Here is a 288,358-nt window from a genome sequence, read left to right on the forward strand (position 1 = left end):
CATCTTTCCATATACATATCATATGCATGTGTGGCAGAATCAAATGATAGGTTTTAGAGTTGAATCATTTGATTATTTGAATAGGCAACAAAAGCCACAAATAAAATCCCTCTAATTGATTAGATAATGGCAAATGAAGAAGATGAGACAAAAAAACCCAATAAGGATTTTGATAGGTAAGAGGTAGGAGGGAGGGGAGTGGTGTTGTGTGCTATTAATAAGAAGAAAGAGGGATCAGGAATTGACTAAGGCATGAACCACTTTAGTGACAAGTTAACTTCAAATGAGGAACAATGTGCTCAAAGTCCTAAGAAAGCCATGATGGTTGGAAAAGATAAAAAAGAGGAAATTCATGGCACACTACTCGGCAGAATAAAGAAAAAAACTGTTATGTAATCTTGTATATATAAGAGATGTATAAAAGGGCAATTCATTAGATGTACAATGATTGAAACACCCTTGAACTAATAATATGTCAGAATGAAAGTCCCTACATGAAAGGTTACCAAAACAACCACCATATATAGCAGCTCAGTCCTCTAGTACAGATAAACATCAATAGATTACAATAAAGGACAACATAGATATAGTAGCTTTACCAAAAGTCAGTTGATGGATTTGGACCTTGCCACCCCATCTCTTTCCATTGCTCAGAGATCAAACCAGGCAGTGGGTTAAGGCATCTGATCATACCCAAACCCCTCAAGCCAAATCCAAGAAAATTATTCAGCACCATGAAAAGCATGAAAAGAAAATGATTCAACACCCCTCAAGCCAAATCAGTTGAGAATCTGTTGATGCTTTAAAAAAGCACATCCATTTCAAAGAATAAAAAAAAAAGTGAAAATATGAAAAGCATGGAGATACCCACAAGAAGTCCTAATTAGTTAAAGAGCACATTAACTAATTCTTATCAACCAAAGGGTTTTTAACTTTAGATCTCCATAAATAAATAGAGCATATGTACCAACCAAAGGTTTAGGGACAACCCATCATCAAAATTCTTATCAACCTCTAGCTCTATTAAATTAGTTAAAGAGCACAACCCATCCATCTAAGAGTTCCATTCACTTCAGTATTTATGATTATGGAGTTGGATTTGTCTGCTCACTTTTGTCTATTTACAGAAGCTCTAAAAAGACATGATTTTTATGCATCAAAAAGGATGAAAATATACTTCAAATGTAATTTTTAAAAATTCATACCACACTTTTAGGGACTCTAGCAGGTGGCAATGGAAGGTTTCTTGGAGGAGCAATATGATCATATGATCTTTTATCAAACCTCCACTCCCCAAATTTCCCAGGAGTCATCTTTTCCAGCCCCTCGTGATCGGACGGCAACCACGTCTTCCTCAACGACCTCCGCCTCCCGAACGACCCGAAACCCGTCTGGATGCCGACGAACCCCATCGCCTTCCACCGATTTGCTCGTCGGAACTCCGATCTTCCGTAACGTCGTCGATCCCAGAGGCAGCGAAGGAGACGGAGACTGTCCTGATCTCGAAATCCTTGCATCTGGGGCCCGAGGTGGGCCTGGACATGGCGATCAGGCCGAAGAGGACACCGGAGACGCCGAATGCGAGGCAGAGGAGAGAGACCGTCGGTCGCTGAAGGTGGGAGTGCTAGGATTGGAGGTGGTGGAAGACCCTCCGGTTCATGGCTGCGCTGCTGCGGATTGCAGCAGAAGAATGCTAGAGAAGAAGGGTTTTTGTGGGCATCTCCAGAGGGAGGGAAGGGAAGGGAAGGGAAGGGAAGGGAAGGGAAGGGTGGGGGGAGGTCGGACGGGATAGGGAAAGAGAGAGAGAGGAGGGCGGTGTAGCAAACCCGCGATATTAAGAAAATTTTTTCACTGGCGCAGTTGTACGCTACGCCAGTCGATAGATATTTTTATTGGCGGAGCCAGAAATTTTTTTCACTGGCGCATACTTCAGTAGCGCCAGTTAAACGGTCGTAAAACAAAATGAGTTTTACTGGCGCAGATGGGAAGTGCGCCCATAAAGCCCTGATTTCTTGTAGAGATTGAATTGCTTTTGTATATGGATGCCCCACTTGACATCCAGAGTTTCCTCCTTTTTAAAGGACATCAAGGTTGCCATGCACTTTTCTAATGTTAACAAACGCTTTCCCAAGAAAGTTGGGAAAATAAATGCAATATTGCACCACCAGAATCCCCCATACCCCCAAAACACTCCCATCCAAGAAAATAATTGGCAAGCGTGGTTGGATGGTGCAGAAAACATGGATTTTGTCGTCTTTTCGCAATATCCAAAGCAAAATTTGGCTTCCTGCATCGTTTGAACGATGAAAACTAGAAAGACACCCAAAGACATCTGTTTGTTGTTTTTCTTACTGTTATGCCGCAACTGTTTTCTGCAATATTACCAGTATCTATTTTTTAATAAATTTAAAAAATACCAAAAATAAATTTTTAATATTATTTTCAAATTATTTTAATGGTTTCAACACATGTCACGTTATGATTGACGCATAATATTTTTATTATTATTTTTTAATCCACGATAAGATGGCTATAGGTATGAAATTTGAAATGAACTTTTTAAAATCTTTCTTTTATGTGGGCTTTGTCATCCAAACGCCTGAATAATCCATGTTTTAATGAAAGGATAAATCCTATCATAGCCTAAACCATTCATTACACAAGTTACTGGCATGTGAAATCCACACACCTCCTATGCGATTTACACTGAAGTAGCAGGCTTTGTTCTGTGGTGGGTTAGCATAAGAGGCCCTATTCCCATAATTGTCAAAGACAAGAGAATCCATCGAGACTCTCCAAACAAACACTACCCTCCAAAAACCAGAAAATACTCGAATTTTGTTGGGGCTAAAGAACCACCTTGTTGCTGTAAATATTTGAAATTTGTTCAGCACACACACTGAGGAGAGGAACACGCACAACACAAACACCTAAGCACACAGTTTAATGTGACTTACATCCATGATCTTTCTCTCTCTATCTCACACGACAGAGAGTAAACAACGGAGAGGAATGGAGGGTCTCTCTTAATATTTATAACCATATACAATATATGTATGAGCCGAAAAGCGATCAACATTACTTAAAAGTGAAACTCAACAAAGCGTTGAGTCCCACAAGCACAAACACAACATCAAAACATGAAAACACCATTTACACAAAAACAAAAAAAAACCCGAATACAAAACGGAAAACTCATCAAGGACCACAAACATCTAAATGAGGATCGGTTGAAGGCAAAGGAAGGTCTTTGAGATATATGCGTAAAATAGCATACACATCAGTCAAGACCCTATGAGTCAAACAGTTAAGGTTGAACGGGACATCCCGAAAAGTAGCATCATTTCTGGCCATCCATATGAACCACCACACTGTAAATAACCAAACTCTCCAAATAGTCCTCCACTTTTTTTCGCGTCTAATTATAACAGGGCCGAGGATAAGATCTAACGCAAAGTAGCCCTCCCACACAACAACTGATGGAGCCTTCCAAGTTTTAAAAAACAGTTCTCGAAATACTTCACACGACCAAAAAAGATGTGTGGTTTCTTCAGCCTGTCGACAAAGCATACACAAACTGAGAAATTGAAACCCCATCCTCTTGATATTGTTATGAGTTTGTATCCGGTCATGAAGAATCAACCAAGCCAATACCTTGGTCCTCGAAGATGGTACCTTCGCCCATAAAACATTTTTGGGGATCTAGCCCGGACCTGGAGGTAAAAGAGAACGGTAGACCTTGTGGACTTGAAAAACTCTCGCATTTGAGACTGCCCATTGAAGCCAAGATTTGTCTACCCCCACGTACAAATCCCTGTCAAGAAACAAACGTAATGTCCTAAACCACATTTTCGTCAAATGCGATGTGTATGGTCCACGAGCCCCCCGACGAACAACAAGCGAATCGATTAGACCATATTTCAGCCAAAGAAAGTTTGCACATACATCCTATGAAGTATGAGTCAACCAACATTGTTTCACAGTCAATGCCACACTCCTTTTACGCAAAGCAAAAATTTCTAAGTCAGCCATAGTCCTTGGCATAACGATGGAGTCCCATCCCACCAAGTGCCTCTTATAAGGTTCATTTACACCACACCACAAAAAACTTAACAGGACGCACTTAAGTTGTTGCTCAACGTTGACTGGCATGACATAATCCGACATGAAGAATTCCGGAATCGCTGACAAAACATGCCTGATCAAAGTAATCATACTTGCAAGAGACAAATATTTGACACGCCAAGACTGGAGCTTAAGACACACCTTGTCAACAACCGGTGCCCATGATGTTTTAGAGGTTGGCTTGACTTGTAGGGAGAGCCCCAAGTACTTGATCGGCAACGACCTTAAAGGGCAGTTGAAAATTTTTTCTGCCGCATTTTGACTGGTCGGATCGTCATTCAGAAGCGTGATCAAACACTTATTTTTATTGAACCTCAGCCCAGACAAAGCTGCAAAAAATATGAGAATAAGCCTTACGCGAAGCATCTGCTGCAGTGAAGCTCTTCCAAAGACTAGCATATCGTCTGTATATTGTATAATATGCTCAGAAAAACCTTGGATATCCAACGACTGTATGAAGCCCCTTGTTTGCGCGCGTCTAAGAACCACCGCAAGTCCTTCTACCACTGTATTAAACAAAAGCGGAGATAACAAACATTCCTGTCGTAGGTCGTGTCACAATGAAAACTATTCACCCTTTACCCCGTTAATGGACACCATGGCTTGTGCATTGGTAAGGAGCTCTGACACCCATCTGGAAAAATGTCTGTTGAATCCCATGTGATTCACCACTTGCAAAAGAAAAGGCCAGTACACAAAATCATATGCTTTATTAGAATCAAGCTTCAATACGAAGTAAGGAATATGACCCGCGTGCATAGAATGAATGACCTCTAAAACTGAGATATATGCTTGTTGAACTCTCCTATTTGGAATAAAAGCAAACTGAAAATCAGAAAATAGATTAGATGCCACCAATTTTAGTCTTGATGCTAAGACCTTTGCGACTATACGATACAAGGCTCCCATTATGAAAATAGGACGAAAGTGCATAATATCTGTGGCGATGCTTTCTTTTGGAATAAGAAAGATTAATTCGACATGACACTGCCTAAGCAGTCTAGAGTTACGATGAAACTCATCAAACACTGTACACAAATCACTCTTCACTACTCTCCAAAAAACTTTAAAAAAATCTACAGGGAAACCATCTACTCCCGGTGCTTTCCAACCCGACAAATCTTTAATTGCATTCATGATTTCTGCTTTCGAAAACCTACGCTGCAAGGTTAAGACCTGATCCGGTTGAAGAGAATGAAATAACGCCTGCCCAATATTACCCCCCGTATTTGGCGGAATAGAATAAAGCTTCTCGAAATAGTTAGAGACCGCCGACACAAGATTCTGCCCTTTCCACAACACCCCGTCAATTGTGACGATTGAAGGATACTTCGTCTAAACCGATCAGAAGCAAATGAATGAAAAAAAAAACGAGTATTTTCATCCCCTGCCGCCAACCATTTCACCCGAGCATGCTGCTTCCATTTAAACTCCTCTTTTATCCTCCAATGTTTCAATAACGTCGTTCGATCAGCTAGTCTGCTTTGCAACACCTTTAACTGCGCGTCCGACAATCCTTCGGTGAAAGATAATAAGGTGAACAATGATGAGATCTCTGCCTCCCATTCAGTCATCTCATGAAATTTACTCACAGACCGCCTTTGCAACCAAAGTTTAATATCCTTAGCTAGGCGCATAAGCTTCTTTTGATATCAGATAACAACTCTGTCTTCATGAACCCTCAAAGTCCATGACTCCTCAACCACTGAATGAAACTCTGGTTCAGTTAACCACCATTGCTCGAAAGAAAATCGACAAACTGATCTAAAGCCTCCTCCCCATTGTACGATCACCTAGCCATGATCGGACACGATTGGGAAAATAATCCACCCCTTTATATCTGGGATGATTTCGAGGAATCCAGTTGAAATTAAGACTCTAACACCTTACAACATGATCGTGCCCGTCGATTAGACCAAGTAAACCTTTTTCCAGACAATGGCATGAGGTATAATTGATTAGCGGCAACGAAATCTTGGAATCCTCTGATCGACAAATTAGGCATCACTAAATTGTTTGAATCTTGAATGAACAATAAACAATTAAAATCTCCCAATAAAATATGGCAATCACCGGCCAGAATGAACACTCGATTTAGATCCTCCTATAACAATAATCTCCTAGAAGCACAATTTGGGCCATACACCAACATAATTAACAGTCGCTTTAAAACAGAAACTCGTACCCCTCCACAACTCTGAAATCGAAGCAATATAAACCTCTTGCATCTTTGTTTCACAAATAGCAATCACATCCAATTTTTTCTGTCTAATCCAATTAGACAAGAATAAGCATTTTGTCGGACAGTTTAGGCCTCAGATATTCCAGCAAGCCATCTTCATTGGACACAATATGAAAAATTCTGAGGTTTGCGTGTCTGGGGTGAACGACGTGGGGAGACATCTCTCCTTTGCACGTGAGATATAGTCATACTGACATCTCTTCTATTTCATATATACCCCAAACGAAAAGACGTTGAAGACACATCATCCGGAGAAGGCTGGTTAACTGATGAAACCACAATTGTAACACAAACCGTAAGATCCTTCTAGATTTCATGTAGTTGCAATTTAGATAACTTGATACCCAGTAGTTGTGTTGCCGCCATGACATCAAAGCCCATCATTTGAGAAAGCAATCAGTCAAAATGTCTATTTGCACCGCTTCAGGAACTTCGCAGAAGTCGTGATCCCGACCCACCCACCGATAACAAACTAAGGCGGGAGCCATATCCCTGATAAAGAAAAACTCTTGTTCCAAAACAAGAAGTGAGATAAAAGATAAGAGAGATCCCTAATGCCATTGGGACTCTCAAGAATGCAACCAATCTTATGAAGGACTCTACAATTTCTTCTTCTGAGTCCATATTATCAATGACGGTTCTTCATTGTGGGAGACATCTTCCCACTTGGTAACATTGGGAGTCTTCACACGTTATCTTAACAGTTGCCCCAAGATTTTGGCACTCCAAACCCTTGGAGATGTGCCAACTAAGATGAACAACATGACCATTAGGCAGAAGTCAAAACATCAAGCTGAAGGTACCAAGCTACGAACTCTACATACCCAAGGCAATGTCCACGATTAAGAAAAAAGGGGGACACCAACTTCGCAGATGGCAAGAAAGAGAGAACAAAGAGAATGGCTTCCCGCAAGGATTCCCCAGAAATCAACGCAAGAACGTGGAATCCTGAGCTTCTTGCGAAACAAGCGAAGTTGATGCCCCCCCAAAATTAAGAAATCAGCACGGAACAAACGTGAAAACACGGGATCGTGGGAAAGCAGGATTCGCAGAGAAAGACCCAAAAATTCGTCTTGATTACCCTTCGAGACAAAGAAAACCACCAACCGAATTGATTAAACAATCACCATCCTTGAATTTAGAAACAAGTAAAGTATTTAATCAAAGAATCCCCCCGCCCATAAACCACAAAGAAAACAGTGAAAAGAAAATCAGTGCGAAACTAGGGTTTCGAAGCAATGCAGTCCATCGAATTCCGGTGCGAATCTCGGCCGCGCCACCGCCATCCTCAGCGGTTTTGCTGCCTCTGGCTTGGGGTTCTCCACCACCTCGCCCTTCGGCCTCTCCATCAGATCGCCGCATCGACCCTGTAACCATTGAAGAAAAACAACGAAAATTCAGAGATAATTTAAGAGAAAAGAAAACACAAAACCTAGCAACCAGAAACACAAAACAAAAAGAGATGAAGATTCACCTCGTCTCTGGTGCGGTGGTCTCCAGCGAAGTACGAGCCGATCGCCGACGCGGCTTCGGAAAGGGAAGGCAAACGAGCTCCGAACGCCATCAAGAACAGAGAGAGAGAAACTTACAGAGAGCAAGAAAGACGCCTTTTAAAGAGAAGAGGATACGTGATGTTGATTGAAGACGGAAGCGAGGAGGAGAGGGAGTATTTATAGGCGGGGGAAGGAGGTTTCCTGAAGGGTGACGTGACCGATCCTTTCTTTATCCCGTTTTCAAATACTTTTCCAGTTTCCCTCCCTGTGGGTCTCCCTCTTAGGGGTGTAACTGGGTCTAGTATACTCGACCCGATTCAATATTTTGAAACGATATTGGTGGATCTGTGAGCTTGAATCATGTAAAAAATATAAACTCATTGTAAGAATGGGTTGGGCCTTGGATATTATAAATGAAGACTCAAACTCGAACAGACTCAACCCCATTATGTACCCAAAACCAAATGGTTCATCGGATTTTAAAATTGAACAGACCGGAACTGGACTCGGTTATGCACCAGAACTTATTATACACCCGAACCCATACCCGACCTGACTATATACCTGAACTGACCCGTACCTAAGGCTAAGGCTGGTTGAATTATCAGATTGTTTCTATCTTGATATCCTCAATGGAATTGATGGAGGATCCATTGTCCATGGTAAGGGAGCCAATTACATGATGTTTTTGTTGTAGAGAGAAAGGAAGTAATTTGTGTTATGGCCCCCTCGTTCAACCAACGACATATGGCTTTCTGTTTCCACTTTTCTTTCCAGTTGGAATTTTTTTTAATCCAGAGATCATTAACCAAACATTTATTTAAGCAGCCAACATGAAACCATCTACCAACTAAGAAGAAAATTGGAGATTCTAACTTTCTGTTAATCCCCACACCTTAATCATACCATTGAATTGCTAATTGTCCATATGTCCTTGCATAGATCTCATTTGTTCCTGCTGATGGCTTATCCAGGGTTGGACAAAATGAACAAAAAAAGCGAAACAGAACATTTGTTTTATTCGTTCCGTAACAATTGTTTCAAGTTTAACGTTTCTTTGCACCATACTCAGATGCTATGTTCCAAATGTCCGTTGTTTGATGACGATGTGCGGATAACTTGGATAGTCATGGATAATGGGTCAAATTATTTCATTTTGGATAGTATGACCCGATCCATCCATCATTTTACATGTTTTAAGAAGTTTATTATGGTTTTTTGCTTGGATATGGATCCAATTATGAAATTATATCTAAAATCATGAATTTTTGCCTTGAATATGGATTTGGAATTGAATTTTTGCCTAAAATATGGAGTTAGCATCAACATTTACTACCATCGGATAAATACCTACAATTGGCTTTCTTCTTTGCTCCCTTGCATGATACCCATCAGGTGACAAGTTGAAATAGTAACCTTCCAATCCTGTCACTTTTTCTCACAGCTAAAAGGAATTATCATCCAACCATGATTTTTTTTTGCCACAGCCAAAATGTATGATTATGCCGACATCTGCTGTATTTCTCAAAATGATGTTGAACCATTGAGCTATGGATATGTGTATTGTATGAAAATGATGTTGAACCACTGATGCCAAGTTCTAGATATGTATTTCTGAAAATGATTTTTGTATAATTATGCTAACACACAATTATTGATTTGGATTTGGATTTTATTTTAGGACATTGGAAGGATTTTATACATTGCACATTGCCGGCTTTTGCTTGTTGGAAGTGCAGATGTCTTCCCAGAAGGACTACTCTATAACAATTGCTGATGTTGATGCAGAGGTCAAGGGGCTGGTGGAGAAAGCATATGGAAGGGCAAGACATATCATCACCACCCATGTAGACATTATTCAAAAACTTGCACCACTTCTGATAGAAAAGGAGACGGTTGATAAGGAGGAATTCATGAGCCGCTTCATTGATGGCAAGCCTGAGTTATGTGTCACTTGATTTGATGTAGATTTTGCAACATGGTTGTATTATATGTTTACCTATATTGCACTATATAAATGAAAAATTCAATGCATTAAGGGAACAAACATCATCATCTATATATTCTTTCAAAAATTTAATTTCAAATGACAATATGGTGATTGTTTGATAATTGCAAATTCATGCAAGTTACAGTGGAGTGGAAAGAGCAAAACAATGGTTATTGCTGCTAGCTATGTGAAATTCTAACTCTCTATCTCTCTTCTAGGCCAACAACTTCATTGAGCATATCTGATGCATCCTTGTTCATGTCAAGCTTGGCAAGGGCAACTGCTTGCATGTAAAAAGCAGTGGGTCACTCTGGGTACACACATTATGCTTGCATTGCATCATGTAGAAAAGCATCAACGTTTTGCTTCCAAGCTCAATGTTTTGGCAATGTGTAATCTCACAAGTTGTTTGACAAGATCTAGTGAGTGGATGTCACTAGATGCTCGAAACACATCACTAAAGGCCATGTGTGTTCTACTGCATCATGTGCGGCAAGAAAGTGCCACGCCTGCTGCCAAATATTTGGCCACAATTGAGAATGTCCCTGCTATAATGACAGGAAGACTAAGGCAGGAAAACCAAAGCATGCTCAAAGTGCTTTGATTGCATCACCAATCATTCAAGTGGCATATTGTCCATTTTATCTGTAGCGGATTTGGATTTTTTCTTGGAATCAAAATTCAGATGTCCACAATAACAATAAATAGCACATGAACTAGATTATACTCTTCTCTTACTATAATTTTAAATAATAGAGCAATTACGCTTTCTTTTGAAAATGAATTTTACAATCTTACAGATAAAAAAAAATGCAGCTTTTAGGCTCCATTGAGACCCTCCTGTTGGGTAAGAAACTCTCCAAAGACCAGGTTTGCCAAAAAAGTTCCGCACAAAGCATCAACGCTCCAAAACAACCAATCAAAATTGGGCGTGTTCTTAGAAAATTTTAACTGCTAATAAAAAGTTTTGTTTGAACCATTCAAAAATGAAAAAAAAAATATTATTGATCACATAAACTGCCACCAACAAAACAAAAATGATTACAAGTGAAAAAAATCTCATTTAAAAAAATGTTGAAGCTCAGACTTTAATCGAAGATGTCCTTGGAGACCTTAATCAGGGGAAAACCCTCCTCGACGGAGAGCTTCTCCTCCAGCCAAACGTGGTCGATCATCTCATCGGGCCTCCACCACCGCCTCACGAACTCCTCCCTCTTGCTCCACAGCTGCACAGAGCTGACGATCTTGGACATGATGTGCCTCAAAGAGAGTTGCTCCTCCTCTGCCTCTGCCTCCTTGCCATCATCGCCGCTGCTGCCAACGCCACAAGGGGAGGTAGTCTGCCAGAACCCTCGTCGAGATGCCAGAGGAAGAAGCGAGGGCTGCCCTCCCATTGCTTTAGCTGGTGCCAACAACATCGCTGATTGCCGTTGTGGAAGAAGAGGAAGGAGAGCTAGGCACTAGTGGTGAGGACGACGAGGGAGACAAAGACGACAACAATTCGCTCATTATGGGGAAGGAGAGGGAGAGGGAGAGGGAGAGGGAGAGGGGGAAGGATTAAAAAATGAGGTCCTGACTGGGTACAAAAGAGAGCCTCACAGGGAGAGAGAGTGTCGGGCAAGAGAGGCACGCTCATCGAGGATACTTAGTTCTCTTGTCCCTGTTACTTTTGTAACAGGGGAGGGTGGAACAAAAATAACAAAGGTTGATGGACACGTGGAACATCGTCCACCGTGTTATATATTTTTTGTCCCGTGAAACACACAGAACGAGCTATCAAACATACCCTTAGAGAACAAGTGGTGTTCCGGTCACAAGAGACTAACCATTGAACTTCTTTAGGGTGGTGAATTAAATGCTGCCATAATAACTCTCCTTGCTTTGAGGCTTTGTTACGGGTAGATGCTGGTAGCCACAATCAAATAATCATTTTGCTCCACTATGACAAACAAAAACTAGCTGGTACAAAAAGAGAACTTCCATAGATACCATGTTTCAGTTTAAAAGACAAATAATCATATACTATTTTTGATTGCTTCAAAGTTTCCAAACATGCCAAACCCCAAAAAATCCTTCTCAATTTCAGATAGTCGATCTTCTGTGATCTTTGTCTCTAAGAGAAGCCTGAGCTTCTTCCTAACGAGGAGAGAGAGGCATGGGGGGCATTTTCTGGTTGAAGTTTTCCCATCTAGTAGCTGATCTAAATATGTGCTTCCCTTGTCCCTTTCGAAGAGTGATAGTTGTGGAGTCATGGACTCCTTATGTTTGGAGGGCCTCAAAATGATTACGAGGAGGAGGGAAGACAAATTCTGGTTTCAATTTTGATTCTAACGAGAAACCTTGATGAGTGTCCAACCTTGGTTCACATACTCTTCAGTCTTCATTGGGTTCCCCAGGCAAGCCCCACAATGATCAAAAGAGTGAGAGATGGAGCTGAAGAGAGCGCAATAGCGTATGCTATTCTCGTAAATGATTTCTTTTAGGTAGGTAAGGCATGATTCCACTTCCAGAGAGGAGACAATTTCAAGGGGAACCTTGATCTTCACGCGTGCAAGCTCTCTCTTTGGTTTTGGTATAAGCATCAACACCCACAAAATCGCCCCCAATGGAGTCTGCTATACCTATGAAAATACCCTTGAACTGTCAAGAAAACTTGCTATGATCATCCATCTCAAAGGTTCTAGAAGTTGTTTATATCTTCTCTCAGTATTTGGATCTTTGGCTTTCGGTTGTTAGCACTCACTTTGAAGGATTTCACAAGGTATAAAGCCACTTTCCTCCCCTCACCCACTGCTTGTGCCCATGAGACAAAGGTAGGTGGTGAAGGATGGTGAGCCAGCAAAGGGATTGTCATTGTTCCTTATAGAGGTAAAGGAATCCTGGTTATTCTTAGTGGATAGAGATCCAAGCTCATCTGAAGAGAAGAACAATCCGCTAAGGAAGGAGGTTACCTTAGAGAAAGTTTAAACTTTAACATACTAGCACCTCAGGCCCCAATGGATTCTCGGGTTTCTTTTTCCAAAAATTTTGGCATATCGTGTGAAGGGATCTCACAAAAGCAATCATGAATTTCTTTTAGACACGAAATCTATTGATAAGGGTGAATTGTACCAATGTACCGCTGACTCCTAAGGTTGGAGATGCAAACAAGCTCAATCAATTTTGGACAATCAGATTATGCAATTTCATCTATTGCCAAAATTATGGTGAACATAAAGAGGAGGATATTAGAACATATCATCAACCTCGACCAACCAACAAGCATTCTTACAAGGGAGAAGTATACAAGAAAGGTTCCTATTGGTGCATGAAATGGTGGACTTGATGATGGTGATTAATAAGAGGGGTGTTATTTTCAAAACAGATCTCGCTAAAGCCTATGACAAAATAAACTGAGATTACTTAGAAGACACTCTTCAATTTGTTAGCTTTGATAGTGGGTGGATTGAGAAAGTTATGAGATGTGTATGCACCCCTTCTTTTGGGGTTGTGATTAGCGGAGAGGCTAGCAAACAATTCTTGGGAGCCATGGAACCCGACAAGGTGACCCCATGTCACCTTATTCTTACTAGTCATGGAAAGGCGCATGTGACATCTTTATAAAGCAGTGCACAAGGGCCTCCTTCTCCCCCATTTCAATAAAATAATTTCATGGGAATCATTCATTTTTAAAAGAATATCCCTTAGAATAAGGAAGGACTTCATATGTTTATTACAACCTACCTTGTTCAACAATGAAAATATACTTGTTTGTGCCATTATAGCTGAAGATTTATTGGTATCAATTTAGAACTATATCAATACATTCTCACTAATTCTTTTTTTTTCATTGACGAATGCATATTTGTTCTAATTAGCTCCATTTGACCCAATCAATATGGTCAAGGAAACATGTTTGTTCACATTGGCTATAAACTTTGGTTGGCCATTTGTTCCATTCAAAATAACTAGAAATATGTTGGTGCTTTGCACAAATTCGCTCTTGAGAAGAGTGGCTACAATCTCCTGCAACCACCATCCTCTTCTTAAGGGCTGTTGATGTCAGTTTTGTGAAATCGATTTTAGAAATGATTTTTAAATGGAAATTCAATGTGAAAGCCAGACACCAAAAATAAAAACCGGTTTGCACGAGTGGTGGAGTCTGGGCCGATCTTAGGGAATGGGAGATACTTGTATTCAAACATGCAACTAAACTATGCTTTATTGTTAAAAATAAAAAAGTACGAGAAAATAAAGTTCTTAACTATTACATCAATATTACCCTACGCAGAGGGTTTAAACTGGTTTTATTACAAACCTAAGATTAAATAAAAATCAAATTCCTAATCTAAAAAGAAGAATTAAAAATGTCTTTTGTGCTCATGCCTCGTGTCGCATGTCGGATGCACGCCACCACGCGTCTCGCTCACTTGCCTTCACTCCGCACTATCCTGCAAAACACAAACACACAAGCAACAAAAGACGAACAACGAACACTATGCTAAAAAAATGTAAAATACACAAAAATATGCATGAATAAAAGAGATGCAAAATGTAAAAATCAGAAATACCTAAAATGCCTAAACTGCTTAAAATGAAAATACTTAAAATGCAATGTTGTGCAAATCTAAATGAATACTGCCGTGAATAGTAAAGTAAAGAAGTGAAGTGCCACAGTGAAGTGGTTGTCGTGAAGTGTAGATGGAGTGTTGTGAAGATGCTGTGAAGAGGTGAATTTAGGCATGAAAATCACAAACTGTCGTGAACAGTAGGTGTTGTGAAATAGATGCAGAGAAACAAGCTGTTGTGGACATTAGGTGTGCCATAAAATGGTAACTTCACAGCAAAAGGATTTCACGGCAAATAGATTTCACATCAAGAGGATTTCACAGCAAAAGGATTTCACGACAGAGGATGAGACACTCAACCTCATGGTGAACTGCCATGAAGTTCACAACCGGTGATGCTCAACAAGAAATGTAAAGAAATTCACAGGAACAAGGTTTAGTCAGAAATGTCGTCGATGATGTGCTGTGAAATGTAAAGAAATTCAGGGCAATGTGCTCAGGCATGAATTGCTCAGTCGATTTCACTGTGAAGACGAGGTATCCACGGCCAATTCAGAATAGGTTTCACGACAAATATGAGCAGAGCACTCAGCAAATGATTTCACCGTGAACTCATCGGATTTCATGGTGAATAGAAATGAATCCATAATGAACCAGATTATATTCTAGATTTCACAATCGATCGGATCTCTGATTGCTCGCAGATCAGATAATGAAGAAGATGCAATGTTGAAATGCTAATGCAGATGTTGTAGAATGAAAGAAATGCATGGAACGACTGCGATGAAGATGATGCAATGTTGAAAACAAAGAAACGAGTGTATAGGCAGGATGAATGCAATGAGTTATGCAATGCAAAGAATATCAAATGAAACAAAAAAATGATGAAATGAAGACATCAAGGTAAATATAGAACAAATGTAAAGATGAAATATCACGATTGATGCAAGAATATGCGTGAATTATAGCAAGATCAAAAGAAACAGATTTCAGAAAACAAGATTCGTGCAATGAAAGGGGAAGAGAAGAAGAGGGAGAAGAGAAAAGAAGTAAAGAAGAGGGAAAGAGAGAAGGTACTTACAAATTTGATTAGGGAAAGAAGGTGGCTGCTCCTTTGTCGTTGTGTCGCCCGTTGAGGAGAAATCCATCGGCGAGAGAAGGATTGAGAGAAGAGGAGGAAGAAAGAAGGGGGAAGAAGCAACCGGTGGAGAGGGGTTGAAAGAAGAGGGGCTAAGTTTGAGCAATGGAGGACAGCCCCCTCTTCCCAATTCGTGAGAATTTAAAGAAGGTTTTAGGTTGATTTTTGTTGTTTTAAAAAACACCTTCTTTAATTCTCATAAATTCCAAAAAGGGGCTTGCTAAAAAGAATGCTTTCTCTAAAGCTTTTTACTAAACTACTAAAAACTCTAAGAAATATGAATGTGATTATTTATTTTTTTTGAACCTAATCAACTTAAAAATCTAAACTACTAAAAGAAATACAAGTGACTAACTTCTAAAAAAACTAATTTGCAAAATAAAACTTATAATTCATGCTTTTTCCAATATTTATCTTTTTTGCATGATTTCTCGAAACTAACGATAAATGTGAGATTTTAATACGATTTCTTATTGGATCATACATGAATTAAATTATTTAAATTCTAAAATAAATGCATGATCAAATACCCCAATGCTTATCATTTTCTAATTCTCGAGCAAACTGAAGCAAAAATGCAAGAATCAACAACAACTCTAACTAACTTACTTTCGTAGGAATTACAGTTTCATTTAGCACATGCAACAAACCCTTTCAATCCCTGGGTTACCCCAGTGGGCGAGTAAAGTCTCGTGAGGGTTTGCAGTGATGCTACCCACAAACAGTTATGTCATGTATGTATAAAATACTCAACTTCATAAGTAGTAGGTAATTAAAGATTTTGTTTTCACAAATATTTTCTGTTATTACATAATTAAAACATAATTAGAGTCTTTTATATACCACCACAGAATAAAAAGATTTCTTTCACTTTTCTAAATATCATAATTATTTATGTTTTATTCTTGAAAAATCAAATAAATACATGTTATTATTTACTTATCTTCACTCACATATTTTTTGCAGAGGTTTTCTCAATCATACCTCTAAGCAGTGAACTTTTTTCTTTTTAAGCTCTTTTCTTTTTCTTGATTTTTAATTTTTGACACTTTTTGCACTCTTTTTTATTTTATGGCTTGCGTATGGTCTGCTTTTATGCCCTGTGCAATGCTAATATCTTTTATACTTATAAGATCAATATAGGCCAAAGATATTAACTAGGACACAAAAGTGACTCCCTTTGTTCACCTTTTCGACATGAGACTCAAACACTTCAACTTGTGTCTACTCCCAGCTACTAGGAATCACAAAGACTTCCACTCTCCTTTTCAGAATGAAACTCAAACGCTTCAACTTGCGTCTGAGCCCAACTACTACGGATTATGAAATATATCCAAACAACCTAACGCATGCTCTTTTACACTTTTGAGCTCATTTTTGCGCTTTTGTTCATTTGCTTAGTTTTTCAAAAATAACACTGTGCATAGTCATATTTGTGATTCAAAATAAACTCTAACATGTATCTATCATCATTTCTTTGAAATCCACATAAAACAACCATAATTTCTAGATTCATGTCAGAAAAAAAAAATCGTGGGGCTTAAAAAATCCTCTAAAAATATTAGATTTTGAATAACATTCATATAAGTTCAAACTCCTTCTTTAAATACCTACTTTTCATGAGAGATGTGTAAACATATGCAAGAACATAAACAAAAATATCAGGGTGTGCAACTACACCCTCTCCCGTACTTGAATGACACTGTCCTAGTGGCACTCCCCACACTTGTATGAAACTAAGTGAATGCACATGAGAAGCAAATAAATGAAAAAAAAGAGTAGAATCAACCTGATATGACATATGAATGCACATCCTATGACTACACACAGAATGTAATACGCACATGACATGGCATGTAACTCATGAATGAAAAGAAAAGAAAAGAAAAGAAAAGAAATACAACCTAAACAAATCTACAAATCCTAAAGGCAATCTAATAATATACAACATATGAACTGCCTCCCATAAAGTGCTAAGTTTTACATCTCCAACCAGACGGATCTCTGAAAAACCTTTCATCGTCCATGAGATTAATGGACATGAAGTCATGCTCAATCGGGTTCTCTGAGAAAAAGAGTGTCATCTGTGACACTGCGCACTGTGTTTTCACTCAGTCTACCCCTAAAAGTGATATCATGACTCTCAACACTGGATGACAGAAGGTTAGTCTCCTCTTGGAGACTACTTTCGAAAGAAGAGTCAAGGACCGATCGACTATCAATATATGCAACATCAAGCAAGGGATGAATATGATCCTACTTGACTAGGTCAAGCATCTTGTGAATGTACGCCTCTTGCTTGCTATAAGCAATCGGTTGCCCTAAGGCCTTGGGAACTGGGGCTCGAGAAATATATGATGAAATCTCAAGTTGTGGGTCCTGCCCCTTCTCCTGGGGCCTGGTGGAGGAGATCGACTGGTCAGTAGGTATGCCAATGGGCTCATTAGTCGATTCCTAAATGGGGTGACATGCCTTCTCACTCTGAAGAGATATAATATATTTGACTTGCTCATGGTGAGAAACCGAGGGATGCAAGCCAAATGATATGGGATCCTTTCCCTTTGGGTTGACAACAGTCGAACTAGGTAGGCTCCTCTCGTTGTGCCTGCTGAAGGCCTCAGCCAACTGTCCCATTTGAGTCTCTAGCTTGGCTATTGACTGTGTGTGGGAACAAAGAGTGACCTTAATATCAGAAAAGGCCTCTAACATCTTTTCTTGAAACGATGTGCTCGATGTGGGCTCCTAAAGAGAAGGCAAACTAAACTGGGGGTGGACCTGTGAAAATATGGGATACGAGTAACCTTGTGAAAAGTTACTTTGTCTATGATGTGTTTGGGAGGGCTGATGGGGTGGTTCAAAATTGGGGTGGTTTTGCCATCCCGGGTTATATGCGGGTGCAAATGGATCGTGCACGGGTCTAGTGAAACCTTGGGCAGCGTTCACCTGCTCCTTAACGAATTCATGATATAGTGAAGCTGCCGAACACTCAAAAACAAAGTGTGCAGGGTTAGCGCATAGCTCACACACTTTTTCCTACTAGACTTTTCAAAGAGAAATTGGCTAGGAATTAATCTAACTTTCTAGTCAACTGATCAACTTTGGTATGCAAATCACACTCAAACCCTACTTCGAAAATCCCAACTTTTCTAAGACCACTAGACACAGATGTGGTCCTATCGAGCCGTGAAGACAAGGCATGATGCATGACATTTTCACTCAAAGTTACAAATAAAGACCATGTCTCATCCTCACTCTTGAGCATTAATGTGCCCCCACACAAAGAATCAACCATTTGCCTATCCTTCTCGGTCAGACCATCATAAAAATATTGCACCAGTTGCCAACGGGGCACCTGGTGGTGGGGGCACTTGCGGAGAAGATCTTTCATCCTCTTCCAAGTCTCGTAAAATTATTCTCCCTCAATCTCAGAAAAACTAGTTATGACTTTACGAAATAGATTCATCTTACCTATTGGGAAGTAATTTTTGAGAAACTTGCGATGCATTCCTTCCCAAGTGGTAATCTGAATTATATCAAGGGCTTTTAGCCAGTGCTTGGCTTTGTCCTTGAGGAAGAACGAAAACAATGTTAACCTCAACGCGTCATCTATAAAGTTATTGATTCGCACTGTAGGGCAGATATCAATGAATCCGCCGAGATGACAGTATGAGTCTTCATTGCTAAGGCCATAAAACGATGAAAACATTTGAATGATGTTGGCCTTTATCTCAAACTGGTTCGCTCCTACATCAGGTCTCGTGATGCAGGAGGCGAGAGTGTATTGATTTGGCATGAAATACTCCCTAAGATGATGAATCAAAGGTTGGTCGTCGGCCATGGTGATGAGATGAGGGGCTCTCCTAACGAGAGACTCAGGGTCCTCAATAGTCTCAACAAGCTTGGGGATGAGCGATCGTGACCCTTGCATGCACCAACGGAGTAGACCAGTGTGGCAAATGTCCTAAATTTGGTTTTTCTACCTAACTAATGCACTAAATGACCAAACCGCGTAAACCACAAAGCGAGTAAAATAAAAAGCAATAATGAAAAGCTCAAAATAAATAAAACACCACACACTTGCACTCAATAGGGAATTTGCGAAAAACAAACTATGAGCATGGTACCAATCGTGCGTAGTCACCTTCAAGGGTATCCTAATAGGTGGGTTGTGCAGAAAAAGCAAATTGGTCTCTACATTGTGCAAACACGTAGTTCTAATCCTAAGTACGAAAAGTAAACTAAATAATCCTAATTAATAAACTGAAAGTAACTAACAACCTAAAATACGAGAGCAAATACAAGGCAATAAAGTGAATACTTGTATTTCGTCGTTTCCCCACAATGGTGCTAAAATTTGATGTCAACTTTGTGAAATCAATTTTAGAAATAATTTTTAAATAAAAAATCAATGTGAAAGTCAAACACCAAAAATAAAAACTGGCTCGTACAAGTGGTGGAGTCCGGGTCGATCTCAAGGAATGGGGGATACTTGTATTCAAACACGCAACTAAACTATGCTTTATTGCCAAAAATAGAAAAGTGTGAGAAAATAAACTTCTTAACTATTACATCAATATTACCCTACGCAGAGGGTTTAAATTGGTTTTATTACAAACCAAAGATTAAATGAAAATCAAATTCCTAATCTAAAAAGAAGAATTAAAAATGTCTTCTATGCTCATGCCTCGTGTCACGTGTCGAATGCATGCCACCACGTGTCTCGCTCGCTTGCCTTCACTCTGCACTATCTTGCAAAACACAAACACACAAGTAGCGAAAGACGAACAACGAACACTATGCTAAAAAAATGTAAAATACACAAAAATATGCATGAATAAAAGAGATGCAAAATGTAAAAATCAGAAATACCTAAAATGCCTAAACTGCTTAAAATGAAAATACTTGAAATGCAATGTTGTGAAAATCTAAATGAATACTGTCGTGAATAGTAAAGTAAAGAAGTGAAGTGCCACAATGAAGTGGTTGTCGTGAAGTGTAGATGGAGTGTTGTGAAGATGCTGTGAAGAGGTGAATTTAGGCATGAAAATCACAAACTGTCGTGAACAGTAGGTGTTGTGAAATAGATGTAGAGAAACAAGCTGTTGTGGACATTAGGTGTGCCATAAAATGGTAATTTCACAGCAAAAGGATTTCACGGCAAATAGATTTCACATCAAGAGGATTTCACAGCAAAAGGATTTCACGACAGAGGATGAGACACCCAACCTCATGGTGAACTGCCATGAAGTTCACAACCGGTGATGCTCAACAAGAAATGTAAAGAAATTCACAGGAACAAGGTTTAGTCGGAAATGTCATCGGTGATGTGCTGTGAAATGTAAAGAAATTCAAGGCAAATGCTCAGTCGTGAATTACTTAGTCGATTTCACTATGAAGAAGAGGTATCCACGGCCGATTTAGAATAGGTTTCACAACAAAGATGAGCAGAGCACTCAGCAGATGATTTCAGTGTGAACTCATCGAATTTCACGGTGAATAGAAATGAATCCACAATGAACCAAATTATATTCTAGATTTCACAGTCGATCGGATCTTTGATTGCTCACAGATCAAATAATGAAGAAGATGCAGTGTTGAAATGCTAATGCAGATGTTGTAGAATGAAAAAAAATGCATGGAACGACTGCGATGAAGTTGATGCAATGCTGAAAACAAAGAAACGAGTGTATAGGCTGGATGAATGCAACGAGTTATGCAATGCAAAGAATATCAAATGAAACAAAAAAAATGATAAAATGAAGACATCAGGGTAAATACAGAACAAATATAAAGATGAAATATCATGATTGATGCAAGAATATGCGTGAATTACAACAAGATCAAAAGAAACATATTTCAGAAAACAAGATTTGTGCAATGAAAGGAGAAGCGAAGAAGAGGGATAAGATAAAAGAAGTAGAGAAGAGGGAAAGAGAAAAGGTACTTACGGATTTGGTTGGGGAAAGAAGGTGGTCGCTCCTTTGCCGTTGCGTCGCCCGTTGAGGAGAAATCCATCGACGAGAGAAGGATTGAGAGAAGAGGAGGAAGAAATAAGGGGGAAGAAGCAACCGGTGGAGAGGGGCTGAGAGAAAAGGGGCTAAGTTTGAGCAATGGAGGACAGCCCCCTCTTCCCAATTCGTGAGAATTTAAAGAGGGTTTTAGGATAATTTTTGTTATTTTCAAAAACACCTTCTTTAAATCTCATAAATTCCAAAAAGGGGCTTGCTAAAAAGAATGCTCTAAAGCTCTTTACTAAACTACTAAAAACTCTAAGAAATATGAATGTGATTATTTGTTTTTTTTTAACCTAATTTACTTAAAAAACTAAACTACTAAAAGAAATACAAGTGACTAACTTCTAAAAAAACTAATTCGCAAAATAAAACTTATAATTCATGCTTTTTCCAATATTTATCTTTTTCACACGATTTCTTGAAACTAACAATAAACCTGAGATTTTAATGTGATTTCATATTGGATCATGCATGAATTAAATGATTTAAATGCTAAAATAAATGCATGATCAGTTGTGAGAGGCATGATGCCTCTCATAGAGAATTTTTAGATGTCCCAAACTGTAGAGGGCTACCTCTTATTTATAAAAATTTTGCATGGGATATGAATCTAAGGTTTTCTAACTTTTTAATCCAATCCAAATAGATATGTTCTTATCCTTATAGAGGATAAGACTCATCCAAGAAGAGTCACACACAAAATGCAGAGGAGGTTGAGTCCAACTAGTACAAACCTCTTCTAAGAGGTTTATCCATTTGGCTAAAGAGGGTTGTTGTATGGTAGTGGGACGACAAACTGGATTTTCATCCCATGGTGAGACAACAAACTGGGTTTGTTCCATATGAAATGGGGGCTTTTTGGTTCCTTTTTGAAAGGATTCTCTTTCCCAAGCAAGAGGGCTTGTTATTTCTTCAAAAATTTTGGGTGTCTACAACTTATCATGGCTCTTCATGATATATTTGAGCAGCGTAGTGCACATGTCTCATGTATTGTATGGCAGTCTATGGTAAATTATTGGTAAAACCTTGGTGGCACACCAATGGTTCCAAACATGGGGCTTAAGCTTCAAGCAACCAGTCGAATCGCCTTGTGGATCTGACTCTCAACCGAATGTTGGACAAGAGACTTGTTTGAAGGTATTGCATCCATCCTGTAGGGTCATCTTCTTGACATTGACGAGTATAACTAAGCTATGGATTGATACGCCTTCGTGAGAATCTATGTGGTTGTCTCACTGAATTTTGTGTCAAAGCCACAAATTGAAATCTCCATTCTAAATCAGAGAACCTTCATGCAAGAGATTATATACGAACAAAAGGTTTAAATATATTCTCATTGTGGGTCAACAAACCACTCTCTGGTAGCTTATCTTGTTCATAAGGTGACATCATCTAATTATCCTTCATCACCCCTCCAGATAGGCCTAATAAAGAGAATGATGGTCATTGCTCATCTAGTTCACTGACCTCATCTCGAAGGCTACATAGCCTTATTCATCATAAGAACTACGTTGCAGAAATTAAATTTTAATTTTTTTAATTTTTGAGGATATATAGCCTAGAAGAATTCATCAACTGGTTGAACCAAGTAAATGAGATCATAGACTTCAAGAAAGTCACAGACCATAAACAAGTTGGTCTAGTCGCCATTCACCTCAAGTGGGTGGCTAGGTGGCGCCAGATGAGGCAGAATCAAGGGAAGGCTTCTATCAAGCAGTGGCCACGTATGGAGTGTAAGCTTTGCATTCAGTTTCTTTCCCACAATTATCATTGTGAGTTGTACCAGAGATATAAAAATCTCAAGCAGGGTATGCGGAGTGTAGACCAATACACTAATAAGTTTTGTGAACTCGTAGCTTGCAACAACCTCATTGAAGATGAAGAATAGTTAGTTTCAAAATGCATTGGCGGTCTAAATTTTCACATCCAAGATATGTTAAACATTATTGATTGTCGGATCATCCCTGAGGCACTCCAATGTGCCAAGCATTAGGAAAAGTCCCTGTAGAGAAGGTCTGCCAGTAGAACAGTCCCGATGGCTAAGGTTTCTAGCAATGCACCTCTTACACAGTCTAGCAAATCCACCCATCCTAGCCAACCTACACAAGGTTGTAATGTCCCTCAAAAATCCAACTTTTTTAAAACTTTACCAAACCCCAAATTTTGAGAAAAATGTAAAACTTTTTATTTATATAAACAATTCACATGGTTCCCAAAAGTAATATACGAATAAGTTCATCTATGACCATTATCCAACCATTTCAAATACTACACGGCCCACCTGAGCGCAAATGTGAATGTATATTAGCCTCCCAGTATCAGATCTAGTATGAAATCATCTATAGACACAACTTGATTAAGACTATTATTCTAAGAGATTCTCACATGTGAAAAAAGAAAATGTGAAAGACAAAATGTATCAAGATTTAAAGTAATTGAAGAGTTACGTAAAAAAAAATTTAAGTTCTAAACCATATGCAAGAACATAATAGGATTGAAATGACAGAATTTAAAAATGTTCTCATTCCAAAATATTACACTTCTTTAAATGTAAGGATTCAGACAAAAAGTAAATTTTACACATTTTTAACCAACTCAAACTTTTGCATGATCCCTCCAGGAATCGTACCAAGTAAGAGTGGAGTCTTCAGTCACGTAGTAACTTGCTGCCCGTAGAAAACCAAAACTAAACTTGAAGAGTGCAATTCAAGTTGAAATGATGCAATCAACTGTAATTCTCATTATTTTAGAAATGAGAGTTAAGGGAATCCACATCATAATAAGAACATGATATTCAATCACATAAACCATCATTCATTTCATGACATTCATAATTGCATCCCTTGTATGCATGAGAACTCAAATCCATTCTTATTTTAATTCATGGCATTCAATTTCATATTCATTCATATACATGATAATCATTTGTATAAATGAATGAAACTAACAGTTTATAGCATACTCCAAAGTGAAGTAAAAGTATAATATATCATGTAATGCTATCATTCACTTTCTTTATGCTAAAAAGAACATGATCATGTCCAACTTATGACTAAGGCATGCATGATTTCAAATACATATTCACATGTCATTTATCAGAATATTTATGCACTTTGCAATTCATATATCATAATGAAACATGTCCTATCTTGACCCTTTTCGTGTAACTCACACACACAAGTACCTCACATGCATCAATCAAGCCTTTGACTTATAACAATAGGTCAAATCATATGATCAAGCATAAACATATCTTTTTCATTCACATGTAACAAAATTCATATGCAATAATCATGTAAACTTAAAAGTCTCTACATATTCACAATATATGATTATGCATATGGAAGCAGTTATCTTAAAAATCTAATTAATTGTTTCTCTTATTATTCAAACCCATTTGGTACAAAAGATGGTATAAATATCCAAAAACAACCATAGGAGTATTCATTATTCTATATATTTTTTATCACCCTCCTATGGCTTAACTGGTTATTTTCTGAGTGATTCAACCCTTCAGTGCAATAGTTGAGAGAACGAACTCATAGTCTCAGGTCTTGACGTACGTCAAACCAAAATCATCGATAAAAAATTAGGCATGCATCCCTAACTCTGCAGAGTTGTGGTACTACCACCTAAGACTAATTGGTAGACCCATCCCCTAACCTCCGTGGGACGGGGATAAGAAGCGCCTTACTTTTCTTCCCTCTCTCGGGAGGACATGAGATCAGAATGCCATCTCAGAGAGCCCAGTCTTACTAGCGCCTCAAATGGACCCATGGTCCAGAGTTATCTTTATTATTAAGTCATAGGTCAAAGTCAAACATTATATTCTCAAAAGATAACATTTTCATACCCTCATGCATGAATTCACAAGTCTATGCCACTTGCATAACTCAAATTTACATGCTCTCATGCATGATATAAAAATCTATGTCACTTGCATAATTCAAATTTATATGCTCTAATGTATGATATAAAAACCTACGCCACTTGCATAATTCAAATTTACATGCTCTCATGCATGATATAAAAATCTATGCTACTTGCATAATTCAAATTTGCATGCTCTCATGCATGTTCATAAAAATTTGTATTCACTTTCATGCATGACCCTATCATGGCATGATTCAACTCAAATGCATGATTCAATTCTAACATGATTTAATTCATGATTTAATCTTAACATGCTTAACATAAGATGTGTCCCACATGAGCTATTATGCATGCATAGATAATTTTATTTTTTTATGAGTAAAACACATTACATCATACTTGCATACATTAACAGGATATACAGAAAATGTAATCATCATTACAAGCATGATACATTCATTTTAGGCATGTCTTCATGATACAAATTTCACATGCATGGCAAGCTCATTAAAAATTAATGTCATGCAAGCATTTAATGCAGTCAATTCAAACAATGCAATATAGTCAATCATTCATTTTACAATAATATCAAGCATGTACCTTCAACAAACACACTCCAATATCCTGCTAACTACAACCATGTCCAGCATGGTCTCTGAACTATAATTGTCAACAATCCTAGATATCCACAATTAAGTGAGTGTGTGAGCAGGAGAGTTTTGCATTCAAGGAAGTAATTAACCTGTGGTGTGCTTGCACCACTTACTTACCACGGATAGTTACCCGATTTGCATGTTTTTGTATTTGTATTTTTTTTTATTTCTTTTTGCATGATATTTTTAGCCGCATGCGATACTTAGCACTAAGCATCACACAATTAGCTCAGCTACGCACCTGCAATGCACAACTATACAGACAATAAAATACATTTCTAATATTTGTTAGCAATGTGGCTATGCTACGAACTCGGTGTGCATATTAACTAACTTTTAGATTCTATCAAACAAAATGTATAACATTCTAAAATTTTAGTTTAGGAATACTACCTTTTTTATACGATGAAAAGTAAAATGAAACTCGAGATCCTGAAGGTCCAGTGCAATAACCACACAATGCAATCTACTCGTCCCTCTCGCAACAAGAGAGTGCTACAGTATTGCACAAACACCAATAACTTTTATCTAAATACTCTTTTGCGTACGAGCGATAAAAATCCACACGACATTCGGTAACCCGATTTGTGAAAAATTGAAAAGAAATAACTTGACAAGTCTAAATCAGATTGGACAGCCGTGTGGTGCAACTCTACGGGTTGCATGCTACCCCGATCATCACCCTAGTGATGACACAAACATCAATGTACTCTATGTCAAGGAAAAGATTTATATTTTCTTGCGAAACGAAACCAAAACATGGAATATACATGGAAAGAATACTAGCAAGTATAGGGGACACCTGCTGTCATGCAACAACAGCTTTGTGCGATTCCTAATGTTGGAAATCAGGCACATAAATCAAGATAACAATAAAACTAAATCCAGCTAGAAAAATACGTAAACAATGCACAATCCTTGGTTGAACTAAAAAAAAATACATGTGTATTCTTTTCAGTAAAACAATAAATCCCTAAACGATTTTAACTTGACACTCAATCTGGTTTATGTCCCAACCGAAATGCGAATCACCTCGATTGATAAATCATAGAAAAACCCAATTTCTGGAACATCAAGCAAAATTTTAAGACTAACTTACCATAAAATTCAAGACTGTGATTTCAGAAAAATAAAGAAAAATAAAAGAAGCAAGGTAGAAACAAAAAAAAAATGGTATACGATATTTCATTTTATGGGAGGTAAATGGGGTTTTACTGGATTTCTGGGAAACGGCTTTGGCTAGATGGAATCCGGTGGAACTTTGATGAAGAAAGGAGGAGAAGAATGGCGGGCGACGATCTTGTGGTTCCCGACGACGGTGGATTGCAACGGTAGCGCAGAAACTCCCAGACAGCGTCCAAACTAGGGGAAAAGAAAGAGGGGAAGAAGAAAAAAGGGAAAAAAGGAAGAGGAGGAGAAGGTTGTGACAGTGGTGCCACAGGGGAGCTGGAGAAAAGAGGGAAGAAGAGAGTCGATCGGCGGGGGTCAGCGAAGACGTAGCTCCGACCGGTGTTCGAAAGGGGAAGGAAGCAGGAGGAGGCGGAGGTCGGCGATGGTGGGGCTCCAGCAACCTGCGGATGGGGGAGGAAAAAGGAGAAGAAGAAGACTCGGGCAGCTGCGTGCGAGGGGAGGAAATGAAACAAGATGGGCATGGGGTTTTGCGTTAAGGTTTTATCAAGGGTCATCGGGTCCTGATCGGACCCGGTTCGGGCCCAACCCGATGAACTAAATATATATATATATATATATACATATATATACACACACACATATATATATATATATATATATATATATATATATATATATATATATATATATATATATATATATATATATATATATATATAAGAAGATGAAAAACTATTTGAAAAAATGAAACTAAAGAATTTCTATAATGAAATGGGAAAAGTAAATAAAATAACAGTAGAAATTAAACTATTTGGTTTTAAAGGTAATACTTCATTCAATTAAAATATTTTCCAAGATTAATCTTATGACTAAAATACCCTTTTTACAGAAATTATTTCAAGGATTATTTAAAATATGCCCCATTATATTTAAAACACCTAAAAAATGCGTAAATGAGTTTGTGATACATTAAAACAATTAAATCAAATATTTTAATACTATTTTATTTATAATGATTTTTGAAATACCCATTTTACCATTCCTTGTCAGGGAGGTCAAATTAAGCACACAAAACATACAAAATTGACAATAAAAAATAAAAACACATTTTTAACTTTAATTAAAGCAATTCCTTTATTTATTTTCTCTTAAAAATTTACAGGTTTTACAGGGTCCTACATTAGGTAAGCCCCCCAAATATATTTAACTATGCATGCACTATAAATGAAAAAGTTTGTAGGTTCGTTATAGATTCAAGGTGTTATGAGAATATTATTTCTAGGAAAGTTGTCACCAAGTTGAAATTAGAAATCCAAAAATATCAAATGTCATGGCTTAAAATGAGTGTAGAGGTCAAGGTCACAAGTCAATGTTTAGTAAATTTTTTTTGTAATGAATACATACCTCGGTCAAGTTTGGTGTGATCTTTTATTAATGGATATGAGTTATTTTTATTATAGGTAGGCCATGGTAGTTTTATAGATCTGTAATTCCAATGCCTACCCAATCAAGTATGAAGGTAGGAAAATCGTGTTAGGACTCTCTAGAACCCTATCCACTTCTAGTTAGGCAGGAAACTGAAGAACCCTTATGTGAAGTGTTTGCATATTACTTCTATTTAGTCTCTAATCAATGCAAGTTGAGTTTTTCATATCTGTTTGTAGTTTCTATGATTTAGTTTCTTTTAGTCGTTACTCTATTTCTTATTTCAGTAGCATAGCATCCTTTGCTAATTAGACTTTTCGGTTGATATAGTAAACATTAGCAAATCTTCTGAATTATTAACTTTTAGATTGTGTTTTACTTTTTTTCTAGAATTACCTGTTGATAATTCATATGTGTTTAAGGTTATGTTTGGTAAATTTGATAAGTATTCTCTTGTCAATGGAATTTTGTGTAAAGAAAATCTTTTGCATACTCTAGATTGTCCTTTGCATTCTAGTATTATTGCAGAAGTACACAATGAAGATCATGTCAACAGGTAAAAAATCTACCAATTTATTTTTTTTAATACTTTTGGTGGTTTTGTTTTCTTGACCAGATCTGAAATTGATTTGTGTTTGAATGTTTATTTAGATTTTGTTTAGGGCTGGTGAACGTTTTCTTCACAGATTTCGTATTACATTTGAAGTGACGTTAGACCTGTTTTTAAGTCAAATATGATTTTTGTTGAATTCTGTTATTGTATTCAATTTGATGATTGTGAATTTGACTTGTGAATAAAAATAAAATAGAGATTTGTGTTGGCCAGGGATCTGCGTTTTCACGAACTTTCTCGTGTTGGATTGAACAGCCAACACGTTATTTGTGGACTGTTTAGGGTCGCTCACCAACTGTTTGGTGAAATGTCTCAATGAACTAATTGATTCTGTCATGGCCATATTTGGGCAGTGTTCATTGTTATTCATTTTTTTTTTTACAAATCCACTATTGGATGCCAAAAATCTGCACGCTAGAACCGTCATTTGAACCATCATACCGCGTGTGGAGTAACAGCTTTTTTACGGATTGCTGTGAGAAAAAATATAATATGTTTAAAAATTTATAATTGGTTGCTTGAAAATAACATCTTTGTCCAAAGGGGTTACTATTGTGATATTTTATGAAAAAGAGATGGCACGATTCTCTGCTCATATGCTCCACGTTTGTGTGGAATTGATATCTACAAAAAGTAGTGGCCCTTACGATATGTTGGGTCACTATTTTGATAAGTCTCAACGTTTTGTGGATGAGGTTGAGGTAAGATTCCAATTATATTTGTATCTAGTGCCAGCAGCTTTTCTTAAAGCAGCAATGACTAGATTCTCTCGTGCACACATATATATATATATATAGGAAAACCCGAATCTTCGGATCGGTTTTTCTTCAAACTCGTTTGAACCCGCAGAAGAATGCTGCGTGTTCTTGAAAAAAAAACAAAATTAGTGGCCGTTTTTGAACTGCCGCTAAAAGTAATGAGCACGAAAAAAAGACAGCGGCATCGTTGTTTGATCACACGCAATCAACAGCGATGCGTCATCCAAACTATCTTCAAACACTTAAAGTGTTTGAAGAAGATGCATATTACTCCATATATATATATATATATATATATATATATATATATATATATATATATATATATATATATATATATATATATATATATATATATATATATATGGAGAGAGAGAGAGAGAGAGAGAAATGGGTAGGTGCAAAATTGAAACGTTCTAAATGGGTTTTTCTACCCTTCCGGTGTTCTTTTCACAGTTCTGACCCCATAAATGTGTTGGGCATGGTCAATTTATGAGGAATTCATACCTGGATCATGTGTTTTTTATGAAAAAATGATATTTTGAGCTTTAAAAAATTACAAAGAATTTGGACCGTCGATTTTTTGAACATTAAAAATCCACCCATTTGTTGATCCCTTCAAGAGTTGATCCCTATAAAATCAAGTACATAGATCACATTTGTACCATCCAAATTTAAAAATAAAATGAAAAAACCCTAAAAACTCATCCATGCCGGACCCATACCTGATGGACTTTTTTTTCAAAAATCTGAATTTATGGATGTGTTCTACATGCTTGTTTTTATAGGAATCGTCTCTTCGATCATGCATTTTTTATGAAAAAAAAGCTTTTGGAACCTCGAAAGTATTAAAAAGTTGTAGACCTTTGATTTTGTAACCTTATAAAAACCTATCCACGCATTGGAATCAAATGATCCAAGACTCAATTCCTATGAAAACAAGCATGTAGAACACATAAGTAAGGTTAAAATTTTGAAAAAATATCAATTAAAAAAAAAAAAACATCTCGTACAGGTCATGTATCTTCCCATTTTCCTATATATATATATATATATAGAGACTTGTGTGTTTAGGCAGCCTTATGTACTCTACCATTTTACAGCCAGTATTGAAAACGGGAGAAGTCCATGCCACCTCAAAGGGTGTGATGTCCTACACCTATATTCGATCTTATCACAACTCTTAATTGTCCATAAAATGTTTAGTCTCATAAATAAGGATGGCAGTGGACCAGGGCGTAGGCGGGGGACAAGGTCTCCACCCTTGCCCCATCTCAAAATTCTGCCCTCTATCCCCACCTTCATCCTTACACGGGTTTTGATTTTAACCTCCATCCCCGTTTCATGTCCTCCATCCCCAGTCCAAACGGAGCGGGTGGGGCCTCGTTTCTCCTCGGTCCACTGTCATCCCTAAATGAATTTTAGTTATTTTACTAATGGGGATCGAGGATCGGGTGGGGTGGGGCGAGTGAAAGCGTAAGTTCATCCCCACATGGGTTTTGATTTTAACCTTCATTCCTGCCCCCATCCGCATTTCATGTCCTCTATCCCTGGTCCAAATGGGGCGAGGTAGGGTAGGGCCCAATTTTCCCCTGGTCCACTATCATCCCTACTCATAAATGTCCTTCACTAAAAAAAAATTGTGATAACTATGGACCTAGTATAACATAAAATAATTGACGTGAACTATTCTAGCATTAGATTGGCCTGAAACCAACATGTAGCACCAGCAATGCTAGTTGGTGTGACCCTAATGGTTGCAGCCAATTTGATGGTGGAATGTGGCAAGAAATTGCTAGTGTAATAACATTTAGGTACACTTAAGCATATGAAACATTTATATATATACACACATTGAAGGGGCAATGTTGAACAAACCCTCGAACGTTCAGTGCATGTTCATCTGACAAAAAAACCATATTTAGTAACAGTTGAAGATTGGGGAGGAGGATGTGGCCAAGACAGTTTTTCGCTCAAAATATGGACATTATGAATTCTTGGTCATGCTCGTTGGTCTGACAAATGCCCCAACAACATTCATGAATTTAATGAATCAGGTGTTTAAACCTTATTTGGATAAGTTTGTAGTGGTATTTGTAGATAATATTCTCATATATTCAATAAATAAGGAACAACATGCAAAGCATTTGAAAATAGTATTGCAAATACTTAGAAAACATAAGTTATATGCTAAGTTCTCTAAATGTGCATTCTAGCTAGATAAAGTCTCATTTATAGGACATATCATCATTAAAAAATGAGTAATAGTGGACCCAGCTGAGATCGAAATAGTAATCAACTGGTCTAGACTCAAAAATGCCACTAAAGTATGAAGTTTCTTGGGTTTAGCAGGGTATTATAGGCAGTTTGTGGAAGGATTCTCAATATTGACAGCTCCAATGACTAAACTTACAAAGAAGGAAGTAAAGTTTGATTAGAATGAGAAGTGTGAACAAAGCTTCCAAGAAATCAAGACATGATTAACCATTACACCAGTGTTAGTTCTACCTTTAGGCACTAGCGAATTCTTTATCTATAGTGATGCATTGCACAAGGGATTGGTAAGCGTCTTAATGCAATATGAAAGAGTTATCGCACATGCATCTCGACAACTAAAGGTGCATGAGATGAATTACCTAACTTATGACCTGAAGTTGGCATCAATAGTATTCACACTCAAGATTTGGTGAAACTACTTGTATAGAGAACACTTTGAGATATTCACTGACTACCAGAGTTTGAAATATATGTTTTTCCAAAATAAGTTAAATATGAAGTAGAGGCTATGGCTTGAGTTACTGAAGGACTATGATATTAAATTGAAATATCATCAAGGAAAGGCTAATGTAGTAGCTGATGCCCTTAGTTGAAAGTCAGAAGTAATTATCAGACTATCTATATCAAACTTGTTTGTTAGCATCAAAGAACAAAAAGTAGAGGTCCAATGCCTACCAGGTCGATTGATTTTTGTAAAGATGATCTTAAGGTCAAAAATTTGGGACAAAATCGAGGAGAAGCAACCCTTAGATCTAGAATTAGAAGAGATCAAATTAGCAACATCTAAGGCTGAGGTTTCAGACTATAAGGTCGATGATCAAGGAATTTTAAAATTTTAAAATCAGTTATGCATTCCTAAGGACAAAAAACTTAGGAAACTACTACTGGATGAGGCATATTATTCCAGATACTCCGTTCACTCTGGCAGTACAAAGATGTATAGGGATTTGAGGAACAACTTTTGATGGAATGAAATGAATAAGGATGTTGAGTTTGTCAGCAGATGCCTCATGTGTCAATAAGTAAAGATCGAACATCAGAGACCAAGAGGACTATTGCAACCACTACCCACCCTAGTGTGGAAATAGGCAGACATATGTGATCTCAATGATCGTCGATAGGTTGACAAAATATGTACATTTTCTCGCATGTAAGACAACTTGTTCTTTTGAATAATTAGATCATATCTTTATTAGAGAGATAGTGAGATTGCACAAAGTGTCAGACTCTATTGTCTCTGATAGAGATTCCAAATTTACCTACAAGTTGTGGCAAAGCTTTTAAGAGACAATGAGGATATAGTTAAAAATAAGCGCAAGTTTTCATCCTCCGACAGATGGACAGTCAAAGAAGACCATCCAAATGTTAAAGGATATGTTGCGAGTTTGTGCATTAATTAGAGTATCACGATTCATGGCATGAGATTTTGGCATTTATGGAGTTCGCATACAACAACAATGTTCAAGCTAGTATTGGGACGACTCCCTATAAGGCTTTGTATAGAAAACATTGTAGGACACCTCTGTGTTGGGATCAGGTAGGCAAGAGGAAGTTGTTAGGACCAGAATTAGTATAACATATGGAAGAACAAGTCAAATTTATTCATAAAAAACTGCTAACGTTTTAGAGTCGTCAAAAAGTTATGCAGATCAGAGGCGACAAGAGTTGGAGTTTGGAGTTTGAGCAAGGTGATCATGTTTTCTTAAAAGTATCATCTTTCAAATAAGTAATAAGGTTTGAAAAGAGAGAAAGTATGAGTCCAAGGTATATTGGACCCTTTGAGATTTTAAAAATAGTAGGCTCTACTGCTTATAGACTGCCATTACCCTCATCGTTGTTTTGGATGCACAATGTGTTTCATGTATTCATGTTACGAAAATATGCATCAGATCCCTCACATATATTGAATACAGTGAAATCAGTATTGAACATTCAAGAAGACTTGAATATTCGTAAAGAGCCAATCGAGATTTTGGAGTTTAAGGAAAAAAGTCACCCCGATGATCCAGGTTAAATGGAAGCATCATAATAAGAATGAAGCTATCTGAGAGTGTGAGGCTAACATCCATGCATAGTTCTCACATATGTTTCCATGTAAGATTCGATAAAAATCTTCTTTTAAAAGCGGTAGAATTGTAAAATCCATACTTAGCCAAGTCAGGTGGACTCGAGCCACCCAACTCAACTAGATCACAGTAGAAGGGGAAAATATCTTCCTCTCCCCACTTTCCCCTTTATATGGAAAGTGGGAGAGAGGAAGAGACTCCATTAAGAGGGATCTTCTGCTTCCCACTTAATTACGAAGTGGTGGGGGAAGAAATAGAGCTCCCTTGTTAATGCATAGTTAATAGGGGGATGAAACCCTCATTTACATGAGTCTATAAAAGACTAGGGTCCTCTCTTTCATCCCCTCTGTTTTGGGTGAAAGAGAGGGAGGAAAAACAAGGAGGAAGAAGAAGAACTCGAGAGAGAGGTGTTGATCACCGTCGGACGACAGGTAAGCCCCTCTCCCATTTGTTTTTTTTATGTTTTGTAAAAAAAGAGAGGGTGCGAGGGTGACCCTGCCCCTACCACCACCATGGCAAAAAGTGAGGGAGCAAAGGGACAGAGGTTCGACTCTGTCTCTGTCGTCCCCTATGAGGCAAGGGGTGGGGTGGGCAGTTGCCCACCAGAAGTAAGAGAGGGAGAGACGGAAGACAGGAGGAGCCACCCCTGTCCTTGCCACTCTCCTAGAAGAGCAGTAGAGGGCGACGACTCCCTCTATCTCCATCGCTGGCAACTGTCATTGCCAGCAATGCCACCCTTATGAAAAGAGGAAGGCAGGGGGTTGCCCCTGTCTTAACCACCGACAACCACGACATTGTGGCTGAAAATTGTATCAAAGAAAGAGGGAGGGGCCACAGGCCCCTATCTTTGTTTACTTAAAAAAAATGACCCGGTATGGGCACGCCAAACTGAGTCGGGTCAGAAAGGAGGCAAGAAAACTCTCTGTCTTAGGTTGTTAACAGACTGACTCGCTACCGAGACCGAGTTGGGTCACTAGAGAGGGGACTGAGTTAAACTCCCTGTCTTCGTTTACAATAGAGACTGATGACCCAAACTGAGTCAAGTCAATAATGGTGTGTGAGACAAAGAACAATACTCTTTGTCCCGGGTTTTTAAAAAAAAAGGCCCTAGACTGACTCGGTCTGGGTTCTAACTTGACTGAGTCAACCAAAGACCCCTAGTCTGGGTGTGAATCAGATCGGGTGAGGTGGGCATGAACCCAGACTAGCTTGGTCTCGATGAGACTTGGACCAAGTATGAAAATAAAATTTTAATAATAAAATATATAACATATGTGTGTGCGTGTGTGTGTGTGTGTATGAAGAAAACCAAGATGGTGATTGTCTCGATTTTCCTATCATGAACTGGATCTGGTTTGATGGATTCAATTGGACCAAACCCAAAATCGAACAGATTGAGTTTGGATCCAATTAGACCCAAACCCAAATCAGATTAGGTTTTGATCCAGTAGGACCAAATCTGAATGTATCAAGTTTGGGTCTAGTTTGGTCCCAAACTCAAATTGGATTGAGTGTGGGTTTCACTTTGCACCAAACCTAGAATGAGCTGGGTTTGAATTTGTTGTACCGAATCTGGATCCACTATGGAAATCAAACTGGATGTATGTCCAATGACATATCCAAACTAGAAAAGATTTGGATCTGAATTCAGTATAAGAAATCAGATATTGAATCTCTATGTAGTTTGAAATCCATATTAGGTTGGATTTAGATATGGATTTGAAACTGAACCAAAAAGATTCAGTTTGGATTAAACCTTGAGTTTGGGTTAGGTTAATGTGAGGATCAAATTGAACTCAGACCAGGATGGGTCTAGGTTAAGTTCAATACTAGGTGGGTTCATTTTGGGATAGAGTCCAGATTATGTTGGGTCTGGGCTAGGTTCAATAAGTTCAAAATTTGTCAAAAAGTAGAGAAAGGGTATGCGAGGGTGGAGTTGGGGTTTGAACCTTTAACCTCTAATGAGGTTGGAAACATTCCTTACCAATAGGACAACTTAGTTTGATTGGTTAAGGAGAGCAAACAAATTGTATATATACTTGTTTAAGGTTGGATATTTAAGATTTAGACCAGAGTCAGATCTGATCTAGAATTTGAGAATCAGACTAGGAAGGTAGTCTTGACTTCTAGATCCCGAGTTGTTAAAAGGTGAAAAGATTGTTTTGCCCTTTTTATGCTCATTTAGTAAATTAGACATAACTTTTCACTCTAATATTGGATTCAGGTGATTTTTTGACCCATAAACTTCTCTTCTCAAGAAGGATCCATTAGCATAGAGGCAAGATGACAACCTCTGAGAATGTGATATCAGAGTTTGGCAAGGAGGCTTAGAGGTATTTTAATAAATTTACACAAGACGAAATGTTAATGGCATTTTAGTAATTATTGAGATTTTTGCTTATTTCATATTAGGATTTACATGAAGACTAAGATTGTCTCTTAGTTTGATGTTTGGGTGATCTGAGGTAAGTGGACATTTACAAATTACTCCTAGATAAATATGATACATGCTTGTTCATATATGCATTTTGTCATGTGATTTCAGGTGTTATAAGTATGCTAGTAAATTCATGTTTTGCATAGATCAACTAATGGCATGCTTAAGAATCTATATTTCTGATATTTTCAGTAAGATGCATATAGATTTGTGACACATATTATATGTTTATTTTCAAAAATAGATCGTATTATGTAAATTTCATAAGATGATGACTTGTATCTTGAATATGCCTTGTTGGGTAAATAAGAATGATGTTTTGACACATGTAATATGTTGTAAAAATGAATGCTCGACTTTGAAAATAGAAAGTAAAGTTTCAGGGTTCTCATAATATGATTTATTCTAAGGATGTCACACTTATACCTTCGAAGGGGTATTGTAAGTGTTGTAACATGATGAATTGATTATGTGCCCTTGTGATGAATAGTTATCCATAGAACTAAGGCATGTATTTGTGATTATATTTTGAACGTAGTTACTGAATTTACATTTGATGATGTAGAATTCACTAATGCTGAGAAATAAAAAAAATAATGCACCTGGGGTAATAACACAAAGAATGATAAAGAACTCTACTATAAAGGACATAGTCTAGGGCTTTGTTTGATGTGTGTATACCTTGTTTGTGCGCAGATTTGTTGAAGAATTTTTTAGTAACCCTTAGGGGTTACAAGCATTGCCTATTAGATACATGTAGGATATAGCATGAACCACAAATCTTTAGGACATGTATAGCCTCTTAGATACCTTTGGAGTAGGTATAGTCTCTCGGGCTCTTCAGCTAGCTACCAATGGTTTTTTTTTTTTTGCTCTCCGACTTGTAACCGGGAGCAAAGCTACAACGATTGTGAATGCATAGTTTGGACTGGTTTGAACTATGTTGTTGTGAGTGATTCATATGTCTAACGAATACTATAAACTCTGGAGTTGTCTGCATGGGTTGCTACGTCATAGGAGGCTATTTTCAAAATAATCGATTAAAGTAGAGTATGACATTGCGAATAAAGAAAAGAGAAATGGTAAAAAAAGATAAAAATATAAAAAATATATGTTTAGTTAGCGAAATAAACTAAGAATAGGACCTTAGAGATCACTATAGTTGTAACGGTCATGCCTTATTTGTAAATGAGAAGTTACTGAGTTGTAGACTCACCTTCGCTTGGTTACAACTGTAGGTTCAAGAGAAGTTGCAGACAGTAGGACTTGACTTATGGACTTGGCCTCAGCTACTGGTGGATCTAGAAGTACTTGGAGTACTTTGATTTATTTCTTTATTTTATTTGATGTTATGGACATGTGTTTTGACACTTGATCTTGGATGAGCACTGGTAATTATGTTGATGTTAAAATGAATGAATTTAATGTTTATGTAGGCCTTGTTATTTAAAAAAATTTATCTTTTTTTTTTGTTTTGATAATTTTTTTCTGAGAATTAATGTTCACAAACCCGAACTAGAGAGGCCTTAGTTTGGGTCGTTATAAACCCTTACTAGTTATACAACTATATCATTGGGTTTTGAACCTGCAACATTTCAATGTAAAGTGATGTGTATTAGTTGCTCCTACCAAACAAACAGAGCCCCCCCTCCCCTCTTCTTGGTATTTATGGATTTATATTTGATGAAAACAACTTGCATCAATAAGATCTCAAAAGGGCTAGCCAAAACTGATGATGTGAAGCGAAAAGAAATGAAGAAATACTCTCAAGCCATGTTTGTTTGTTGATAATGCATAATTTCTGAATTTTATATACATATTTCTATGCATGATCCATCAAAAAATTACATTAAAAACTCATTCTTATCTGTATTTTTGAGAAATTGCTTTGAAATTGAAAATATAGGGAAATCGCATATTTCAAACTCTTCTTTGTGTTTTTCAGTGTTTTACATAATTTAGAACTTTTTAATTTGTAGTTTAATTAGTTTAGGAGTTTTAATAATTATTTTATTTGGTTTAGAAGTGTCCTTTTTCTAAAACACATTTTTCTAGAAGTGCTTTTTTAAAATTTTTGAAAACTAATTGGAGTTTTCTGAAAAAAAAGTGTGACCTAATTGTTTTAGTATAAAAAGTATTTTTCCAGTCGTAGGGGGTGTCTTCTCCTTCAGAGAAAAACGTGTTCATCTTCTTCCTCTTCCTCTTTGTTCCCAACCGGTTCTCCCTTTTGCTCTTCCTCTTTCTCCCTCTTGTTTTTCTTGCTTCTAATCTCCTTTGGCGTTGGTTCTTCTTACCCCCATCAACGAAAGCACATGCAACTCAGAGGTAAGATTGTTCTTCCTCTCAACCCCTCCATCGAAAATGAATCATGAGATATGTTTCTTCTCCCTCGTTTCTTCCTAGTTTTTAGTTAGATTAGTGTTTCACTGCATAAAGCATAGCATATCTGTTGCATATTACTTACATTTAGTTAGTTGTAAAATATTTTCTTTTTATGATTTTTATGATTTTCAGATAGTTTAGATTCAGATTTAGGGTAAGATCTTTTTTATTAGGTATTTATTAGATTCGTTAATTGGTTCTCTTTTTAATTAAGCCGATTTAGGTTTTTGGTAGATTTTTTATTCTTTTTAATTTTCGGTAATTAGATATGAATTTTTCTTGCTCATTTTCATTAATAGATTAGTTCTTTATTGATTGAATTATATTCTTGTTATGTTCTTACACATTAATTAGTTTTATTGATGTTACTTATTTTCATTTAATTATTAGCTTAATTTAGAAATCAGTAGCATAATCTTTAGTCATTTTAATTCTTTTAATTCAGTTGAGTAGATTAGAGTTATTTATTATTCATATTACTTAGTTATAATTAATGTTTAATTTCAGAATTTTTTATTTTCAGCACTTAGATTAGAAATTAGGTGTTTAAATTATTAATTATCATTTTTAATTATTCAATTAGATTAAATTTAACTAAATTAGATAATATTGATTTTGATCGTTAATTAGTTATTTTAATTTCACGTTTCATTTTGGTTTCATGTTAATTACATCGGTATTGTGTTAGTAAATCTGTTAGATTAATTACAAATAGTTTAGCATAATTAGTTTATAATAAAATAGTTTAGTCGATCCATCCTTATTTTCAATTATCATTTTTTATCCTAGTTAATATTCATATTTTTTTCATCATGTGTTGTTGTAGCTTAATAATACTTTTGTTTGGTACACGTCAACAGTTAGTTTTAGTTTTAATGCGGCAAATAAGTTTAGTTAGTTGTTAAAAATCATAGTTGATTCTTACTTGTTATCTGTTTTAACAAATAGTTATTTAAATTAGATAGTATATATAGTTAGTTAGTTTTTATTGTTATTTCAGATTTTGTTATTAGTTTATTGGTTACTTACATACAACAAGTTTTAATTAGTTATATTAATAATTGAATAGTTAGATCTTTTATTAGTTAGATTTTTGTCATATGGTTAGTGCCTTTTTGTTTTGTTTGTTTTGTTTGTTTTCTTTATTTATTAGTTAGTTTGTTTATTATTTTGTCATGTAGTGATTTAGTTGTTACATGTTAGTTTCTTAGTTTGTTACGTTAATTGTTACAAGTTTGTTATAGTTTGTTAGATTAATTTTTTGCTTTTCTTGTTTGAAAGAGTAGATTTTGGCATAGTATAGTTTATTGGTTTTGTTCTACTTGTTTTGTGTTTTTTTTTTGTAGGGAAGTCGTTATACGTGCAGTAAGCCTTTAAAAGGTCCCTTCAAGCCCTCAGAGAGCCCAAAAAGGTTCTCTAAAAGCTCCTAAAAAGCCTCTAAAAAAATGTTTGATCAAATGAGTAAAGATTACATGATAGTACTATGAGGTTTAAAGGAAAGCATTGCATATAAAAGAACTACAAGCTCAAGCAACCGAAGACCTCTTTTTTCTTTCTTTTAGATTAGGTTTATTTATTTCATTAATTTGACTTTGTAAAAGACCTGTAACTATTTATTATTCTTGAAAGTCCTCTGTAGAGAGTTGCACCTTTATTTTAATTAATTAATTATTTTTATTTTATTAAGACAATAAAGTTTGTTTTTAGTAGAATACAAAGTTTTCTCGTTTCTTGAGTTTGACTTGGATTCACCATTAGTATGAGCCAATTATTATTATTTTGGTATTTGACTTTTATAAAACATTTTTATAAAAAATATATCTTTAAAATTTTATTTCATAAAACTTACACCATTTGTCAAAAAAAAAAGTGTTGAGGCAGCAGCAACACCTTGTTCTAAAGAATATGAATAGGTGAGTCTCTAGCAAGGGGCTTCACACAGTGTAAAATAAGCTTCCATGTTTGTGTTGCATTGCAGGGCTCACGAGAGCCAAAATTAGGGAGAGGGTGGTGTATGTTCTCCCCCGATGATTCACTGAATCCCACGTCTGTGTTTGAGGGTCCCAAAAAGCATCACGTATATAAGCATATGGGGCTCGTATTCCCGTGTATGTTGACATCACTCAGCATTGAAGTCTGGTTCGGTTGCAAAGACTTAAGTACCCTTTTTTGCTATTCTTGCCATAAAACGACGGTTTGAGAAAATAACAAAAATGTCCTCCATTCAAAAAAAGAAAACAAATGGTTCAAAAAAAGGATAAACATGTCCTTCATCCAGAAAGTCGAGGATGATGTTGACTTTTCAAAGTCTACACAGAAAAATGAACATTAGCCGACGATCTGATGGTGATTCGGCGAAACGATGGTGAGTCGGCGATCCGATGGTCATCCGGCGAAACGAACCTGAGCCATCAAAAATGTCTTTTGGACTTTTCATCGTCATCTTCTTCTTCTTCCTTCTCCGTAAAACACTGTAAAACCCCCCTCTCTCTCTCTCTCTCTCTCTCTCTAGAGAAGAAATCAAGGAAGGCAAAGAGTTTCCTCTGGAGAAGGCCATGAACATCAACCCTCTCACTCTCTCTCCCTTCTCTTTCTACTTCTGTGCACATCCAGCAGACGATCCTACATTGCTCCAGCAAAGAGCTTTTGCCCTTACAGAAGGGGGGTCTAAGGGCTCCTCCCAGCGTGGGTAGCATCGTTCAACTTGAAGAGTTGTGGAGCATGATTCTGAGTTTTTACCCTTACAGAAGGGGGGTCTGAGGGCTCCTCCCAGCGTGGATAGCATCGTTCAACTTGATTCGTTATGGAGCCTGATTCAGAGTTTTTGCCCTTACAGGATGGGGGTTTAGGGGCTCCTCCCAACGTGAGTAGCATCGTTCAACTTTGATGAGTTGTGGAGCTTGATTTAGAGTTTTTGCCCTTACAGAAGGGGGGTCCGGTGGCTCCCCCCCCCCTGGCGTGGGTTCCATTTTAGACCTCTATTATTCCATAATCTCCATTTTTTACTAGAAAACCTTTTCACACTGAAGCCAACTTTTAAAGCATAATTATTGTAAAATTTATATGCAGCTTCCTCATTATTAAACAACATTCCTTCTACCGGAACATAGTCAAGTGTACTTTCATGTACATTCCCAGTGCCTACACTTTTGTAGTGTTGTGCAACTCAAATAACATAGAATAATAGGGGTCTAGATTTTAATTAAAATGAGAAATGAAATGACAATAGAAATCATTGAAAATTTACAGGAATAAACTAAACTCAATAACAAAGACACCATTTTTTACGGATTTGGAATATGACCTTCGGTTAGGGAGATATGACCCTGACAAGTTGATCCTAATTCGGGTAGCGATTTACAGCAATTTGTTTACTGAATAACACTACAAATCGCTATAGTGATTTGCAGAAGGCACTACAAATCGTTGTAGTGAGATCCAACAACATCATAAATCATTGTCGGGCTTGTTGGAGACCCAAAACATTATAAATTGTTGTAGGAAGGCCCAACAATATTACAAATCGTTGTTGGAAGACCGAAGAACACTATAAATCGTTGTGGGGCTCGTTGGAGACCCGACAACACTAAAAATCATTGTAGGGGAGTTATTGAAATAATCGTGGGAAAGAAATAGAAAAAGAAAAATAGAAAAATCGTAGGAAGGGGTGTTACGAAACCTTGAGCAAGAAACAACCGAAGGAAACATGAGCCACACGATTAAAAAAAATGCTTTATTGCTCTTTTTCGATAGTTAAAATAGGGAAAGAAAATAAAAAAAATTATACAAGGCTCCAAAAAAATTGGTCCGCACCGGGGGGGGGAGCCGCCGGACCCCCTTCTTATAAGGGCAAAAACTCTAAATCAAGCTCCACAACTCATTAAAGTTGAACGATGGTACCCACGCTGGGAGGAGCCCCCTCCTATAAGGGCAAAAACTCTGAATCAGGCTCCACGATGAATCAAGTTGAACGATGCTATCCACGTCGGGAGGAGCCCTGAGACCCCCCTTTTGTAAGGGTAAAAACTATGAATCATGCTCCACAACTCTTCAAGTTGAACAATGCTACCCACATCGAGAGGAGCTCTCAGACCCCCCTTCTGTAAGGGTAAAAACTTTGAATCAGGCTCCACAACTCTTCAAGTTGAATGATGTTACCCACGTTGGGAGGAGCCCCCAGACCATTCTCTTGTAAGGATAAAAACTCTGAATCAGGATCCACAACTCATTTAGTTGAATGATGCTACCCACGTTGGGAGGAGCCCCCAAACCCTCCTCCTGTAAGGGTAAAAACTCTGAATCAGGCTCTACAACAGTCAATATGCAGGTCAGTCGGTGCTTAATGGAGCAATGTAGGATCTTCTGCTGGATGTGCACAGAAGCAGAAAGAGAAAAAAGAGAAAGAGTAAGAGGGTTGATGTTCATGGCCGCTTCCAGAAGAGATTTCTTTCTCGAATAATCGTGCAGTGCAGAGACTGAGTCTTAAATAATCATCTTTGAGGCACTTCAATCTTTACAATCACTCATTTTGTAGAATCGTCATTTTTTTTTGCACCAATGAAGAAGATGGTACTTAAGTCTTTGCAATCGCATCAAACTCCAATGCTAATTAATGCTGACAAACATAGTGATACTAGACGCACATGCTTAAATACCTTGTGCTTTTTGAGACTCCAAACATGAGATGCCCTATTTAGGAGAAGAACATATAACCTGCTTAGAGAATTAGGTGCCATCATCACATGGCATACTTTAGTGTACATATATGTGCACCCTTCATCTATTTTTTTAAGCCCACAACAGACAGACATTCCAAGATATTTTAAACCATTGTGGGGTCTTTTTCGTGCCATGAAACGGGGCTTCAGTCTCGACCACATGCTTAAAGTAGAATGATTAGAAAAAATGAATATAATAAAAAAAACATTCAGTAAAAAAAAAATGTAGGGCCACGCACCGACGTACGCTGGCTTCCACCACCACACCGTCGGTCCACGTTTCAAAATGACTTTATGAGAGCCCCCCACCCCCACAGCTGAAAGAGTTATGGGACCCACAACGACCGGGAACGCGTGACGCGGTGGTAGATCGGCCTACGTGGCAAGAAGAAAAAGTCCTTGGGCTTGGGAGGTGCGGAATCTAATAGGGGATTTAAATAGCGTTAATTGAAATCGTATAAAGGGGGGAGGGGGGAGACGAAAGGGGATGGAGAACGTGGAGAGGGGCAAAGGAGAGAAAACGTTCGGAGAGCGGTCAGCGGGCAGAGTCGTCGGAGTTCCGTCTCTTCTAGGTAGTATCTTCTCGTTTTCTTCCCCGTTCTCCGGTGAACCCCGTGCTGCGAGAGATGAAGAGGTCCGGCGTCTTCTTTGCCTCTGCTGTCGCTGCGTCTTCTCCGGCGTTCATGTCTTCGGATGACCGTCAGATTCGCGTTCTCAAGCCGTCGGATGAGGTATGATCCCGTCTTGTTCTTGGTTGACCGGAGAGAGGTCGGAGCTCCGGGCTTTCGTTGTGACCGATCGAGAAAGATTTTCCGTTTTCTTTTGTTGTCCCCTTTTTATTGACTTATTTCGTCCGATTTCCTATTATTTTTATTGCTTCTTTTTTGTTTGGTTCTTTTTTACCGGTTTGCCCTTTGATGATCTTTTTACTGCGATTTTTTTTCGGTCCTTTTCACCTATTTCGTCCGATTGGCTGTTATCAATAAGTTTCTTTTTTTCTGAAAATTTTGATCATTCTAAGTTTTTTTTCTGTCTCATAGCTTATTGACCTATTTCAGCCTGTTTTTGTTCAAAATTTCCAATCTTTGATTGCCAAAATTCTCTGGATTGAGCTGCTTTTTGGCCGCAAGATGTGGTTTTATCGTAGATCACCTTGCTCGCTGTTGACCGTTCCAGAGTGTTTCTGACATTTCCCCCCCGATTTCAGGCGAAAGCAACCGGAAACGACTCTCCGTCTGCCTCGAAGAGGAGTCTGGGCGCAGATAAGTTCGCTCCGAGGTTCGACGGCTTGCGGTTCATCGAGACCCTCATCACAGCTCACAGATGACTCTGAGTTTTCGCTCTCCTCTCCCCGTTTGGATTTTCCTTCTTTGGACCGCGTGGTTCTCTCACGCAGAAGGCGGTGAAAGGCTGCTGGTTCTTTCGTCTCATCGTTTGGGGTAACCAGTTTTGATAGGAGTGTCCGTGTCTCTAGGGTTTCGAATGTACGATTGCTTTCACTACGATCCATCTCGCTTGGATCGGTATGTTATTTCGAGAATTGCGTCGATCCTTTCTTTTGAAAGTGTTTTGATTCTTTGTCTATATCCGTTTAAACGGAAAAGGAGTCGTGTCGTGCGTGTCTGTGTGGTAAAGCCTGTTGAGAGTTTATTTGGTTCTTGTAGTTGATCAAAACTTTGTTTTTACTTGCGTCAGCGTCGCCCATGTGAAGATGAGGACGCCACTTCTCTTAACTAGCCAATGAGTCATGACTAACCGTGTTATCTTCCCATTTTCTTCGCAACTTGGATTCCGTAAGTTCTGTGCTTTTGTAAATCTAATTTTTTCCCTATTCCATGGTATGGAAATGATCCGCAAATCTTCGCTCTATATGACAAACTTTGAGATTGGGACATCGCAATTCGCAAGGCCGCTTGAGTACCTTCGCAGCGTTCACGCGAACGTGCAGTGGATCTCTGGATATATTGTCTGTATCGGCTAGAATCGACCTGTATCGGCCGGCAGAAAATCGGTACGATACTAACCTCCTGAATTGACTATATTTTAATAAATATAAAAAAATGCTTAAATTTAATTTTTTAATATTATTTTAATGGTGTTAACATGTTTCCCGTTTTGATTGTCATGAAATATTTTTTAACCGATTCAGAACTTTTAACTTGAGGATCTATATGGGCCGATTCACCTGAATCATTGGCCAAACGATTCAAGGCCCAATACCGATACTGACAACATTATGCAAGACAGCTGTATCACGTTTCAATTTTATCTCAAAGCATAGATCGTACCAATCTCAAAGCTTTGGCCCAGATTAAATGTGTGGCAAAGTTTTGACGTCATGGATGGTTAGACAGTAACCATCCTGTCTAGTATCTTTTTCCACCGACCCACAAGTTTTCTGCCAATCGCATTAATGTTTGTTGAGGGAGTCGTAAAAGTTTGGTCAGTGGATGCCTTATCTTACGCTCCTGGCCACACGTCTCGAACTTTCCTTGTCCTTCTTGTCGGTCTAAAACTTTTCATGCATAATGTGGTTTTCTGAGCAGTGCTTGATCAAAGCCCTGCAACTAACCTTCACTAATGCCAGCCAGGTTGGGATCCGCAAACCATTCATGGACCACAAATAGCACCCCGACTTTGCCGGGGGGACAGAGGAGTATGGCTGGTCGTTGTCCTTCTTTTTTTAGGCCCCATTGACACGATCAATAGCTTATCGATTGGCCCCCTCAAGTAATTGTATCATATGGGGGTAGTAGTTCTTCAAAAACTGGGGAAGCCCATTAAGTTAACTCGCTAACTCTAACTGTCCTCGAGGGGTAAAGGGAAATGTTTAAAAGACAGCCTTTGTTTTACTTGGTCGTTCCCCCAAGTTGCCAGGAAGCTTCCCAAGGTGAGCGGTAGGACGCTTCTGTTTATTGCACATGCATTGCATTGAATGTGCGTACGCAGATTGAGAATTGGTGCATGTTCCCACCCCCTCTTGAGAGAGAGAGAGAGAGAGATCAACATTAATACTCATGAAGATCAACAAAATGTTGAACCCATGAACCCAACAAAATAGAAAACAAAACTAAAATATAGAAAAAACAAAAAGCTAAAGAAAAAAAAAACTACAGACAGCTAGCAACAAACAACAAAGTCAGCTCAACGAGGATCCTTCTGGATTAGAAGAAACCACCATTGAGAGGAAAGGAGAGGTCTCTATGTAAAATCGCATATACGTTAACCAGGATTTTATTGACAAGATGATTAAGAATGATTGAAATTTGACGGAAAGTAGCATCATTGCGTGTCATCCAAACAAACCACAAGTAGTAAGCAACCATGTCTTTCAGATCAGTCTCCACCGCAATAATTTATCCAACTCTTGCAGTAAGTAGGGATGGCAGTGGACCGGGGGAAAACCCTCGCCACGTTTGGACCGGGGATGAAGAGCATGGGAATGGAGGCGGGGATGAAGGTTAAAATCTATCCCTGTGTGGGGATGGAGGTGGAGATGAACTTACGTTTTTTCCTCTCCCCACCCCATCCTGATCTCTTCCTTGCCCCGCCGTATCTCCAATCCTTCTAAGAGATGACAATAGACCGAGGGAAGACAGGGCTTCACCCTGCCTTGCTCCCATTTGGACCGGGGATGAAGGACTAAACAGGGATGGAGGAAGGGGTGGAGGCTAAAATTCATCGCTGAGATGGAGGTGGGGATGGAGGTTTGAATTTTGAGATGGGGGCAGGGGTGAAGACCTTGTCCTTGTCCCCCGTCCCCACCCCCTGGTCCATTGCCATCCCTAGCAATAATGTCAGTGGGTTGACAAAGAACATGCATCCACACTCACTATTAATTCAGCTTATATCCTTAGGTTGTCATCCATGCGATTGCCCCTTAAAAAAAAAAGGTAAAAAAATCATAAACTAAATTTTCTTCCCAAGTTGCAGTCGGGAGACATATCCAATGGAGCCCTCCTGCGCGTGCACACATTAGGGGTGTCAACGTCGGTTACAACACGATCTGGACTCACGCGCTGTCCGATAGGATACAAGTTTGGTTATGAACGAATGAGGTCTATTTAAGAAATAGGATAGAGCCTATAGGGTCCGATTAATGTACAGACCCGGGTACCGTTTCATAAAATTTCGTAAGACCCGGATGATCTTACCCGAGTTCTGATTAAGATAAGTAATTTTTTCAATGCAAAAAAGTATGAAAAATATTATTTTACTGGGTATGCAACTAGGGGTGGCAATCGGGTCGGGTTGGCGGGTCGGGTTGGCGTGTCAGCATACCTCAACCCAAACCGACCCGTTTATTAAACGGGTCGGCTGTGGCAAACACGAACCCGACCCGTTTAATAAACGGGTAACCTGACACGACCCGCCAACCCATTTAATAAATGGGTTGGGTCGGGTAAACGGGTTTTCAGGTTCGCGGGTCGGGTTGGTGGGTTGACGGATCGGGTTGGCGGGTCGGGTTGGCGTGTTGGCCGGTTGACCCACCGGCCTAACCCGTTTATTAAACGGGTCAGCCGGGTTGGCGGGTTGGCATACCCCCAACCCAAACCCGACCTGTTTAATAAACGGGTTACGCGGGTCGACCCGTTTATTAAACGGGTTGGCTTAAGCCCAACCCGAACCCGCCTAAGAGGCGGGTTGGCGGGTCGGGTTGGGGGGTCGTGTCAGAAATTGCCACCCCTATATGCAACTGGTCTAGTTTATCTAATCCTCATCGGACTTGGGTATGGTTTTACATATAGTAAGTCCTATCATGGGAAGGAACCTTGACCTGATCCATACTCCAATGTGGAAAGCCATTTGGGCGTGAAGGGTCTCTCTTCTTTTCAATCAATGTGAAAGGTCCGTCTTTTTCTATCACATTTTAATGCAATTGGAAAGCTCAAACTTTGGAACATGTAAACTTTAAATACATTTAATATTTAAATCCACGCCACTCTAAAGCACTCTCTTGGTGTGTGTGTATTTTGAAGCACGTGTATACGCCTGTCCGTGTGTGCCCGTGTGTGCATCCTGAGGAGGGAGGATCAGGTGTAATGTGATTGCACACTTGTAGTGTGCCGCTTCACCTGATCACCTGTCTCCAAGATGGAGTGCGATCAGGTGCAGCGGCACACTAAAAGTGTGCAATCGTTGCACCTGTTCTTTGTTCAGCATGTCACTGTCTGTAAAATCTACTTAATAGGTTGTTGGCAGGAGGATCATGTGGCTTAATATTTGATAAACTAGCTCGCTGTCAAATTAGTTAAAAGGGGTCGGGGTAGGCCTAGGAAGACATGGATGGAGGTGATAGGAAAGGATATGAATGCTTTGAACCTCACCGAGGACATGGCATTGGATAGAAATGAATGGAGGAGAAGGATTCATGTGGAAGACCCAGAATGATTTTCTTTGTTGGTTCATATCGCCGACCCCAATTGTTTTGAGATGAAGGCGTAGTTGTTGTTGTTTGTAGCTCGCTGTCAAATTGGTGAGGACTATAAGATGGTATGAAAAGGACCCCAGGCAAGTTAAAGTTCTAAAAGCATTTATTTAGAGTGGATCTGTTTAAAGTTTTACATGTATATAATTGACCAACCCAGGTTAGAACAGAAGCAGATCAGGTCATGCTGAACATGAGCTGCCAACATCGTGGCCGTCCGTTTTGTATTTTGAAAAGTTAAAAAGTTGATGGACCAGTTATATGCTACGTTGCATTAATCCAAAATTCGGACAGACGGCCACGATGTTGGCATGAGCAAAAAGCTCATGTTCAGCATGACCTGATCTGCTTCCGGTTGGAACAGCTCTAGCTTACTCGGAATATGGTCATGATCAGGTTGTTCCTTACTTGGACCAAGCCAGACGCATCATCCGTTCAGTCTGACATGTGAAAATTGAGATCAAAGCTCGACCAAATCTGCTTTGTTGACAGCTCTAATGTGATGCATTCTTGCCTATGTCAGCTGCAGGTGGGATTAGGTTAAGCTTGTGCAATTAGATCTGTCAACCATTTTGAGTTTTCTTTCTTTTTTTTTATGAACCTTTCGCCTGTTTGGAATCTAGGAACTGGGATAGGAGTTAATCCATTTGGCAAAAAGTTGGTCAAACTACCACCTGGTAGCTGAGATCATTTGGGATGGGAAGTGGCATTGTATTTACACTAAAGCATGGAATTGACAGTGTGGTAGCTGCCAAATCCAGGATTTGGCAGCTTCGGCCACTTACTGAAATGCCACTTCTCATCCCAGCTACTAGTTTCCAAACAGGGCCTTATAAACATCATATTCACTTTGATTTTGGACTTTTTCTTCAGGTACTAACATTAATTTTGTTACTTTGGAAAAAGAAAAGTTGAAGTGCATAATTTCGATTCTTTTTAGAAATTAGCAATGGTGGCCCGAATACGTATGGTTAGCTGGCGCTATTTATCTGATTCTTGTGTCATTGACTAGGCCTACAGCCAAAAGTATAGAGGGAGGATCAAGTGCACTGTGATTGCACACTTTTAGCTACTGCTGCACCTGATCTCCTACTATCTTTGGGATACAACCTTTCAGCTGTGGGGGCTCAACAGCAGATGGTGGGTGATCAGGTGCAGTATCTCATCTCCAGTGAACAGTCTTCCATGGCATTCCTTCACCACGAAAAAGAGAGTTTCTTTTTCAATGTATGTACCACTACACCTCTTTTCCTGATGCCGAATCTTATGTGGGCCTCTATGGATATGTGGCTGCTAGTTTGTCCCTGTGAATCTTGGTTGTTAAGGTTGCCAGATATTTCATTGCCCGAATAGCATTTGGAAAAACATGGATTTCTCATACTTATGGAAGGCACCTCCCTCAAGGGGAAGCGTGCTTCCCTAAGGACGCTTCTTTCAAAGGGGGAAGTGTGGGGCAAACTCGCTTCCCTTTCGCATTCTTTTTGTTTCTCACTCATTTCTCCTTGGCTTCTCTTTCTTTTCTCCTTCACTTCTTGTTTTTTGTGTTTCTTATGTTACTGTTTTTTTTTTTCATCTTTCTGGTTTTCTTTTTCACTCATCACACCCATCTACAATTGCTTCCAAAATGAAACTTACTTCACGCTTCATACTATTATCTAATACTCGCTTCCCCACTTCTACTACTACATTTCGTTTCCTGGTAACTATGCTTCAAAAACCAAACAGGAAAGAAGAATGCTTGTGATTGCCCAATCTATGTCTGATTCATTTTATAGGGCTCCTTTACCTATGGATGCAAAGAGATAAGGTTTGGTGAGGGCTCCAATCTGAATTCTGCACTTTATTTCTGGATATGGATAACTAAAGTAAGATCTGAACAGGTATTCCGATCAGATTCGCATTTACATATCTCAGCCATTTTTCAGATTCAGGCTGTATTTGGATCAATGTTTTATATCAGATTTACATTAGGATCTAATAAGTTCTGCGTGCATATTTTACATGTGAAAACCTTGATTTCAATCTTCCTTCATCAGGTCCTATATCATCATATATATTTCAGATATGGATTCAAATTTGCATCACCAGATCTTATTTGGATTTCGACTCTTTTGTTTGAGTTGACTGCACTGTATACCCCATGTGCCATCCCGCTTGGAAAATGCTTTGAATATCAACCTTTATCCACATGGGGGATCTCAGTATCCCAAGTGTCTCCATCTTTATCGCCACCGGGTGCTTCAACTTCTTAAGGATGCATATCACTTGTTCTCTCATCGCTTGCACTACCTTCTGTTTGCAAACGTGGTTCGGTCACTGACGACTTACATCCACGAGGAGAACAAGACTGGCTTTATTCAGTACTTTTGCTGTAGCCATTACAAGCTTATATAAGCTCCTCACACCATAAGGTGATAAGGGCAAAGATAACAGCCGTAACAACTTAACAAAAAAGATGGTCTCCAGAAGGAGAATACACAGCTGGGTAGGACGATAATGTTTATCTAGATGAGATAAACTTGCTATAGTTGGAATACCTATAGCACATCCGATAACACTCCCCCTCAAGTTGGTCTGCTAATATCTATGAGACCCAACTTGCACATATTCATTTGATGCTTTTCACGAGCCAATGCCTTGGTGAAAATATCAGCAGCTTGATCTTCACTGCTCACATGAGTAGTAACAATCTCCTTTTGTTGAACCTTTTCACGAACAAAATGACAATCGACTTCTATATGTTTCGTTCTTTCGTGAAACACAGGATTAGCACCAATATATATAGCGGCTTGGTTGTCGCACTGAAGTTCCATTGGATCATTACTTTCAATGCCAATGTCCTTAAGAAATTTTTTCATCCAAACCAACTCACATGTGCATAGAGCCATAGCTCTGTATTCAGCTTTTGCACTTGATCTTGCCACAACAGTTTGTTTTTTGCTTTTCTGAGTGACTAGATTTCCTCCAACAAACACACAATATCCTGATGTAGACTTCCTATCGTTTGGGTCTCCTGCCCAATCAGCATCTGCACATCCCAGAATTTTGGAGTGGTCATTTCTTGTCAACAAGATTCCCTTGCCAGGAGTACTCTTTATGTATTTCAGAATTCTATGGGCAGCATCAAGGTGAGTGGTGCTTGGGCAATGCATAAATTGACTAATGACATTAACAGCATAACAAATGTCTGGGTCAGTAACAGTAAGATAAATAAGTCTTCCAACTAGTCGTTGAAAGACTGAAATTTCATCCAGAGCTTCTCCTTCATCTGTGCGCAGCTTGTGACAGGGATCCATGGGAGTATCGGCTGGTTTGGATCCGAGAAATCCGGTTTCTTTTAGAAGATCCAAAGCATATTTTCTTTGACATAAGAAGATGCCTTCTTTGGAGTGGGCAACCTCTATTCCCAGAAAATATCGAAGTTTTCCAAGGTCTTTGATCTCAAACCTGCGATGGAGAAAGTTTTTAACCTCCTGCATAAAAGGAATATCGTCTCCTGTAAGAATAATGTCATCAACATACACTATCAGTATAGTTATACCAGACTTTCTTTTTGCAACAAACATCGAGTAGTCGGAAGTGCACTTTTTGAAATTCAGTTCCTGGAGAGCCTCGCTTAGTTTAGAAAACCATGCTCTTGGGGATTGTTTCAATCCATAAATGGCCTTTTTAAGTCTGCATGCCATTTCTTCCTTTTGCTCATATCCTGGAGGTAGTTTCATGTAAACGATTTCCTCCAAGTCTCCATGCAGAAAAGCATTTTTGACATCCAATTGGAATAGTTTCCAGTTTTTATTTGCTGCAACAGACAACAATGTTCTTATGGAGATCATTTTAGCAACTGGAGCAAAGGTTTCAGAATAGTTTATTCCTTCCACCTGAGTATACTCTTTGGCAACGAGCCAAGCTTTGAATCTCTCAATGGTTCCATCGTTGTGATATTTAATCTTGTAGACCCATTGACATCCTACTGCTTTCTCCCCCACTGGAAGCTTTGCGAGTTCCCATGTATTGTTTTTGGTTAGAGCCTCTAACTCTTCGTTCATAGCTTTTCTCCACCTTGGATCAAGTTGAGCCTCTTCATAGGTAGTTGGTTCATGATGTTGATAGGTTTTGGCCAAGAATGACAAGTAGGAGGGGTTTAGATGGTCGAGGTCAAAACAGGTTTCAATGGAATGGGCAGTGGTATTGGTAGCCAAGTAGGTATAGTAATCTTGAAGTCGGGGGGGGGGGAGTGATCCTCGCAGAATGCCTGGTATTCTGGTTGCTTCCTTCCAATATGGAAACTTCATTGATCTCAGTTTGATCTGAAGAGGTTCCAGGTTCAGATGAGTCACTTGAGTTTTGAGGTACAGGTTTTTGAGAAGAAGAGATGTCATCACACCATGATAGACAGGGAAGAGTGAGAGAATGATCAGTCTCCCCCTGGCTCATGTCCATGGAAGAACTAAAGAAAGGCTCAGTTTCAAAAAACTTCACATCTCGAGAGATAAACATGCTGTGATTCTCAGGATTAAAACACTTATAACCCTTCTTTATATTGGAGTATCCCAAAAAACACATTTGATGGCTCTCTTTTCAAATTTACTCCTATGTCGCTCTTGAACATGAACAAAAACCTTGCACCCAAAAACACGCATGTGGGACATAGAGATATCTTTGTTGAGAAGGGTCTTCAAGGAAATAGTATTTTGAAGAGTTCTACTAGGAAGTCTATTTATAATGTAACAAGCAACACTTATGGCTTCAACCCAAAAAATAGATGGAACGTGCATATGAAACATGAGAGCACGAGCCACATTAAGCATATGTCAGTTTTTTCGCTCAGCCACATCGTTCTGCTGAGGAGTGCCGGAACACGAGTTTTGGGGAACGATGCCTTGTTCATCCATGAAGGTTCTCATAGATTCATTCACATACTCTCCCCCATTGTCGGATCTAAGCACCTTGATTTTTCGCCCATATTGTCTGTAAACCATTTTATAAAAGACTTAAAAGATTTTTGAGACTTCATTTTTTGCTTCAAAAAATATATCCATGTGACTCTTGACTTATCATCTATGAATGTAACATAGTACTTGTATCCTTCATGGGACACGCTTGGTGCTGGCCCCCACACATCCGTGTGCACAAGATCAAACACATCATCACTTCTAGTGTTGGAAACTTTAAACGGAAGTTTAGATGATTTTGAAAATTCACAAGCATGAGAAAGAGGAAGTAAATCAGAAAATAATTTCATCAAAACTGGATTAGACGGGTGTCCTAAACGAGCATGCCATAACCTGCTGGCTTCTTCCTTGCTTTGTCGAGCTATTAATCCGTGCATAGCCGTGTCTAACACATAAAGACCATCCCGTTCAACCCCTTTACCAATCATCTTCTTCGTCTTCATGTCCTGAAAAACTACATCCTTAGGTGAAAAAATAGCAAGACACTGATAATCCTTTGTAATACGACTAACTGACATTAGGCTTGAGGGAAATTTTGGCACATACAGAGCAGTCAATTTACCATTTTGGAAAAAAGATGCAGTTCCCTCACCTTGGACAGGAATGGATGTCCCATCAGCTATAAGAACCGGTTTTTTTAAATCAAAATGTACGTTAGAGAGAAGTTGTAATTTTCCTGTCATATGATCCGTGGCCTCTGTATCGATGATCCAACTTTGATCACTTCTACTAGATAGTAAGGCAAGATGATACCTGTAGGAGTATCTCTGGTGGTGGATTTGCTGCTAGTAAGATGAGCTTTGCTGATCTGCTGGAAGAATTTGGCCAGATCATCCATGCTGACAACATTGGCAGCATCAGATTTTGTACCCTTGTCACGATTCGGTTTTCCGTAGAGATCCCAACATTTGTCTCGCACGTGTCCCAGTTTTTTGCAATAGGTACAACGGCTCTTCTGAAGAGTTCTATGCCAATCTTTGAAATGTTTTTTTTCGGTAATCATAGCTGAGTGATCAACGCCTTTATCTATTTCTTTGACTTCAGCAGAAAAAACGACATTCTCTTGATTATGATTGTCAAGTTTGGGTTCAGAACGCATAACTCGTCGTCTGCTTTCTTCCTTTTTGATAATAGAGCAAACCACATTAAAAGAGGGTAAAGGAACGGTAAGAAGCACCTGACTTCGGATGTTCTCATAGTCGTCTCCAAGACTAGCCAAAAGAGAAAAGACTTTGTCTTCTTCTAGCCTTTGTCTTATGATGTTAGCGTCAGCCGTAGGGGGACGATACATAGTGAGTTCATCCCAAAGACTCCTTAACGCATTGATATGCACATGTAATGGCTTCTCACCTCTTTTGGCATTGACGATTTCTTGTTGAATAAAAAAAATACGAGCTAGATTATTCTGTTCTCCATAAACTTCATGCAGCGAGTCCCATATCTCTTGAGCTGTATCAAGGAACATGTATTCTGCAATGGTTGGATCCATGAAATTCAACAACCAAGACATCACCAGATGGTTGGTAGATTCCCATTCATCGAATTTTGGATCAGTACTTTCTGGTTGTTTGATCTTCCCCGTGACATAACCCAGTTTAGATTTTCCGCTAAGGAAAAGGCTTGCAGACTTGGCCCAACTCAGATAGTTGGAGCCATTCAATGAAACTGTAGTGATCTTCAGCGTGGGGTTCTGTTCTTGAACAACCATCTTCACGCTTGATTCTGTCATGGTAGAATAGTCGATCTTGAGATTGCCAGGGCTCCCTCTTGTTGGTCTCGATCACCAATGAATGACCCACAGATCACCCGGATAGCAAGGGCTTTGCTACCATGTTTGCAAACAAGGAAGGCACAAAAGTTACGTGGTTCGGTCACTGACGACCTACATCCACGAGGAGAACAGGACTGGCTTTATTCAATACTTTTGCTGTAGCCATTACAAGCTTATATAAGCTCCTCACACCATAAGGTGATAAGGACAAAGATAACAGCCGTAACAACTTAACAAAACAGATAGTCTCCAGAAGGAGAATACACAGCTGGGTAGGACGATAATGTTTATCTTGAGGAGATAAACTTGCTATAGTTGGAATACCTATAGCACATCCGATAACACCTTCTTCCTTACCTGTTGGGATATGACTGCTGCTTCAAAAATTGTCTCATTCATTTTCCTCCATAACATCCACGCTACTACATGGAAAGCATTGTCTCAGCTTGATTTTTTTTTTTCTCCCTGTCTATCTGACCAAATCATCTTTTACATTTGACCCTAGCCTCCAGTGTCTTCTAAATAAATCTAAAATCAATTTCCATATGTGATTTACCCAAGGACACTAGAAATAAATGGCTATTAGTCTCCTCATCTTTTTTGAAAAATACACACCTACTAAGCATTTGAAATCCCAACTTTTGTACTCTCTTTGAGTGATCAGCTTACCTTCCATTGCATGCCTTAAGGTGATGGAGACTCTTGGAGGGGCCTTGTTATTCCATATCTTTTTAAAAACTTGATCTTGCTGCCCTTTCTCTCTTACTATCTCCCAGGCACTTTTCATCGAGTATTTTTTTTTGTCGGCCTCCATTGAATATTGTCTTCTTTCCCGGGTTGCCATACTTTTCTCTCAATCTCTCTCTTAAAATCTTGAGGGAGACATGCCCTTTCATCCATCAATTTAATGGTAGGGTGAGAGACTTTGTCTATGACATCCACAAGTCGAATGTTACCAAGGGTGGTGTACAGAACCTGCTGTGAATTGAAAAGCAACTGCTGAATGAGAGGGGCCCTTGGAATCCAAGGATCAAACCAGAATTCTGACTCTTCCTTCTCTAACCTCCTATCTAACACCATCTATTAAAGCCAAAGCACCAATTTGGCATCCCTTCCAACCATAGGACATACATTGGCTCTTCACATAGATTCTTTTTGCAAATATTTTTCTCTTACTAAGAGAACCCATGAAGTAGTTTGTTGTTGGCATATCATCCATGCCAATTTAGTGAGAGCAATGGTATTAACTTATGTCATGCTTTTGATATCTAGTCCCCTTTCTGATTTGGGTTTGCACGGTTCCAATTGATAAGGTGAGAGTGCTTGTGAGAGTCATCATCATGCCATAAAAACTTGCGAATAATTGACTCAATTTCAACAATGGTAGCCATGAGGAGTCGAAAGCAACTCATTCAATACAATAGAAATATGAGTAATACGGACCTAAAAGACAATTCTGACTGCTATAGACAAAAGCTTGTCATTCCACATCTCCAGCTTTGCCCAAAACTTTTCAACCAACTTCTCACACATCACCCTGAATACTTGATGTGCTTGCTTCGTTGCTTCTCTTTTTACTAAGGATTGTTTGGCTATACCTAGTATAAGTTTGTTAGCAATAAAGGAGTGGTGATGTCCCCTCCTCTATTGGATTAGGCGAAATATTTGTTTATCTCTCGCTTTGCTTGCTCGCTCAGTGCCTTTTCTTCTTTTTGGGTCAGGAAAATAATAAAAAGAGTTCATTGGTCGCTTTCGCTCCCTCTTTGTTTAGGACTTTAAACACCAATTCCCTCACTCGCTTTGCTCCCTCTGTTAGGCAAGAAAAGAATAAACTTAGATAATCACATAAACTTGTACTTGTTGAGTCTAACAGGAGCCAGGTTGACCTGCATATTTCTATCATGTGAAAAGGTTAAAGACAAGGTTTCTGCTCAGGAATAAGGCTCAACTTCAAGCCTAGATTTATAGTCAATGAAAAAACGACTTGATATGGATAACTGACCTAAGCTCAAATCCTCTTTCAAAGAGCTTTTCCCGAAAAAGCTGACAAAGCTTAAAATTGGCTTGGTGTAATAAACACCTTTGAAGAGAGGAAGACCCAAATATGTTACAGGTAAGGTTTTAACTTTCCATCTTAGGAAAGGAAGATTGAAAGGAATAAAAATAGTTTTTTTTACTGGAGTCCTGACACTCAAATTTTTCCATCACAGCAAAAAAAAAAATCCATATAGAGTTTCTAGGATCTTGAAGGAAGAAAAGAGTGTCATCGGTATAGAAGTGGTGGTGCCATTCAAATCCTCACTTTGACCGAGCTTATCCTTCCTTTTCTTTCCTGATGATCCATGCATCTTGATAGTCATTCCATTGCCATTAGAAAGAGGTAGGGTGACATTAGATCCCCTTGCCTTACGCCCCTGCTACTTGGAAGAGTGAGGTGGCCTCCCCATTAATTATAACTGCAAATTGTGGTGATCCAGCTTTCTGCAAAGCCAAAGAGTCTTAAGGTGTCTTCAAGAAAATTTCACAATACTCTAGTATGATGATATTGCTTAACTTGCCACCATGGGATCTAATGTTCTTTAAGAAAACTCACAAATAGATGACATCATGTCATCAAAAAACATGTCTAAGAAGATTTGCAATTGAATCCCCATGTCTAGAAAGACACCATTTTGTCACAATCAAGTTTATGTATGATCCATATTTGAGTACTGTCAACAAATAGATAAAGCTGAAAAGGTATTCAACCATCGCTGCAACTCTTTTATTTTTCGGAGTATATGTGCATGCCACCGAATACTCTAGAATTTTCTAGAGTTTTATTTTCCAGCTACTAGAAGGATTAACAGAAAGTCTGAAATTCTGAAATAGTGAGATAGAAGGTGCACCATTGGTTGCCAGCAAAGATCTGGTCTTCAAATTTGTGTTCTGGGTTTTCAGATTTCGTGAGGGATAATATGGATTTCCTGTTGAAGTACAAAGTAGAAGAGTTTATTTTTTCTCTATTTTTAGTGCACTAGTTGAGAGTAGTTGGTAGCTGTCTACCACTCTCTTCTAGCCTGCCACCAGCCTACCTATCTTTTGAAGGTTTTTTTTTTCATGTTTTTCTTAAATTTCACTGTACAGATGTGTTATACATTCTTGGTTTTATAATAATGAACTCTCGGATCATCCAATTTCGACAAGTTTTAAAAATTGATGATCTACTATTTTCATAAATATTCAAAGTTCAAAATAACATGTTTTTTATAAACAAAAAAAAAACACATGATCCAAGTATCGTTTCTTAGCAAATTGATCATGTTGAACACATCTCTAAGGTCAGATTGGCGAAAAATAATATAAAAACTTTAGTTCCCTTGTGATAGGCTGGTGGTAGGCAGCTATCACTTTTCATACTAATTGGAACATTTTGACAATTAGCCAAGTAGTAGTTCTCATAAGATTGAGCTAAATGATATATGACTACTAAAGCACCTTGTGTTGGATTTGACAGCATTGATCAAGGGACTGTGGGCTTGAAGAGCTGACCCAGTCCACATATGGACAAGGAATCCTAGGCACCATTCATCATCAAGAAGGGCGCTCAGAACTAAGGGTAGACATCGGTCTGGGTATAAGATGGGCCAGCCAGGGGCTTGACTGCAACAAACCCGACCCGATTAGCTAAACAAACCTAAAGGCACTGACCCAAGCCTGATTAATTATAATTATAATAAACCAGATCGGCCTCATTCCAATCTGGGGTTTGGATCAGGGCAGTCAGGTGACCCAAGCCTGATTAATTATAATTATAACCAGATCACTGCTTTTGTTTAAAATATTACCACCTTTTATGACCCAATAAAGTAATATCAGATCCAGTAATCTAGTCCGAGTATTGTAAAAAGTACTCTGTCACATTGTCTCATTGGGCTAATGGGTCAGGGTCATGGGCTGCTCTTCAAACCCGAGCCCGTTAAGAACCTGTCCAAACCTCGGGTGATTAGTAATGAGTCGGGCCAGACCGCACTTAAAGCCCGGTGGGCTCAGCTCTAAACGTGTCCAGGCCGGCCCGATGCCAACCCTAGTACTTGTGGATTAGAACATGGCAAAAACCACTCATCTCATCCATCTTTTAAGATGAAAGGCAAATATTGCATATCTTTGTTTGCTTTTCCAGGAAAAATTGGGATTTACCATAATAATCCTACCCTCCTAAATTCCCGAGTAGGCTATCAACAGGTCCTGTGTGGTATCAAGGGTTTATGTATCAGTCGAAGCTAAGCCTGGATCTAGACCCGATTTGAGAACATACAGTCCAATTGAATCCTTAATGGTATTGAGATCCATTCCTTTTGTTGAATTTATTCTAAAAAAAAAGATAGTTTATTTGAGTGAGCTGGGTACGGCCTTTTTCCCATCTGGACTTGAAAAGGAATCAACGCAATCCAACCCAGACCAACAAAGACTGCGACCTAGCTAGCTAGATCATGTACCCATCGATAGGGATGGCAGTGGACCGGGGGAAAGGGGGGGCCCGCCTCACCCCGTTTGGACCGGGGATGAAGGGTATGAAACGGGGATGGAGGCGGGGACGAAGGTTAAAATCCATCCCCGTCCGGGGGTGGAGGCGGGGATGGACTGGCACGTTCCCCCGCCCCGCCCCGCCCCGGCCCCGCCCCGGCCCATCCCCGCCCCGGCCCCAGCCCATCCCCGCCCCGGCCCGGCCCCGCCCCATCCCCCAACCCTTTATATTTTTACTGTTTACTAACCCTAACTCCCTTCCCTAATTTCCTAACCCTGGAGCCGCCGAGCCGGGCCGTCGCCTCTTCCGCTTCCCCATCCGCATTATCATTGTAGCCGGGCCGTCGCCGACCACCGTTGGCCGTCGCAGGGTCGTCGCCGATCTCCGACTCGTCATCGGCGACGCTTGGGTGCGAATGCACACCAAGAAGCTTCGGCAGTACGTCGCTAACTACGAGCGCATGGTGTGGAGCGAGGTCGTGGCGGCCATGGCGGAGATGCCGGTGGTGATCGATGCCGAAAGCGCGAGGCGAGCTTTCAAGCGGTTCAACTCCGCCTTCGAGGAGGCATACCGGGCGCAGACTGCGTCGATCGTGGTGGAGGACATGAAACGGGGATGAAGGCGGAAACGGGGACGGGGACGGGGACGGGGACGGGGCGGGGGTGGAGGACATGAAACGGGGATGAAGGCGGGGGTGGAGGATAAAATCCATCCCCGCCGCGGAGGCGGGGTGGGGCGGGGCGGGGGTGGAAACCTTGTCCCCCGCCCCACTGCCATCCCTACCCATCGACATCAGATCCGTTCGGCTAACTGTGGCTGTGACTCAAGTTTCAACCCTGATTTGCCAACCGTAATAATACAAATCGACTGCACACACACGCTACCTAACCTCCCAGTTTGATGGGTCTAGTGATGTTTGGCTTCTAATAATTGATTTAATAAACTATGTGTGTGTGGAGAGAGAAGTTATGTAACTGATCTTGCATGATTTATTTACACTGCTATCAAGTTCAATGAGAACCTGTATACAGGGAAACTGAAATATGTAAACCAGAAAAATATGTAAACTAGTATGAACCAGATTTTCATAAGATTTTTTTGCAAATCTAACCCTAGATATGCATTCTGCATGGTTCATTTGCTTGGAATCGACTATTGGATCATCATAATTGAATCAACAAAATGTGATTTTGTATGCTTGAATATTTATAAAAATTCTGAGCCATTGATTTTCAGGCCTTGAAAGATTCTTATTATGCTAACCGGATGATCAGAGAGTCTCCTTCTATAAAACCAAGCATCTAGATTGCATCTATACAATAGAATTTAAAAAAAAAAAAAAAGACCTATAAAAAACTCCATAGATACCATGCTTTCAAGTTTAATGGGGACCAAAAAATATAGAGGGAGAGAGCAGTGGTAATATACCCGACCCCATCCCTGCCGACCCATACCAGATGAGATTTTTTTTCAAAAATTTGACCTTACTGATGTGTTCTGCATGAACGATTCACTAGAAATTGACTCTTGGATCATGCATTATGGATGAAAAATTGGTTTTTTAAGCCTTGAAAGTTTTAAAAATTTGTAGACAATTTAATTTTGGAACCTTATAAAAACCTATCCAAGAATCGGAATCAAATGATTCAAAACCTGACTCTTATGAAAACAATGACTTAGAACACACCTGTAAGGTTAGAATTTCAAGAAAAAACTATCTGGTATGGGTCGGGCATGGATGGGGTCGGGTAGATTCTCGTGTGTATATATATATATATATATATATATATATATATATATATATATATATATATATAGAGAGAGAGAGAGAGAGAGAGAGAGAATATGCAACTAATTTAGCATGATCATGCTACCAAGTTTAATGGGGTCAAATATAAATAAATAAATAAATATATATATATATATATATATATATATATATATATATATATATATATATATATATATATATATCAGTTTCAAACTTTCAATTTCTAATACGATGAAAAATGTACGGCTCACAAAGATGGTCTAAAAATGATACAAAATTAAGTTGGGGTCATCTTTTAACATATGAAAATACTAAACAAAAACATGCTTAACATAATTGATAAGCTAGTTTTTGTCTCTAGTTTTTGCTTTTAAAGATCAAAAAGCTATGTAAATCAAAGTGTGTGAGACCCCAAGTTAGGTTGGTTTAATACCACAAAAATGAGGTACAAGCAGAGCAGGGAAAAAGGCTTTCACAGGCAACAGCACAGATTGCATCAGCCCTCACGAGTCCGGAAGCTCTGGAGTCTGGACCCTGTAGTGCTAGGGGCGTCCCGGGCCCCCACCATTGCGCATATTCCGTTGAAGCAGTCCTCGCCCCTACCCTCGCGATTCGGGCCCATGACGATCAAGGGCCGATCGATTGGTGTCCCTACAAGAGAGCCACCAACTGCCTGCCACGTGGACATCACCCCTTCGGAGAAGACGACACTGCCGAGATCGCTACAAATAGCTGAGGGTTGCCACATTCACAGTGACCACTGCTCCTCCACTAATTCACCACTCACCAAGAGTGCGAGACAGGGAGCGCTCCCCATCTTTGCTTCTGTCTGCACTGCTCCAGGAGAACGCGAGAAGTTGGGGGTCCGATTCTGATACTGTATGCTTGGTTTTCCATTTGGTGTGGTGTTTTTTATTATGTTTTGCTTTGGGATTTTATGTGATTTGGCGATGATGGTGTTGATCGTTTTTGGATTTTGAAGTTGATCTTGGTGGTTTTTCTGGGTTTGTTTAGTTTGCTTGCTTTGATGGGATAGAATGGTCGTGTTGTTTTCCTCTCTTTTTTCTTTTTCTTTTTCTTTTTTTTTTGTGTGTGTGTGTGGGGGGGGGGCGGAAGGGGAAGGGGATGAAAAGAGTTCTTTGGGCTTTTAGGTGGGCCTGATTCCTTTTTGGTTTTTGAGTTGCTAGGGTCAAAAGGTTTTTTATTCTTTGATCTCGCTAAGGCATGTATAAGGGGAAAAGGTGGCACAGGTTTTGGGATTTTTTTTTTTTTTTGCTTTTTGTGTTTGGCTGGATATCATTATTTTGAGGATGTTCAAGTGGCTGAAAAATGGCTTTTGCATGGTTTAGGTTGTTGTGTGCGCTTGAGGATGGGTAGATTTTGTCAGAATCTCTTTTCCATATATAGATTTGTTACCCAAAAGATATTTGAAAAATGCAGTATCAGCATTTAGATATTTGTAAAGCCGATACATCCGTGGTTATTATAACCTTGATTGTGCTTGGGGTGTTTTTATTTGATTCCGCACTGAAATGTACTTTTCTCCTGATTGGAGTTCAATTTATTGTCTTGCTCAACAATGATGATGTCTACGTTGATGCATATGGTTTAATACCATTGGGCACAAAAGGTATTGCCTGTTATTTGTTCTGTTCTGTTCTGTTCTCGTCATATAATAAAAAAGTATGATAGGAAGCGTTGAACATTAGGTTATAATAATTGAAATAAAAAGAAAGGAGACAGATCTTTCTTATTAGCTATAAATAATTTGTTTCTACTCAGTCTACTCTTGTGACTCGAGCGTGTATGATCCTCATCATTTAGTCAGATCTGAATTGATAGCACAAGGTAAACAATCATTGATGGAGCATGACTCGGCTTTTTTTTTCGTGAGGCAAGATAACTATTCTTGATTGATCGACTTGTGTCTAGCTGTGGGATTGTGTAATGTTTAGGATGTTATGATGACTAGCTGATTTGTGTAATTGAATTGTTTTTAACTCTTGGTTCATTCTAGTACAGGTTTTGCTAGAAAACTTTAATGTCCACACTGAATGCCTCAATCTTGGTATCGGGTCCATCCCACTTTAAATGCAGTGGGGCCTGTGACCCAGAGATGGTGCCATTTGCAAAAAATGCTGTTGCTCGCAAAAGGTTTCTTCTCAACAGGCACCAACTCAAGTCATACAATGGGTTAAGATCCTCAAATACAGTGGATTCACGGGCAAGTGCCAGAGCAATTTACAACCATGCTGCCAGAACAGGTTTTAAGCAAGAGGATAGAAGGCTAAGCAGTGTGATTGAGTGCAAGAAAGGAATGAACTTGGTGTTCGTGTCCGCAGAAGTGGCTCCATGGAGTAAGACTGGAGGACTTGGTGATGTTCTCGGGGGACTCCCTCCAGCAATGGCTGTAAGTCTGGAATTTGATTCAATCTATTTAATGCATACTAAGTTTCCCAATATATACTTAAAAGGTTTTGTTTTGTTTTGTTTTGTTTTGTTTTTGTTGCAAGCATATCAATTTGTCTTTTCAGTTGAAAGCATATTTATTCATTTAATTTTTTTCGATGGAATCTTGAAAAGTTTATAGAAATTTATGTTATTTGATTGTGCTTATTGAGACATCAACTCTTGGTTCTCTAGGCTAGAGGTCATCGTGTCATGACTGTATCTCCTCGCTATGACCAGTACAGAGATGGGTGGGATACTATTGTTTTGGTTGAGGTACTAACAGAATTCTTGAATTATTAATATATATCTCATCAGAAGTATTCTTTCCAATTCTCAATGTCTAATTATGACCTGGGATAAGCTCTTTGATAATCTCCAATGAGTTAACTTGCAGTTGAAGGTTGGAGACCGAATTGAAACTGTGCGCTTCTTCCATTGCTACAAGAGGGGGGTGGATCGTGTTTTTGTTGATCACCCAATGTTTCTTGAGAAGGTTAGTCAAATCTTTTTTGTGACCTTACTCAGAGCTCTATATTGTTGGTAAGCATGTATTTAAAGGGAAATGAAAGCTGAAACTTACTATTGAATGCTTTGTTTTTGGTTTCTAGGTATCGGGGAAAACTGGTGGCAAGATATATGGCCCCAAGGCTGGAGATGATTATCACGACAACCAGCTACGTTTTAGCTTGTTGTGCCAGGTAAGGAGGCCCTTATTCTAGCTTGTTCACAAAGAGTTTGCAAACTATTTTTATTTTTCTTTACAAACTAAATCACCTTCCTTCAATTTTGTTATAGTATCATTTTTTTTTTCTTCATATTCTTTCTTAAACTTTTATAGGGCATATTCCTCATTATCATGTTATCATACATTATTAATTAGCTTTTATAATATGTGTAGTTTGCAGCGTCTGCTCACAGTTGTAACTAGCCTGTGTTAGTTGCCCCAAAATAAAGTTTTCATCTGGTGTCTATGGTATGCAGGCAGCTCTTGAAGCCCCAAGAGTGCTCAATCTGAACAGCAACAAATATTTCTCTGGACCTTATGGTAAGTATTTCAGTTTAAGCACCAGGTTGTTTTCTCTATTCATGAAAAAGTGGTGCACCATGCCGTCATTAACCGTTCTTATATGCTGTAAGCAGGGGAAGATGTTGTCTTCATTGCCAATGACTGGCATACAGCTCTGCTTCCTTGCTACCTGAAAAGCATGTATAAATCAAAAGGATTGTACAAAAGTGCCAAGGTTGTAATCTTGTTGTCAATAGATTTAACTGACACCGAATACACCGAGTATTCTAATTCCCCTTGGTTCCAATTATTGTTGTAGGTTGTGTTTTGCATCCATAACATTGCCTACCAAGGTAGATTTGCTTTTGCCGACTTTGGACTTCTGAATCTGCCAGATCGGTTCAAGAGTTCCTTCGACTTTATTGATGGGTATGATTTTTTTAGCCTCTTCTTGAGCATCCAGCATATACTTTTGAAAAACAGCACCGAATTTCTAACATTCTTGTGTTTCCGTCACAGCTATAAAAAGCCTGTGGTAGGCAGGAAAATTAATTGGATGAAGGCTGGAATATTGGAATCAGACAGGGTTCTAACTGTGAGCCCATACTATGCACAAGAACTAGTATCTGGGGAAGCCAAGGGAGTGGAGTTGGATGCCATTATTAGCAAAACTGGGATAACTGGAATAGTGAATGGAATGGATGTAATAGAGTGGAATCCAAAAACAGACAAATATATTGATGTCAACTATGATGCCACAACTGTGAGTTTTTCTTCTGCAAGGCTGTTCACTCTTCAAATAGAATTAAAGAAGGTTGATACCCGGTGCTAATAACAACTCTGCAGGTCTTCAAGGCAAAGGCTACTCTGAAAGAAGCACTTCAAGCAGAGGTTGGACTGCCAGTGGACCGTAACATTCCATTATTTGCTTTCATTGGTAGGCTGGAAGAGCAGAAAGGTTCTGATATCCTGGCAGCTGCCGTACCTCAATTTATGGGGGAGAACCTTCAATTAGTTGCTCTTGTACGTAATGAGATTGAGTGTTTCCTCACCTTATCTTCATTTCACCTTTGTTGAAGTTATACAAAGGCCTTTTTCTTTAATATGATGTGAACCCAAAAGTTAGGTTCGTCATCAAACTTCATTATTAATTGCAAATGATATATTTTTAGCATGCTTATGTTCATCCATAATTCCTGTGTCTGCAGGGGACTGGGAAAAAACACTTGGAGAGACAGCTTGAACAGTTGGAAATTTTGTACCCAGATAAGGCTAGAGGCATTGCCAAATTTAATGTTCCTCTTGCCCATAAGATAATGGCAGGAGCCGACTTTCTTCTGATTCCTAGTAGATTTGAACCTTGTGGCCTTGTCCAGTTACAAGCAATGCAGTATGGAACGGTATGCATGCATCTGTTTTGCTAGATGTCATATTTCAGGGGGATCAATTGCTTAGACTTTTCTGCTTTCGTTTATACTCCTGGGCAAAAATTTTGCAGTGGACTCGAACTGAGTTGCTCAAGTCTATGACATAACTATGGATTTGTCTGTCTCATAATGGAGTTTTTTGTTTGCAACATGCACACATGAAAGGGCCATACCCAGTTCGATCCCCTACTCCATGTTGCTGGGAAGGGGCCTAGAGCTGATCTAACATTTTTCTTTTTGTGACAAGTGGCTGTCCCCAGATACACACGACAGCCTGAGCACTTCACTCTTACATCATGCATGCATACCAGAGAGAGAGAGAGAGAGAGAGAGAGAGAGAGAGAGAGAGAGAGAGAGAGAGAGAGAGAGAACAATGGTGCAAAAGAAACTGACTGTTCTCTATTAGTTTGTTTGGAAGCGCCGCATTTTCACAGTAATAGTCATCTTCATTTGGCATATATGCTTGTCTACTTATTCCAGGGTACTCTTGTGCTTACTGTGTCTGTGCATCCTGATGCTCATATAGAGGTCTCAATTGAGACCTGAATGTGATCATTGTCTGGGATTGGTGTATAGTTTATGGATGAATGTTCTTGTCCTGAGATGCTGATACTATTTTTCTGATCTACAGCCACCTAATGTTGTCACCACGGGTGGATTAGCTGACACTGTTAAGGACGGGTTCACAGGATTCCAAATGGGTCCCTTCAGTGTGGAGGTATGCATTGGCTTTGTTTTCCAAATCTTCTTGGTGCCTCTTTATCCTGGCATTGTGGAGTTGCAATCTTACTTTTTCTCCTTCCATTCTCAGTGTGATGCTGTCCATCCATCAGACGTCCAAGCGCTTGTAGCTACAGTGAAGAGGTCACTGGCTGTTTACGGGACACCTGCTTATGCAGAGATGGTCAGTAACTGCATGGAACAAGATCTTTCATGGAAGGGCCCTTCAAAGAAATGGGAAGAGGTGCTGCTGAGCCTTGAAGTTTCAGGTAGCCAACCTGGATTTGAAGGGGAGGAGATTGAACCTCGTGCTAAACATAATGTTCCCACTCCTTGAACAAGTGGTACTCTTTGCCTCTTTTCATTTCGCTACCTACTAACCGACAGCTGCTAACAGATACTCTTTCCTATCAAAGTAATTTCTTGCTCGTGGAGAATAAACCATGGGTGTGTAATCTTTATACATGTATATCTGGATCAATAAATGTACCTTGCCCTCCGCTTCTCATTGTTCTTCTGTGATATATGATTCTAATTAATGTAGTAGACCAAGTGGTTGACTTATTAGTGAGAACCGATTTAGACCCAGTTTGTGCATAGTTCATGTTTCTGATAAAGATAAATAATGTAGAGTTGGCACACAGACTGGGTCCAAATTACCACATGTAGTCGCTGAGCCAGGATCAGGTGCCATCACAAGTCACACTTTGAAGTGTGCCCCTGTACCTGATGTCCTCCATCTTTGGCTGACAGTCTGTCAGTTGTGGAGCCCAAAAGTAGATGGAGGGCTGCTAGGTGCAGAGGCACACTCAGTGTGCCATGTGATGGCACCTGATCCTGGCTCAGTAGTCGCTGGTTAGGTGTGCAGGCCCCATGTTCAAGCCTTGACTGCAAAGAGGATTTTTGTTGTTCCTGTTCTTGTTGTGTGTCTATGGTGTTGAGAAATTTGAAATCAATAGCATGGAAATGCAGGAGATAGTTCTTGAGCATGAGAAATTACTACTACTAGCATGGAAATGCAGACTGTTTTTTTTAGCTTGAGAAACTACTTTGCTGAGCGTGTGCAGTCTGCAGAACGGCCTGTTACATGCACCTGCAGGGCTGTGGATTGCCTCGCATGGATTGACAGAGGCCTTCATGTGGCTCTGATTAGGTTACCTTGTGATGCATGAAGAGCCTCTGACGACGATGCTTGGCCAGGAATGGACCTGTATATCGTTTGTGATAAGTGTACTCACCAAGTTGGTGATAAAGCCACAAGATGCATACACCATATTTGTCCAACAATAACTCAACCCTGTTCCACATATGCATGCCTTGACCATGTTAATGGCTGGCTGAACATCTGAATATTTATTAGTCTTGCTTAATAATTTGATGTAGCAATTCAGGAAGAGCGTGCCTGAAACCTACACCCAAACGCAGCTAGAAGCTAAATAATCCAAGAATATCTAAGAAAAACTAAAAATTGAAAGCAAAAGCAGAAAATAACTGAAAATAACAAGTTCAATAAAACTAGAAATATCTCATATTTCAACTCTGCCTAACTCTTCGGTCTTTCATCTTTTTTATAGATGAAACTACTAATTCTGATATATTACAACTTTTTAATTGGATAAGCACTGCTAATTCTGATACACATTTCAAAAACGTCTATCATATTATAGTATGGATTTAACTTGATGATCCAAACTTAAATTATAAATAAACCCAAATAAGAAAATTAGTAAATGGGACTCAATTAGGCTATGTGGGCCCTGGTCTCGCTCGGCTCCTGCATCATACTTGCAGCCATGCACGCTTTCAATCATTCCAAGCTTGCGTGACCTGTGTGCAATTTCATGGGAAGTCATTTTCGCTTCTTTAAGCCAAATTTATGGCAATAACATGACGCATGCAAACAAGGTGGGAGCTATGGAGCCTTCTGGTGGCAAATGTTCAAAGAATTTACACCCTCTAATGATGTTAATACTCTTTAGTAAATAATAAAAAACATTCTGAAAGTCCTATTTAAGTTTTTCACTTCTCAATGTATAACTCTTTTAACTTGGCCCAAGCAAACATGCCCCAAGGCAACCGCTATCAACTTGCATATTTAAAAAAACTACTTTTATCACTGCAAATAATTAACAAGCTTTCTTATTCCCCCTTTTCAGCTCATTCTCATTCCAGCTTCCTCTTCTAACCCAGTAAGACTGTCAGCACGTAGAAAACTTGACCTGCTATGGCAACCTCAAACTCAACAATGAAAATCTCTTCCTTGGGGATTAGTAATTTTAAGTATACAATTTGTCTTTTTTTATGATGAAGGGATTAGTAATTTTAAGCATACAATTTATATCTATTTTATGACGAAGAACCCGATGAGAAATGGGTTACTTAATGTGATGGTGTGATTGTTTTTAATCAAAGAATGACTAATAATATAAAGGTATATTGCCTACTGCTTAGACTTATGGATGCGAGTGAAATTGCTATATCCTCTATTGAAAGAGGAGGAGAAATGGGTCTAGATATAATACTGATTAGTAAGATCTGTCTCTTACAGAATTGATAAAAAGGAAAGTTTATTAGTGAACCAGTTCTTTTGTCTACCAAATGGGATGGAATTTGGATTATGTATCAAACCATATCTATTTCATTGACTCATAAGGTTCAACACCAAACTAATCGAAGGTACCAAGCAAAAAAAAACATATTGACGAGGGCCTACGCCCTTCAGAAAGGTTAACTCAGGTGGGCAATTGAGCATACAATCTATGTCAACTCAAAAGAGCTAACGTTGTTTGAGAATTTGAGGTAATTAATGATGACAGAAGTTTGAAAGCCATTTGAAAAATGGAACTCTATTGATTATGATTGGAGACTGCTGGGAAACTAAATTGCCGGGAAGAAGGAATAGATAAGTCCCTCAAAATGCAATAAACAAAGAAAAACGTCCAAGGATTTGAATTATGGATATGTTGGCTTTGATCACAGGTAGGGATGAATAATCACAAGTTCAATCTTGTGACCAATTTTCACAAGCTTCAAGGCGAGAACGATCACAAGTACTTTTCTTATCAGCTTGAAGTATATCAGCATCCCTTTTGAGAGATCGGAAATTTTCAAATACCTACCAAACCTTCGGTTTAATTCATATCCAGGCCAAACTTTTAGGTTTTTCAACTGCACACAAAGGTTAGTAATGTTAATCGAATGTAGACTGTTGTTAGATGTTAGTCTGCTCCATACCTACTGAAAGCACCTCTTTAAGGAAGGGGGTTGGAGGGTGCTTCCGAAGCGAGAAGCATGGGGAAAGTGTGCTTCCCACTCGCTTCCCCCTCACATCCTTTTTGTTTCTCACTTGTTTTTCTTTGGCTTTGCCTGTCGCTTTTCCCTCATTTTTCTCTCTTTCCTTGTTTTTTATATTTGTATGTTTTTATTTAATTTTTCGCTTCTCACTCTCTCCTCTTTCGCTTCCTACTCATTTTCCCATTGTTTCTCTTCATTTCTTTCATGTTTTCTTTTTCACTTCTCATATGCTTTTAGGATGACTTCTCAAAGGAACTCTGCTTAATGCTTCATACTACTTTGCTTTCTGGTAACTATGGTTTGTCCTTGAGTTAAGAAAATTTTTAAGAAAGAGGAGTTTCCTAATAATATTATAAAATTACTATTTTATCTGTTTAACCATTGAACTCGCACATAAACTTTTTCCATGATGGATTAAAATTACTGATATGCCCTCATTCTAGAAACCCATCTTTTACATAAATCAACATGGCTTGGTAAATCGACCAAAGAAAAGTATTTGGTTTTCAAAATTAGAACAAAGGAATTACTTAGGAAAGAGAAAAGGAAAAAGAAAGCTACTTGGGTCGATGGAATATACAGTTATCGACTTATCTCATGTAACGCTTTAAGTTAAAGAAACCATGGAACTCAAGGTGCTGTAGCAACAAACATGCAAGGGGAAAGCTAGTGATGCGGCAGCATCAACAAGAATTGAAGAACCAAACCAAAAACAAGGTTGATGCTGTGAATGAAGGGCAATAGATTGAAGAGGAGCAGCACCAATGGAGATGAAACGGCTGTTAAATACTTGATCCTTATCTTCTTAATTTTTCAATTTCACTCTTTTTTAGAGAATCTGACCATGCAAATGTGACTTACAAGGTCTGCTTAGTAAGAACAGGCTTTTGAATCATCTGATTATGACAAGTGAACTGCTTTTTATAAGGCTTCAAAAATCCATGAGTAAGAATTTTCATAAATTTAAGGACGCATAAAATCATATTTTTATATTAAAAAATACAATCTAACAGTCAATTCCACCCCCAAAGGGATTTGGCGTAGTGGGATGGGGCTTATGCAGCTAGGCAGGCGGTCATAAGGTTTTAACGCCTACATATTTTTCCCATGAACTAAAATTATGAAGGAGGTACCAATTAAGGGTGCAAATAGGCCAAATATAGAGGGATAGTGACTGATCTCAATTCTCAATTCAAATCTGATTTAGCATATCAAAATCCAGATCAAGATCCAATTTAGATTACACAAAGTTGAATCAAGATCTGGGTCTGGTATGGTTACACCAGATACACTAACAAAAGGATGAGAACAAGGCTTTTCATCCATCTGTGGATCGGATTCGATTCAGACCAAAGCCTTGAAGAAATATTCATTCAAACTCAACCGAACCGAAATCAGACTCGATATGCCAAACACTTATCTGGCCGTTCATTTGGATCTTACACTAGGATTGGCATCCTGTGAAAAATATTGAGGTTCAGATTACAGACCCAACTCAACCCCAACTCGTTGGAACCCCTGGAAACAATCAACCAAATAATCCACCTGTTAAAAATCGGGAGTTTTGATTAGGGACCTCACTGAACCACATATTTTCACTCCCCATAACCAATTAACCAAATCACAAACAAGACACAAAATAATATCCTGTAACACAAAAAATCCTAGAGTATCGAAGGAAAACCCAACACACCTAGAAAAATTGATATAATGAAAAGATAATTGACGAACTATCAAAATTTTGCAACAAAGGCAGTACCAATGAACTAGAATGGAACTATCTAAATTTTGCAACACAGAAGCTAATCAAACAAGCTGAATCCCATATCATCATCGCTCTCTTCCTTTGGTTCCTCCTAAAATAAAGTGATAAAAAAAAGGAAAAAACAGAAAGGAGCCAACAGTCAGAAATTAAGTAAGCCATAAAGGACAAACATGGAAAAAATATTAAAGTAATACCTTCTTTTCTTCAGCAGCAGGAGCAGCAGCAACCTGAGCTGCACCACCAGCAGCAGCAGGAGCAGATACTGCCACAGGTGCACCACCTCCTCCTGCGGACAATTTCTTACTTTTTCACAACAAAAATTTACATAAAAAAGGAAAATCCCAAAACCGGGTAAAGAGTAATAAAATGGTGCAAACCCGATCCAACGCTCAAGATAAGATCTTCAACGTTTCTCTTCTCTAACAATTTTGCAAACAAACTTGGCCAGTAAGATTCAACGGAAACATTAGCTGACTTGACCAATGTGGCAATCTTCTCAGCCTGTCAAGCAATTTGATGTATAGACTCATTAGAAAGAGCAGAACAAACCCAAAATAAGCGTAGCATACACAAAACGACAATAAGAGACATTTTTTGCTCAGCACAACCATAGATCACAACAATATGCTTGTCACCACACTCACAAGATGATGTGTAGTTAACTTATAACACAATATAACCAAAACAAACTGACAGCCAATGGTCTCAGGCTTGTGGATAGGAAGGTCGCCCGCTGCCCCGAGTTTGAGTCCCCATGTGAGGACACCCTTCCACAAGGCAAAGTAGGAGGCTGCTTGGGGGTCAATGGGGGAACGGAGTCAACGGACAGAGTTTGGTGCCACCAAGTACAGCAGGCTAAGACCAGCATGGCAGCCAGGTCTGTGATCCTGGGTGCAGCTTCTCCATGTAAAAAAACAAAAACACCTAACAGCCAAAGTGCAATACATCAATATAGGAACCATGGCCATAAGCATAAATAAATAATTTCAGTGTTGGATTCTGAATCAATTTCCATAAGCTTTTAATTTTCTCCAGGGGGAGTTTAACCACTACCTCATTATGAAGAACCTATGAAAAATTCCAAACTGTATGGGAGAATGAAAGTCAATTATGAGTAGTACGCTCAAATGCAAACAGAATATCATAAAATATGGCGATAGCAATGTTGTGAAAAGCGTTGAGCTATGTCACATGGGTGCGGGTGCGGGGGTGCGGCACTTTCAAAAACCTTGGGTGCGGGGTTGCGGCAGAATATATATATATATATATATATATATATATATATATATATATATAGAGAGAGAGAGAGAGAGAGAAGGGTGGGGGGCTCGGCCCCTCCATTGAAATCAGAGGGAGTAGGGAGGGGGGCTCAGCCCCTCCCCTGCCGAATACAGGGAGGGGCTCGGCCCCTCCCCTGAAATCAGAGGGAGTGGGGTGGGGGGCTCGACCCCTCTCCTGCCAAAAACAGGGAGGGGGGCTCGGCCCCTCCCCTGCCGACCCGACAAGAGAGCGAGAGAGAGTGAGAGGGTACCTGCGACGAGGGAGAGGAGGAGGTGGCGTCGGGCTCCCCTGTGAGACGTCGGGAGGAGAGGAGGCGAGCGAGAGAGCGGAGCTGCGCGGGAGAGGAGAGGATTAGGGCAAAAAAATTTTGCCCTAATCCTCTTTCACAGCCCCTTTTGATCGGGCAACAGAAAAAAAAATTATGTTAAAAAATTGGACGAAAACAACCCTGGGTGTGTTACCGCACTCAGGTTCATGTTGACCGCACCAGGTGCCACACCTGCATCGCGTCGACGCGGGTGCGGCACCTGCTTTGTCGAGTCCCTGTGACTTAGGCATTGAGCTGTAGCGAGGCATAAGACCTGCTCGTGAAGCAAAGCGTAAGCCTCAAAGTGTAAAGCGTAAGCTTCAAAAAAATATTAAAAAATTAACTAAATAAAAAAACAAAAATAAATATGCATATGCTATGTTCTTTTTCATAATATTTTAAATGCTACTCTTTCATAATCCATTTGACTAATAAAAAAATTTATTGATTTTTCAGGTTAGATTTTTACAATAAGTTTGTCCACTTGCCGAAGATCATGGCGTTTCACTCTGACTTAAAGACGTCGCAAAAGGATGTGTCATACAACCATTATTGTTCAAATTTAAAGAGACAATCAGGCCTCACATGCAACAATTAGCACTGATAAACATGCCCAACAAACCGATCAGTGCACATTCGAACTCCGGCTCGGCTCGTTTACCAGTAGACTGAGCTTGTGTCCCGACTCATGCTCATGCTTAACCAAGCCGAACTCAAGCCCGACTCATCCTTGAATGAGGCTCATCACTGAAAGAATAAGGAAAAAAAGAGAAAAAAAAAGAAATAGAGAAGAAAAGGAAGAAAAATTAATAATATAGAAAAAACATAGAAGAAGAATCAAAAAGAGGGTTAAGAAAAGAAGAAGAAAAACGAAAAAGAAAAAGAAAAAGAAAGAAAGAAGGAGATGGGAAGAAAGGGGGAAGTGAAAAAAAAAGAAAAGAAGAAATGGGAAAACAAAAAGAAGAAGAAAGAACAAAAGAAAGAGAAGGGAAGAAAGGGGAAAGGAAAAAAGAGGAAGAAAAAAAAAAAAGCAAATAGAGAGAGAGAGACAGAGAAACTTTTGTTGCTGGAAGCTTTCGTTGGAACAGTGGGTCAGTTGCCGAAGCAGTGAAAGGGAGGTGGAGGAGGAGAGAAGGGAAGACGACCTAAACTTTTTTTTAATAGCATTAAAGTGGGTCGGTCACCGGAGCACCGGGAAAACTTTCATTTTTTATAAACTTTTTTTTGTTTTTTAATAGCATTAAAGTGGTCAAATGGGGCCTTTGACCCCATTTGACCAGCTTATATAAGAGGCATGTGCCTCACGTGTGAGGTGCACCTCGAGGCGCAAAAGTGCGCCTCGAGGTGCATGAAGCGCACGCCTCGCACCCTAATGTGCTTTTTAGATGCGCACTGAGGCTTAGTAGGCTGCACCTCGCATCAAGGTGCGCTTTTTGCCCCTCGAAGCATGCTTTTAACAACACTGGGTGATAGTATATACCTCTATTTAAGAAAGAGATCACGATGAATTTGTCGAGCAGTGAGACTTTGCACAACAACAATTAAGGATTTCTTTCTTTTTCTTTATAGTATCAGTATAGGGCTATAAATTTGAAAATGAAAAGTGATATTGCCAACAAAACTTCAAGTGAAGCCTATACATATTCAAATTTGTAAAGTACACATTTTCACTCTATGGAAAATGCATTTGACTTTTGTTTTACCTCCAAAACAAGACACATTACACGAAAAAGTAACCGTGGTTTAAAAAGTGCCATTCTTTATAAGGATCTTTTGGTCATTTAAATCTATTAATACAACTAATTTAATATAACTAGTTTAATGTTAAATAAATAAATAAGATGTGTGTGTAACCATAAACATGCTATTGGATTTTCAATGCTTTTTCGAAATTCTAACCATACAGATGTGTTTTATATGCTTGTTTAGGAATCACTACTTGGAGCATTTGATCCTGATCCATGGATATGTTTTTATAAGGTTTCAAAAATTTACGGTCTACAATTTTTATAAACTTTTGAGGCTCCAAATACTATTTTTTCCCATCCATAATGCATGATTTAAGTGTTTCTAGTAAACCAATCAAGCTGAACACATCTATGGGAACAGAATTTCGAGAAAAAACATCGAAAATCCAATATCATGTTTCATTTATCACGGTGTCCATTTTGTAGGTTTTCATTTCCCTATATAATATATATATATATATATATAGAGAGAGAGAGAGAGAGAGAGTAGCCTATAGTGTTGCCATTAATCGCAGGCACTATTTTTTTTTGGGTTTGTGGACCCTTTAGTGGCGGTCACTGACGTCGGTTTTCCACCCAGAGAATTATCGGCAGCCAAGGACCACCTCTAATTCCTTTTTCTTTTAACATTTGGGCGAACGAACGTCATCCGACGCTCATTCGAGGAATGACCATTCAACCTTACAGGTTTTCCTATATATATCTGAGAGGGAGAGAGAGAACCGACTTGTTTACTTGATGCATAAAATTATTTGAAAGCATCTCCAACAATGTTTAATAGGAGGGTTTTTATTTCATCTGCATTAGCATTTTATGAACTTGTTACTTATACTGTTTTATCCATAGTCACCCGTATCATTAAAGGTAATTTCTCGGTGAGGGTATTTCTCGAAAAGACTTACCAAAGTTGATAAATCTCAGGAATATCTTGGGAAAATCTTGAGAGTTTAAAAAATTGAAAAAAAAATATAAATAACAACAAAAAAGCTAAGAAAATAATAAGTTTTGCATTACTTTTTCTTTCAAAATATAAAAAAACATGTTTTAAAGGTTTTAAAATATAAAAGAAACAAAAAAATAAGAAATGCAAACTTAAAATAAAAAAATAATAATTTTCTCAAAAAATATCATGATATTTTGAAAATATCATGATATATTCGATATTATCGGCTACCTTGAAATAGCCGCGATGATATTTTCAAAATATCGGCGATATCGGTGACAATGGTTTTATCTACTAGACAGGCATATGCACATATAGCTACCCAAAGCAGATAGTCTTCAACCATGTCAAGCATGCCCAACTTTCAGTGTAATTTTCCCTCTTTGTATATTTATACATACAATAAGTGCAATATTCATTTGGATATGAGAGCTCAAGGATACAAATTATGGAAGCACATTCCCATCACAATCGGAGTATATGATAACCACCCTAAAGAGGGAATAAAGCAGCTGCTAAGTGGAGATATAGACACACAAGGTGAAATCTGATCAAGACAGTATACATTTTATAAGAGAATAAGTGAAGTAAGTGCACCTGTAGTCAGAGATGAGTTCTCAACAGAAAGCAAGACAAAATAGCATCAATAGAAAGTAAGTGCAACTGTAGCCAGTTAGTTTTGTCATCATTGTCAGTTCATTTTTGTGTCTCCATATAACTGTGAGTTCATCTTTAAAATTTTACAAAACTTGTGGATGTAGAGGATATCTGCATTTTCACTCAACTGGCTGAGAATAGGTACTGTGCTCACACAAGTGATTAACATTTAATAATGCATGTGCTTCCTCTCAAAACGAGAGAGAGCAGCAAACGTTAACAATGATAAAGCATGAGATTTCTTTGAAAATGAGGTGGATGGTTTGGAAGGATCGATAAGTTTGCAACTAGCAGCTCCTGCTACATAACACAGCAACCTAGAGACAGCGAACATCACCCAAAATTATGGATCCAATCAGCTTAGTAAATTCCTTAAAAACCGAACAACCATGCTTCTACTAAAACTGAAACCCACTACAACCAAAGACCAAATCTCCAGAAACCACTTCAGCACAGCAATACACAAGCTTCACACATGATCTGTTTACTTTGACTATAAGCACAGGATTCAACCTCCCGCTTTACAAACTACCAAAACCGAAATGATCGGATATTCCGAAAGAACTATAAAAAAAACAATCCAATAAAAATAATGCAAAACATAGACGAAGCGCCCTAAGTTGTAGCACATCATAGCACCAAAGGAAAACTATCCCTTTTTGGGGCAAATAATAAGACACAAATCGATAGACTCCATGAAATCTTATTAAGATTATCAAAATATCCCCAAAATCCCAAAAGAAATACAGAAATCAATGAACAATAACAACGCAACAATATTCCTCGCAAATGATAGAAAAAACATGATATATAGAGAGAAAATAAACGAAGAAAACGACGGAAAATCGGGGGAAGGGGGACGAATGGTACCGTAATGGGAATGTGATCGTCATGGAGGATCAGAGAAGCATACGTGCAAGCCAGCTCTCCGGCAGCCATTGTGAATGAATTAGGGCTCTGCGTGAGCAATTCACGAGAAAATACAACCACAAATCAGGAACTTGCACATGCATATAACCACAAATCAGGAACTTGCACACGCATATAACAAACGCGATCTTGAAGAAACTAGGGTTTTAGGGAATACCTAGCGGATGCAGAGACGAAGAGAACAACACGGAAACACTGCTGCGAGAGAACTCGGCCAATAGGAATCTAGGGTTTTTATTCGGTTCGTTTTAAGTAAACGGGTCGGATCATGGTAGATTCGAACGGTATTTTAAGCAAAGGGTCGGAAACCGAGTCCAGATCGAAACTAAATCCAATGTAGTAGAGCTGTGTCAGGATCCAAATTTTATATGATAATTTGGATCTGGTGAAAAAAAAAAGCTAGTAAGCAGTAGTTTTACGTGTAAAAAGTGCAAATGGATTGAATTAAAATTAGATCCGAATACAGATCCAAGAGAATATTGTCCTGAATCCTAGTATACATCCAGGTCATGTAAGTCTGTATGGAACCCGAATACGCATTTAGTTCTTGTTTTCAAGGTCCATATAAGAAAAAAAAACAATAAATAGAATTTAGGATCGGCTTGGCTCAACTCTGATAGAGTTATTTTATGTCATATATTATAATGCAGGACAAATTATTTGAGTAGGGTGTCAACGGGTCCGGCTTGGTTCGGACCCAGGTAGAATCAGACCTGGCCCCGATTTTTGGGTATGATATCAGGTCCAGACCCAGATCTAATCAGACTCACCATAAGAGAAACATACCCGGACCTGATAAGAACTACATGAACCAGAACCTATAAGGTTTGGTATGGGTCGGTTTGGGTAGACCCGACCTGTTGACACCCCTAGATTTGAGGTATTTGGTTTGCAAGCAATAGGTTTAGGTTTAGAGATAAAATATGCTTGCTTTTAACTCTAAACCTGTTTATTTTTTTAATAATTTTATTACTTCCATCTCTCAAACAATGTTTTTTTTTTAGCAAACTAGTTCGAGCTCAGCTCATTTAGCTCGGAGCCATTATGAGCTCAAAGTCGGTCGCTTTGCCACAAAAATAAGTCAAGCTTCAACACTTCAAGCTCGGCTCATTCGGCTTGTTTGCGAGCCAACTTGCCTTTTGGTTTTGTTCCGGTCGTCATATCCCGAATCACCTATATATGCTATTTATACAATTTTAGGTCAGGATGTCCACCTGTTTAGGGATGCAAATCAATAGGAGATCCATCACAAGTCTGAACTAGATCCAACACGTGTAAACTCACCCATCTTTGCCCCTTTCTGCATAGCTCTTACCGGTTTTGAGCTGACCCATAAGTATAGAAACTCAAATCTTAACCAAATCCATCACCCCATCGTGAGATTTGAGTTGGATCCTAATCCTGTAAAATTAGGATCTAGTATCGGGTCAAAATGCCCCCTACCTAACTCCAACCTGTTTGCATCTCTACTTCTTTGGCAATGCTAAATACAAAGAGAGTAGCTAACCTTCCACCGTATCCATTGGTAGGGTAAGTCTCATTCTTAGGTTTGCAAGCCTTGTGAATTAGGTGGATTTTGATTCAATATCTTCCTCATTTTTACGGGTCTTAATCAAAACTCGGGTTGGGTCTGGGTCTGGCATAAAATTTCATAAACTATAACCGGATCCATGTATTAATCGGACCTTTGGGTCCGGAACCAGGTCTTAATCGGGTCTTCTTATTTATCACCATACCCAGACCCTATAAGGTTTGGTTCGGGTCAGGTCCGGGTAAACCAGGTCCGTTGACACCCCTACTCAAATCTCCAAAGAGGCCAGTCGGCCCTGTCCTGACAGCCTCTTGTTCTTTAGCTTATTGTTTATAACCAGTGAAAATAGCTTTCATTTTATTATGTATAAATGGCCAAGCATCTGTAAATTTAAGTCAAACACTGACAAGCTAATTAAATCACAACCAAAGTGTTCATGTACTTCTCATGAAGATGTCTACCTACCAAACCCAACCCACAACCCCCTCCCCACTCCTCCTCCTCCTACCCCAAAACAACCCTAAAAATAAAAAATAAAAATTTAGTTTTTTTTATGCATTTTTCTACTGTTTCTTACCTCTGAATCTGAACCATGGGCGCCCATTTGTAAAAAGATAATTGGGTTGTCTCACCTGTCCATCACGGGTGGAACAGTTTATTTAACGGCACTACTTTGACATGCCCTCTAAATAACTTCAAGCAATAAATCTTGTTCTGTTTCAGAGCAGTTGGAACATAGAGAAGCATTGAAGTGAATGCATTATAAAATGATACTTTCGTTTAGAAAACATATACAAAAAACTTGAAATATTCAAGCAACTTGGTCAATTAGAGGTGTAAATGGGTTGGGTTCAGCTCCATTTATGCAAACTGCTTAATTACATGGCCTATAGGAAGATCCCTAATGAACTAGATAAGATAACATGGATGAAACAGCTTTTAATCCTTCTCCTATGTGATTCTGCAAATCACATTTTCATATTCTAATTGAATTTGAATTTTATAGTAGTTAGAATGGTTTTAGAAACTGACCATTTAGCAGATTTGAAGGAGAAGGTATGCTAAAAGAGGAATGTCAATCAAGCCCCAGTCGCCCCGCTAGGTTCATCAAAATGGCCCATCCAAATCCAATCCAACATTGGCATGACAGAACCCAGGCTCGGCCGGAGCTCGACCAACTTCAGGTTGAGCTTTCAGCGGGTCAAGAATGTCGTTCCGGGCTGGCTTGAGGCCTAACAAATATCAGGCAAAGTGAAGGTGCACAAACATAGGTCCTCAGTTCAAACTCTCGAGCTAGTCAACTGTTGAAATAAACCAGAACAATAAGAAGAATATCAACCAAAGAAGAACACAAAATATACATGATTCGGTCTATGACCTACATCAACCGGCAAAGGAAAGCAAAGCTTTACTATGATGAATAAAGAGGAAATTCAAAGACATTGCATGTCTCTTAAAACTCTTGAGTATATGGTCTCGGGCTTAATAACCTGATCCCTCTGCTGTCACCACAAACCTCCAATTTTTTTCTCCCAATTATATGGAAACTGGTCATTGAGAGAAGCAGGTCCATCATTCAAGGCACATGTAAACGTCTCTAAATCATCTTACCCACAATTTTCCCAATCTGCGGAAGATTACTGACGCATATACAGGAAAAAAGGGTCTCTACTGATTCTAAAAAAGCCCTCATGTTTGCTTCATGTGGTAGGGCCACTGAAACGCGTCACATTTCATTGACTTTCATGAAAAATCTTTGGTTTTCACACCGCACAAATACATTTTAAATTAAATAAGAGGCATTTTAAAACCTTGGACAAGAAGCTGGCTTTGGATGCTTCTAAAACTTTATGAAAAACTTCCTACAAATTGAATGCTTAAAATAAACTTCCTACACAATCAGATTCGGTGGGATGTCGGATTACATTCAACCCATTGATATATATATATATATACATACATATAGAGAGAGAACAGTTTTATTTCTTAAACTGCCCTAAAAAGCTTCAAAGAACAAAAATTTTAGATATTTGTGTTATTTATAGCTTATTTGGTAAAAGAAGATGTAATTTGTTTTCATATTGTTCCTATATCTTTGTTTTTACTTGCAACCCCTTATGTTTATTAAATGTTTTATACTCATGCAGCCAAGCATTTCTCAAATGGAAAATGACCGTATTATATGGTAAATTTGATGCATTTTCCGAAATGCCCTACAAATTTTAAAATCTGCCAATGTCTAATTTCATAAGTTCCCTACCTTTTTAGGAACGTTTTACCCTTAGAACGTGCAAATCTCCTGAGTTTTGTGTGTTAACGCTCTCCTTATTCCGCTAAATATCACTAAAAAAGAATTTTGCATGATATTTATGCAAAATTTATGAATTTCTCGACATTCACTGCTCCTCACTTTCACAAAATCCCCACGATTTTTGCAACTATATTACGATAATCACTACAGCTCTTGCGAAAATCTCTTACTATAAAATTTGTCAAGATTTTCGCATGTGATAGTTGTGAAAATTAACTTTTCGATGTGAAATTCATGAAAAGTTGTAGAATTCATGGAATTTCGCACAATGTCAACTTTAAGAGATGCAAGATTTTGTTTTATCATGCAAATTTTGTTGTATATATAGGTGATTAGGGTGTGAATTTTGTCAAGAGTTTTGCGTTGGTAGTTGCAAAAGTTGACTTTCTATACGAAATTCACAAAAAGTTTGTAAAATTTAAGAAGTTTTGCATGATAGCTACTTTAAGAGATGTGAGAATCTGTTTTACCTTGCAAAATTTCTAAAAGGTTTGCAAAAATTCGCTAAATGTTTGCAAAAATAGCGAAGTTTCTCTTGAGTTGATGCTAAATTTCTTTTAATCATTAGAATTTTGTAAGCATTTAATGAAGTTGTTTTGTTTCTTAACCCTATTTTCATGCAAATCAGTGATCCTCAAACCTTAATTTTGCATAACCTAGGGTTTCCTATGGTCCCCAAAGCTCTTACGCTCCGGCCAAGTTTTTTGCAACTATTTTCGGTGACTCACACATCGACAACACTTCATCGACGACTGTTTCAGCAAATCATTCTAGTTTTTTCAATAAGGTTATTTTTTGGCAAATAATTTTTTTTAAACTAAGGAAAAAAAACAAAGAGATTTGTTCATGGTGTATATATTCTATATTTTCATCCACATAAGATTAGATATATGTTGTTTTTGTGTTGTTTTTTGTGTTGGTTTTTGTGTTTTATTACAACATGAGATTATGTTGTTTTTTATGCTCTATAAACAAAGAGATTATGTTGTTTTTGTGCTCTAATAAATAGAGAGATTATGCTATTTTTAGATATATTATGTTTTGTGTGGTTATATTGTTTTTTTTCTGCTTTTTGTGCTCTATTACCATTTGAGATTATTTTGTTTTTTCTGTTCTATAAAACAAATAGATTATGGTTGCTATTTTTAACATAATCCTTTGGAAATTTATGGTTTTGTGCTTTGCAAAGTAAACTAATTATATTGTTTACTATCTACCAGCTATTTTTACCATTATGCTTTCCAGATCTATGGTTGCTATTTTTACTTAATTCTTCTACAATAAGCTTGTTTTAACTTGTTATTTGAGTGAAGCTATTTTGAGTATTTGGCAATTGTTTGTGCTTGTCTTTGTTATTAGGTGCAATTATGAAATGCAAGCAATGGTTTGTGATGCATTTTAGCACGGTATTGTAGGAAGCCTTTTCAATTAGCTTTTCTAGTTTTGAAAACAAGTTATAAGGTTGTGACAATTTTGATAATGTGGATTGGTACAATAGTTTTGTGATGTCAAATTTCATACCTAGACATTTCAACATATTGTCAAATCCTTATTTCTATATTTTTGCTATGAGATATGTTATTGGTCTAGAGTGCATTCTTTTTTATTACTTAAGCTTGTTGTTTAGGCTTATAATTATTTGCCGTTTGATCTAATATGCATGGCTGCATGGTAATGGAAATGAATCACTAAAATAATCATATTACTGCCTGTGAATGCTTGTATACTGCCTATGCAAAGTATTCTAACTATTCTTTATTTATGTTATTATAAGAATTTATTCTTTTGAGTATTGCAATATGTCACCAAAGAAGAAAAAAAACACATCCTACAACAGACATCCCAAAAAAGAGAAAATATTTCAAACACACACGCTAAAGTACGTGATTATCCATTTGCAATAAGTCATAGTTTCTACTAAGAAACATATGATAGGTTTGTCGTCTGGGTAGAGAGGGAGCTTGCTTCGTGGCCTTATATTTGCATGCCAGATATAATCCATAAAAAAGATAGTCACACCAAGATGGAGCATAGAAATATTTGTGCAACCCAGCAGTTGCTAACACTTCGGAAAAAACAAGTAGTTGCTGCAAAAAGGCTGATGAGATTGCTTATAAAATATCCCTCATCCTAAAAGCATTAAAGGAAGGAGAGGAGGATCAATCAGTGAAAAAGTTTGAGTTATTGGCTCACCCTGAAATTATTTCTAACAACAATCTTTGCCTAGATCTGGAGATGCAGCCACCTGTAGTGGCAGAGGCTAGATGAAGGAGAATGATCAGCAAGGAGAGGATGCAATGGTGAGGAGGAGAGTAAAGATCCATAAGTGAAGGAGAGTGAGGGCTCGAAACTTGAGGCAGTTGTGGAGGGTCAGCAGAAAGTGGAAGAGATTGAGTGACCGAAACTTAAGTAGTGACCGGAACTTGAGGCAGTTGTGGAGAATCAACAGAAAGTGGAGGAGATTGAGTGACTGAAACTTGAGGCAGTTATGGATGGCCAACAAGAAGTGGAGGAGAGTGAGAGACTAAAACTTGAGGCAGTTGTGAAGGGTGGGGTTGAGTTGTACAATGCACAAGTGGTTCCTCCTCCCCAGGGATATAAAGTAATGCATTCTTCGAGGAGGAGGTCCTGGTGGAAAACAAGGTCCGGTGCTCATTCAGAGGTACTTTGCTCCATTGTGTATATGTATAAGCATGTGTTTAGGTTGCAAACAAGTAAATTGAATCTTTAAAATGTTATATTGGTTTTTACAAGCATAGATACTCAAACATAAAAATTAATTATGAATGCAAGATCTATATGGAGAAGATTTAGAGGGTCTGGATCATCATATGCACTAATTCTACTGACACCGAGCCCACATATGATTCTAAACATTGGCAAAAAATGTCAAGGATTGGTTAGATCAGATGCATTTTCATAAGTTCTTTTAAATCACACCATAGAACACTGGCCACAGTCTCCTAGAGTTTGTTGTCCAATTCTGGAATCTGTCAGCAAATGTATTCCAATTCGAAAGCATGGAGTTGATCATTACATTGGAGGATGTTGCACAAATCACGGAATTAAAGTGCAACGGGAAGCCAGTCACTAGACATCGGTGAAAAAATTTCAAGAAGATGGGTCAAGAGCTCCTCGATATGCAGGATGATGTGTTCGCATGTGACAAAATTAGGTTTGTATGGTTGAGAAAATAATTTGACCCTATCATTTCACAACCAAAAGGTGCAAACTGTCCTATTTTGGATGAAAGAGGTACAGTCTAGAGAGGGGGTGAAAACATTTTTGTTGTACTTTTCTTGAACTTGTTTATTCATCGATACTGGTAGAAAGACAATAAGTAGATTACACTTAGAATGCTTGCACGTTGATGAGTATGCATGGAGAGCTACCGCATTATTTATATGCAAGTTTGAATGAGTGCAGAAATGAAGAAAAAAACTCTCTAAAATATTGATATTGTTGGAGGTAATCATTCTTTTATTTTTTCTTAACTTCTGATTTATACTCAAATATTATCTAAAATTTTTTGATATACTATATTGTGTGTTAATGATGTTTTTATATTGATCCTTGTAAGTTTGGATATAGGAGCATATATCCATTAGAAAGGCCCTAACACGTGACAAGACACATAAATTTTCTTGTATTGCAATATGGAGACGGTTAAGCACCGACGATGATAGTAGTAAGCGAAGAAGGTTTGGTCCTCGCATCAGCAAGGAAGCTTGTATTACATAATTGCTCAAAATGACCATGTAAGTATTCCTGAAACAATTTCTTATGTTTTTTGCTATACTTGTATCAACAAGAAACACAGTCACCAACCATGAATGAAATGGTACCATGGGTAACGTGACGCCCCTATGTAGATGTCGTGGATGAAGATGAACAAGATGTGGTTGTGGCAGTGAAGGGCCTCGCGAGAAGAGATATTTGGTTGTACAATATGAATGAAGTTGAACTACAACTAGTCAGCTAAGTGGTCTGACAATTTGGTTTTGTTCAGCAACAACCACCCCATCCGACTGATGTAGTAAGCAAAATTGTCCAAGACACGTAACATGATCGGAACAAGAATTACCCAACGTTGTTTGAATTTAAACTTGAAGACTGGTATGATGGCAGGAAAAACATCAACACCTCATTCATGGTACCTGATGATGAGAAAGTTAAGGTCCACACTGAGGAGGAGAAAGAGGAAGTTCGGGCAAGAAGTCTGAAGCAAGCTACTAGATATGACATTTTAAGGAAAGAAAACCAAAGGCTAAGGGACTTGCTTAAAGGAAAAGACACAAAACTCCAGAACATGACTAGCCTTATCAATAACATGGAGAGGATCAATAAGGAGTTATTGTCGTGCCTTAAGCAATATGAGCAGTGACATCAAATTTTTGTAATTTAATTATACTTTGTTGGATTGTTTTGGACTGTTATGTATATTATTGTAAATAAAGGGTAATTTAATTAGTCTTTAACAATTATACTAGTTTGATTTGTATATAACAGGTGACTGGCTAAATGAAGATAGAATTGTGTAATAATTGTTGGACTATTTTGCATTGTTATTATTGTATATTAAGTTATATTTTAATAGGTGACTGTTTAATTAGTTTGAATTATATATAAGAGGTGATTGTGTTTAACTAGTTTTAATTGTATATGTAGGTGTGTTTGTTGTATGATCAGACTCTTTTGAAATGTGTTTGAAATGATGATTGATTTGTGATTTTATATATAACATGAGTGATCACACGTATACAAAACAGTTTGCAATCAAACATGCGAATTTTCTCATTACGTGCGAAATTTCATAAAAAGATGGAAAATTTGCACATATACAAAATAATTCACAAGTATACATGTGAATTTCATCATTGCGTACGAAATTTAGCAAAAGGATGGTAATGGAGGGAAAAAATTAATCGGGAAAGTTGAGAAAAGTCATATTAGAGCGAAAAAACTTTTGCAAGAATCACCGCAAAAGGAATTTCGCATCAACTCAAGTAGTGAAACTTTGCAATTTTTACAAACATTCAACAACTTTCAAAAACCTTTTAGGAATTTTGCAAGGTAAAATTGAATCTCGCATCTCTTAAAGTGGCTATCATGTGAAATTCCTTGAATTCCATCAACTTTTAATGAATTTTGCATAAAAAATCGACTTTTGCAACTACCAACGTGAAACTCTTGACAAAATTCTCACCTTAATTGCTTATATATAAAATTAAATTTGCACCGTAAAATGGAATCACGCATATCATAAAGTCGATATCATGTGAAATTCTATGAATTCCATAACATTAAAAAAAAATTCAAAAGTTGACTTTAGCAACTACCACATGCAAAAATCTTGACGAATTTTGCACGTAAGGGATTTTCACAAGAGCTGCAGCGATTATCATAACATAGCTGCAAAAATCGTAGAGATTTTGCAAAAGTGAGGAGGAGTGAATGTCGCAAGTGCAGTGTGCGAAATTCATGATTTTCGCATAAATATCATGCAAAATTCATTTTTAGTGATATTTAGCGAAATCAAAAGCGCATCGCGATGAACATACAAAACTCAAGAGATCTGCACTATCTAAGAGTTAAACAGTCCTAAAAAAAAGTAGAGAACCCTAGAAAATGAACATTTGGCAAATTTTAAAATTTGTAAGACATTTCGAGAAACACATCAAATTTATTATACAGTACGGTCAAACACTTGCTTCTTCTGGCTTCATGCATGATCTCCTTCTTATTGTGGTCACTGTGGTATGGAATTGGATTCGTATGGCAAAATGGTTCCTAGGACAATGGGAAACCGCAACTGTCAAGCATGTGCCCAGATGGATCTCACTTCCACACGTAAGAAAACGGAGGAAAATAAAATCCGTGTTCGGAACAAGGTGGGCGACCGATTCCCTCTTTCCAACCCTACAGCTTAGGGCAAAACGAGGAACTTCAAAAGTCTAGGGAATCGCGGACCGGTAGGGGGTTTTCCTGGACCCTGATTGGACCGCGTCAGGCATTAAAGTTCAGACTTCAGCAAACGACTTTCTTTTTCAAAGCATAAAAGCTTTGAGCAAAGACGAAAGTAGTGAGCTAAAGCAGATGTAGTAGACGACAAAGGATCATGTGCCAGCTGGTCTTTCCTACACTATTTGATGACGGCCGTCCATCGCCAAGATGTACGTACGATGGGCCTTGAATATTTGTGCCCGGCCTTGTTTCTAAGGATGGCAGTGGACCCGAGGAAAGCGGGGCCCCGCCCCGTTTGGACCGGGGATGAAGGGTATGAAACCGGGATGAAGGCGGGGACGAAGGTTAAAATCCATCCCCGTCCGGTGATGGAGGCGGGGATGGACGTGCACTTTTCCCCACCTCGCCCCATCCCCGCCACGATCTCCGCCTCATCCCCGCCCCGACCACTTTTCCCCGCAATATCCCCGCCCTGCCCCGCCTCATCCCTGTTTGAACCGGGGATGGAGGACATGAAACTGGGATGAAGGGGGGGATGGAGGATAAAATCCATTCCCCTTAGGGGATGGAGGCAGGGGTGGAGGATAAAATCTTGAGGCGGGGCGGGGGTGGAGACCTTGTCCCCCCGCCCCACTGCCATCCCTACTTGTTTGGCCCTGATTTTTCCAAGACCCCGTTCATGTCATTGTGGGTCCAAAGCCCACTGTCTGAAAACATTGGATCCAATAAGAGGTTCTCGAATCCAATTTCGGAAAAGACGGAAGACGTCTAATTTAACAAACATCCTATAGCTACGGTACCTTCGTTAGATTTTTATACGTGAAGTTCGGGTTGAATAGGGGTATGGAGCTAAACCAATTTCGGATCTGATAATGGTCTCCGAAGCCTCTGACGCTTTTTCTTTTCTTTTCTTTTCTTTTTCTTTTTCTTTTTTCTTTTATTTTCAGGAGAGAGCTCTTCTCTCACTCTCTTCCCCTCTGCTCTCCACACCACTCCCTTGCTGAGCAAACTCCACAAAAAGCGAAAAAAAAGGGGTAAATAAAAAAATGGCATTCGATTCCCATTGTTGGCCTCTCCTCGTCCTTCTTCTCCTCTCAGGTAAGCAAATCCCGATCGTTTCTTCATTTTTAAGGCGAAATTCCGGCACTTTCTGGATGGCGATGGAATTCCGATGGTTTACGCCGTTCCCTTTCGTCCTCTGGTTGCAGGTGTCGTTTTTCCGGCGAGAGCTTCGCCGGCCGTGGGCATCAACTACGGGAAGGTAGGGAACAACCTCCCGTCGCCGGACAGAGTGGTGGGGCTGCTCCAATCCATCAATGTTACCAAGGTGAAGCTCTACGACGCCGACCCGAAGGTCCTCCGCGCCTTCCGAAACACCAGCGTCGAGTTCGTCGTCGGAATACCGAACGGCTATGTCGTGAAGATGACGGATCCGACGAAAGCGCTCGCGTGGGTCAAGACCAACATCCAAGCTTACCTGCCGGAGACCCGGATCGGTTGCGTCACCGTTGGGAACGAGGTGCTGACGGGAAACGACTCATCGTTGATCGAGAGCCTCGTGCCGGCGATGCAGAACGTCTACGACGCTCTGAAAGCGCTAGGGTTGGGGGACAAGGTGGAGGTGAGCACGGCGCACTCGCTCGCGGTCCTGGAGTCGTCGTACCCGCCGTCGAGCGGTAGTTTCCGGGGAGATCTGGCCAGAACGGTCACGCCGCTGCTGCGATTCCACGCGCAGACGGGATCGCCCTTCCTGATCAACGCCTACCCGTTCTTCGCCTACATGGGAGATCCGAAGCAGATCCCCCTCGACTACGTCCTCTTCCGGCCGAACGCCGGGATGACGGACCCGAAGTCGGGGCTCCACTACGATAACATGATGTTCGCCCAGATCGACGCCGTCTACAACGCGCTCGAGGCGGAGGGCTACCGGAATCTGACGGTGAAGGTGTCGGAGACCGGGTGGCCGTCGAAGGGGGACTCGCAGGAGACCGGCGCGACGCCGGAGAACGCCCGGACGTACAACGGGAACCTGATGAAGATCGTGGCGCAGGGGAAGGGAACGCCGAGGAGACCGAGCTCGGCACTGGAGGTGTACGTTTTCGCCCTGTTCAACGAGAACCTGAAGCCCGGACCGACATCGGAGAGGAACTACGGGCTCTTCAAGCCCGACGGGACGCCGGCGTACGCCTCCGGTCTCGACTCCGCCAGGCTCGGGCCGCCGTCAGTATCATCTCCTCCTCCGGCGCCTCCGAGTCGGCCGGCGAACGTTACCAAAACTAACGACCCGTCGTCGACGTCGTCCTTCAGTTCGGTCTCCTCGGCGACGGTAACGATTCCCGTATTCCTTCTTCTTCTTCTTTCTACTCTGCGTTCCAAGATGTAAAGAGTCGGTACCAGCAATCGACCCGAACGATTCGTTATGAGTTGGCGAGTCGGCTCCAATGCGATAATCCCTCGAGCAACGCCGAGTCATTGTTCTGATAATTTTGTTTATTTGTTTTACATATATTTTGTAGGGCTGGCGATCGAGTTCGGTGGGGTATCTCTTTCTCATGCAAGCATTGGTTGGCTCCTTCCTCGTCGGCAATCGTTTTTGTTTCTTCCCCTGAACCAGAAACAGAAGCAGATCAGGACGATGAGACTGAGTTCTCCTTCCTTTTGCAGCTTTCCTGAGGAAAGTCCGTGTTACGAGTGTGACGCACAAATCGCTAGAGAAAAAGACGTCTACTTTTTCTTTTCTTTTTTTTGTCCCTTGTCTGACTTCGGGATGCCTTTCCTTCCAAATCAGGGTGGGGATGGGATTCTACTATCTCAGGGTTTGGAAAAAAAAATCTCTGAAAATTTACCATTGTTTCCCTCTCCCGTTGTATCTTTGCTGATTTAAAAGTAATTAACAGAGTTGATTATAAATTGCAGTTTGGTAAGGTGTCATTTTTTTTCTATATAACGAACCCCTGATTAGCAAACGATGGGATCCATAGTCCTAACGGGTAAGGATGGCAGTGGAGCGGGGACAATGAGGCCCCGCACCGCCCCGCCTCGCCCTGATTGGACTGTGGATGAAGGGCATGAAACGGGGATGGAGGCAGGGATGAAGGTTAAAATCTATCCGTGCTGGGATGGAGGCGGGGATGGACTTACACTTTTCCCTGCCCCTGCCCCGCCCCATCCTCAATCCTTTAAAGAATGACTATAAACCGAGGGAAAACAATGTCTCGCCCCTGTTTGCACCGAGGATGAAGGACATGAAACGGGGGTGGAGGTTAAAATTCATCCCCATGGATGAGGGTTCAAATTTTGAAACGGGGCGGGATGGAGACCTTGTCCCTCGCTCGGGTCCACTGCCATCCCTACTAACAGGATGTTCAAGGCAATGTTGTTAAATGCGATGAGGCGAAGCTAGGCGTTGAGCCTGTTATGAAACGAGGTCTAAGCCTCTGAGGTGTTGAAGCATAAGCTTCATGATCAAAATAATAAAATATATAATATTAATAAAATAATAATTTTTTTAAATAAGAACTACTATTAATCAAAATGAAATTTGGATCAGACCCGAGTATGTAATAATTAGAACCGGATTCAATTATAAACATAACATTTAGATCTATGTCAAAGTCACATGTCATTTAAGGGGCATGCATGCGGGTACATCGACACTTCTATAACATGTACAAACACTAATTTAATATTTTAGATATTGTTTTGTTACTCTTGATAATATTTTAATAAAAATATAGGTTTATACATTAAAGCATCAGCAAAAAAGTTTATTGATTAAAATATTAAAAAAATCCGTGTCACCCTATCTCATTTTTTGAAAAAGATTGTGAACATGGAATCATGTATCAGGTCGTACTCGTATCTTTGTGACATCGATCTAGATCCAAACCGAAATCCATCAATAAAAGATGTTTCGTCTTAGGTGCTGCTTAGATGATGCTTCGAAACTTGGTTCCCCTCTTGTCGACATCTCCTCTCTCTCTCGCCTCCTTCCCCAACCCTAGACGGGTGCCTCCACGGATTTCTCCGGCGACCTCTGAGAGCGGTGGCCAGATTCTGGCATCCTCATCCCCGGTTGCTCTCCGGCATATCATTGGCCGAGATTTTTAGGCGTTTTCTAGTGAAGTATGGTTTTCTTTCTTCTTCTTCCTCCTTTTCTTCTCTATCCCTCAAAAGGTAACATGATGCGTACGCCTCAAAAGTCAAGCGTGCCTCGATGCAAGGCATGCACTTCACCCATGTGAAGTTTGTGCTTCAAGACTCAAACGCCTCACTAGAACGCCTCAGGTGTAAGCTTCAGGTACCCAATCATTTCCAATGATCGTGTCCGTCTAAAAAATAACCGGCGGGCCATGTCGCTCACGTCCTGTGTCTACGAGACATGATTTGTTTTTAAGACCAATTGTTGGTCATCTGACCGCTTGCGATGGGGATGATTGACAAGTGAATGCTGCAGAATGTTATCAGTATCGGTACACATCGTATCGGCAGAATTTCTATAGGATACAGAGCCGATTCAGTTAATTTTTAATAAGTGTAGAAAATACCAAAAAATATTTTCTTATATTATTTTTAATTTATTTTAATGGTTTTAACATGTGTCACGATTGACACGTAATAGTTTTTTAGTATTTTTGAGCCGATACAGAACCATTCGGCTGAGTATCCGTATCGGGCTGAACTGGCAACCCAACGATTCAGGTCTTATACGATACTGACAGCATTGCTGCTGACAGAGTGAGAGTGTTGAATATTGAATGATGGGCTCGTGAAGCAGTACCACCTGCTCATCACTACATGGTTCAAGTGAAAGAATTGGAAAATGGCAAAGAAACAATTTAAATAACATAGATTGTCTCATGTAATACATGTATGAGAACTGAAAATATAACATATAAGAGCTAATGTGTGAACAGCAATTTTTGTTAAATTGAATCGATACAACTTGCACCTATGATTTCTACTTCATTAGATTTTTACCTTCATTAGTAGCAAATATTTTTCATATATATATATATAGAAGGTATGAAACTATTGATCATGGGACCAACCTTTTGCTTTTACTTTAAAAAATGGACCACATTTCTGAAATTTCAGATATGGCCTCTTTTTTTATGAAAACTGCCAAACAAGGACTTGCATTTATTATTATCCTTTAACTTGTGTTAAATCATAAGTCAAATTACAATAATAACCTTCAAACTGTTTACTTGTTTCTTTGAAGTTGAATGACTTTTTCAATTTTCAAAGGACAATACAGAAAACAAAAAAAATATCACATTTTTTCAAGATGAGAGATGTTGACCTGAGGCCCCTATTTGACTGTTTTCAAGAAAGTATGGTCCCACATCTGAAATTTCAGATGAGGCCCATTTTTGGAATTAGAGGCAAAAGATTGGTCGCTAAACAGAATTTCTGTAGATTGAACCTTATTGATGTCATCTGCAATGTTTATTTAGTGAAAATGGGTTTCAAAACTTTGAATCACGTGATTGTGACATGCAAGCATGTTTTTAAAAATCATTGGCCCGCAATGTACTGAAGTTCATAACTTAAAAAATTATACTTTTATATCCAAAAAGCACAACCCAAGACTTGGTCCTTAGCAAATAAACCATACTGAATGAGGCCCAAGTCTCTTTATGAGGCTCAAGCTTCTAAGAGAAGGCATGTGCAATGAATATGGTGTTTTAAGCATCATAAATTAAGAACAATCAGTGTTTACCTCAAAACACTATTAAGCCCCTAATTAGAAAATATCATTTATTTGTATTCTTAAATAAGTGAATGAAAAAATGTAAAAAGTGATACATTTTAGGCACCCTTGCAAAACAACATTACCTAAAAACCATTCAAACGTAGAAAAAGGATATAAAAGGACAAAACTGATATTTGATAGAAGGGAAGAAATAGATCTCATTAAAAATCAATTAGAAGTTAGAACTGATAAATGAATGTCATGTATAAATTTGTGAATACATTGATTATATTAATAAAACATAAAATATATGAATACATTGATTATAGTATTATACTAATAAAACATCAAATATATGAAAAAAAAGATTATATTAATAAAACAATCAAACAAGTTGCAAAACGAGCTACTTGTGTTCAAATAGTAAATATTATAAAAATATAGTGTTTAAATGCACAATAGGGGTTATAACGTCAAAATAGTTTGCTTGCAATACATTATGAAATTACCCTTTTCATCTAGCACATTACATTTTTTTTAACATTAAAAAATATAAAAATTAAGGTTTTTGCTAGAAACAAGTAACGAAAAATTAAAATAACAAACGACTCAACTTTTTTTTCTATAAAATGAAACATTTATCTAAGGAAAATGTATGGAAAACACGTTTTCAATGTGTGTCCCATGCATTTCCGAAACATTGAATTTCAAGTTTCCGAAACGGTTTTACAAGAGATGTATGTCCTACATGTAGATGGTGTTTTTGGTAATCTTGATTTCTCCTGAATATTTTAGATGTGGACTCAGGCCGGGCTGGCCCAGTTAGCTCATGAAGGGACCGCCTGGTTGAGCTGGTGTTAGGCCCAAGTTATGGAGTAGGTCACTCTGGTATTGGACCATGTCTGGGCATGACATTGAGATATATAGAGAGAGAGAGAGGTATCTTCCAAATAAGAAACACTACACAGATACATGTTAAGATTTGAGAACAGCTCCTTCTGTTATCTTCCAGACTCCCTTGGAATAAGTCATCTCATACCTGGTGGTGTAAGTGGCAATGCGGGAATCATTGTGCTCAGGATTGGCATTGTTAGTCAAGTGAGCCGCTTCCTCAAGTGTTGCTTCCACCATAGCTCTCCTGCCATCCATGGAGATGGTGACACTGTCGATTGTTAGACCCAGAAGGGTGTAGTCCCAGTACCAACCATGCTGGGCAATTTCTGCCGCTCGATCATTCCATATCTTGAGCATCTGGCCATCCAGAACCTGTACAATGGTTGAGCTGAAATAAGGTCTCTAGCAACACAAATAGGTAACTTGGATCAACATGAAAAAATTAGCAGCACTCTTAGAGCCATTCACAAGGAAAAACTGAAATTCAAGAAAAAAATTGGTAGTGTAGAAACATAAAGCATCATTAATATATGTAAATAGAACAACACTCTTCCACTTCTAAAACACTTCCACGTAAAGCATAGACGATAACTTCTTTGGTTTTGTCTTAGTACTCATGTCTTCATTGCACCTGGAGAGTATGGAGGTGAAGAATACAGAAAGATCCAAACTCACCTCAGGCAACCTAGAAAACGCATGCTCAAGTCCAAGAGCTTGTGATTTGATGCTCTGCCACTTCCGGACAAGGCTCTCAGCTAATCTTGCATCCATTCTAGGCGCTTCCATTTCTGGAGTATCATCTACAGAATATCCAAAAGCAAAGATGTCAATGTAAAGCAAGATAAAGCTAACACAGATTAGCTCCTATATCATGGACGCAGGCACAGCTGGTGGGTACAGCATGGCCCACCTCCGAAAGCTACGGACACACCTGTGCACCAGCAGGGTTTGATCTGGTGCCTTCATCTCAGTCCCCTCACAACCACCCTGCTCGCCACGCAGATGACCCCTGCGGTGGTTTATATATATATATATATATATATATATATATATATATATATATATATATATATATATATATATATATATATAGAGAGAGAGAGAGAGAGAGAGAGAGAGGGAATCATCATGGCCCCTTTTTAGTGAGATCACTGTTAGGACCCTCCAAAAATCATAGTTTTAGGTGTTTTATGGTCGATATGAACCATTACATGTGTTTATCATTGATTATTTCTTAAGAAACAAGCTTCATTTCAAATTGATTTGATGCAAAAATGTGAATATTTTTTCATCAGATTTTAGTACAATATCAACCGGTGATTGTTTTCTCTCTTTAAAATACATATCTAAGCATAAAGATGCCTAACCAAATACATATTCTCTACTAAGTAAACAATGATAAACACCTAATATGATTTTTGGAGGGTTCTACGTAAAGGGGGTAGGCTGATATATTAGGATTTTGAAAACCTCCCCAATGACAAACCTTCCCAAACCTACCAAATGGACATTTTATTGGATTTTTGGTGTTTTTTTCAAAATTCTGAACATACAATGATCTATATGCTTGTTTTTATAGGAATCAGTTCTTGGAGCATTTGATTCCGATGCATAGATAGGGTTTTATAAATTTCGAAAATCAATGGCGTACAATTTTCATAAATTTTCGAGGCTCTAAATACCATTTTTCTATCCAAAATTCATGATCCAAGTGTCGATTTATAGTAAATCAATCATGTTGAAGACATCTGTACGGTCAGAATTTTGAAAAAACACCAAAAAATTTACATTTGGTAGGTTTGGGACCGTTTTCATTGGGGAGGTTTTCATCCATGTTTGTGTGTGTGTGTTAATCTATCAAGGTTTAACATTAAATTGATTCAACCTTATGAAAATGACTACACACTTAAAAAAATGACATTTTTTAAAATGCAATGTAACTTTTTGAGGTAAAAAAATATAACTTTGATAGCTTCATAAAGTTACTTTTTTGGAAAAGGTGTTTGACTTTTAAATTCCCACCAAGTTTAAAAAGACCTATAATGGCCAAAAAAGTAACCTTTCATTTTAAAAAATGTCATTATTTTAAAGGTGTTTTAGTTATTTTTATAAGGTTGAATCCATCTAATGTTAAACCTTAACAGTAGATTAACCCATATATATATATATAAAGAGAGAGAGAGAGGTCACCGAGAATGAAGAAAATGTATAAAAATATATCACATACAAATTATTATATGCATAAGTATGTTGTACATGTATGTGTTTTTAGCACCTAACCAAAACCAACACCTTGAAGTACCAGCATCAATGTGCGTACATACACCAGGCATTTTAAAGTTGATGTTACATAATGGATTAGCTCTTGCACAAGACAACTGTTAAAATATAGTATGCGTATGGATCTGGATCCAAATCCATACGTATTTTAACACATGCTCAATGTCATTTCATTAATGGCATTCCTGTCATTTTTCTATTATCTCAGATATTGTATATTTGCCTATTTATAAAGCTTAGGGCTGGGAGGTTGGGTTAATGTGCGCCGCCCCCAGCCATTGTGCATCTCCCTCCTCTCTCTCTCTCTCTTTTCTTTATTTTCTGCAGAGAAGGCTGAACCCCACACGGAATCTTATATGGTATCAGAGCTCCAGGTTGCGGAACCCTACCAGACATGTGTTCGGCGAGATCTGAAGATCTCTGAAGGAAAAGTTTTTGATACATCTCTTCGTCCATTCTTCTTCCTTCCTGGTAACTTCTGCTACTCGTTCATTTTTCTGATTCTTGTTCATTCCACTTCTTCACAGTACTCATTATCATCACCATCTGTCTCTCTTCATCATTAACGTCTGCAGTTTTTTTTTTACGTCTGCAGTTTTCACCTTTAACGTCCCTCTTCGACATCAACGACTGCAGTTTTCTTCTCTTTGATTGCAATCCCTTTGATTCATGTTTTCCCTCTTTGATTGCAGTCTCCTCTTTGATTGCAAACAAATCTATTGCAGTTTTTTAGTATTTTTTGATTTATTTTCTCTTTGATTCCTCTTTGATTACAGAAGTTTCCTTTTCTATTACTGTTTAATGTTTTCTGTGTAACGCCTATAGGCAGGTTATAACAGTCTACAATCTCGATCCTAAAAAAAAAAGGCAAAACAGTTTACGTCTATTAGTAGCACAGGTCCATCCCTTATTGAAGTTCTATTGATTGATTAAGTGATCTTCAATTTTCTTTTTCTTTCTCTTCATTCGTCTTGTTCGTTTATTCGTTGTCCCATTGATATGGATTACTCTTCGTCATCTACCTTGTCCTCCGGTCCCTCTGCGAATTTCTTGAGTCATCTTGTTACAGAAAAACTTACTCACTCTAATTTTTTGACCTGGAAGAGACAAATACTTCCTTTTATACAGAGTCAGGATCTCGATGAACATCTGGATGGTTTGGTTCCTATACCACCACGGTTTATTTTGCAGGAAACCAACAATGAGAAGGGTGACACAATTACTATTTCCTTTAAGAATCTAGAGTATACAACCTGAAGGAAGCGAGATCAGTCTTTGGTTGCTTATATTACGTCAACACTATCTCAAGAAGTGTTGGTTACTCTTTCAGATGATTGTACTGCGGCGGATCTGTGGAGTAAGTTGTCTCAGACATACTTTCAGATATTAGAAGCTCGAGTTATGTACTTAAAAAATGAGTTTCAAAGTTTGAAGAAAGGCTCCATGTCAGTCATGGAATACATAGGCCGCTTGAAGAGTATTACTGACCAATTGGCGGTTATTGGAAGTGCTATTTCAGATAAAGATAAAGTTCAACAACTCCTCAATGGATTGGGCCCTGATTTTGACATGTTCACCACAGCTTTGTCATGCCTTACTCACTTGCATACTTTTGACGATCTTCAAGCGAAACTTCTCCAGCATGAGATGATTATGAAACAAAGAGCAGAAGGAAATGAATCAGTTCGTTCTCATTCAGTTTTGGCCATGGACACTTCTATCGGTTTTGGACGAGGAAATGGAGGGCATCAAGGAGACAGAGGCCGCGGACATTTTGAGCAGGGAGGTTGTGGTATCTTGCCTACACCTAATATTTCTAGTGTTTTTAATATAGGGAATCAGAGGAGAGTGCCCACGTGTTTCTTATGTAACAAAAGAGGACATGTGAAAGCTGATTGTTGGTTTAATCTATAAAATAGAGGAAAAATAAACAAAATTGAAAATAAGTCAACTGCTACTGTGGACACGAAAGTGTCATCTACAGATATGCAACAACTTTTGTTATCAGCATTGTCACAGATGACGATCAAGCAAAATGAACAAGGCGAGTGGTATGTTGATTCCGGTGTTGCCACTCATGTTACGGGTAATGCCGGTAAGTTATCTCACTTATTGCCTTATTCTGAAAAAGGCAGTATAGTTACGGGAGATGGAACTTATCACTCCATTAGTCATACTGGCAGTGCACATATCCCTATGTCAGAGTCCTCACTTCACTTGTCCATTGTTCTCCTTGCTCCTAATACTAAAAAGAACATTGTTTCTGTAGCTAAACTTTTTAAGATATGAATTCTTCCGTCGAATTTACTCTCTCTTCTGTTTATGTTAATGATCTACGAACGAAGGAGACGTTCGCTAAGGGAGAGCGACAAGGAAACATGTACGTCTTCATGGAGATTCCTTCAATGTCTTCACCTTCAGCCCCAATCCTCCAGTTGAAGTCGTCCAAGCATTCTTCAGTGTCTTCACCTTCAGAGTCTTTGTTTTTCCCTTCGTTGGAAGTTTTTAATTCATCTCATTGTAATAAGTTAGATATTTGGCACAGTCGTTTGGGCCATTGTAGTCGGGGCTTCGTTGAAAGTCTTGTATCTGATGGACTTCTTCCAGAGTCTAGTTTATGTTCCTTTTTAGATAATAATAAATGTTCCTCATGCGAACTCTGCAAAAGTCATGTTCTTCTGTTTCATATTATTAATAAAAGGGCTTCAAAGCCATTTGAGATTATTTGTTCCGATGTTTGGGGACCCACACCTATTCCTTCTCTTTCTGGTAGTCGTTACTATGTTATCTTTATTGATTCTTATTCCCGTTATACTTGGATATATTTCTTGAAACATAAGCATGAAGTTTTTCAACTATTTCGGGATTTCCATTCGATGGTCAAAACAAAGTTTTCCTGTGATATTGTGTATTTACAATGTGATGGTGGGGGAGAGTATTCATCAAACGAGTTTATTGCCTTTCTTCGGGATAAAGGAATAAGTCGACAGGTTTCTTGCCCTCATACCCCTTAACAAAATGGGGTTGCGGAAAGAAAACATAGGCATATTGTCGTGAGTGCGATTGTTAAAATGTAAACTGTAATGTATATATATATATATATATATATATATATTATTTAATATTATTATATTTTCTTTTATTATTTTATTTTTCTATTTTTCTTTATTTTCTTTTTTAGCATCTAGTTCAATAGAAACTAGATATTTGATCCAGTCAAGTTCCTGTTGGAACTTGACTGTGCAAATAGCTGTTGGACTGTAGTCCAACAGCTATAATAAATGTTGTTGGACTATAGTCCAACAGCTATAATAATAAATGATGTTGGACTGTAGTCCAACAGCTATATTAAGAGACGTTGGAATCCAACGTCTCTTTTGGAGAGCTCAAAATGAGCTCTCCTCTCTCTTCCACTTTTTTGTATATATAGGGGTGAACCCCTTCAATGTAAAGTACCATGCTTCTTAAGCATTTTGTTCATGAATAAAGTATTATTTATTTTTCAAGTGTTCTTCCTTTTATACCCTTTCAAGGGTCATGCTTGTAGTGTCTCCAATAGACACTTGTTTGTGAGTTATTTGTGCATTTGTTGAAGACCACCATTTCATTACATGGTATCAAAGCTACGAAATCCTTAGATCTTGAAGTGCTTCCGCCTCGATTTCCGTGCCACATTTACAAAAGGTGTTTCATCACCTTGTTCTTGGCTCAAGAAGATTTGTTTGAAGAAAGGCGAACTTGTGCTACTAAAAATTTTGGTTTTGTATCCTCTCTTATTCTTTTGTCTACTCTTTTTCTTTTCTTTTTATTTTTCTCTCTCTCTCCTCCTATTTATTCCTCTCTTACCCTTGTAAAAGATGGATGACAATGATAAGATCACCATCATTCCTATGAAGCTAAATGATACTAACTATGTAATGTGGGCTTCGATTATGAAGCACCACATTTGGGGGAAAGGTTTATGGGGTATAGTGGATGGTTCCGATTTGGAACCTAAACTATCTCTTACCAAGAAAGAGGGTGATAAAGAGGTTCCTCTAGCGGAAGAAGAGAAGAGTAAGGCGCTAGCCACTTATGAAAAGAAATGGAAAGAATGGAGGATAGGGCATGCAAAAATTATGTCATGGCTCATCAATAGCATAGACATTAAAAAATGCTCTAGTCTAGCTAAGTTTGAGCATGCCGATAAGGCTTGGGAATACCTCAAAAACATGTATTCCCTTAAAGATATTGCACATGTATGCAATTTACAAGATAAAGTTCGGACAATGACTCAAAAAGATAAAACTATTCGAGAATATTATAATGAGTTGTCCGAACTTTGGGAAGAGTTAGCTCTTCTTGAGCCCAAATGGCATTGTGCCGAAGACATCGAGCTTCGCCAAAAGCAACTCGATATGGAACATTTCTATCAATTTGTGAATGGTCTAAGGCCGGAGTTTGAATCCACCAAATCGGCCCTTTTACATCGTGGAAAATTCCTTCTATTGTTGATACTATAGAAGAGCTCACTATGGAGGAAAATAGACTTAGAAAAAGTACTCCAAAAGTTGATGATGACTCCGTTTTAGCTGTATCTAGACCGGGGAATCATACTCGTACTTACAAGCCGCCTCATTTTGGAAGGCAAAACGGCGACTTTGATAAAAGAAAAGTTATTTGTCATCATTATCGTGAACCGGGGCACTATAGGCCTCAATGTCCAAAGTTAAAAAGAAGAGAAGAAAAAAGAGTTGCATCTGTTGAATCTGAGCAAAAGATCAAGATGCACCTGTGTCTATGGCTCAACTGATGGAAATCCTTCAACCTCTTCTCAAAGGGGTATCCTCCTCAACCGAAGCCTCAACTGGAGCGGCAATTGCATCTTTCTCCGGTCCAGGTAACTTTCCTTGGCTTTTAGATTCTGGTGCTTCTTTTCATATGACCCCAAATGTTAATAGTCTATCCGAATGTCTTAAAAATAACTCAAGTGTGTCAAAGGTTTTTACAGCCGATGGCACATCTCTTGAAGTAAAAGGAATAGGATGTTTTGAAAATCTTCAAAAATCCAAAAGATTTTTTATCCCAGAAGTTAGATATATCCCTAAACTTAATTATGGATGTTACATGATAGCAATGTGCCCGTTAGTCTCAGGACAAAAGTTTTTCACACATCTGTTCATGTCATAAATCGTCTTCCTATGGCACTTCTGGATCAAAACTCTCCATATTATACTTTATTTGGGCAACATCCCTCTTATGATGATTTGCGTGTTTTTTGTTGTGTATGTTATGTACATATTGATTCATCTCTGCGAAATAAGTTTCAGGACAAGGTCGTTAAGTGCAGATTTGTTGGGTATGCAGATGAATACAAAGGCTATCGATGCTATGATCCTACTACAAAACGTATTAGGACCTCTAAGAATGTTGTTTTTGATGAACAAAATTTTCAGGTAAATGACTCTGAAACGTTGCCATCTCGAGAAGTAGAGGTATATGATCCATGGATGAGCGCAGATCTTTTTGCTAATACAGGAGAAACATGTCAGGCGAATTGTACTTCCTTTGGCTTGAGTAGGGGGTAGGATGACTCACAGATGCGTGTTGAACTATCTCCAGTAAAACCACCCCCAGTAGAATGCTTCTCTAGACAGATATACACTAGACGGGACAAAAATATAAAGTAGAGGAATGTGGAAAGCATCGCTAATGATCCGACTCAAAGGCTATCACGCATTAGGCATCCTATTCAACGATGGGTGAGTTATGAGACCTTTTCTCATGATTTCCAGTTGTTTATGTCTCAGCTCACAAAACAGGATGAACCCACTTGTTTTAATCAAGCTCTTCAATCTCGTCATTGGACTGAAGCTATGAATGAATAAATGGAAGCACTTCATGAGTGCCAGACTTGGAAAATAGTACATCGACCAGAAGGAAAGAATGTAGTTGGCTCAAAATGGGTTTATAAAACAAAGTATAAGCCTGAAGGAAGTATTGACAAATATAAAGCGCGACTTGTTGCTCGGGGATTCACACAACAATATGGTGAAGATTATGATGAAACTTTTAGTCCGGTAGTCAAAATGGGTACAATTCGTGTCATCATATCCCTAGTAGTCGACCGAGGATGGAGGCTTAGCCAGATGGATGTTAAAAATGCATTCTTGCATGGAACTTTAAAGGAAGAAGTGTATATGGAGCAACCTCCTGGTTATGCCGAAAAGGATCCTACTGCCTGGGTGTGCAAACTAAGAAAATCTTTGTATGGGTTGAAACAGGCGTCCCGTTCTTGGTTTGAAAGTTTCTCTATGCAAATTCAAAGCTATGGTTTTCGAAGATGCTCTCTGGACCACTCGCTCTTTATTTACCAAAAGATAGACATCATTATACTTCTTATATATGTTGATGACATTGTGATCACTGGGAGCTCAGATAATCATGTGCAAGACGTGAAGCGGTTTTTAATGAAAACTTTCAAGATGAAAGATTTAGGGGAGTTGAGGTACTTCCTTGGTGTGGAAGTTGACAGGCAACAAGACACATTGACACTCATGCAACAAAAATACACTCTTGATCTTCTTGAAAGAGCCGGGATGACGAATTGCAAATCAGTCATCACTCTGAGTGTATTACATAAAAGGCTGAGCTCTGAAGATGGCCATCTTTGTGTCAACCCAACAACGTATAGAAGCCTTGTGGGGATGCTGCAGTATTTGACCTTTACCAGACCTGATATAGTTTATGCTGTTAATCAGGTATCACAGTTTATGCATGCTCCAACGAAAGGTCATATGGAAGCTGTGAAGCGCATTCTACGATATTTAAAAGGAACTATAGGAGATGGACTTGTTTATCGCAAGAACGATAACCTACATAGAGGCATGAACTCATCACTTATACAAACGCAGATTGGGCAGGGGATCCAGATGAGAGACGATCTGTCTCTGGATATTGTGTATATATTGGACACAATTTAGTGTCCTGGAGCAACAGAAACAAAAGGCAGTGGCACAGTCGAGTACAGAGGCTGAATACAGGTCGATGGCTGCAGACACGGCAGAGGCTACATGGATTAGACACTTATTGTAACGACCCGATCCGGGGCCTCTCGAGCCCAGGTTCGTGGACGTTACAAGTGGTATCAGAGCCAGGTTTAAGCATTACACTTGAACTTTATAGATTCCTAAGCATGCAAAACAGTGTCTATTCTCAATAATAGAACTAGCATACTTGAAGCATTGGAATCACATTAAAGAATGCCTAAACTAGCTAGCATGTGTTTTAATTAACTAAGGAGGAATTTGCAAATGTTTACTTACCTGAAACGCTTAAATTTCCAATTGCAACCCTTGATCTGAAAACAACGAATACCTCGTATCATCAAAATCACCAAAACACCCTTAAACTTAATTGTCAAACTCCGACTCCATTTTGTTCATAAATCCCCTACTAATAGATTCTACCCAAGCAGTAGAATCCATGGATTCAAGAATCACATAGATCTGACTTCGGGCACTTAGCTATGCCTTGTATATTTTGTAAGCATATCAAGGGCAAAATGGTCTTTCTGCTCTTTCAATGACCTCTATGTCATCTTTACTTCATGTTACATCCACACTCATAATAACATTTGACCACTCAGGTCCTCAACTCAACTATGATTTGGATCATGGATTCGGTATTCTTGATCCAAACCTGCTTGAAAAGGGTTTGTCTGGATCTAAATCAGGTCGTCTAATCGCATCCCTTTGAGTTTTGGGTCCAAACTGAGATCCAAACCCGAATCCAATTTGTAATGGAAAAATCGAGTCTTCGCTACTTCGATTTTTCCATCACACTCGATAAATCAATCGCACACGCATCCGGTTTGTCTCGGTCTAGACTTAGTCGGTCTGACCCATATTGGGTCCACCTTCGGTCTAGGCCGAAACGGTCCACCATTACAAACCCGACTCGGTCTGCTCACTACTTCAGATCCGACTCGGTCCGTTATAGACTAATACGGTTTGTCACAACGCACATATCCACACATCATTTTTTTTCTGCAATAGTTCCGACAACATCATTGTTGTCGAACTGTTGCAACCTCTGTCGATGGTCGGTGTCTGTGATGATGAGGGCAGCGGCCAGACCTCCTGCCACCTTGCAGCAGGCGGTTCTCCCTTTCCCATTTTCATCATCGGTGGTGACAGCAGCAGAGGGAAAATCCCTCGATTATCTCCTTCTTCTATTGAAATGCAGGGACAGGGTTCTCCCTGTCCCTGTTTTGCTGCAACTCGCCGGCAACTGTGAGGTTGCCGGCGACTCCCGTGTTTAGACAACGAACGAGAGCAACAACATAGGGGAAACCCCTCTGTCGTTCTCTTCTATCGCAAGGCAGGGACAGGGTTCTCCCTGTCCCTATCTTGTTGCAACTCACTGGCAACTGTGAGGTTGCCGGTGACTTCCCCCCTGCATTCAGACAACTCACGAGAGAGAGACTTACCTGACGGCGACCGGCGATTGCTGCAACACTTCCTCCTGATTTCCCCCTACTCGCTCCCTCTCTGCTCCTCTGGTGATCGAATGAGGAAATGAGAGGAGGCCCCCCCATGGCTTTTATAGCCATGGGGGTTGCTCGGTTACCCCCTCCCACCTTCTGAATTAAATGGGGGCAGCCCGCTTCCTCTCCCACGATCAGATTCGTGGGAGAGGAAGGGGCATCGCCCCCTTCTCCTTCCGTAACCCCCCCACGATGGGGGGAGCGTTACACTTATTGAGTGATATTGGGGAGACAATTATTCGATCATTTCTTCCATGTGACAATCAAAGCGCAATAAAAATTACATGTAATCCTATTCAACATAGCAGAACGAAGCACATTGAGATTGATCAACATTTTATACGGCAGAAAGTCGAGATGAAGGAGATAGAACTACGTCATGTTCGAACAGAAGATCAAGTGGCAGACTTGTTTACCAAGGGGTTAACAGGACATCAATTTTGGCTATTGAAGAGCAAGTTGTACATGCTCCAAGACCATGTACAACTTGAGGGAGGGTGTTAAAATATAGTATGCGTATGGATCTGGATCCAGATCCATACGTATTTTAACACATGCTCAATGTCATTTCATTAATGGCATTCCTGTCATTTTTCCGTTATCTTAGCTATTGTATATTTGCCTATTTATAAAGCTTAGGGCTGGGAGGTTGGGTTAATGTGCGCCGCCCCCAGCCATTGTGCATCTCCCTCCTCTCTCTCTCTCTCTCTTTTCTTTATTTTCTACAGTGAAGGCTGAACCCCACACAGAATCTTATAACAACATGGAAAAATACATTTTGAAATGAAAAATCATTTTGGGATGGTTATTTATATCAATATTGTAAGTATCGTTATCATTACTATGGAAAAAAGTGATAAGATTGTTAAGATTAATTGACCGTTTGAGGTTTTAAGCTTAAGTTTTCTTAAAAGTAGGTTATTTGATATTTCGTATATAAGGAGGGACTTGTATGTAAATTTTAATTTTGGCTTCCCTCTATTTAACTTAGAGGAGATTAGCCCTAATGTTATATTAACGAGTTTTCTCCTCTCTCAGCCGACTTCTTTCTATATCTCTCTCTCTCCGCCTCGGTTCCTGTGCAACTCATTGAAGTTTCCACAAAGATATACACTCATATCGTGATACGAGTATGTATCATATGTATCATACGATATAGTCTTGTATCGTGTTGTATCGTACGATACATGGTGTATTATACAATACACCTTCAACGCTCTTTGAAAATGGTTGAAACTTGTTTCTTGTTTTTTGGGTTTTAAAGATACAACAGTCAACTTCTTCATTTGTGTAGAGGCCATTAGAAGGGTATTCACGCACCCCAGGAGTCAGGAGAGTGATTTGGAGGCCAATCCATGTGCAAAGGAGAGGGATTTTGAGTTTTGCTCAAAAATGCATTTCTACCATTTTTCCAAGAAAGTCGGTTAAGGTAAAAAATCTCTATTATGCATAAAATTACAAAACTACCTTTCAAAAATTCCCGCCTCAAGGGTGTGCCTCCGAACCCTCACGTTAAGAGCAAGGGGGTGTTGCCTGTAAGGAAATATGTGGAAGCATGAAAAACACAAACCACTCGAAGGCTTTACAATATTGCAAACATATAAGTGCACATGCACAAGTCCTCTATGGGACAATATAAAGATTAATAATAAATGAGAGACACTCAAGAAGTAAAAAATACACTCTTCTTAATGATAAAGAGCTTCCAAAAGAAGCTTAGAGTACAAGGGGGAACACCCAAGGAGTACTCTTTATGATCGTTGGGATCATATTTACAAAAAGGAAAAGGAAAAAATAAAGAAAAAGAAAAGAACAAAAATACCTGTTTTAATAAATAGTTTATTACATGAGTGAAATGACTAAAATGCCTTTGTGGGGCATTGTTAGAAAATGAGTTGGAATACATTGGGTTCAATAATGAACCCATACTTATGCACGTGAAGTGCAAATATACCCATTAAAGGGAAACAACACAAGCACATAATGTGTTAACCCATAAAACCCATAAAAAGGGAAAAATATGACATAAAGTCATAAGTTGCATATCATTGAAGAAATAATGGACAAGGGGTAAAAACCCCATTACAATGGAGCATAAGCTCCCTCAAGGATAAGAAAATACAAAGGGGGAGACCCCTATTTATAACACAAGAAAGGAGCCACTTAGGGGGCTCCCAAAGGAGTCGTTGGGAGCCCCCAACGGTCACATTTGTGACCGTTGGGGGCTCCCCAACGACTCTTTGGGGAGCCACCCTAGGTTGCGCAAACCACGAAAAAGGAAAAAAAATAAAATAAAAAATAAAATAAAAGATAAAATTACAAACATATTCCAAATGGAATATGCGTAAAACTGGAAATGTCTAAACTACCCCTATGCCTATAAATAGAGAAATATATATTTTATATATATAATTAGGATAATACATATGTATATATACCATATATGAATATGTATTATACTTTATATATATAAAATATATATAATATTACAAATGTTGAATGATACATTTTAACACCCCCCCTCAAGCTTTGTGTGGGGGAACGAAAAGGTTGAAGACGGCAAGAAGAAGAATCTCAAAGCTTCAAGAGCCTTCAGAACGAATGCCATTGTAAATATCTTCCTCCAATGTCTTTATCGATGAACACCTTCTATCCAAGGGACTTCCTTTTCTTTTATCTTCAAGATCCTGAGAAAAGAAACCAACAAAGAACAAGTAAAAAATATCTTTGCACTTTACTTAAAAAGGAACATTCCTAACAAGGTGCAAAATTTATGTATAATATGATAATTACTTTAGCATGAAACGAAAAATTTAGAAAACCAAAGTTTCTAAATCATACATTATGTTAAAACAAAAAAATGAGCGGAAGCACATTATGCAAAAATAAATTGCAAGAATGCATAATGCATTCATAAGGTCTAACATTGGACAAATATAACCCCATAATGAGGAATAACAAAAAGATCCACGAAGGGATACCACAAGAAGCCTACGAAGAGGCATAAAATACATATGCTTTATTGAATGAGGGCCCAAAAAGGCCATAAAGAGCATATACTTATCATGAAATGAATTAATACTCAAAGAACTCATTAATGAACATGCTTCAAATATGTAATGAAGTGACAAGCAAGAGAAACAAAGTCTCCAAGCATACTTTAGGCAAAATAAACCCAAGAGTTCACAAGGTTTTAAAATCATTTATGAAAGACATACTTAATACACATTTTGCATATAAGGGTGGAAAAAACCATAAGCACTTAATATATAGATTAAATGCTAAGAAACCAACATGACATGCATATCAAAAATATGATTTGCTTGAAAAACACAAGTCATGAATGAAATTTTGCAAATTTCAACAATAGTTTATCCATTACAAACATCTTCCTCATTAGTCCTCCAAAACCCATAAATCAAGTGTATAAGCTACTAGATCAAGAATATAAAGCCATTAAAGGCCAAAGACACACACAAAGGTGTGTAAAAGAACCTCTTGTCTACATATAATAATACTTGAAATAAGTGCATCTACGACAGGAACAAGAGAATACATGCCAACATGGACTAAAAAGTATCTCTTGTCTACGTAAAAAATACACTTAAAACCAAGTATGTTCAGCTACTAGAACAAGAGTAATAAGTCAACCATGGGCTTAACACATAATACATCTCTTGTCTACATATGATAGCACTTGAGATGAGTGAAATAAGCCAACTATGGGCATACATCTTAAGCGACTAGAACAAGGACACAAACGCCAACATAGGCTAAAAATCACACACCATGGTGTGAATCAACGTGCCTTGTCTACATATAAAAACACTCAAGACAAGTGTGTTCAGCTACTAGACCAAGAGAGCAAAAGCCAACAAAGGGCTAAAAACACACGAAGGTGTAATAAAATTCTTATCTACATATGATGACACTTAGATAATGAGCATAAAAGGAAAAGTCTTTTGAGGCAATAAACTTGTAATGAAAATAATACCTCGAATAAAACAATACTCCTTTTAAAATGAATTCTCATAACAATAACATGCATGTAAAAAATATCTTCAACAAGATACTATAATCGATAAAATAAAATTCTTGAGAACAAATGTGTGAACATACACACACCAAGAACACTTAGAATACTTGTGCAAAATCACAAGAACACATGTGCACAACGAGCACCACATACGGAATCACAAATGTGCAAATGCACTCATAAGATTCATAAACAAATAAAAGGTTGGGCTATAATCCCAAAACATCTTGATTTTAAAAGTACCTTAAAACATTTAAGGTTTCAAATACCATATGTCCATCACATTTACTTAGAAGCATCCATAATATCAATGGCACAAGAACAAACTAGTGACACACTCATATATCAAATCATTCTAGAGTCCCAAGGTGCCCATAACTCACCTCAACCACCATCTATAATATGGTAAGTGGACAATCTAAAAAGACATAACAACGAGTGTCACACTCATAATTAGAGATCATATATCAAATCATTTTAGAGTCCCAAGGTGCCCATAACTCACCTCAACCACCATCTATAATATGGCAATTTGGACAATCTAAAATGATATAACACGAGGTGCACATAACTCACCTCAACAAACATCTCTAATAAAACAATAATAAGGTCAAAACAATGATGCATTAAATAACATGTGATGGACAAACATAAATGCCACAAGAAGGGCAATAAACACATAAGGAATCATTTTCCAAATAAAAAAATTTTACAAAGAGGACCGATTAACAAATTGAATCAAAGGTCCAATATAATCCATCAAAACAATTTTGCATAACCACAAATTATGCTTAATCTTCAAAAGAAGTCTTGTACACCAAAAAGGCTTATTATGCAACAAACATAACATGAAATATTAAGCAACATCATGTGTACGAACCGATTTTGAACAAACAAGCCTTAACTATGAAAGATATAAGGTGCAATTAAGCGGTGAAGTTGGTGAAGTTCGAAAATAACAAACTTAGGCCAATATAGGCATTCATAAAGATGGTGAAGTTCAAAAAACTTATGAAATCTACTATTGCAACTTAAAAATGATACTCATAAACAATCATGAGATCTACATAAAAGAGTATATACTCACAAGAAGATTATAAGGACCGAAAGGCTCCTTAAGGAGAGCTTAAACACAAATAAAACTCCCAACGAAGGGGAAAACTCCATTAAAGTGGAAGAAATCCCAACAAAATAGATTCATTAACAAAACCTTATGATAAAATAAGATTGTACTATGGCATAAATAAAAATTAAACATTTATTGAGGGAAAAATTAAAAAACTCTTAGTTTTATCAAAAAACATGACTTAATAGATTCTTACCTACTCCTAATGAAATAAGTACGCAATAAACATTAGGGAAGACCATAACTTTTATAATGAAAATATGCCGAAAAGCAAGGAGTGCATTAAGCACTTACAACATTCACTAATGAACAAACAAAAGGGCAAACACCCAAACCCACAAGAGACAATACAACATAAAAATATAAATATCTCTAATTGAAAAGAGAGAGAGCTCTCTAAATGTTGAAAACATCCTTAAGAGTGTAAAGATGAAAAGAAAATCACCATATTCCATAAGACCATTTTAAAACTTAATTCAACCGGTATTATATATAAAAAAAAAACTTTCTTAATTAAATGTTGCTCATATAAAACGGACACATTGGGTAAGAGAACATAATATGGAATTTTTCATATATGACAAACAATTTTCAAAAAAGCTACATTTAACAAACATTTTAATCTTAACATACCTTTCTTTAAAGACTAAACATTCATATAAAGGTATTCTCATAAACAAGGTTAGGTTTAAAAAGTAGATTCAAAGTTCCAAAGGGCATAATTTTTTACCGACCGATTAAATCAAGTTTTGAGCAATCATATATCTAATTTTTCGCAAAACAAGTTATCATTTAAAAATTTTCAAAGAAAAACATACGAAAAAGATTCAATGGAGTAGCAAGTAACTCAAATTTTTATAAAAGGACTTAATGACAAAGAGCACACATAAAAAACAAAGAACATATTAAATTCTTCATACAATACATCAAAGAAATAGAATGCATACCGAATAACTATAAGAAAAACAATAGAGAGAAATGAATACTTCACCATTTTTCTTTAAAATTCTTGAACACCACGCTTCCCGATGCACCAAAGAGCAACTCGATCTCAACCGGGCTCTGATACCATGTTAGAAAATGAGTTGGAATACATTGGGTTCAATAATGAACCCATACTTATGCATGTGAAGTGCAAATATACCCATTAAAGGGAAACAACACAAGCACATAATGTGCTAACCCATAAAAAGGAAAAAATATGACATAAAGTCATAAGTTGCATATCATTGAAGAAATAATGGACAAGGGGTAAAAACCCCATTACAATGGAGCATAAGCTCCCTCAAGTAGTAAGAAATACAAAGGGGGAGACCCCTATTTATAACACAAGAAAGGAGCCACCTAGGGGGCTCCCAAAGGAGTCGTTGGGAGTCACCCAAGGTTGCGCAAACCACGAAAAAGGAAAAAATAAAAAATAAATTTAAAAGGAAAATTACAAACATATTCCCAATAGAATATGCGTAAAATAGTGAAATGTCTAAACTACCCCTATGCCTATAAATAGAAAAATATATATTTTATATATATAATTAGGATAATACATATGCATATATACCATATATGAATATGTATTATGCTTTATATATATAAAATATATATATATATATATATATTACAAATGTTGAATGATACATTTTAACAAAAAAGAATTAAGCAACTCAAGAATGCATTGATGATGATGGTGGCTGATCAAGATTGGGATTTTTATCGTACTGAAGATGATGTCAAGGCTCAAGCTATCAAAAAATGCATCTGTGATGATTTTTGGTGGGATAAAATTACATATTTTGTTGAATTTACAGAGCCTATTTGGGAAATGCTGAGAGAAGTTGACAGAGATGTACCCATGCTTCATAGAATTTATGAAATGTGGGACAATATGATTGAAAAAGTTCAAAGTATCATTTTTAAACATGAGAAGAAAGATATTGCACTTGATGATTCAGAATTTTACAATCATGTACATTCAGTTTTAGTGAGAAGATGGGATAAAAGCAATACACCCTTGTATTGCATGGCACACTCTCTCAATCCAAAATACTATGCAAAAAAATGGTTGACAACAGGTGTTGGTCGTGTTTCTCCAAATGAAGATCCTGAGATATCAAGAAATAGAATGATATATTTGGGAAGAGTTTTTAATGATCCTCACATGTTTAAGGTTGTAAATAGTGAGTTTGGCAAGTTTTCTACTGGAAGATTTGATTCTTTAGCAGCACTTGTGGCAAGGGACGAGGAAGATCCCCTTAATTGGTGGGCAACATATGGATCAGAGACACCAAATCTGCAACGTCTTGCAATGAAGTTGTTATCCCAACCTGCTACATCATCTTGTTGTGAAAGAAATTGGAGTACATATGCTCAAATTCACAACATTAAAAGAAACAAACTCACTAGTAAAAGAGCAGAGGATTTGGTATATGTTCACTCAAATCTACGATTAATTTCTCGCCGCACCAAAGAAGAGTATAGGTACTTTTTTTTCATTGTATTCAAAGTTTGTATTTAAATATTTCATATTTGTATTCAAAGTTTTAAGTTAGATACTAATATAGTGATTTTTTGATGTAGTTGTGGACCATCCAAGAATTGGGATGTAAATCCAGAAGATTTTGACTTGGAGGGAGAACATAATTTACATACTCTCAACATGGACTACCTCGATCCTGTTCTTCCTTCTAATTCAGACGATGAGGCAGATTTATGATAAGTTTTGTTGTTTATCACACTCACAAGCTTCTTTATGTGTTATATTTTGGTAAGTTTGTGTTGTTAAGAATTGCTTTTTTTTTGCTTTAAAATTTACAATCTTTATGTGTTAATTTATTGTTATATATAATTATAATATTTAAAATATATATATTTATAATATATATTTTTTAATATATATATATAGCCGAGTCCCCGTGTCCAAATTTTTTGGAATTGCGCCGCACCCGTGTCGCACCCGCACCCGCACCCATGTGACATAGCTTGTGTCTAATACCAACAACTATGGTAGATGAGGTGAATGGAGATGGTAGGGTGATTGGGTTGAGAAAGAAGGGAAACAATTGGAAGTGATGGGCTAGTCAGCTAGGGAGGAATAAGGGAATCAGCTAGGAGATGAAGGGTTTGGGGAGGAAGATGGTGGTTTTGGTGGTGGTTGAGCTGAGAGTTTGGTGGTTTGGGATGGTTATGAAATGGTTAGAAAGGAATCTCTAGAGTTAGGGGAGTTTTTGTAACTCTAGAGCCAATGAACTCCCTAATTCAAGGAAGGGAAGGCCTCCACAAGACAACTCAATAGAATTAACTTCAATTTTATTCACCAAAGAGTAGAATGAATAAAAATGGCTTGAGCTGGGCCTCATATAGACCATGGCCTCCTTATCTACACCTAATACATATGAATATTATATTCATGCAACTTGGTTCTCAGCTATACATTAAAGACCCAAGAAATACAAGATATTACAACATCCCATGCCGCCCATGTAGGAGCCTCTCTAGACTTGCCAGTTGGTGTGAAATTGCATGTAACATCAATATTTAATCTATAGAGATGGCTAAAAAAATGCTTGTAACAATCCCATCCCCTTGAAATTTTCCTTGTCCACAAGGTAAGCGCAGTCGTAGCCAATGCTCATGTTAAGATGGAAATGAACTTGGTGCTGGAGTCCTTTCGGGTCCCAAATATTGACTCTCTTCCAATGGTTCAACTTGAATGCACTGCTTCCATTGTTAGCTACTATTATGAACTCCAGATGTCCTAGCTTGGAATTAAGTTTCACCAAATCCATTGCACTCAAGTGTGCTCTGACCTGAATCTTATCAGTTTGGTCTTTGTTAACAGCTGATCTGTCTATAGAAATTGATTCAGCTTTGGAAATGATAGCAAGGTCTATCTTTGAGTCAAGTCGGAACTCACATTCTAAATGCCACCAGATTTCCCTAGGCATGGTCTTGTTCAATCTGACCATATATTGCTTGAACTCCTTGCCAATATTGTCATGTTGATGCATCCATCTCGACTTTTTTCAGTTGATGGATTTGCAAGGATATGTACTGTCTTTTGCAAGGCCAGATCCTTAGCTTCATCTTCTTTCATTTTGGAGGGTACTAATTACCCCCATTTGGTTGATTCTGGACATCTGAAGTTATTTCCTTCCCAGTGGCAGATTCTCGTCTAATTGTATGTGGCAGTCTTACAGCAGCAACCAAGGTGTTGAGCTTATTTGGTGCTTGCATGTTTTGTTGTGGTGAAGCAGCTTGTCTGTTGCGAGTTTTGGTAACTCATGGATATTTATGCGTGAGCCTGACTGTATCTGTAAATTAGCTTCAGCATCTATGGCATTAGATCTGTAGTTGTACTTGTGGCATGATCCTCTTAACAGGAGTGCAGCTGCTAATTTTTCTTCAGTTTTCCCTGAATGTAAGTATAGATTCAGTATAATGTTGCCCACTTTCAACGTCAAAGAGCTCAGAGGCAACCCGAACTGAATTATGTTATGCACTTTAACTAGCATTCGCTTCAATGCTGGTGTATTTTTTTCTGTTCTTTGAACTTTCTGTAAGTCAAGCAGCCTTCTAGTCCTACAGATGCACATCTCTTCGCATTCAATATGAGTCCTTTAATTTCCTGCATAATTTTTTTGTAAGTCAAGTGTTCTATCATATAAGTAAGCAGGATCAGACACTTCGATGTGTTAGCATCAGTTGGGCCAGTGTTTGCACTTGAGCCTAGATCTTTTGAAGTGTGTCTGGTCTGCTACTTGATTTCATCCCATGTAATCTCCTGCACCTGCTCGCTACAGTAGTAAACGGCATTGGCACAGTTGCTCCATCAGCGTTCCTTCTGTGCTTGTGAGACAAGAAGATCAGCCTCACACAGGTAATGAACTGCAGCATAAAATTTATTTGACCATGATTTAGTTCTGCATCCTTCCTCACACTGGCTTGGTTATACCTTGATGTGAAGGAGAACTTGGTAACAGCAACAGGGTAGCTGGAGCAACAATAGGCTTCAACACTGCCCATTGTACTTTGGTTCAGCTGCATGCAAAGTGTGGAATTCCTACAGTAATTCTGTTTCAAGTTTTAAAGAAATTTTTGCTCAGCATTTGTAGAGATGCAACGTGGTTTTAGCAGCAGGAGTAAGGCAACCTTAAAATAATGGTGGTAGCTTGTACTACCACTTGCAACCTTGGCAACATCAAGTTGCGACAATCTAACACACCTCGTTAATGGTCCTTAATTATTTGGGTGGCAAGGATGGGCTCAATCGATGGGACTTCTTGCTGCAATCTGGTGCTATTTCAGGAGTTCAATAGTCGATTGTGTCACAGTACACAAGAAGTGATCTGTAACCTTGAAGTGGTGTTTGCAATTGGGAAACTGTTGGTGTGGCTTCCACTGTGGTGTCCCTGTGTGACAACTTCAGGGCAGCTGTGACAGCCATCCAGCTTTAGCTGACCTCCCGAATCAAATATATTTGTTTGGTTCCCCTTTGCATAATGATTCAAATCTTAAAATTATTAGTTACCATTTCCATCCTTGTTACAACACAGTTTTTCATTTCTACTCTTAAGCTCATAACTTCCAACCAATCAGGAAATACCCGAGTTCAACACTGCTCCAGTTTACATATAGTGCAAATGCTCTGTTTCTGCCACTCAGTTCAACACCCTCTTCAACAGCAACAAATATAGATTGCATTCCTTGTGACCCGCCGATGCTGAACCTTGGTGCATCTTCTTCACACTGTTCCGCGATTTTTTATCTTGGCCATTCAATTTTGCCTCGTTCTGTGGAACAGGTTTCCTTCACCAAGTCATTCTCATATTCGGGCTAAGGCATCTTCTCGAACATCTGGCACCCGCACTTCAGATTTCCACCCGGATCAAATACTTGTTATTGTTCTGCATCATGCTTGCTAATTGTGTGGTTTGTACTATCTTGGCAGGGCATGTGTTCCAAGTTCTGAATTTCAATATGCTGACTTCCTAAAACACTACTTAAGCGGCAAGCTTGAGCTACACAATGTAGGACAAAACTTATGTTTTGTTGACAACCCAAGTCTGCTGAAATTCTATAGAATGCTCATCTGATTCTTTATTCCATGCTTCCTTCTTCTCATCTTTTGTGTTTGCATTCTTAAGAATGGCTTGGTCTGCACTTGTGCACAATATTTTATTCAAACTTTTCACTCCTTTTCATTTTCATCTTCCCTACTAGTTGCTTCTCCTTCATGTACTAAATTTTTGTCTTGTGGAGCTGTGAAAGGCTAATGTACAGGTTCATTAGCTGACGAGTAGTCTCTTGTATGACAGCTTCTTCTATGACCATTTACCAAACAACTCACATAATAATGCTCCAAGTCTTCTTTCAAACCAAGTTTGTCATCACAAAGCGGTGATATGAATTTTTCATATCCCAGGTCTAAAAGGCCATTTAGTGACCAGTGAAAATTCTCTAGTGTCTTCTTGAGCTTCCTGAGGCTGTCAATGATCGCAAGATCTATTTCCTTAGCTAACCGCTTCTTGATCTCAACATAAAGTACTTTAATCTTCTCTATAATTTTTCTTACCTCATCCGATGGAGAGTTTCTCTTACCACAATTAATCACAACCAGCATACAAAACAACTCAGTATCAATTGAGTTGAAGATCCTATTAAACTCATCACTCCATGGTTGCCATCTAACAGGAATTTCACTTCAATTCAGTCAAGCAATTTCTGCAGCTAGTTGTGCTTGAACTTGCAGAGGCCAATTGGGTTCTGTATAGGCTAGGTTTAGGCCAGGGCTTGTTTTGGTCTTCAAGTAGGGGAACTTGAGGGTTTACAGTCAAATTTTCAGATCAATTAATGAGGTTTCAGTTGGGCTAAAGGGTAGGTCAAACCAGGCTAGGTTCAGTTGGTGACAATTAGGTTCAAACATGTTTTAATGTATAATTTTATTTCTAAGCATGGGTCTCTAAATTTTTTGAAATTTGGTCAGGAAGTGGTTAATACATGGATGGAACTACAAAAAAAAAAATCAGGCTTAGATTCCAAGGAGTTTGGGAGTTATGATTTTCGAAACATGTGATCCAGTGTGTTTACAGTTCTTTCCGTATTTAAATGATATTGTTTTCGTGGAGTTGATGTTGTGAGATGTTCACTTCCATGTGTTTTTATTTGTTCTCTCTGAAAATAAATAAAAAGAACAGCAACTTATCTCTCCTTTAGGGATGGCATTGAACTAAGGAGAAACGGGCCCACCTTGCCCCCATTTGTTTTAAAATTTTAAAACATATAAAAAAATTATAATATATTAAACAATGATGAATTGCACACAATACAACCATAAAATTTTATGTCTCTACGAGCCACATAAAACATCATCAAATATAACTATCTCACAAGAGTAATGCAAAATATTAAATATCTTGTAATTAAAAATATGTCATAATACTCATTTTTTTATATTACATAAATAAATAATGATAACTTAAGTGTTAAATAACCATTTTTTTAATATAATATCAATTATCATCATCACCACCATTATCTTTTTCTCCTCTTTCTTCAATATCCATATTGTCTCCAATATACGTGGGGTTTTTCACTATTTACTTTTTGTATTTCTTTAACGGAGATTCATAGAATGTCTTATTCATTTAAAATTTCTGCTTTTTCTTTTACTCATGCATCAAATGCATTAAATTTTTTTAAATTGATAAGATTACATTTTTCTTTGTGCCTCCTTGATGATAACTTTTTTATTTGCCTACAAAAATGGTACGCAAAAATTAAAATGAATTAGGTTTTTGTATAATATAAAAAACTTTAAATAAACACATAAAAAACAAAAAAAAGACTACCTCAAACAAGAGTGAGAGGCGGCGGTGGCCACTATGGCTGCAGAAAATCTGACGACAAAAAAAGAGAGGATGACTCAGGTTGTGGGTTGCCCAAAAAGCAGCAACCTAAGGAGAAGAAGAGGAAGTGCAGGAGGTGGTGGTCGTAGCCTACCTCCTGACCTACTGAATTGGATAAGAAGAGGAAGGGGAGGCTAAGGCTGGAGGGGCATCGGCAGGGAGGTGGGTGACACCTGTGAGATCTTGCCTACCAAAGGGAGGGGACAGGGTGGTGGTGGCATTCAGCCACCTGAGTCAAAAGGAGGAAAACTGGCACCAGTGGTCGGGTAGTCCTTGCACCACCGAGAAAGAAGAGGGGGAAGGCACAGGTGGTCGTGCAGGTGCTCAGTGTTGGATTTAAAAATCCATCGAAACGAAAGCAGGATCGAATACATGTTATCGCTAAATCATTGAAATCAAAGCAGAAACTCAAATTCAATTTGGAAGCTTACCTGAATCCATTGGCGCTCTAGTAGATCGTTGATTGTATGATCTTCCATAACCTCTATATCTAGACATTTTCCTTTCTCTAGACCTAATGAGAGAGGGACTGAATACTCTTTCTGACTTATGGGGAATCTGAAGAGAGGGTAATTATATAAGGTTTGGGGACCATAACCTAATGTGTTTAGGAGTTTGTCTCCAATTCAGCCCATTACAAAATTGTAGACAGGGCAGGTCTCTCCACATAATATATCATACCATATGAGATATCACAGGGCCCATCCGGATTAGATCACATGAACTGAGCCTAAACCTAGGACAGTTTTAAAATGTGTGGTTCAACGTATGTAAGCCCACATGATTTTCTGACAATCTCCCACTTGGGCCACATACGTAACCTTATAATCAAACATTGTAACCTTATGAGCTCAAAATTATTGTCTTATCAATTGATATCTCAACATAGAACCAAGGCGGTCTTCATTACAAATAACGTAATTGGACTCATCAATGATTATGTATATCGACATAACCAAATGACATGGATCAAGTATGGATGTGAAGCATGGAAATTACATGCAATGTGATTAAACATGCCTATTTTCAACTGGTCCTTCCTGAAAACTTTAGTAAGATTACAACATAATGAGTACAGAATGAAATTGAAACTTTAACTTTATACCAAAGTGGTAAAAGAAACTTTATTATATCATAGAACGTTCAAATACGAACTCCCACTAAACTAGCATATCATAAAATGATAAAACACCCATGCGAGCAGTATGCTCGTAAAAGACCTTGGGTGGCAAACCTGTTTTAAGAAAAAGAAAAGAACAAAAATACCTGTTTTAATAAATAGTTTATTACATGAGTGAAATGACTAAAATGCCTTTGTGGGGCATTGTTAGAAAATGAGTTGGAATACATTGGGTTCAATAATGAACCCATACTTATGCACGTGAAGTGCAAATATACCCATTAAAGGGAAACAACACAAGCACATAATGTGCTAACCCATAAAACCCATAAAAAGGGAAAAATATGACATAAAGTCATAAGTTGCATATCATTGAAGAAATAATGGACAAGGGGTAAAAACCCCATTACAATGGAGCATAAGCTCCCTCAAGGATAAGAAAATACAAAGGGGGAGACCCCTATTTATAACACAAGAAAGGAGCCACTTAGGGGGCTCCCAAAGGAGTCGTTGGGAGCCCCCAACGGTCACATTTGTGACCGTTGGGGGCTCCCCAACGACTCTTTGGGGAGCCACCCTAGGTTGCGCAAACCACGAAAAAGGAAAAAATAAAAAATAAAATAAAAGATAAAATTACAAACATATTCCAAATGGAATATGCGTAAAACTGAAAATGTCTAAACTACCCCTATGCCTATAAATAGAGAAATATATATTTTATATATATAATTAGGATAATACATATGCATATATACCATATATGAATATGTATTATACTTTATATATATAAAATATATATAATATTACAAATGTTGAATGATACATTTTAACAGGCATATACCTATAAAACTGAAAATAAACATATATATATATATATAAATCTTAACACCCCTCCTCAAACTTAAGGTGTAAACACCGAAAGTTTGTTGAGAAGAAAAAGGAAATGTGGAGCAACAAGAGGCTTAGTGAAGAAGTCCGCAAGTTGAAATTCTTGTTAAAAGTTGTAATCTCATAAACAATCTCATATGTAATCTTTTAATTTAGTTATAATAGGACCATGAAAGAGTCGTTCGACACTCCAACGGCTCTATTAGAGCCGTTGGTGAGTCCAACAACTCTTTCTATAGATCCCTTCTTCAAACATTATAAATATGGGGTTTTGTCCCCTTGTAATATATACTTTTGAGTTGGGATTTCTCCCATTTTAATGAAGTTTATTTTTCTTCTTTGTCCATACCCTAGTGGTTCTTGTGCTTGAGTGAGCATTATTTGAGAGCTATTTTTGTTGTGGGATTCTCTTCCTTACATGGTATCAGAGTCATTGGTAGAAGCAATCAAAATGAAGTTTTTTTCGTGTATTGGGAAGCGTTTCACTCAAGTTTCTTTCAAAAAAAGTGGTCTCTTTGAAGGTGTAATCGTGTGAAGGTTTGAAAGCTTGGAGGATTACTTGTATTCACCGTTTTGTGGTAGAGTATCCTCTTCTCTAATCTCTCTTTTATATTTTATCATTCTCTTCTTCCTATCCTTTCCTTCCCAAATTGTAAAATGGATGACTGATAATGTCACTATTAAGTCCATAAAACTCAATGATTCTAATTATGTCACATGGACTTTAATCATAAAGCATCTCATTTGGAAAAAGGGATTATGGGGGTTAGTGGATGGAACCGATGTGGAACCTACACCAATCCTCACCAAAGAAGAAGAAGAGAAAGAAATACCTCTCTCGGAGGTAGAAAAGGTTAAAGTCATTTTCACTTTCGAAAAAAAGTGGAAAAAATGGAGAATGGGACATGCCAAAATCATGTCTTGGCACATATCAAGTGTTGACATAAAAAAGTGTTCAAGCCTTGCAAAGTTTAAACATGCCAATGATGCTTGGGATTATCTTAAGAGAATGTACTCTCTTAAGGATATTGCTCACATACGTAATCTTCAAGAAAATGTCTGCAATATGGTTTAAGGGGATAATAGTATTAGAGAATATTACAATAGCTTATCCAAGTTATGGGAAGAATTGGCCCTCCTTGAACCAAAATGGCATTGTCCACAAAACATAAAGCTTCGTCAAAATCAAGTGAATGAGAGCATTTTTTCCAATTCATTAATGGATTGAGATCCGAATTTGAATCAACCAAATCCACTCTTCTCCATCGAGGAAAAGTTCCTTCCATTGAAGACACAATAGAAGAATTGAGTATGGAAGAGAATAGACTCAAGAAAAGAATTTCCAAAAGTGATGATGATTCGGTTCTAGTCGTATCTAGACCGAGAAATCATGTTCGCTCATACAAACCTCCACACGTTTGGGAGAAGTAATGATGAAAAACAAAGAAGCGACTTTGAAAGAAGAAAAGTCATTTGTTATTATTGTTGTGAACCTGGACATGTCAAGACTTATTGTCCAAAATTAAAAAGGCCTTATGAAAAGAAAGTAGCTACAATTGAATCTCCGCAAAAATCAAGTGAGACATCTATTGGAAACATGTCTCTAACTCAATTTGTGGAGGCACTTCAACAACTTCTCAAAGGAGCTTCTTCGTCTGTCGGAGCCGTTGTCTCTTCCGTCGGCATTTCCGATCCCGGTAAATCTCTTTGGCTCCTTTACTCTGGTGCTTCCTTTCATATGACACCCAACATAAAATTGCTATCACAATGTCATAACTCAACTAGATCAAATGTTTTTACTGCAGATGGAACATCTCTTGAGATTAAAGGAATAGAAAGTTTTGAAAATATTTCACAAAACTCAAAAGGCTTTTGTATTCCAAAATTTAGATATATTCTTAAACTTAATCTAAATCTTTTATTTGTTTCTCAATTAACTGACTATGGGTGTAATGTTTCCTTCTCTTCTTGTGATTGTCAAGTACAGGATCACCAGTCAGTGAAGCTGATTGGGGAAAGTCATAGAGAAGGAGGCTTGTACTATATTATTTTTTTGGAAATACCCAAGAATACACTATGTTGTAATGTTCAAAAATTAGACTTGATCTTTGGCACAAAAGGTTTGGTCATCCTTGTATGTCCAAGATTCAATTTTTTTCAAACATGAAAAAAAAAATTATTTTTGAAGCTTTTACATGTGAAAAATGTATTCTTGGAAAAATGAAAAGACTACCTTTCAAAAAAGAACCTTTGTTACTACATGACCACTTGAGTTCATACATTTTGATGTTTGGGGTCCCGCATCGGTTATATCAAAAGGTAGTTTTATGTATTATGTGATTTTTGTAGATGACTTTACACGACACACTTGGATTTATTTTCTTAAACATAAATCCGAAGTGTTCTCGTATTTTTAAATATTTCACAATATGGTCAAAAACCAATTTAAGAATGATATTTCGATATTTCGCACCGATTCGGGGAGAGAATTCTTATTAAAAGAATTTAAAGATTATTTGAACTTATATGAGATTTCACATCAAAATCATGTCCCTACACCCCTCAACAAAATAGCTTAGCTGAAAGAAAGCATAAACATATTATAGAAACAGCAAGAACACTACTCATTACACATCAAGTACCAAAATGTTTTTGGGCCGAAGCAACTTTAACTGTTGTTTATCTTGTTAATAGGATGCCTTCTTCCTCGATAAACAATACTTCTCCCACTGAAAAACTTTATAAGCAAACTCCAGATTATTCTAGGTTGAGGGTATTTGGGTGCAAATGCTTTGTATTTACAGATAAGAATGATAAACTCTCTCCACGTGCTATTTTATGTGCCTTTTCAGGATATGCAAGTCATCAAAAAGGTTACAGGTATTTCGATTCTAAAAATAACAAACTATATGTTTCAAAAAATGTATCATTTTTAGAAAACGAAAGTCCTTTTGAAAATAAAAATTCTACGAAAATAGACGAGTATTCCTATTTATTGGACCTAGTTCCAAGGAGAAATGAAAGTGATATTGATCAAGATGATCAAAGCGATATGACTAACACAAAACAGTTAATAACAATCAAGAGTGTATTCAATATTCTAGACGAGGAAACTTAAAAAGACTATGTGCCTTTGAAAAATATACAAAAGAACAAGACCAAATATCAATTAGAAAGTCCAGTAGAATCTCAAAAACTCCTGCAAAATTTGTGTCATATGAGTCTTTTTCACCAAAGTATCAAGCCTACATTTCCTTAATACTCTCTTATGAAGAACCTTCTAGTTATGCCACAGCCAAAGATCACCCCAAGTGGGTTAAAGCTATGACAATAGAATTAGAAGCCTTAGAAAAGGCAAATACCTGGACCGTTCAAGACATTCCACCCAACAAAAAACCTATTGGTTGTCGATGAGTATACAAAGTTAAGACCAAAAGCGATGGCACTCTTGAGAGATTTAAAGCTCAGTTAGTTGCCAAAGGCTATTCTCAAGAATATAGAATAGACTATGAAGAAACTTTTGCCCCATTAGCTAGAATGACCACTGTTAGAATCTTGATAGCTATTGCTTATATAAAGAAATGGCATATTTTTCAAATGGATGTTAAGAATGCACTTCTAAATGAAAGTTTAGCTGAAGAAGTATACATGGATCCACCACCAGGAATTAATATCCCTGAAGGAAAAACTCTTCGCTTAAATAAGGCTTTGTATGGACTTAAACAAGCTCTGAAAGCTTAGTATGATAAGTTTAGTAAGGTTATGCTTGATTTTGATTTTCAATCCTGCCTTACTAACACAGCTTTTTTTGTTAAGAACTCTGATGCAGGTATTATTATCCTTCTCCTCTATATTGACGACATGATCATTACCGAAAGTGATAAACAGGGAGTTTACAATATTAAAAAGTTTCTTAAAACGCATTTTGAAATGAGTGATTTTGGATTTTTGAAATTCTTTCTTGATATAGAAGTTGCATACTCTTCTAGAAGATATTTACTAACTCAGTCTAAATTTGCTTTAGATATTATTGTCAGGTCAGGTATTTTAAATGAAAGACATGTAGACACTCGTGAAATCGTAAATAGCAAAATGAAAATAGATAATAGAGAACCACTTGAGAACCAACACCTTACAGACAGTTTGTTGGGGCATTGTCTTACATTTTCATCACTCGACCTGACATTGCACATGTTGTCCACACAGCAAGTCAATTTCAGCATGCACCCACTACTGTTCATATGGGAGCAGTATTGCGAATTATTAAATATCTTAAAACCTCTATTTGTAAAGGACTTTTTTATCTGCTTCTTCCTTATTAGAACTAATTGTTTATACTAATGTAGGTTGGAGAGATGATCCAAATGATCGACACTCAACTACTGTGCTTTGTGTGTTTTTAGGAGAATCATTGATCGCTTGGAGATATAAGAAGCAGCAGAAAGTCTTTCTTTCATCAACCGAAGCCGAGTATAGAGTTATGGCTACAACCACCACATAAGTAGTCTGGTTGAGGCGACTGTTGCAAGGTATGGGTGTTGAGAGCACAAAAGCATCACGGTTATGTTGTGACAATAAAAGTTCCATTTACATTGTCAGCATCAGACATTTCACGAACGGACCAAGCATATTGAAATGGACTGTCATTACGTGCGTGAGGAATTTCTACAAGGCACCATTGAGCTTCCATATGTCTCCTCAGAATATCAATTAGCAAACTTCTTTACCAAACCTCTTGTTGCTCTACGATTCCACTTTCTTTTGGACAAACTTTCGATTCTTCAACCGTAAGTTTGAGGGGGAGTGTTAAAAGTTGTAATCTCATAGACAATCTCATATGCAAATACCCCATCATATGTAATCTTTTAGTTTAGTTACAATAGGATAGTTAGTTAACTTTACTTTTTTGGTTTGGACCATAGTTAACTTTATTTTTTTGGTTTGAACCATTGTAAGCTTATGCTTTTTGACGAAGTCAAAAAGCATAAAGCAAAAACCTTTGGACACTTTCTTAGACCTAAGTCAAAAAGCAAAGTCCATGAAAGAGTCATTAGACACTCCAACAGTTCTATTAGAGCTGTTGGAGAGTCCAACAACTCTTTCTATGGCTCCCTTCTTCAAACATTATAAATATGGGGTTTTGTCCCCTTGTAATATATACTTTTGAGTTGGGATTTCTCCCATTTTAATGAAGTTTATTTTTCTTCTTTGTGCATACCCTTTTTCGGGTATTTTGTATGAACCCTAGTGGTTCTTGTGTTTGAGTGAGCTATTTTTATTGTGGGCTTCTCTTCCTTACAATTCTGAAGTGACAAAGGGCAACTGAATAGTTCTTCTCAGGAATTCATCACGAACAAAATGGCAGTCCATTTCGATGTACTTGGTGTGCTCAAGGAAGGTGTGGTTGCTGGCAATGTAAATTGCGCATTTATTATCGCAACACATCTTTAAAGGGTTGGAGATGTCAACACTCATATCCTTGAGAAGATTTCGTAACCAAACAAGTTTCATAGTCGTAGTTATCATAGCTCTGTATTCGGCTTCAGTAAAAGATAACGAGACCTTCTAATGCTTCTTGCATCTCCAGGCAATCAGAGAATCTCTTAGAAATACACATAAACCAGTAGTTGAGATTTTATTATTAGGATTTTATCCCCAATCGGCATCAATATAAACAAGTAAATTTAATGATGAGAATGAGGATATAAATAACCATTTAGTCATGGTGTTCTTGATATATCTGATGTCTACAGTTGTAGGAGCTGACTAGCAAAGTGAACGGCATGAGCCATATCTAATCCAGTAATTGACAGATAAGTGAGAGACCCAATAAGCTATTTATAAGGTGTGGGATGAAGAATCTCATCTTCAAGTCTTAATTTAGCATTCCCCACTTCAGGAGTTTCTATCTTCTTATCATTTGAAATATCAGATTTAGCACATATATCTGCAGCAAGTTTCATTTAAGACAATATGTACCTTCTAAGAGAGTATGCAACTTCAATTCATAAAAAATATCTTAAGAATCCTAAGTCAAACATATCAAAATTATCTTTTAACATGTTTTTAACATCACTAACTCCATTTTTATCAGTCTCTGTTATAATCATATTATCTACGTAAAGTAGAAGAATAACAATGCTAGTACCTGTATTTTTTACAAATAGAGCAGTGTCAGTATAGCATGAATGAAAACTCAAATTAGTCATGATATTACTGAACCTATCATACCAAGCCTCGAGAGCCTGGTTAAGACCATACAATGCTTTTAAAAGTTTAAGAGATTTTCTGTTTTCAATGTCAAATCCCGACGGAGGATCCATATATACTTCTTCATTTAGTTTTTCATTAAAAAATACATTTTTAATATCTAATTGATATATAGGCCATTTTTTAGTTGACACAATAGTTATTAGGGTCCTAACACTAATCATTCTAGCTACGGATTCAAAGGTCTCCTCATAATCAATACCATATTTTTGTAAGTATCCTTTAGCTACTAATCTTGCTTTATACATTTCTAAAGTTTCATCACTCTTGGTTTTAACTTTGAAAACTCATCGATATCCAATAGGTTTCTTATTGGGAGGTAGCTTAACCACTTCCCAAGTTTTTGCTTTCCTAAGAGCATCTAGTTCTATGTTCATGACTTTAATCTAATGAAGAATATTTTTAGTTTCATTATAGTATGAAGGCTCATGGTGTGAATGTAAAGTTAAGCAAGTCATATAATTAGGCGATAATGTTTCATAAGACACAAATCTATTTGACAAAATAGATTCGCTATTAAATCTTCTAAGAGAAGTTTCTTCTAAAGATTCATTGTTTTGAGAGAATTTTTTGAAGACACTAATAGGATTATTTTTCTCACGCCGAGTATAAACTTGAATGTTTTTAAAATTATCAATAACGTCATCACTACTTGGTGATGTTCTAATATTAGAGTTTTCATGATATATATCATTTATTACTTCATAATGATTCAATGAATTACCATTAGGATGAATATCTTCCAATGGGGAGAGATCTTACAAAAACATATAGTCAATTTTCTCTTTCTTATCAAAATTTTCAAAACCATTTTCATCTTCTAAGAATGCCACATCTTTGAAAACATAAAGTTTTTTATTCTTAAAATCAAAACATCTATATCATTTTTTATTTTCACCGTATCGAATGAAAACACACTCAATCGCTTTTGGAGACAACTTATCTCTTTTGTGTAAAAGCACAAAACATTTACAACCAAAAATTTGTAAGCAATTGAAGTCGGGTGTTATGTTGAGAAGTTTTTCATAAGGAGAGACATTTTTCAAGGTGGATGATGGTATTCAATTTATTAAATAAGTAGAGGTTAAAACGGCTTCGACCCAAAAAAAATTGGAAATATTTTTAGAAATAAGTAATGTTCTAGTGGTTTCTACAATATGTCTATGTTTCCTTTCCGCTAGACCATTTTGTTGAAGTGTCCTAGAGCAAGATCTTTGATGACAAATTTCATTTAGCTTTAAATAATTTTGAAAATCATTAGATAAATATTCTCCACCCGAATCCGATCTAAGAATAGATATATTGCTTTGAAATTGATTTTTAACTTTCATGCAAAATTTTTTAAAGAAAGAGAAAACTTCTGATTTAAGATTAAGAAAGTAGATCCATACATACCTAGTAAAATCATCAATAAAGGTTACATAATATGAGTAACCACCCTTAGACATAACTGGAGATGGACATCATATATCCAAGTGCAACAATTCAAAAGGTCTTGTTGAAACAAAGGTTCTATTTGGAAATGGAATAGATTTTATTTTTTCAAGAATAGAATATTTGCAAGTCATATCTTTTTCATTGCAAAATTTGTTTCCAAGAAGAAAAAGATACATTTTAGAGTAGCTTGGATGTCCAAGTCTTTTAGGCCAAGTTTTAATACTTTTATCTTGGACACAAGTACAAAAAGAGTTTAAAGGAAGAGTTAAATAATCCATAAAGTAAAGATCCCCCTTCGTATGGTGTGGCCCAATCCACTTTCTGAAACGGAAATCCTGCACAAAGCAATCATTTGATAAGAAAGATATTTCGCATCCATGGTCGGTAATTTGAGAAACGAAAAAAATATTTAAATTTAGTTTGGGAACGTCTCTAACTTTTGGGACAAAAAATTTTTGAGAATTTTTGGAATCTAGTGTTAATTATACTCTTAATTTTTAAAAAAGTTTCATCGACTGGAGAAACACAAGATGCTTTTGAATTGGTGCATACATCGGTTAAGGCATTTTCATGGATAGTCATATGAAAAGATGTTCTCGAATCTAGAATCCAAGAATACGTACCGGGTGAGGATGTAGAGGCAATGGCGGCACCCAATGTAGAGGAAGTTGCCTGTAGAATTTGTTGAAGTGCCATGAAAATTTGTCCAAGTGTATCTTTAAGATCTTCACTCTTGCTTTCTTCTTCTTTCTTGGTGATTGATTCTTCAAAGGAAGCAACCTTATGCTTGAAAGTTTCATTTAACTTTGGGCAAGCGGGTTTAATGTGACTCGGCTCATTACAATGATGACAAATAATCATTTTTCTTCCTCCACTATAGTTATTATTATTACTATAGTTACTTTGCCTCCCAAAGTGTAGAGGCTTATATGTTTTGACATGGTTGTTGGGTTTAGATACGGCCAAGACTTCATCAAAACTCTTATGCCATGACGAGTTTTCTCTTGGATAATTTCGGCAATAGCATTTTCCAAAGGAAGAGTAGATCTATGTAGAAGAGAAGACCTAACTTGATCAAATTCGGGACATAGCCCAAAAAAAATTAGAAAAATATTTCTTGTTTCATTTGTTTTTGCCTAAGTTCCACGTCTTCAATGACAACTCATTTAGGCTCTAAGAGTGCTAATTCGTCCCATAAGGGATTTAAAGACCTATAGTAATCTTGGATACTCATATCACCTTGTTTGGTAGTTCTCACCTTTTCTTGCAAGAAATATGCTTTTGCAAGATCTTTTTTTATATACATACTATTCATAAATACCAAAGCCTCATTGGCTTTGCAAAATTTTGCAATGTTAGCACATACCTTGAGTTCTATATTGTTCATGAACCATGCAAGAATTTTTGCATGATTACTCTCTTAATCTTCAACTTATATTTTATGATGTTCGATGGCCTTGATGCAAGCATCTCCTTCTAGGGCTTCTTATTGACCTCCTTCTATCTTTGTGAGCTTGAATTGGGGTTCGAGAATAGTACCCATCACACAACCCCAAAGTTTTGTCTCTTTGAGATTATTCTCTATTGTGAATGACTACATTATATAATTCTTACCATGGCACTTGAAGGTGTAAAAGTATCTTCAACAAGATACTATGATCAAGACCTTAATATTCTTGATGATAAACACGTGCACACATGCATAATAAGAACTCTTAGAACACTTGTGCACAAAAGCACAACCCACTAAATCTCACAAATGCACAAAGGCATAAAAAGAATAAAAAACACTTTATTAATCACTTGGGCTTTGACCCAAAGCATAAAATCATTACAAGGGAAGGACCCCCATTTATATAGAGGTAGAGACCTTGGAGGGGCTCCACTTCTAGTCGTTGGAGCCCCTCCAACGACCACAAATGTAACCGTTGGAGGGGCCCAACGACTAGATGATGGCCCCTCCAAGGTACACACTAACCTAGAGGAAAAAGAAAGGAATAGAAGAAAAAAATAAAGAGAAAATTACAACATATCCAAAAATGGATATGCGCAAAAAGACTAAACTACCCCTCCGACTATTACGAGAAATAAATATATATATTTTATATATATATATATAGATAGATATATGCACATATATATGAAATATATATATATATATGTGCATGTATCTTCCTATATATATATATACAATTACATTGAATTGGTATTACAATTTAACACCCCCCATCAAACTTAGCGCATGATGACCGAAAGTTTGCCAAGAAGGAAGTTGAACCGCGGAAAACACAGTGCTTTAGTGAAGAAATTTGTCAACTGATACTCTGAAGTTACATATGGAAGATCTATGACTCCTTTCAGATAGGCTTCTCGAACATAGTGACAGTCCATCTCAATGTGTTTAGTCTGCTCATGAAACATATGATTTTTAGCAATATAGATTACACTCTTGTTATCACAGCATAGCTTGGTGGGCCCTTCTACATTAATCTCCATGTCTTCTAATAGTTGATGAATCCATACAATCTCCATGGTAGTAGTGGTCATGGCTCGATATTCATCTTCAGTTGAAGAAAGAGACATTTTTTGTTGCTTCTTACATCTCCATGAAATTAGCGAGTCTCTTAAAAATACACAAAAACAAGTAGTGGAGTGACGGTTATTTGGGTCACCTCTGTTAAATTTTGTAACTAATCATATAATGTAATATAAATATTATATACATATATTAATATATATATATATATGTATATGTATCTACTTATTATATATATATATATAATATATATTTCTATTTGTTTAGTCGTAGGGGTAGTTTAGTCTTTTCCTCTGTTTTACGCACATTCACTTTATGAATGTGATTGTAAATTTATTTTATTTTTCTTTCTTTTTCATTTTTTATTTCTTTTATTTAAAGTACCAAAAGGTACCTTGGGGGGCCACTCAAATAGACATTGGGCCCCTCCAACGGTCACATTTGTGACCATTGGAGGGGCTCCAACGTCTATGAGTGGAGCCCCTCCAAGGCCCCCTTTGTGTTGTTATAAATAGGGGCTCTCCCCTTTGTATTTTCTCATGGCTTTGAGTCAAAGCCCAAGTGCTCAATAAATTGATTCTATTATTTTTATGCCTTTGTGCATTTGTGAGTTTTTGTGAGTTGTGCTTTTGTGCACAAGTGTTCTAAAGTGTTCTTATTGTGCTTTTGTGTCGGGTTTATTATCAAGAATATTAAGGTCTTGATCTTAGTATCTTGTTGGAGATACTTTTACATGGTATCAGAGCCTCGTTGAAGAAGGAGGATTGTTCATCTCTTCACTTGTGAAGTGCCTCGAAAAACGTGCCCTCAAATTAGTGAAGTTTTGAAGTAAACCATCTCCTTCAGGCAATATTTTAGAAGCAACTTTTGTCAAGAAAGGGTTGAAAATCCTTTAAGGTACGCCTTATTTTCTATCTTCTTTCCTCTCTAATGGGTGAAAAAGACTCTCATTTCTCCCTTGGTTTTAAACTTAGTGGTTCGAACTACCATGTTTGGGCCGGCAATATGGAAGCCCATATCAAAGCGAAAGGCCTTTGGGGTTACGTTCAAGGTTTCATATCGGAACCCGAACCCAAACTTATTATCATAGAGAAAGGGGATATTAAGATTCTTGAAGGTGAAGATAGACAAAAGGCCCTAGAAGAATATTCCAAAAGGCATGATGAGTGGGAGATGAAGAACTTCAAAATCTTGTCTTGGATTTTTTCATCCGTTGAAACCAAAATCAATGTCAACATCATTAAGTTTAAAAGGGCCTCTGAAGTTTGGTTGTACCTTGAGAAAATGTATACTTCAAGGGACCTATCTCACAAATATTATCTCCAAAAGAAAGCTTTGACCCTTCAACAAAACGATTTGTCTATTCGGGAATATTTTGCTGAACTTTCATCTATTTGAGACGAGCTTGCTATGCTCGAACCAAAGTGGAGCGGAGAAGCTATTGAATTAAGACACAAACAACTAGAGGAAGATCGATTCTTCAACTTTCTAAATGGTCTTAGACCCGAATTTGAGCAAATTCGGTCCTCTCTTCTATCCGCCTTCACATCTCCCTCTATTGAAGATGTTATCACCAAGCTAAGTGGTGAGGAAACCCGTATGGCGATTAGTAAAAATAATCCTAGCATCCTTGCTACACCTTCTCAAAATGATTATGAGCGGTTAATGTTGTGTCAAGACTAGGAAATAATTTGAAGACCTACAAACTGCCCCACTTCAAAAATCAAAGACAAGGAGGAAATGATCGATATGGCAAAAGAGACTATAGCAAATTAACTTGCCATTTTTGTAAAGAACCGGGGCATATCAAACCCATTTGTCCCAAATGGAAGAAATTTCTTGCCGCGGCTTTAGCATCCCAATCAGAGGAACGACCTTCTTCATCAAATGAGTCTCTTTCGCTTCAACAAATTATGGATGCTTTTTAACCTCTTCTCAAAGGAGGCATTTCTGGAGCCGCTATGTCATCCTCCTCCTCTCTCGGTAAGACATCTTGGCTTCTAGATTCCGATGCTTCATTTCATATGACTCCAAGTCCTTGTTTTCTTTCTGATTATTCTAAAAATTTTCTTCCATCTTTTGTCTCAACGGCGGATGGAACACCTCTTGAAATTAAAGGAATGGGCAATTTTGAAAAACAAAACTTCTTTATTCCAAAAAATCGTCTTATACCAAAACTAAACTTAAATTTACTTTCCGTTTCTCAACTCTCGAACTATGGTTGCGATATAAAATTCTCTTCTAATAAATGTTGAATAACAGGATCGTCAGTCCGGGAAGTTGATTGAGGAAGGCTCTAGGAGAGGAGACCTCTACTATGTTGATTTTCTCAAAATTCCCAAGAATCACTTTTGTAATGTTGCTCAAAACAAAGATATTGTAACGCCCCAAAAATCCAAGACTTGTAACTTTTAGAATAGTTTTGAAATTATACAACAATCAGAGTTTAAATAGTACTTCAGCGGAAAATGATATTTTTAAAACCACAAGTCAAGGGACCTTGAGCGCATTACAGCGTAAACTTTCCTTGTCGAATTCCGCACAACTATTTAAATCAAATGGTTTCGAAATGCGTTTCAGTAATTGAGAATTTGTTCATGGATTTTACAACTCATTATATTTGTTGAAACCAAAAAGAAGTTTACTAAAACAGTTTTAGTAACTCAAGGTTTAATAAAAAGAGAAATTTTGAAATACACTTTATACCAAATTTACCAACATGTCCTCAAGAGCGAAACGTCAGGGAAAGAGCTCTATCTTGATCTCATTGCGCCATCGTGTCATCGCAGAGTGTATCACCTATACATCACCTGCCCATAAAATTGGTCAGTTTCACTAAAAACTGGTAGGTGCACATACAGGACGATATAGAACATAGTTAAGCAAAATAATTTAATGTGTCAAGTAGACAGACAATTATATAGCAATTTAATTTCAACAAATTCATGGAGTAACTATCATGAGCAAAATGCTAAAACTATTACAAGCAATTTCACTGGCACAAGTAGGCTAATTATTATAAGCAAAGCACTGCATAAGCAAGCAAAATACGATGCTACATCAATCACACACACAATTCCATAAGTATTGAAACCCGTTGCATGCTATAGCTTTCATACGTGCATAACTCAACAAATTGTGTGATCGAATTTAAATTATGTTTTGATATTAACTGGCCAAGTGGGTACGCACAAGGCACGACTCTAGAAACATCCTAGACTGATCCGGGGGTTTATTATGCTATGTATTTTAAGATAACCCGAATAGCTGATTGAGTCCGCACCTAAAGGGACGGTCAATGACCAAGAAAGAAATCCCCAAAGCAGCATAAACAATGGATGCATCCCGAACATGGAGAGCTACCACCTAGGATAATTATGGTAGTCCATTTCCCCTAACTCCGCTGACTGGGGAAGCTGAGTCTTTTGCTCGTAACGACCATTAATGGCATGTCCATTGAAGTTTTTGTACATTCTCGTCCTCTCTCCTGAGAGGAGTCAGCGGTTCGAATGAGTACATCAGGGGTAGTTAACTGAAGACCCATTCTACATACTCTGGTCTTTCGACCCAACTCGAGTATCTTGCCGGTGAAGGCGGAAATCATCACTTATTTAGGTGGTCTCAGCATTTTGTTATTTGCACTCATCAAGGTTGTCACAACCTACTCATCCAATCATCGCAACGTAAGAAGACATACTTGTCAAAAAGTACGAACGTACTTGTCAAATGTACGACTACGATGAAAGGGATATGATTTCACCAAAGAAACCCCAACAGATATTATCTATAAAAGAAGTAACACAACACAATTTGGCAAGATAAGTCTTGAATTCATTTCAACAATATTTTGCATATTTCATGATACAAGGTCGTCTCGGATCTCTCGTCTGATCAACAAAGTACTTAACACGTCGTGCATGACTAAAAGTACGCTACGCCAAAAAGGGGGGGTGCGTAGGCTTCTCAAAAGGAACACCCAACACACAACTTCATAACGATCCAAAGAATACAGAGATGCTCATTTGGCAAGATTCATCCTTAAAAGCCACAATTCACACAAAGCACATCACTATCAATCTTGCATCCAAAATTTATATTAATATCGACATGATTCGCACGACACGCGACACTAAGTTTAATAAATGAAGAATGGGTCCTTCAACAAAACCTCACTCGACCACAGGCTCTTGCCCCCAATCGGGGTTATTTAAATTGAGCCGCAACTTGAATCAAGGTCATAAAACATTTCTCCCAAGTGTGTGGACTTGGGAGGGCCCAAATGTGACTTCGCAATCCTGCGAGACTTAAAACTTAACTTTGCAAAAGTCGTGCAATTTGAAGAGCACTGGGTTGGTAGAAGGAAACTCGCTTTTAAAGAACTGCAATGCACAAGCACAACTTCTAGTGTTTTGAAAACAAGTGAAATCAGGATAGGCACAAAACTACATTTATTTCAAATTTATCCTTTAAAATTGATTTTATGCTTTTAACCCCTTTAGTATCACTTTCGGTTATTAGCATATCATCTACATACAAAAGCAGAATGACAATCTCTGCATTAGTTTTTCTAACGAACAAAGCAATGTCAATGAAACACGATGAAAACCCATTTTCTAACATTACAGAGTTAAACCTATCATACCAGGCATTTGGGTTTGTTTTAAACCATAAAGGGTTTTTCGAAGGTGAAGCATTTTTCCTTTAAGAGTCTTCATTCTTGGTGGAGCATCCATATATACCTCTTCATTTAAATCACCATTTAGGAAGGCATTTTTAACATCCATTTGATAGATGTTTCATTTGTTAATTGAGGCAACGATGATGAGGCATCGGACAGTGATCATTTGGGCCACAGGGGCAAACGTTTCTTCATGTCAATCTCGTATTCTTGACTATAACTCTTTGCAACTAACCGAGCTTTATATCTCTGAAGAGGCCCATCGCTTTTAGTCTTTACCTTAAATACTCATCTGCACTCTATTGCTTTCTTACCCTTAGGAAGAACTTGAAATTCCCAAGTTTTTGCCCTGTTGAGAGCTGAAAGCTCACATTCCATTGCTTTCAGTCACTCATCGTTCTTTTTTGGCTTCTTCGAAGTTCTTGGGTTCTGCATAGGAATGAATGGCGCTAAGATAGGCTATATGTTTAGGAGTAAAGGAATCATATGAGATGAACCTAGAAGGCATCTTTCTATTTCTCTCAGTTCTGTTAAAATGTAACATATACATAATATAATAATAATAATAATATATTATTATTATATTGTATATATATATATATTTCTATTTTTATTTTTATTTCTTTTTATTTTTTATGTTATTTACATTATCTAGTTCACTTAGAACTAGATAATGGGCTTTGGTCAAGTTTCAATTAGAACTTGACCAAGCAATCTAGTCGTTGGACTAGTCCAACGGCTAGCTCTCCCATTGCTCTTGTATAAAATAGGGGTTCAGCCCCCTCTTATAATACTACTTCTTGTAATGCTTTTTAAGCATTTTCTTACATAAATAAAAGTGTGTTATTTATGTGTGTGTTTTCATTTTTACCCTTTTGTGGGCTTTGCTTAAAGTGTCTTTTAGACACTTCCTTTTGAGTGATCTAAGTGCATTCGTGGAAGATCACCATTTCATTACATGGTATGAGAGCCGCAGGATTATTAGATCTTGGAGAAAGGCTACCTCGGTTTTCGTGCCCCTTGTGCAAAAGGTGTGTTATCACCTTATTCTTGCAAAGTGTTTCGTCACTTGGAGAGAAGTGTTTTATCACTTCATTATTGGCTGCAAAACGCATCATTTGAAGGGCTTCAACATCTTTTGTATTGTATCTCTTTCCCTTCTCACATTTTTTCATTTCTTTTCTTCTATCTTTTTCTTTTCTCTTCTTGTAAACGATGGATGACAATGATAAAGTCACCATCATCCCTATGAAATTAAACGACACAAATTATGTAACATGGGCTCCAATCATGAAGCACCATATATGGGGTAAAGGCTTATGGGGGATTGTGGATGGTTCTGATTCGGAACCTAAACTATCCCTTATTAAGAAAGAGGGAGATAAAGAGATCCCATTATTAGAAGAGGAGAAAATCAAGGCTCTAGCCTCCTGTGAAAAAAAGTGAAAAGAGTGGAGAATGGGACATGCGAAAATAATGTCATGGCTTATCAATAGCGTTGACATTAAAAAATGTTCTAGTCTTGCCAAGTTTGAACATGCCGATAAGGCATGGGAATATTTGAAAAATATGTATTCCCTTAAAGATATTGCACATGTGTGCAATCTTCAAGAGAAGGTTCGATTGAAGACCCAAGGAGATAAATCAATTCGCGAATATTACAATGGGTTGTCCGAACTCTGGGAAGAACTATCTCTTTTTGAACTAAAATGGCACTGTGCCGAAGACATCGAGCTTTGCCAAAAGCAACTCGATGCTGAACATTTTTACCAGTTTATAATTGGGTTAAGGCCGAAATTTCTCTTCTGATGGTTGTTGGATATAGGATCGTCAGTCAGGGAAGCTTATTGGGAAAGGCCATAGAGAGGGCTATATTACATGGACTTTTTAGAACTACCAAAGAATGTTTTTTGTTTAAATGTTCAGAAATTAGAAACAGACTTATGGCACAAAAGACTTTGCCATCCTCATATATGTCTAAAATCCAATTCTTTCCAAGTTTGGGAAAATTTTGTAAATTTGAAAATTTTGCTTGTAAAGACTGCATTCTTGATAAAATGAAAAGATTACCGTTTTCTAGTAGAACATTTGTCGCTACAAAACCCCTTAAGTTAATACATTCGGATGTTTGGGGACCCGCACCAGTTATTTCTAAAGGCGGTTTTGTGTATTATGTCATCTTTGTTGATTTTTCTAGACATACTTTGATTTATTTTCTTAAACATGAATCTGAAGTTTTTTCCCACTTTCAAATATTTCATAAAATGGTCACAAACAAATGTGACCGTTGGGGACCCCATCGACTCCATGGTGGGGCCCCTTTTAGGTGGGCAAAAAACTAAAAAATAAAAAGTAAAAAAATAAAAAGGAATTTACAAAAAAGAAAGAAAAGAAACAAGTACCCTATCGGGTACTTGTGAAATGACTAAAATACCCCTATCGGGTATTTTAGATAATACAAATATATATGTATATAAATATATACATATATATGAATTACATATATTTTAACACCCTCCCTCAAGCTTTACGGGGATATAACCGAAAGCTTGTTAAGGAGAAACAAAAAACGAGGAGCAGCAAGGGCCTTAGTGAAGAAGTCCGCCAACTGGTACTCAGATGTGACATAAGGTAGTGCTATGGTTCCTCTCAGGTATTCATCACGGACGTAATGGCAGTCCATCTCAATATGCTTAGTACGCTCATGAAAGGTGTGATTGCTTGCAATATAAATTGCACTTTTGTTGTCACAACACATCTTCGAAGGAGTAGAGATGACAATGCCCATATCACTGAGGAGACTTCTTAGCCATACAAGTTCTATGGTTGTAGTGGCCATAGCACGATATTCCGCTTCTGTTGAGGACAAGGATACTTTGTGTTGCTTCTTGCACCTCCAAGAAATCATAGAGTCACCTAAGAAAACACAGAAGCCTGTAGTTGAGACTCGGTCATTGGGATTTTCTCCAAAATCCACATCAGTATAAGCAATTAAATCAAGTGATGAGGAAGAGGAAAGAAAAACTCCCTTAGTTATGGTGTTTTTGATATATGTGACGATCCTTAAGACTGCACTCATGTGCACGGTTGTAGGTGCATGTTGAAACTGACTGACAGAGTGGACAGCATGAGCTATGTCTGGCCGAGTAATGGATAAGTAGGTTAGAGACCCAACAAGTTGCCGATAGGGAGTAGGATCCTCGAGAGGTGTTCCATCTTCCAACATTAACTTTGCATTGATGACTTCAGGGGTTTATGTCTTCTTATCATCAGAGATACCAGATTTAGAACAAATGTCAGCAGTCAGTTTCATCTGAGAGAGAATGTACCCTCGAGGAGAGTACGTCACTTCAATCCCTAAAAAGTATCTTAAGAAGCCAAGATCAGACATGTCAAAATGTTCTTTTAAAACTTTCTTAATATCATAAATTCCTTGCTCATCACTTCCAGTGATGATCATATCATCAACATAAATTAGTAAAATAACTACTGAAGACCCTGCACTTTTTACAAACAAAGCAGTGTCAGTATATCATGAACGAAAATTCAAACTTGTCATTACATTACTAAATCTATCATGCCAAGCCTTTAGGGCCTGTTTTAAACCATATAATGTCTTTTTAAGTTTGAGAATTTTATTTTTACCAATACATACTTCTGGTGGGGGGATCCATGTAAACTTCTTCATTTAATTCGCCATTTAAAAATGCATTCTTATCATCTAGTTGATAGATAGGTCATTTTTTCACTGATGCAATGGCAATAAGAGTCCTAACACTAGTCATTCTAGCAACAGGTGCGAAGGTTTCTTCATAATCTATACCATACTCTTGAGCATATCCTTTAGCTACTAACCGTGCTTTATAACGTTACCATCACTCTTAGTTTTAATTTTGAAGACCCATCTACATCCAATTGATTTCTTTCCAGTGGGTAACGAAGTTATTTCCCAAGTTTTTGCCTTTTCAAGGGCACTAAGTTCTAAGTTCATGGCTTCAACCCATTGGGGAATATTTTTTGCCTCATTATAGTGTGAAGGTTCATGAAATGAATGCAACGCAATTAGACACGCTCTATATCTTGGAGTTAGGGACTCATAGGAAACAAACCTATAAGGAGGATTGGAGATCCGACCGGATCTCCTTAAAGAGGTTTCTTCTATGTTGGATCCTTGAGAGTATTTTTCTAAGGCGCTCATCTGAGTTTGTTGACCATGCCTAACATAGGTTTGGATTGGTCTATCACTTTCATCTATAACATTATCAAGAGGAATATCCTCTAAGTCATTCAAAGACTCATTAGAGATTTCCTCTTCTTGAGGAGTCGCATCTTCTTGAGATAGAAGATCAAATAAAAAAGCATATTCACTTTCGGCAATATCTTTAGTTTTCACAAAACCATTTTCATTTTCCAAAAATGTTACATCTTTGGATACATAGAGTTTGTTATTTTTCAAGTCAAAACATCTAAAACCCTTTTGATTTTCTCCATATCCCAAGAAAACACAATCAATAGCTTTAGGAGATAATTTGTCCCGTTTATGTGTAAGGACAAAACATTTACATCCAAAAATTCTTAATCTATTGAAATCGGGTGTTCTTTCAAATAGTTTTTCATATGGAGATGTATTTTGTAAGGATGAAGATATCATTCTATTTATTAAATAAGTTGAGGTTAAGGCCGCTTCGGCCCAAAAACTCTTTGGAATTTCTTTGGAAATAAGGAGTGTCCTAGTGGTTTCCATGATGTGTTTATGCTTTCTTTCGGCCAAGCCGTTTTGTTGGGGAGTCCTAGGACACGATCTTTGATGACAAATTCTATTTACTTCTAAATAGTTTTGAAATTCATTTGATAAATATTCTCCACCCGAATCGGATCTAAGAGTAGAGATATTATTTGAAAATTGATTTTTAACTATCATATGAAACTTTTTGAAGAAGTCAAAGACTTCGGATTTTAAATTGAGAAAGTAGATCCATACATACCTAGTGTAGTCATCGATGAAAGTAACGTAATAGGAGTACCCTCTTTTAGACATGACCGGGGAAGGACCCCAAACGTCCGAATGGACTAACTCAAAAGGTCTTTTGGACACAAAAGTTCGATTTGGAAAAGGAGTAGATTTCATTTTGCCAAAAATACAATTCTTGCAAACAAAATGTTTCTCATTACAAAATTTCTTTCCAAATGGAAAGGAGTACATTTTTGAGAAACTTGGATGTCCAAGTCTTTGATGCCAAATATCAATATTTTTATCTTGGACATGGTTACAAAAAGAGTTAGTGGGGAGTTTCAAGTTGCTCATATAATAGAGATCTCCCCTCCTATGGCCTTGCCCAATCTGCTTCCCGAACCGGAGATCCTGTATAGAGCAATCCTTAGTTGAGAAGGAGATTTCACATCCATGATCACATATTTGAGCAACAGAGAGAAGATTTAAATTAAGTTGAGGTACAACTCTCACGTTTGGCACAAAGAAATCTTTTGAAAAGTTTAAAGTTCTAAAACTTTTTACTTGTAAAGATGTACCATCGGCAGTTGAAACATATGAGTTTTTATAATTATTACATAAATCGGAAAGCTCATTCAAGTGGGGTCATATGAAAGGAAGCTCCAGAGTCAAGGATCCAAGACGACATACCTGGAGGAGAGGAAGAAGCTATGGCGGCACCCGAGGTTGATGGTATCTTGAGTAGAGTTTGTAGTGCTTCCGATAGTTGAGCAAGAGAAAAAGATTCCTTTCCTTTGATGGCTTCATCTTTCTTTTGAGTAGCTTCTTCAACGGAAGCAACCTTATTTTTAGGTGCTTCATTCAACTTAGGGCAATTAGGTCTTATATGACCCGGCTCTTGACAATGATGGCAAATGGTTTTTCTATAGTTGCCATTATAATTATTTTGCCTTCCAAAATGTGGAGGTTTGTAAGCTTTCATATGGTTGCCGGGTTTTGATACGGCCAAGACATCATCTCCTCCTTTAATCATGCCAAGAGGAGTTTCTTCTTGGCATATTTCGGCTATGGCATCTTCCAAGGGAAGAGGCTTAGATCTATGTAGGAGGGAAGATCTAACTTGTTCATATTCGGGCCTAAGCCCATGTAAAAATTGAAAAAAATGTTCTTTTTCCATTTGTTCTCTCCTTAATTCCACATCCACACTAGAAACCCATTTTGGTTCTAATAAAGATAGTTCATCCCATAGAGGACCAAGAGTGCTAAAGTAATCCCTTACACCCATTTCTCCTTGCTTGATAGTCCGGATTTTTTCTTGAAGAAAGAATTGACGAGCAAGGTCTTTTTGAGTAAACATACCTTTCATGAAGAACCATGCTTCATTCGCCATCCGAAACTTGGCAATGTTGGCGCAAATCTTGAGCTCCACATTGTTCATGAACCAAGCAAGAATCTTGGCATGCTTATTTTCCCAATCTTCTACTTTAGATTGGTGATCTTCAATGGCCTTCATGCGGGCATTTCCTTCAAGAGCTTTTTCTTGATCACCATCCATCTTAGTTAGTTGGAGTTGTGGTTTCGGAATGGTGCCCATAACGTATCCCCAAAGTTTTTTACCTTTGAGGTTGTTCTCCATGGCGGCGGCCCACATCATGTAGTTGGAGCCATTGAGCTTGAAGGAGAGATCAATCTTTTGTTCTCCTTCCATGTTAATCACTCATAAGAGGATAAATGAAGAGAGATACAACAAGAAAAAAAAATATAGTTACACAACTAGCTATATTAAGAAGAAGAGCATACACAAGGCTCTGATACCATGTAATGAAATATGCGAAAAAACAAAGAGTGCATTAAGCACTTACAACATCCACTAATGAACAAACAAAAAGGGCTAACACCCAAAACCACAAGAGACAACACAACATAAAAATATAAATGTCTCTTATTGAAGAGAGAGAGCTCTCAAGAGTGAAGAATACAAGAGGGGTTCACCCCTATTTATACACAAAAGAAGGAGAGGAGGAGTGGCCTTATGGCCTTAAAAGAAGAGCCACCTAGGGGCTCCCATGGAGTCGTTGGGAGCCCCCAACGGTCACAAATGTGACCGTTGGGGGCTCCATCGACTCCATGGTGGGGCCCCTTTTAGGTGGGCAAAAAACCAAAAAAAAAGTAAAAAAATAAAAAGGAATTTACAAAAAAGAAAGAAAAGAAACAAGTACCCCTATCGGGTACTTGTGAAATGACTAAAATACCCCTATCGGGTATTTTAGATAATACAAATATATATGTATATAAATATATACATATATATGAATTACATATATTTTAACACTTCTTACGTATCTCCTCGTTCTAAATCTTATCTTTTATTGTATTTCCACACATCCGTCTCAGCATACGCATCTCAGCTACACTCATTTTTTGAATATGATGTCTCTTGGCAGCCCAACATTCCGTACCATGTAGTAAAGCGAGCCTAATAGTCGTCCTATAAAACTTTCCCTTCAACCGCAATGGCATTCCACGATCGCACAACACTCCAGTTACACTCTTCCATTTCATCCACCCAACCTTTATCCTATGATTTACATCTCCATCAATTTCTCCATACTTTTGAATGATAAATCCCAAATATTTGAAAGAATCATTCACCGGTATTTCTTGCTCACCAAGCTTCACTACACTCCCATCACTACTTCGTTGCTTACTAAATCGACATTTCATGTATTCTGTCTTACTCTTACTCAACTTAAAACCTCTTGCTTCCAATGTCTGTCTCCATAATTCTAACTTAGCATTAACGTCAGCTCTAGACTCATCAATCAAAACAATATCATCAGCAAACAACATACACCACGACACATTTTCTTGAATTGATCTCGTAAGCTCATCCATCACTATAGCAAATAGGAAAGGGCTTAAAACAGATCTTTGATGTAACCCAACCGTTATAGGAAAATTGGTTGTCATCCCTCCACAAGTGCGGACATTGATTACTACTCCTTCATACATATCTTTAATTATACTAATGTACTTGAGAGAAACACCTTTCTTCATCATTGTCCACCAGAGAACGTCCCTAGGTACTCTATCGTAAGCCTTCTCTAAATCAATAAAAACCATATGCAAATCTTTGTTCCTCTCTCTATTTCTCTCAATAAATTGTCTAAGAAGATGTATAGCTTCCGTAGTTGATCTTTCAGGCATAAAACCAAATTGATTCTCCGATATCATGACAACCTTCCTCAACCTAGACTCAATCACCCTCTCCCAAAGTTTCATAGTATGACTCATGAGTTTTATACCACAATAGTTTGTGCAATCTTGTATATCACCATTATTCTTGTATAGAGGCACCAAAGCACTCTTCCTCCACTCCTTAGGCATCTATATATATATATATATATATATATATATATATATATATATATATATATATATATATATATATATATATATATTACATTTTTGCCCCTACTGCACCCCCACATCCGGGTTTTTTGGAAGTGCCGAATCCCCGCACCCGCACCCATGTGACATAGTATATGAAGGATTGTGATAATTCACATACTTATCTGCGCATTCATCGATTACCCATCACATATAATAGTAATTTATGTTTTTCAAAATTGTCTTCAATTATGTGAGATTTATGATTTTTTACATAATTGTTTCATGATTGACCTATAAGTTAACTTCTAAAATTATATATGTTTTCTTGCTAAATTAATGATCTTTGCTTAAAAGGCTCTTGACTCTCATATGAAGCCTAATTTGTTTTGAGGTCCTTTCTTGTTTATGGATTTTAGTGCATTTTTTGTGAAAATTTGATATAATTCTTGTATGAGAATTTCTCACATCTAAATCTTTGTTGTTCACTTTTTTATAAATCCTAAGTAGTTCTTGTTAATGATAACTATTTGTGAGAAGTCCTAAAGGTCTTTCAATGTTTTTGGTTTATTTAAAGAATTTTGAAAACTTTTTGTGTTAAATATGTTGTATGAACCATTGTGCTCATTAAGAAAGATCTTTTAAAAGAACTTCCCATACTATATAGAATCTTAATATGCAGTGTGTCTATTGCATCTTTTGGTATAAAAGATTTCATTAGTTTTGATTTTCTTCTAATGATGCAACTTTATAATCTTGTTTATATTTTTCACATAAGATTTCAAAACCTCTTGATTGTATCTCTTCTTTTAAAGGGTGCCTACGTTGGTCGTAATATGGTCTCATTTGTCTTAAATTGCATTTGTTAAGCATATAATTGCATAATTAAAGCTTGAGAGTCTCAAGCATTGTTTTTTATGAAGTGCATGCCTTAAGTGTGTAATGAAAATGGGGGCTGCAGAAGCACCAATAAAGCAAATCACTCTTTAAGAGTGATTCCAAGAACCAAGAACACAAACACTAAAAGTGTATACAAAAACCCACTAAAGGGAAAAATGACCAAAAGTCATAAGTTGGATATTATTGAAGAAAGAAAGAAGAGGGTGAACAACCCTTACAATACAAGAGGAAGCCTCCTCTATTTATAGAGGAGGAAGCCATGAAGAAGGGACCACAAGGGGCTCCCATGTAGTCGTTGGGAGCCCCAACGGTCATAAATATGACCGTTGGAGCCCCAACGACTACATGAGTGGGGCCCTTGTGGTCTTACAAAAAGGTAAAAAGAAAAAGAAAAAAGAAAAAGGAAAAAAGGAAAAAGAGAAGAAAAGAAAAATAAAAAAGGAAAAAGGGTTTACATGGGGATTTACTAAAATACCCCTATCGGGTATTTTGAGAATAAAAGAAAAAACTATATGTATAGATATATATATATATACATATATGTATATATATAGGTATATATATATAAGTATATATATATATATACTTATATATATATATATACGTATGTATGTATATAAGTATATGTATATATATACATAATTTAACACGCCCCCTCAAACTTTACGGGGAGAAGACCGAAAGTTTGCTAAGAAGAAACATAAATCGTGGAGTGGGGAGCGCTTTGGTGAAGAAGTCAGCCAGTTGATATTCTGAAGTGACATATGGAATGTGATAGTTCCTCTGAGGTATTCATCTCGAACGTAGTGGCAATCCATCTCGATATGCTTGGTCTGTTCGTGAAACGTATGATTGCTTGCAATGTAGATCGCACTTTTGTTATCACAGCAGAGCTTGGTGGGAGAGGAAATGAGGACACTCATGTCACCAAGGAGTCCTCTGAGCCACACGATTTCCATTGTTGTCATTGTCATAGCCCGATATTCAGCTTCAGTATATGATAGTGAGACATTTTGTTGCTTCTTGCATCTCCACGAGATGAGAGATTCACCTAAAAAAATGCAAAGACCAGTAGTTGAGATACGATCATTGAGATTTCCTCCCTAGTCAGCATCAGTAAAAGTAGTTAATTCAAGAGATGAGGAAGAGGATAAGAAGAGTCCCTTGGAGATGGTATTTTTTATGTATCGCACAATTCTCATCACAACCGCCATATGAACTGTAGTGGGTGCATGTTGAAACTGACTTGCAGCATGAACTGCATGAGATATATCTAGACGGGTGATGGATAAATAGGTGAGAGATCCAATTAATTGACGATAGGGGGTTGGATCCTCAAGAAGGACACCATCTTCAAGTCTCAGTTTTGCGTTAATAACTTCGGGAGTCTCAACTTTCTTTTCATCAGATATTCCTGATTTGGTACAAATGTCAGCTGCCAATTTCATTTGTGATAAAATGTATCCTCGTGGGGAGTAAGTCACTTCAATTCCTAAAAAATATCTCAAGAATCCAAGGTCAGACATATTAAAAGTTTCTTTTAACATAGACTTCACATCATTTACCCCCTTTTTGTCATTCCCGGTGATGATCATATCATCAACATATAACAGAAGAATAACAATGAAATTATCTGTTTTCTTAACAAAAAGAGCAGTGTCAGTATAGCAAGAAGTAAATCCTAAATTGATTAATACATTACTAAACTTATCATACCAAGCTTTAGGAGCTTGCTTAAGTCCATATAAGGTCTTTTTTAATTTCAAAATTTTACCATTTAAATTCATACCCGGTGGTGGTTCCATGTAGACTTCTTCATTTAAATTTTCATTTAAAAAGGCATTTTTGACATCTAGTTGAAAAATTGGCCATTTTTTAGCAGAGGCTATTGCAATAAGAGCTCGAACACTAGTCATTCGAGCAACAGAGGCAAAGGTTTCATCATAATCTACCCCATACTCTTGGGCATATCCCTTGGCCACTAACCTGGCCTTATATTTTTCTAAAGATCCATCGCTCCTAGTTTTTACTTTAAAAACCCATCGACATCCAATGGGTTTCTTGTCATTGGGTGGATCAACGATTTCCCAAGTTTGAGCATTTTTAAGTGCATTAAGTTTCAGTTCCATTGCTTCATTCCAATGAGCATATTGTCTAGCATCATTATAATGAGTTGATTCATGAATTGAGTGAAGAGCAAGCAGACATGCCCGAAAATTTGGAGAAAAAGAATCATAAGATACAAATCTATTTGGTATTTTTGAAATACGGTTTGATCTTCTATGGGAGGATTCTTCAGTTGACTCATTTTGAGAGAATTTTTCAAGGGCACAAGGAGGATTACTTTCATTTCTTCTAAAGTAGACTTGTATTTGCCTTTGTACATTTTCTTCTAAATTTTGGTCATCATTTAGAGATTCACCAAAATCGTCTATGACTTATGAGTGATTCGCTATTATCATCGATGACCTTTTCGTGAGGTAACAAGTCAAATAAAAAGGAATAATCAATATCTTCATTTGGTTTATGCGAAAAACCATTTTCTTCTTCTAAGAATGTGCCATCTTTTGAGATATAAAGTTTATTATTGAATATGTCAAAGCATCGATAACCTTTTTCTTTTTCATCATACCCTAAGAAAATGCATTCAATAGCTCTAAAAGAAAGTTTATCATTTTTGTGAGTTAAAACAAAGCATTTACATCTGAAAATTCTTAATCTATTATAATCGGGAGACATATTGTAAAGTTTCTCAAATGGAGAAAGATTTTTTAAAGAAGATGAAGGAGTTCTATTGATAAGATATGTTGAGGTTAGAACCGCTTCGGCCTAAAAGGATTTTGGAATATTTTTTGAGATTAACAAGGTTCTTGTGGTTTCTATTATGTGCCTATGCTTTCTTTCCGCAAGACCATTTTGTTGCGGAGTGTTTGGACAAGAACGTTAATGGCAAATTCCGTTTTCTTTTAAATAGTTTTGAAATTCATTTGACATGCATTCACCTCCCGAGTCAGACCTAAGAATTGATAGATTTCCCAACAATTGATTTTTAACCATCGCATGGAATTCTTTAAAGAAGGAAAAAACTTCGGATTTGCGACTTAAGAAGTAAATTCATGTAAATCGAGTGAAGTCATCAATAAAAACCACATAGTATGAAAAAACTCCTTTGGACAAAATAGAGGAAGGTCCCCATACATCGGAATGAACAAGTTCAAAAGGCCGAGTGGTGAAGTAATTTCTTTGAGGAAATGGAGTAGCTTTAGATTTCCCAAAAATGCAATCTTTACAAGTCATGTGATTGTCTTTACAAGTATTGTTCAAAAAAGGAAAAAGAGACATTTTTACAAAATTTGGATGACCAAGTCTCTCATGCCAAATACCAATACTTTTGTCCTTTACAAGATTGCAAGATGACTTAGATGAAAGAGTCAAAAAATCCATAAAATAGAGATCACCCCTTCTATGGCCTTGCCCAATCAGCTTCCCTGACTGGAGATCCTGCACGGTGCAATCTTTAGGTGAGAAAGAGACTTGGCATCCATGATCGGTGATTTGGGAAACGGAAAAAAGATTTAGATTAATTTTTGGAACGACTCTTACTTTAGGAACAAAGAAGGTTTGAGAAGTTTTAAAATCAAGTGTTCCAATACTCTCAATTTTTAAAGATGTCCCATTGGTTGTTGAAACATAAGAAGATATGGGTTCGGAAAGCATATTAGAAAGCGAGCTTTTATGTGATGTCATGTGAAAAGAAGCACCAGAGTCCAGTATCCACATAACTGGAGGTGATGAATAGTAGGCGATGGCGGCTCCGGATGTTGAAGATGAAGAAGTCTTGAGAAGATGTTGGAGAACTTCGGAGATATGATTAAGAGTTTCTTTGATATCTCCCTCTTTGACACTTCTTCCTTCTTTGGGGAATTTTCTCGAACCGCGGCTACTTTTTCTTTAAGCTTTGGGCAAACCGGTTTAATGTGACCCGGTTCATTACAATAGTGACAAATCACTCCCTTTCTATATCCATTATTTTTGTTGAAGTGGGGAGGTCTATATGCTTTTACATTTGATCTGGGCCTAGTAACGGCCAAAACTTCATCACTCTTGATACTTAGGCCAAGTCGAGTTTCTTCTTGGCATACTTCGGCAAGGGTGTCTTCAATGGGTAAGGCTTTACTTCTATGGAGAATGGATGCCCTAACTTGTTCATATTCCGGTCGTAGACCATGAAGAAATTGGAAAAAGTGCTCCTTTTCAATTTGTTCTCTTCTTAGCTCAATATCTTCCAGAGCCACCCATTTAGGCTCAAGAAGAGCGAGCGCATCCCAAAGAGGGGTTAAAGAGCTAAAGTAATCACGGACACTCATATCCGCTTGTCTAGTGGAACGAATTTTCTCTTGACAAAAAAATTGTCTAGCAAGATCCTTTTGGGTATACATACCCTTAAGAAAGAACCACGCCTCATTGGCTCTTCTAAATTTTGCAATATTTGCACAATTTTTTAGGCTCACATTGTTCATAAACCATGCCAAAATTTTGGCATGATTACTTTCCCAATCCTTAATTTTGGATTGATGGTCATTGATAGCTTTGATGTGTTCATCTCCATCCAAAGCTTTTACAACCTCATTTTCAATTTTAGTGAGAACAAGAGAGGGTTCGGGAGTGGTTCCCATAACAAAACCCCAAAGTTTCTTACCTCTTAGATGATTTTCCATGGCGGAGGCCCACATAAGATAATTGGATTCATTGAGCTTGAAAGAAAGCTCAACTTTAGAATCACGTTCCATAGGAGCCGAATGGTCTTCTTTCTTTCTTCAAAAGCTTGAGAGGCACGCGTCCCAAGACAACAAAGAAAAAGGTAGAAGCTCGATCACCAACCTTGCTTTGATACCATGTAATGAAAAGAGGGGTTGCGGAAGCACCAATAAAGCAAATCACTCTTTAAGAGTGATTCCAAGAACCAAGAACACAAACACTAAAAGTGTATACAAAAACCCACTAAAGGGAAAAATGACCAAAAGTCATAAGTTGGATATTATTGAAGAAAGAAAGAAGAAGGTGAACAACCCTTACAATACAAGAGGAAGCCTCCTCTATTTATAGAGGAGGAAGCCATGAAGAAGGGACCACAAGGGGCTCCCATGTAGTCGTTGGGAGCCCCAACGGTCATAAATATGACCGTTGGGAGCCCCAACGGTCATAAATATGACCGTTGGGGCCCCAACGACTACATGAGTGGGGCCCTTGTGGTCTTACAAAAAGGTAAAAAGAAAAAGGAAAAAGAGAAGAAAAGAAAAATAAAAAAGGAAAAAGGGTTTACATGGGGATTTACTAAAATACCCCTATCGGGTATTTTGAGAATAAAAGGAAAAATTGTATATATATACATATATGTATATATATATACTTATATATATATACGTATGTATATATATATATACATAATTTAACAAAGTGCATGCTTGCTCACGTTTGTGTATTTTACATATTTTGTGCACATTTGTTTCTCAAGTATTTGTGCTTGTATGCATTCCTTCTTTTCTATGAAATACATGCCTTAGTGCATGTTTGTTATGTTTACGCTTTTGTGCGTATTTGTTCAAGTGTCGTGTGAGTGCCTTCGTGCACATCTTTTGTAAAGCTTTTTGTGCTTGTATGTGTATTGTCTCTTCGTAGACATTTTTATATTGTGAAGTTTTTGTGTACATTTCTTTTTGTGAAACTGTAATGGACTTGGATATTGACTCTTTTGTTTAATCATTATAAGACATTGTAAGTGCTTATAGCACTTTATATGTTTCCGCATATCTCATCACAAACAAAGAATATTAAAACTTGTATGGAATTTAATCCTAATTTTATAAATTTTCAAGTATTTTTAAATATTCTTTCTTTGGGTATTGTGTTAAAGTTCTCTTTGTGAACCGTTATGGTTCTTGTGATTTCTTTGTTAAAAGCTTGGTTTTCTTCTCTTGATTATCCCAAGAATTTCTTTATATGTCATTATGTTTTTGAAAGAGTATTTTTGCCTTTTATAGCACTTATTTTGTCCATCACAAGTTGTTATATGATGCATCAATCCTTTTTGGCCTTGTTATTATTATATTAGAGATGTTTATCGAGGTGAGTTATGGGCACCTCGTGTTATGTTATTTTAGATTGTCAACTTGTAGTTTGACTCTAAAATGACTTGTTTTGAGATCTTTAATTATGAGTGTGTCACTCACTTGTTTTTTGGCCGTTGTTTTTATGGATGCTTTTAATTATGTATATTTGTGATGGATGTCTAAAGTTTGAAACCTTAATGTTTCAAGGTATATTGAGAAATTGATGTTCTTTAATTGTACTTTCATTACAAGCTTTGTGGTTACAAGTGTCTTCTCCTTTTATGCTCTTTATCTAAGTGTCATCATATGTAGACAAGACATATTCTTCACACCTTTGTGTGTGTTTTTAGTCTTTGTTGGTTTTGTTCTTTTGGTCTAGTAGCTGAACACACTTGTCTTGAGTGTCATTATACGTAGACAAGGCACGGTGACTCACACCATTGAGTGTGATTTTAGTCCATGTTGGCATTTGTGTCCTTGTTCTAGTCGCTAAGATGTGTGTCCATGGTTGGCTTCTTTCACTCATTTCAAGTGTCATTTTATGTAGACGAGATTTATTGTCACACCTTTGTGTGTGTTTTAGCTCTTGGTTGGCTTGGTAGACTTGTTCAAATAGCTAAACATGCTTGTTTTTCAGTGTTATTTTATGTAGACAATAGATGTTTTTAGTCCATGTTGGCATTTATTCTCTTGTTCTAGTCGTTGATTCACTCATTTCAAGTATTATTACATGTAGACAAGAGGTGTTTTGTACACACCTTTGTGTGTGTCTTTGACCTTTAATAGCATTATGATTATGTTCTTGTTCCAGTAGCTTATATACATAATTTATGGGGTTTGGATAACTAATAAGGTGGTTGCTTGTAGTGGATAAGTTATTGTTGAGATTTACAAAATTTCATATTTATGGAATTTGAAATTTGGTTTTGATATGAGTTTTTCTAACTCATTCTTTTTATAGCACAATTGCTATGTGCACATGTTGTTCAAATCAAAGAATATATTTTGATTGTTTTGTCTCATAAGTAGATTTAAAACTTTTAAACTCTTGTGTTTTATACACTCTCTTTTATCACATGCTCTTGAGCATTTCCTTTGTGAAATCGCCTTCAAGAAAATTGTTCAAATCAATAACACTTGTTTTCCTATCTTGTAAGCTCAAGTAATATTACTTGATTAAAGTATGATTGGAGCATGTTCATTAATGACTCTTTTAAGTGTTGATTCAATATGCATATGCTCATAATGTCTTTTTAAGCTCTCACTTGATTAAGATTCATATATTTTCTTATGAGTTGGCTCTTTGAAGGCTCTTTATGTTGTCCCTTCATGAACTATTTCAATATTCTTCATTGTGGCTTCTTGGTTGTTCGTCATTGAATCGTATGAATGCACTAAACATTCTTATTATACATTTTCGCGCACACTTTAAAATTTTCTCATTACTTTTAAGTATATGATTTTGAAAGTTGGTCTTCTAAAATCATGTTGCATGCATAAGTAATTATCTTGTCATGATGAATCATGTGTTTTAAATAAAATAGTTATACTTTCATTATGCATAGAATATCTTTTTGCACCATTGTTTCTTGGATGATTCATCTTTTTTGGAATATTCCACTTGATTAAAGTGCAAAGATATCTTTTACTTGGACCTTTTCTTGGTTTGTTCCACAGAATTGTGAAGATGAGATGAAAATAAGTACCTTGGATAGATAATGAAAGGTGTTCACCATTAAAGGCAATCGGAGGAAGACATTTGCAAATTTCAATGGCATCCTTACTGAAGACTCTTGGAGCATTGAGTTTCTTCCTCTTATATTCTTCAATCTTTTTGTTCCCCCACGCAAAGTTTGAGGGGGGGTGTTAAAATGTATTTTTCAATCATTGTAATTATATATATATATATATATATATATATATATTATATATAAAGGACGATACATATACATATATGGTATATATATATTCCTAATTATATATATAAAATATATGTTTCTCTATTATTAGTCGTAGAGGTAGTTTAGTCATTTCACTTATTTTTACGCATATTCTATTTGGAATATGATTATTTTTTATTTTTTATTTTTTATTTTTTATTTTTTATTTTTTATTTTTTATTTTTTTTTATTTTTTAGTTTTTAGTTTTTAGTTTTTATTTTTTATTTTTTATTTTTTATTTTTTATTTTTCCTTTTTTATTTTTTGTGGTTTGCGCCACCTAGGGAGGCTCCCAACGACTCCTTTGGGAGCCCCTATGTGGCTCCTCTCTTGTATTATAAATAGGGGTCTCTCCCTTGTAATTCGATATTCTTGAGGGAGCTTTAGCTCCATTGTAAAAGGGTTTTTACCCTAATTTTCATAATAAAGAGATATTCTTTTAGCCTTTTGGCTTAACCCCTTTGTGGGTTTATGGGTTTAGCACTTTATGTGCTTTTGGTTGCCCCTTAGTAGGTTTATGTATTTGCACCTTTAGTGTGCATTTAAGGGTTCATTATCGAACCTGTTGTTTTCTAACATATATTCTTTTATATATATAAAATATATATAAAAAATACATTGTCTTATGAATTACAATTTAACAGATATATATACATATATACCATATATGTATATGTATCATCCTTTATATATATAAAATATATATATAATTATAATTATTAAAGAATACATTTTAAGACCCTCCCTCAAACTTTGCGTGGGAGAACGAAAAGATTGAAGAATACAAGAGGAAGAATCTCAAGGCTTCAAGAGTCTTCAGTAAGGATGCTATTGAAATTTGCAAATGTCTTCCTCCAATTGTCTTTAATGGCGAGCACCTTTCATAATCTATCCAAGGTACTTCTTTTCATTTCATCTTCAAGATCCTGTGGAACAAACCAAGAAAATGTCCAAGTAAAAGATATTTTTGCACTATAATTAAGTGAAATATTCCAAACAAGATGAATCAATCAAAACCATATCATATGATTCATCCAAAAAACAATGATTCATCCAAAAAACAATGGTGCAAAAAGATGTTCTATGCATAATAAAAGCATAATTATTTTATTTAAAGCACAAGATTCGTCAGGACAAGATAATTACTTATGCATGAAAAATGTTACTAAAAGACCAACTTTAAAATCATATCCTCGAAAATAAGTAAAAGTGAGAAAATTTTAAAGTACATGCGGAAATGTATAATAAGGATGCTTAATGCATTTGCATGGTCCAATAACGAACAAACAAGAAACCACAATGGGGATAAAAAAATAGTCTATGAAAGAATAACACAAGAAGCCTTCAAAGAGACAACACATAAGAAAATATATGAATCTTAATTGAGTGAGGGATTAAAAAGCCATTGTGAGTATATGCATACGATACCATGTAATGAAATGAATCAACACTAAAAAGTTTATTTAATGAACCATGTGAGAATATCTCAAAAGAGATAATGTGCAAAATAAGCACCACCTCCACAAAGGGATATGTGCACAAAGGCACTAGAACACTTAGAACAAAATGTACATAAGGTACAAATGGAGAACACAAATTCCAAAATATAAAGAATTTTATTAAACAATTGGAGAACAATGCTCCAAGCATTCTTTAATCAAGTACATTACTTGAGCTTACAAGACGAAAAAGACAAGTGTTATTGGATTGAGCAATTCTCTTAAATGAGATTTCACAAAGGAAATGCTCAAGAGCATATAATAAAAGAGAGTGTATAAAACACAAGAGTTCAAAAGTTTCACTTAAGAGACAAAACAACCAAAATATATTCTTTGATTAAAAGAAAACATGTGCACATAGCAATTGTGCTATAAAATGAACATGAATTAGAAAATCTTATTTTAGGCCCGACCGATACATGTAACGATACGATACTTACAACCATGATTTATATAACTGAATCCACATTTTAAGTCAGTAGAATAATGTTGTTGCATTTGCTAATGAAAATCACCTAAATTTTACATTTGCAGTAGATATTCATGGATTATTTTGGAACGCAATTCTCAAGCTGACATAAAAACGTGAGGAAAACTAATAAACCTTTATCCCCATCATCACCAATAAAGGATTAGTAGGGCATATTCTTCACTAGGGCTACTTGAAAGTCATTGGTTGACATTTGAGAAACCCACATTTCCATTCCTAGTGACACATCTATTACACCAAAGGGAAATATGCCATCGCTGCTCTTCCATTTTCAAGAAACAATTACTAGTACTTAAACACCCATTATGTCCACAAAAAATCAAAATAAACTTTTGTATGAATAAATACCAAATGGGACAATAAGATTAAGATCTTACCACACAGACCAGTGACATCTGGAGCTAATGTCGAACCTGCATCTTTCCTGGCAAGATGCAACATAGATCTAACAGCCACCAATTTGAATCCTGCCACTGCTATTAACCCAACCAACACACCAGCACATATGATCTTCACACTAGCATCTTTGAAATCATCTGTAATTGATGCCTTCATCTCATTGTACTCGTCAGGCTTTGGATCAGCAATTTCAGGTGAATGGTCAGAAATAGCTCCATCATGCTCCTCAATGGCCTCATCCTCCATGACAGAAGCATTAGGACCATTCTTTGTTCTCACCCTCTCTTTTCTATTTCCTAGTGGAAACACTTTATTCAGTGCTTGTATAGCACTTGTCTTCACATTATCAAGTGCTGCGGAAGCCTCAGCTCCAATTCTCACAATGGCAGCAGCAGCAGCCAATGGTGAACCTCCTTCCCTTTCAAGTCTCTCCAAATACCTTAAAACTGTAGGATTGTCATAGTAGTCACCAAGCTTGAAATGTACATCTTCGGTATCTCTAAATCTTGGAAACACAATCTCCATCAACCAGATTTCCAATAATTTGCATAGCCCAGGAAGGATGTCATCATCCCCACTATTCTGTGAATTCGCCGTGACAAATTCCACAATGGAAGGGTCTCTGTATGGTGAAGCATCATTATCTAGGCCCAACCATGAACGGCAGTCATCTATCTCCCCCATGAGTAGTGAACAGAGCCCACGCTCAAGGGAAAAGTCAATCTCGCTATCTGTGACAACGTTAGGCTCAGTGGCAGTTCCCAGGGTGGACACCTTGGTCTGTTGCAGTTGCTGAAACAACTGATCAGCCTGTTGGATCAGGTGAGGTTTCTTGCCAAAAAAGGCTTGGGCTACAAGAGCAAGTGCAACACCATAAACTTCAAAACTCTCTGCAGGTATATTGCTAGGAGTTGCCACAAATAAATTCACCTTTAAGAGCAAAAAGAGAACAAGATCAAAAATTTCAGAGAATCAAAGATAAGCCAAGAAACTTATGCAACTATGAAAATTATACGAGTGAGTGAGGGCCACATGAAAAACAGGCTTCCTAAAGAGAATTTGATGATTAATCTACTGAGACAACATCTCCCTTTGTACAGCCTGACTTCAGCAAATCATACGCTTAACTAAAAGGATTCTTAGCCAATTGCAGACCTGCTCATCTGATGACATAAGCGAGAAGGCTTGGTTCATAAAGTCTTCTCTGGTGAATCCTCCAGCAATTGCCACTGCACCTCCACCTCCAACTGTCCACAAAATATTGCGCCCACCATTAAGTCCCTCTTCCCTTTTGGCCCGATGCTTTTCATCAAGAGGTAAAGCCAGAAGCTCCAAGACAAAGCGTGGAGTTATCTCCTCTAGAGTCTCGTCAATCTGAGCTCGTAAGTCAGGTGCAAGACTGCTAGCTCCTTCCTCCTGCAACAACACATTTTATATTTGTGCTATTGCAGTTAATCGTCTACCAAGAAGGAACCTGGTCGACATATAGAGGACCTACATATGAAGACTGAATAACAGATAAAATATTTGGAATCACCAACAAACTTGTTCAAGCTTTTCAATAATTGATATTGAAATCCAGACATGTTGCACATATTTCAAGAAATCAACATCAACCACATTCGCAATAGTGCATCAGTTCTACTCAATCAAAGTATACAAGCATTAAACTGTATTTAAATGTCCTCTCTGTTCATGTGATTATTAGAATAAAAAGTAACTGCAGCACCATATTTTAATGATTGAATCAGGTTTTTTAACATTTTCCTTCTTTTGCCATCCTTAAGGATCATGGGGTAATATAGGCATGTTCCAAGCATCGCTCTCAAATTGTAACCTTCAGTACAAATGTATAATCCAGGTGGAATAATATGCAAATAAGGATAATACGGGTAAAAAATCCTTATAAAAAGAACTCAGAATTTAGGAGGAAAAAGGAGAAAACTCTGAATATGAGAAACAGCATGTAGGAAAATGTGCACTCCATATAACACAGACTCATCCTGTAAACCCTGAGGGTCTGTCTTGTCTTCTCGGCATTCCAAGGTCAGTAAAAATAACATGGAAACTCCACAAGCTCAATTAGAATTAACACATTACAAAAGCTGGTAGCTGTTTAGGCATGGAAACCATGGATGATAAGGGCACCAAAAGATCAAACTAACGCAACCATGGATGCTAAGGACACCAAAAGATCAAACTAAGTACCAGTAGAAGTTTTAAAGCTCTTTCCAGAAGCTCGCAGCCTTTAATGAAATCAGGGGGAGCCAATGCCATTGCATCTCTTGACAAATCCACATACGCCAGTGCCATTGCCAGCACAACGTCTTGTTTAAAAGGCTTCGGCAGCCTTTCCATTAACAGGTTCTGCCCAGCCTGTATGACCACTTCATTCTCCCCAACTTCCTGTAGGAGGCATAGAGCTCCGGGAATCTATTGAAAACAGTCATTTATCTAGCTCCTTAGAGTGGAATTAAAACCCAAAGGAGAGAAAAGTTAAAAGAGAAAGATTAAAACCTGCTTGTATACCTTGTCCAATGGCAGTTCCACTGCCAATGTACTGTTTTCATCTTCCACAAGACCTTGATTATACTCTTCCCTCGACCGAGGATTCGCCAGCGTTTCACAAGCAGCCTGCAGAATCTTCCCCCTCCCCACCAAGGCCTCCTGGCTGAACCCATCTTGGGGCGGCCTGGAGACCTTAGCATCATAAGATCTCCTGATTCCATCTGCCAAAGAATTAGTCTCTGCTCCCAAAACCTGCAAGGAAACACTAAATTTACTCCACGGCTTCACAATTCACTAATTACCTCAAAACCCATTGTCAGATAGAGCCAAAGTGTCAACTTCCATCAACCAAATCACTCGATTACAATGAATGATAAGGAGAGAAAAGCACCAACTCAAGGCTATGTAATTATTCTACGCAGAACAACACTTGTGGGTTTTTAACACACATTTTATTTTGAAAATAGAAAATAAGTGCGAAAAGGAGTTTTAAGCCCAAAATAAAAACCACCCAATTTACAAGAGACACTGAAATTTAGTTAACAAACAATGTTGTTTGCCCAAGCGCCACGAAATACGAAGGCTACCTTTAAAAGCCAAAAAGAGAGGGACAGGACAGGAGTAGAAGAAGATGAAGAAGAAGCATGAATTTTGTGGACACCCTTCACCAAATACCACTGAAAACCCATAAACGCACACGACAAATCGCTAGGCAAACAAGAAAATAGCAAAGCCAGCAGAGCAAAAATAACAAAGAGAACATGATAGAAGAAAAAAAGATGGGTTGCTACAACTCGCCTGGTAGAAGTCAATGGGAAGGACGACCGCCTTCTCAGGAGCCAACGGAGGGAGAAGCGAACCGAAGGAGACGTTGGAAAGAGTGGTGCTATCAGGTGCCTCTGTGGGCACGAACTGAAAATCACCAAGGAGCCGCTCTGCCCATTTGCTGGAGAAGCAAGTTTTGACGTCTCGAGGGAATTGGAATCCCACCAATGTTGGCTCTGTGATGTTTCTGTGTCTGTTCCGGCTCCTTGGCCGAAAGGGACGAGGGCAACAGCAATGGCCTCCATTTACCAAAGTCTCCATTTGAGGACGACTGAGTGTGAGAACCAAGTTGTCAGCCACAAAGGGACATTGATACTTACTTTAGCAAAGACAGCCTTTTGCTTGACACGCTTTTTAGTAGTAGAGGAATCTGATATCTTAATTAGATGTTTGTTTTTTAGTTGGTATTTTTATCTGTTAAACACTGCCACCCGCACGGCTAACAAATGAGAGTTTTCGGCAGATCTCATTAGTGGTACTATTGAAACTGCTTCGTAGTTGCAAGTTGCATCTCTGTCGTCAGCAGAAGGCACAAGGAACACTGGGAAATCTCAATTCCGTAGGAATGAATCGGATGTCCACAAGTCTATCATTTACTACTTACGGGGTATTTCCCTACCAGATGTGATTAGAGTCGTTAGACAATTGGTTGGATCTGCTAAGGGGGTTTTCAAATCCAAGTAGCTCCAAAACTGAAAAAAAAAAAATCCAATCTCATGAATTTAGTTGAAGACTTGGAAGTACCAACATGGAATGGATTTAATGAAGGCACTGTAGGAATGCATTTAGACGATTTAAGGAAAGGGAGCTAACAAAATAAAGACTTTTCACAACCTGAAGATGGGGCCTCTTATACCCACAGCATTACTCATATTTAACACCGAACAAAAAAAAAGGATAAAGATTCCTTCTCTAATAACGTGAGGAAGTGGACTGTGGGTTCCAATCACAGGATTCACAGCCAGTTTACAGGAACTCCAAATGTTGGCACCTTCTGGAATTCTGTCCGTGGCACCCTCCATGAGAAGAGGGGTTGAAGTTGTGCCTAATCGATTGGATAGCCAGATCCGGCTCGGATTTGTAAGACACCAGATAGCGGAAGTGGACACAACGATGTACACTATCACCACAACTAATTCAAGGGTAATTCCTCAAGGAGCAATGGACAAGTATCGAAGACCAAAAATCTTTGATTTCTTTCTTGAAGCATATGCATGATACACTGACGTGATTAGGATTTACCACACAGGCTATTCATCCATCTTGATTTAACAATAAGTTCCCTCTGACCTAAAAAATTAACCGATCTGTAATAAAATGACAAACCCAATGCCTATCTAATTCTCACACCGTTTACAATAAAATGCAACACCCACACCTAACCACCCAAAAGAAAAAGGAAAAAAGAAGAGGGAAAACTACAAAAAAATAGTACTGCTGGTCCAGCAGCAAGATTTAAAACCCTCATCTTCAAACTTCGGAATATAACCAGGCCCAACCTCTACCCCATCATCTATCCACATTCTGGTCCTTCCTTCCCTAAGATTGATCAGCCAGATGGGTTGGTTCGGCTATCAGCCATCTGCACGAGTCACCTTCTTCTAAGCTCCACTGGACGACACATCACTCTTGTTCAAATATAGGCCATCTTGCACCGACCAAGCTACAGCAGCTGCAGATCTCCGAAATCAGCAAAAGAAAACTGACACCTGTCATTTCAATCGAAAGGCCAACATCCACGCTCAACAAAAAGGATTCAACAACTTAGGCCGTTCGAGTGAGATTGTTCTCGACTCTCTCCCGTAACCGGTTCCGCTTTAACCCGTCGATAGAACAGCACGTAAGCAGCAGAAGTCCTAATCTCATCCTTGCTAACTGGAGAAACATGGTTGTCATCAAAGCTGTACCATCTGTTCTCTTCAATGAGCTGCACAGAGATTATAAGATTCAAATTGTAATCACTGATGCACCAAATCCAAGATTACAAAATGAAAACAACAGATAAAATACAAGGTAACAGTAAGATATTTCTAATCTCAGGAAAAAAGTAAAAGGGAAAAATAATTGCAATTCACCTTCACACATGCAGTATAATGACCACCACCCATGCCACCATAATGGTTACTAATAGCATAAAGCTCGTATACGTAAGTCTCAGGCATCCCCTTTTGTTTCACATACTTTGTTAAATCCAGATTGCAAACCGGAAAGTTGACAAGGGTATCCAGTTTGTTCTTGAAATACCGACTGTAAGAGAACCGTTTCAAGTGAACAACTAAAATCTCCGGCAATCTCCACAAATCCAGTTTCTTTGTCGCTTGCCTGTGCTCCTTACAGCTAGGGCAGTACCTGCAAACAACATATACTAATGAAGCTAGTGATAAGAAACATGCACTGCTAGTCCTAAACATCATAAAATTTACTAACCACATGTCATCAGGACCAAGAGGTTCCTCTTTCAGAAATGCATCCAAGCACGAAAACAGCGTGACAGCCTCCTGCCGTATCTTTTTCATAACAAACCCTGATTTGAAGACCTCAGGCAGATTCTCAAGGAAACTGGTGTTATATAAGTCCTGATCCTGATCTGACCAACACATTGCAACTTGAACCCTGGTGGATGTGTTCAAGAAAACAAAAGAATCATTGTCCAGAGGTTTGGTCAAACCCTTATTATCACTAAGCAACAGCTGAAATGACTGTCCATTAGATATGTATTTTGATCCAATATCAGTTGCAGACTGGTTCTCAAGTCCTGTATGAGGATCACAATTCTCCATTAATGTGTCATCCGCCCCATCAATTAAATCATCATCTTTCTGGGTTTTCATTCCATTTGAATAACTGAAGGGTTTCTTTCTAAAGAATGGAGCAAGCATAGTTCTGACTGCATCTTGAATGTCAGCAACACTTCGAGCACCCTCGGGCAAGCAAGTGATAAGTGGTGTGCCAAATGGTTTCCAGTGGCCATTTTTGTGAAAATCAAAATACCTGAAAAAGCAAACATACTTCATGATGTGCATAAAGACTATGGAACAAATTTAACATCACCTTTTTCCTGAAAATCCATCACAATTTTTTCAAAAGAAAAAGGACCACAAAAAATCTTGCAGTTTGAATAACTTCTCTAAGAGAGGGAAAAACCAGTGTTGTGAGAGAAGTACGCCTCAGTACCTGAAGCGTACGCCTCAGAGGCGAGGCGCACGCTCAAGGTACTGAGGCATTGCTGTGATGCGCCCTCATCAACCTCCGACCAGTTGTGACCACCGGCCACCGGAGTTGCTGTGCTGCAGCTGCTGCTCAGTCTTCTCCGACCACCGGACGACCGGCATATCCCTCGCTTCCGTACTAGCTGGGCGCGTGGTCCTTCTCTTACTGCCTCTCCTCCCACCGCTTCACTTCCATACCAGTTGTGAGAGGTGTACGCCTCAGTACCTGAGGTGTACGCCTCAGAGGCGAAGCGCAGGCTCAACGCCTCGCTTCGCCTCATCGCATTTAACAACCTTGGGAAAAACAAAGGGCGTTGTATAAGGATGACTGGCTATGCTCCTAGGTAAGTTGCTACAGAAAAGACTTGGCCCAGCTTCTTCACAAAAGTTCATGATGAGAGCCCCAATCACATAGGTTTCCTGATTCCCTCTAGAATGTGATTTCCAAGGGTCACCACTCACCAGGTGCATAAAATAGTAAAACAGCAAGATTTAACATGAATCCTGAGGCAGGACTAAATTTTCAGGGGGGAGAGGGAGGGGCACAAGTTTGTGCATGCATATAGATGGAGGATGATTAAGTAGAATCACAGACAAGTGTAGGGTCAAAATATCCCATATGAAATTTACTTTCATTTGCCTCTAATCAAACTTTTGAGAATATCCGAGAGAAGAAGGTGCCTCATAACATTCTGCACACAAAATTATATCCCAAACCCAACCTGCATGTTACTCACGTCATGTTCGAGCCAATCCAGATGATTAGGGATGGCAGTGGACCGGGGGAAAGCGGGGCCCCGCCTCGCCCCGTTTGGACCTGGGATGAAGGGTATGAAACAGGGATGGAGGCGGGGACGAAGGTTAAAATCCATCCCCGTTCGGGGATGGAGGCGGGGATGGACTTACACTTTTCCCCGCCACGATCCCCGCCACGATCCCCGCCTAGCCCCGCCCCATCCCCAGTCCTTCTAAAGGATGGCAATAGACTACGGGGAAATGGGGCCCCGCCCCGCCTCATCCCCGTTTGAACCGGGGATGGAGGACATGAAACGGGGATTAAGGCGGGGGTGGAGGTTAAAATCCATCCCCATGTGGGGATGGAGGTTCTAATCTTGAGACGGGGCGGGGGTGGAGACCCTGTCCCCCGCCCCGGTCCATTGCCATCCCTACAGATGATGCCTGGGTCAGAATTTTTGAAGCCCTACCCTGGTGTTCAGGTTCCAGCAAATTGAAGGCTCTCTTGTGACAAGGGCTTAAAAACAGTATGTTGTTTTAACTTTCAAAATCAAATGCCAAGGCAAAGCAGCGTTCCCTGCCTCATGGTCTCTGTGAAGTCCTCCGGAAATGTCAAGATTCTTTGTGTTTCTAAACACTTCAACTCCGACCCTTTGAGGTTTATCTTTTGCATACTCTGGCCACCAGGTGTCGCTGGATAAAAGTAAACCAATATTTGGTATTGAAGATGTTGATGGATCCTTGATCCTGATGAATTGAACAACTAAATGGAACCAAGTATCACTGGATCATGGAAAAGATGGAGCGCATTTCCATTTCCTGAGCATAAATCTGATCTATTTGATCCATGTCAAACCTATAGAGAAATTTGTGCAACATAAAAGAAACCTTTCCTTTCTCATTTAACAGCCAAGCTGAGTGATACCCTGGGTTTTGTAGTCAAAAAACATGAATCAAAAATATAAAGGACAAGCAGCCACCCCAACTTGTATTTCTGAGAAAACAAACAGCAATGCCCGTCCACCCACAGGATATAACATGGCATGTGGAGAGGGAAACAAACACCCTAGCTCTTAACATTTTGGATTCAACCCAAGGAAAGATAATCAACACGAGATCTAAAAGATAGTAAAAGCTTACACTTCATTCCTCTGATGAAGTAACACCAGCTTCAACAGTTTCTCATGATTCAAAGGAAGTCTGTAGGCTACAATGAGATCATCATCTTTGATAGTTGATAATTGTTCATATGGATTGTCCAGGTATCTAAAAATTCGATGGTTATAAACCTGGAAATTAAAAAAAAAACTTCTAATTTAGTGCTCATCTAGATAATAAGAATCAAAAGCAACAAGTAACGTATTACAAAGGTGCGGCTTCATGTAAAATTTACCTCCACAAGCAATAGACTCTCATCAGCATTTAAACAGCATGCAACACTCAATTCCTGAGTGAGATCCTTACAATGACCCTGTTTTTGCACATTTATAATGAAAGGCATGGGAAGTTTGCTTCCATCCCCGTAGAATAATGTAATTGTCATAGAACGAGTAGCTGTTGAAGGCAATGGCAGTGACAAGTACATAAAGGGATCAAAAGTGACGGAAACCTTGCTGCAAACTGGACAAACCAATGTTGACTTATATTGACCCTGAAAAAGGTAATGCCAGCTACAGTAAGAGATGAAGTTTTCATCAAAAAATAATGAAATGCCAATATTAATACACACATATAAACATACATGGCTATCTGTTGCACATTACCACAAGTTTATACCCACAACATGCAGTGATTCATTTCACTACTAGTCACTGACCATTGCCATTTTATAATTTTGCAAATGAAACACATTGCAAATTCTCAAACTACAGATATAAATGTTTCATTTATACCTTATAAGATAACAAAATTGATCATGGTGGTGACAAATGCATGAAGCTATCAAATCACCTTTTAATTTGTTGAGGTTATAAATATATGCTGAACTTGTTAACATCCATTGGAGTGCCTTGACAAACCAAATAAGAAATGTTAACAAAGACTCAGAAAGAAACCAATATGAACATAAGCTGATAGTTTCCTGTTCTTTGACCAAAACTACCCCTGAATGACAGGATTTAAATGGCAGATGGAAACTAAGAGGAAGAACAATACAATACCGAACTACAAAATAAAAAACTCTAGGACATCAACAGCCCCTTGCCCTCCTATGAAACAAGAAAGAGAAAGAACTGAAAAGAAAAGGAAATCTATGGAGATTAAAATATACCTGGCAAACATCTACAATAACAGAATCATTTCGAGCCTTGTGGTTTTCCCAGTATTCATCGGCAACTTCCTCATCAGGTCGTTCATTTGGTTCCTTTGTTTCAATATAAGGCTTTTGCTTCACACGATTAAGATCTTCATGCAGTCCATCCAAAAGAAAAGCCAGAAGTTCCTACATGGGAAATTAATCAGAGCATGCCAGAATTGGCAAAAGAAACCATTGTACTGCACAAGGAAACAGCACGCCTATATATGCATAACAGCACATTGGGACAAAAGAATGAATAGTTCCTTGAAAGTTATATCGGCTAAATGCCAACAAAATGGTTTCAACAGATAAAGTTTTGTGATATCATTTCAAGTATGAGAATGACGATATTCACATTATAGTAAAATGAATTATTCAGAACTTTAATAAGCAAAGCCAATATTGTAACATACAGAGTTCATCCTCAGATAATTAGCAACAAACTCCATGCTACAATGGCAAGAAAAGAACTTGTCCCTAGATGGCCAGATGAGACAGCAAGGGCCGAAACTGAAGCACGTTCCTAGCTTAAGTTAGGACTTCACCTTTCTCATCTCAATTCTTTTGCTAATTGTTGGCCCAGCTATTGCTTCTTATACACCTTAGTGATGTGAAAATATGCTCACCACATTTACTCTCTCATCAGCAAACTATGCTATATCTTTTCATCTTATGAAGATGGAGGTTCCATTTTGGCAATTGTCCTCCTCACCTCATTATACTCCTAGAAGCCATGTCATATAGACCCTTTATCAAATCCTTACAACATTGCCCAGCCACATCCCAATCCGCTCCAGTTTCCACATGCATCTATGTGATATGGGCACCATAAAGAACCAAGTCCTGGTAATATAGCCACCATATGAGGTGAGAGTGACTTTTTGATATTCTCAGTTATAAATCTCAAAATTGGAAAGCATCGTTGATATATCACAATAATTTTCATAAAATAAAATTAATAGTAGTCTAAGGCAATTTTTTTAATACTACTAGTTTTAACTTAATTGCTAAGTTATAAGAAAAATCTCAGTTCACATTAATTTATTTAAGCAAATTTTTTGCTTTTCTAACTAATTTATACTTGCTGTTTTCTATGTAATTAGACTTTTTCATTTTCTTTTCCAAATAATAAATAACTTTCTAACATTTTTCCAAGAAACATAATTTCCTTATTCTGCAAACAGAATGTGTTGCTGAGAAATTAGTTATTTCATATGCATGGGGCTGGAAACAAGTAGCATATGGGTCAGGTACCCATCTACCATGATAAAAGGAAAATATTTACAATATCATGCCAGCATAACGTGGATGTGGATCAACCCGAATGTGACCTCAAACTTGACCCCAGTTTCAATATCAAATATAGCCCACGGAGGCTCTTCCTTATGTTGGCTACAGTTTGACTTGGGTTGATCGTCTTTAGCCCTTATAACCTACTCGTGTTTCTTGGAATAGTAAAAAGAAATACATTAGAATTATGCTAAAGATACATATATGTTTTATTTCCATTTAAGTAAACTATGGTTTTCAAAAGTTCAGCTCAACCACGAGGCCTGCTATATGTATTTGAGTGAGGGTTCTGAACTGCAGGTGGTTTAGAAATCTAAAAATTGCATAATTATTTTTGAAGTATGCCTTGAAATTCTATAGATATTGATTTAAATAGTTCAGTTTACACTGCTAATCATAAAAGTATTTCCTTCTGTGCTGTTTATGGATTCAAACATAGTAAGAGTATAATGAGATGTATTTATATCTTGAAAATTTTGATATTTTCTTAAAAGTTAAAAGCACCAACACATCTGCAATATTTATAGTTTAGATGAAAATATCATGATTTTGTGACAAGTCTTCATAGCCAAAATCTTTCAAAATTTGTTTATTTTATTTTTAAATTTTTTGCTTGCTTTCAGAACAGTTAACCCATATGGGTCCTCAATTTTAGCCATACCCAAACCCAAAACCCGTACCCAACTCAAATTGGCTTGGGTTTGAGTGTAATTTTTAGACCCGATTCAAAAACAGGGCTAACAAGAACTGAACCGAACCCGACCAATTACACCCCTAAGGTCAATTTGACTAGGCTATGGCACACAGACAAGCTGGCTCGATCCTGTCAAAAATGGGGCCCCATAATTTTTTGTGTATTTAATTGTTTAAATTATATAAATAGATTACCCATCTGCATTCCAAATGTATAATAATAAGTTACAAGGCTCAAGATCATGAAGAAATAAAAAACTGTCACATTAATCACACGCTATAAAAAGAAAAGTTATAAGCAATGCCAAAATAGATGCTTAAAATAGAAAACAGATAAAAGGCCCAGAAGTGGTGTTAATTATGCTTGAAGGAGGGCTGATTGCATCAATGAAGTGTCATGGCATTTCTGGTTACTGTGTCAATCTCACATTGTTTCAGAGGACATGCAGACCAAGTGAAGTGTCCACAGATGTAGCTTGTTATCTAGAAATAAGGGCTCAGACATACAATACTAGCACTAACAAAAGCTAAAAAAGAAAATAATAATCACTTTTCACAGTAAACCCAAATTACAACATTGGTGCTTTCAAAAATAATAACCACAACTAATAAAAGTAGAGACTAAGTCAGCTGTAAAAATTACTAACTTGAGAATCATGCTGGTTGTATCCACTGAACTGAGGAGCAAAGCGAGCAAGCTTTGCTTTGAATGCACGTGGAGCAATTGGAGTCCGACCAGGTGCCCATAGTTTCCTCAATAGTTCACCAAATGCAAATGCCAGCTCACCCTGCACAACTACAACAAATTAGTGCAATGAAGTATAGAGAAGAATAAATACAAAGTGCACAAGACCTATTACAAGTTCAATAACGACAATACACAAGCACAAATTGCATATACACTACTCAAAAGAGTCAAAAAGAACACAAGAATGTAAAAAAATATACTTTATTGAACACAAATGATTAAGAGAAGCATTGAAATACAATAGAGGGGATCGGCCGTATTTATACACTTTGGAGAGCATTGGGCTCTATTGGGGAGCACCCAACGATCATAAATATGATTGTTGGGCAGATCCCAATGACTCTATGGTCTTTTGACCATAGAGCCCATGCTCTATTACAATAAAGAAAAAAATAGAAATAAAAAAACAGAAAACTGCTCCTAGTGAACAATGACTATTACATGTAACAAAAAAACCAAAATGCCCCTGAAGAGCAGTACAAATTACAGGACACTATAAGTTTGAGGGAGATGTTAAAATAAGTTATATATATAACCTATTTTAACATCTCCCTCAAACTTAGTGTTATCACCGAAAGTTTGTTGAAAAGAAACAAGAAACTAAGGGCAACAAGAGCTTTGGTAAAAAATCTGCAAGTGAATATTTTGATGTGACATAGGGGAACTTAATAGTTTCTCTCAAGAGTTAATTACGAACATAGTGACAATCCATCTCAATGTATTTAGTGCTCTCATGGAATATGTGGTTGCTGACAATGTAAATTGTACTTTTATTATCGCAAAACATCTTCGAAGGTTTGTATATGACGACCCTCGTATCTCTAAGAAGATTTTGTAACCATACAAGCTTTATGGTTGTCATAGTCATAGCTCTATATTTAGCTTCAGTTAATGATAGTGATACCTTCTGTTGCTTTTTATATCTCCAAGTAATCAACAAATCTCCTAAAAAAACACAAAAATCAGTAGTTGAGATCATATTATTGGGATTCCCTACCCAATCTGCATCAATATAGGCAAATAAATCTAAAGATGAAGATGAGGATAAGAAAAGCCCTTTAGTTATGGTGTTATTTATATATTTAACAATTCTTAATAGAGCACTGATATGAACGGTGGTTGGAACATGCTGAAAAAATGGTATGAGTTATGTCTGGTCTAGTGATAGATAAGTGAGCGACCCAATTAGTTGTCTATAAGGTGTGGGTTTTTCGAGAAGAGTCCCATTTTCAAGTTTGAGCTTAGCTTTGACTATGTCAAGTCGCTACTTTCTTATTATCTAAAATTTAAAGTTTAGCACAAATATCGATAGCCGACTTCATTTGGGAAAGGATATACCCTCTTAGAGAGTAAGCAACTTCAATGCCTAAAAAATATCTTAAGAAACTCAAATCAAGCATATCGAAATTTTCTTTTAAAACATTTTTAACATCATTAACTCCTTATTTGTCATTCCTAGTTATTATCACATCATCTACATATAGTAGAAGAATAACAATATCAATACATGTACTTTTGACAAAAAAGCATTGTCAGTATAATAAAAATGAAATCTCAAATTTGACATAACATTACTAAATCTGTCATACTATGCTTTTAGAACATGTTTAAGCCCATACAAGGGCTTTCTAAGCCTAAAAGTCTTTCCCTTTTCGATATTAAATCCTAGTAGAGAATCCATATAAACCTCTTTATTTAATTCTCCATTGAGAAATGCATTTTTGACATCTAGTTGATATAGTCATTTTTTAATAGATGTCACTGTTATGAGGGTCCTAACGCTAATCATCCTAGCTACGGGTGCAAAGGTTTTTTTATAATTAATTTTGTATTCTTGAGAGAAATCTTCAGCTGCAAACCCAGTTTTATATCTTTCTAAGGTGTCATCACTTTTTGTTTTAACCATGGTTGTCCGTTGAGGAAGCAGGAACGGGAAGCGAAAGCGGAAAGCGAGGCAATTTCAAAATTTTAGGAAGCGGGAAGCGTGGGATGACTTAGGAGCGAATCAGGAATCGTCTTGGAAGCGAACCGAAAGCGAAAAAAGAGAAAAAATATATAAAAAAAATACAAAAAAATTTGAAAAAAATGGAGGAAGCACGAGGGGAAGTTGTTAGAAAGTGACTTTGAATACTTTAGATTCAATAATGAACCCATACACATGCATATGAAGTGCGAATATACGCACTCAAGGGAACAACACAAGCACATCATGTGCCAATACATAAACCCATAAAAGGGGTAAATATAACTTAAAGTCATAAGTTGAATATTATTGAAGAAAAAGGAAGAAGAGGGTAAAAACCCTATACAATGGAGCATAAGCTCCTCCAAGAAGTGAAGAATACAAAGAGGCAAGCCCCTATTTATAAGCACAAAAGGGACCACCTTGGGGGCTCCCAAATGAGACGTTGGAGAGCCCCCAACGGTCACATTTGTGACCGTTGGGGGCTCCCAACGTCTCTACTGGGAGGCCCCCAATATTGTACGAATACGAAAATTAAAAAATAAAAAACAAAAAATTAAAGAAAATATTACAATGCATATTCCAATTAGAATATGCGTAAAATGACAAATTACAAGAATACCCTTGAGGGTATTTTAGGAAGATAAAATATATATTTATATATATATATATAAATAGAGATACGTATACATATATATATATGTATACGTATCTTTATATATATATATGTACATTTAAGGATTATATTTCAACATATATGTGTATGAGTACACATATTTTAACACCCCCCCTCAATCTTTGCGGGGGAACGAAAAGATTGAAAAAAAAGGAGAAGACTCCAAGAGGCTTCGGCAAGGATGCAATTGAAACTTGAAAATGCCTTCCTCCAATTGTCTTCTAATGGTGAACACATTTCCCGAACCATCCAGGGTACTTCTCTTTGTCCTATCTCCAAGATCCTGTGGAATAACAACAAAGAACAAGTAAAAAATATCTTTGCATTTTACTCAAATGGAACATTCCTAACAAAGGTGCAAAATTTATGCATAATAGGATAATTACTTTAGTATGAAAAGAAAATTTAGAAAACCAAAGATTCAAAAAACAAATATCATGTCAAAGAGTGAGCGGAAACGAATTGCAAGAATGCATAATGCATTCATAAGGTCCAACATTGGAAAACACAACCCCATAATGGAGAATAACAAAATGGTCTACTAAGGGACACCACAATAAGCCTACGAAGAGGCATAAGCTACATATGCTTTATTGAATGAGAGCCTAAAAGGCCATAATGAGCATATGCATTTACTATCATAAAATGAATTAGCATTTAAAGAAATCATTAATGAACATGCTCCAAACATACTTTAGTCAAAATGAACACAAGAGTTCAAAAAGTTTTTAAAAGAACACGGATAGAAATGTCCAAAGGCATGACGAATATGATCTTCAATAAGAGGGGCTTTATAAAGGTGTATTTAACACGCATAATAGAGTTTTTCACATCTTTAGGGAGAAGATCTATTTCAAACAAATGTCATAAATAAGAAGCATGTTTTGACTAAGAATATTAAAACATTCACCCTAGATTCAAAAATGAATATAATTTGAGACAAAAGACTCATTTTGCATATCAAAAAGTCGCCGAAAAATTGTAAGTACTTAATATATAGATTAAATGCTACAATATCAATTTGATTTAAAAACATATCATGGATATGATTTACTTAAAAACACAAGTTATGAATGAAATTTTTGCAATTTTCAATAGTAGTTCATCCACTATAAGCAACTACCTCATTAGTCCTCCAAAACTCATAAATCAAGTGTATAAGCTACTAGATCAAGAATATAAATATAATGTCATTAAAGGCCAAATAACACACACAAAGGTGTGCAAAAGAACCTCTTGTCTACATGTAATAATACTTGAAATGAGTGTATCAACGATAAGAACAAGAGAATACACGCCAACATGGACCAAAAGCATCTCTTGTCTATGTAAAAATACACTCAAGACTAAGTATGTTCAGCTACTAGAACAAGAGTATCAAGCCAACCATGGGTTAAAAACACAATACATCTCTTGTCTACATAAAATGACACTTGAATTGAGTGAAAGAAGCCAACCATGGGCATACATCTCAGCGACTAGAACAAGGACACAAATGTCAACATAGACTAAAGATCACACACCATGGTGTGAATCAACGTGCTTTGTCTACATATGATAACACTCAAGACAAGTGTGTTTAGCTACTAGACCAAGAGAAACAAAGTCAACAAAGGGCTACCAACACACAAAGGTGTAATAAAATTCTTGTCTATATATGATAACACTTAGATAAGAGTTATAAAAGGAGAAGACTTTTGAGGCAATAAAACTTGTAATGACAAACATATAAATAAAACCTTGAATCAATAGAACAATATTCTTCAAAAAGAATACCCATAATAACAATATTTTGGAATAAATGTGTGAATATACACACACCAAGAATACTTGTGCACAAAAGCACAAAACACAAATGTGCAAATGCACTCATAAGATTCATAAACAATAAAAGGTTGGGTAATAATCCCAAAAACCTTGATTTTAATATACCTTAAAACATTTAAGGTTTCAAACATCATATATCCATCACATTTATATATAAATAAGAGCATCCATAAAATCAATGGCCAAAAACAAACGAGTGACACACTCATAATTAGAGATCATATACCAAATCATTCTAGAGTCTCAAGGTGCCCATAACTCACCTCAATCACCATCTATAATATGGCAAGTGGACAATCTAAATTGACATAACACAAGGTGCCCATAACTCACCTCAACAACCATCTGTAATATAATAATAAGGCCATAAAAAAGGATTGATGCATCATATAACATGTGATGGATAGAAGATAAAATGCCATAAAAGGCAATGAACTCTTAGGGAAAACATTTTCCAAATATGTGATTTTACAAAGAGGGGTGATTCAAAGGTCCAACATAATTAATCACAACAATATGTCATATAACAATAATGTTGCATATATACGAAATTATGTTCAATCATGATCATTATATAAAAAAAGACTTTAATAAACACAACATGAAATATTTAAGCTATGTCATGTGTGAGAAAGAAATAATCCAAGAAACAAATCAAGCCTTTATAATTTGCAATTATACGTATACCAAGATGTAAAATGGCAATAATCTTAAATGTGCAAATTTAGGACAACATGTACCAAGATATTGCGGAATGATAAAAGAAACAATCTTACAAGTCCATTAAAAAAACAAACACAAGCCCTAAAGAAATAAAAACATCTCTTTATTGAAAAGATAGTACCATGTGAAAATGTTTATGAATAGACAATACGCATACAAGCATAAATACTTTATAAAAGAAGTGCACGAAAGCACTCTCACAACACTTGAACAAAATACGTAAAAAGCGTATCAATAATAAACATGCAATAATGTATGTATTTCATAAAATGGAAGCAAATGCTTGAGACTCTCAAGCTTTAATTATGCAATTATATGCTTGATAAATGCAATTTAAGACAAAGAGTACCATATTATGGCCAATGTAGGCATCCTTAGAGATACAATCAAGAGGTTTTGAAACCTTATGTGAAAAATACAAACAAATGTGTTTATAAAGTTACATCATTAGAAGAAAAATAAAAAATAAATGAAATCTTTTATACCAAAGGATGCAATAGATACACTATGCATTCTATATAGTGTGGGAAATTCTTTTAAAAGATCTTTTACAATGGTTCGAACAACCTATTTATCACAAACAATTTTTCAAAAATCCTTTAAATAAACCAAAAACATTGAAACATCTTTAGGAGTTCTCATAAATAGTTATCATTAACAAGAACTACTTAGGATTCATAACAAAGATTTAGATGTGAGGGATTCTTATACAAGAATTATATCAAGATTTTAAAAAAGAATGCACTAAAATCCATAAACAAGAGAGAAACTCAAAACAAATTAGACTTTATATGAGAGAAAAGAGTTTTTAAACAAAAATCATTAATCAAGAAATCATATATAATTTTTAAAAGTTAATTTATAGGTCAATCATGAAATACTTAAGTAAACATCATAAATCCCACATAATTGAAGACAATTTTAAAAAACATAAATTACTATTTATATGTGATGAGTAATCGATAAACATCTAAACAAGGATTATATATTTAAATAGCAAACAAGTTTACTAAATTTAAAAGGAGATATTTTAAAAAATTTGAACATGCGAAATGTGAAAAGAAGTGATTCAACTATTATAAACACTACATATGCAAAAAATAGTTTCATAATGCATAATATGTTAAGAAAAGAGATACATACCGAAAGCTTCTAAAAAAAGAGAGGAACAATGAATACTTCACCATTTCTTGAGCACCACGCTTTTCGTTGCACCAAGAGACAATCCCATCGTGACCTTGCTCTGATACCACGTTAGAAAGTGACTTTGAATATTTTAGGTTCAATAATAAACCCATACACATGCATATGAAGTGCGAATATACGCACTCAAGGGAACAACACAAGCACATCATGTGCCAATACATAAACCCATTAAAGGGGTAAATATGACTTAAAGTCATAAGTTGAATATTATTGAAGAAAAAGGAAGAAGAGGGTAAAAACCCTATACAATGGAGCATAAGCTCATCCAAGGAGTGAAGAATACAAAGAGGCAAGCCCCTATTTATAAGCACAAAAGGGACCACCTTGGGGGCTCCCAAATGAGACGTTGGAGAGCCCCCAACGGTCACATTTGTGACCGTTGGGGGCTCCCAACGTCTCTATTGGGAGGCCCCCAATATTGTACGAATACGAAAATTAAAAAATAAAAAACAGAAAATTAAAGGAAATATTACAATGCATATTCCAATTGGAATATGCATAAAATGACAAATTACAAGAATACCCTTGAGAGTATTTTAAGAAGATAAAATATATATATTTATATATATATATATATATAAATAGAGATACGTATACATATATATATATATGTATACGTATCTCTATTTATATATATATATATATATAAATATATATATGTACATTTAAGGATTATATTTCAACATATATGTGTATGAGTACACATATTTTAACAGAAGTGCGCTTCCCATAAAAGGGAAGTGTGCTTCCCATTAAAACATTATGCTTCCCTGCATATTTTGGAAGTGCAACGATTTGCGCTTCCGAAGCACGCTTCCCCACTTACCTAGGCACTTCCGGTAACTCTGGTTTTAACTTTAAATATTCATCTGCATCCAATGGTTTTCTTTCCTAATGGCAATGTAATTATTTCCCATGTAATAATTTCCCAAGTCTTGGCCCTTTTAAGGGCATCTAATTCTACATTCATTGCTTCAATCCAATATGGAAAAAAAAATGTTTATTGTAATGTGATGGTTCATGATAGGAGTGTAGTGATATCAAGTAAGCTCTATAGTTTGGTGACAAGGATTCATAGGACACAAACCTATTAGGTGGAATAGAGGTACGACTAGATCTTTTAAAAGAGGATTCTTATATAGAGTAATTATGATCAATCTCTTGATCACTAACTAAGGGTTCATCTATTAGTGAAGACTGAGGAGTATTTGTCTAATGCATTTTGAGGATTTCTTAGTTCACGCCGGGTATAAACACGAATATCTTGAGTAGGCCTTTCATCTAATTTATCATTATCTTTAGTAGAATCATCACTAGGTTGTACACTTTCATCATTAGGATGTTCATTACTAATAACATCATCATTCAAGGATTTATCACAACTAGAATCATCATTTCAAGGATAGACAACAACAACTATGCCTTCATCCCAAAACAATTGGGGTCGGCGATATGAACCAACAAAGGAAATCATTCTGGGTCTTCCACATGAATCCTTCTCCTCCAATCATTTTTATCCAATGCCATGTCCTCGGTGAGATTCAGAGCATTCATAGCCTATCCTATCATCTCCATCCAAGTCTTCCTAGGCCTACCCCGACCACTTTTAACTAATATATTTTCCCATTTTTCCATCCTTCTAACTTGAGCATCATTAGGCCTTCTTCGAATATGTCCAAAACACCGTAAACGATTCTCTCTCATCTTATTTTCAATGGGTGCAACGCCTACCTTCTTATGTATCTCCTCATTCTGAATCTTATCTTTTATTGTATTTCCACACATCCATCTAAGCATACGCATCTCAGCTACACTCATTTTTTGAATATGATGTCTCTTGGCAGCCCAAGATTCCGTACCATATAGTAAAGCGGGCCTAATAGTCGTCCTATAAAACTTTCCCTTCAACCGCAATGGCATTCTACGATCGCACAACACTCCAGTTGCACTTTTCCATTTCATCCACCCAACCTTTATCCTATGATTTACATCTCCATCAATTTCTCCATACTTTTGAATGATAGATCCCAAATATTTGAAACAATCATCCACCGGTATTTCTTGCTCACCAAGCTTCATTACACTCTCATCACTACTTCTTTGCTTACTAAACCGACATTCCATATATTTTGTCTTACTCTCACTCAACTTAAAACCTCTTGCTTCCAATGTCTGTCTCCATAATTCTAACTTAGCATTAACCCCAGCTCTAGACTCATCAATCAAAATAATATCATCAGCAAACAACATACACCACGGCACATTTTCTTGAATTGATCTCGTAAGCTCATCCATCACTATCGCAAATAGGAAAGGGCTTAAAGCAGATCCTTGATGTAACCCAACCGTTATAGGAAAATTGGTTGTCACCCCTCCACAAGTGCAGACATTGGTTACTACTCCTTCATACATATCTTTAATTATACTAATGTACTTGAGAGAAACACCTCTTTTCCATTATCTTTATAAAGACCATTTTCTTTTTCTAAGGTCAAACATAAAGTTTATTATTTTTAAAATCAAAACATCTATAGTCTTTTTGGTTTTCTCCATAACCAATGAAAACACACTCAATGGTTTTTGGAGACAACTTATTTCCTTTGTGTAAAAGCACAAAACATTTATAACCAAAAACTCGAAAACACTAAAAATCAGGTGTCCTTTCAAATAATTTTTCATAGGCAAAAATATTTTGCAAAGATGACAAGAAAATTTTATTTATCAAATAGTTTGATGTTAGAACAGCCTCGGCACAAAAACTCTTTGTAATATCTTTAGAAATGAGTAGGGTCCTAGCGGTTTCGATAACATGCCTATGTTTTCTTTCGACCAGCTCATTTTGTTGACCCGAGTCGGTTTTAAGTATGAAAATATTTCTTTGAAATTGTTTTTTGATAATCATATGAAATTCTTTAAAAAAGTAAAAGCATCGGACTTGAAGTTGAGGAATTAGACTCACACGTATATAGTAAAATCATCAATAAATATAACATAATATGAGTGGGCCCCCTTTGGATATAACCGGAGAAGGCCCCCTTACATCCGCATGCACTAACTCAAAAGATTTTTTAGAAACAAAAGTTTTATTAAGAAATGGAATGGATTTAATCTTTCTAAGAACACAATCTTTACAAATAAAATCCTTTTCATTATAAAATTTTTTCCCAAAAAGGAAAAGATATATCTTTAAATAGCTTGGATGTCCAAGTCTGTTACGGCAAGTTTCAATATCTTTATCTTGGATATAATTACAAAAAGATTTTGAAAGAAAATTCAAAAAGTCCATGAAGTAGAGATCTTCCCTCCTATGGCCTTGCCCAATCTCCTTTTCGGATCGGAGATCCTGCACAGAGCAACCCTTAGATGAGAAGAAAATTTTACATCCATTGTCGAAAATTTGAGAAACCGATAAAAGGTTTAAGTTCAATTTTGGAATCGCCCTAATTTTTGAAACATAGTTTGGGAATTTTTAGAATCTAAGGTTTTAATGCTTTTAATTTGCAAAGATGTCCTATTAACAGTAGAAACATTAGATAATTTTGAATTAGTGCATATATCGGATAGACCATTATCATGTCATATGAAAGGAAGCCCCCGAATCAAGAATCCAAGAGCGCATACCTGGAGGAGAGGATAAAGTTATGGCAACACCCAAAGTTGATGGGGATTTAAGTAATTGTTGAAGTGTCTCCGAAAGTTGATAGAGAAAAAGTATCTTTAGTATCTCCTCCTCTTTTTCTTGACCCTTCCTTTTTTAGTGTGGATTCTTCAACGAAAGCCACCTTATTCTTAAGCTTAGGACAAATGGGTTTGATGTGACTCATCTCGTTACAATAGTGGCAAATAACTCTTTTGCCACCTCCATAGCTGGTATTTTCACTATAGTTACTACGACTATTATAGTTATTATGACCGCTATACTTATTTTGCTTTCCAAAGTGTGGAGGCTTGGAGTTATTCACATTGTTGCCTGGTCTAGATACTGCAACACTTCATCTCTTCTTTCTTTGGTCATACCAAGTGGGGTCTCCTCTTAACAAACTTCGTCAAGAGCATCTTCAAGAGGCAGGGAGAAGATCTATAGAGAAGGAAAGACTGTACTTGTTCAGATTCGAGTCGTAGTCCATAGAGAAATTGAAAGAAATGTTTTTTTTTTCATTTGCTCCGGTCTTAGTTCAACATCTTCAATGGCGAACCATTTAGGTTCAAGAAGTGTCAATTCATCCCATAAGAGGGATAGGTCACTAAAGTAATCTTGGACACTCATGTCCCTTTGCTTAGTAGTTCGTATTTTCTCTTGCAAGAATTATTGTCTTACAAGATCCTTTTGCGTATACAAGTCTTTCATTAATGACCAAGCTTCATTGGCCTTCATAAATTTTACAATGTTGGCACATATTTTGATGTCAATATTGCTCGTAAACCATGCAAGAATTTTTGCATGATTACTCTCCCAATCTTCTATTTTTTATTGATAAACACATAGGGCTTTGGCACGATCATCTTCATCAAGAGTTTTAACTTCATTTCCTTCCTTCTTAGTGAGCACAAGTTGAGGCTCAAGAATAGTGTTCATCACGTATCCCCAAAACTTTTTTCCTTTGATGTTGTTCTGCATAGCGAAAGCCCACATCATGTAGCTTGTTCCATTGAGTTTGAAGAATAGGCCAATCTTGTAGTCATGCTCCATGTTGAAAAAGAAAATTTTGGAGAGCACATCACGAACACAGGAACACTTATGGTCACCTCTACAAGTCCAAGAGCACTAAGGCTCTAATACCATGCAATGAAAAATGCGAAAGAATAAATACAAAGTGTGCAAGCACTATTAGAAGTCAAATAATGACAATACATAAGCACTAAGGCACTACACAAGCACAAAGTGCACATACACTACTCGAAAGAGTCAAAAAGAACACAAGAATGTAAAAAATATAGACTTTATTGAACACAAATGCTTAAGAGAAGCATTGAAATACAAGAGATGGGATCAGCCCCTATTTATACACTTTGGAGAGCATTGGGCTCTATTGGGGAACTCCCAATAGAGTCGTTGGGAGCTCCCAATGGTCATAAATATGACCATTAGATAGCTCTCAATGACTATTACATGCAGCAAAAGGGCCAAAGTGCCCCTGAGGGGCAGTATAAATTACAGGACCCAAAATGTACATATATATACATGTATGTAACCTATTTTAACAATTAGATCATTCCAACCAGCCTTAAAATTAAGGTAGAAAATCAACAACCATTGTTAGAAATACAAAACATGCGAAGCTAGAGCAAACAGGGTAAGAAAATGCATAAGAAAAGAACTTAAACATACATCCATCCCCAAAGGATTCTGTCTGTTGATCTCTTTGCTGTAATCCCCCAAAAAAAACTCTATAAGTGGAGGTGTATGCACTAAACATTGAAGGGCACTATTCATAAAGCATGTGTTTCCAAGGTTCTGCAATCCTGTCAACCCAGAATAACACCCATTTCCATTCGTGCTTGGACGATCACATCCATCCTCATAATATCTTCCCATTAAATTCAAACTACTACTGCTCAAGGAATCTGAAGCAAACTCGGTGGAATAGCCATTGCATTGAGTAGGTCCTCCTGCAATTGAGAAAGATGACCTTGAAGGCTCTATTGGTACCAGAGCTAGTTCATTATTTGATGAAACCATTTCATAACCAGATTTAAGACTGCCACTCGGCCAAGCCCCATTAGTCTGAACCTCAACAAGAATCTGCACAAGCAAATTATCCAAATGATCAAACGGTTTAGACACAAATATTTGCAAATACAAAATAACAAAAACAGTAGGAACTATATGCTTTTAGCTCAAAAACATAGAATGCATACTGAAGTAGGTGTATTAGCTCAGAAAGTAGACAGTGATAGATGAAAAATAAATTCGGCTACAGTTTCACAGCTAAACTGAAAGGTTATCCCCGCAGGTCAATTACAATGAACTACAATGTTTTTCTCACTGGGCGAAAATCAATTTTCATCAACCAATCAGAACAAAATAATGACCATTCCTTTGTACACAATGCTCGGAGCACTGGATTCAAACAAGGTCATGTATGATGGAAGCAAGATAACATCATCATTTTCCATAAATTAGATGTAAAGAAACAATTATGCATAAAAAGAAGGCACAGATGTCATTGATGACCAACTTAATTTACCAAAGAAGAGACCGAAAGGTTGTGCCAGGAGACAAGCATGCGCACATGGGTCTGACACGTGCAAAAGATTAAATGGAAAAAGACAATAATACTCATAAACAACAGGAAGACTTACAAAGACACATATACAAACAACCAAAATAAGGAGGACAAAAGTGATTGTATTCTCTATCAACCAGGATACAGTTATTGGACATGGGTCCAGCTGAAGTTGAAGCTTACTATTACAAATGGCATATGGGGTCCTGGGTATAGTAAGATAATGGATTATAATGGTGAAACAGCTAACAAGCACTCAAAAAGGAAAAACATGTACAAGTCATGAGCAAGGAAAGACTAACAAATGCAAAGAAATTTATATATATACATAAGAAGGCAAGCATAAATAAACCTATAGGGAAATAACACAATAGCGCATGCAGAGAAGTGACAAATTTCTCAAGCTATCTAATCTTTTTCAACTTTGAATAGTAGCAGATATCCCCTCACTTTAACAACGAACAGACACCGCTATAATGAAAGAACAATGCAAAATGCAATCATAATATAAAGAGAAAACTCACATCTTGATCCATCTGCAACTGGGATTCCTCAAGAGTTTGATCTGGTTCTGTCAACAGTGCATTTTTCCTCTTATTGAAGTAGTCCCAAATGCGTATCTGCACAAAAATTTCTAAAGTTAATTTTCACAACTTCCTACTTGGGAAAAAGGAAAAAAAAAACACTTGCCTTCTCAGCTTCCAACTTGAGAACCTGAGAAACCTGATTATGAAGCTCTCTCACAGTACCCTGAACACGACATGTAACTATGTAAGTCATTAAAAATGACAGAGTGGAACTGGGATCAGGATTCTTCTAGTTAACCTTTGGAAAACCAGTTATCGTCTTTTGTAGGCATGCATGATTCATATGAAAAACAGTAACCGATGGTTGAAAGGAAGGATGCAAGAAATAATCATGGTGGGCTCCAGTACTACTGGACCAGTAGTAAGAATCCAAATTGAGGTTTTGGATTGTAATATAAGATCACAGCCACAAATCTTGTTATCAGGATTTTCTCAGGAAAAGGAAAATCCAACATTAAAAAAAATTGTTTTTCTTGGGGAAATCTCAGGAAAATATTGGTATATTTAAGTTTAAAAATATACCAGAAACTATAAAAACATTAAAAATATAAAAAGTACACGAATATCACGTTAGTAACATGATAATACCGTGATAAAAACACTATTTCCAAAATATTGATATTTTGAAAATATCATATTTTCTGGGATTATATCAGTTTTTTCAGAATCTTGCAATAAAACCAGGAGATTTTCAGAAAACAGCCTGTATTTGTGACTATGTATACGATACCCAACAAATTGGGCATGCCACCTAAGAGGAAAAGGTTAATTAGCGATTATGTTAAATGGTAAATTCATAAGGATGTTAAGAAAACACTTTTAAAAATTAAAAAAACAGACAACATTTCAAATTTTAGGAAATGCTTGGAAAAATCTAAACCGTCATCAATGAAATAATACTCTAAAATATAGTATTCTTTGAAAATTACCAAGTTCGCAATATATTCTTAAATATAGTATTCCACTTCATCTGTTGCTTCTTTAATAACATTTTACAGCAAGTATATATCAGCAAAAGAACAAATCAAATGTTAACTAATAATAAGCAATTTTATCACTCATTTCAAGCAAAAGTTAACTTCCAATACTCATCGAAGATTAGAATAATAATGTCAAGCATGATCTAAAATAATATGATAATAACCTGGCTAAAATCCTGGATTTGTCTCACAACACTCTTAAAACAATTTAGCTCTTTCAATTTGATCTTTAAAGTATAAACTACGACACTAGGAATGAACATTTAAATTAAAGATCAGGCCCTCGAACATGACATGATGAAAGCACGGATAGTGATATAACAGAACACCATGTATCATGACAAGAGGAAAGCCTAATGAAAAAGTTAATGTAGTTAAATCATATTCAAAATTAGTAATTCCCATGATTCAGTAATAGAAGAAAATAGTAATAAGGACCTTTCTACTTATCCGAAGAGTTGATCTATCATCTGTATGAGCAACAACTAATTGAAGACGCAATGAATAAACCTCTACAATAAAATCCTTTCCAGAACAGCCAGAAGAAATGAGCATTCGAGGTAAATCTGGACCTCCTCCATACCTGCAGATAATTCGGGACATTAAATTATTTCTATGAGCAAACAAAGGCATGAAATGAAACTGGGCATGCACATCGTTGCCTTCAAGTAATGCACCAATGATCTACTATAACATGTGATAAGCAAACTCCAATATGCGATTGTACATCACATATTGGAGGCACATATCAATAAGGGCTGTTATCTGATAGGGATGTCAATTTTACTCAGTACTCAATAGTCCATACCCCTCAACAATAGATCAGAAGATTCAGAACATATGCTACCTATAGCACAAGTTTATGATATTAAGCTTCATTAGATTACTTTACACTATTGAGCTGCATTTGGTTACCAAAACCTGGAACCGCAATTTAAGGTGCAAAAATTCAATGCCTTGAAATTCAAAACTTTGTCACAAATATGTTAAAAGAAGACAATAGAAAAATAGAAAATAAAAAAAACATAAAAGTATGTGGAACAGCATGAAGTGAGGGAGAATAGGAAAAATCAAAATATACATAAAAAAATGGTAATAATGGGTCTTCACTGTCATTAATATGTTTCGAGGGGAGGGCATGCTAAAATGGCTATTTTTTAAATTCCCACAGCGACAAGAAATTAACTTTGGACCACTCATTTTCATTATGTTAATAATACAATGAAGAAGAATCAATACAATTACTGAATTACATAATAGTATGTTGACCTCTAAACTTATACAGCAAGGTCATTAACTTGATATAAACATGTGAAAATGAAAATTTCCAATTTATGCCATTTCCAGTCATCTGTAACAATGACAAAGAAATAACAAAGTCAAAGTCACTAATTCTTTTAAAAAAAATTGAACTCTAAGATCATCATAAAGTAGCTAATCCAGGAAGAAATTAAAGCAGGCAACAGAACCAATAAAACAATGTCTTCTAGATGGATTATTAGCGCCATTGAACTAGAAAAATAACACTGTGCAAGAATTACAAATAGATGTTCGTAGCCAGATGGTTTATTCAATGCCAGTTATGTCACCGAATTTTTAACAAAAAAAAGAAGAATTGTTCCTGCAACTTCTAGTCACTTTTCCTCTGAAATTAACTTAAAAATAGATGTCTCCAGAAAAGGAAGGTGCAAATAAAAAACAGAAAAGCTAAGAGACTAACCATTCTAGTAGTTGTTTCCATGCTCCTTCAGGAACCAATTCATAATCATGGCCTTCCTGTAAGCCGCTACGAAGGTCCAACTCAACACTTGCATCAGTTCCATCCAACACCAGGTCAGTATTATCAATCGTCCCAGGCCTGCACCCTTTCTTTGGAATGGCTTCCTTATTGAAGTGCATGATAGTAGAATTATTATCAACAGGAGTACTGCTTTCCTCTGGTTCTACATATCCTTTCCAAGACCTCCACCATCTGCAAACAATGCAAATATGTAAGCTATTTCAATGCAATGTAGAATGAACCAACAAGCACATAGTATGATCTAGGATAAGGATTCGCCACAGTCTTAGATTACATAACAAAACAATTCTACTTATATCCGAGGTGCAGCTAGTAGAGTGCACTCGGGTACGACCAGTATCCAGTATAAAAGAACTCATCACTCTGTAGCGACACAAAAAGAAAGTAATGGATATGCTAGAATTATGAAGAACCCAATTTTGTGGCTGAAACTACTAGAACACAAATGACAGATTACCCTGTCAGATATCGGGAAAATGTATCCCTTATGTTCAGTGTAACAATCAAAATTGTTCAACAAAGTACAAGGCATAATCCGCAAAATTAACATTTAAAAAAGAAAAAAAAATCGGAAGCAACGACCATAAAATTTATCCTACGTTATTCAAAACGCTAACATGTTCAATTGACAAAAGCGTGTAACCGGTAACATAGAACCATGAACCTTACAATCATCAGAGCATAAAACTCGTTAGCAACACAACCAGGCACATCGAAACTCACAAAACAAGAAACCAAGCCAAATCACCAGCGAAGATCCAGGGAGAAGCATCAAACCTGCTCGAAACGACGTAAAAAAAATCCCCCGCCTTGGAACTCGACTCAGCCGCGTCCCACAGCCCCCGAATTATTCTCCTCTCGTCCTCCGCCGAACAAGGCACCGCGTCAATTCCATCTCCCATCAAGCAATCCGAATCTGAAACCGTCATGTCGATCGCGAAAACTCTCCTCCTTTTCTTCCCCGCCAGGAAGCACACCCAAATCGCGACCCCAAAGAGAAAAAAAGCAAAACAACACCAAAGATAAAGAGTCGGCAGAGGACGATCGCACCCGGAAGTATGAATGCACCGTCCACGAGCAAGATCTAAGATCCCTCACTAGCAGAAAAGAATTTCCCGGACGCGAATGAACGAGATCGCGACGACGTCCAAACGAGATTTCAAAATTTTTGACTCCGATCGGCCGGAGAATTCGGATAGGACGCTGAGGAATCGGAAGATGGACGATCGGAGAGAGCGGGAGAAACCCTAGATTGCAGGAAGAAGGGAGGGAACGAGGTGATCGAAGGAGAGAAGGAGAAGAAGGTGAAGTGTCGGAGAGGAGAAGGGATTTCTTATATATATGGAGCCGAGATGGTTGAGGCAAAGAGGGACTCGATTTCTTCCTATTTTCTTCGCGCGCCGGGCAGGACCGGACAATCCGATCCAACGGCTGGCGTTGCTCGCTTCTGGTGGCTTCAAGAAGACCCTAGACGGGGGTCAGGTCAGAGCGTGTCCGTCAGAGCACATCTGGATACCGTTGATCTTAAAATGAACGGCATCCAGAACATGTACGAATGAGATTGCTCATCACTTGTTCCGATGGTCGGCATCGGAACGGTTTAAAATGAATGACATCCACACTTTCAGACATGCCTCTGACGTGATCCTTCCTCTCAAGAGACCCCCGTACCAGTGGGATGCGCCATCAAACACGTCCTTATGGTACCTCACCACTTAAACGTAGAGTTGGACACGGACAGCAGAACGGTTGTCAAGGTGTAGACCCTGGATTGTGTTCGTAGCTTTCAGAGGTAGGCCACGTGAGGCACGGTGGTCGTAAATTGGGTTCCCGGTCATCAAAAACAACATTTAATGGTACACTTTGAGTGTGCCTCTGCACTTGGCTGCCCTCCATCTGCTTTTGGGCCCCACAACTGACAGACTTTCGGCCAAAGATTGACGGCATCAAGTGTAGCGGCACACTTCAATGTGATGGCACCTGATCCTGGCACCTACCAATTATACAATTATACTTTTGGGTTTTGAACCTGCAACGCCCCCCAACACAAGGTGACCTGCACTAGCTGCTCCTACCAGACATAATTACAATGTTACAAACATTAATATCTTCATTTTTTTGTGTAAAAATCTGTTGTCATGATTTTGGGAAGCGTTAAGAAAATATCAAAAAATGAATTTTTTTTCTAAAACTAAGAATATATAAACATTTATAAAATAATAAAACATAATGGTTTTATGGGGTAAATATCAAGTTAATATTATTATATTTTCAACAAATGCTGTCCCTCGTTTCACGAGTAGGCTGCCAGAGAATATTCCGGATGTTTCATGATCGGTTTCCCATGTCCAACTTGGTTGTCGTGAGGGTAACATGGTCATTTGAGCTTAGCTAAAGTGGGGCCACATTTCTTTGTTTTCCACTCGGCACATTGCCAATTAAGGCAACAGGCCAGCCAACCGTCCATCTCTAGATGGGTGGATATGGTAGCTCAATCGGTGTTGCTTGGCATCCTATCTGGTCCGGATCATGGACCGATGGTAATCAAGGTTCGAATATCAACAACATATCCTCTACTGCATCTGCATCTTATTCAGATTAAAAAATGTGAGGTTGATTTTGGGCCCAAGTTTTCACGTAGATGTCCAAACAAATTATCAGACCCAGATTGGGAGTCCAACTGAACCCAAACCATTTGCACAATAGCTCTTGTCGTTCATTGTCTTTTAGGGCATGTTTGTTTTGATCCTGTAAAAGTTTTGTTCATGTGAAATTGATGTGATTTGCATTCTCAAGCATACTTTCCCATGTTTGCTTTTAGGTTGTGAATTTTATTACGTGAAAATCTACCATATAAGAATGTGTCATGTCATGTCGTTGGTTTAACGCATTCATAGCTATGATGAATTGATGATTATGAGAGTTTTATACACTATAGTACTTGTGTAAAACTTTCACAAGTTTTGAGGCTTTAACATTCACATATGGGAATCACATTCACGGATTGCATTTTTGCATGTTTGCAATTCTCCTGTGAAAGTTTTAATATGTGATTCAAAATCACAATAAACTTGTCAAAGTTACAAAATCACAAGTGTTGCAAGCATATCCTTGATGTGGATTGTTTGTCTTGGTAAAGAAGATAACAGAGAGGTGATAGATTGAAGCGGAAAAAGTGAGTGGAAAACAGAAGTAGTCTATGGGGTTACTAAAAATTCTCAAGGCTAATTCCAAAAGTGGTTTAATGTGACTTTATACATTATATTAAAAAAAAATTTAAGTTAGTCACCAACATTGGATTTTCATTTTGGAGGTGGTTTCCTAAATGGGAAATTTTCATAGACCATGTTATCTTCTACATAAAATCCAAATTGGACACTCTCCCTTTCTCTCAAAAATCTTAAACAATGGCTTTTCTTTATGTAATCTAGCATAAAACAACTCATGCAACTTGGCTTGAGTTGAATATTGTCAAATGATCTAACATATTTGCTATAAAACTTAAGGCTAGTTTTGTTACATTAAAGCTATATCAAAAATACATGTTGACACGATGATGTGTGATGCGGATTCGACTCGAAAGTTGAAAAAAATTATAGGAAAGAGGACACGTATTTTTTTGAATTTTATAATCAATAAAAAGCATTTTTTGATATTTTAATGTTAAAATGCATTTTTTATTAAAATATAACTTTAAAACATTAAAAATAATAAATCATTATTAAAATATCAACTGTACGAGAGACACTCCACCAAAATGGTGTGTCCCTATGACATAGCTTTAAAGTGTTTAACTCAAGGTTAAGTCCAACCAGATACATTTGTAGCCATGGATCCATTTTTGATAGCTTATGTAAAAAGCCGACTTTCTTAAGATTTTGAGGAAAATGTATTGGGTTTTAATTTTCAGCAAAAAGTATTGGCTATCCTTGATTGTATCATCATAGTGTAAATTTTCAATAATAAGAAAATCATGTAAATATTTGCATTGAAACTAAATCAAAAGTGCATCGCCTACTAAAAACCATGTTAAATGCATATGTAAGGTCAAACTTATAAAATAAAATGCACCTATCAGTTTTATTTAGAGAGTATGACATTCTAGGGTGTAGCAAAAAAATTCTTCCACTTTCAAGCAAAATCTTTGTTTTACTTATAACAATGTGAACATTATTTTGTCTTAATGTTTGGGTAATCCCCAAATCAACTGTATACACCAAATTTGGAAATAAAATATAAGCACCTTCCATCTTGCTCAATGTGGCTCATGCAATTAAATCAACGGCATAGATTAAGAGCAAACATGTCAATCAATTGGCCAACAACTTAATATTTGATATTTTCAAAACTTGTTAAAGAAAATCAAAATGCCAATTTTGCACATAAAATAAAAAATATATATAAATGTTCATAGAAATGTATAAATTTAAACCAACAACACATGATGAACATGTCATTAAAAGTATATATACAAATAAGCAACCTTTTGGTTCTATTACCCCTTTTATACTTTTATAAGATTTAATATTAGAATCATGTATGCTCTTCTCATTCTTAATACATCTCAAATACATGCCTAAAGTATAAAATCACATTTTTATCCCTTTTTATCTTTAAATAACTCATTTACTGTATTTGAGTTGAATAAATTAACATAAGTAGTATTTTACAACAGATTAACAACATTATGGGATCAACATTGATGAGCAAACAATTGTCTCACAGAATAATGTACAAGGAAATAAAAAATCAACTCATTAGTTCTAGAAGATTTTTATTACATAAGAAATGAACCTATCCATAAAACAATAAACACAAAATATATATATTATTACAAAAATGATTATTACATAAGCATACCCCACTTTTTCTTATAATTCAAATACACACTCAAAAAAGATTAATGTTTCAATTACATACTTTGTTTGTTTTGTGGTTAACCAAGAGTTGCTACATGTGCATTTGAAAGAGTTGACCAAGAGTTGTGCGGCTTCCTTCTTTGTTTTTTTGGACTTACTTTATTTTCGGATTTGTCTGGTTCGAGGTTAAGCTAATGTGGTTGCAGTTTTTTAAAGACTTAGATGAAGTCGATAACTATGCATGGGGTGTTGTTATGCTCGTGCACTTATATAGTCAACTTTATTGTGCGAGTAAAGGTACAAAAATTGTCGGAGGGTTTTGGTCATTTGTCCAGGTAATTATTTATTACATATTTACTAGTTATAGACTAAGATCGTTGAAGGTTATAGTCTTACTAATATATTGTTTTTGTAGGCCTGGACGTGAGAGCATATTGTCATTGTGCGTCTATAGTGTAGCCCTATGATTTGTGATTTTTTCAAGATTGGCGGGTGGGATACAATAAATGTCAAAGAGGATAATGCTAAGTTCATTTTAGATGGTCGGCAATTAAATTAGGCAAATGGTTTAAAATCGCTTACAATCATTTTAACATTTATCATTCATTAGTATAAATCATTGAAATGTTTAACATTCTTAAGTAATCATCGTTGTAGGATTTTGTCTCCGTTAATATAAATCGTTATCGCATTAGTATGTAGCATTCATTGGTATAAATCGTTCTAATGTTTAACATTCTTAAGTAATGATTGTTGTAGCATTTTGTATTCTTTATTACAAATCGTGCTCCCTTTAGCATTTAACTTTTATTAGTATAAATTGTTGTAATATTTAGCACTCTTAATTAATCATGACTACAAAATTTTGTCTTCGTTAGTACAAATTGTTATCGCATTAATACAACAACAACAACAACAACTACGCCTTCATCCCAAAACAATTGGGGTCAGCGATATGAACCAAAAAAGAAATTCATTTTGGGTCTTCCACATGAATCCTTTTCCTCCAATCATTTCTATCCAACGCCATGTCCTCGGTGAGGTTCAAAGCATTCATATCCTTTCCTATCATCTCCATCCAAGTCTTCCTAGGCCTACCCCGACCTCTTTTAACTAATATATTTTCCCATTTCTCCAACCTTCTAACTGAAGCATCATTAGGCCTTCGCCGAATATGTCCAAACCACCGTAAACGATTCTCTCGCATCTTATTTTCAATGGGTACAACACCTACCTTCTTACGTATCTCTTCGTTCCGAATCTTATCTTTTATTGTATTTCCACACATCCATCTAAGCATCCGCATCTCAGCTACACTCATTTTTTGAATATGATGTCTCTTGGCAGCCCAACATTCTGTACCATATAGTAAAGCGGGTCTAATAGTCGTCCTATAAAACTTTCCCTTCAACCGCAATGGCATTCTACGATCGCACAGCACTCCAGTAGCACTTTTCCATTTCATCCACCCAACCTTTATCCTATGATTTACATCTCCATCAATTTCTCCATACTTTTGAATAATGGATCCCAAATATTTGAAATAATCATTCACCGGTATATCTTGCTCACCAAGCTTCACTACACTCTCATCACTACTTCGTTGCTTACTAAACCGACATTCCATATATTCAGTCTTACTCTTACTCAACTTAAAACCTCTAGCTTCCAATGTCTGTCTCCATAATTCTAACTTAGCATTAACCCCAGCTCTAGACTCATCAATCAAAACAATATCATCAGCAAACAACATACACCACGGTACATTTTCTTGAATTGATCTTGTAAGCTCATCCATCACTATCGCAAATAGGAAAGGGCTTAAAGCAGATCCTTGATGTAACCCAACCGTTATCGGAAAATCGGTTGTCACCCCTCTACAAGTGCGGACATTGGTTACTACTCCTTCATACATATCTTTAATTATACTAATGTATTTGAGAGAAACACCTTTCTTCATCATTGTCCACCAGAGAACGTCCCTAGGTACTCTATCGTATGCCTTCTCTAAATCAATAAAAACCATATGCAAATCTTTGTTCCTCTCTCTATATCTTTCACTAAGTTGTCTAAGAAGATGTATAGCTTCCATAGTTGATCTTCCAGGCATAAAACCAAATTGATTCTCTGATATCATGACAACCTTCCTCAACCTAGACTCAATCACCCTCTCCCAAAGTTTCATAGTATGACTCATGAGTTTTATACCACGATAGTTTGTGCAATCTTGTATATCACCCTTATTCTTATATAAAGGCACCAAAGTACTCTTCCTCCACTCATTAGGCATCTTATTTGTTCGCCAAATCAAGTTAAAAAGATTTGTCAACCATTCTAAACCTTTCTCTCCCAAGCATTTTCAAGCCTCGATAGGTATACCATCTGGGCCAACTGCCCTTCTTGATTTCATTTTCTTCAAAGCCTCTGCAATTTCTTTCTTTTGAATCTTGCGCATGAAGTCACGATTTATCTCATGAAAAGGAATGGAGAAGTCTCCAAGATCTTGAGCATGACTATCATTAAATAGCTTATCAAAATAATCTTTTCATCTCTCCTTAATCTCCTCATCTTTGACTAAAACCCTTTGCGTTTCATCTTTGATACATCTAACCATAACCAAATCCTTCGATTTCCTATCTCTCATCTTTGCAAGCCTATAAATATCCTTCTCGCCTTCTTTGGTATCCAACTTGTCATAAACCTCCTTATATACCTTAGCCCTCGCGTTTCGAACAACTTTTTTAGCTTCCTTCTTTGCTATCATATACTTCTCCAAATTCTCATTATCACGACTCTTACTTAGATTTCTATAACACTCTCTTTTAACCTTAATAGCTAATTTGACATCCTCGTTCCACCATGATGTATCCTTACCTAGTGGTGCACCGCCTTTAGACTCACCCAATACCTCCTTAGCTACTTTTCTCATACCACCCGCTATCTTATTCCACATTGATTCTGAATCCTCCTCGAGACACCAATCAACTTCCTTAACTACCTGCTCTACAAACATTCCTTGTTTAGCTCCTTTCAGTGCCCACCACTTAATTCTAGAATCTATCCTATGTCTATCCCTTTTGCGGCATTGTCTAATTCTAAGATCTAAAATTAAGACTCTATGTTGTGTAGCTACACTTTCTCCTGGTATAACCTTACAATCGATGCAACAACCCCTATCTCTCTTTCTAAGTAGGAAAAAATCTATCTGACTCGTATTAACCCCACTTTTAAATGTTACTAGGTGAGACTCCCTCTTCCTAAACCAAGTGTTTGCTAAGATCATATCATAGGACAAACAAAAATCTAAAATCCTTTCTCCACTTTCATTTCTTTCTCCTATACCATAGCCTCCATGGATATTCTCCAATCCATCCCTACTAATGCCTACATGTCCATTAAGGTCACCGCCGATGAAAAGCTTTTCTCCATAAGATGTCTCTTGTACTACTCCATCTAAATCTTCCCAAAATTGATGCTTAATGGAATCATCTAAACCTACTTGAGGTGCATAAACACTAATAATATTAATAATATTCGTACCTAATACTAATTTAATAAGTAAAATTCTATCACCCTTCCTACGGACCTCAACTACATTATCTATAAACTGACGACTCATAGCAATCCCTACTCCATTCCTATTCCTATTTATTCCTGTATACCAAATCTTATATCCCCAAGGTTCTATCACTTTAGCTTTCTCACCTACCCATTTGGTCTCTTGAAGACATAAAATATCAATCTTTCTCCTACACATAACATCCCCAAGGTTATCGCATTAATATTTAGCATTTATTAGTATAAATCATTGTATTGTTTAGCATTCTTAAGTAATGATCATTGCAGGATTTAGTCTTTATTAGTACAAAGCGTTATCGCTTTAGCATTTAGCATTCATTATTGTAAATCATTATAATATTTAGCATTCATTAGTATAAATCATTTTAATACAAAGTACTCATTAGTAACAATCTTTATAATATATTTAACACTCGTTATTGTAAATTATTTTAATAGTTAGCATTCATTAGCATAAATAATTATGTATATACCTAAACCACAATCTTCAATATACTGGTTGTGTGGAGTTTGTATGGAGATGGGGAGGACGAGGATCAAAAGGTTGTTGCTAAGGTTGTGAGACTGTGTGGATGTGATATTTGGTTGTTTAGCAAATCTGAAGCTCAGTTGCAGCCTTGAGACAGTCGATCTTAAAGCAGCATATGGTCGTGACAAAGAAGATGAATATTGGTGAGGCCAGAAACGTTAATTGGCACGAACGCTCTAGGAAACAATTGGATAGCTGGAACAAATGAGGTGTTTGTGCCATAGCATATGATTATAAAGAACGACAATATGACCCCAACTATTTCAAAAAATATTGAAAACCCATGCGTCGAAATTTGGATATTGAGAATAAGTAAGGTCTCTTTAGTCCCCCAGTATGTCGTCTCCCAACATGGAAATAAAGTTCATCGTGTCCCTCCAGCTACAACTATGATTTCCTCAGTTGCAGTATATGAAAAGGACCCAACACAACTCACAAAGAAGAAGGTAGTCTCTGCCACAAGATTAGAGATGTTGGAGGGAAAGAATAAGGAGTTACGAAAGCAATTGCAAATTTTAGGGAGACAAATATGGTCACAATATGGTACACTAGTAGAGATGATTAGCAGTGGTTTTAATAAGATCGAGGGAACCAAGAGGCCATCGAAGAAAGAGAGTCCACCAAGAAAAAGAAAGAGACAATTTGTATATCATAGTCCCTCTGAGACGTCAAGTGTCACTGAATAAATATTATGTGATTTTTGTATATCGTTAATTATTTGTTGTAATTCTATAATTCTTTGTTGTAATTCTATAATTCTTTTTTATAATGTGACAATGTATAATTTTATAGATTTTTTATAATAAGTATAACACACAAGTGCCATTGAACAAATCGTTGTAATGTTTAGCCTTCATAAATAAAAATCAAATAAGCATTTGGCATTGTGTATTGTGGAAATTATGATTTGCTTTTATGAGCAGTCTTCCTATCACGATTTACACAATGATTGATAAAATGCAGAAATGATTTGTACGTATAAAGGCTACGTGCTATCATGATTTGCTTGATACTGATTGGCTTACAACCTGCTATAATTCTTTATTGTAACATAATATTCTATAATTATATAATTCTTTTTATAAGAGATTGTGTTTTATTTTTTATAGAGGAAGTGTTCTATCATGATCTGTATAACCATGGACATAAAGTGGAAACAATTTATCCTATCACAATTTGCATTTACGAGCTTTGTCTATGTGAGCGATATGTCCTATCGTGATTTACACAATCACTCATTCATAAAAGGCAGAAAAGAAAACAATAAACAAATTGACACAATGTTTATACCTACACAATGATTGATTATTCTTCTTCTTCTTATGTAAATTTTTTTATTCATCTTTTTCTTTTTTCTTCTTCTTTATTCTTCTTTGTTCCGTCTACCTGTGCATGATAGACAGGGGGTGATGCTGATAATCGAAAATAGATTTGTTCTATCTACTTCGATATGCTTCATGACAAATACGCCATGATGTTTATTGATAAAGTACAAATCAAGGTAACTTGATAAATACAAATCGACTTACAACTATATCGATTTAAGTTTCATATTATAATAATATTTTAGTAACAAAGATAAATTATTGTGGCAGACATAGACGTCATTGCATAAATCATGATATTTGTTGCAACATCTATATCTCATAACTAGCTTGCACTATAAAAAACCTATGGATTAGCGACGACCTAAATCCGTCTCTAATCCGACGCTAATCTATCGCTAAACAGTTTAGCGACGGATAGATTTCATCACAGAATTTTCGACGCTAAGTAGCGACAAAACTTATTCGTCGCTAATTTGTGATGGATTAGCGACAGACATGATCTGTCGCAAGTCCTTCGCTATTTTAAATTAGCGATGGATACTGTCCATCGCTAAATTTAAAAAAAAAAAAAATTACTCCCTCTTGGTGCGTTCTTCGACAGGGAGCTTTTTTTTCTGCACAGCACTGTCGACCCACCACCTCCCTCTCTTTTGACGGTCGCGCCCTCCTCTCCATCCTCCCAACGGACCAGCTCTTTGACCCCATCCTCACCTCCTGGAACCCTTCCCAGCCAACCCCTTGCTGCTGGCAGAGCGTCACCTGCTCCCCCGATGGCCCCGGCACCTCCCTCAGCATCCTTTCCACCTTCCTCAATTCCACCCTCCCCCCACTGTTCTCCTCCCTCACCTCCCTCCAGCTCCTCAACCTCTCTGCCACCAACCTCTCTAGCACCATCGATCCCCTCCCTCCGCCTCCTCGACTTTAGCTTCAACGCCCTCCACGGCCCCATCCCTTCTCAACTTGGCTGCTTGGCCTCCCTTCAGATCCTCCTCCTCAACTCCAACCGCCTCTCCAGTCCCATTCCCACCCAGTTAGGTGACCTCTCCCACCTCTGCATCCTCTGCGACGCCCGCAATGCTTGTCCGTCGACCTGAAACCATAACCCCCACGAAATCGTTAGGCCGAAAATGGAAAACCATGCTCGAAAAAAAAAACACTTACCGGACCTCAGGTGGGACAGTTTAAATCTCAGTCGGTTTAAATTTCGAAAGGGGGGGAGGGGAGGGAAAATTCTGCGCCCTAGGTGGGACAGTTTAAATAAAAAATTAGCGAAGGAATTTTTCTGTCGCTAATTAGCGACGGAAAAATTCTCTCGATATTCCCTCGCTAATTAGCGACGGAAAAATTCTCTCGCTAATGTCGTCGTTAACATTTTTTTACAGTGTTTTGGCAATGGAAAAATGTTCTCGCTAATCCATCGCTACTTAGCGACGGATTTAGCAAGGGAGATATTTTTGTCGCTAATTTTGAAAATATTTCAAATGTTAGCGACATATAGTTTTCTCTCACTAATCCGTCACAAATTTACGACGGAAAAAATCTGTCGCAAATTTTCGTCGCTAATTAACATTTTTTGTAGTGTTGGATCAAAACAAGTTACCAGGATCTGAAAGCACAAGTTGGCATGTTACTTGATAACTTTAAAGTACAAGTCAAAAATGATTTATAGTATCATGATTTGCTTGATATTGATTAGTTTGCAACTAGTTATAATTTTTTGATGTAACGTAACATTCTATAAATATATAATTCTTTTTATAACAGATCGTGATTTGTTTTTTTTATAGAGAAAGTGTTCTATCACGATTTGTTCAGCCGTAGACATAAACCAGAAATGATTTGTCCTAGTGTGATTTGCTTTTATGAGCTTTATTTATGTGAATGATATGTCCTATCATGATTTACACAATGACTGATTCATAAAAGATGGAAAACAAACAAACAAACAAATCAACATGATGTTTAAACTTAGTAAAGTACGTAAACAATACAAATTTGCATATTTAGATATTTGAAAAGAAGTTCGCATAAGAGAGAAAATTTATATAAAGTCCATAAATGTTTTAAAATTTTAAAATGAATTAAAAAGAAGTTTTTTTGAATTATTATAATTAATTCATTAAAAGCTCTTTTTCTAAAAACTTATCGGTTGACTAAATAACAAATTCATTATCGCTAATATTTCAATATTTATTCAAGTTATTTAATGTTTAATTGAATAAATTATGAGATATTGCAAAGTATTTGGGTCAACCCAAATGGATATGGAAAGAGTTTAGACTCATATCATGGTTTGGACCAGATCTATAAGAGATTTTGATCTATTTGAGAGCCAAATAGATCTCTTATAATGTAAAAAATATTTTAAATTCATTTAGAGACCAAATTGGATCCTACTAAGAAAATAAGATATTGAATATACTTGAAGACTCAATTAGATCCTATTATGTAAATTAACATTTGGACCTATTTGAAGATTCAATTGGATTTCAATAAGTAAATAAGGCTTTTGGATCTATATGAGACCTAAATTGATCTCATGAAGGTAAAATGAATTTGTTTGGATTTGAATTCAATTCGAGACCCGAATAGATCCTACTTAAGAAAACAAGATTTGGATTCACTTATGATCTAAATGAATATTTTTAGTGTACTATGAATTTCACTAGAATATAATAAGTTTTGAATCAATCTAAATTCTAAATGGATCATACTTAAATAAATAGATTTTGGGTTCATTTGATACCCAAATAAATTTAATTAAAATATATATATATATATATATATGTGTGTGTGTGTGTGTGTGTGTGTGTGTGTGTGTGTAAATGTGTATCTCTCTCTATATATAATAGTTTAGATTGGACTTAGATTTGATGAGAGCTAAATGGGTCTCACAACCAAACCAAACCAATCCAATCCCCCCCCCCCCGCACACACACACACCTAAACTCATCATCTCAATCGAATACATCTCATCCCACCAAATCCGTTTTACCTATCACGGTAGTACAGTCACAAACATAAAGCGAAAACTATTTGTCCTATCATGATTTGCCTTTGTGAGCTTTGTCTATGTGAATGATATGTCCTATCACGATTTACATCATGACTCATTCATAAAAGGCAAAAATAATAATAATAAACAAATTGATATGATATTTAGACTTAGTAAAGTATAAATCGAAGTAACTTCATAAATATAAATCGATTTACAACTTGATATTGATTTAAGTTTTATATTAAAACAACATTTTAGTAACAATTGTAAATCAATATGAGTAAATCGTGATATTACATATCGATATCGTTCACAAAGACATATCGTTGTCGTGGTAACTTTATAAATACAAATCAACGTAATTTACAACCACATTCATTTATAAACAATATGAGTATTTAGTTACAATACATCATGACCAATGATTTGGCCATGAAACAATTTGTATTATGAAGATTTTATCTCAATATTCTATTTTTTATAGCGATTTGCAAATGAAATGACATTTTTTAATTTATGCGCAATATAATTTATTTATTTATAATATACTTTGCGCATGATTTTTTAAAATGAGCGGGATATGAAATGATGTTTCCTTTATAAACGAGTGACACATTGCACAAGTTTCGGAGAGTGTTGCTTCGCTTTGCTTCATGAGTAAAGAACATACGAACCGATGTTTCCTTTATAAATGACGTGTTTGGGGGCCAAACATATAACCTGCTTCGTCATAAATGGGGTATCGATGGCGAGGAAGGAGACGACGATAGCTAAATGGCCAGCGACAACGAATCAAGCATATATTTTATAAACGTGATAGATCATATATTCGATTTGTCTCTTTTCTATAGTATATTCGATTTGTTTTATGTACTAGAGAAAGGAATTACAATATAATGTGACGAATCATTTATTGAATATTGTGCTAATGTCAGTGGAACATCCAAAAGAAAAGTACCAAAAAATTAAGCAAAGAGCTTCAAGAGAACATCAACCGGCTCCGAAATGAATTTACATAAGGAAACACTATCAATATTTTTATATGTATGAAACCACTATCAGTTATACATTTATGTATGCCATGGGTATGTATATTAACATGTGCATATTTGTTACAAACAGACTATGTACAATTTCGCCATGTATACTCAAAGCAATGCAACAACCAATATTAGACGCATCGTGAGTCCGTATTTTATGGTATATCAGTCTTCTTATATGTTTATTTTCTTTTTTGATTTACTATTGTTGCTTCGTGTTTTAACCATACTATTATCATTGTTTCGTTCAACAGAGTTTCGTCTGTCGACTGCCATACGCTACTAAATTTCAAGATGAACTACAATGTTGAGGTATCTATAAGTGTATTGTATCTTGTACGGTGACCTGAAATTTACTTGCTTCTACATTAGCCACAGGTAAGATTCTCAAAGACATTTTGAGTGTCGACATTGGAGAGTGAAGGTTTCACTGCGCACTCGATGCTCCCTTACAAAATAATGGTATTGATTATGCCGTATTTGTAATGAAGTATATTGAAGCAATATACAATGGACAAGAACTTGATTTCGACGTTGTATGTTCTAAACTTAAACATGATTTATTATCCTATATTATTGGGGACTCAATTTCTATTTATACAGAACTATGCAAAAAATTGATGAAGTTTCTAATTGCAAAACAGAAAAAAACTCAGATGACAAGAATACCTAGAAGGCAACGAACAATGAGAGCCTTCGAGAGTAGTAATATGATATACAAAGACTTATAATAGATTTTGTAGACTGTGTATACAAATTTTGTAAGACTATATACAGATTTTGTAAGACTGTGTATACAAATTATGTAAATCTCTTTAGGTTAAAAAAAAAATCAACAATTACCTCGATTTCAAGTAGAATGCTGATAAATACTCATAAATGTTGATATCAAGAAGAATGCTGATATATACTTCCAGAATAAAAAAGATATGTGTTTTTCATCCTTTAATATAGGACACTATGTATATTAATGTCGTTGTAAATCGCGTTGATGGGCTAAATGATAAATCACTTTTACTAAACACCTCAATAAGTTAGACTATTATTTGTAGCAAAGACAAATCGTTATCTTTGACATAGACATCATTGTGTAAATCACTATAAGACACTATATGGTATTATGATTCAAATACAATATATGTATAATGATTTATATATATGAAGGCTAGATGAGGCAACAATTTTTTTTTTAATATAGTTTATTCATAGAACAACTTTTTGCGTAACGATTTAACTATAATATATATATAACAATTTGTATATGTGAAGGCTAGATGAGACAATGGTTTTTACTTTTAATATAGTTTATTTACAGAATAACTTTTTTTGTAAATATTCAAATACAGTATATGTACAGCGATTTGTATATATGAAGGTTAGATGCGACAATGACTTTTACTTTTAATAAAATTTATTCGCAGAATAACTTTTTGAGCAATAATTCAACTATAGTATATGTATAAAGATTTGTATATGTGAAAGCTAGATGAGACCAATTTTTACTTTTATTACAGTTTATTCACATAACAACTTTTTGCACAATGATTCAACTATAGTATATGTATAACGATTTATATATGTGAAGGCTAGATGAGACAGTAATTTTTACTTTTAATACAGTTTATTCACAGAACAACTTTTTGCATAAGGATTCAACTATAATATATGTATAACGATTTGTATATGTGAAGGCTAGATGAGACAATGATTTTTACTTTTAATATAGTTTATTCACAGAACAACTTTTTGCATGTGAAGAATACATGATACAATGATTTTTACTAATGGTATAAGCACTGATAAATGACGATTTACCTATGGTATTTACTAATGGTATCAAAACTGTAACTATGTAGGCTAGATGAGACAATTATTTATACATGTGAAGGATACATATTACAATGATTGATCATGTTAATACAATCAAATACAATTATGTAGTTGAAGAATTCACACATGATTCCTATGTTCCATTGCTCACTTTTGAATTAAACTGAGTCTATCATGAAACAGAACAATATAAGACACAATATTAAGTTTAACAAGAAATGCAAACATCCTCCCAACATTGATTATATACCAGCAGTTCAATCTTTGCTTGTCTCATCCATCTTCGCATTAAACATGACTCAAGTATTTCTTGTATCTTCTCTTAATTAAATCCTTTTAATGTATGATGACATAAAATACCTTTGAATTCATATATTTTGCACATACATTCAACTGTTTCATTGTCAACATCTTTCTAGTGTATTAGTTTTAGGAGCGTAAGTGGCCTACGGCTAGTCAGGTTTTGTTCAAGTTTCATGGGACTTGATCTTGCATTAGGTCTAGACAGTGGATGCAAACCTAAAATTGTTTGGATTGAGCTGATCCAATTTTGGTCTAAGATTTATATTAGACCAGTATAGGCTTTTTGTATGTGATTCATTCTTTGTTCAGGTCTATGTATATAGTATTTTAGGTGACAGACAGGATGGTCAACAATGATTCTGATCCCAGTTGGGTTGGGTCATGGGAGGCCTTATTACTTGATAATAACTTTATTTTTAAAAAATACAATAGTTATGCATGAAAACAATAATGGTGTATATGGCTATAATATAAGTTCATGTAGTTTTTTTAACAATAATATCATACAGTTAGGTTGGGTGAAATTTCAATCAAATGAAACTAGTTAACATATGAATCAGGTACACATTGTATATAAATATTGTTCAAGTTTGAGTTTGCTAATTGGGTTCATGCCAGTCAGGTGTAGTCATTGAGGTCCAAACTGGGCATTATTATAAATTAAAACTTGGTGCAATCAACATCGATGTTAATAAAACCTCGATGACTACACCTGACTGGCATGAACCCAATTAGCAAACCCAAACTTGGACATTATATATACATAATGTGTACCTAATTCATATGTTTACTAGTTTCCTCTGATTAAAATTTTACCCAGCCTAACTGTATGAACTTATATTATAATTATATACACCATTAGTGTCTTCATGCATAACTATTGTACTTTTAAAAAATGAAGTTATTATAAAGTAATAAGTCCTCCCATGACCCAACCCAACTCAGATCAGAATCATTGTTGACCATCCTGCTTGTCACTTGAAATGTTATATACATGGACCTGAACAAAAAATGAATCGCATACAAAAAGCCTAAGTTGGTCTAATATAATTTTGGACCAGAATTGGATCGGCTCAATCCAAATCGGTTTAGGTTTGCATCCACTGTCTAGACCTCATGCAAGATCAGATCTCATGAAACTTGAACAAAACCTGACCAGCTTTAGGCCACTTACACTCCTAAAACTAATACATCGGAAAGGATAAGCAAACAACCACATCTTGAATATGACTTGCTCCTTGTTGGATTTCTACTTAACTTCTTCCAACCTTTCTTAGAATAAACAAGTCTTTCTCACAATGACACTCTGTGCATTTTGACCAAGAATACCTTCTAACAGTGAAACCAAGTTTTAAGGCTTAATCATTGTAAAATTTGTATGCAAGTTCTTCATTATTAAACTGCATTCTTTCTACGGGAACATAGTCAAGTATACTATCATGTACATTCTTAGTATCTGCACCTTTATCAAGTGTACTATCATGATCATCTACCACATTAACGAATTGCATTTTTTGTATTGAAATATTCAAGTCAAGAGTGAATCCAATGCCTGCACCCTTCTTATCATGTGCATCATTAGTGCACATGTTCACTTCTTCAGGTGCATCATTAGTATAAATGTTCACTTCTCCATAACTTTCTAATGATTGAGATACATCATCTTCACTGCAACTAGATGATAAGCTCATCACTGTCATAAGCAAGATATCAATTTGTGTTAGCCAATGCATACATTTACTATGATTTATTCAAGATGCATATAACAACAAATACCAATTAGTTAAGCAAGTCAAAGAAATTATTGAATAAATCACAGTATAAAAGCAACAATGATTTGTTATTTGCTTATACTATGCATTGAGTTGTTATTTACCATGAGAAGAAAAGAAATAATTTATCGTAGATGTGTGTTGACGATAGCGATTCATGTGACAACGATTTAATTATATCTATGACATTGTAAAGTGATTTCAATAGAAATCGCTAAATGAGCAGCGATTTGAATACGCAAACCGCTACTGCAAGCGCACAATAATATAAATTTTGCACACACATGTTTTAAAATCATACTACAAATATATTATAAACCAACACTACAAAACACATAATAGCTTACAAATTGATATACATATCACATAATATGTTATAAATTGATACGGAAATTCAATGTAATAACTTATAAATTGATATTAACAAACAAAACAATATCTCACAAATCAGTAGTATGTTCACTACAAGAAAATACGTTGTTAGCGACGGACTTTAGCGACAGAATATGTCTGTCGCTAATTAGCAACACGACATAACGAGGGAAAAACATCTGTCGCTATAATGAACGAAGCTTGCGGAAATAGCGACAGACTATAGTCTGTCTCCTAGTTCGTCGCTACTTAGCGATGGCTTTTGCGACATATTGTTTTGTCGTTACGGCCGCACCATTTGGCGGTGACCTTTGCTACAAAAGTTGTTTCGTCGCTAAGTAGCGACGGACTTGGCGACGGAATATAGTCTGTCGCTCGTTTCATAAATTTGATTTACGTTGACTTAGCGACGGAATTAATCTGTCGCTAAGACGTCGCTAATTTTCGAATAACCCTAATCTCAGACAACTTTTCATTTTTTTCTTTCGCTGCTCCCGCCGTTCGTCGCTCCCACCGGTCGTCGTTCGCCGCTCCCGCCATTCGCCGGTCCCACCATCCGTCGCTCCCACCGTCTGCAGGCCCCGCCGCCTAGAGACAGGTAAATGACGGTTTTGCCGGCAGGGGGTCGACCCCCTGCTGTTCCGGCCGGGGGTCGACCCCGGCAGAGATTCGACCCTCTGCCTTTCCGACAGGGGTTTAACCCCCTGTCGGAACAGGTAGGGGGTCGACCCTATGCCTGCTCAGGCAGGGGGGCGACCCCCTGCTATTCCGGCAGGGGGTCGACTCACTGGCGGAAAGGCTGGTGGTCGACCCTCTGCCCGAATAGGGGGTCAGTTAACCTCCTATGTTCCGTAAGGGGGTTAACCCCCTATGTTCCGTAAGGGGGTCGACCCCCTGTCAGAACAGCAGGGGAGTCGACCCCTTGCCGGAACAACCTTTTTTTTTGTGACTTCATTTTAAAACAATGTTTTTTGTGAAGATTTTTCAACGGAACTAACTCGTGCTCAGCCACCTGTGGTAAGTAAGTGACAAAAATAATGTAAATCGGGTAAATACCCGTGGTGAGTAAGTGATGCAAGCGTATCACATGTTATTTAATTTATTAGATGTAACACTTTATTGTTCACACACTCATTTAGTTGTTGATATTTACGGTTGATTTATTGGAGTTCGGAGATCATGCTGAGCATGATTTTAATGTATGAATATGGAAGTGTTCTTATTTTTTGAGTATAGAGTCCATGCTAGGCATGGTAGTAGTTAGTGAAATATTGAAGTGTGTTTGTTGCAGGTACATGTTTGCCATTTGTTTGACATGAATGATTACGATGTATTACAATGTTTGATGTAATTGAATTCATGCTTGCATGTAGTTACTTTCAATTTGATTATGACTTCCATGCGAAATTGTATAATGAAAGCATGCTTCAAATGATTGTATCGTGTCATTAATAGTTTGCAAATGAAAATATTAAGTTATCAATGCATGCATCAAAATTCTTGTTATTGTATGACATCATATATTGCATGATAAATTTGATATTTTCTTCATCGTAGCATTTTGATTGTTCTCTTTTAATTCGTTAGGCTATTATTCGTAACATCATAAGAAAATGACTGCAAACCGTAAATGGATGTATCGTAGGATAGTGGACAATGAGTTATCGCATGAATATATGGATGGTGTTGACAGTTTTATTGAATTTGCAACTGCAAGTGTCAGTATAGTCGACCCCACAGGTCAGATTAGGTGTCCCTGCAAGATTTGTAAGAATAATCGATTTGTAGAACCTCATAGCGTTAGACATCACCTATACAGAAAGGGTTTTGTGAGTGATTATCAGAATTTGACGTTTCATATAGAAGAATTTAGAAACGATTTTGATGCGCGGGTGAATGTGGTGCACGATAATCTATATACGGATTTGATATTTGATGCCGCAGAAACAAAACTGGGTCCCGCTATGAGTTCTAGTGATGTAAGAACTGCCATAGATGAAGAATCACCAAACAATGCAGCTAGTAGATTTTATGATTTACTTAGAGATGCTGATAAGCCACTTTGGAACGATTGCGAGAGTCACACTATCTTGTTTGCAGTTCTTCAACTAATGAATTTGAAGTCCGAGTATAATTTGAGTCAATCATGTTTTGACTGTTTGTGCATGATTGTGAAGAGTATGTTGCTTAAAGATGAGAAATTGCCACAAAATTTCTATCGTACGAAAGTTATGGTCAACGCTTTAAGTATGGGTTACAAAAAGATTAATGCTTGTCCAAATCACTACATGTTGTATTTCAAGGAGCAAGAAAATAATATATCATGCCCATCATGTGGTCATCCTCGGTTCAAGCCAAAGACAAGAGGCAATGGTAGCACGAGATCAAAGAAAGTTTCATACAAGTCGCTTCGCTACTTTCCTATCACTCCTAGATTGCAGTGATTGTATATGTCTTCAAAGACAGCTAAACACATGAGATGACATGCAAATAAAGTTCGACACGATGAAAACATGATCACGCATTCTGTTGACGCTGAAGCTTGGAAGTACTTTGATCGTATTCATCAGAACTTCGCAATGGAAGTGCGAAATGTTAGACTTAGTCTATGTACAAATGGATTTAATTCATTTGGGGGTAGATCAACTCCATACTCATGCTGGCCAGTATTTGTAACTCCATACAACCTTTCACCAAGCTTGTGTATGAAACATCCAAATATTTTCTTGTCTCTGTTGATCCCTGGTCCAACCTCACCTGGCCAAAATCTTGATGTATATTTAAGGCCATTGATTGATGAACTAAAAATACTCTGAGATGACGGTGTTACCATGTATGATACCCACAAAAACCAAAATTTCAACATGAAGGCCACTGTTCTATGGATAATCAGTGACTTCCCTGCATATGGTATGCTATCTGGTTGGAGCACACATGGGAGGTTGGCATGTCCGTACTGCATGGAGGATTCAAAAGCTTTAAGATTGGGGCATGGAAGGAAGCCTTGCTGGTTTGAGTGCCATCGTCGATTTCTACCCAACGAACATCTGTTCCGATGACAAAAGAATGTGTTTAGAGCATGCACAACTGAAACAGAAGGTTCATCCTCAAGATTGTCTGGCATAGAGATTCTAAGAAGATTGTGATACTTTCCAGATGTATTAACAGATGCCCGCAGTCCTACACCCTTCCCTGGATTTGGGAAGGATCGCAATTGGATAAAGAAATATATTTTTTAGGAACTACTGTATTGGCCGACCCTATTGATACGACATAATTTGGATGTGATGCATGTGGAAAAAAATCTGTTTGATAATGTGTTCAATATAGTAATGAATGTTAAAGGAAAAACGAAGAATAATCTGAAGGCCCGTATGAATTTAAAATTAATATGTAAAATACCAGAATTGGAACTCAAAGAGTATAATGGCAAAGTACTGAAACCAAAGGCAAAGTATGTGCTCGGATCTGATCAGATAAAACATGTATGTCAATGGTTGAGACAATTGAGATTTCCAAGTGAATATGTCTCTAACATTGCTCGGGCTGTGAAGATTGACGATGAAAAGTTATATGAGTTGAAGAGCCATGATTGTCTTATCTTTATGCAACGATTGATACCCCTAGCATTCCATGATATGTTAGACAAATCTATATGGGGGGTATTGTCTGAGTTGAGTAGACTTTTCAGAACATTGTGCGCATCGAAGGTCGTAGTATCAGATGTAAAGAATCTCGAGGACTCTGTCATCACCACTGTTTGTCTGCTAGAAAAGATATTTCCGCCAGCATTTTTCGATGTTATGGAACATTTGATCATACATTTGTCATATGAACTAAGGGTTGGTGGCCCCGTGCAATATTGATGGATGTACCCATTTGAAAGGTATATGTTTTTTTATATTTGGCTCTTTAATGACGGATATTTAAAATTTGAAATGTATATTTTTGCCAGATGCATGTTCGACCTAAAAAAAACGTTCATAATAAAGCAAGAGTAGAAGGCTTTATTTGTAAAGCGTACACTTTAGAAGAGATTTCAAATTTCTCATCTCTGTACTTTGAACCTCATATTCTAACACGTTACACATGCCTGCCCCGTAACGATGATGGAGAACAAGTAACTGTAGCTGACAAGCTGTCGATATTTCAACCACTTGGGCATGCATTTGGTAGTTGTTGATCAAGGCTCTTGACAGATCGAGAGCAAAACGCAACACACATCTATATTTTTTTTAATTGCTTAGTGATCGACCCATACATCGAGTAAGTATATATAGACGCAACACAATTATAAATCCTTTTATGTTCTATATGTGGATACATGGCTCGGTAATATAAGTATTTGTGGTTTGCAGACGATTTGATCTGGAGTTGCAAAGAGAAGTTTCACATCTCACTGATGCAGAAGTACAAAAAGAATGTGAAACTAAGTTTGTGGAGTGGTTGAAACAGTTGGTAAAAAAACTAACATAAATTTTGTACTTATAAACAACACTAAGTTACTTAATTGATCGTGATCACAATCATTGTTTATGTTTGTGCGTAGGTTCGCCATGGTGATGTTAAAGATCAAAGAATATGTGATTTTGAAAATGGTTCGACCAAAGTTGTGCAATGCTACAACGAGTACATCGTAAATGGTTATAGATTTCATAAAAAAGATTACGGTATAAACAAATCAACGATGAATAGTGGCGTGTGTGTCAAGGGTAGCAGCTACAGTGAAAATGAACATGATTACTACGATGTTATAGACGAAATAATGGAGTTGACATACTTAGGCATAAATAACAGGGTAACTTTATTCAAGTGCCATTGGTTTGATCCAACTGCAACAAGACTCGACAAAGCTTCAGGCATTGTGGAGGTGAATCATAAATCCAGGTTTGGAATATATGAGCCATTCATATTAGCCTCACAAGCTCAACAAGTTTACTATACTTCATATCCGAGTATAAAAAAGTCAGATAGAAATGAATGGTGGGCAGTTTACAAGGTGAAGTCCAAACTATACCCTGAGTATGATCAGTTACAGGAAGATGAGTTAGCTGAAGATAGCGATTACTATCAATCAGATAATGTCTATGACTTCGCTTATGGTCACGATGTTGTGCATGATATGCATATCATATCTCCATTAGCCGATGAAACATTCATAGAGGAATGTGATCTAAATGATGTACCAAGTGGATGGGTAAACAATGAAAAAGAATAAGAATAAGAAAAAGAATAAGAAGAAGAAGAAAGTCAAACAAGTGATGAGAAAGAATTCTCAAGCTAGTGAGCAAAATCTTGTAATACAAACCTCTATTTAAATGCATTGCAATACTTGATGTGAATGATTTGAATTATTTGAATGTATTGTAATACTTGATGCGAATGAATGAGTTGTATTGCAATACTTGATGTGAATGATTAAAAATTTTATTTGAATGTATTGTAATACTTGATACAAATTATTCAAATGCATTATAATACTTGATGTAAATGATTTAAATTATTTCAATGTATTGTAATACTTGATGCGAATGAATGAGTTGTATTGCATTACTTGATGTAAACTTGATGTAAATGATTTAAATTATTTGAATGTATTGTAATACTTGATACGAATGATTTGAATGCATTGCAATGCTTGATGTGAATGATTTGAATTATTTGAATGTATTGTAATACTTGATGCGAATGATTCAGTTGTATTGCAATACTTGATGTGAATGATTAAAATTTTTATTTGAATGTAATGTAATACTTGATACGAATTATTTCAATGCATTGTAATACTTGATGTGAATGATTTGAATTATTTGAATATATTGTAATACTTGATACGAATGATTCGAATGCATTGCAATACTTGATGTGAATGATTTGAATTATTTGAATATATTGTAATTTATGCAACGAATGATTTGAATTACTGCAATACTTGATGTGAATGATTTGAATTATTTGAATGCATTGTAATACTTGATGCGAATGATTTGAATGCATTGTAATGCTTGATGTGAATGACTTGAATGCATTGCAGTACCTGATATGAATGATTTGAATGCATTGTAATACTTGTGAATCATTTAAATGTATTATAATATTTGATGTGAATGATTTGAATTATTGTAATACTTGATGCGAATGACTTGAATGTATTGTAATACTTGATGTGAATTATTTGAATGTATTGTATGACATATGTTATTTGTTAGAATATGGTTCATGGAGGTTACAGTGGTCGCTCATCCAGTAGTAGTCAGGCACAACCTTCATCTTCACGGGCTCCTGTGATAGGTATATCATATAACTAAATGGATGCTTGATTAGTTTAAATGCGCATTCTGAAAATTTCTAACGTATTTTTTTATAGATGATGTTTCGCCTGTACATGACCCACCTACACCAGTTGATCACACAAGTCATGAGCCAACACAGGAAGCAGAGTCTTCTCATTCTGGCACAAGAAGACTCATTCGAATAGTGTATATCGATAATCAACCGTAAGTATTTCATTTTCAATTATTGCATATCTTATAAATATTTTATATTGATATTTACTGTGTACCAATTCATGTGAAACATGAGGTTTGAGCCACAAGAAGTAGTACGGGAGATTAGGAATTCACTTATTCAACATCTACCAGAACCGGTTGCTCAATGGAAAAAGTACCCAAAGGAGGTGTTAGACAGATTGTGGTCCTCATCACGATTTACAGTTGTTCATCATAGTTAATGTGTTTAATATTTAATTTTTTTAAGTAATGTCTACTAACTTTCTGAAAATATTTATAAGCTTCGAATCGCTTCGCAACTACGGTGGAAGAAAATGATGCAATGAAGGTATGACAGAAGGTGGTTGTCAATCGATTTGCAGAGATGCTGCACAATATGAAGACTGCAGTAAAAAAAAAATCTGACGTAATAGATGATCCACTACAGTGGAAGGGCCATGGCCCTATTACTATCAGGAGAGATTATTGGGATGAAATGTGTGATAAGTGGGCAGGAGATGCATTTTGAAATTGCTCTGCAAAGGCTGCACAAAATCGAGCGAAACTGCTCGAAGCCCATCTACACACTGGTGGATCTAAGACATTTGGGAGCCACCTGAAGAAAATGATAACTCATCAATATATAATATTAATTTTAGAAGTATTGTTGCAAACTTGTGAACTAAATTTTTTTCCCTTTAACTTCGCAGGAAGCAGAAAAATGATGCATTGTACCATATAAGGATGTGTTTGTTGAAACACATAAACGGAAAACCACGACAGTCTTCGTATCAGAGAAGGCGAGAACGACAACGATATGTATTTATTTTATTAATAATCATTGCAATATGCAAGTTATCATAATGTTATCATTAATTATTAATGCATACTTTAAACATTATTTTGTAGGAGGCATATGAGCAACAGATGGTAGAGCGATATGGCGATGACGCTACTCAACATCCATCATTTGATCCTGAAGCATGAATGACTGCAGCAGGTGAACCCAAAAAAGGTCGTGTGTTCGGGTTTGGGAGTAATCTGAACACTTCACCAGTTATTGTTTCTTCCAGTTACAACTCACAGACTTCTTTCGTCGACATAAGCTCCAAGCAGCAGCCTATTCATCCGGTGATGATGTACGCCAGATCATTAAGGACACAATGAATGACTACTTTCATGACACTGTCGCCCCCTTTTTTCGAGATGAGATCAACAATCTTGTGTTGATCTTCGATTGCAGGTCCTTCTCAGGTATAATCACATATTCAGTTTTTTGTCTGCCTTAGAACACATATGAGCATAATCGGATCACATATATAACTTTTTGCCTGCCTTAGAGCACATATGAGTATGATAGAATCACATATAGAGCTTTTTGCCTGTCTTAGAGCACATATGAGCATGCTATAATCACATATAAAGTTTTTTGCCTACCTTAGAGCACATATGAGCATGATAGAATCACATATAAAGTTTTTTTGACTGTCTAAAAACACATATGAGCATGCTATAATCACATATTCAGTTTTTTGACTGCCTGAGAACACATATGAGCATGTTATAATCACACATTCAGTTTTTTGACTACCTTAAAACACATATGAGCATGCCAAAATCACATATAGAGTTTTTTTACTGCCTTAGAACATATATCATTCAAGATAGAATCACATATAGAGTTTTTTGCCTGCCTTAGAGCACATATGAGCATGATAGAATCACATCTAAAGTTTTTTGCTTTGCCTGCCTTAGAGCATATATGAGCATGATAAAATCACATATAGAGTTTTTCTGTTTGCCTTAGAATACATATGAGCATGCTATAATCACATATTCAATTTTTTGTCTGCCTTAGCACACATACGAGCATGATCGAATCACATATATAGCTTTTTGTCTGCCTTAAAGCACATATGAGCATGGTAGAATCACATATAGAGTTTTTCTAGCTGCTTTAGAACTCATATGAGCATGATATAATCACATATAAAAAAAATTAATGCCTTAAAACACATATAATTCATTATAGAATCACATATAAAGTTTTTTTCTTACCTTAGAGCACATATGAGCATGCTATAATCACATATAGTGTTTTTTGCCTGCCTTAGAGCACATATGAGCATGCTATAATCACATATAAAGTTTTTTGCCTACCTTAGAGCACATATGAGCATGACAGAATCACATATAAAGTTTTTTTGACTATCTAAGAACACATATGAGCATGCTATAATCACATATTCAGTTTTTTTACTACTTGAGAACACATATGAGCATGTTATAATCACATATTCAGTTTTTTGACTCTCTTATAATCATATATTCAATTTTTATACTCTCTTAAAACACATATGAGCATGCCAAATTCACATATAGAGTTTTTTTACTGCCTTAGAAGATATATCATTCATGATAGAATCACATATAGAGTTTTTTGCATGCCTTACAACACATATGAGCATGATAGAATCACATATAAAGTTTTTTGTTTTGCCTGCCTTAGAGCACATATGAGCATGATAGAATCACATATAGAGTTTTTCTGTCTGCCTTAGAATACATATGAGCATGCTATAATCACATATTCAATTTTTTGACTACTTTAACTCACATACGAGCATGATCGAATCACATATATAGCTTTTTGTCTACCTTAAAGCACATATGAGCATGATAGAATCACATATAGAGTTTTTCTAGTTGCCTTAGAACTCATCTGAGCATGATATAATCGCATATAAAATTTTATTAATGCCTTAAAACACATATAATTCATGATAGAATCACATATAGAGTTTTTTGTCTGCCTTAGAGCATATATGAGCATGATAGAATCACATATAAAGTTTTTTTATTGCCTTAGAACACATATGAGCATATGATAGAATTACATATAGTGTGTAATTTATTTCATTATATTTTGTTTATCAATACTGACTCTTCTTTTCTTGTGTAGGCTGCTAGCGATAATCAGCGTAGCGGAGCTGAATGGACAGATATAGGCAATAAACAAGAAGATGCACAAAATCTTGGCGATGATTAGAGAATTGTGTTGAAGAAGTTCTATTTTTTTTTTTGTTTCCTAATCCGTCGCTAAGCCCGTTAGCGACGAAATAGTGACAGAATATGGTCGTCGCTAATTCACTACTTTGTTGTGGTGGTTACTACAACTGCGATTTATGTTACATTGCATATACTAAGTGAATGAACGATACTGGATGGGGTAGAGGCCCTTCCTCACATCTGTAACCAAGCATTCTTGTCAACATGCCCCAACGTCTTACAAATATTTTCAACCGTGAAAAAGCCAACATCGATCTGCAATAACAAAACAATACCTTAATGACATACATTCTTCAATAATAGCATGATGACATGGAAAGGTACTCGTGACACCTTAATGGCACTTGTTGGAATGTTTGTGTGTCATTGCTTTTTTCATACTACCTAACGAAAACGAAGAAGAAGAGAAGACTGTAAAAAGAGATGGCTGACAAATTCCCCTATGACGCCCACCAATGGTCGAACAAGTCGATCGATTTATAGTTATCTCCATGAGGTAGGAACAAACCCGAGAATATTTTGTAACACAAGACAGGAATGAGAAGGCGACAATGTATTATAACACAAGCTAAAAACCAAGGCGGAAACCTAGACTCGCGGGAATGTGCAAAGCTATTTATGGGGGGGCATTTTCGTTAGATGCATATCTATCTTATGGGAGGACATTTTTGTCAAACGCATATTTATCTTTTTTATATGTTATTTTATTATAAAATCATCATGGGTAATATTGGCATATGAATTATCATGGGCCCCAAGATATTTCTCCGTACACACACGAACACATGAATTTGTCTTTAAGGAGAACGCACAACCCCTCTCAAACGAGAGAGATGGTAGACAACCTCGAGCCCTGCCCCACCCCCATCCTGAGCTCCCCGCCATTGTGGGAGAGATGTGAGAGTAGAGAGGGGGATGAGAACCGAGGATGGGATGGGGCTTGAGGTAGGACAGGGCTTGAGTCATATTTAATATATATTTTATATGGTGAGCAGAGTCTTAGAGAGCCTACCGAGCCTTATCGATCTCGGTAGGCCGATCAAGCTCGACGCATTTGCTCCATCGAGCCTTAAAGCTTAGTTCAAGCTCGACTCATTTATAGGATGAGCCAAGCTCGTGCTAGCTCGGCTAGTTATGCATCCCTACATAGATCTATAGCTCTACAACTCAATAAAGGGTTTACAAGTTTGTACCATAAAACTAGTGCTAACAACGTGTAGGGTCAGGACCAGATTAGGGTTGACTCGGACCCATATAACTAACAATCGGGTTCGGGTATTGTCAAGTTACCAAAATAGATTCTCAAACCTAGACCGGTTATTTTTTGAAATATATACTTTTTAAATATATATATAAAATACTCTGGTCGATTACCTAGCAAAAAAGTTGAGTCAGGTTAAGTACCTTGCAAGAATCATGACCCAAACCCAGCCTGCATCGAGTTCAGGGCGATTTAAATATCATTTGGGTCAGCATTTTTCATGCCCACATTGAAAATTCAGGTTTGGGTCAGGTCTGGTACCCGATACAATCTCGACTTGTTGACAACCTTAAGGATCTGTTTGGAAACCCATAGATGGTGGTGTTGGAGTTGCCATCACCATCTGCTGTTTGGGTGCACTTGTATTTGCCATATCCAGGAGATGGGATGGGAGTTGCTCCTCCCATCTCCTCAATCCAGCTACATCTTGGCGAATCTGGAGGCTCAACCATTTAAATATTCTCAAAAGATGATTTTCCCAACATCTAAGTTCCTCTTAGCATTAAATATTTGCTTATTCCTTTTTGGGTGCTCTTAAGCGGCAGTTTGACATCTGCACATTGGAAGAATATGTTCAATTCAGTTAAAATCCTAAAAAAGGGCTTCCAAACAGACGAAGGATTTGAGAAATCCTGTAGCATCCATATCATGGAATTGAAAAATCCAGGATCTGGCATCTGATCAACATGAAATACAGGTTCCAAAAACCGAGACTAAAACGAGTTGGTGAATGACACAATGATACTTCAACCTTCAACTTACCCTTGTGTCATGTCTCGTTTGATACTATTTTTGATGGAAATTTCAACAGGAATGACATGTCTCATATCCGTTGTGTTGTGTGTGTATTGTTTACACACATATGGTTAGTTAGTTGGTTTAACTTTAAATCCTTTTTACAGTAATTTTAGTAATAAATAACCAAAACATTCTTAAAAGTGCTCACTTTTATGAATATTTTTTATTGAATTATACTCTTTTTGGATGAATATAAATTTAAGACTTTTTGGGTGCAAGCTCTCCAAGGTTTGAAACAAGCTATTAAAAAAATATTGGTACTAGTTTTTAATAAGCATTGGTAGGAGGTTATGGTATATGATTTTCTTTAACTTAGGAATGAATTTTGAATGAAATTGATATGAGTTTCTAGAAATTAGACCTCATCATTTACCTTGTAAGAATAATAACATCCTATATTATGAGATAAAAGAAAAGCTAATAATAAGAGCAAAAGAACTCGCAAGAATCTCCACTATATACTTGGAGTCTCGGATATCCAAAATATAATCTAAATGACAGCTTTTAAAAGTATAAAATTGGCATAAATTTTCATTTGTTTTATCTTATCATACACACCAATAATTTGCTCAACTTTGAAAAATAATTAAAACCTTTTTTATTAATCTCACAAGTTTGCCATCGTGGGGAGAGAGATTTCGTGATCAATTTGGCAGCAAACTTGATTTATTTTCTTTGCCTTGAAAAAGTTACTATTACAGTGGACGATGCTAATCTTTCATATACCAAGACATATACAAATTGAACCTCACACATTTTGAATCGTTTCTTTTTTAATAAAATATAATTTTTTGAATATTCAGAATATAAGAGATTATGGGTCATTGGTTTTTTAAGGTCTTCTAATCAAATTGATTATCCAAAAGCTATTTTTTACTAAATCACCTGCAAACATCCTATGCTCACTGTTTTGTGCAATGAGAATCATCAAAATCACTTGAAAATTAGAGGTTAAACCTGAAAGAGGAAAACTCTTCGTTTTGAGGAGAAGGGAACAACGAGAAAGGGGTGAGAGACCCTTTTGTCAATGGATTTTTTGGGTTATCAAAGCACAGAGGATCTGCGACGATAGCAGATGGAAAACCTGGCTTAATCATCAGATTTCATTCTTCTCTTTGAAAAAAAAACTAAATGAGTTGTGAAGGTGGAACTGGCTCAATCAACACCCACAAAGGAGTCAGTTGACACCTATAGTGGTCGGACTCCATCATCAACCGATTGGAACAATCCCACCAACGTTTCATCACAAAAAATCATAGCAACAACAATGGTTTTCTGAGGAGGGGGCTAAGGTTTCTAAACCCCTTCGATTTTCAGAGAGAGGAAGGTCGAGATAGCCGTTTTAGTTGAATTTTATATTATTATAATAATTTACTTATTAGGTCCACTGCTAATGATATATTTTACTTAGAGTACTTTGTAAATTTATAAGTGAGCGTTCTGATTCTGAAAAAAATCCAAAATAAGGGTTTTGCAGACTGAAATTTTGCAAGAACAAAGTCATTGTTCACTGAATTCTAGTGTAAAGGTGTTTTCTATTTTCCCTGATATTCACATAAAGAGGTTTTTGTTTTATTTTTCTGTACAAAGGGGCTTCTGTTTTCTGATATTACAGAAAAAGGCTTGAGTTTTCTGTTTAACTCATAAAATAACACATTAGTCACTAAAGATTCTGTTTGTTAAATATTATTGACCTGGATTTTCTGATTTTTCAGAAAAATGGTTTTGGTTTGCAGAAAACCTCTTAAGTGTGTTATTTGCTTATGTTAGCTAAAATTTAATTTTCTAAGCATATTTTTGCACGGGTTATGATTTTGTTGCATGAACTCAAGTAGAGACACAAAAGGTTTAAATTTATTTTATGGAATAAATTATTATAAATTGTTAGTTGATAAATACTTAATCACTAGTATTTCTCTGTTTTAGGCAAAATGGCAACATAATTATTATAACTGAGTTATCCAAAATCAAGAAAAACTAAATGGCATGAGATTTGGTACGTGGGGCAAAAAAATTGAATATTTGTTAAGCCACAACAAAGCCTTGCATGTCTTTAATAATATCAAACCTTCAGTAACCGATACATCTACTCAAGAATATATATATATATATACAATAAGTTCTTAGAGGATGACCAATTCACTCGTACAACTCTCATCACATCCATGCAAGATTATCTCATTTGGGTTTTCGGAGATTATGACTCGAACAAGAGGATGATAGAGGTGATTAAAGAAAATTATGATATGACTTTAGAAACTCATATCCAACTTCTCATTGAGCAATACAACTCATGCAGGATTAAGGAGTACAACAATATAGTCAACCATGCCAATCATATGCTAGTAATGGCTTATGATTTGACCATAGTTGGGAATAAGATCCTAGAGAGGATGCAAATTTATAATATCCTAAGTAGCCTCCCTCTATAATGAAAAATGTTGCAATTGTCATGAGGTTGAACAAGAAAAATCTCCATCTTAACTAAGAACTCCTTGCAATTAGCTCTCATGTAAGAGCACATGAATAAGGATAAATGGTAAGAAGTTATGAACATACAAGTCATATTTCTTGAATTTTCATGAGGATTCAAACTTAGTACTAAGGACCCATTTTTCAAGAAATACAAGAACTTCAAGGGGTGTTATGTGCACAATAAGAACCCCTGTGCAACAACGAAGGTTTCATGCTTTTCCTATGGGAAACCACGTCATTTCAATAAGGATTGCTCAAACAAATCAAGGAAAGAAAAATCCAAAAAAATATAAAGTTGTCTACAATATTTGAGTCTTAATCACATAATGACCTCCCATAATAGTGGATATACTCAAGAGTGGCGTGACATATCTCAAAGACAAAAAAAAAGACTTGTACAATTGAATGAGCTGAAGCCTAGCGATCACATGGTATACATGGGAAACAATGCATACAATGATGATCACATGGTATACAAGAAAAACAACGCATACAATGATGTGGCCGAAATATGAACTTATAGGCATCAATTAGGAGAGACTAGATTGCCATTAACAAATGTATTTCATATACCTTTCATGAGAAAAAAATCTTTTATCAGTAATAGACTTTGTCAAGAAGTATTTCGAAGTTCATTTTTGTGACAATATGGTAACAATTGAGAAACATGAGAAAGTAAAGTTTAGGGATCACTATGATGTAGACTATGGCCTCTTTTTCATGATGTAACTCCTTTAATGATTAATGCAATGAGTATTTTTAGTTATATTGATTGTGCAATGATTGTTCATAAATATTTATGGCATTTAAGGTTGATAAAATAAAAATAATAGTTAACACGAGGTTAGTACCTTCACTGAAAATTGTAGGTTTTAAAAAATATGAAAAATATATATTCAAAAAAATACATAGAAAACCTTTTTCCAAGAGCAACATCATATCTAAACTGCTTGTTATGATACATGCTAATATATGTGCCTTTAATAGTATAAACACATAACATTTTTTATATTTTATCATATTTATATATGACTATTATAAGTATGATTATATCTACCTAGTTTCTTGAAAATTTTAAGCTATAGAAAGGTTTAAGGCATATAAACATAAAATTAAAAGTTTATTTGGAAGAAAATCAAATTATTATATTATGATAGAGGTGGTGAATATAACTCTAATGAGTTTAAATCCTACTCATATGGTAATAATGTAATCCCTCATACAATTATGCCTTATACACTGCAAACAAATTGTATAGCAGAGCGAAGGAATAAAATCCTGAATATGACAATATCCATGTTGGAACATGCAAACCTTATTAAGAAATCTTAGGAAGAAGCTATAAGTACTACCATGTACATCCTCAATAGAATTCCTTTGAAGGATATAAAGCTTATACCTTATGAATTGTGGAATGGCAGGAAGCCAAGCTTAAGTCATCTGCAAAACTGGGGGTCATTTGTGGATGTAATGATTCCTAATCAGATAACGCACAAGTTGGATAGAAAGACTACTAGGTGCATCGCTATGGGGTACCCAAAATGATCAAAGAGTTGTAGATTATATAACCTTAAAAGAATATTAATAAAAAATAAGAAAGTAGAATTTTTAAAAACTAAATAACATGACTTTAAACTTGAGGATGATAGTGTCCCTCTTGATATCATAAATGATTGAGAAGTACCTAATTAAGAGTTTGAACATATTAACCCAATTGTAAATGACCAATAGTCTTCACAACTTGTAATTGGGCATGAAAAGGTCAAGAAATACTTCATCTCATTTAAGTGAATTTTCTTGAGCAAAGAGTTATTCTATTCTATGAATTTTGAAGAAACTCTTGATAACCTAAGTTTCAATGATGCAATTGATTCTAATCAATTTAAATATTGAATAAAAACAATGAAAACAATAAAAGATGAATTGGATTACATCTATTTTGCGTGAGAGTTGAAATGCAATTGATAGTGAGCCAGTTCTAAAAAAACTCAAGACTAATGAAACTATTGATAAGTTCAAGGCAAAATTATTTGCCAAAAACTACATAATATAAGGGTATAGACTACGAAAAAAACTATTCTTTTAGGATAATATTGGCTTTTATTTGCACAATTGTGTCTTATTTTGATCTTAATTAACTTATATCAAATAGATATGAAAACAACTTTCATAAATAGTGAATTAAAACAAACCATATCTATGCAATAACCAAATGCTTTAAAATTGAATGTCAATATGATAAAATATATAAGTGGAATAAATCTTTATACGAGCTTAAGCAAACACCAAGACAATGATACTTGCCATTTCTTAAGGTTAGGCAAATAATTTAAAATATTATATACATGCCAATAAAAGTAAGTTTGTTATTTGTCTCTCTATGTTGATGACATACTAATTGTAGGAAATGACTTAAATAATAAATGAAACTAAGTCTTGATTAAGTTCTTGATTTGATATGAAGGATATGGGTAAAACCTCGTATATCATTAAAATTAAAATTCATAGATACATGAAATCAATGATATTATGCCCAAGTGAAAAGGAGTATATTGACCAAATTTTTAAGAGATTTAGAATAAGAAGTGCCAAGAAAAATTTTATTCTTATAGTTAAAGGCCTAAAACTAAATAAGAATGATTATCCAAATGATGAACAATAAAAGTTGAATATTTCATATGCTCAAGCAATTGAAAATTTTTGTATGCTATGCTTTGTACTAAACCTGATCTAAGTTTTGTTGTTAATTAAGTAGATACAAAAGTAATCATGGGTTCTCGTATTGAAAAACACTGAAAATAATATTTCGGTATTTAAAGGAAACTAAGAAACTCAAGCTATGCTATTAATCAGATATGCTAAAGCTTGTGAGTTATTCAAATGAAGATTTTGCTAGTGATAAAGATAAAACAAAATCCACTTCTAGTTATGTTTTATATTATGAGGTACGACAATTAGACAGTCATATAAGAAGTGAGGGTGTATTGCACAACATACCCATGAGTCTTAATATATGACATGTAACATGACAATTACTTTTGGTGTTTGAATAATTAGTTTCTTAAATGATTCAAAATTCAATATTTCAATAGATCAAATTCAAATTTATTGTGACAACAAAGCTGCTATACATTTGATTCATACACGAGTAAATAACTTTAAGAGAACATTTTATGGTTAAATATCAATATGTTCATGATATGCTTATAAAAAATAAAATAGCAATTGATTATGTCATTTCAGATGACATGATAATAGATCCATTAACCAAGGCAATAACTGAGTTTTTAATAAACATGTGAGTCAAATGAACAAATAACTTTAATTGTAAATATTTTATGGTTAAATATCAATATATTCTTGATATGCTTATTAAGAATAAAATAACAGTTGATTGTGTTCTTTCAGGTGACATGACAATAGATCTATTAACCCGGGCAATCACTAAGGTTTTAGTAAACATGTGAGTCAAATGAGACTCATGTATGTCTAGGTGATAGTGCATATATTCATATTGACTGTGTGAATAGAATATTACTCAAGACTAGGGGTGGCAATCGGGTCGGGTTGGCGGGTTGGCGTGTCAGCATACCTCAACCCGAACCCGACCCGTTTATTAAACGGGTCGGCTGTGTCAAACACGAACCCGACCCGTTTAATAAACGGGTAACCCGACGCGACCCGACAACCCATTTAATAAATGGGTTGGGTCGGGTAAACAGGTTTTCAAGTTGGCGGGTCGGGTTGATGGATCAGGTTGGCAGGTAGGCAGGTTGGCGGGTTGACGGGTCGGGTTGGCGGTTGACAGGTCGGGCAGACGGATTGGCGGGTCGGGTTGGCGGGTTGACCCACCCGCCTAACCCTTTTATTGAATGGGTTAGCCGGGTTGGCATACCCCCAACCCGAACCCGACCTGTTTAATAAACGGGTTATGCGGGTCGACCCGTTTATTAAACGGGTTGGCTTAAGCCCAACCCGAACCCGCCTAAGAGGCGGGTTGGCGGGTCGGGTTGGCGGGTCGTGTCAGAAATTGCCACCCCTACTCAAGACGTACCAATGCATAGTGTTTATCAAGAATATGCATGATAACACAAAATATCCTTTATGGCCAAGTGAGAGTTGCAAGGATGTGGACATAAATGATTGAGAGGTTATAATATCGTGTATTTTTATACTATGTTAAATTTAGAGATTTCAAAAAAATTGGCTAAGTATTGCAGTAAAATCGATAAATCCTCGATTTTAGGTGTCGTCAATTGAGTTTGTGTATAGCCCGTGTCTCATTAACAAGACTTAAATGAGCAAATTAAGATATGGTGAACCTTTTCATTTCTGACATTTAAAATCGATAAATCCTTTCAGGCAATATATCATTAGATGCGTCTTAAAATTCTAAAAGCATTGATATTTTGTTTTTTTGAATTCAGGCTCTGATTGACCTAAATATCATATTTCTTTGAAAAAGGCCTACTTCAATGTGACCAATTATGGATTGGATCGGATAAGATCTGTTTGACCCACGTTAATATAGATCTGGACTCAGTGCAAGACCCATATTAATTAGGATCTAGTCCAGACTGAGATCTATATGGGTATTGGATATAAATTTAGAACTTGGATTCAGATATAGATCCAAAATATAATTTCAATAAATTTAAAGTTTTAAATTCAATATAAAGGGTTAGTTGAGTGAATTTTCAAGTTAAAAAGACTCCCAAAGGGATGAGATACCCTCTGAAACTTTCTAAAGATTTATTATTTAATAGATATTAATTAATTAATTAATTAATTAAATAAATATTAAAAATTAATTTGTTCTAAAAAATATTTTGGATAGAGCAGCTACCTCTTATGTGGGGACTCTAGAAGAGCCCAAACGAGGTTAAAATAAAATAGTAAAACAAAATAAAATACCAAATAGATAAAAAGAAGTTAAAAATGAAAGAAAAGTCCAAGCCAAATGGGTGAGAAACTCGAGAAGAACATCACCCTCTCTCTAGAAGACAAAAAAACAATTAAAAGGGTCTAACTCGCTCTTCTATCGAGATTTCGTTATCTATAGAGAGAGAGAGGGAAAGAGAGAAAGAAAAAGAAAGAAAAGACAGAAAGAGAAAAGAGAGAGAGAGAGAGAGAGAGAAAAGGAAAAGAGGATGGAAAGAAGGAAGAAGAAGAAAGCTTCCTTCTGATCATTCAACATTATTTTTTGTTTTGTTTTTTTCATTTTTTTATCGAAGGTACAGGTTCCTCTCTTTATTTGAATGTGAAAAAAAAATCTAAATTAGGCTTATGTAATAATTTTTATGAAAAAAAGTCTAAAAGAGTAATAAAAAGGGGGAAATCTGGTTTTTATTTGAATATATATATATATATATATACATATTTCTTGAAATACATGATTTCGAGTATATATGTATATACATACAAATTTTTCATTTTCCTAAAGTGCAATTCTCATTATGTATGTTGTTTATGTTTATCATATATTGTTTCTAATTAAAAATGCATATTCATATTTGACACATATGCAAATTCAGTTTATCATATATCGATTTTAATTAAGGATGCATAATCAAATTTAATACATATGCAGTTTCTATTTATCATGTATCAATTTTAGTTAAGGATGCATATTCAAATCTCATTTTCATGCTCATATATCTATTTTTTTCCATAGCTTTAGCTTGCTCAATATACACACATGCTAATATATATGTGTGTGTGTGTGTGGGGGGGGGGGGGGGAACTAACTGCACACTTGGCTGACCCATCAAGGTCTAGTTTTGGACAAGATCTGATCCAAAACCCGACCTATTCCTAAGCATTGCATGCCATTTTTTTTATATAGTTGCTGGTATACGTATGCATGCAAAATATGATTTATTTTACATTTGTAATAACGCTGAAAATCAATTGATTACACCACAAAGTGATGCTGGTTTTTTGTCGTAGTGGACAGTAGTATAAAGCTATTTTTCAACATTGTTTATGTCTATAAACTGTCATGAAATAACATTTATTTATGTGCATAAATATTGTTGTTTATGTTTTGTAAAGTGTCTTTAAAAGTCTTTATCTCTGTGTATATATGTGCAAAAATCTATGACTGCACTCAAAATCATTTATGAAACTAACCACGTTGCAAACTGTCATTAAAAGTTTATATATATGTGCATAAATTTCTTAAACTAACTATGTTGCAAACTATCATTAAAAGTTTATATATGTGCAAAAATTAATTGATTGTTATTAATATCTTTTTAAGCCACCGACTTCAAATAATTGGTTGTTATTAGTCTCTTTATAAGCTCAACAAACTATAAATAGTTGGGATACACTATCGTTGTTATGTACTTTGATAGTTTGACTTGTTGTTTTATTTACAAAACAAATATGCCTTAATGCTATACAGACTAAAACCAGGTGTTAATATGCATGCCAAAGATTAGTTGTTATGCTATTTTGAAATTGTCGACAACTCTTTATAACACAACTTGTCTTTTGTTGCATACTTAACATTTACAATGGCTACTTTGAGGCTGTCATAGTTGCTTTTATGTCATAACTTTATTTGATGTTGTTAGTTTGGTTAAAAATGTTTTTAAGATTGTTTATGACCTGCTGTTGATTACTAAGCTCATAACCGACCCCTGTATCGATTTTGCCTATGATATGACTGCCATGAAGTTGTTTGATGCTGTCATATGGGTTGGCATGGAAATAACCTTGAAATTTTAATTTTTATCTATGTTGACATTATGTCAAAAAAAATTTGTATGTTGTCGTGATTAGGTTGAATATTTATTTTTTCGCATGGTTGTTATTTTACCTGTTATAATGCTGCTAAATGTGGCATGTCTATAAGTTTTGTGGGTTGTTGTGAGATAGACCAGTGTTGCATGTTTTTTTGCAGCATTGTCTGTTGTTCAACACTATTTGCTTGCATGCTTATAAATGAGAAACATGCTGCCAATAGTATGCTAATGTTGTCTTGTGTATGGGGGCAACTTAACTATGACTCAATAATTATATTCTGTAACATGAGCATTCTTAAATTGGTAAAGATGTTTATTGGTAATATATGCTCATGAAATTAAATATAATTTTGGCATAGATGTGCATAGTATGAACACATGAATTTTTTAGTTAGTTTAATATTGCATCAACATGATTTTGTGCCTGTTTGGATGATATGTATGAGGTGAATCATGAAAGCAAAATGCATGTTGCAAGCATGTGTTTATATGCATATGTAAATAATTTTATATGTACATTCTTGTTGTGTATGAATGAATGTACATTGTGAACATGTTTAAATAATTGTGTGGTTACATGTTCAGTGAAGATTTTTGCATAAGATGCATCGATGATCAGATGTGCACCACTGTAGGCCATGTGAGCCACGAGCATGTGTTGCCATAAGATTTGTGTGTATGCATTGCAAAATTCAATTTTAAAATTATTAACCTTTTGAATTAATTGTATTGTTAAATATTGTAATGGACCAAGGTCACATATAGTATTTTGCATATTAATTTGCAACAAGATTCTTTTGTAAAGAATTTGACTTTTGATAAAAAAAAAAAGTGAAACTAAACTTATGTACATTTAATAGGGACATCCATGCAAAAGATAACTCTGATAATAACTTAATAATTTTTTCGTGAATGCGCATTGGAATCATGCATATTTACTGTTTTGCATTAGTTCATTTATTCTTACTTATTCTGTATCATGTGTGATATTATTATTGCATGATAATTGCTTTTAAATACTTGAATGATAATTGAAGTATATGATTGTTGTAGTTATATTTTATTTGAAAACTTGCATGAATTTAATTTATGCTTGTTCTTACTTATTTTGATTTTTAGAAAAATTCGTACAAGGATCTTTGATTCTTACCCCATACTACCTTTATTTTTCACATGATATAAAGCTCAGTGATGAGGACAACTATCACAAGAAGCTTGCGAGACCGTGTGACTTATGTTATTTTTGGATAGTGTGACTCTACGATTTTAGATATTAATTTAATTCAATTATTAAACATTGATTATTGATTAATAAAGTTAGTTAGTGGATTGTTGGTTCAATGTATGATCACTTGTTGTTGAGAATGTGTTAAGTCCGTGAAGCCCCAAATCCTTGGGTTTTGTAAGTGTTCATTTTTTTCCCACTTTTTAATAGGGATGAGTTGGGGTTATTACAGAGGGCCGCTCCAACGGTTGCTCTCTCTATTTATATGTCTTTCTCCTAAGGTAGCGACCTTATCAATTAAGACTTGTAACAAAAAAAACAATTAAGCTGACTTAAATATAAATAATTAGCAAACATATAAAACACAATTAAAATGTCTAATCCAAGAGTTGCCACTCTTGGGTTGAATCTTAGATGAAAGAGGAAACAAATTTATTTTTAGTATATTATTATAACACTACAATGATTGCCAGCGCCATACAAGAAATTGCATAAGAAATTTCTTTCTCCTACATGAGAAACTCATTTCCTATACAATTAGAGACCATTTTCTTTTCTTATAGAAAAGAAACCAGTATCATATATTTATGGGGCAGAAATTTATGGTTTATGAAACTGGGCCTAGGGGCGTTCCATTGCAACTACAATCTAAACAAATCGAGTACAAATGAGCTTAGGACGCGCCTAGCCACGAGCTTATAGGTTCCTTTTCCCAGTCCTAACTGAGCCTGCTCTGTTTAACTATTATTTGGATCAAGTTAAACTGCGATACCCACCCACGAGGGGATCCGGGAGGCAGAGCAGATTCGGACCTCTTGGGCCGGGTACTGGACTTGGATGTCCATCCTTATATACAAGGGGCAGAGAGGGGTCTAGGGTTTCAGTCGCATGCTTCTCCAATATTTTATTGTGATTTATTTAGTTCATTTTTCGTTTGCTTCGTCTCTGGAACGAGCGACGCTGCGGGGGCTTGATCTGCGGCTTCTCTCACTCTGAACTCTGGAAGGAGACTTTCCCCCTCTTTCGCAATCGACGGGGTTTGATCCCTCGACCTCCCGCCGCAACGAAAGAGAGAAACAAAGACCCAAACTCTCCTCCCGCGCTCCTTCACTCTCGACGTTCAAAAGGCGTCGATCTGCCGCCCTCTCCGCAGCAGCTCATCATCGACGGCCAAGCTGGAAGATCGCCTCCGTCGGGAATCGAACTGTGGACCTCTCACTCTCTCTCTTGTTAGAGCTTGGTGCGTCCGCGGGTGAAGGGGAATGGCGTCGCGTTTCGATGCGGCGTACCTCTCTGCGTTCCCGTGCTATCCAAACGCGATCGCGTGGTCTGATGAGAACTTGATCGCCGTCGCGTCCGGCCACATTGTCACCATTCTGGTAAGCGTGAATTAGGGTTTGGTGCACGAACACTTTGATTTTACTTGACGGTTCAGACGATTGGAATTGTTTTTTTTAATGTACCTGCGTGTGTTTTTTGGTGCTTAGAGCCCTTCTTCGCTCTCTGGACCTCGAGGATTGATCACGCTTCAGAGCAGGCCGCCATTCCAGATCGGGGTTGTGAAGAAGCAAGGTATGATGATCTCAGAACTTTTTTGCCTCTCACCGAGTTCCTGACGTTTCTCCGCCAGAGTAAATTCTGCAAGCATAGATGGGTTTCGATTTCGAATATCGCATTCGTTTTCTATCGTTTTCGCTTTCCATTACATGCGAGGCTCTGCGATTGATTCCATGGCCTGCCTAGAACTTAGTACGGACATCGATATAACGGCTATTTCGAGATTCGTAGACAATACGCTTAGTAAAAGCATTCTGGCATGTTGACATTACGCTTCGATGCATCAGAGCTACCATTGTATTTTTTGCTTAAACTGAAAGCATCAGCATCTGTTGCAACAAATCACATGCCTGTGTACCACATCAGTGGTTAGTGGTTACCCATGTGGTCAGCGGGGTCCTGTGTCGAGCTGAAGGCTCAGGATCGAATCCCGCTGACGCATGGGGCCGCTGTTGCTTGATCACGGTTGGGGCACCAACGCTCGGTGGTCGTGTCCTCAACTCGGAATTTTACATCGCAGGGAGGTGGGTTCATAAAGTGATCCGGTTCTCGGTGAGGGTTTTCCTTTTTCATAAAAAAAAGAAAAAATCACACGCCTCTGTGTGCCTGCATGCACAGGGAGAATTGCAAGTCCTTTTTGTGGACAACCTGCTCGAGTCGCATCCAGAGGTAGCTCTAAACGATCCATAAAGCTTTGGTGATTGTGCTCAAGACAAAGGGTTCACCACTTGTCTTTGCCCCCGTGTTTTCCTGATGTACATCTAGTGGACTGTGCCCTTCTCTAAATTCTCGTTGGCTAAACACTACCACATTACGCCCTAGGTTTTTTGACTAGCTTTTGTCAACGGAGAAGCTGCTTATTAATGGAAAACAATGAAATCCATGTGATACAGCCAGCTCCTGTGAATCTCTTGCTTTGAACTCGGTTTAATTCAGTCTGTCTGGACTGGACTATTGAACTGAAAGCTGGCTTCAGAAAATGTCGGAAAGGTTCCTAGGAGGAGAAGCGAGAACGGGTGCTGAGAGAAGAGACCAGGAAAAGTATGTGACATGAAATAGGAAGTTTTTTATAATTCAGAAATTTTTTGGCAAAGGAAAAAATACTATACTATAGAATGCAACACACACACACAGACCGACCCACCCTAAATTCTTGACATGCAAAGGACATAACATCTAGCATAGAATCTCTAAGTTTTTTTTTCCATGTTTGTCCTACTATGCAATTGCCAAATTAACTACTATTATATGTATCAAAATAAAAATATGAAGAGTGGTTCTCAAATTGCACATCTTAATTTGATGTCATAATAATTAGACAAATTGATAATAGCTAGTAGGTTGCACTAATAACTGAAATTTAATGTAGAAAATATTCAACGAAATATCTTGGAATTCCCTTGTTAGACACATTTATGTGAAAATATAACTCAAAAGGCCAAAATACTGCCCTTCTTAAAGAAGAAGGGTGCATACAACCCGTCCAAAAGGCTAATTGCTGGATATGTCACGCAGATGCTCCATTTTGACTTGCATTCCATCAGATTTGCTTATATTCATGAATATAGACAAATGAAATCCCAAACTTGGATCCGTATAATTTAAAGAGCTTATATTAATTAAAAATACATATAGAAGACTCGGCTCAAGCCAAGCTGAGTTGGGTATCTGACATAAATTAATAACCCAAACCTGACCCACATACTATTGGGTCGGGTTGGGTTCGACCCAAATAATATTCAGTCGGCATTTTTTATGCCCATACCTGGTTATTCAAGTTCATATCGGTCATTACTCAATACAAACCCAATCCATTGGCCCTAAAGGAAACTACTGACAGTACATTTAGTAGTAATTTTGACACATCCAGTTCAGACCATTGCTTAAAACTGAAAAAATTCTAGCTAAGGACCATGATGAATAATGCTAGAATTAAGTCCAACCAAGAAAAACTATAGGGAAAACAATAAATTCCACATGTTCTACTCAAATTCTCATGCTTGAATTTGAAGCTTCCACATATTATTTGAAATCTTCTTGTGTTTCAGTTCATACTTCATAGTGTAAATGACTGATATTGTTGGCCATATAATATTTGAAATCCTTTCATGTCTCTGTTCATACCTATTGTCACAGGGACTCTCCAACTAGGTGCCGCACCCGCACCCGCACCCGCACCCGCACCCAATGCAGTCAACCTGATTCTGGGTGCAGTCAATGCACCCAGGGTCATTTATGTCCAACTTTTGGACTATATATATATAATTTTTTATATTTTTGACGCACCCCCTCACCCAAGTTTTTTGAAAGTGCCGCACCCCCGCACCCACACCCATGTGACATAGGTTCATACTCTGAAGTGACTGATATTGGAATTCGGCCATATAAAGAGCTGCAGTCCTTGAGCTTATGACCCATTCTGAATAATTGAAATCTGACATATTGGTAGAAAGTTGTGGCTTGAAAGTGTTCCCTTGTTTGACCTGATTCTGAATATCGTGTTCCTTCATTGGCTTCTGTCAGTTATATTTTTAGATTTTTTTCACGATCTTCATCCATTTCACGTCTAAATCATGCATCAAGTTATGACCCAATCTTGTTGGATCGTCTAGCTTGCCCAGGCTCAAATGTGGATCAGATTGCATTGAGCTAGATATCCTTGCTCAAAACTCCTTCAACTGTATCACTGCATATTCTCGCCTCCTTTAATCAGATTTTACGTATATATGTAATTTACTAACTTAAAAATTTGTAGTCATACTTTATACATCCACTTTGCTTGCTCAATGAATTGTAGGAGGAAATGCACTACTTCTGGAGCTAGTGGCTTTTCGTCTTCTGGGGACTTTTATCTGCTTTATTTGCATATCATATTCTGTAATATGTTTTGTTCTTTTTAATTTGCAATGCTGACTGAATGTTAAAGTGTTATTGCTTCTTATAGATATTTTGCTTTTTGTTTTTCTTATTCTAGTCTTTTGGTTGCTTTCTTTCCTACTTCGGTTACATGTATGGCCGTGCACTAATCATTGACTTTGACCAACTGAGCATATGCTCTGCTGAGATGTGACCTTGGATAGGTTCTGGATCCTGATCCAAATCCGAGTTGTATGTTCTGTTTGATTTATTCTTTATTTGTTTGTCCTTTTTGCCCTTATTGTTTTATTGTGTTGTATTTATACTTGAGGGCAGTATTGTAATATGTCATCTATACGAGCGTGCATTGCCCTGTCTTTGGGACGTATGGGATTGCAGCCTCTATACTTGTTATGTCTCTTCATTGCACACGTGCTTTGGGTAATCGGTAATGGTACCAAAAGTTATCAATGCTCTATGTTGGTGCAACCAGCATACTCTTTTGTCACAGCCACAACGCTCCATGTGCATTGGATGTATTATAAAGTCTTTTCTAATTACCATTATTGTCATTGCTTTCCTATTCTAGTCTTTTGGTCTGTCCAATTATATGTTTACTGTTGTTGGAAGAACTCCGATTGTTTTATTCCTCTAAAGTAAATGCCATTTTTGTTTTATGCAGATCTTTTGACTCCATGTTTATTGCCTACATGTTTGTCACGTGATGTGAGGCCTTGTGTTCGTTCCATATCTTGGTCACATCAAGGACTGGCTCCTAATTCAGGGTGTGGTATATATGAATTTTATAGAAAACATATATTGATTTGTTTTAAATTAAAATGTCTAGTGGATTCTATATTTTTCTTCACCTTTAACTGTGCACTTAATATGCAAATGGAGGTTTTCAAGGGGATTAATATAATCTCTTGTTTGAACTGGATACAGATGTTTGCTTGCTGTTTGCACTGTTGATGGCCGTGTAAAAATATATCGTGCACCTTTTTGTGATTTCCGTGCTGAGTGGGTAGAGGTATATGTTCATGCAAGCTGCAGTTTTATTATCCATCTGATTTTAGCTTAGATGTGTTGTCATAGTTTTATTTTTATGAGTAGTGCTTTATTAAATCAGACTTTGTGTTTTCATCTTAGCACGTTGGTATAGTGCAAGCCTATTTGCGTATTTTATTGTATGTAACACATGCATTTTTTCATGTGTTTAATCCTGTGAAACATGGGTGCACCATGGCCTTGAGTACCATGCCAACATAGGTATGGGTCAGGTTGGACTTGACCCTTACACACTGCATAGGCCTGATTGCTTTGTTTATTTATAGGTATGGGTCAGGTTTGGTGGCTTGACCCTTACACAATACCTAGGCCTGATTTCTTTACTTATTTGTTTTTTAGTTAGATGGAGGGAGAATTTTGGGGGAAGGAGAAAAGTCAAAATACCCCTCCCCCTCAACATATTTAGTATTTTTTAACAATGAATTCTAACTGGATCTAGGTCCACAAGAAACACACACACTATCACGTGCAAACCCGCACACGTACACACACACACTCATACACAATTATATATATGCCAATCTATGTGACATAGGTGTTATATTGTTAGTATTGTTATATACATATTGTAGATTTTAATTTATCTATGATGGTGAACATAGATAAGGGCATAGTTGTCCAAAATATTTTGAATCCTTAAATCTTTTTTTTGACAGTTTGCTTCTTGTATGATCAGTTATTGAGATAATGGATAATGGACAGTAGGTCAATTTACCCTCTAGTTTAGAAAAACTATGGATTGTCAAAAACTATAAGGCTCTGTTTGGGAGCCTTGAATCGGAGGTGTGTTGCAGCTTCCCCAGTGTGCTCTCATGCTCTCTGCTATTTGGGAGCAGTGGTGTTGCCAAAATGCCACATTGGGAATGGTGTTATCTGCCCCAACACAACATTTCAACACCATTCACAAGAGGATGTGTTTGGCAATTCCATCCTCAAAACCTCATTTAGGCAAAACCATATTTTGGCAACAGATGAAAATGATGTTTCCATCCCAAGGCCCCAACAGAGCCTAAAAAACGTTGGGAATAGGACAGTTTTTGCTGCAAGCAATTTGCACATTTAACTTCCTGTATAGTCCACTGAAAATAATGAATGTGATAGTGGGTGATAAGTGTTGCCCAATCATATGAAAATCTATTCTCAATATTTCCTTCATCGATCTTGTGCCTATTGATTTTTTCCCTTTTATTTTTTTAATCATATGTTTTGACTACCACAAAGATGGCAAACAACATGTGAAGCTAACCTATCCATTGACTTATGATTTTGTCCTGTCAATGTCAATTCTCAATTCCTAATCATCTTGCCAGGTAGTGGACATATCTGACAAATTGCATGACTACCTCAGTATCCATTTTGAGGAGTTTGAGGTTGGATTCTCAGAGCATTTTCATGTGAGTTCTTCTGGCAGACACTTACAATTGACTCCTACAGGGTTGCATATAGCTACAATATTTGACTTCTATATGTTTTACTTGTATACTTTCATCTCCCCACTATGAACATCAACAACACTATTTATTTCAAACTTTTTTAAAGAAGCAGAGAAGTGGAGGACATTATACAAGGGTTTCCTGTACAAGTGGTGTTCAAGACTATGGTTCAAAAAAGCGGCCCAAGCATCAGAAAGCTAAGAAGTCACTTGTAAAGTAAATCATATGTGGTGATATTTTTGCACTGATCACTTATTGTTGATGGCACTATTTCTTCCAATACATCAATATGATAATTCTATTTTTCATTTTCTCTTTGTAAACTAGGGTACATGCATATGTGATGTGAGTCTACCTTTAAAAAAGGCATAAGTATCTCAATGCTATGTTAATATTGGAGACTGCATGAACTCTAGTTCTGGAAACCGATGTCCCTCATTATTTGTTAAACTTTTACTACTAAGCATTGATCTTATTTTATCATATTTTGATACGGTATGTGCATGCATGCTGCTGGTTTCTCTTCGGGTGTAGTGCCCTGAGGTGCATGGTTGGATTGAAATTTATTGCATGTAATATCTTTGAAGTTCTGAACCATAAAGATGAGTATGTTATTCATGATGTACCCGTAGCTGCTGTTGAAAAATAAATGTCACATTTATCAGATGTTACATCCATTCGTGCAGTATATTCATGATTGATGTTTGGAAACACAAAATTCAAGGCTAAGATAATGTTGATAGTTATGGGAATTTCTGAAATGATACCTGAGGTATATATTATAAACACTTGAAATACCCCTAATAAGAATCAAACTAGGTTGGAAAAACAATATTATTTCAGAACACTAAATTCATAAAGTAAAACTTGAGCTGACATTGCTCTTCAGACTTGTGATTTCTTCTGTTAAAGATGACGGTTGAATTTGCAAATAATCTAATGTCTAACAAGACAAATTGCTATGAAACTGAGAAGGGTGTTTCAGCTCTTTCAGAACCGTCTAATGGAAACTCACAATATGACAATTCTATAGAACAAACAAAATAAACTGAAAAAAGATGTTCTCAGCAATATCACCATCCATTAGTGACTAACAGCAGAAAAGAACCACAAGGAGGTGGTGCAGTTACACAGTTATTCATGGGCACTGCTTCACTGGGTGAACTGAACTACAAATAAACAACCAAATCTTATGTGATTGATCACCAAATCTAAGACATGACAAAATAGTATTGAAACAGAGTTCCATAACAATAGTGAACAAGATTTGACAAGAGAGAAACTTGGTTCTTTTGATTACAAAATCTGTTGTTAAAACATAATGGCACAGAAGTGACTTGAGAAGTCTTCCTTTCTGCACAGACTTTTAACTACACAAACACTTGCAAAAGTAGACAGGAGCCCTAAAATATAATGATTAACAGAGGCTAGGGCAGTTGGATTCACAAAATATTTAAAGATCTCTTACTGGCAACAACATATTTGAATGTGCCTTTAGAGGGCTTAAATGCAAAAGTCTGAGAAAGTTGATGAATCAGTCATGATAAGTGTCCAAGGTTTTTCTTATTCTGTGTTATTTCACAGGGTTGCTGTTACCTTGATTATAGTGTCAAAATTGCAGGCGCTGAAGGAATGTATAGAGAACAAAGAAGATGCTTATTGGAGTGATAAAATCATGATGAAGAGGTCAACAACTACATTGGTTTTGTACAATGAAGTAGCAGAATGGTTATAATATCTCTATGTGGCAGAAAAAGATATTCACACACAATGATTATAAGATCTTAACAATTCCTCAATCCTGGGCTGGCCCGATAAGGGGCCCATAAAGGCCTGACTGATCAGGACGACCATCAAAATCCCGGCCTGACACTAATCGTGTTGGGCTTCTTTTTTATGTCCGTGACCCACCTATAAAATCCAATAATTGGGTCTGGTTAACCTTAATTGGGTTGGTCCTGACTTGACCTTAATCGGGTTGGATGAGAGAGAAAGAGAGGCCTGTTGGAAAAGGAGGATTGATCCTTTTCTGACCCTATTGTTCAAGAGAGCAACTTTTCAGAAAGGGTTTGCTAACTCTCTTTCCAGCCATGGAGAGAGAGAGAGAGAGAGAGAGAGAGAGAGAGAGAGAGAGAGAGAGAGAGAGAGAGAGAGATTTCCACTTCCCAAGAAAGGAGAGTGGGAGAGAGGCATGTGTCTCTCTCCTCTCTTGTCACATCTTGACAGTGACAGGTGGCAGCTTTGACAGCTGCCAGCCTGCCACTTTAAATTTTTTGGTTGTAAGGTCAGGAAGAGGGCGGGGGGGGAGCATTTTAAAAATTTAAAATATTCTTTTAATATAATAATGACCTGACTCATGTCGGGTCCTAAGCCCGAGCCCAACTTTTGCCGGGCAGGGTCCTCAAAATGAGGTCCGAGCTTGATCAACAGCCCTAAGCATGCTGTAGGCCTACATTTGGAAAGATAATGCAAGTTTTGTTATGCCCAAACCTAAATGTTTGGTCAGTATCACTTCCAATTGGCACTTCTTCCTGTCACATTCGGCTTCAGGAGAATATAGTGAAAACTATGTCACATGGGTGCGGGTGCGGGGGTGCGGCAAGATAAATAAATAAATATAATATATATAAATAAATAATATATATATATATATATATATATATATATATATATATATATATATATGGTCCGGGGGTTTCCTCCGGTGCGGGTCCCACTGCGGGGTCAGCGGGCGGGGGCCTAGGGGTGCCCGGGCAGCGTCCCCCCCCCCCCAAGATTTTTTTTTAAATTTCGCAGCCCATTTCATAGGCCAATTTAAAAAAAAATCCAAAAATGGACCAAGATGACCCTGAGTGCGTTGATCGCACCCAAGTGTCGGGTTGATTGCACCGGGTGCCACACCCGTGTCGCGTCACATCGACGCAGGTGCGGCACTTGTCTGGCCGAATCCCTGTGACATAGAGTGAAAAGCGTTGAGGCGTAGTGTAGCGCTCCACCAATAACTTAGGCGAGGCAGAAAGCGTAAGCCTCAATTTTTTTTTAAAACTTAAAAAAAGCTTTAATTTTTTTAAAAATACAAATAAATAAAAGAAATGCCAAAAGTCTATTTATATTCATCAAACAATATATCAAAAGGGTCATGCAACACATTTTTGCATGTATATATAGAATGCCAAAAAATTAACAAATATACAAAAGAATGCAAAAATATTAACAAACACATAAAAGCCCTAAAATCCATTTATCTTCCCCTAACACTATATCAAAGGGTCAGCCAACACATTTTTGCATGTATATATGCAATAGAATACCAAAAAATTAAGAAACACAACAAAGAATGCAAAAATGTTAAAACACACACAAAAGCCCCTAATTTAAAGCCCTAAAATCTATTTATCTTCACCAAATACAATATCAGAAGGGTCAGCCAAACATTATATAAAAAATGAAGAGGGGGAGAAAGAAGGGAGAGGAAGAAGAGATGAGAGAGTGAGCAACAAGAGAGGGAAATAAGAAGTACCTTCTTTTTCTCTTTCTTCTTCTTCTTCCTTTTTTCTGCTTCATACATCATAGACGAGAGAGTGAGAGATGAGTAGCGAGAGATGAGAGACGAGAGAGAGGGAGGATGGAGCAGTGAGAGAGGAGGGAGATGCGAGAGAGACGGAGAATGGAGCAACAAGAGGGGAGGGAGAGACGAGAGAGGAGAGAGCACGAGGATGGAGCTGTGAGAGAGACGAGAGACGAGAGAGAGGGAGGATGGAGCAGCGAGAGTGGAGGGAGTGATGAGAGATGAGAGAGAGAGGGCTGAGCAGCAAGAGAGGCAAAGAAGAGAGACCCGACCCTAATAAGGGTTGGGCTCGCCCCACATTTGGGGCAAATGGGGGCTTCCCATTTGACCTAAATCAAATGAGGCGCACGCCTCAGGGTAAGGCGCGCATTGAGGACCGTCTTTAACAGCACTGGTGAAAAATTTTCACTTCTCAAGTGAAAGATTTGTTCCCTGGTGTGCATGGAAAGCTTCTATTATAGAATTGATTTCGACAATTTGGTAGGGCTTGGTGGTATTAAGAAATGTTTGGTTGGGGGGTTCTCTTTTTTATTAAAAGAAAGAAGAAAGTCGCATAGACTTTTTCATGTTAATCCAAAATGAAAAGTGGATCCAATACCAAGGCTACTGAGTGTCTTTTTTTTTCAAAATTAAAGTGTTGGAGAAGGCATTGATGTCCTTTCCAAAGAACAAAAGGAGGAGAAAAAGTACTACACTCTGGCAACAGAATCAAGAATAACCTCTTGGTGTTTATATGCTTTGAAAAAATTGTGATGTGAACTGGTAAATATGCATGTGTATCCACCTATGCCTGTGATTGTAGGGATAAGTTCTTTAGGACATTTTTCTTGCATGTGTTTGTACAAATGTTTGTTAAAATGTAGGAAATATGTGTAGGGAGCCATCTGTCCTCCTGATAGGATGGGAGGCATATCTTTGGCCGCTTGCATTATTTGACATGCTGGTGAATTGGGTGGCTTGCTGGACATTTGATAGTTTTATGTCTGAAAGGGGTACTTGTTTGAATTGACTGGCTCCAACCAAATTGTTGGGTCTTCCTTGGTTACATGAATCACTGAGTGCTTGTTGCTTGCAATTTGGACCATGACACCTGGGTCAACTAAAGTCTAAAGTTATCTAAACTCCTCCTCTATCTCAGATTTGTTGTTTGTGCATTATACTGTTATTTTATTTATTTGATTTTGTTCATTTATCTCTGTAGACATATCTCTGTTGGTTTAACACGAAACAATACTGAATCTATTTTACTTGTCTTTTGCTTTATAAACCCTGGGCCTGCACCTAAAGGTGATGTTGATTTGTTAGAATGTAGAAAATGGAGTTTCTGCACCAATAGATTTTGGTACTGCATCACTTAGATTGTTTTTCCAGTAGTGTAGATTATTTAACAAATCATTTCTTTTGGCTCTCCTATACAGTTGTTTATACTAAGAAGCAGTGCTGATTAAACTGAATTTATGCACAGAGAGGACCTGATGGTTGTTGGTTGGGGTCCAAAGAATGGCATCGACAAGAATCCTGCTCATGATGATGATGCAGTAAACTGGTTTGAACATTCCAAAAATTCTGTTACTGTTTATACCGAGTTGGCACTTATTCCATGCTTATTTTCCGAAGGTGCTTCAGTTGAGGTACATATGTATTGAAAAATGCGCACAATCTAGAATATCTATGCCTACCCTTTTTTATCTCCTTTTGTCTTTCTTTCTTAATTTGAGTTCATTGTGCTTCTTATAGGTTTTGCGACATAAGTCTTCTCAAGGGTTCTGGCTTAATGGGAAAATAGTTCGTATTGAGGAGGGAAAGGCACTTGTTAGCTTTGCTGAGTCTGTTGAAGAAGGTAAAGCATTTTTATTCAAAAGGAGCATGACTTTTTCTTATTGTAACTTATTATTATAATGAATATTCTTTTGATGGTCGGAGACTAATATGCAGAGCAATATAATGAATGGTTTCCGTTGAGCTTTGAACCTGATAAAAGAAAAGAGGCTGCTCCATTGTGGAATGTGCGCCCACTGCTTGATTTGGGTAACCTGCCGAATGAAATTTATTTGGCTGAAAACAATGAAGAGGTGACAAAAGTTCTCATGAAAGGGCAGGCTGTGGAAGCTTGGCTTACTGACAGGTACCTTTACTTGGGTTATGGAGCAAACTAATTGTTTATTTGCTTCTTTTTCCTTTTGTTATTTTCAGTTGTATCTATTCTTCTGTCCCTCTCTAGTTTCTTTTTATACTGAAAAATACACAGTATGTTAATTCGCTTTTTGAACTGTCAGTAACAGTGATATATTTTTCTATCAGAGTTGCACACCAGCTTTTTGAGTGGTACCTTTCCACAAGGAACTCTCGTTGGTTGATGATTGGAAATTACCTGTGCCTTGTAAGAGTGCATGACTCATAAACAGGAATTTCTTCACCTGATTTGATTGGGTGATAGCGTCACTGACATTAGAAGAGCAACTTTCCACCAAACAGAAACCAATATTTTTCATAATTTTGAGTTTTTCTGTTGATCAACCCCAACAGATATGATCTACATCAATTTATTGGTAGAAAACATGATTTGGATCATGCGATTATGATGTGCATGTAGGTTTATGAAGATCTTCAAGATCAACGACCCACATTGTACCAAAATTTCATGACTTGAAAACTTGTATTTTTTTACGTCCAAAAGACATGATCCAAGTTATGGTTTCTATTAAATAAACCATGCTGAATGCATCTATACAGGCTGATTAAGATGCAGCCTGCACCCATGCTTTCTAGCACCCAATGCACTTTAGTGTGTGTGTGTGACTCTCTCTCTCTCTCTCTCTCTATATATATATATATAAAAGGTTTATGTTTGGTGCAAACAATTCTACCTACAATCTAGTTTGAATCTTACCGTGAGAGTTGTTTTGACACAATCTAACCTCATAGATGTGTTCAACATGCTCGATTGAGTAGGAATCCACTCTTGGATCATGTTTTTGTGAATGAAAAAACATATTTTTATGAGTCAGAAAAAATCGATGCCTTCATAGCTGTTGATTTTGGATCGCCAGAAAAACCTATATACAGGTCGGATTCTGGCGATCCAAAAGCCGGTTCCTACTAAACAAAACCTGTAGATCACATCTATGGTGTTACTTGTGAGAAACAAACCCAAACAAGGTGCTTCTACTCCATTTGCTTGGTCATTTGCACTCACAAACAACTATAGCAAACATAAACCCATATATATATAATGTGTATGTTTGTATGTGTGTATATAAATATTTATTTATTTACTGCCGGTTGGTTGTAAGTAGAGGTAGGAGGACCGTTTAGTTCGCGAGGTCCATTAGTGGGCTAAGCTGGGCCCGTTGCCCACCCCTAGATGTATGTTGAATCTTTCATGGTGAAGTTTGGATTTACAAGCTTAAGATTTAATAATATGTATATTTTTACAGTCAGGGGATTTTTTTACTTAATGCTTGTTTGAAATACAAACACATGGATCCAAACAAAAATATAATTTTGGCTTGATAAGCTTTTATGAGAATAGAGTTAGAAGCTTTGAAAAAGGCTAATACTTGGACCATTCAAGATATTCCACAATGAAAGAAACATATAGGTTGTAGGTGGGTATACAAGATTAAAACCAATACTGATGGAACTCTTGAAAGATATAAAGCTAGATTAGTTGCCAAGGGATATTCTCAAGAATGTCATAAATTACGAGTAAACCATTGCTCCAGTCGCTAGAACGACAACGGTTAGAACTCTAATAGCCTTAGCATCTGATAAAAAATAGCCTATATTTCAAATAGATGCTAAAAATGCATTTCTTAATGAAAACCTATAAATATTTCTAAGGGTAAAGCTTTTTGTCTGGAAATGACTCTTTATGGTCTTAAACAAGCACCAAAGGCTTGATATGACCGGTTTAGGCGAGTTATGCTTGATATTGGACATAAAACTTGTGTGACTGATACTACGTTGTTTGTTAAGATTTTTGATACAGGTATTATTGTTCTTCTTCTCTATGTGGACGACATGATCATCATTGGAGAAAACAAGCAGAGAGTTGAAAATATTAAAAAACTTCTTAAATGACTGATTTAGGCTTTTTGAAATACTTCTTAGGAATCAAAGTTGCTTACTCTTCTAGAGGATATTTATTATCTCAGTATAAATTTGCTCTTGACATTGTTTCTAGATCTGAAATCACAAATGATAAGAGAGTTGATACCCCTGAGATTGCCAACACCAAAATGCAAATTGATGACAAAAAACTTCTTCAAGATCCTACTCCATACAGACAACTTATTGGATCACTTCTTATTTTCAATTACTAAACTTGATATAACACACGTTGTACACACATCTAGTCAATTTCAGTACGCTCATAATTATGTTCACATGGGAGCAATTTTGCATATTATTAGATATATTAAAACCTCTATTTCGCGAGACTTTTTTTTGTCTGCTTCATCTTCTTTAAATTTAATTGCTTATACTTATGCTGATTGGGGAAGGGATCCCAATAACAACACTCAACCACTAGTTTTTGTGTTTTTTTATATGAAACTCTGATTTTGTGGCGATGTAAGAAGCAACAGAAGGTTTCGCTTTCATCAACCGAGGTTGAATATCAGGAAATGACAACTACAACGATGGAGGTAGTCTGGCTTAGAAGGTTGTTGGTTGATATGAGAGTTTAAGTGACAAGCGCCTCCTACATATGTTGTGACACTAAGAGTGCAATTTACATTGCCAACAATCGTACTTTTTATGAACATACTAAGCATATCGAAATAGATTGTCATTATGTTCGAGAGGAGTATCTACATGGGATCATAGATTTTTCCTATGTTACATCAGAGTATCAGTTAGCAGATTTTTTCACCAAACCTTTCGTTGTCCACTGATTTCACTTTCTTTTAGACAAACTTTCAGTTATCGTACTGTATTAAATTGTATATATATATTTATATATAATATTAATGTGTATATTTTTTATTTTTATTTATCTAGTTCATTTAAAACTAGATCTAATTCTTTTCGAACTAGAGTTGGACTAATCAACACTTTGTTGACTAGTCAAAAGAGTCGTTAGACTAGCTCCAATGGCTAGTCCAACGATTCTCTTGAGTCCCTCTCTTTGTTGCATCTTGCTTGTATATAAATAGGGGTGTTCCTTGTCTTTTATAAACAATGCTTCTTGCATAGTGATGAATAAAATAATATTTATTTTAGCCTTCTTGTGAAATACCCCTTGTGTGGGTTTGATATTGAGTGTGTTCTTTTGTGGACACTTGTTGTGCATGTTCTTTTGAATCTTTCGTGAGCATATTGAGTGATGGAAAGATTCTTGTTTCTTTACAACATCCTCTATAGGTCTGTCGAGTGGAGGAGCGAGAGCTCATCACATGATTTACATTGTTCCATATTCTGGAACAACTATTATTTGCCTTTTTGAAAACAGACATTTGTCAAAATTTCCCACGGGGGTCATTTATAATAGGAAAATCAGGTCATTTAAGAATAACATAACCTTCTCTTTTTAATGAGTTTGATATTGACGATGACCTTTATACAAAGCTGCCAAATGTGCTAACTATGTATATAACACCAAAAATAGACCTGTTTGATATCACCCTCCCATTGAAATTAGCAAAAACCATGTCTCCTTACATAAGTATTTTGTTTTCTTGTTTTACGATACCTCTTATTAAGTTGTTTATATTAAAAATGTATATGTATATATACATACATATTTGTATATATAAATGTTAGGTTAGTATCTAATTAGTAAATAGTCTATATAGGTTAGTTTTCTTTTTATTTATTTTTAGTTTCTTTTCAGCCAAAAGAGAGGCATTGGAGAGAGAGCCCAACTCTTCGGAGGAACTCATTTCCTTACATGGTTTCAGAGCTTGGTGATCAAGCTGAAATTATTTTCAGTACATTGGGAAGTGTGTCACTCCAAATTTTAAAGTGTTTAAGCTCTCTTAGAGTTTCTATTCGAAGGGCTCGTTTTTTGGTGGCGTTTGCTTTGTGGTAGAGTGCTCGTGACTTCCAGCTTTACTCTCGTTTTTTTTTATCCTCTTTCTCTATTTTTTTCTTTTGTTTTATCCTTGTAAAAATGGATAACAATGAAAATGTCACCATGCAACCCATTAAGCTCAATGATTCAAACTATGTAATATGGGCTTCAATTATGAAGTACCTTGTATGGAAAAATTGATTATGGGGACTAGTAGATGTGACCGATCTGGAACCTAAGCTAATCCTCACCAAAATAGAAGGAGCGAAAGAGGTACCTCTTACAGCGGGCGAGAAAAAAATAAGTCAATGGCCACTTATGAGAAGAAGTGGAAGGAATGAAGAATAGGGCATGCCAAGATTATGTCTTGCGTAATTAGTAGTGTAGACATTCAGAAGTGTTTTAGTCATGCTAAATTCGAACGTGCAAATGATGCATGAGATTACCTTAAGAGAATGTATTCTCTTAAAGATATTGTACATGTGTGCAACTTGCAAAACAAGATACAAAATGACTTAAGGAGACAAGAGTATTAGAGAATACTATAATGGATTGTTCGAATTATGGGAAGAGTTGACTCTTCTTGAACCAAAGTGTCATTGTTCCAGAGATATTGACTCCGCCAAAATCAAACACGGAGCATTTTTACTAATTTATATATGGTTTAAGATTAGATTTTGAATCCACTAAATTCACTCTTTTTTGTCGAGTCCTCAATAGAAGACGCAATAGAAGAATTGAGTATGAAAGAAAATAAACTTAAAAAACGTATCTCCAAGAGTGATGATGACTCAGTTCTAGTCATATCTAGACCAAAAAACTATGTTCGTACCTACAAGCCACCACACTATAGGAGGCCAAATGATAAGCATTATGGAAAGCAAGGCAATGAGTATGAAAGAAGGAAAGTTATTTGCTACTATTGTCGTGAACGGGGACATGTGAAATCGTATCGTCCTAAATTGAAGAAACCTTATGAGAAGAAGGCTGCCTTTCTTGGACCTCCATAAGAGTCAAGTGATACAAAAATCTCACAAGATTCATCCATTGTAAATATGTCCTTGACACAATTAGTGAAAGCTCTTCAACCTCTACTCAAAGAAGCATCCTCATCAAATGGAGTTATGGTTTTTTTCTAAGATTTCTCTGATTCCAGTAAATCTCTTTGGCTTCTTGATGCTAGTGCCTCTTTTTATATGATACCAAATGGTGATATGGTATCCGAATGTCATAACTCAAGTGAATCAAATGTATTTACTGCTGATGGAACATCTCTTGAGATAAAAGTAATAGAAAATTTGTAAAACGTTTCTCAAAACTCGAGGATTTTTTATTCAAAAAATTAGATATATTCTTAAATTGAATTTAAATCTTTTATTTGTTTCTCAATTATCTGATCATGGGTAATGTTTCCTTCTCCTCTCATGGTTGTCGAGTGCAGGATCACCAGTTAAGGAAGCTGATTGATGAAGGCCATAGAGAATGAGGCTTATACTATGTGATTTTTTTCAAAATACCGAAGAATACATTTTGTTGCAATGCTTAGAAATTAGATTTGGATTTGTGGCATAAGAGGCTTGGCAACCCTAGTATATCTAAGATTTTGTTTTTTTCAAAATTAGATTTTTTTTGTAATTTTAAAAATTTTACATGTAAAAATTGTATTCTTGGCAAAATGAAGAGATTACCGTTTCAAGAAAGAACATTTGTTTCTTCTCGACCACTTTAGTTAATACATTCAGATGCTTGGGGTCCAGTACCTGTTACATCTAAAGGTGGTTTTGTGTATTATGTAATTTTTGTAGATGATTTTACGAGACACACTTGGATTTATTTCTTTAAACACAAATATGAAGTTTTTTTACATTTTCAAATATTTCACAATTTGGTCAAAAACCAATTCAAGAATGATATTTCTATCTTTTGCACTGATTCAGAGGGAGAGTTTTCATCAAAAGAATTTAAAGACTACCTAAATTTAAATGGTATCACACGTAAAAAATCTTGTCCTTGTACCCCTTAACAAAATGGCTTGGCTGAAAGAAAACATAGTCATATTATAGAAACAACAAGAACTTTGCTTATTACAAACCAAATACCCAAAGAATTTTGGGCTAAAGCCATATTAATTGCGATTTATCTTATTAATATACTGCCATCCTCTCATTTGAAAAATGTATCTCTTATTGAAAAACTTTTCAAACAAGTCCCAAATTACTTTAAATTGAGAGTCTTTTACTGTAAATGTTTTGTTTTACTGATAAAAATGACAAGCTCTCTCCTTGTGCTATGCCTTATCTCTTTTTAGGATGCAAATAATAAAAAAGGCAATAGATGTTTTGATGTTTAAAATAACAAGCTATATGTTACAAGAAATGTGTCCTTTTTAGAAAAAAAAAGTTTCTTTGAAATTGAGAAAACTAAGGAAATAACCGAGTATTCTTTTTTGTTGGATCTAATTCTTAAGATTGATGATTGTGATTTTATATAGATCAGGAGGCTATTGAAGAAGAACTTCATAATATGAGTGAAAACCATCTCATAAAGATTAAGGTTGTATCCCATATTCCAGTCATTGTGAACATCCATGTGCTTTTGAAAAATATATCAATGATGAAAAATATGTAAAAACACAAACTAGAATATCGTCTAGAGTATCAAAACCCCTTGAGAAATTTCTGTCTTATCAGTCTTTTTCACCTAAGTATCAAGCTTTCATTGCATTGTTTTCCTATATAGAATCCTCCAACTATGCTGAAGCAAAGGAACAACCTGAATGGGTAAAAGCAATGAGTAAAATTAGACGCCTTAGAAAAAGCAAATACTTGGACTGTCAAAAATATTTTCCCCAGGAAAGAAACCTATAGGGTGTTGATGGGTATATAAGATTAAAATCAAAAGTGATGGAAAACTGGAAATGTACAAAGCTAGATTAGTTGCCAAGAGATATTCTAAAGAGTATGAAATATGATGCAACGATGTTCGAGGAGGCAAGATAGATGCCCACCAAAAATCGGTGTGGCTTGTTCTCTTTTTTATTTTCAATAAGCTTTCAATAACAAATGGAAAGAGCACGAACATGAAATGGAAAACAAGGACAATAACTGTAAAGGGGAAAAAGGAGTAAGCAATAAAAAAAGGAATAAAGGCTGCTGTATTCTCAATCTTTTGTCTTTCATGCAACCCTAGACTAGGGTTTTAAAGAGGTCAACTGGATCCGGGTCCAGTATCGGACCCGAGATATCTTTTTGCTGCTGTTGGGCCTGTGTCGTCCGTGCCCGCGCTCTTCTGGAATAGGTATGCAGGGGTACGTCAACCCTGCGTCGTGGTGCCGTGGACTGGATGTGATCCAGCTCCTGGGTCTAACCATCTATCCCCTGAAGTGGATCGGGTGGTGCCTGGGCCGAGTTTGGGTCACGTGGTACCGACCCAGTCGGGTCCTGCTCTGCATCATTCTCCCTTGGTTGGGAAGAAGTCGGCTCTGACGACTTGTTGTCTCCACTGTAAACATATAGATCAGACACGTTGAAAATAGGCGAAATGTGTCAATCGTCGGGCAACTCAAGAAGGTAGGCATTCAAACCCAATCACTAAAGAACCTTAAAAGGACCATACTTCTTAGGACTCAACTTGCTATAGGTACCTACGGGGAAACGCTCAGGACGCAAGTAAACCCAAACTAACTGACCGACTTGAAACTGGACATCACGACGACTTTGATCTACGAAAGCTTTGCAGGCCTCATAGCTTTCAACAAGTTTAGCTCGGACCTGTCTGTGGACATCACACATATATTCGACGACATCAAATGCATCGGGGGATGGGTCTGAAATACCGGACACAGGGGTTAGGCCAACGACATGGGTGGGTGACCGACCGTAAACCACTTGGAACAGAGAGAGCTGTTATATGCGAACTCGGCTTGAGGTAATACGAGGTCCCAGGTTTTGACATTCTCTCCCACGAGACTCCGTAAAATGTTTCCTAAGGTGCGGTTGACAACTTCGGTTTGACCATCTGTTTGAGGGTGATATGCACTGCTAAACTGGAGCTTGGTTTTCAGTAAGGCCCATAACGATTTCCAAAAATGGCTCATAAAACGGGTGTCACGATATGAGGTGATCGTGTGAGGCAATCCATGAAAACGGGCCACGTCCTTGAAGTAGTATGAGGCTACTAACGAGGCGTCAGTGGTTCGTTTGCACGGGACAAAGATAGTCATCTTGGAAAATCTGTCAACTACCACTAAGATGGAATTAAAACGACATAAGGTTTTGGGAAGACCCACAATAAAATCCATCGACACATGCTCCCAAGGTCGCTCAAGAATTGGCAATGGGGTATACAGACCACTATTTTGACGATGACCCTTGGACACTTGACACACTCGACAACTCTGAACAAACTTGACAACATCTTTACGCATTTTGGGCCAAAATTAGTGTTCATCCAACAGTGCAAACGTCTTATCGTGTCCAAAATGCTCAGCTAGTCCCCCTTCATGCAACTCAGAAATCAATTGTAGTCTAAGGGAGAAAGCAGACACACATAACTTATTACTCCGAAAAAGGTAATCGTTATGAACAACAAATCCTAGGTCCGTTGTGCTATCAGGGGAGAGGCACCTTGCCCAGACCTGCTGGAAATCCGGGTCTGTCGGGTACAACTCCTTGCACTGCTCGAACCCAATGACCTGCATTGACATAGTCATCAGAAGGCTATTCTTCCTACTAAGAGCGTCAACCACCTTGTTCAACGTACTAGACTGATGTTGAATAGTAAATGTGTACTATTGCAAGAAGCTGACCCACTTGGCATGACGAGCACTTAGCTTCTTTTGACTATTCAGGTACTTCAATGCCTCATGATCCGTGTACAAGACAAACTCCTTATAAATGAGATAATGCCTCCAATAACGAAGGGCTTGTACAACAACATAGAACTCAACGTCATAAGTGAAATACTGACACCTGGCTTGAGTCAGCTTCTCACTAAAGAAAAGCAACAGGTCGACAGTTCTGACTCAATACGTCGCCAATTCCCACTTTAGAGGCATCACACTCAACCTCGAAGACTGCACTGAAATCAGGAAGGGCTAAGATAGGGGCACTAGTCATTCTTTCTTTGATGATCGTAAAAGCTTTTTCCGCGGCAGACGTCTAATGTAAACTAGTCCCCTTTAGGCATTCAATGATAGGGGCCATGAGAGTACTGAAATTTCGCACGAAACGACGGTAGAAAGTGGCTAACCCGTGGAAACTACGGATCTCTCCGATAGTCTTTGGGGTAGGCCAATCCACGATCGCACAGACTTTCGTAGGATCTGCTTTAACTCCATCGGAAGACACAATAAAATCTAGAAACACGACACTAGACGTCATGAACTCACACTTTTTTGCATTGACATACAATTTTTCTCTCTTCAAAATCTCTAAGACCTGACGCAGGTGACTCAAATGATCAGACAAAGACGAACTATAGATCAAAATATCATCAAAATATACCACGACAAACTTCCCTATACAAGGACGCAACACTTGGGTCATCATATTCATGAAAGTACTTGACCTAAATGGCATGACTAACCATTCATATAACCCATTACGTGTCTTGAATGCCGTCTTCCACTCATCCTCTTCCCGGATACGAATTTGGTGATACCCGCTTTTTAAATTTATTTTGGAGAAAATGGAGGCACCAGACAACATATCAAACATATCGTCCAAACGAGTGATGGGAAAACAGTATTTGACCGTGATGCGATTGATCGCATGACTATCAACACACATGCGCATGGACCCATCTTTCTTAGGAGTGAGCAGGGCCGGTACTGCGCATGGGCTAACACTCTCACGAATAAAGCCCTTGTGCAGTAACTCCTGAACCTACCTCAACAATTCGACATGCTCGGATGGGTTCATGCGATATGTGGGGAGGTTGGGGAGACTTGATCCCGACACAAAATCTGTGGCGTGCTGGACTACTCTCGTCGAGGGTAACCCATTAGGCAAGTCGTTTGACATAATGTCCCAAAACTCCTCAATAAGAGGGGCAACGTCTGTAGAAAAGGACAAAGACATACTCATCAACGACTTAGCCACCAGGGCATAACAATAGCCATCTTCCTGACAATGGTTCAAAAAGGACCGGTACGAGAGGCTCGTGAGCCGGAGGACTCGCTCAGGCTTATCCACAGTGGGAAAACCGGTCTCCTTGATAGGGAGAACAATTTTTTGACCCTTAAAAAGGAAAGAATATGTGTTCTTGCACCCATCATGAATTGTTTTGCGATCAAACTGCCAGGGACGATCCAAAAGAATGTGACACACACTTATGGGGGCTACATCACACCACACCTCATCGTGGTAATGCTCTCCCATGGAGAACCAAACTAAACAATGCTGGGTGATGGGAACCCCTTTCCTTTTCTTGAACCATGCCATCTTGTATGGTTGGGACAATTTCTTGGTTCTCAGGTTCAAGGTAGATACAACACTCTCGGACACCATGTTCTTGCATGCACCTGTGTCGATAATAACATCACATGCATGACTCTCACAGTTGCACCGGGTTCGAAAAATGTTGTTCCGCAACCATTTTGCAGGGGCCGACTCACGGAAGTGCGGTCAAAACATGACGGATGGACAATAAATTCTCTACGTTGCCATCAAACTCTACGACTTCCCTCTCATCCTCGTCCTCAGCCGATGACTCACTCTCGCTCTCGGATGCTGACTCCATAATACCTTCTACGAGATGGATGTTTTTGCTCACAGTGGGACACTTAGACACGACATGCCCTAACTCCTGACACCTAAAACAACGAATGGTCGACTCATTAGGTTTGGCTTTGGATCGGGTATTGTAAGCGGGTCCTATCTGGTCAGGTTTGCTAAGGTCTGCTCTAGGCTTTGAGTCCTCCTTCCTAGGGGAGCTTGCTTCCCTGGTTGGGAAACTCGACTTAGGTCGACTGGACTGTTCACTACGGGAGGTCCTATATTCCTGCCTCCTTTTCAACTTTTCCTCGACGTTCATGGCATAACTACTTGCCTGATCTAATGTCTCAACTGTGATACAACTAAAATCGTCAGAAATAGCAGGACGAAAACCAGAAATGTACCTTGTAACCTGCTGGCGGGCAGTTTTCTCGATCTGCACACGTAGGGAAAGACGATGGAACTCAGCAGTGTACTCCGTCAAGTTCGGGTACTCTTTGTAGGGTCTCTCGGCGTGATCTGAAGGCACGAATTTTGACCGCATCAATCTCTGCATCTCCTCCCACGATTGTACGCGCTCTAGTCCCTGCCGCTCTCTCGACCTCTGCAGCTTAATCCATTATGTCTGTGCTAGGCCTCTCAGCCGAGTAGACGCTAGAGAAACACGACGGTGCTCAGCGACAGTATGGTAATCAAAGAAGAATTGCACGACATAAGACCAGTCTCTAATTACGTTTCTAATGGCATTCTTTCCCTACTACTGGAGGAGAAGCAGAAAAAAAAGAAAAAGGTGGAATATCTAAATGGATGCCAACTCATGTTCATTTATTTAGTCATGTCTTGTAATAATGATTTTTTTTTCATTTTCATCAATCATTATTTGTTTATACTTTATGATTAATGAATAAGTACTCTATTTTATTACGTGTAGGTTTTTTAATATTTTTTTAGGTTAAACCTTGAGAAAAATGGAGGCTTATGCTTCACTATGCCTCGAGGCTTAAGCCTCTTTCTTGTTTTTGAAAAATGCCTTAATGCACCTCTCGCCTTTAAAATCCTTGGTCTATACATGTTAATGATAGGGGTATTTTTGTAAACTTCTCTTACATTAGAAATATAAATATACAAGAATACCATACAACCTCCCTCATAGGGAATTGTGCCAGTTAATCCCCACTGACGTTTCCTCATCTTTTTCTTCTTGTTCAAGAGTTCCAACAAAAATGTTTTGCATATGTTGTCATCTTATTTGTGTACATAACTCTGAATAATTTGGGTGCCACTTTGTTTTGCTCCCTTAAAAGGTTTTCTTGTTGCTATGGATCCATCTTCAGCGCTCAAGTTTGTGCTTTTTTTTGAATGCTTCATTGATGTGATAATTGTGGTTGCATTCTTTGTATCATTGTATGTTACATCTGGTTTATGCAGTTACATTCATTGGCGTTGTGTTGTGTTACCCTGTTACATGTATTTACTGATGTGCAATATGCTCTAGTGTGGAGGGAAATGATGCTTGTGATGCTGAACATTCATTTTGATTTATTCCAGCATGAAAACAAGTCATGCTTTGATATGGAACCCCATTATTATGGAACCATTGGATTTCTTGTTAGCATCTGGTAAAATAAATAATGTCATGTTCTTTATGTCTATGGATTCATGCATTTTGTCTTCTCCAGGTTTGACCATAACTAGTTTAGGCCATTCATGCATGTGCAGGTGGACTGAAGGCGTGTTTTTGGGTTTTAGTGATGGCGGGCTGTTAATTGATATACCTGGTAAAAATTTAAATTCTGCAAGAAACCATGTATACTTACAATTACTGAGTGAATTTTTTTCCTTCTCAATTGAGTGGCACCATATTACTTATATGTGTGCTTGCATGTGTTTGTTCTCTGGTCGACTGTGTTCTTACGCATTCATACATGTTTGTCGTGTTTGTGCACTCTGTAGATTCGCTATATGTTGCTTAGATCAGTAATCATTGTCTGGCAGGTGATTGCGGCTGTGTTACATTAATGCCTGACAATGTTCGCCTGATACCTACATGGATTCCTGATCAAAAGTCATGGCAGATCACTGTTGTGAAGATCAATATGAAGAGAACAGTTGTGCCTGATGTATGTCTTTGCCAAAATATTAGACTTTTATATTGTGGTGCACTAACTTGTGAAAACTTTTCTGCCATTACTTCCTAATCTGTGGGCTTCAAACCCAAGCATTCTGGATTAAAGATAGTTTGACTCAGACTCCAGCTACCACTTGGACATGCCCATTAGCAAATATTAGCATATCATTGAGCCCTCAAATTTTTGTTTACAAATTATTATTTTTCATAGAGAAAATTTGATCAATTTTTTGTGTTCTACAGGCTTCTAATGTCAGATCTGCGACCCTTATAGGAGGTAAACTGGATCAAGATAAACAGAAGGAAGGCTCAAGGAAGCAACTGGAGGAAAATGGCTTCCTGACTTTAATATCTGCAGAGCAGTATGTCTCTCGCAGCAATCTGTTATCATCACTTGTTGTTTCGTGGTCACCAGTGCTGCATTTATCAACTGACATAGGTGCTGTTCCTATAAGTGGCTCCTCCAGAACTTGTTCTTTGCTTGCAGTTGGTGGGAAGTCTGGTATAATTTCCTTTTGGAGATTCAATGAACCACAGTGTTACACTGTTGATCATTGTCCAGTCTCTATTGATACAATGCTCGTTGGGCTCCTGCAGTCTCACAGTTCTTGGGTTACTGCAATCAGCTGGGGCATTCTAGAGTCCACATCGAAGTTTCTCTTGGCTACTGGGAGCTGTGATGGGTGGTGAGATTTTCTGCTCAAATATTGAAATTAATCATTAGTCCACTTCATTTGTGTTTTTTTTTGTTTTCTTCTTTTTTTTATTTTTCTAGGTTCGTATTTTTCTTTTCTTTTCTCTCATTTAGTTGGATGCGAAAGATCTGCCTACAGTGTTTAAAGAAAGAGTTTGTTTTTGTGTTATTTTTATATTTTGCTTTTCTTTTCTCTTATTTAGTTATATGCAAAAGGTCTGCGTACTGTGTTTAAAGCAAATATTATAATCCTTGAGATTTCCTAGACCTTAGCTATTCTAGGAGTTGCTAGTTTAGCCTCAGCTCTATGGGAACTGGGAAGACTATACTGAAACCTTAATGAGTTGCACATGTGATACACTGAATTTCGAATCCTGGAGTGGTGAATAAGAGGTTTGAAACATGCATTCCAGTGATTCTTGTTCATGATCTAGTTTGCTGACAGAAATGTATTTTCAGCTTGTAATAAGTTTAGTGTACTGATGCTGATGGATCCTCTTTGTTCGTTTAGTCTATTTTTCTATGAGCGTCAGCTGGTTCTGCTGCATGTTCCTAATACTTTGCCAGGTCTTTTTAGCTTTATTAGTGACTTAGCTGCCTTCAGAGATCTGAAACCTTCAACTTGGATCTCGTACCTAATTTCAGTTTCTGGAAACAATAACCTTTCTCATCATTGTAGCTCTTTGCACTTGTTATCATCACTTTACACCTCAAGTCCTGGATTTCCACTATATATATACTGAAGTTTGGGACATGTTTGACCGGTTAGCCTGCTGTACTTATGATTTATAATGGTAGTCATTCTACTGCACCAGTGCTTAGGTTGTGTATGGTCTCATATCTGCTGTTAAGACTGAGATTACCAAGCCTAAACATCACTTTTTTTTTCTGAACTAATACCCCTTAATGTTCTAGATGCATGATTGCTCTCATACAGAACCCTTGGTCTATATAGTAAGCCTTGCCTCAGCCATCTGTTTATGTTTTGAACAAATACTGAATAAAGGCGGATAGTTGGTATTTTGATAAAGATTGTAATTGGGATGGAATTGACCCATTGTGTTTCTATCTTTTTTAACACAATTTGATGCATTGAGATTGTAAGTATAGGATGCATTTAAATCATAGTTTTAAAACCCAGTGACTCATCACTCGGCTCGTCCTTGAGTGATTCGTGACTCAGTCGGGTCTTGTTAACTTCTTGTTTTATATAAAATATGTTAATATATGTATATACTATGTATATTTTGTAGTATGTTACCAATATATTGTGTATAATATGCATTATATGATATTTTTTTAATGTTTAATGTATAATTTTATTAATATATGTATAACCAAAATTTTATACATAATATTTATATTATATTTCATATAATATATGTATTTATGTACAAAATATATTTTATATGTATATATATGCATGACTCAGTTGAATCATGGGCAAACTTGGCCAAGTCATGCTAAAATTCGGCTGACTCAACCGAGTCAGCCCACGATTCGACCGCATTTGTACTGGTTTTTGACCCAGTAACTGGGTGATCTGGGCCGAGTCAACCGAGTTGACCCAGCAAGTTTTCAAACTATGATTTAAATCATTCTTTAAAACGATAATTTGGAAGTTAATCATATCTGTACATTACGAAGCTCCTTCTTCCTGCCATTGCTTGAAGTTCACTTGTATGTGTTCCTGTTTATGGAAAACACATTTAGACAGATTTTGGTGTAAAATGCCGTAAGGTATAGATAACTTCTCTAGTGTGTATCCATGTGTCCTGGCAATTAACATATTTCAAAACCCAAAAAGACAAAACATAACAATTTGTTTTGGTGTTTGCAGTGTGAAGTTATGGCTAGGAGATATTGAGGGAGTTGTCACATCTAAGGAAGTGAATGAAGATTGTCTTTGCCTTCTGAGAGAGGTATAATTGTTCATATATTTGCATAATATACTCTATACAGTACATGTCATGGGTAATTAAGCCCACGCATTTCCATATTTTTGCATTAATATTTATCTATTTATTTATTTGTTTTCTACAGGTGGTAGCCGCTACTGCTGTCCCTGTCTCTGTACTTTCATGCATTGTACCTTTAACATCTCATCTAGATGAGATTCTCTTGGCAGTTGGGAAAGGATCTGGCTCATTAGAAGTGCTGGGTTGTTACATTTCAAGTGGTGAAATCAAGTTCTCTGGACAGATTGATGCACATGATCAAGTGGTAACCTGCTCTCACCTGTGCTGTTCTTTATGATTTTTCTATAATATTTGTTCTAAATGTGTCACCTTCTTTAGGTTACTGGCCTTTCTTGGGCTTTTGATGGCCGTTGTTTGTACAGCTGCAGCCAGGTATTGTCTCACTTGTTATAGCGTATTTATACTAGTGAAATGCTTATGCTGTTATTAGTTATTACTCTATTAGTTGTGCTGGTCATATAATATTTCAACCCTGCCATACTTCTTCCTGGAGAGCCAATACACTGAATGGTTTGTTCTGATGTGTGAACAGCATTTTGCTTGTGTTGCTTCTCTTGTGGAGTAGAGTATAGGTTGAGAATGAACCTGATCTCTGACACTTGGAAATGCATATCTTGAATCTTAGAAGCTGTATTTCATTATTTCTTCTAATGCTTTTCCTGTCATTGTCAAATGTTTAATCTTGATAGGCTGAGGCATGAAACCACACACAAGGTTTTGGGCATTGTCAATTTAAAAGAAACACACTTTAATTGATGATTTACTGCTATTTATAGGACAATTATGTTCGATGCTGGATACTGCAAGTGGACTCTCTTTGTCTAGTTCCATTCCCTCTAAGTTCTCCTAGTCTTGCGTATGATAGTAAAAAGGCTTCCAGTGAGGTATGACCTATTTTTTTGTTTGTTTCTGGTACGCTATTATTTTTATTTTTTTAGTTTTGGAATGTTTTAAAGGAGTTTTTTTGCAGATACCACGGCATATATTTGATTCCTGTTTTGGCCTGGCATTATCCCCTGGAAACCTAGTTCTTGCTGTGGTAAGTTGCCAGCTTTAGTGTCAAAAGATTTCTTTATATCATGTTGATCTGTATGCGATTGGATCCTGACCCGTTTAAGTCAATGTTTTTTCTTAATTAGCTGTTGTGGGGTGTTGTATAAGATATCTCTTATTATCAGTTAGCAGTCTAAAGCTGATAGGTTGATGAGAGTATCAAGTCATCTTGCATAACAAACAAATTGATTTATTGAATATATAATATATAGGCTTACATGTGCACCTTATGCGAATAACAAAGTAACAAGAGAACTATAGAAAGGTCTAGCGAATAGACAGGTGCATAAACCATACCAAAAGGAAATACTTGGGTTGCTCATATTATGGACCAGTGATGTCTCTCCAACTCTCCAGAATATTTTCACAGTTCCTGAAATGAAACACTGAAATCAAGGAACGAATTGACATAATTAAATAAGTTGACTGTTACTATAATGTTTCCATGATCTTCTTTCAAGTAGGATTTAGAAAACCACAAGTTCTTCCTCTCTGGAGGCCCATCCATTATTGTTAATTTTCAGTCAGCCTTCAGCATTTAGATTACTTTTTTCTTTTTCATATGGACATCTTCTATAGGTTTTGTACAGTCATTGGTTTTAATTACTAGAAATCTTGACAAGCACTAGATACTGGAGTGGCGTGCCCTGCCTAGGCGAAGCAGCTTGTTATACTTTCTGACTATGTTTAACTATTCTACCTTTTCAAATGGATTCTTCTATCTCATGCATGTAATATAATTAATGATCAATTAAAATAACTCCACACTTTGTTTCCAGGTGCACAGCGTTGACACTGCTCTTGTTGATCCTATGTATGAATCCAGGTGAGGCAGGAATAATATAATATATTTAGCATTGGCAATTTTCGTATTTTGTAAAACATCGTTTACCGATCAGCTTTACTACAATTTGTTTAAAAGAACTTACAGGGATCTTCTGCTATTCAATATTTGTGTAGGGCTCAAAAAGCAGCCGTGGAATTGATTTGGACTGGTGGTATGATCAAAGTTTCTATGGACATGCTGCCTGATCAATATTTTGAAGCTATTCCTGGTTTCTCTGACCAGGACCTGGTTTGCTGGGAGTCTAGCATTTTGTGGTCCCTTGAGCAATTTGAGCATCCAGTAAAGCCACTTGTTCTTTGGGATATTATAGAAGCGCTCTTGGCTTTCAAACAGGTTGCCCCAAATTATGTTGAAACTATTCTCTATAAGTGGTTCTCAGTCTGGTGGGCTGACCCAGATGCAGTGGTTTCTCTTGAAAAGTTGTTATCTTATGCACCTAACATGATATGCAAAATCACTTCGCGACACATTCACTTGATCATTATTATCTGTAGACGGTTGGTGCTGCCTGCAATGAAGATGAACATGCTAAATATTGGACAGAATGGACTGTACCCTGTCAATGATGAGCATGAGATACAGAAACTGTGGTTGTACTTACTTTCAAGCAGTGAAGCGGAACTGCGAAAGAGGCTTGTGGCTTTAACTTTTTCAGCTGTACTTTACCTTGCTTCTGGTATGACCAGTGCACTTCCTCTAGGTAGGGCATGTTGGTTTCCAACAGGAGTTGCACAAATGCAGAAGTGGGCGGTCATTAACAATGACCTGATTCCTGATGATCTTAAACTCCTGAGATTGGAAGTTGATAGTCTTGGGAAGAGGTAATTACTTCTGAAACTTTCTGCATAAGCTGTTTACTGATCCTTATATCTGACTGGATTCTGATTTTGTTACTTGCATTTAAACTATTTTCTCTTTCATATCTTTTGTTTTTGAGAAATGTTTTCATGTCTGGTTGCTTTTGTGAATAGATTATGATGCATTTATATGCTGTTTCTGTTTAATATTACAGAGTTACATGTGCACGACCTCTTCCAGTCTTATGAGAATTGGCTGGATGTTCTTGTATTTATGTAACACTGTAATAGGGACATTTCTTTTCTTACATAGGGGTGACCCTTTCACTGTGTTTTTTTATCTTTATTTCTTTTAATTGAAGTGATTTTCAGAAAGGGAATTCAGTCTGAAATCATTGTTGTCATAAACCAGCACTCCTGTCTGCTTACTACAACCCCCAAATTTTCTTGTTTGGAACCTTGAAAAAACTGATTCCCCCCTACTTTTTTACAGGATTTATTCTGTATGTGAATATGTATCGGAAGAGAAGTGTAACTTTTGTCCTTCATCAGTGCCGTTTGAATCTCCAGATGTTGCCTTTTGCGATGGTACTGAATGCAGTGGTGTAGCTGGAGAAAAGCATAAACTTCTCCGATGTGCAGCTTCCATGCAGGTTTGTGATGCTAGTCCATCATGGTTTTGCATGTGTTGCCAAAGATATGTTTACAAACTGGCACCAAGTACCTTGTTTATGGGGCATTCATTGGAGTATTTTAGTCATGTGACAGAGTCATCCTTTTTAAAGACATATGCAAAACCCTTCTGTCCTTTTTGCGGAATACTTTTGCAGAGATTACAGCCAGAATTCCTTCTCTCTGCATCCTTAGTATAAGTATATTCTGCAATTTTCCTACCAGCTCGCCTTGTCTGGTAGGAGCAGTTAGTGCACGTCATTTTGTGTTGGCACGTTGCAGTTTCAAAACCCATTGGTATAGTTGTATAACTGGTAGGGGTCTGCCTAACCCCAGCTTGCCTTTCAAAAAAAAGAAAGAATATTCTGCAATTTTCCTATCTCAATGTGAATATATTGTCTAGATCATGCCCAAAGCTTCAAGTTGCTGTTAACGGGGCAACAAATGATCTTATGTCTTCTAGACTGTCGACGTTGGCATCCTTTTGCAGAAAATTGTGTTCAACTCATTTGAGAGGGTGGCTGTCTTATTGCATGCATGATACAACGGTGTTATTTTTCTACCATCTGGAGTTGATTGAAATCTAGGTCACTGGGGGCAGATGTTGCTTCTTTACTTGGTAATGCATTTGCAAAATGTTGTCAGGCCTAGTAAGTTGATATCACTATCCTGCAAGAGAAACAAAGTCAAGTTTGAGAGTTACATTGTTGCTGATTACTGGTTGTGAATCTGGAAAATATTTTCTGAAGGATACATGCATGCTCACCACATTAATGATATGGTTAAAATTTAGAGATATCTTCGCTGTTTAGTTACTGGCGAATCAACCATATGTTCCAGGTAAGGTTAAAACAGTTGGAAGTCAAACTTTTGCAAACATGGCTTGTCCACAAATTATCCATTTTGTGATGCTTCTGTAAGCAACACATTTATCTGTCAAGATGTCTCTCACTAGGAAGATTCAAATTTGAAGTAGAAGATTACAGAACTGAATGTGGTGCATGTCAAGTCATTAAGTTCGTAGGCAGTTTACATATGATGGGAATGTGGATGCAGTTGAATATGCAGACTGCCTCCTCACAGTTTCATACAGGAACAACAGCTTAGGTGTATCTGGTATCCTATTTGGTTTTACAACCAAATGAGGTGCACTCCATGGGAATGGGAGAGTGGTAAGAGTGTTTCTTTCAATCTTATCTCTCAGATATATGTCCTTACAGTTGGAATTATTGGGTAATAGTTTTTTTCCTTCTAGACCTTGTATATGGTTATCATTCTAAAGGAAATGTGGTGCCATCCAAAACACAAACTACTGTATCATGAAAGATGAGGATCACAGTTTCCTGGTTATGTTTTAAAGACAACCATTCTATAACCACTCTGTTTCCAAGTTGGTTATGTTGAATAATGTGAGCTTTAGACCCAAGATGATCGACTTGCTTGGAAAGGAGAGGTGGTGGACACCACGAGTAGAAGGGTCCTATGGGTGGAAAGGTTGAGCCTTGGAATAAATTCATATGGTGTGAGAATTCTACTCTTTCCAGCAGCCTGTATAGTTTATTTGTCCTCTGAAAACAAGTTGGCTACTCAGTATAAGATTAATAAGTTTGGTGTCTCATTGCCTAGCTGCACTGCTGCCATTTATTCAAGAAAGATAAGAAGTCTTGTCATATTTTCATGTCATATTCGATGGCTGCAGATGTTTGGAAGGAAGGACATCCTTGGATGCCAATGGTACAACCATGCAGGAGGTGAATCCTCAAATTTGGGAAAAGAAATCCTTGGATACCAATGGTGCAGGAGGTGAAATGGTGGTTCAACATTAAACATCGGTGATAGTGATCGAAGCAATGTTGGGATTTGGTAGTACACATTCATGTTATGGAAAATCTGGAATATAAGGAATAAAATTTGTCATGGCTGCTTTTATTGTATTAGATGCATCAGAAAAGAGGTATGGGATTCTTGCAAGGAAATTTTCTTGAAGTGGGATAGCAACACCGACCCATCTTTGATGTGCTGGATCAATTTCAGGATCATATATGAAATATGGAGAACATAGGTATTAATATATTGGACACTGAGCTAGCAGGGGTTAGAATAGATTCCTGCACAAGAGTGCTTCCATAATATGCTGGTAAGATAAGCCTCATGATTAGACTGTAAATAAGGGCATTTATGTAAACCAATGATTCATGATAAAGGGGGGCCTTAATCGTTTAGCTTGATCATCATTGAAAACAAAAATCCAGCATGTTGTGCTGTCCAGTGTTCTTGATGGTGTTAAGGGAACCAGCATTCCATACCCATACTGGTACAGATGCTAGCTTATAGCCGGCCATCATGGAGATGCCTGCACCGGGTATTGGTTCTTCAAAGACAGCAGAAACGTGCATGATCCATATTCTACTCAATCAGTCAGGATTGTCATCCTACGTCAGATACAGCGGAAGACAACAACGAGTGGATCTTCCTTGCTAACCGTTCCTACAGGATCACGTTCTTATTGTGGTCTGTTGCATCTATGATGAAATAAAGCAGGAGTTCACCAGTGCAGTTTGTTGTGAGGCTTAGATGGGCCCTTACATGCAACAAACTCTTATTGAATGTGGAGTGCCGTGCTTGTTCACAAGAGTGGCTGTTGTGGGTCATCCTGGGCCCATGTTCATTACCAACCATTCCCCTATTTCCTGTGCATGAGGTGAATGTGAACAAAATGAACACCAGTGCAGCATTTATGCTACAGATTGGTAAACCCTGTACATTGCAGAACCTTTGCCTTGTGAAAGTGAAAGAGCTGTTGACTCTAATGGTGATGTATTGTGGACCTGGTGGTGGTTTGTTTCTAACCGTGGATCTGATAGTTGAGTTTTGCAGGGAATGTGGCCTTAAATTCAGACTCATGTACAGTTGTACCTATTACCTGTTTTGGATGACATGAACTGTATCAAAACATACTCTTATGACGAGTTTCTGTTGGTCTTATAGTAATTCTGCTGCAGATTCTTTTGCTCTGTATTTCTGCACCGTATGAGTGGATTTGGAGCAGCATATACTCGCTTTAACAGACTTGAAATCATGTTGCTCAGATTTTTTTCATTCACAGAAGAAATCAGACGGGAGAGATGCTGGCTCTGTTGGGATTTGATAGTTTAGAATGTTTTCCAATTCCAAAACCATCATTATGATCGTCGCCTCCTTAAGAGCATCAGTACGATTCCTTTGAGTGGCAATCTTGGGGACTCTTATCTCAGCCAGCAGGATTAGGATCAATAAATAACCTATAGATTTTATTTAATTAAATAAAATAAATATTGAATATGGTCAATCATAAAGTTTGGTTTTAATAAATCTGATCGTGACACATGATACAATATATTTATTTTTATTATTATTTTTAATATAATCCAAAAGTGTTAAAATATACAGAATCAAGTATTTGCACTTTAAATAAGCCACCATGCAGACAGCCTGTTAACACGTTCATGTTCAACCGTATTCCTGTTCATAAGCATGAATATGCATGAATATAATAATGGAGTAATCATATAGTGTATATAAAAATAATTGTTGTTAAAACATAACCTAGCTTAAATAGGTTTCAACAACTTGACTTTTACCAAACTCAAAAATATAACAACCAAATAAGAAACACAACTTACCATATGTTTTATGACCAAAACGAATTATATCGTAATCATGATGACTAATGGCTATGTTACTATAACTTACATGCATGATCAAAGATCACAATATGCTATACATACGTTAAAAAGAATGATTATATATGCAAACCACCAGAACAAACGAAGAAATAATACAAGCACAGTTGGCTTTGGAAAAAGGACAAAACAATGAATAAACAAAAATTCCAAACCACCATACTATTTCAACAAATTTATCATGACTATGAAACCGTTTTATAGCTGATTCTCATATAACATGAACCAGCGTATAAAATAGCTTGCTTTGTAAACGATACTCATGAAAGAATATCGAAAATGGCTTATGCATGATTTACAGTAACCACATCAAGAAACAAGATTTTCTTTGCGACTTATTACTTATGAGATCTATTGGATATTAAAAAAACTGAGAGTACCGTACCTTTCACCTGGCTGAGCTTCACCAGAAACGTTGAAGGCAAGAAAAAATAAGTGCAAGCGGAGAACCAACTTACTTTTACCTCAAGTCACCGTCAAGACTTGAATCGAGCTCAAGGTTTTGTGTCCACTCTTGGTTTGAGAGCAAGTTGAATGTGGCGGACTTTGGTCTTGCCTCAATTGCACTAGGCTACCCAGAAGGATTTTTCGATGCTCTCCCTAAGGGTGAGACCACTATTGTTGGAGACCCTTCTCCCATTTGACCTTATCTTTAACCACACTTTCCTAAATCAAGCAAAATAATCACTAATTAATTTTAATTAATAAATTAGGACTTTCCTAAAAGAAGGTTATAGAAATTTTAAGGGTACCACAATAATATCCAATAATTTTAGTTTTTACAAGTATGTCCCTCAAACTTGATTTATAAAAACTTGTTTGGCAAATCATGATTTTGAATCAATAAACTTAATTATTATTAAACATAACTCACATTGAAAGATGTACTAGAGGTTTGAATTGTATGGTGTGCTCATGCTGGGTACCCTAACGGGTATTGGAAAAGCCCTATTTACCCAGTACATGTACATGCAAACCAATAATTGGCACGTTAATTATCCAAGACCAAAGTTCGCTTAGCTAATTTCAACTCTAAAGTCATCAACGAGTGTGGTTGTTAATCATAGTCTCTCTATAGGGCTACCTGTCCTTGCGCACACCGAAAAATGTCTAAACCAATATAGAGAGACAACAGGGTTCTCCTGCAAGCATGTGTGTTGAATGCTCCATGGTTTTCTTTCAGGTCCTTGGGTGGTTTTCCCATAATGGCACCTTGAGTAGGTTTATCTACTGAAGGCCTCTTATTTAGAAGACCTTACTCAGAAGAAGGCATAATGCATCACCCCAACTCACTCAGGATTTACCTCTAAACTGATATGTGAGACATCAAAGGCAGTGAATCTATCCCAAGGCTCAGGTTTTCTTATGTCAAAATGACATAATCCATGTTTAAATTTTAGATGAGCTCATCGTGCAAATAATCGGTTAGTACTACAATATAAACTTGTATAATTTACAATTGCATGCAATGATATGAATTTGTTTATGAACAAAACATTAATTTATTCATTTAAATATCCATGAATTTCATTAAAATATTGTGCAAGGCCATACAAAATCCAAAACATATCATATTCCATGTGCTCTTCCATGCATCCAATTGCCCAGTGTCTGGTTCATCTATTACATTGGTTGGGTTAGGCCATGACAATTACGTTAACTGGGAGAACTTGTCACAATTGGCAATTTTTAAACTTAGCTGCTCCATACACTTGGTTCAAGTTAATTCTCCCAAGACAGTGCAATCCTGTATTTTCATTTTGAAATGGTTTACGCAACCCAGATTTAATTAATTGTGGTTATTCATTTGGATAGGAAGGTCTTTAGAGTATAGTAAAACCTCAAGAGAGATAATGAGCATCCCAAAGATCTGTGCTTCACTTTCACTGTATCAGAGCTCATGTGCTCCAATGAGTTTTCCTGGCTTCCTCTTCCTTCCTAGCATTTCAATGAAACACAATCACCAACCTTGTTTCAGTAAAGTTGAATCTAGACAATTATCTCTTGTGGAGGTCGCAACTCGAATCCATCATGCTCAACTAGGATCTCCTCAAGTTCGTTGATGGTTCTTCGCATCAATCAGATCAGTTCATCACTGCTGCAGATGGAAGCAAATATGAAAATGCGATCTATCTCACCTAGCTTCGTTCTTATGAGCTGATTCTCAGTTGAATCAAGGCAACTATTTTTGAGCCTGTCCTAGGCTAGATCATAAGGACAAGGACAACACATGAGGCATGGCTTGTGCTGAAAAAGGCATATGGATCTCAATCTCCATTGAAACTTATGATCCTAAAAAATGATTTAACATTCATAACGAAAGAAAATATGAACATGCTGTCATACTTGGATCACATCAAATTCCTCACCGATTCTCTTGCCACCACCAACCATCTTGTAGGAGATGAAGACCTAGTTTAGATAGCCCTAAATAGGCTCTTTATTGAGTATGAAAGCTTCGTGATGTCAGTCACCACAAGCACATTAACTCAGTCATTTGCATATCTTTATGATCTACTTCTCAATCAAGAAAAAACCATGTTCCCATACTTCATCCTAAGTCATCTGAGACACAAGAAGCATCTCATATTGCATTCAACGCCTCTAGAGGTCGTGGCTTCTATAGAGGCCGAGACAGAGGTCAAGGAAAAAACTCCAATCAAAATCAGCCAAACCAAAATCAAGGCATGCAAAATCCTCAAGCTTAACGATGTCCAATTACATGCCAATATTGTGAAAAATGAGGCCACACCATAAAAAATTATTCAAACATTCCTAAAGTGTTATGAGTTATATTTCTTTAACAATTTGCTAATAATTATTGGTACCTTGACACTAGTGCGATAAATCACCTTACCATGGATGATCAACAGTTCTCAAACAAATCTCAATATAAAGGAGGTGAATCTATAATGATTGATAATAGTAAGATGCTTCCCATCTCCCATATTGGTAATCTTATTTTATTATCAAATGGATCTACATTTAATTTGAATAATGTCCTGCATATTCTTGACTTCACCAAAAATCTATTATTTGTGGGATAATTTATTGAAGATAATGATTGCATATTTGAATTCACCCCTTTTGAATTGCTTGTTAAGGATTAATAGACAAGCAAGATTTATCTTAGAGAACCAAAAACTAGTGAGAGCGTTTACCTAGTCAAAGCTGATGAAAATTTGAAGGTGACAACCTATGCAGGAAAAACAACATCTTTTGATCTTTGGTATTACACCAATAAGAAGAGTGTCATTCTTAAATTCTAAATATGCAATTTCTTTTAGTAGGAACAAGCAAATAAAGGTGAGCGAAAGCTACCTAGTTGGAAAAGCTCACAAGCTCTAGTTTGGACGATCTCTCTCATCCACGACATCTCCTCTTGAGCTTCTTCATGCTGACATCTGGGGAGTCATATATCTTGAAGGCTTTCGGTATTATCTTCTCATCGTGGATAACCTCACTCAATTCTTGTGGATCTTTATTATGCATGTTAAGTTTCAAGTTTTTGAGTGTTTCAAGAACTTTAAGCAAATAGTCAAAAAACAATTTCAGTTTCTAATTAAGTCTTTTCAATCCAACAATGAAGGTTAATTTATTGAACATGATTTTGAAACATTTCTACAAAGTCATGGCATCTTACGCCAATTTTCATGCTCACACACACCTGAACATAATGGCTTAGTTGAGAGCAAATACGAACACATCGTTGAAACCAGACTAAGTATGTTACATATCGTGTCTTTTGCTTATAAATTTTGGGTTGATGCTTTTCGGACAACCACATATGTTATCAATAAGCTACCAACCTTGGTTCTTGGTTGTAAGTTACTTTATGAGCATGTCATCCTTCTCTCTCTCTCTCTCTCTCTCTCTCTACTGATCCTAACGTCCAACTCAATACACATGACCCTCTTGATCCAGGTTCACTCGATCTGCTCAACCCCTTTTTTCCAGCGTCTTCTCCTCCCTCTCCTATTGCATCATTCTCACCACCCAAACCCCCACCATCGATTGCCCCTCCAAACTATCCTATGCCGTAGCCGGCATCTGCTGATCATTCTCCTCTTATGCGGCCTGCTAATCATGTCCACTCCATCCATGATCGGTTCTCTCAAACCAAGAACCTTCTTTTATCTCCCTCTATCCCATATCTCTCACCTACTTTAGTGCTTTGATCCTTGAACTTGAATCATCTAACTTCAAACAAGCCACCCTTTATCCCAAGTGGAGGGCAGCTATGGAGGATGAATTTCGTGCCTATTAACTCAATCACACTTGGGTACCTTCTCAAGATCAATATAATGTTATTGGCTCCAAGTGGGTTTATTGCTTTAAAAGAAAAGCTGATGGTTTTATGGCTCGCTATAAGGTTCGCCTTATCGACAATGGTTTTCATTAAGAAGAGGGCATTGATTTCTTTGAGACATTTAGTCCGGTCTTTAAACCAACCACCATTTAGGTTATTCTTGCCGTTTTCCTTTAGTGATCTATTTATCAGTTGGATTTTTTTAATAATGCTTTCTTGAATAATTTACTTTCGAAGGATGTTTGCATGTGCCAACCTTAAGGATTTGAGGATGCACGTTATCCCCATTATGTGTGCAAATTAGCTCAGTCTTTTTATAGGCTCAAACAAGCACCTCGTGCTTGGTATCAACGTCTCCTCTCATATTTACTATCACGATGATTTTTTATTTCTCAATCTGATGTCTCCTTATTTTTCAAGAAAATGACCTTATTGTATATTTGATGGTTTATATTGATGATATTATTATCACGAAAAGTTCGTCTATCGCCATTCAACAGTTGATTCACTGCTTAGGTCATGATTTTTCCATTAAAAATCTTGTCAGCCTAAATTATTTTCTCGACATTGAGGTTAGCTATGCTTCATCAAGCCTCTATCTTTGTCAACTCATATAGGCCCTTAGTTTGCTTCAGAGAGCTTTTATGGCTGGTGCCAAACCTATTTTCACTCATCTGAGCTCTAGTGCCAAGTTATTCAAAGATGATTCTCCTTTGTTTCATGATGCCACCTTGTATCATAACATTGTTGGAGGACTTTAATACCTCACCATCATCAGATGTTGCATTTGCTGTTAATAAGGTATGTCCGTATATGCATAAACCCACAATCGCATATTGGTCTGCCGTCAAGCGTAACCTGCATTATCTTAATGATATTATTCACCATGGTCATCTCTTTAAGAAGTCTGCATCCTTGCAACTTAGTGCTTACTTCGATGCTGACTCGTTTGGCTGTCTGAATGATTAGAAGTCTATAGGAAGATTTGTTGTTTTCCTGGGTCCTAATCTTGTGTCTTGGTCCTCTCGCAAAGTGGTTCAGTTTCACCTCCTGTTACTAAAAGAACAAGGACGAGGGGAACACTCTTTAAACAAAAAAAAATTAGAGGGAGTCTCCTTGACCCTCTCTCTCCCCTGTGCAGTTGCCGAAGGTGAACTCTCTCTCTCTCCCTTTTCTTATTTCTGCCCCTTCTTCCTTCCTTTCTCTCCTTTAAAGCAACCCATAGTGAGCTCTCTTTCTCCTTTTTATTCTTTCTTCCTCTCTCTTAGCAAAGCAGGTTATATGTTCCCCCCCGATGATTCACTGAATCCCACGTCTGTGTTCGGGCTTTGAATGAGCACCACGTATACAAGCACATGGGGCTCGTATTCCCGTGTATGTTGACATAACTTTGCATCAGACTCTGGTGTTGTTGCAAAGACTTAAGTACCCTTTATTGCTATTCTTCTCATAAAGTGATGGTTTGAGAAAATGACAAAAATGCCTTTCATTCAAAAAAGAAAAAACAAATAGTTCAAAAAAAGGACAAACATGTCCTCCATCCAGAAAGTCGAGGATGATGTTGACTCTTCAAAGTCTTCTTCTTTTTCTGTTCAAAAAAAGGACAAACATGTTTTCTTCTTCTTTCTCTGTAAAACACTGTAAAACCCTTTCTCTCTCTAGAGAAGAAATCAAGGGAAACAAAGAGTTCTTCCTGGAGAAGGCCATGAACATCAACCCTCTCACTCTCTCTCCCTTCTCTCTCTACTTCTGTGCACATCCAACAGACGATCCTACATTGCTGCATCGTCATCTTCTTCTTCTTCCTTCTTCGTAAAACTCTGTAAAACCCTCTCTCTCTGTAGAGAAGAAATCAAGAGAGGTAAAGGGTTCCTCCTGGAGAAGGCCATGAACACCAACCCTCTCACTCTCTCTCCCTTCTCTCTCTACTTGTGTGCCTGATTTAGAGTTTTTGCCCTTACAGGAGGGGGGTCCGGGGGCTCCCCCCCGGCGTGGATCCCGCAGCGCGGTCAGCGGGCGGGGGTCCAGGGGGGGCCGCCTCTGGCGGGGGGCTCGGGGGGCAGCGCCCTCCGGACCAAATTTTTTTTGGGCCTTGCAATAACGATTTGTAGTGTTATCGGGCTTTCCTACAACGATTTGTAGCATTTGTAGTGTCTTCCGTAAATCGCGAAACGCTATAGCGATTTGTAGTGTCTTCCGCAAATCGCTATAGCGATTCGCAAATCGCTATAGCGATTTGTAGTGTCTTCCGCAAATCGCTATAGCGATTTGTAGTGTCTTCCGCAAATTAGGACCAACTTGTCAGAGTCATATCTCCCTAACCGGAGGTCATATTCCAAATCCGCGATTTGTAGTGTCTTCCGCAAATCGCTATAGCGATTTGTAGTGTCTTCCGCAAATTAGGAAAGCCTGATAATACTACAAATGCTACAAATTGCTGTAGGAAAGCCCGATAACACTACAAATCGTTATTGGAAGGCCCAAAAAATTTTTGGTCCGAAGGGCGTTGCCCCCCGAGCCCCCCGCCAGGGGCGGCCCCCGCCCACTGACCGCGCAGCGGGATCCACGCCGGGGGGGAGCCCCCGGACCCCCCTCCTGTAAGGGCAAAAACTCTAAATCAGGCACACAAGTAGAGAGAGAAGGGAGAGAGAGTGAGAGGGTTCGTGTTCATGGCCTTCTCCAGGAGGAACCCTTTACCTCTCTTGATTTCTTCTCTACAGAGAGAGAGGGTTTTACAGAGTTTTACGAAGAAGGAAGAAGAAGAAGATGATGATGCAGCAATGTAGGATCGTCTGTTGGATGTGCACAGAAGTAGAGAGAGAAGGGAGAGAGAGTGAGAGGGTTGATGTTCATGGCCTTCTCCAGGAAGAACTCTTTGTTTCCCTTGATTTCTTCTCTAGAGAGAGAAAGGGTTTTACAGTGTTTTACAGAGAAAGAAGAAGAAAACATGTTTGTCCTTTTTTTGAACAGAAAAAGAAGAAGACTTTGAAGAGTCAACATCATCCTCGACTTTCTGGATGGAGGACATGTTTGTCCTTTTTTTGAACTATTTGTTTTTTCTTTTTTGAATGAAAGGCATTTTTGTCATTTTCTCAAACCATCACTTTATGAGAAGAATAGCAATAAAGGGTACTTAAGTCTTTGCAACAACACCAGAGTCCGATGCAAAGTTATGTCAACATACACGGGAATACGAGCCCCATGTGCTTGTATACGTGGTGCTCATTCAAAGCCCCGAACACAGACGTGGGATTCAGTGAATCATCGGGGGCGAACATACACAACCCTCTCCTCTCTTAGTCTCCTCATTCCTCTTCTTGTTTTTTTCTTTGATTTTCTTTAGTAGGGCTTTGAATATTTTTTTTGATTAGGGCTTTGACTAGAGGTTTTTATCTTTAACTTTTATTGATTAGGGGTTTTTCTTTGAGTGTCATTCATTAGGGATTTTTCTTTAAATGTTTTATTAGGATCTTTTTATTAGAAGTTTTTATTTTTATTTGTATTGATTAAGATTTTTTCTTTGATTTTCTTTGACTAGGGTTTTGATTTTTTCGTTGATCTTCTTAGTTTTTTTAAATAATAGGGTTTTCTTTGATTTTCGTTGATTAGGGGGTTTTTTCTTTGATTTTAATTTATTGATTAGTTTTTTTTTTTATTGTCACTGATCTGGTGTTTTTCTATGATATTTTTATTTTCTTTGATTTTTTTATTTGGTTTATTTATGTTTTTTTTTGCATTTTAGGGTTCTTATAATTTAACTATTTTTTCGTACTTGGATTTAGTTTGAGACACATATTTGGGGTTAAAATCCATAACTTTTTGATAAACTTGCATAATTAGATCTAATATGACACTGATTAAATCATTTATATATTAATAAAACATCAATTCTTATTTTCCTCAAATTACCTAAATTTTAGATATTTTTTAGTTTTTAGATCCAATCTGAGTTGCATATCTTAAGTTAAAATTTATAATAAACATGTTAAAACACTCGTATGCGATCCAGTAGTATGATCCAAAACGACGTTATCCAACCCATTATCCATGTATGTTCATGCTGCCCGTACACAACTTAAAACAAACGTTGAACACAAGAAGCATAACTTCTTGTATAGTCGATACAAATGTTGGCCTTCGTACAGTTGCTATAAAATAGAAAGAACATGAGTCTGTTCGTTCGTTCTGTCCAATCTTGTATAATCTTGGATGAGGCATCAAACAATCCCTAAGGGTTTCTACTTGGACAACCGTTGCACAGCAGTTGAATCTGTAAAACAGTGAATTCAGGTCTGGTTTTGTCCAACTTCAAGAACTCTTAAACCGAAATGGTTTGATGCATCTTGGTAGTAAGGAAGGAATTTCATTATTGCGTGTTCTTAAAATTTTTGGTTATAAGAATTATCAAGCACTATGAGCTCATATTTTCTTTTTTCTGATAATGGAAAACCAATGGTTTAAGACTATGGAGGGGATCGGCGGCGGCGGCGGCGGCTCGGTCTGTTTGGTAGGAGCTGTTCATGCAAGTCACCATGTGATGGGACTTTTCGAACCCGACCGGTATGGATGGTTGAATAACTGCTTGGTTTTATAGCCTTGTATGCCATGTGGTAAGGGGGGTCCTGTGTCAAGCTGAAGGGCTAGGATAGAATCCCTCTGCCACATGGGGTGGCTGTTGTTCTGGTAGGGGTCAGCCTAACCCCAGCTTGCCTTAAATGGAAAGAAAGTTGGCCTTAATCCCTCGGCTTGGCCCATTAAAAAAAAAAGAGACAGCATGAGAGGAATTCACGTTTTTTTAAAGCAATCAACTTATCAAGTGTACAAGTTTACTAATCATAGTAACAAAAGTTAAAAACGCTCGGGAATAAAAAAACTCGGGAGATTTTGAAATTTTGCATAAATCTTGCATTTTTTGGCAAAATCTCAGCAATAAAAAATAAATTTAAAAAATCTAAAAAAATAAATTTTATAAGAAAATATAAATAAAACATTTAAAAAGAAAAATCTCGAGATAAATATCTGCTAAAACGGTAAATATCCTGATATTTGTCACGGTTTGAAAATCTCACGAGAAATTGCCGTTTTAAACTTTCTGGCAATTTCTCGCGATATTTTTATAAATCTCGCGATATTTGTTACAGAGGTGCTAATTACCAACGGGGCTCCAAGTGGTTGGTAAGTGCTGTCAGTGGTGGGAGGTTGCAGGTTCAAACCCCATTGGTACATTGAATAATAACTGGTGGGGGGTAACTATACAAATGCTAATTCTAAATATCATTGAAAAACCTAAACCTGTACCCAATACAACCTTTGAAGATTTTAACGTAACTGTGACATCATTTCACACTTTTCTATGTTCCACCCAAAGTAGCCAAACATGGGGTCCCAAAAATCCTTACCTAAATTATCCAAGCACTTCTCAAAAGTAAGAGTAGCTAGATTCAGTTTGTTTTTGGTTTTAATCAAGATCTGATTCGGATCTTGGAAACACTGAAAATGGGTCCTGGTCCCAGTGAGTTTTCGGGCCCTAACTGACATATACAAGGTAGGTCCATGTAAGGCTGGGACTTGGCCCCCCTTCACAGGTCACAAGAGCCAAGTGCAGTGGCATGATGCCTCGGCATTTCTAGGGAGGCAAACAATAGGTTGCATGTTCCACAGAAAATATGACCCCTCCTCTTTAACTTGGTTTTAGTCCAATGTTGTCAGCATGGGAATCGGACCTGTATCGTTGGGCCAATGATTCAGGTGAATCGGGGCCAATACGGATTCTCAAGTGAATCTTTTCTGAATCGGCCAAAAGATAATTAAAAAAATATTATGTGTCAATCAAAATGTGACAGGTGTTAAAGCCATTAAAATAATATTTAAAAATTAATTTAAACTATTTTTGCATTTATTAAAAAATAGCCGATTCAGGTCAGTATCGTATTGATTTTCTGGTGATACGATACGACACATATCAGCCGATTCAGGCCGATAGGCACCGATACTGACAACACTGATTTAGTCCCTTTCACCTCTAACAGTCGAGAGCTTGCATGACCCACCACATTTCTTCCCACAACAGAAATGAGGAAGACGACAATGGTTGTGAAGCCATCAAATGTACATGCATGCTTCATTATTCGTTGGGATGGTCATGTCCCTTCCTATATTTAATGTACAAAGAGAAGGTTGATTTGTTCGTGAACCTAACACCCTTAATATTTGGCTTATTTTTACTTTTCAAAAACAAGCAAATTGGTTTACAAGATATTTACAACTTGCGTTGATGGTCGTATAGTTTCATATTTCATTTAGGAACAAAGTTACAAACCAGTAACTTCACTTGTTACATGCAGTAGTTAGAAACCATGGCTGCCATCCCATCTAGTTAGAACCTTCCCATCTCTCTCTCTCTCTCTCTCTATCTATCTATATATATATATCTATCTATATATATATATATATATATATATATATATATATATATATATATATATAGCGAGCCACTAGAATATGATAGCTAGAATCTAAACTGAGATTTTTATGGTTTTGTTTTCCTTAAGTGGACCTTAAGCACGGATGTGATTTATTAAAGGACCCACTCTTGAATAATCCAATTGCCATTTATAAGCAGATTTTTTAAGTCATGATAAATCAATGGCTCAGAATTTTTGTAAATATTCAAGCATATAAAAATCATGTTTTTTTTTGGGCAAAAAACATGATTCAACAGTCTATTCCTAGTAAATGGACCATGATAAATACATCTGCCAGGGTCAGATTTACCAAAAAAAAATATCGAAAATACACAGTTGACATTGTAATCCTTATATTCCAGTGCGTGGCACACACATAATTTCTACTGTATGGTAGTTAAGGGTTCTACATATTTTTTGAGACAACAACAGAATATGACATTTCATTGTATGGATGAAAGGGTTTTTAGGATACAGATAATGGATCCGGTGTGATCATAAGGAGCCATACTATGGTGGGCTCGTAACTCATGAGAAATATAAATATATGCATTGAAATGCAATAAACTGTATTAAATTATATTTTAATGCTTTACATACCCAGCCCTTGCGCACTGCAGGTATACCGAGCATCACCCCCTCTGAAGAAGGCCGTTTCCCGAATTTATATCCCTCTTCTTTCATTTGTATTCTGCCCTCCCTCACTCACTCTGCGCACATCGACAGTCTCAGAATCCAACAGTGGTAGCCTTGTTGCAGATGTGCGTGAGGACTCAACCTCCACTCGAACCGAAGCTGCCAAATGCAATCACCACTAGAAAAATGCAGAGCAGGAAAAGTGAAAACAGAGAACCCCTCACTGAAAAAAACACAGAAATCCGACGACGTTGAAACTATCTGAGTAAGGTGGTGAGGCAGAGGATCCTTGCACCAAAAAAATGCTCACAGAGGCAACCTTGATTGGAAAGCACCCTTATGTCCTGCCAATCACTTCCTTTTTTGTGTGTCGACAAACAACATATCCCGACAATTCTCTTCTATCGGTGTCAGGAGGATGGAGGATGGAGGAAGTGCTTCGTCAGAATTTAGACGGACCACTGAGTCCTTTCGATTGTTGGTGCACAATCTGGGATTGAATGAGGGATACAAAGACAAGGAGAGAAACTGATAGAGAAAGGGCCTATCCCAAGACTGGATCACCAGTGGGTAAATTTTTGGTGCTGACGACATTGATCTTCTTCTTCTCTATGGTGAACTGGAAACCCCACTCGATGGGGAACACCCTTCACCGGGCAACATATCTTTACAGGAAAACTCCTTCCTAGGTTAGCCCATTCTAGAAAACCAGGAACCGTCGACTGTGCCCAGTCGTGCTACCCGATTAGTTTGGGCTGTTAACGTTGGTAGGTTAAATTTGACTATAACTTTGATGATAGGCAACGACATAGGGAGGGTTATTCTCGACAATGTTGCTTGAGAGAGGCAATCACTAAGAGGGATCCTCCATCAAAAGGTTGTGCTCACCAGACGATGGTGCTGTTGGCATTTTCTGTAAAACAAACACAGAAAGCGTACTTGTATTCGCCATAGAGCGCGTGCAGGGAATTCAACGTTCTCTTCAGCCGGTCGACGCCCACAATGAGCCCAGGTCGACGGTGAGCAGGACCCTATACCACGTAAACTGGATGTGGGATTTGGATAGGATTACAGCTACGAATCACTCATCATCTCCGTAGCATCCTACCCCCTTATATAATGGGAGAAATAGACAGTTACGTGAATGTGGTCTCTCCACATTCACGTAACTCCCACCCACTAACCGCATTATGTGGCCACTAATGTGACCCACTAATGGTTGTCAAACCGGGTCACCCTGTGGGTTGGACCCAACTCATTATGTCCAACATTCTCCCACTTGATCCATTGACACCAAAAGTGTACTAAATCGAGTTGTATACCGTTATCTCGATTTAATTTTTCACGTGGGTTTAGATGCCACCCTTTATCACAAGGATGAATCATATGAGTCATGGATATGAACACTCTTTTATGAAATGTCATATTTTCATGTACTACATTATAATTTACCTTCAGTGCTTAGGCATGTAGAAAATTACCTTTATGAATAGGTTGGTCTCTCACCTATTCTATTGGTCCTTTAATATTGTTATTCTGCTATTCTCTCTAACCCATATGAGAGATTGATGCAATGCTATGATGGACTCGGTACACACCGATCCACGATCTAAGATCCAAACGCACGCGAAAGCTGAAATGATATAGAGTCCAAATAGAACTCTGGAAAACTGATTTTCGGGATCTGTGCACTCTGTTTTGACAGAGGAAATCTAAATGAAAGTTGTGCGTGATTCACACAGCTTTTCAACGAATTCAAAAATACCAGATTCAGAGCAAGAACGACCGCTCCACGGACTCGACACCGGGACTGCTAAACAAGTCCAACAGAGATTATCGAAATTCAGAGAGTAGACTGTTTAAAGAGAATTTTGACCCTTCAAATGTTAAAGTTTGGACAAACTCACAATTGCCAAAATGAAGGTCAGGTTCAGACCTTTCCAGAACACTAAATAATGCAATTTTTAGAATTTTCTATAATCTTATACAAATTTTTGAATTTTAGAGTGGTATGAGTTATTGTTTCAGAAAATAAAATAGAAAGATTCGACAATAGCAACAAAGATCAATATTTTTAAAGCAATTAAAAAATGATTCAATCAAAACCAAAAACATGAAAGTTGTAGGTCTAGATTATAACTTTCCACAGAATCAAAAAAATTAAAATTTCATTTAAGGAATCTTTAGATAATAAAAAAATATCGAACACTATTAAGTTGGTTCTGAACCAAACTGGTGACAGTGGATGACTATCAGTCCAAGACTTTGACAGACAGATTCAGAGGTTCAAATGAATGAATCTCAGAAACTTTTCAACTAAAAAGTTGTAGGAAATTTTCTTAGCTTTCCAGGAAGATAAAGAACACCAAAATCCGTTTAGAAATGAGTCCGACACAGATGTTTTATCAGAGACATTTTTGTTATCACGTAACAATGATTTGGTCTTTTTGAAAGAACCCAAGTTCATTCACACACATCAACAACTTGAAATAACTTAAGATCAAATGAGACAAGTTTTAACATGAAAAAATACTTCTAACATGCCTTCACAACTTTTTAATGGTCTAATACAATTTAGCAACATCAAATCATGAACAATCGCAACAAATGCGAATAAAAGTAGCTAAAGAAATAGAACGAAAAATCAATAGAGATATCCGGGCTGAAATCAATAATGACCGTCGTTGGAAAGCAACCGACGCCACAAGAGAGATACAAACAATAGCGATGGATGAGAAACCACCATGAACAAACTTAGAACAACCACCACGAATATAACCTCTTCACAAGAGCACCTTCTACACAAAAATGAAGTTCGGTTTTTCCTTCACACTAAGATAACTTTCTTTTTAGCACCAACCACACCAAAAACTTGATTTTTCTCACTTTAGAACCAACCATACTACCAATTTCGAAATTGAACAAGACCCCCTCACCCCATGGTCTACCTCCCTAGTTAAGCGCTTAGGTTGCTTGAGAAGAGCCACAATAAAGAGACCTTGAGCCTTCCCAAGCCTTGCACAAAAAATGAGTGTGCAAGCCTTGTTTTTGTCAAAAGCTAATAACTCCACCAACATTCCAATTGACTTTGGACTGGTCAACATGAATTCAAATGAGGTCCTTGAACCCGCTTGGACAACTTTTAGTATTCTCCATCAATAAAGGGTTGTCAGAAATGATGTGAGACAACTCTTCATGATCTTCTATGTCAGAAAGTGAACAAAGGTTAGACAATTCATCAAACTCTCTAACAAGGATGGGTCTTTCACTCAACTTTTCAAAGACTAAATCAGAAATGAACGCACTCATCAAAACTTTCTCAAATACAGGTGAGGGTTCAATCATGGATTCCTCATTAACTTCAACGATAGGATCACTACCGACTTCGAGAGAAGGATCCGCTAGGGAATCCTTTGCGACAACATGAGATTTTAATAAATCTTGAGGTTCATGCCTGACGATGAATACACTGGGTCCCTTGATTTGAGATGCAACGATCTTAAGGTACTCATGAGGCAAAATGGGGGTAACAACATGACATTGAGGAACCATAACAGGAATGATGGTTTGGACCATAGATGGCAAAGTGAAAGACAAAGGAGGCAAATCTTTTGAAGGAAGCAACTTGATTTTTCTACCCTCAAAAGTGAAGGAATAGACATTGGACTTACCATGATGTATGACATTTCAGTCATATTGCCAAGGTCTTCCGAGAATAAGATGGCTCGCATCCATAGGGAGCACATCGCACTAGACTTGATCGAAGTAGGTATTTCCAATAGAAAACTTGACCAAGCATTGCCGGTCGACACGAATATCGATGCTCTTTTGGAGCCAAGACATTTGATACGGATGAGGATGAGTCTGACAACTCAAACCTAACTTGGTCATGACTTTGATCGAAATCACATTCTCACAACAACCAGAATCTATAATGAATCTGCATACTTTTCTATTGATGGTACAAGCAGACTCAAATATGTGAGTTCTTAGCCATCGATCATTCGTTTCTTGTCTCGGAGCTAAACAAACTTGCCTAGAAATGAGTGCTTCGCCTCTATCAGGCAATAACACATCCTCTTCTACAAACTCTTCTTCAATATCTCCCTCAAAATCTTTTGGTTCTTCATCATAAACATGATTGGACTCTAGATCGAATCTCGAATCATCCTCAATTGGCGATCCTTCAATAAAGAGGGCCTTGCCACGACACTCTGTGGACTTATGACCGGGTTTTCCACAAGTATAGCACTTGAAGGGATTATTAAAACTAGAAGTTTGAGCTTGGGTTCCTACCTGAGCATTCTGACTCGTGACCCGAGATGGGTTATTCGCATTGGGGTGTCGGTAGGGTGGGTCAACTTTTCCGCTTGAGACTATTGGGGCCCGCATTGGGTGTCTAGTAGTTTGACTAGATTTTGCCAAGGTCTTTCGTTGAGTAGACCTTTCCCTTTGACATGCTTTCTGATGAGCCTCGAACACAATCCAACACTCAACGAAGTTAAGCATATCCTGCAATTGAAAGTTCAGACCTCCAATATATTTCAATACTAACTGTTCTTCGCTTTCACAAATGTCATTCCGAGCAATGAGATCATGAAAATTTTTGGTGTATTGGTCCACCGAATGGGTTCCTTGTTTCAGACTTTGATATTTCTGATAAAGTTCTCGATGATAGTTCAATGGTAAGAATTGAGCACAGAGTTTCTGCTCCATGTGCTCCCAACGCTCAATCGGGGCACGATCCTGATGTCTGCGCGTTTGCTTGAGTTGATGCCACCAAGCTGCAACTTGACCCTTTAATTTGAGGCATATCAATCCCACACGATGATCTTCGGGTACCTCCTTAAATTCAAGGATTTCGTGAACTTCGCTAATTCAATCTAAGAATTCTTCAGAAGTTCTAGTTCCCTTGAATTCTGAGATATCAAATCGCAAACCTGAATCCCAATGGGATCTCCTAGGCTGAAGGTTATCTCTCCACTCTGGACTTCGTCGATGTGACTCAAAGTCATCATCAGAATCATAAGATTGGGTTTCTTGATTTTCTCGAGAATTGTGCAAACCTTTTTCCTCACACCGATCATTAAATCTAACATTCTCGGCCATTTGACGAGTTAAATCTTCAACTCGACGATTAACCTCAGCCAGTTGTCTTTGCAGATCTCGCACCTCATATCGATGGTCACGATCATCGTTTCTCCTATTAAAATTATTTTGACCTCGACCGCCCATTCGACCCGCCATGGTGAATGGTACCTAATTTTTTTTTGAACTCCCCACAACACAAGGAATCGTGTCAGATTGAAAAATCCAACAACCCTCGCTCTGATACCAAAATGATGCAATGCTACGGTGGACTCGGTACACACCGATCCACGATCCAAGATCTAAACACACACGGAAGCTGAAATGATATAGAGTCCGAACAGAACTCTGGAAAATTGATTTTTGGGATCTGTGCGCTCTGTTTTGACAAAGGAGATCCAAATGAAAATTGTGCGTGATTCACACAACTTTCCAACGAATTCAAAAATACTAGATTTAGAGCAAGAACGATCGCTCCACGGACTCGACACCGGGACTGCTAAACAAGTCCAACAGAGATTATCAAAATTCAGAGGGTAGACTGTTTGAAGGGAATTTTGACCCTTCAAACGTTAGAGTTTGGACAAACTCACAACTGACAAAATGAAGGTCAGGTCCAGACCGTTCCAGAACACTAAATACTGCAATTTTTAAAATTTTCTATAATCTTATACAAATTTTTGAATTTTAGAGTGGTATGAGTTATTGTTTCAGCAAATAAAATTCAAAGATTCGACAATAGCAACAAAGATCAATATTTTTAAAGCAATTAAAAAATGATTCAATCAAAACCCAAAACATGAAAGTTGTATGTCTAGATTATAACTTTCCACAGAATAAAAAAAATAAAATTTCATTTAGGGAATCTTTAGATAATAAAAAAATATCGAACACTATTAAGTTGGTTCTGAACCAAACTGGTGACAGTGGATGACTATCAGTCCAAGACTTTGACAGACAGATTCAGAGGTTCAAATGAACGACTCTCAGAAACCTTTCAACTAAAAAGTTGTAGAAAATCTCCTTAACTTTCCAGGAAGATAAAGAACACTAAAATCCATTTAGAAATGAGTCCGACACAGATGTTTTAGCAGAGACATTTTTGTTATCACGTAACAACGATTTGGTCCTTTTGAAAGAACCCGAGTTCATTCACACACATCAACAACCTGAAATAACTTAAGATCAAATGAGACAAGTTTTAACATGAAAAAAATACTTCTAACATGCCTTCACAACTCTTTAATGGTCTAATACAATTTAGCAACATCAAATCATGAACAATCGCAACAAATGCGAATAAAAGTAGCTAAAGAAATAGTTCGAAGAACCGATAGAGATATCCAAGCTGAAATCGATAATGGCCGTCGTTGGAAAGCAATCAACGCTACAAGAGAGATACAAACAGTACAGATGGATGATCAACCACCACGAACAAACTTAAAACAGCCACCACGAATATAACCTCTTCACCAGAGCACCTTCCACACAAAAATGAAGTTTGGTTTTTTTTCACACTAAGATAACTTTCTTTTTAGCACCAACCACACCAAAAACTTGATTTTTCTCACTCTAGAACCAACCACAGTACCAATTTTGAAATTGAACAAGACCCCCTCACCCCATGGTCTACCTCCCTAGTTAAAAACTTAGGTTGCTTGGGAAGAGCCACAATAAAGAGACCTTGAGCCTTCCCAAGCCTTGCATAAAAAATGAGTGTGCAAGCCTTATTTTTGTCAAAAGCTAATAACTCCACCAACAATCCAATTGACTTTGGACTGGTCAACATGAATTCAAATGAGGTCCAAGATGGACCACACTAAAGTGGCACCACCTAGGACCCCCCTCATGAAGACGGATCAAGATCCGGATCCAAATAGGCTGTGAATTGGATCCTGCACTAACACCAAGAGAGAAGCGAATTTGCGAAAAAATAAAAACTACCCTTGGACACCATACACCCTCTAGTACCACAAAAAGATCCTACAGGGTACCAGAACTATCTGAATCCTAAAAAAAAATAAAAAAAATTATATGAAATAACTATTGATGAAGCAAAATCCAAAAATATGATTATGTAATGGAATCAAAGCAATAAAGGATCACGATGAGCATAAACTAACTGAGAGATCCACTAGGACCACGATGTCCTGCAAGCGTGTAGATCACCTTGGGTAGCGATGTCCGGAATGGGTCTGGATATTTAGATTTGGATCCAAAGTCACTTCTGTCTCTGGATGCTCTGCATCAGAGATCCTTTATGCAAAATCAACAATATACAAAGCCATAGAGAATCAAATTCATATACACAAATGTGATTATTTAATGTATTGTCATACATCAGAAGGAATAAAAAAAGACCCATCCCCTTTACATGTTGGGAATACAATCCCAGTGCTAGCCCTTTAGTAAGGGGATCCGTAGTCATTTTCTTCATCCCAATTATATCAATACATACTAGATGATTCTTAGTCCTTTATTTAACAACAAAATATTTTAACTCCTTGTGTCGACACGATGTTGAGCTCTTGTTGTTATTTGAAAAGGACATGACTGCTTCATTATCACAAAAGATCTTTAGTGGTCTCTCAATAGAGTCTACAATACCAAGACGTATAATGTAGTTTCTTATCCAAATGGCCTGGGACGAAGTCTCGTATAAAGCAATAAATTCAATCTCCATGGTATGAGCAGTAGTGGTAGACTGCTTTCCACTTCTTTATGAGACAACACCATTCGTTAGTAGGAAAATGTATCTAGTAGTGGATTTTCTACTGTCAATACACCCACCTAAGTCCACATCAGAGTATCCAACGACCTCTAGGTGGTCAGCTTTCTTGTAGGTCAACATAAGGTCTTTTGTTCCTTGTAAATAGCGCATGACCTTCTTCGCTGCCTTCTAGTGCGCAATGCCTGGATTTGACTGATATCTACCAAGCATTTCCACAACAATTGCTATATCAGATCAAGTGCAGGTCTGCGCGTACTGCAAACTTCCAACTGTTGAAGCATATGAAACAACATCCATCTGAGCCTTCGCTATATCATCTTGAGGGCAGTCCTTTAAGCTCAATTTGTCCCCTTTCACTATAGGTGCTGAACCAGGAGAACAATTCTCCATCCCATATCTTTTAAGAACCTTAATGATATAGGATTTCTGAGAGAGGCTAAGGACACCTTTAGTTCTATTGAGACGTATCTCGATTCTAAGGACATAAGTGAGCTCACCCATGTCCTTCATATCGAAATAAGAGGAAAAAAATCTTTTGTTTCATGTAATAGACTCAAATCATTAGTTGTAAGAAGAATATCATCAACATATAAAACTAAAATTATGAACTTACTCCCACTAGTCTTAATGTAAATACAATGATCAACAATGTTTTCAGTGAATCCAAAGTTCATAATTACCTGATTGAACTTCTTATACCACTGGCGGGAGGCCTGTTTAAATCCATAAATTGACTTGTTCAATTTTCAAACTAAGTTATTCGAGTTATCTATACTGAAACCATGAGGTTGTTGTATGTATACCTCCTCATTCAGATCCCCATTTAAGAAGACAATTTTTATATCCATCTGATGTAGCTCTAAATTAAAATGAGCTACGTGGGCCATGATTATCCTTAATGATTCCTTAGTTGAGACAGGAGAAAAAGTCTCATTATAATCAATGCCCTCTATTTGTGTGAAACCTTTTGCAACAATTCTAGCCTTGTACTTCTCCACATGACCTTTAAAGTCTGTTTTGGTCTTATAAACCCATTTACAACTTACAGGTCTAACTCCATCAGGTCGAGGTACAAGATCCCACACTTGGTTCTTTGCCATATAGTCAAGCTCTTTTTTCATGACATTGATTCAACATGTTGATCTTTCACTTTTAATGGCTTCTGCAAATATGAAGGGATCTTCATCAATGTTTTTAAAATCATTTGACTCTGTAAATACATCACATAGTCGGGATAGATAGCAGATTTTTTGATTCTGGTGGATCTCCATACAGGTGCTTCAAGTGGTTCAAAATGAGCCTCTATATCCTGTTGTTGTTGTATATCCTCATCAACAACCAGATCTAGTTGGGATTGATGTTTATTGACGAGACTTTTTCTTATATTACCCGAAGAGATAATGATAGAAAAATCAAGTCTTTATCCTTAGCAGGTGTGAAACCTGAATCTTGCATTTCCTGAAAATCAATATTTTGATACGCATCTATCCCAATAGAACCATTTTCAAGAAATCTTGCTTTATTTGTTTCCACTATCTGTGGTATATGAGATGAATAATAAAACCTAAAGCCTTTTAACCTTTCTGGATAACCAATGAAGAAACCACTGGTTGTCCTCAGATCAAAAACTTTTATTTGTGGGTTATACAATTTAGCTTCTGTCGGACATCCCCATATGCGCATATATGACAAAGAAGGTTTCCTATCTATCCATAACTTGTAAGGAGTCTTTGGAACAACCTTTGTAGGAACCTTATTCAAAATATGCACTGCTGCCCTAAGAGCTTTACCCCACAAGGTCAAAGGAAGGTTTGAGTGATTCAACATCCCTCGAACCATTTTTTTAAGCGTACTGTTTCTCTTTTCAGCTATACCATTCTGGTAAGCACTACCAGACATGGTATACTGAGGTACAATACCTTCTTCTTTTAGAAACTACGCTAATGGACCTTCCTTTTGTCTCATCTTAGTGAAACAACCATAATATTCACCACCTCTATCAGACCTGATAACTTTAATAACTTCATCGGTTTGTTTCTCTACTTCTTTCTTGAAGTCCTTAAAAACCTCAAAGACCTCTGATTTTTCAGATAATAAGTAGAGATACATATATCGTGTGTAATCGTCTATAAATGTGACAAAATATTTTTTACCCGTATAACATGGTGAAAAAGGGTTGCACATATCCATATGCACTATTTCTAACTTTCCATTGCTGCGTTTGGCATCTTTCTTATACGTGTTAGACTGCTTATCCTTTATGCAGTCAACACATGACTCTATATTCATAAAATTAAGGAATCCGAGGATTCCCTCTTTCACGAGTATTTGGACTCTCTCTTTTGAGATATGTTCTAACCTCCGATGCCAAAGTAGATATGATTGATCATCCTTTAAGCCACGTTTATTGCCAATCATTGTGTTCTCAATAGAGTGAGATTCCCGAATTTAGAATTTGGTTCTTAATCGATACAAATCATCACACATATATGCAAAACCTATATTCATTGAATTTTTCATAATAATAAGTTTGGAATTTTCAAATTTAAATACAAAGCCAAACTTATCAAGTTTTAAAATTGAAATCAGGTTCCGACTATAGGATGAAACATAGAACGTATCGACCAAATCCAATTTGAATCCTGACTTCAACACAATTCTGTAGGTCTCAACATTCATGACATGTGAACACATCCTATTTCTAGAAAATATGCTTCTTTCATGCTTTGTTGATTTCCTCTTGTTCAGAAATACTTGCAAAGAGTTGGTAATGTGTACCGTGGCACCATAATCAATCTACCAACTATGCAATGAAACATGAATTAAATTGCACTCATGTAAAAAAAATGACTTATTACCTTTATTTTTGAGCCACTTCTTGTACTTCAAATAATTCACCTTCTTATGCTCCTTCTTCTTGCAGAAGAAACACTTTATAGAAGAGCTTCCTGACTGGGATTTAGCTTTCGCCTGAGAGTTTGAACTCTCCCCAATAGCTTTCTTATGATTCTTCTTTTTGAAGGAGTTTTTCTTTGGCCTCGACCTTTGTTTATTCTTATGAGAGGCCATATGTGCACTTGGCACCCTCTCACCCTTTAATCTCTCATCTTCTTCAACACACCTGACCAAGAGGTCATTAAAAGACCACTCATCATTATGTGTGTTATAGAAGATTTTGAAGGGTCCTTACTAAGTAGGTAATGAGGTTAAGATCAGATGAACCAATGAGTCAGAGATGACGAACTTCACGTCATTCAATTGAGTCACAATATTCCTCATTTTTAAAATGTGTTGTCGGATGCGATTGTCACCAGCATATTTCATAGACACCAATTTGGACATGAACGTACTGGCCGTTGCCTTATTAGAAGTGATGAATTGAGCCTCAATTGCTCCCAGAAATTCCTTCACTGTTCTGCAGTGAGGAATGACGCCTCAAATATTCTTAACCACCCGAGATTGCAAAAGCAACAGTCTAAGTCTGTTCGAACGCTCTCACTTTTCAGAGGCAATCTTCTGATCGACTGTACTCTGCTCTGTAAAAGCGAGAGGTTCGTCAATTCTAAGGGCCAAATCTAAATCCATATAGCCCAAAATGAATAACACAATTTCTTTCTAATCCAAAAAGTTAGATCCATCTAAAAGGAGAATATTACTAGAACCGTCAATAAGAAAAGAACCTGATAAAACAAAAAACAAAAATAGAAAGACATCACTATTATTGCTCAGACGAGACTCGTGTTGAAAAGGTAAAAGTGAGACCCTTTATTTTAACCTTTTCTGAGACAAGCATAGTTGAACCATTATCATTTCACTTTGGTGAAAACGACAATACTCATAGTTGCTCTGTCTCTTCAATTCTCGAGGAATTGACTTCAGTTGGTGAAACTAGCAAATCATGTATCTAGAGACAATTCAGTATTGTACCTTTGGGTACGAACATACTTCATGAGCTGAAATATACATCTACTATCACACCTTATGTAAATTTGGAATACAACAATCTACCTTTGGGTAGAATCGATGTTTCATAAATTTACACACAATCATAATAACGAATTTTAATACAGTTTAAAGAATTCTTAATCAACACGACTCAGATCACTTTGATGATTGCATGAATCGGTCAATCAAGATCTTTTACCGAAAACCTATTCGTATTATGGAGCACGCCCATGCACACATTTTAATGCATGTATATTCATGACATAATATAAGTTCATGTTTCAACTAATATACATAAACTAACTGTCATGAATTTAGTTACAATTCATGCTTAAAACCATCATGCACAACTTAACCAACACAAAATACATGAATTAACATGCATAAGTCATGAATTATTTAAAATAAATACTTTATAAAGCATGAAAAATAATAAAAGCATGCTCACGTGGGTAAAACCCAGGGTCCTCAAGTAGGAACCAGTTTGAAAACACTATGAACTGGTCTGAAACGACCCTGAACCGGTCATTTAAGGGTCCAAACCGGTTTTGAACCTTATGAATCGGTACCAAATATGAACTAAAGTTCATAAAACCCTATTATCGTATGCCAACATCCCTGTACCTCCTTATATTTATGAAAACAGGGTCTTAGCATCTCAGAAGCAGTTAAAAATGAGAAGGAACTGGTAAAAAATGGCTCCGAACCGGTTTCAAAAAGGGCCGAATTAGTACATGATCCAGATCAGGCCAAATAGTACCTGGATCCTCAAAAAGTATGGATCCAATTCGGTCCAAATTAGGTTCGAGTCTAATCCAGTCCGAATCGGACCCGGGTCTGACCCAGTTCTAAGTGGACCCGGTCCAAACAGAGACCCTGGTTTGACCCAGTCCAAAATAGACCCGGGTCTGACCCGATCCAAAGTAGACCCAGTTTGAAAATGGGTCTGGGTCTGACCCGATCCGAAAAGGGACCGGATCAGACTCGGTGGACCCAAGTCGGACCCGGGCCGAACCCGGTGGACCCGGGCCGAACCCGGTGGACCCGGGCCGAACCCGGTGGACCCGGGCCGAACAGGGACCCGATTCAAAGTAGACCCAGTCCGAACAATGACCCGGGTCCAGCTTGGATCAGACCAAGACCCGACCCGCCCCTAACATTATTAAAACGAAAACAAAAACCCTTAGTTTTTGTTTGCGTTTTACTGAGAAACTGAAGGATTTCTCCCCTTCGTTGCCCCACAGCAACCCACGTCACCGTACGACGACCGACGCCAGTGCCCAGCCGACGACGATCACCTCCCTCAACGACTTACCTCCGACGATGCATCTATGGCGACACCCCGACGACAGGTAAGGGTTACAGTTTTTTTTTTGAACTGCCGCCGGGCTGCCAGCGACGCTGACAAGGCCGCCACTGCCCCAACACCTCCCCAGCAAAAAAAAACCCACCGATTGAAGTCCCCATCCCGACGACTGAAGGGTTTTGAGAAAGGAGGTTTTGGTGAAAAGGGGGTCCCTGCTTTTTCCGACGAGTGGCAGAACAGGTAAGGAGTTTGCTACACTCCGCAGGCAATCCAGCGGTCCGACAAAAACCCCCTCGCCCGATGACATCCTTCGGCGATCCCAGCGTCGACAGACTACCTTGCTACCCAACAGCGTAGGGTAAGCCCTTGACCTTCTGAATTTTTTTTATAGAGGGTCGCTGGGAATGGCTGTCTTCCCACGATGATAGTCACCCTCTATGGCAGTCGCCCCATGGTGACAGTTACCGTCTACCAGAGACCCACGTCGCCCCACAATGATGAGCGATCACCTCATAAAATGGGTCTGTCACGCCGATGAAGGTTGTCGCACCATAGTAACAGTGGCAGCAAAACGCCAGAAGGCCCTACAGGCACCCATGCGCAGCTGAATGTGTGGATCGTGGACCCATAACCCAATGTTGGCATTTTCTGTAAAACAAACACAGAAAGCATACCTGTATTCACCATAGACCGCGTGCAGGAAATTCAACGTTCTCCTCAGCCGGTCGACGCCCACAATGAGCCCAGACCTTAGGTCGATGGTGAGCAGGACCCTATACCACGTAAACTGGATGTGAGATTTGGGTAGGATTACAACTACGAATCACTCATCATCTCCGTAGCATCCTACCTTCTTATATAATGGGAGAAATAGGCAGTTATGTGAATGTGGTCTCTCCACATTCACGTAACTCCCACCCACTAACCTCATTATGTGAACACTAATGTGACCCACTAAATGCTATCAAACCGGGTCACCCTGTGGGTTGGACCCAGACTCACTATGTCCAACAGGTGCTTCATCGATCGCCTGCAACCGATAGAGCTGAAGGTGAGGTGTGACGACTAAGAAAGAAGGTACATAAATTTAAAAAAATATTATAGTTCTCCCTTTGCGTTCAATTCAGAGGAGGGGGGGGGGGTCACTCAGGTGAGCAATGATGGCATAGGGAGTTATGGTCACCGAAAGACTACTGCATCAGGGAGTCGACATCGTCTGCAGCTTCCGGTGGATCTTGTTACTGAAGGAGGATGATCCCATCGGTGTTGTCAGAGAGAGAGGCAACAATAGTCGATTGACTGACACTGACGAAACTATAGGGAATGCAGAGGAGAACCCCTCAGTCAGCATCATGAGCAACTTCACTGCCTTCATGCTCTCCTGCTCTAAATCATGAATGGAGTTGCCACAGTGAGTAAGACATGGCAAGGAGTCCCGTTTGATGATGACTGCTACTGATAACGGAGGTAGAGGCATTGTCCTTTCTCTGGGCGAGGCGGAGGTGGTGGGGACCCTCTCCTTCGCCAGCCACACCCTTTTCTCTCTAGATTTTCCTTTATTTCATAAAAGGGGGAAATCCTAAGGCCTCCCTTTTTATGGGAGAGCATAGAAGGTGAAAAAGAAAAAAAAAGAAAAGAAAAAAGAGGGAAAAAAAAGAAAAGAAAAAAAATAAAAAAGAAAGAAAAGAAAAGAAAAAAAAAGAGGATAGAAAGAAGAAGTGGGTTTGAGAAACCCTCAAATCATTTTTGAGCAATTTTAATATATTGCACTTTTTTTTTGTGTTAATTCTTTTTAGAGAATTATTGATTACCCTTGATTTTTCTAGTTAATTACACATATGCCCTTCTAATTTTCAAAATAGGGACTTTGTTTCTAGAAAATTCCAAAAACACATCTATCATATGAAAATTATCTAAGATAGGGTTTTAGTCTGTGCTTTTTTCCAAAACAGACTCCAAATCTTTCTTAAATTTTAGAAAATCCCTTATACTTTTTTGTTTAACTTAGTAAGTTTTTAAAAATTCTTTTTTTGGTTTTGGTTTCTTATTTTTTGCCCAAAACAGTCTCTTAATTGTTTAGATTTTGCAGAAAAATTATTTTGATTTGCTGAAAACCTCCTAATGCTTTATTTTGACAAACACTGGTTTGGATCTAGTTATGATGCAGATTGAAACTTCTTAAGGAAGGTAAGTTTAGATCTAGATTAGTATAATGGATCTAAATAGTAACATGCTAGGTATGTTTTAGATCTAAGTGTCAATAATCCTTTGCTTTTGTGGTGTGGATCCTATTTTGGTCATAATTTATATAGATCTGGTATGACAAAGTATTGACTCATTTTTTTTTTATGATAGATCAAGTTGTATTGGAACATGATCCATTGGATCAAGTAAGGTGACATTGACATGGTTGGATCTAATAAAGTAATATTGGATATGGTTAAACCTGAATAGATTTAAATAGATCCATTTAATTAGATTGAATCTAGGCAATGCTAATGGATTCAATTGAACCTATTGAACTTACATGATACAAGTAAGTTGGATCCATATTGGTACCTTGAGATCTAAGAATATTTTTCTGGGTATGCTTTATAGATAGCTCTTGTATTATTATGGATCTATTGTGGTCCCATATTAAAATAATGTTGTACAAGTTTATTTAACTTGGTTATGTGGAACTATGTATGGTTTGATGCATGTATAATTTTGGATAGTTCTTTACTGAGTTTTTTTATTAGACGGATCTAATGATGAATCCGAAAAAATATAATGCCCGGATATGTGATATAGATCTAGATTTGATCAAGGTTTTATGATGAATATGGATAATATCAAGTTGAATATTTAGACCTAATAGTATATTATGTATGACTCCTGGTTTGACCTAGATAGATCTAGATAAGTATAATACTGGATATGTGGCGTTTATCTATTTGAATTTGAAACAAAAGATTTTAGATATGAACTCATACAAATCCAATAAATTTGGATTTCGATTTTTTTATGTGGATCTAGTAATGGATCTAAATTTATATGTTAACACACTTATTGTTTAAGTTGCTTATTATCATAAAATTAAAAACTTGAAATTGACCTGTCATATCTGGCATATCAAAATGATAATGAGATAACTCTCATTGGATATGATGCACATTTAAATTGGATATGGATACGAGGACTTATGCTTTACTTCTTAATGAATATTATATTTAGTTTGTGCTATTTAGAAAAGTGAGAGTTAAATTATAGTTTTACATATGCATGTGGATACATTTTATTTTGCATATGATGATTATTAATCATTATAAGTCATGCTTCTTATGGTTTGTTTGTATGAATGCATGAAGCAATATTTTCATGCTTTAAAAACTTTATGCTTGAAATACAATATGGTGTTATTCATATTTTTAATTATATTTATGACTATTTGAATTTAAATATATTGATCCAAATCAAGTGGTGGTTATCCTGATGAGAGTTAAAGCATGTGGTATGTGATGATGATTCACATGAATAGTGTGAGTATTAACTATGGTGAAAGTTTAAAAAGTGAAAGTATTTGCTATATTTGGTAAATCATATGTTTTCATGGATCCATGAATTAATGAAAATCTATAGTACTCTACTAGTGTGTATGTGTTCATGATAATATCTAATGGTATGGTAATGAAAGAGTCATAAAAACCTCATGATTAAATAAGAAAGTAAGACCTACAATATGATGTATTTATTTGAATATGGTATTGCACATTAAGAGTTATAAATTAAATTGTGACATGATGAGAAACGTATATGGTTATGTGAAATTAGTGCATGCAAGGACAATGTTGTGGATATACCCATACCATATGTAGAAAGAATCATAGTTCATATGATGATGAAAATACCACATGATTATGTGAGAAAAATATCATACTTGAAAATAAAAGAAAGTACACATAACTATGTAAAAATGAAGCCATAGCATGCATGAAAACCTCATACTTGAAAATGAATGATTAAAAACCCACATGACTATGTGAAAAACAAATTCATAACATGTAAGAAAACATCATACTTAGGTATTGATAAAATCCTTGCAA

The 288,358-nt window shown here is 37.2% G+C and overlaps 7 protein-coding genes and 1 long non-coding RNA gene across 14 annotated transcripts; 3 read left to right on the forward strand and 5 right to left on the reverse strand.

Moving 5' to 3' along the window:
• Positions 1–7,478: 7,478 nt before the first annotated feature.
• Positions 7,479–7,982, reverse strand: LOC149828336 (uncharacterized). Its single transcript, XR_016434058.1, has 2 exons — positions 7,842–7,982; positions 7,479–7,734 (listed from the first exon to the last, which is right to left on the reverse strand). It is a non-coding gene; the product is annotated as an uncharacterized LOC149828336 (long non-coding RNA).
• A 46,959-nt stretch (positions 7,983–54,941) lies between these two features.
• On the reverse strand, positions 54,942–55,970 carry LOC149828337 (uncharacterized). The gene has a single exon (XM_090018158.1). The coding sequence runs from the start codon at positions 55,968–55,970 to the stop codon at positions 54,942–54,944; it is 1,029 nt and encodes a 342-aa protein (XP_089874284.1).
• A 7,094-nt stretch (positions 55,971–63,064) lies between these two features.
• On the forward strand, positions 63,065–68,420 carry LOC149828338 (granule-bound starch synthase 1, chloroplastic/amyloplastic-like). Of its 3 annotated transcripts, none has more exons than XM_090017524.1 (13): positions 63,065–63,190; positions 64,329–64,721; positions 64,955–65,035; positions 65,157–65,255; positions 65,371–65,460; positions 65,744–65,807; positions 65,903–66,003; positions 66,088–66,197; positions 66,288–66,531; positions 66,615–66,791; positions 66,977–67,168; positions 67,827–67,913; positions 68,007–68,420. In XM_090017524.1, the coding sequence occupies exons 2-13, from the start codon at positions 64,353–64,355 to the stop codon at positions 68,250–68,252; spliced, it is 1,860 nt and encodes a 619-aa protein (XP_089873650.1). In that variant the 5' UTR covers positions 63,065–63,190; positions 64,329–64,352; the 3' UTR covers positions 68,253–68,420. The 3 variants fall into 3 exon arrangements, with proteins under 3 accessions (XP_089873650.1, XP_089873651.1, XP_089873652.1); XM_090017525.1 differs by having other exon boundaries at positions 64,334–64,721; XM_090017526.1 differs by having other exon boundaries at positions 63,067–63,174; positions 64,334–64,721.
• A 4,381-nt stretch (positions 68,421–72,801) lies between these two features.
• Positions 72,802–79,050, reverse strand: LOC149828339 (large ribosomal subunit protein P1-like). Its single transcript, XM_090016826.1, has 5 exons — positions 78,998–79,050; positions 78,781–78,867; positions 73,352–73,475; positions 73,169–73,260; positions 72,802–73,065 (listed from the first exon to the last, which is right to left on the reverse strand). The coding sequence occupies exons 2-5, from the start codon at positions 78,847–78,849 to the stop codon at positions 73,012–73,014; spliced, it is 339 nt and encodes a 112-aa protein (XP_089872952.1). The 5' UTR covers positions 78,850–78,867; positions 78,998–79,050; the 3' UTR covers positions 72,802–73,011.
• A 10,514-nt stretch (positions 79,051–89,564) lies between these two features.
• On the forward strand, positions 89,565–91,556 carry LOC149828340 (glucan endo-1,3-beta-glucosidase 11-like). Its single transcript, XM_090017527.1, has 3 exons — positions 89,565–89,744; positions 89,855–90,972; positions 91,163–91,556. The coding sequence occupies exons 1-3, from the start codon at positions 89,693–89,695 to the stop codon at positions 91,253–91,255; spliced, it is 1,263 nt and encodes a 420-aa protein (XP_089873653.1). The 5' UTR covers positions 89,565–89,692; the 3' UTR covers positions 91,256–91,556.
• A 3,382-nt stretch (positions 91,557–94,938) lies between these two features.
• On the reverse strand, positions 94,939–159,351 carry LOC149828341 (protein ACCUMULATION AND REPLICATION OF CHLOROPLASTS 6, chloroplastic-like). Of its 2 annotated transcripts, none has more exons than XM_090017529.1 (7): positions 159,023–159,351; positions 158,246–158,476; positions 157,925–158,122; positions 156,872–157,132; positions 155,695–156,646; positions 95,914–96,038; positions 94,939–95,610 (listed from the first exon to the last, which is right to left on the reverse strand). In XM_090017529.1, exons 1-7 carry the CDS (start codon positions 159,308–159,310, stop codon positions 95,320–95,322), a joined length of 2,346 nt encoding a protein of 781 aa, XP_089873655.1. In that variant the 5' UTR covers positions 159,311–159,351; the 3' UTR covers positions 94,939–95,319. The 2 variants fall into 2 exon arrangements, with proteins under 2 accessions (XP_089873655.1, XP_089873654.1); XM_090017528.1 differs by having other exon boundaries at positions 157,925–158,149.
• Positions 159,352–160,226: 875 nt separating this feature from the next.
• Positions 160,227–185,373, reverse strand: LOC149828342 (ubiquitin carboxyl-terminal hydrolase 9-like). 2 transcript variants are annotated; one of them, XM_090017516.1, is made up of 13 exons: positions 184,788–185,373; positions 183,930–184,181; positions 182,648–182,792; positions 181,333–181,392; positions 181,167–181,262; positions 179,745–180,158; positions 167,920–168,060; positions 165,263–165,433; positions 164,387–164,644; positions 164,134–164,282; positions 161,477–162,040; positions 161,125–161,398; positions 160,227–160,976 (listed from the first exon to the last, which is right to left on the reverse strand). In XM_090017516.1, exons 1-13 carry the CDS (start codon positions 184,937–184,939, stop codon positions 160,806–160,808), a joined length of 2,847 nt encoding a protein of 948 aa, XP_089873642.1. In that variant the 5' UTR covers positions 184,940–185,373; the 3' UTR covers positions 160,227–160,805. The 2 variants fall into 2 exon arrangements, with proteins under 2 accessions (XP_089873642.1, XP_089873643.1); XM_090017517.1 differs by having other exon boundaries at positions 160,875–161,010.
• A 40,201-nt stretch (positions 185,374–225,574) lies between these two features.
• Positions 225,575–259,090, forward strand: LOC149828343 (Transducin/WD40 repeat-like superfamily protein). 3 transcript variants are annotated; one of them, XM_090017530.1, is made up of 20 exons: positions 225,575–226,067; positions 226,176–226,260; positions 229,784–229,886; positions 230,047–230,131; positions 231,480–231,563; positions 231,709–231,818; positions 236,636–236,801; positions 236,908–237,010; positions 237,106–237,295; positions 249,622–249,680; positions 249,898–250,022; positions 250,274–250,716; positions 252,565–252,646; positions 252,768–252,947; positions 253,022–253,075; positions 253,480–253,587; positions 253,674–253,742; positions 254,536–254,582; positions 254,717–255,424; positions 255,894–259,090. In XM_090017530.1, the coding sequence occupies exons 1-20, from the start codon at positions 225,951–225,953 to the stop codon at positions 256,270–256,272; spliced, it is 3,297 nt and encodes a 1,098-aa protein (XP_089873656.1). In that variant the 5' UTR covers positions 225,575–225,950; the 3' UTR covers positions 256,273–259,090. The 3 variants fall into 3 exon arrangements, with proteins under 3 accessions (XP_089873656.1, XP_089873657.1, XP_089873658.1); XM_090017531.1 differs by having other exon boundaries at positions 231,715–231,818; XM_090017532.1 differs by lacking the exons at positions 225,575–226,067; positions 226,176–226,260; positions 229,784–229,886; positions 230,047–230,131; positions 231,480–231,563 and having other exon boundaries at positions 231,734–231,832.
• Positions 259,091–288,358: the final 29,268 nt, after the last annotated feature.

This window comes from Nuphar pumila, chromosome 9, assembly GCF_984573655.1.
Source record: "Nuphar pumila chromosome 9, dmNupPumi1.hap1.1, whole genome shotgun sequence".
NCBI lineage: Eukaryota > Viridiplantae > Streptophyta > Magnoliopsida > Nymphaeales > Nymphaeaceae > Nuphar > Nuphar pumila.

Excerpts from the sequence above, each read along its gene's own strand:
- LOC149828338 (XM_090017524.1), top strand. The coding sequence starts at position 64,353 with ATGTCCACACTGAATGCCTCAATCTTGGTATCGGGTCCATCCCACTTT. Across the intron at positions 64,722-64,954 it reads GACTCCCTCCAGCAATGGCT|GCTAGAGGTCATCGTGTCAT; the intron begins GTAAGTCTGGAA and ends TTGGTTCTCTAG. Across the intron at positions 65,808-65,902 it reads ATATTTCTCTGGACCTTATG|GGGAAGATGTTGTCTTCATT; the intron begins GTAAGTATTTCA and ends TGCTGTAAGCAG.
- LOC149828343 (XM_090017530.1), top strand. The coding sequence starts at position 225,951 with ATGGCGTCGCGTTTCGATGCGGCGTACCTCTCTGCGTTCCCGTGCTAT. Across the intron at positions 226,261-229,783 it reads CGGGGTTGTGAAGAAGCAAG|ATCTTTTGACTCCATGTTTA; the intron begins GTATGATGATCT and ends TGTTTTATGCAG. Across the intron at positions 250,717-252,564 it reads ACTGGGAGCTGTGATGGGTG|TGTGAAGTTATGGCTAGGAG; the intron begins GTGAGATTTTCT and ends TGGTGTTTGCAG.
- LOC149828341 (XM_090017528.1), bottom strand. The coding sequence starts at position 159,310 with ATGGAGACTTTGGTAAATGGAGGCCATTGCTGTTGCCCTCGTCCCTTT. Across the intron at positions 158,477-159,022 it reads TTCCCATTGACTTCTACCAG|GTTTTGGGAGCAGAGACTAA; the intron begins GCGAGTTGTAGC and ends GTTTCCTTGCAG. Across the intron at positions 96,039-155,694 it reads AGATGTCACTGGTCTGTGTG|ATGATACTCCAGAAATGGAA; the intron begins GTAAGATCTTAA and ends GATATTCTGTAG.
- LOC149828339 (XM_090016826.1), bottom strand. The coding sequence starts at position 78,849 with ATGGCTGCCGGAGAGCTGGCTTGCACGTATGCTTCTCTGATCCTCCAT. Across the intron at positions 73,476-78,780 it reads ACGATCACATTCCCATTACG|GCTGAGAAGATTGCCACATT; the intron begins GTACCATTCGTC and ends ATTGCTTGACAG. Across the intron at positions 73,066-73,168 it reads CTGCTGCTGAAGAAAAGAAG|GAGGAACCAAAGGAAGAGAG; the intron begins GTATTACTTTAA and ends ACTTTATTTTAG.
- LOC149828337 (XM_090018158.1), bottom strand. The coding sequence starts at position 55,970 with ATGGTTGTTCAAGAACAGAACCCCACGCTGAAGATCACTACAGTTTCA.
- LOC149828340 (XM_090017527.1), top strand. The coding sequence starts at position 89,693 with ATGGCATTCGATTCCCATTGTTGGCCTCTCCTCGTCCTTCTTCTCCTC. Across the intron at positions 89,745-89,854 it reads CGTCCTTCTTCTCCTCTCAG|GTGTCGTTTTTCCGGCGAGA; the intron begins GTAAGCAAATCC and ends CTCTGGTTGCAG. Across the intron at positions 90,973-91,162 it reads GTTCGGTCTCCTCGGCGACG|GGCTGGCGATCGAGTTCGGT; the intron begins GTAACGATTCCC and ends TATATTTTGTAG.
- LOC149828342 (XM_090017516.1), bottom strand. The coding sequence starts at position 184,939 with ATGACGGTTTCAGATTCGGATTGCTTGATGGGAGATGGAATTGACGCG. Across the intron at positions 184,182-184,787 it reads TTTTACGTCGTTTCGAGCAG|ATGGTGGAGGTCTTGGAAAG; the intron begins GTTTGATGCTTC and ends CATTGTTTGCAG. Across the intron at positions 180,159-181,166 it reads AGTTGCAGATGGATCAAGAT|ATTCTTGTTGAGGTTCAGAC; the intron begins GTGAGTTTTCTC and ends TTGCTTGTGCAG.